Below are 219353 nucleotides of genomic sequence, written 5' to 3' on the forward strand. Positions count from 1 at the left end.
GGNGGGGGGGGAGGGGGTGGGTGGAAACGGCCGATGGCGATGGATGGCGAACAAGCGTACGTATGCGCCTCTCCAAGGCAAGAGCGACGGACGAGCTTGCGTGTCTTGCCTTGTCTCGCCTGCTGCGCTACGCCATACTACGAGTACGACGGTGGGTTATTGTAGGAGGTGAGGAGGTCTTATTGTTTCTATTATCATTGGGTAAGATATTCTGTAATTCGTATGTCTGGACGAATCCCCATTTATTGATTGTCTTTTGAATTTCCCAGAATACAGAGACAGTCGTTCGTCAGGCCTGTCTGCCAACAGGGAAGGTGCGCTAGCATCTGGAATTGCAGTTCGGCTGCTGTATCGAGTATCTTTTGTGTGTGTATACCGCAAAAAGGTACTTGGTAAGGCTGCCTCTGTTTGAGCCTCAGTATGCGATTTGGACTTTGCTTTCCACTTATATTCTCCGTTTTCCTCTCCAAGCCACACGACAGCGCACGTCTTTGCTGAACTCTTGAGGCTACAGTCCCGAGGCTGCAGTTGTTGCGTGCTGTAGCGCAGAGAATGGCTCAGTGAGAATCAACGACGCACAGGCACCAGAACAAGAAAGTAAGATATCCAAGAACAAGCGGAATCGTAAAAAATGGGACAGAGCAACCAGCGATCGAAGGGGGCGTGGCTGCAGCCGCAAAGAAGGGAAAAGAAGGGGCAGTGAACGCGCGTCTCTTCCACAGCGGCTGGCCAATGGTAGTAGGGCTTGGCACGGTTTTGCAGGCTTTGGCTTTGTCAGGACCGCCAGGCCGCAAGGACACTGCAAAAACAGCGCATACGGCGTTGGAAATACAGGCGCGATAGGCAAAGGAACGAACTGGGAAAGCCCTGGAGACAATGCCAAGACTTAACCATCTGACATGGCGACACGTACTCGTGCAACCAAAGGCCACTTTTCTGTTTCCTTTGTATTCTGTACGGGCCTCACTCTGGTACTGTGATGTATACACAGTAGCAGCGATGGCGCAGTTCGCCGGTGCTCCCTCCTTCTGTCGAACGACGTCCTCCGTGCTGTGCATCGCAGCTTTCCCCTCGGGGTGTATCTGAGTTTCCTGATGTCATTCATATTTCATGTCCTCACTCTGGTTCTTGCCGTTCAACGTTCAATGCCCGTCGCGGCGCTCTTGCCCCCTCCCCTTCCCTTTTCTCACAATGCCAAGACCGCCTACGTATGAAAGCCATATATTCCCACATTCTGCCGGCAGTGTCAGCCAGCGGGCACGCGCCTGCCTGCTAGATGCCAGATACACTCCCTTCGCTTTTTACCTATCCGCACCTTCCACCTTTCCTGTTCGCGCCCAGGCAGTCGCGAAAAGGGAAAGGGCGAGAAGGGGAAGGAGAGAAAAGGGCATCAGGCCTGCCCAGGCACCAAGCCATTTCCCATACGCATGCCTACAGTACGAATGTACATATTTTTGATCCGTTTTGGCCTTGCCTTGTGCCAGACCCTGAGTGCACCTTCCATGCGCTAACAGGGGTCGGTGGGGGCGATGACGAGGCGTAGCTGGCGCATGCCTTTTATGGCTCCCTCTTCCTGAGTACGTCGTTCACTCGCTCGCTCCTTCCTTACTTACTGTTTCCTTATAGCAGAGTCCCCCTGGCCCCTTCCACGACATCTGACTGGCTGGTGGGCAGCTCCTTCCCCACGACATGACCGATTGAAGGTTGCTCGTACAGAATATTACTATTACTCTGGAGGCTGTGGCTGAAAGAGCGACCCTCCAAATGCGCAGCAAGAGGCAGATCACACAGCGGGCATCGATCCGACGAGGGAAGCCACGCAGGCAGCTTGTGTTTGTGAAGGAAGCGCCGGCGTAGATAAGACGACAGTTCCTTGGCCGGAGAGGCAATTAAGTGCGATATGGTCCCGTAGATGCACTTCCGACGGAAGCTACTTGCTACGGAGTATCTCTGGGCTGTTCTTGACGCTTTTAACATGGGCTGCACCTGCATTTTGCGTCAACAGAATATACGACCATATCTTCATATCCCTCAAACACCTTGACTTCTTGGCACTTTTTTTTCTCGTCTGGCTTGGAATGGTATAGATAAGACACTTTATAATCGATATTGCGTTGATTTATTCAATTCATGAGGTCTAGGCCGGCTTGTTGCCGCACGTTGATAACGGTTGCGTTGCAAGACCGCGCGGGTCGACTTTCGTTGGGCGAAAATGAGGGAAATGAGAGAGAGAAAGAGAGACAGAGAACTTCAAGCATGCCGAACCACACGACAAAACGTACCGGCGGATTGGGGGTCCGACGAGCGATAGGATCAAACTGACAAAAAGGCACACCGGCAAACAAGAACGGGATGCGAAAAGGGCCCGCCTGCAGCTATACGGATGGGATGCCGACTGCCACTGCCGATTGCCTGGGATCTAAACGGACACCATCGGATAGATCGAAGTGCATTCGAGATACGACATGCGAATGTGACATATTCAACATGCTTTTTTTCCACTATGGACGAGACATTGTCCGGGAGCAGGCCCGTTGGCATCTTACGGAGTATGCCGTTTTGTGGTCGAATCTCGTCTCTATCTTGCAGATTGTCGTGGGCATCTGCCCTTGTGCTGTATTAATTGCTACGACATAATACGACATACATACGACGTGTGTGCTTTCAGCCAAAAGGTAAAACCCACCGACGGCAATCACCCCAAACACTCAGCCTCTTTCGTGCGTCCTCACCACTGCTTAAAGGGATTGTTACATCCCGCGTTTGCCAAGACCGAATCGATTTTGTCTCTCCGCTGTCTTGCTCAGCTTGCCTACGGAGTAAAATTTGGTTGATGTTGTTTTCGGGGCCGACGTTGATGAAAGTGCCCTGTAACTACCGTACGTCGCAGCAGGTTCAGACTGACACTGGTTAAGGTCTCCATATCAATTCCAGTGGGCGAAATGATAGCGTCCGTGGGCCAGGCTGTGGTCGAGGAACCTGGAAATGGTAGCTGCGGATATGGAAACAGCAGACAGAAAACAGGTCTCCGACATCAAAGCTGAATACCATTGACATGGTGACCTGTTGCCCGTAAACGTCACGTAGCTGACGACACTCAGAGGCAAAATCGTGCACTGTTGAAGTGATGCCTGTTCCCAAAGCGCCAACAGTGGCGAAAGGATGGGAAATCAAGGGGACAGGGAGTCGGGAAGGTTTTCCTTTGAAAAAGCTCTTGACAAAGCTCTTGACAAAGCTCTTGACAAAGCTCAACGCTCAAAACAACCACAATCAGGATGGCACAAGAAAACGCTAAACGACCGTCCGACATGCGAATATCAAATACAGCAACCCAGTCCCGATGCCTGTTTCAACCGGCAGCTAGCCTCACAGCCAGTTTCTCGGATTCTCGAAATACCGTGCACCAACTGTCGATGCCTAGGGAATGGCCTCGGGGGCCACGATGCACAGCCAAGAGTAACATTGGAAAACCGCCCACAAACACTAGACATATACGTAAGACTGTGTTTGATATGTCCACGGCTCTCGGAACAACAAAAAGCAAAGAGCCATTACGCTTGTGCAGGCGTCGGCAGGATACCAGATAGTCAAGGATGGCTCTCTTTTCCAGGGACGAAGTCGACAGCCAAGCCTAGGGCAAGACTCAAGGCAAGTCAAGGCGAGGTCCAGGCCCGGTAGAGAGGCAAAAAACAGAAAGAATAGGGGAAGGGAAGTGGCAGCCATTTTACGAATTAAATTTGTATAAAATAAAAATAAGAAAATCAAAGGCCACGCAAGCTCGCCCACCCAAGACACACAAAAACGCACAAATACACACCCCTTTCGACAATGTCCTCCATGGTTGCTTTGCGCGTTTGTCGGCCAATTAACCGACTGCTTCTTTTGTAAGAGGAAGAGACTTCTCCAGTCGATTCTGTCGTTGTGCCACTTCCAAAGACGGCTTACATAACCTTCACAGGCGGGTGCAGTTCCTGTCGAGGCAGGAGCGCCCCATACCGGAGATCCAAACGTCCCTTTCCCCTTTGCCCTGTACATGTATTTCGTAGATTCCACGTTGGGAAAAGACGGGTTGACGACGTGGCCGCACCTGCTGTCCGCTGTGGTTCGCTTGGCGATCGTGTACACCTTCCGTTGTTTTCGTTGCTTGTCTTGGCATTTACAGAGCACATGGAAGGAAGGAAGGGAGAGGCAAAGGTGGGAAGCTTATTCAAATATCAGGCTTAATGTCCACGGCTGAGGAAGGTGCAAAGTGGTATGCACAGGGCCTTTCTGTGTGCTTAAAATATATTGTTTTTCAGTCTTCTTCGTTATGCTGACCTCACATGGAGTATTTTTCTAGACTGTCTTTCCAGCTTGCATCGCAAGGGGACGAGGAGAAAAGGAGAGAATAGACCGACCCAGATCTTACTTGACCCCGGGCTGGTACGTAAGAACAGAGGCGAAGCTATCCGAAGCTACATAGAAATGGATTCAATGCAGAGGTGCAATGAGAAGACAAAATAATGGGCAAAACACTGTGGGGGGGATACGCAAGCTTTTTGGACGGGGAAGCCGTCAAGTGGTGAGGTGGACTTGGCCAGCCGAGTGACGACAATGCTTGTGGTCCACCTCTTGCTCGTCGACATTTTTGTTTTGAGATTCAGGACGTATTTATTCTGATTTTACAGCTCGGCCTGGCCACTTTGCCAATTTCTGTATTCTCCGTGATTAAAACCGCAGGGGCGTTCGGGACTTTGACAAACTTTGATGCTTGATGTCCGGTGCGCCTGTCATTCGTTGTTTTTGTTTTGTTTACAGGGTATATAACAAAAGGTAGGTCAAGAAAGACGTGCTCTCGTTATGTTTCACGGACGATGGGAACGACAACAGAAGAGCAAATGCATGATTCAACAGACAACCAGCTGAACAGTTGTCGGCGAGTCCTGCCTGAAGCCACTCCTTCGAATGTAGCGGAAAATACGGCACACCACAATACGACAATGTACAAAATTGACGCGCGTTCTGGGTTTCTTAGGCACACATCACAATGACTAGCAATCCAAGATGATACGACGCTGTGATGACAACATGACAGAATAGAATTGGACAAAGCCTGCAAGGGGGGACGAGCCCATCGTGAAGCTGCCAAAAGCAATGAAGGGGTCTATTGATGTCTAGACCAGACGTCGGGCCTTGGTATAGTAGGTCCAGTATGATAATTCGCTGCAAGAGCTAAGATCACAGTCGTAAAATCAAATCAATTCCAAGATTCCAATATATTTGCTCTAAAGGGACATACGGCAGCATAGACAGACCGGTAGCCTGACAAGGAACGCATGTCTGGGTACGTTGACAAAGTCTCTGCGGTCTCATCGGCCCTTTTTACTCGGACGAAAGCAGAGGAAATAAAGAAGCAGATACATGAAGGAGACTGAGTTCGCCGTCGTCTCTTACATTCGTAAGAAGCGGATATGTCCTTTCTTTTCGTTCCTATTAGTTACTATTATTTTCTATTATGACACAAAGTATGCAGAAAATAAAGGTGTCAAATGACGTGGTGTGCTGACGATATATTGCCTACGAAATGTGTACGAGTGCTGAAAGCGCTTCTTATATCTGCTGTACAATGCTTTTGATTTATTCCTGAGAAAACGCCGTGTAATAACTGCTGTAGTAATACACAAATACAACAAAATGGGTCGGACGATTCAAAATGACTGAATGGCTTTCTAGATGCTCGTTTTTCTATTCGTTTCCTCTCCTTTCATACCCATCGTCTTCGTGGCGGCCTCGTAGATGCTTCTCTCACTCTCTTTCACGTCGTCTCCCCCCTCCATCCTTTACTCATCGTAACGCAGCGGCAGGTCAATGTCCCAGCCAGGGCGCTCAATGAGGGCCACCTCGAGTGCCGGGTAGCCTGACGAGGCGGCCGGCGCAGTGGTCGTCGACGACAGAGGAACCACGCCCAGAATCGGGCGGTATTTGAACGTGTGCCACCACCGTGGCTGCTGCGGCTGTGGCGAGCGTAGGTGTTTTTGGAGCTGCTTGTCCGCATCCGCATCGGCCGCGTCACTCCCGCCTTTTTGCTGCTTTCGTGTCTTTCTTGGCGACTTTTTGGACTGGTGCGCCTGTTGCTGCTGCTGCTGTTGCTGCTCCAACAGAAGCTTATGTGTCTGTTCCTCCTCCTCCTCGTCCTCCGACTCGTCGTCTTCGTCATCGTCGTCGTCGTTGCCATCGACCGAGTGTGTGCCCTTGTTCTCGGCGTCCTCCATGGCCACATCGACCCACTCGCCGCCGACCGCCATCTGCACACGCTGAGGGTCCAGGCCTGTGCGCTGCATGCGGCTACCGGCACCGGAATCGTCGCCGCGCTTGCGCTTCCGCTTGGCCGGCTCGGCCGGTGCCACGACATCCGCAGAAGCCGACGACGACGGCTTGTCTGTAGAGGCGGTTGTCGTCGACTGCGTGGCCGTCTGAGGCTCAACGGAGGTGTCGACCATAAACAAAAACGACGTGCCGTAGATCCACACGCGCGGGCCTTGCCACAGCACGCCCTTGGCCAAGTCGCGGATGTTGCGGTACTCGACGGGCAGGTTGGCCGGGCTCAGGCGGCGCAGCCAGGGAACCAGGCGCGCTCGCAGCGGGTTGAAGGCGAAGAGGCGCGATGTCGCGGTGACGGCCAGCAGAACGTAGTCGCGGGCAGCGGTGGAAGAGGAAACGGGCTCGCCGGCCACGGCAGGGGCGCCGGGCACGTCGGCCGAAAAGGACAGCACGACGGGGGCACTCGACAGCTTGGGCAGCTGCTTGGCGCGCGGGTTCCGGATCCACTTGTTGCTCGTGTTCGCAACGATGCCGTTGCTGTTGTCCTCGGCGTCGGAAGCATCCTCGTCGGACGAGTCGTCCGAGTCCTCCTCATCCACATCAGGCATCGCATCGTCGCCCTCCTCACCGGCCGCACCGGCTCCGTCGGTGCCGCTGACATCGTCTGTAATGCCATCTGGACCGCGCAGGATCCACGTGTCGATATAACCTGCCAGGTCGGCCGTAGCGAGCAGCTTGCTGTCGGGAGAGAAGGCAAGGCGCATGATGCGTCGGTCGTAGCGGCCGAGCCCACTGTACAGTTCGTGCCGGGGCACAGACCGCCGCAGGCGTGCCAGGCGCGCAGCCTTGGCACGGAACGCAACCGTGCCGCTGGCGTCGGCGGAAGGAAGGGCCTCGATCACCGTCACATGGCTATCAACGCCGCTGGACAGGCACACCCAACGGCCGTTGGGTGCAATGGCGACGCCCGAAGCGCCCTTGCTGGCAACCGACGCCGGCACAGCCACCTTGGAGATGGCCAGGCCGCCGGACGGGTCCTTGCGCAGCTGGAATGCCTTGGTCTCGTTGGTGGTGGCGGCCACGACAAGCGAGCCGTCGGCACTGATGGCCGCCGCCGTAATGTAGGCGTCGCCCTTGACCACGATGCGGCCGACAAGGCGGCGGCTGCGCTCAAACGCCTCGGCCTCTGCGCCCGCCTCGGGAGACGCACCCTCGCCCAGGACCTGGTCGAGCGGCGTGTCAAAGGCCCACACATCGATGCGGCGCTCCCACCAGCAGATGACGAGCCGCGCGTCGGGCGCGCTGGCCACGGGCACGGCCTGCGGCAGGTGCGACAGCGTGCGGTGGTGCTCGGTGCCCGACTTCTCCAGGGGCAGCACAACGGGTGCGGCGTCGGGCCCACCGGCCACGACGACGCTCATGCCCTTGGCCTCGAACGCGGCCAGCGCCTTGACGTCGTGCTGGTGGTAGCGGCGGTGCCACACCTTGGCCCAGCGCGACGAGGCCTGGCCGGCCATCTCGCGGTACAGCACGACGCGGCGGTCCATGCCGCCGCTCACAATCGAGCTGCCGTCGGCGCTCGTGGCCAGGCTCAGCACGTCCTGGGTGTGGCTCTGGATGCGCTGGGCCTGGGTGTAGGTGGCGCCGTCCCAGATGCAGATCTGGCCGGTCGAGTCGCCAGACACAATGTCGCCATTGGGCAGGCAGCGCACCGACCAGACGATGACGTTTCTGGTGCTGGGCCCCGGCGCACGCTCGGAGAGCAGGTCGCGGCCCATGGTCATGGCGTGCAGCATGGCGCCGTTGCGGATGTCAAAGACGCGGATGGTGCCGTCGGAGCAGCCGGCCACGGCCAGCTGGCGGGTCTGGAAGGCGATGCTGACAATCTTGACGTTCTTCTTGGGCGTGCGGCACAGCCGCATGAACCGCAGCTCGTCGTCGTCGGTCGTGTAGAGCGCCAGGCAGCCGTCGATGGTGCCGCCGACCAGACGCTGTGTCGAGGCCTGGGACGACGCCGGGCCCTTGGCCGGGGCGGCCGCCTTTGGCTGCGTTGCCAGGCACCACAGCTCGCCGTGCTGGCCGCTGGCGTGCCGCTTGGCGCAGCCCCTTTCCAGATCCCACTCCGTGATGGTGTTTGTGTAGCCGATGCTGAAGAGCCGCAGCTGGCCGTGGCTCACGACGGAGCGAGATTTTGTGCCGTTGTGGGGTGTGCCGTCGTCCAGCTCCTCGTCGTCACCCACCACCCACGCCAGGCCCTCGACGCTGCGGTCGTGGCCGCCAGGGATCGTCGTCTCCTGCAGCCAGCTGCCCTGCATCGGGTTCCAGATCTCAATGTCGCCGTTGGCCCGGCCAATGGCCATCCGCGCGGGCGTTCCGCGACTGAACTTGCTGTCGGCAGGGAGATGTGAGTGCGAGAAGGCCACGGCGTTGATGGCCGATGCCTTGTACGGCACGAATCGACACCGGTGGATATCCATTGTGTGTGTGTGTGTTGTGTTTTTTGTTTTGTTTTGTTTTGTTTGCGTTTCTCGTCGCTTCACTTTGTTCGTCGTTCGTACTCGTCGCTCCCCTCGCCGTGTGGCAGCTCTTGTCGTTTGTCGTGCGTGCCGTGGCTTGGTTAAGCAAGGTCGTCGTGCAGAGGCTGCAAAGGCAAAAAGCGAGGCCGTTTTAGCGGCAGCCAATTTGTTTTGCTGAGGTTGCTCTTTGTGTCTCTCTTTTTTTTTTGGTTTTCTGCCATCACTTTTTTCTGCTGCGCTCCACCGCCTTGTCAGCGCCTTTCACCGCCCGCGCTTGCCTATTCGAGACTCAGACATCTGCGCCTGCTCTTCCTGGCCCTGGCGCCTGTCTGGCTCCTGCTCCTGCCCCATACGAGACACCGCCCCGGTAGCGACTTCTTCCTCAGCACAGTTGCATTCCTGCAAGTGCCCCGCGCCTTCCCGTTTACGAGAAATCTGTACGCAGACGACAGCTGCACCTGCCATTTCCGAATACAGCGCGCTACACACCATAGCAAAACTGTCGCAAGTTAACACAGGACCAGCAACATCACACCACTTTTCCGGCTGGCCGTGCGGTTCGCTCCTGCTCCTCTCATTGCCAGCTCCTTCCCTCCTATGTCGGAGTCTGCACGGTGCGTCATCTTGCTTCGTTGCATCGCCTCCCAGCAAAACAGACTTTCTCTTTGCCCTCACTTTTGTCACTTTTGATTTTCTTATGCTCACTGCCATCCTTTGCCTTCCACACGTTGTCTCATTTGTTGTCACTATTTTTGTGGCACTGTTTCGTGGCCATTCACAATCGGCCAGTCCTCTCTCGTCTGTCCTCGGGCAAGGCATACTCACAACAGCGGGCATTGTGAGATTCTCGGTCGCACGCACAAGTGGCACACATTGTGGCACGCACGTCATATGCAGAGAGCCCGGTAGCTTCAGCTTTGCCCGGCTTACACTTTTATCGATCCCAATCTGTTCGTTCGGTCCGTGCAGTCGCCTATTTCCTCCGTTGTCGCCTATTTTGGTTGGCGTTCTTGTCTCTTGTCCGTCTCTTGTCATTTTCTGTCTCATTGTCCCCTCCCTTTATTTTTGATTTTGTCTCTTTCTTTTTTGTGTCTTTCTTTACAATTTTTCCTCGTTGATTCTCATTCATTCTCATTTTTTATTGATTTGTTTGCTTTCTTATCGCTCTCTCCTTTTCCGCTTCTCCGCTCATCTGGCTGATCAGAAAACTAGAAATTTTGAAAAAAAAGAAAAGAAAAAAGGTCCATCCCCGCCCGCGACAAATCGCCCATCTCCGCCGGACAACGAATACATCTGCGAGGCTGCGCGAGGCTCTTGTGCTTCGGTCCTCGAATCTGCACCCTTTTCGCATCCCGTTTCCGCCGTTTTCGTCCCACCACGCCCCGCCATGGACTTCAACAGCTCGTCGCCCTACCCCGAGGGCGTCATCTCGTTCCTCGACACGGACTTGTACAAGCTGACAATGCAATGCGCCGTGCTCAAGTACTACAAGGATGTCCCCGTCACCTACTCGTTCACGAACCGCACGCCCGAGAAGAAGCTGTCGCGCACCGCCTACCAATGGCTCAGCGACCAGGTGCGCAAGCTCGGCAACATCTCGCTGTCCGACGAGGAGCTGGCCTTCCTCAAGCTGCACTGCCCCTACTTGACGCCCGCCTACCTCGACTTTCTCAAGGAATTCCGCCTGAACCCGCGCGAGGAGGTCACAATCGCCTTTGTCCCCGTCTCGCCCAGCAGCAGCGGCACAGAGAGCCCCGACGACCTCGGCGACGTCGACATTGCCATCCGCGGGGCCTGGGTCGACACCATCCTGTACGAGATCCCCATCCTGGCGCTGACCTCCGAGGCCTACTTCAAGTTCATGGACACGGACTGGAACTACGACGGCCAGCAGGAGCTCGCCTTTGACAAGGGCATGCGTCTGCTCGAGGCCGGCTGCGTGCTGTCCGAGTTTGGCACGCGCCGCCGCCGCGACTACCACACCCAGGCCCTCGTCTTCCGCGGGCTCGTGCAGGCGAGCCGCGAGGCCGCGGAGCGTGGTCTGCCGGGCAAGCTGTCCGGCACAAGCAACGTGCACCTGGCCATGCGCTTCAACATCCCGCCCGTCGGCACCGTCGCCCACGAGTGGTTTATGGGCATTGCCGCGCTGTCGGGCGAGTACCGCCAGGCGACCGAGGAGGCGCTGTGCCGCTGGGTGGGCTGCTTTGGCGAGGGCGTCCTGGGCATTGCGCTGACCGACACCTTTGGCACGCCCGAATTTTTGCGCGAATTTGGCAAGCCCGTGCGGCGCCTGGAGGGGGACGCGCAGGGGCCGGCGGCACAAACAACAACAGCAGCCCGCCCAGTGCTCGCATCGGCCGCTGACTCGTTTACGTCGGCAGCCTCCGACGCGCCGTCGCAGCCGGCCACGGGCCAGCAAACAGACAAGACCTACGCCCGCATCTTCACGGGCGTGCGGCAAGACTCGGGCGACCCGACCGCGTACGTCAAGCTGATGCGCGAGTTTTACGACGCCCAGGGCATCACCGACAAGAAGGTCATTGTCTTCTCCGACTCGCTCAACCTCGAGCGCTGCCTGGAGTACAAGAAGGTGTCCGAGGCCGCCGGCTTCCAGCCCACCTTTGGTGTCGGCACGTACCTGACCAACGACTTTGTCAACTTGACCACCGGCCTCAAGTCTGTGCCGCTCAACATTGTCATCAAGCTGAGCTCCGCCAACGGCCACCCGGCCGTCAAGATCAGCGACAACGCAGGCAAGAACACGGGCGACAAGGCCACCGTCGACCGCGTCAAGCGCGAGCTGGGCTATGTCGAGAAGGATTGGGAGGGCGGCGACGAGACCCGGCGATGGGGCAAAGAGGGCGACCGGCCCGACCAGCCCATCAAGGCATGACGACGCTGGGGAGGTTGAGCGGCCGCTTTTCATGCGCCTTGTACGCTTGTCGCTGTTTGCGTTTTGTGTGTTTGCTTGTTTGCTTAGTTTTGTACCGATTTTGGGTGGCCTTGTTCTGTCTTGTATATTCATCAGCTTAATCGCCATGTGCCCCGTCTTGTCCTTATATTCCGTGTCCCGCGACTAGAGCATTCTTTACAGCTAGAGCATATACCGTTCCGTCGCACAAGTCAACAGTATTGTCGCCGTCTTGTCATTTGCGCAATGAACTCTGTTTTGTTAATACCGCTGTGATTCGCTACTCTATGTGTCTGTTGTCGCTGAGATGGACGTCGCTGTAAAAATGTCCTCTCCCAAAAAATAAGAACAAAACAAAAACAAAAAGCAAACGCTGAGACAGACAAGTTGTCGACAGCTGCAGCTACTCATCCCGTCCTATCAGCATCTCTCCATCACGACAAACTTCCCATCCGACTTCAACAGCCAGTCCTTCCAACTGAAGGTCGTGAAACCGACAACCGAGCATCGCAGTCTATTGGCATGCGGCAGACCCGCAACTGTACGTGTTAAGTCTGCAAAGAAATCGTCGCGAGGGACGTATGCCCTGAAGTTGTCAAAACGATCATCTGATGCGACCTGAGGACCCTTCTCCATGGCCTTCTCATATGGGCTGCATTTCCAACAGCCGCACGTACATGGATCGATCCAAGAACGTGTCAGACAAAAGCAAGGGGGGTCTTGTTTGGCCGCCGAACTATACAGAACCCCGGAGTTGTTGAATCGCGTTCCTCTTTTAATACACTTCCTAACACATTCCACGTCCACGTCCCCGTGGCGCCTTTTGTTGCCGGGCTTCCTTTTCACCAATTTGGGCAGTTTCGCTATTTTCGCCATCGTGCCCTCTATACCGGTTCCTTGTCTAGACCCGGCCGTCCCGAAGCTGTCTTGTTTGTCGCTAGAGAAGAGCTATAGCCCGTCGCGGTCGTCGGCGGCGCCGTACCATGCAGCTTCGAAGAACGAGAGCCGACGGAAGAAGTCGGAGAAGTAGCTGAGCTGGTCAAGTTCGTTGAGCATGTCAGAGTCAGAAATCCACTGGAAGACGGCGCTCTCGTCCTCTGTACCGGTCTCTTGCTCGCTTTCGACAACCGTCAAGCAACAGGGTACGGGCACTGGGTTGGACAGCTCGTCTGGATCCATCATGCAGACCGGGTGGACCGCGCAACACGTGCCACTCGGACGGTGAGGGCCGGTCGGCCAGAGGTCGGTCGCCAGAGGGGAGGCAAGATGGACTGGAAGCTCGCCAATATCAATGTTTCCTGGATCCGGGTCGGTTCTGCCGCCTTCAACTTCCGCAGTGACGAAAAGAGATCTGAAGAGCACAGGCAGGGTGTTGACCGCAACGGCGGCGAAACCGAAAAACTTGTGCATTAAGCCGCTGTTCACGAAGCGGCGCACCAGACCGAGGATCTCCATTCCACTTTGTGTCAAGCACTGCCGAGTCCAGGACGTGGCCAGGGACAGTCGATAAAGAAGCGAAGAGAGAAAACGGGGGTCAGGTAAAGCAAGTGAGGGATTGCTAGACGTAGTTGAGAGCAGCCAAGTATATTAGCCAAGTCCGGCGAGGAGTGGTCGGTCAAACTGGTAAGCGGCAAGCAGAGCGGCCGTGTCGATCGATGGGGATTGGAGATAAGTGTATCGTGAGTACGGAGGACTCTGATACAGGAACAATAAATGCTGTGTGTCTAGACATGACCAGAAAACGAAACTTAAATAAGAGCTGTTGATGAGGTTGGAAAAAGGAGGGAAGAAAAGAGAAGAACGGAGAGAGAAGCAAGAAAGGGAGAAAAGGAGGGGACTGGGAATAAGGGGGAGAGTGTAAACAAAACAATGTTACGAGGTCAACAAGGAGGGTCACTCCTTCCCCTTAAAAAGGAGGCACTGCTAAGGATGGAAAGAGGACAGTAGAGGTAGAGGCAGGAGCGATGAGGAGGGACCTATGACGAAGACGCGGCAGGAGCAACCACGACGTTGGTTAAAGCAAGCAGTCACGAAGCACACAAGATGTGGACATCTCTATACAAGAACGAGTAAAATGACTTATACAAATGGCATAGACAGCCCCTTTACTACATGAACAACATGGCCATAAAAGGAAAAAACAGTCGGTCGGCTGTACTTGCGCTCTTCTATATAGATTTCTACCCGCGCCCAGAGTGGCCTGCCGCCGCCTATTAGTACATACACAAATGAGAGGAACAAGAAACATGGCGAATAACAACTGATTTTTTTGGTTTTGATTTCTCAGCGACGCAAGACAAAAAGTGACCCTTCACCTCTTTTGTTTTCTTTGTTTTTGGCTCATTTTTCTGTCTCTTCTCCCGCGAGGACTCTGTCGCTTAAAAGTTCCGGCTCATGTCGGCGCGGATACGGGCGTAGTCAAACAGATCCTCGACGCTGCCGACGGCGCTGATGGCAATGTCCTGGTCCCACAGTTTCCGGCGGGCAAAGTCCATGACGTCCTTCTCGGTGATGGCGTCGATGACGCGCTCAATGGCGGCGGGGCTCATGCGGCTGCCGGTGGTGATGATCTGGCGGCCAATGTCCTCGGCGACGGCGGTGGTGCCGTCGAGGGACAGCAGGATGGAGGCCTTGAGCTGGGCCTTGGCGCGCTCGACCTCGGCCTGGGTGACGTTGATGGACAGGCGCGACCACTCGCGCAGGGCAAAGTGGACCAGGTCGTCGATGCGGGTCAGCTGGTCCGAGACGAGGTAGATGCCCCAGAGGCCGGTGTCGCTGTAGCTGGTGGAGAAGCTCATGAAGCTGTTGGCGAGGTCGTTCTTGTGGACGAGGCCGCTGAGCTTGCTGCCCTGGTGCGGGGCGTTGCCGAGGGCCTTGTCGTAGTTGCCGACAATGGCCTGCGTCACCAGGGCGGTGAAGTAGTCGTCGTCGTTCCAGCTGACGCCCTCGACGGCAATGGCAATGTTGGCGGTGGGGATGGTGTCGTCGCGGATGCGGACGTCGGAGCCGATGAAGTCGGAGCGCTTCTTGGACTGCAGGTAGGCGCCGGTCTGGGGCGACGAGGCGGGCAGGCTGGTGAAGTTCTTCTCGGCGAGCTCGACGAGCTGCTCGTGGGGGATGCCGCCGGCACCGACCAGGACCATGCGGTCGGCCGTGTAGTTGTTCTTGATGTAGTTGGTGAGCTCGGTGCGGGTGATCTCCTGGATGTTCTTGCGGGGGCCGAGGATGGTGCGGCCGAGGGGCTGCTGCTGGAAGGCGGTGGCGTGCAGGTGGTCGAAGACGACCTCCTCGAGCTGCTTCTCGACCTCCTCGGACTCGCGCAGGATCACGTCGCGCTCGCGCTCGATGGCCGACTCCTCGAGCTTGGAGTTCTGCAGGATGTCGGCAAGGATGTCGACGCACTGGGGGACGTCGTCGTTGAGCGACTTGGCGAAGTAGACGGTGTTTTCGCGCTATATATCGTTAGAATGGTTCGTGGTCCGCTGTACTCGTTTGTCCTCTCGCATACGCAGCAACCAAGCTGGAATCGCCTTACCGAGGTGTACGCGTTCAGGTGCGCGCCCAGGTTCTCAATCTCCAGCTCGAGCTGGTGCTGCGACCGCTTGGCGGTGCCCTATCCGAACCATCAGTCAATCATGTGCTCGTGCTCGCCAATGTCGCGGTGCCGGTGGCCATTGCGGCTGCCGTGCCAACCCACCTTGAATGCCAGGTGCTCCAGGAAGTGCGCCGTGCCGTTGTTCTCCTCGGTCTCGGCCCGCGAGCCGGCATCGATCCACACGCCGACGGTGGACGTCGAGGCGTAGGGGGAGTAGTGGGTGGCGACCTGTGGATGTCTCGTCAGTCTACCGTGTCCGTGCCAACTGACCCTCAATTGGGGGGCCCTCTCATCGTCATTCGGCGTCCAATCGTACCGTCAGGCCGTTCTTCAGGGTCGTCGACTGCGTCTGGAGCGTCGGCGAGGCCACCGGCGTTGCGAGGCCGCGGCGCAGCGGCGGCAGCGAGAGGCCGGCCCGGGGGGCCCTGAGGCCCTGGCGGAGGTTGAGAGCCAACCGTCTGGATGCCATGGGGGGCGAAGGTCGTCTGGAGGATGGGAGGAGAGAGGTGGCGGTAGGTGTGTGAGTTGGTCGCAGCGAGGTGGTCGTCGATGCGATGCCTATTTTTTGGTGCCGTGGGCGGAGGGAAGGTGCGGAGGGAGGCGGGCAGCGGAATGTGTGGGAAGGCGCTCAGGGAAGTCGATGCACTTTTTCGCTCGTCTTGTGTTTTTCGGCTCAAAGCGTGGGAAGGAGCTAGTGAGCAATTTTTGGGTGCCTCACACGTCAGGCCAGAGCGCACGCTCGTTGGCGGGCAAGTGGCGTGGGGACTTGGGCAGAGCACGGAAAGCGCAGCCCGGGAACGACCGAGCCAAATTACCTCGACGCCCATTGGGCCGACGGGGTTGCATGTGATGTGTCATGTGACAACACCATGTACTACGAGAGCTCGGAATACGACGTTGCGGAGAACGACGCTGATACAGCAAACTGCGTGCGCCGTGTTACCCACCAACTCCACTGTCCGTTCGCAGTCTCACCGCTACGGCTGGCTCCCCGTGACGCCAGACCTGCATCCCCTCTCAGCTGCTGTGTATGCGCCTCATCTTGTGACCGCTGGCTGGCGAACGACAACGGAACAACAATGGTCATGTGTGGGGGCATTGGGCACGATTGGCTGCCATACGGACTGAGGAGAAAGAGGAATGAAAAGAGAAAGGGAAAACAGACCTACATAAGTTGAAAAGACCATGAGAAGAGAAGACGACAAGAAAACAACTTGAAAAGGCATAAAGTCGTCGTCTCCCCCGACATCCATTGACAGGAACAGCAGCTGAACACCATTGCTGCTGATCTAGACGTTCGAAGCCCAAGATTGAGTCGACGGCTTGTCTGGTCATTGTCTGTGTCACAATCATCGCATTGGTCGGGCTCGGCAGGCGTCCCGGCTTTATTTCCGTGTCATTTTCTCGCACGATGCCCGACGGCGCGTACAGCTTCGCCGCCGAGTTTGCGGCCTTTCTGCCCAAGAAGCCGCCTTCGACAGCCAGGCCACGCGGAGGCGGAGCCGGGTCAGCGACAGCATCGGCCATGGGTGCTGCGGTCTCTGTTGCCACGCATCCGCCGCTTGGCCAGGTCACGACGGTGATTGGCAGCGACGTGACGTTTTATGCCGTCGTGGAGCAGGAGACCGATAAGGATACGCAAAACGACAAGATTCTCCGGTCTCCGCCTCCCCTCGAAGTCAGCCTCTGGCATTCCCCAACGGAGCGGGCTGCCGGTGTCGAGGGCGAAGACGGCTCGGGGTGGACGGCGACGGCGTTTCAGCCAGTCGACGAGAATGGCCAAGACGCCAGCGGCAAGACGGTGACAGGCAAGGCCCCGATCTTCTGGGCGCTGCAGAACGAGAGCAAGAACGAAAACGGCGAGAGCGGCGAGACGGACGGGCAGCCGACCGTGGTGCGGCACTACTACCGTGCGGTCGTCGAGAACGCAAGCGGCGGGCCGCTGCACTTTACCGTCCGGTTCCGGGCGCAGACAAACAGCAGCGGTAGAGTCGACGGCGACAACAGCAGCACCCCAGCTTGGCGCTGGGTCGGTGACGAGCAGCAGATTGGCGACGGCACCGTCATTGTGCGCGACCCCGTCGCAGGAGACCAGAGAGCAACCGACGACGCCAACAGCATCCCCAACTTGCCGCCACCCAAGACCGTGGCAGACGAGCAGGCATCATCCGTCTCGCCGCTCGCCCAACTCCAGGACCTGATTGGCGACCTCAATCCGGCATTCCGCGTCACGTCGCCGCGCAGCCAGGCGCCGGGCGCGCAATTGTGGGAGCTGACGGTGCCTGTGGCTGCCGTCGCCGACGATGGGGGGGACCAGTCCGCCTACACGACCGTCCCGATCGGCATGCCCTGGAAAGGCCGCTTCCTGCGCTGGTTCTCGCTCATGCGGCTGTGGTCGCCTTGGCTGGCGCCACAGCAGGGCCGGCAGGCGCTGGACCGCGCGCTGGACGCCGTGCTGTGCTCGTTTCTGAGCGACGCCGATGGACGGCACCTGGTCTTTCTGGCCATCAGCGGCGTCGACCACGTCCAGGGCCTCTTCCAGGGCGGGCAGGACGACAACCGCCAGCTTGTGCTCAGCGTCCGCAGCGACAGCCCCAAGACCGAGACGGCCACGGTGCTCGTGGCGGCCTGCGACACGTTTGAGAGCGCCAATGCGGCCGTCATGTACCACGCGCGCTCGCTCGTGCACCAGATGGCGACTGCGGACGCCGAGGAAATCCAGACGCTCGCCGGCGAGGTCAAGCCGGCGTGGCTGGAGAACTGGTACGATGGTCTCGGCTTCTGCACGTGGAACAGTCTTGGCCAGAACCTGTCCGAGGACAAGATCGTGGCCGCCGTCGACGCGCTCGCCGACCACGGCATCCGCATTGCCAACCTCATCATCGACGACAACTGGCAGTCCATTGACCGCGCCCACGGGGACGGCCAGTTCCAGTACACGTGGACCCGCTTCGAAGCCGACCCGCAGCAGTTTCCGCAGGGGCTCAAGCACGCCGTCCAGCGCGTGCGCGAGCGCCACCCGACAATCGAGCACGTCGCCGTCTGGCACGCGCTGCTGGGCTACTGGGGCGGCCTGACGCCCGCGGCCGCCGGCGGCGAACTGGCCAAGACGTACGCGACGCGCGTCGTGACGCGCGCGCATCCCAAGCGGCGCGACCTGCCCATTGCCGGGCCCATGGTGGTGGTGGACGAGCCGGACGTGCAGCGCTTCTACAATGACTTTTACGCCTTCCTCGTGGACTGCGGTGTCGACGGCGTCAAGACGGACGCCCAGTTCATCATCGACACGTGGACGTCGGCGGCGACGCGGCGCGCGCTCACAACCAGGTACCAGGACGCCTGGACGGTGGCCACGCTGCGGCACTTTGGCAGCCGCGCCGTGAGCTGCATGTCGCAGACGCCCAATATCCTCTTCTACTCGCAGCTCCCGCAGAATCGGCCGCCGCTGCTGGTGCGCAACTCGGACGATTTCTTCCCGGACGTGCCGGCGTCGCATCCCTGGCACGTCTGGACCAATGCGCACAACAGCCTGTTCACGCAGCACCTGAACGTGCTGCCGGACTGGGACATGTTCCAGACGGTGCACGGCTACTCGACCTTCCACGCCGCGGCGCGCTGTGTCAGTGGCGGCCCCATCTACATCACCGACACGCCGGGCCAGCACGACCTGGGGCTGATCCAGCAGATGACCGGCACGAGCGTGTACGACAAGACGGTCATTTTCCGGCCGAGCGTCGTCGGCCGCTCGCTCGACCAGTACGTCGGCTTCCACGACAACGTGCTTCTCAAGGTGGGCAGCTATCACGGCAACGCCGCGGGCACGGGCATTCTGGGCGTGTTCAACGTGTCGGACCGCCGTGTGCACGAGCTGGTGCCGCTGGCGCGCGTGCCGGGCGTGGACGCCGGCGACGGCGCAGACATGCTGTACGTGGCCCGTGCACATACCTCGGGCAGGATCACGGGCGCTCCGGTGGGCGCCGACGCGCTGCTGACGCTGGCGCTCGACACGTACCAGTACGAGATTGTGAGCGTGTACAAGGTGCATTCCTTTGATGACCGTCGTGGTGGCGGCGGCGGCGGCAAGACCAACCGCCCACTGCATGTGGCCAACCTCGGTCTGCTTGGCAAAATGGCGGGCGCGGCCGCCGTTGTTGGCACGACCTACCGCCAGCGCGACGACAACAACCGCGTTTCGCTGCAGACATCGCTCAAGGCACCCGGCATACTGGGTCTGTACGTGTCCGGGCTGGCCGAGGGCCGCCGCACGGTGGCGGACAGCTTCTTGGTGACGATGCGCGACCAGCCAATTCCGGCGCACTGTGCAGCCGTCTCGGCCCAGGACCCGCACGTGCTGGAAATTGACACGGCGCGGGCGTGGCGCGAGCTGGGCTTCAAGCCCATGATGAACAACGAGGTGCAGCTGACGGTCTACATTTCTGTTGATGAGGTTGCATAGGTCATGGCAGGTGATGGATGGCACCATTTTCGAGTTTCGTCCTAGGAGCTATCAAACCCGAATCACATTCACATTGTTTCTCCTCTGTCCCTTCATTCAATACGTGACTGGCCCCTCCTGCATACTCACTTCGAGCAGCACTCAAGTACACGTTGACCACCTACTTGGGGGAGATGCCAAGGCGCTTGGCCTCGTCGGCAACCTGCTGCGGCACATCGTCTTGCAAGCTGCGGCTGGTCGGCGTCCAGCCCAGCAGCTTGTGCGCACGCTCCGCCTCGCCGTGCGAGTTGAGCGCCCACGTAAGGTTGATGGCGGGGATGCCCGGCACGTCCTTGGACGTGAACACCGGAACGGGCGTCGGCTTGGCCGCGGCGTTGGGGACCAGCTTCTGGTCGGCGGCGGCCGCTGCCACCCAGCGCGCCGCATCGGCCAACTTGTGCGTGGCGGCCCTGGCGAAGTAGTAGGCGTAGACACCAAAGATGCCGCCCGGGGCTTTGTCGTTGCCGGCGGCGGCGCTGCCGTACTTGGTCGGGTCGAGACCCGCCTCGACCAGGCTCACCAGCAGGTTGCTGAGATCGTGCACGTGGACGTTGTCCCACACGGTCTCGCCGCTGCCCTCTGCATACGGTGCGTAGCCCTCCTTGAGCACGTACTCGGCCAGGGTCGGCACCTGGATGCTGCGCCAGTTGTCAGGGCCGCGGCCAGCACCGTAGATGGTAGGCGGGGAAACAATGGCAACGCGCAAGACGTCGCTGTGCTCGCGGGCCGCAGCCTGGACAACCAGGTCGACGTCACGATGCATAGCTGTGTCGGGCAGACCGGTGACGAGCGTCTCAACCCCGTCATAGTCGTTGTACGTCTGCTCGGGCAGCGGGGGCTGGCCGTAGCGCTTGTTGTCCAGATCGTACCAGGTGAGGATGCCCGTGCCGGAGATATGGATGTAGGCCGCCGGCTTGCTGGCCGTGTGGCCCTTGACGAGGCCGGCAATGATGGCCTTGGCCGACGGGATGTCGTCGGCCGAATTGCCGGTATGAAGGACGACGTCGGCAGCAGCGGCGGCAGCCGAGATGGCATCAGCACTCGCATTGTCGCCAATGACGTAGTGGACGTTTTTGGCATCCGGATACGCCTTGCTCACGGCATCGACCTTGGTCTGGCTGCGCACGAGCAGCGTGTAGTCGTACTCGGGGTGTGTCTTTTGGAGGACATGAAAGGCGTCTCCTCCAATGTAACCCGTGGCACCGGTGCTAGACGTGAGGACGATTCGTTAGCAAACACATCGATTTACACAGAGGAATCGGCTGCGAGGCTTTACATGAAGATCTTGGGAGCCATGGCTGGTGATCGTGCGTAGTGTGAAGAGAGCTGCTGTTGGAGTTGTTGAGGATGAAGTTTGTTTATGTGAGTATGAAGAAGTGGATGAGGGGACGGACGAGATGCGGCAGAAAATAGACAGAGGAGAGCAGGGGAATGGACGCCTTTATAGAATGGCGAGGAAGTTGCGACTGGCGACAACGAGTGTCGACAGCTCCTTCTCTTTGTAATGATGCCAGTGAAACTAGAAAGGAAAGCGGGGCAAAGCCGGAAACAGTGTGGGTTTGCAGACGGGAAGGTGCTATCCTGCTGTCGTGATCAGGAAAGAGAGGGCCGTACTCCATCACGCGTCATTTACGTCGTACGCCGTGTTCCAAAGGAGACTTTTGTATGGCATACACACTCTGTTCATAATCACCGGGCAGCTAGGCACAGAAATACTGGTACCCGGCGAGTGATTGCGAATTGAATGAGGTCAATCCCCGTACCACTTACACGACGAATAGTCGAGCCCCACTTAAATTAAATATTTCTTGGCTCTGCCGAATTCACGTCAGCAGGCTAATACAGGCAGTGACACCTGCTTCATCAGCACACAGCGCTACTCCACAGGGGATGCTGCCAGTGAGATTATCTCCTAACACCGCCCGCCTGTCGCCATTGAGCGCTTATCAATAATGGACTGAACACGACCGGGGAGCATCCGAGTCTGTTCCCCGCGATGGCTTATTACGATTGTACGGCGCATTTTGCATTTTTTTATACGTTTTTTTTTTCTCATGTGTATATATCAGCAAAAGGGAGCTTCCGTGCTTTCATGCTGACATATGATTATATGAACAACCGGTAACAATGGGACCGTTGATGAGAATATGGCCGCAGGGTGTTGTAAGTACTACGGACGAGAGAGTGTATTTACAGTGGAAGAAATTGTGAACGTAGACAAAGTCACATTGCATGAAAGGGGAGCATTCGGAGTATTTTTCAATTTTTTTATTGTACGTCTTTAGACTGAATATTTGAAATGCAAAGGAAAAAGAAAAGAAAAAGCAAAGAAACCAGTGGGCTTGTACTTCAAAGCAACAACAATCATGACCCGCACTCGCATTGGGTGCAGGGAGCTGACGAAGCTCTTTCACGTACTCCCCTATTCTTTGATGTTTTCTCTTTTCATAATTTTTTTGTTGTCTTCGGGGTTCTCATTCTCAAACCTTTTCTTTCCGGTGCACTGGTGGTTCGATGTTCAATTGTCAGCCTCTTTGCAACTTACCGGGGAAACGTGGGCAGCCCGCCGTCCGCCTGAGGTTGGTCTTCGGGGTGCACATTGTTGTGCACGTCGACAAACTGGCGTAGAGTTTCAAGCGGCTCCTGACCAATGTTCAGCCATCGCACAAACGCCCAGACATCAAACGGATCAGCGTCCAGGTCGTTGCTGTTGTCGCGTACATGGTCATCCAGGGGCGAGCCTTCGCGAGAGGCGTCACTCTGAGAGTTCTGGACGAAGCTCGCGGCCGGAATGCCAGCAGCATGAGCGGGCTGTGGTGGAGTGTCGTTTGGGTCGTTGTCACTAGGAACGGCATGGTTAGAAGCGGATTCTGGGACCACAGACTGGTTATCGGACTCGCCCGACATGACAGCGTCAAGGTTAGCATCGTGCACAACGGAAGGGCAGGAATGCTCCTCTTCCGAGGTGTACGGGGGACTGTCACTCGTCCAGCCTTCAGTATCCGTATGGTAGCGGTCAGATTCATCGATGACATGGTTTGGATCATTGGGAAGAACGGAAGACGGCTCGGTGTCATAAGACGAGAGGTCCATCAGCTGGGTCGGAGTGAAAGGCTCCTCTTCTTCAGCCGACGTTTCTCCTACCGAAGTGTAGGGCGGGCTGTCGTTAGTCCAGCCTTCAGTATCCGTATGGTAGCGGTCAGATTCATCAATGGCATGGTTTGGATCATTGGGAAGAACGGAAGATGGCTCGATGTCATAAGACGAGAGGTCCATCAGCTGCGTCGGAGTGAAAGGCTCCTCTTCTTCGGCCGAAGTGTCTCCTGCCGAAGTGTCTCCTACCGAAGTGTAGGGCGGGCTGTCGCTAGTCCAGCCGTCAGTATTCGAGCCGTGATTTTCAGACTCAACCATGTCGGGAACGTTGTCATTTCCGCCTTGGGACGAGGAGGGCGATTCCGATTCGTCGGATGTGAGATCCATTGGTAAGGCCCCGCTCGAATCCGAAGCGTCCTCCTCCTCGGTCGTCATGTAGGGCGTGTTGTCGGTACTCGGGCCGTGGTGGTCAGACGAAAATACATGGAAAGACGAGGACGGCTCCGACTCGTCGGATGTGAGATCCATTGGCAGAGCTCCGCTCGAATCAGAAGCGTCCTCCTCGTCAGTCGTCGTGTACGGCGGGCTATCGCTTGTCCAGCCTTCGGTACTCGTGCCGGGGTAGTCAGGCGAAAGTGCAGCTTGAAGCCCAGGGTTCTGGGGAGGAGACACCTCACTGCGGTGTGCGTCTTGGGAAGAGGACGACTCCGACTCGCCGGATGTGGGATCCATTGGTTGAAATCCGGCGGGAGCAGAGATGTTCTCCTCTTCGTCCGTCGTGTATGGCGGGCTGTCGCTAGTCCAACCGTCGGTATCCGAAGCATGGTTGTCGGACGCAAGCACCACACTGAAATAGTTGCGCCCCTGAGATCCAGGGTTGTTGGTAGCAGGCTCGTTGCCATTCAGGTTCTGGAAAGAAGAGGATGGCTCCGACTCGTCGGATGTGAGATTCATTGGCTGAGCTCCGGTCGAATCAGGAACCTCCTCTCCTTCTGCCGACGTGTACGGCATACTGTTGCTGGACCAGCCGCTGGTCCAGCCACTGGCCTGGGAGTCGTAATTGTCCAACGCATAAATGGTGGCGGCGAGCTGCGTGTTATGGTTTTGAAGGTTACCGCCATCTTCACCTTCCGTGTCTGTGAAACCGGCGGACAGACGCACACGAGGCCGGTTTGGCCGGGCCAGGACGCGCGCTAGAGGCTGAACGATGGGAAGCACGGGTGCTGGGCGGTCAAACCGATTGTCAGCCGGGGCCTCGATGGCATAGCCAGGGATGAACCGGACCGGAGGACGTGCGATGGGAAGGGCCAGTCCAGGCGGAGCGACCCAGTTATCGACAGGAGGAGCAGCGGTGGATGCCTGGCGAAAAGGAATAAGTAGTTCGGGGGCGACATTGGAGCGTTGGGCACCTCGGACGGTGTCCGCTCCATCACTGTCGCTGCTGTTGCCACTACTCTCCTTGTCACCGTCATTGCCGGAGCTTCCACCATAGCTGCTGCTGCCGGGGCCGCCACTACTGCTGCTAACACTGCCCTCGTTGCCGTCGTTGCTGCTGTCTGGGCTATGCGAGCCATTGCTATCACCCTTCGGTCCGCCGGTGAGGCGGTTGCAGATCTTCAGGAACTGGGCCGGAGAGGTAAAGGCCGCCTGCGCCGCTAAGCCGGCAGACAGGCGCGTCCAGGCCAGAACCATGGCAGGATCAAGCGTTGCTGGGAACAGGCGAAATGCAATGGTCGCATGATGCGTAGAACGGTGTTCTTCACGCACATCGTTGCGGAGATTGGCAAAGTCAATTGCGCAGTGCTGCGGCGGGACCTGAGACGGGCCCTTCCAAAAGTACGGGGTCATGAGCTTGGCAATGGTGTCAACATCACGGGCACGCCAGAGCAGGAAAAGCTCATGCGAGACGGTGAGGTCGGTATTGACTCCGAACTGTTGATAGAGAGCTGCCCGTCGGGTGGGATCAGCAGTACTGAGGGGGTCAGGTGAGGAAGACGAAGTAGAAGGGTGAGCGGGCGCGGGCACGGGCGCGTTCGGGGAAGACGAGAGACCGTTGTCAGGATTGTCGATTTGGAAACGGACCCTCCGTCGCCCGGGCCGAGTGCCCACGTTCGGTGTCTCCCGGCGCAGGACATAGTCCGCCAGGTTGCGTTGGGTGACCTGCTTGTGGACGTCTGCGAGGACAGGGGCTGGACCCAGTAAAGGGGACAGCCACTTGTCGTACGCAGAATTGCTGCCCTGGTTGTCGTCCAAAACGTTCAACAGGTGGCCTGCAAACCCAGAGGGCCGCACACGGAGACTTGCCGACTCGGTCAGCAAGGGTGTCACGGCCACGGCCTTGGGGCCAGCTAGCTTGGCCAGGAACGCCTCACCACCGAGCCACAGAATTGTCACCAGCTTCTTCAAGGCCAGGAGTCGACGCGGCTCGTTCTCCTCATCGGAACAGGTTAAGCCAACGTGAACCACGAAGGAGCACGAATCGTTAAGCTGCGTAAGGACGAGCGAGCGCAGGCCCTGCAGGGGAGCAGAGACAAGCGCATTGGAGCGTCGCTGGGCTTCGAAGACGTGGTTGGCAAACGCATGTTGATCTTGCTGTGGGTCGGGCAGTAGGAACATGTCTGGAAGAACATCCGAGACCGTGAACACGGGCGTTGTAATGGCGACAGGTCGCCAGGAGAACGCTAGGAGGGGGGAGGGAGCCTGAGGGCCACCTCCACGTCGAGGGGGTCGGGGGAGCATGACAGGAACCAGCGGGCCCACGAAATGAGAAGCGGCCGAAGCCACAAACCACTTATGTGCGAACCAAAATTGGCTTTTTGCGTATAGTGGGGGGGACCGCATGGCGTCAGTTGCCAGCAAAGGGTAAATTGGATCGGTCTCCTCGATGAACTGGGAGACGGCGATCGAGTTGCCCATTGCGTGGACAACAGCACCGAAGAGCACGCGATCGTGGCTCTCGGGGCTGTTGCGGACGGGCAGGCGGATCGGCTGGGAGGCCGGGTCCGGCGGCGGGAGAGGGACTGCAGGAGGCCCCCCATTGTTCGGTCGGTTGGTAATACAGGCAAGGTTGTCATTGTTGTTGTCATGATCCGTTTCGGTAAAGCCGATAAGGAACTCGGCTCGAAACCCCACCGAAAGGAGGAGGTTCGAAGGCATTGTGAATTGGGGGATTGGAAGTAGGGAAGAAGTTTGGAGGGAGGCGGAGCGGGTGAGAAGAGAAGAGAGAAAAGCGGAAGAAAGAAGAAGGGAGGCATCGTTGGGCGTATATATAGGGCTATGGAAGGATGGTGACCGAGACGGTGAACAGGGTGATGAACAGGAGGGAAATGTGGTGATGTTTGGAAGAGGACGAAAAGGGGTCGATGCGACAGGTGAACAACATTTTGTGGTGTTCGGGTGCATCGGCGGGAAGTGGGAAGGAGCGAAGGTGTACAATATGGAAAGATGGAGCTGTAGGCGTGGTTGTGCCTTCCTTTGCATTCGTGAACAACCAGCAGAACAGGAAGGACGGCGACAAGAGCAGGGAAGGGAAGGAGCTCTGGAGGACACTGCGGCAGCATTAAGGAGAGGCAAAAAAAAAAAAAAAAAAAGGACTCCAAAACTGAACACAACAAAATGGCTTTCACGACTCAACTGGACTTTTCATTCCCTTCGTGCACAGTTTCGTCCAAATTCGTGATATTGTGAGATATTCTACAGGGTATGCTGTACATGAACAGGCAAGAAAAGAAGAGAAGGCCGCGGAAACAACCCGTTTGCGGCCACGCTCTCATCGCTTCGATTCTGCCTTTGACGCTTCTTCTGCAGAGTCTGCGGCATGCAATGCCTCCACCAGGCCGCGTGGGCCCAGCCGCGCGACGACGCCGCCCTTGAGGCGCAGGCGCTTCTCGATGACGGCCGGGTCGACGCCGCGGGATCGCAGCACGAGGGTATCGCGCAGTGTGAGGGCCGACAAAAACTCGCGGCCAGACTCTGCCATGTCCTCGTCATCGGCGGCGGCGAGGTCTTGGATGCGGCGGCGAGCGTCGAGAACGGAGAGAGTGGTGTTGGGGCGGGGTGCCGTCGCGGGCGACTGGACGTACTGCTGTCGGTTGCGGGCAATCAGTCGCAGCATGTCGTCGTCGTGGCCACGGACCTCAGCGCCGCCGGTGGGCCGTGAGCCAGTCGTCGGCAGCTGTACAGGCCCTGCGGTCGAGGAGGGAGAGAAGGTCGGGTTGGGCTGGACAATGCCCATCTGGCGCAGTCGGTCCGCAAAATGCAAGTCTTGAAGGTCAGCACAAGAACGTTGATAGATGAGATGAAAAACGAGAAAGAGAAGGCGACGCACCCTTGTCGTCGGCCTTGGTTGCGGCCTCTGTCGTCGGGTCTGCCGCCGGGTCTGGTTCCCGCGGCCATGGCGGCCGTGGCCGCCGCTCTTGTGCAGAGCTTTCTAGCTGTCTTGCTTTGGATGCATCGCTTTCTTTCTCTCTCGGCGCTCGTGGCTGCATTTGTGTTGCTGTTGGTGAGGCGCCCGCTGCGCGCGTCGGGTATTTCCGCGGCGGCGCTGCTCGTGCTGCTTTGGATGCAGCAGAGCCCATTGTGTCTGATGTGTCGTCCACCGAGGTGTTGAGTCGTCAGGCCATGATGCGAAGCGGTCGTTATGTGTGGCAGAAACGTTGAACTTGTTGGAGGTCAAGGCAAGTTCCCATTTAGTTGTTGTTTTAGCGGGGCCGTCTTGCACAAGTGGACCTTCTATAAAAATGGGTCGTTGACAGAGAATGGGCCAATCAAGAAGCATGTATTCTCTTACAGTCTCGAAGACTAAGAAGGACGACATGTTCCTACTTGATAGTTGTCAAGGCTCGTAGGTGAATGTTCATAAATCTGGAATTATCTAGTGGGACTCCTATTGCAATTGGAACAATGTTTACCGGAGTGCCGCTCATTGAAAACGTGAAAATAGTACAGGCCACTTTGCGTGTACTTTGCGACATATCATATGTTTTTATTTGGATTTTTATTCCACGTCGGACGTCAAGCCTACTTGCCGTAGTACTCATCCTGCTGCTCCCGGCTGGCCACAGTGGGGCCCGCCGCCGTCGTCTGTTTCACCCGGCCCGCGAGAATCTCGTCGGCCCAGGCACGCATCTCCGGCATGCGTATCTTGGTTGCCGAGTACGTAAACTCGTCCAGGTTGACGCCATGCCGACGTTCGTACTCGGACATTTGCAGAAGCATCTCAATCTTGTCGAGGTCCTGCACAAAGGCGCGCTCGGGCGAGGCCGAGTCGGGCACGCCGTCAATGGTGCCGCTCTCAAACTCGTTCCACACGGCGCGCATCTCGGCGGCCGATGCGTCGTCGCCGCCGTGCGCGCTGCCCAGCAGCCGGTCGACAAAAAAATCGACCGTAATGGCCTCGCGACGCGACTTTTCGTCGCGCGGTACGCCGTCCGACGGCGTAATGTCGCCTACAATGGTCTCGGCGACGTCGTGCAGCAGCGCCATTTTCAGACATTTGTCGAGGTTGACGGCGGCACGGACGGATGGCGGCGCAAAAAGGACCATGATGCCCATGCGGTGCATGTGGTCCGCAATGGACTCGCCACTGAAGTGGCCGGCTGTCAGAACACCAGATCTAAATCACAGCGACAAAACGCAGAGACATGGGGGTGCACAGCACTCACGCATTGATACCGTGCCGCAGCCAGCCTTGCCGCTTGGTCGTCTTGAGCCTCTCGAGGATATGAAAGAAGGTGATGGGCGAGGTCACGTTCTCAGGAATTTCGATGCCGTGGGCCACCAGGGCCTTATCTACAGTCCACACATCATCTGTCGGCGGGGGGGTGCGCGGAAGCTGTCAACGCGTGCTGCAAGGACAAACGAGGTGTGCGGAGGTGCAACGGACCTACAGAGTCTACCGCTTGGTGATCCGCCATTTTGACTGCGCGATGGGTTGGGCTAGGTTCTGGCAGCGGCATCGAATTCTGAGAAGTGGTCTCCAATGAAAAAGGGTTGGAGATGTACGACAGGAGAGTCCACTGCGCAAAGTATGATCACGTGTGCCAGTCAACTAAAATAGCGGAAAGAGCTGTAAGAGCGCTGTTAGCTCTTTCCAGTTCCAGTGCTGTGTGCCTTCCTGCTACCCAAAGTTTCGGCCTGTTGCTCTTTCCTCCAGACTGCCCTGTGCCCTTCCAATTGTAGAACTCTGAGCGGATTGATGTTTACCCAAATATTCACACATCTTCCGTTTGCTTTTTGTCGAACTCACACACCCAAGCGTGGACATTGGCGGCAGGTCACCACGTGTCCTGGGCAATTTGAACACCTCATTAATCTTGCTTGTTTTCATTGCCCATCATGTTTCGTTCGATGCTCGGATCATTCGGCAACGACTTGGACAATTGCACACTTGTCACGACACAAAACGTATCATCATCATTATTTGGATATAAAACATTGCTGACCTACTCACACAAGGTGAGGAGTAAAACAGTGTAGCAGTCGCTGAGGAAGGCCACCCGAAATGAATTGATGTGCCAACAACCGCCTTGACGTCATTGCGATCACGCCTTTCCCCGCGAATGTGCGACGCTGACACAAAGAAACTCACGTCTCTGAACCAAAAGCTTGTACAGACGGGCCCTGCAGCACCGCAAACAGTACAAACACTGCTATCCCCGGCTGCCCCTCTCGCATGCAGAAAGCCCGAATCCTTTGCCTCCATTGACGATCATACATAAAAGGCGGTCGTCCCAATTGCATCTCGTATTCTGTCAAGTGGCATTCGTCAGAGCTTCTACCAATCGCCATCCCACGGAACAACCACCGCAAAACCACCACCACAATACCACAATGTCTCACCACGTCCTCGTCCTCGGCGGCCACGGCAAAATCGCCCAGCTCCTTACCCCACTGCTCCTCCAGCGCGCCTGGACCGTCACCAGCGTGATCCGCTCCCAGGACCAGGTGCCCGACATCGAGGCCCTCGCGCCCGACGCCAACGCCCGCAAGAACCTTCACGTCCTCGTCCACAGCCTCGAGGATCTTGTGCAGAGCCAGGCCGCCGCCCAGCAGCTGCTCGACCAGGTCCGCCCAGACTACGTGGTCTGGAGTGCCGGCGCCGGCGGCCGTGGCGGACCCGAGCGCACGCTGGCGATTGACCGCGATGCTGCCACGCACATTATCGATGCGTCCGGCGCGTCGTCATTTGTCACCCGCTTCCTGATGGTCTCGTACATCAGCAGCCGCCGCGCCCGGCCCGCCTGGTGGGATGACGACAGCTGGGCCTCGGCCCAGCACGTCAACTCCAAGGTGCTGCCCACATACTACCAGGCCAAGATCGCCGCCGACGAGGCCCTGTACCGCGCGGCCAAGCGCCGGGGTACCTCCTTTGCGGGCATCAACCTGCGGCCCGGCACGCTGTCGGACGAGCCCGCAGGCTCCATTGAGCTGGGCCGGACCAAGGGCTCCAATGGCAAGGTGAGCCGTGCATCCGTGGCCCGCGCGGCTGACCTGCTTCTGGCACACCCGGACACTCGGACGGCGTGGATCGACCTCCTGACCGGCAGCGAAGACGCAGAGGCCGCCGTTGACCGCGTTGTGCGGGAGCATGTGGATGCCGTCGAGGGCGAGCCCGTGACGAAGGAGAAGGGAGAGTAAGGGGAGTAAAAGGCGTAAATAAGGCAGACAAGAAAAGGTCAATGGTGACAATGTGCACGCCTTAATGCTATCAATATGTTTAGTGCTTTCATGGTCATATTCATATTCATACAGTAACGTACAAGAAACATTTCAATGCATACATTGCCGTACATCTCATACACACAAAGTAGAGCAAAATTCCGAAGAAGCAAAGGAATCAACCATCGCAACTGTCGCAAAAGGCAAGGCAAGGCAGGACAGACAAGCACACAAGACACATACAAAGCAAGGCAAAGAACAAATGCAAGGAGGCAAATCATTTGAGATCCATAAATGGCTATTTTTCTTCTTTTTTTCTGAAACTAAAAAAATAAATAAATTAAAACCCCATTCGACGTCCCTCCCAGGGGACTGAATGGAAAAGGTTCTTTTTTTTAAATCAGAAAAGAACAATCCGTCGGACATTTGTCGGGCGAGCCGTTTTGCATAGATTGCTTTGGTGAAGATGTGGGAGGCGGTTTCGCGATGTTGTGTTTTTGGCGTGCGCAGTCGATGTAAGTGTTGGCGGGGTTTCAATTTTGGTGGCAAATAATAATGGTGACAACAAAAGGGGTAAAAAAAGTGGTGGTATGTGAGGTGTGCTTTTTTTGGTAGACAATTGCGAATAAGCCAAGAGCCTATTTTCGGGACGCTCGATCCATTTGCCGGCCGCCTTTTGCTTTTCGTTTTCGAGGTGAGCGAAAACAGAGAGAACAAAGAGTAAGAGTCGTGTCTTTGCCGAGTGCCAGGAGGCACAGGCCATCAAGATCACGTCTGAAAATGTAAGGGTGTGCGTGCGGTCGGCGAAATAGTCGACAGGTGTTGTGTGATATTGCAAGTAAAAAGATGTTCGACACAAGGGAATAAGGAAACAGACAGTAACAACCAACAGACAAAAGAAATAAAAGGCAAAGATAAGAAAGAAAGATGAAAAGCAATCGCTAATGCCATGTCGCTGATGAAAAGAATAAAATCGAGAAATAAATCGAGATGAAAAACATATCAAAAATCCTGTATGCCAGATGCAGAGAGCAGAGCACATTCTTTTTTCTCTTTCCCGGGAAATAAACGCACCCACAATATTTTGGAAAACTGTTCAGAAAAAAAGTGACAAACTTTAGAAGGTGAAAAGGCTCGCAGAGAGGGTGGTTTGCATGTATCCATCCTGCTGTTGACGGCAGGATGAGGAGCGTGGTGGGTGAGAGTATTGGTACAACAGCAGAATTATCAGACACACACCCCCCATCCTCTGCAGGGTGGGGTTGTAATGGAGGTGTGAGGGTATCAAGGAGTCTAATACCTCGGACCAGCTAAGGGGAGGCATCGCAGTAGGGTAATGAAGATAAAAACGCAAGAGTGCGAGGTCGGGGTGAACCCACACCTCAACGGGAGATGTTGGAAGGGGAGATGGCGAGGTAGAATCTGCTTCACCATTTCTCCTTCTCAATGCGCCGCGTGCGCTTCGTAGTAGGTCGCATATTGCGCCGCATGGTGTACTTGAGGCTGGTGATGCTGCTGCTGTTGCTGCGGGTGCAACTGCTGATGTGGGTGCTGCTGCACGTAGTTGGCAGGTGCGGCGTGGTTCGGCTGCGGTGTCGGCGTGACCGGGCACCGTGGTGGCAGCGCCTGGTAAACCTCCTTTCCTGTGGCACCGTTGCCTCCGAAGCAAGGCCCGTCGGGAGTGATGGGCGGTGTCATGTAGCCATCGGCCACACCGGGCATAGCGCCCATGCCCTTCTGAGGCGTATTGTAGATGTCGGCGGTGACAGCCGACTCGCAGGGCGGCGAGGCACGGCTGTTGTTGGCAACCAGTCTGCTGTTGTTGATAGATGCGGCGTGGCGGGCCAAGAAGTCGGTGAGCTTTGCAGAGACACCCGACATGTGGGAAGACGCATACTTGCGCGACAGTGTGGCGGACGGCTGGTGCAGGTTCTGGGACAGAGTGAGCAGAGTGACGTTGTCAGCGTGGTCCCACTCGCCGTCGTTGACCTCAGGGCGGCCGAGGATGGCACGGCCGAGAGCCAGCGAGGCGCGGGCCATGGTCGAAGGCTTGGTCGAGACGAAATCACGGTGATACAGTGCGATCTCGCTGATGTAGGCAGCCATGTGCTCGACCTCACGGTCGTCCCGCTCGTCGGCAATGATAAGCTGGGCAAAGAAGTCAACTGTGGGGTGACCAATGTTCCACTCCAGAGTGTTGAGAACGTGCATCTCCATCTGGGTGAACATGCCGGCGTCGTACAAGCCGCAGCACATGTTGTTGAGCTCGTTGATTTGGGGCACACGGTCCTTCTTGTCACCGTACTTGGCGGCAATGAGCAGAGCAGCGCAGCCAACAAGCTGGTAGTGCTGCTTGTAAACGACACGCTTGGAGCAGTAACGGTCCAGCAGATTGACAGTCAGGAACAGGGTTTCAGGCAGCAGGGCAAAGGCAGCGTGGGCCTCAACGATGAAATCGATGAGGTACGGGCGCATGAACCACTGAATCTCGCGCTGCATATCGATCAGGTTGACGTCGGGAAGGGTCTCGTCCTCCATGTGCCGCATGTGCTGCATGATGTCCTCGAGGTACTCGTCAGAGGCCAAGCGGGACAGCTCGTTGCCTATCATCTCTTGCCGGTTTCGTGCGAGCATCTTGGCAGCCTCGCGGGAGGTCATGCGTGGCATGGCCATGGTACATTCGTCAGACTCGACAAAGAAAGTCTCGTCCTTGGTCTGATGGTAAGCCATATTGGGTGCTTGGTTGTGGGGCTGAGTTTAGTCAAAAATAATGTAAAAGAATGTCGGTTCGAGCTCTCCGGGAAGCTTGAAGCTTGAAACAAAAAGCCGTCGTGTATTCGGGGCGAGTTGGTCGCCGTGAGTCGAAAACAATTGTTGGTCTCTTCAAGGAGTGGAGGTGATTGTAAATTAAGAAACGGAAGCCGGTAGAAGCGATCGGTATCGATATTGTGAAGGATGCTGTAGAGAGCGAATTATTCCAACCAGTCGAAATGGTCTATTAGAATATTAAGGAGTGTGAAGAATTAAAAAATAAAAGAGTGACGGTGGCGACGAGGCCGGTTGTTGTAAAGCAAACAAAAAACGAAGGAAAGAAAAGAGAGGATGCCGGTGAGAGTGAACAAAGACTGCGAGTGGAAAGACGGTCTTGCTGCTTGAGGTTCTGCAGGCCGAGCGGTTATATATTAGCATTCGACATTGGTCCAATCCGTAAAGCACGCGGCAAGTAATCTGTAAAAAGGAGGGTGGTAAGAGGGTAGAGTTGGGCAAGAAATGCGGGATATGGATCAGGTGGATCAAATCAATTAACGAGCGTGACAGGAATTTGAGGCATTCGACAAAATTGGGTTAAGAAGCGGCCTTGAAGAATGCGATCGCGTGTGGTGAACTAAGGGTCAGCGTTCACAAGCGCGTCTCCCAAATTGCCAAAGCCCGAAATCCAGTCGAAAGCCAAGCCAGGCTGAAGAAAGGACGGCGAGGGACGAGGGACGAGGGGTTTCGCTGGATCCACGATTGGATCCTCGATGGATCGACAGGCACAGGAACCGGTCGCAGGCGACAGCCTCGAGGGCAGCTATGCAGATCCGCTCGCAAGATTTGGTTGCCGGTTACGATGGACAAGAGGGGCATCCAGGAGAGGGGGCAAAAGAGAAGAAGGGTAAAAAGGGCAAGAGAAAAGACGCGGGCCGGTGGGGGTTTGACAAAGGGTCAGGGCAGGAACGAAAGGGGCGAGGGTGAAGGTTATGAGCGAACCAGGCAAGGGATGGGGAAGATGAGGTGTGCTGCCAAAAAAACGTGCTGAAGAATGTTGGCTGCTACTTTTAGGTCGTGGCGCTTGTCCTCTACTGGAGGATTCGACGTAGTGTGTGCCCTTTGTCTTGCCTTGTGTCACCTGTGTGGTCGTGTCTGCTCGTGTGCTCGTGCTCGTGTGTGCTCGTTGGAAATGCAATTTGCCAGGTGAGGCGTCAAAAATGCGCGGGATATCATGTCACGCGTCAAGGCGGTCTGCCATATCGGGAGATTCTGCCCTTTTGTTGAGTTGCTCTCTCCGCTTCTCGATTTCTCGGATTGTTGAACAACGCGTCATCTGGCGTTCCAGAGACCGGGCACCTGCTGGAAACGATCTATCGAACACAATCTTGGAATTGCACTTCAATGGAGCAGTCGATATCGGGCGCCAGATATAATGGCCGTTGCGAGATAAAGAGAAACAGCGAGAACAATAGCCAGCGAGAGTCGAGGCACGCGATACGCATCGATGCAGTTCGGACGGCGGACAGATCACAGGCCACAATTCACGGTCACAGCGACACGGACCGAAACAAAGACACCAAGGTTATGCAAAGGGGTCGATGCTGGGGTCGCTAGAAGGATAAGGGCAAAGAGGGCCGTGTTGAAGGCGGATGGGAAATTTGCGTGGAGAACAAAAGGGATATGGACGAGGGAGACACAAATGGTAGTAATGCACGAGACGGCGCGCAGTTGATCGTACTTACCGCCACGGTGAGGTGATTGTGAGAATCTGCAAAGGACAGCACAAGCGGCAGGAATGACACTATTCCAAGGCACAGAGTGTAGGAGCTACGAGTTAACGTGTCCCACGAGCAATGCGAAGCCTGAGGAAAAGGGCCGGTTGGATTTGAGAGACGCGAAGGTGGAGAGAATGCCGGACTGGCACGCAGCTATTGGAAATTGATGGATTAGCAGATGAAAAAAGGGACCAGAGAGACCAACAGAGCGAGTAACAAGTGACACAACACAATTGGGCGGTTACAAGTTGGTGAGTGGTGATGTGTCACTTGTGCCAGTGACGCTTGCTGGCGGTGCCTTGTTCCTGACGATCCAGGAACAGCATCCAGAACAAAGAACAAAGAACCAGCCAGGAACCACCAACCACCTGCACCAACAGTAGGAATTACGCCGTCGCCATCTGTCACCGCCGTCTACTACGCCATCGTCTCTGTCAGCCGACTCACCTCACGTTCAACGCCTTCAAAAAGATGAGGGCAATGTGACGATCGAGGCGATCATGTAGAAAACCGCAGGGAAACAACAAAAAGTCTGTGGCTTTTTGTTGTTGGCGATTTCTGTGTTCTGTGGTCTCGAGGGGGATTCAGGGCAATCGTGGATCGAGTCGAATCGGATCTCGTGATGAGGTCGTCGTCGAAAAGGAATGCTCGATAAACGAAAGGGCGGCCAGGAGGCAAAGCAAAGGAGGCTCTAAATGCCTTGGTCAGCTCGAGTTCGTCGAATTTGGTCGAATCTCCCGATGGGAATGTAGGTTGACTAGGTGGCAAGGGAGACGGGGAGAGGGAAAGGGCTAAGAGCTAAAGAATGCGACAACAGTTCCCTGAAGGGACAAACAGGAGAGCCGAAGGAGAGAAAAGGAGATTCGGATCTGAAATCAGGGATGATGGAGTATGCAGGAGGCGCAGACGCCTAGTAATACGGTATACGTACGAAGAAAGGGACGAAGAACAGGAAGCCAGAAATGCTATATAAAATCGAGACGGGCCCCGTACGAAACGACGAGGGTTTGACGAAAGACGAAAGCAAAAAGGAAAACAAGACAAAGGCTGAATTGCGAGACGGGAAAAGGAGAAGTCGAAAGGTCGAAAGTCGAAAAGAAGCGAAGAGAGAGAGAGGTACGAAGGACAACAGTCGATGACAGACGTTCCTTCCCCTGTTTTACTCCGCGGTTCGAAAACGATTGTTCGGATTCGACTTTCGTTTGCTTGCACCTGCTTTGTCGACCCAAGTTTCCGGTTCGAGAAAGAGGAAGAGGTTGGTCCGGGAAAAAAAGGCAAGCAGATTTGCGGTTTTGCCTGGGACAGAGAAACTTGTCGGGCCTTCCTGGGGGATAGAGGAAGGAGCGGTCGGCGAGGAGAGGAATGAAGAGAAAGAGAGATGGAGAGGGATGAAAGAGAAAGGAAGAGCAGAGGAAGGAAGGAAAAGAGGAGGAGAGAAAAGATGGAAACGAAACAGGAAAAGGGAAGAGGGGAGATAGAGAATTAAAAAAGGAAGGGGAGACCGGGGTGAGTTTGTGAGAGAGTACGAGGAAGTAGCGAGAGGACGGGTAGGGAAGCTGCCACCGACCGCATATTGCAGACGGCAGCACAGAGGCCTCAGCGTTTGGCTTGGGAGGCATCGCAGGCTCAGCAGGCGCAAGAGGCACCAAAAGACTCATTGGCGCTCAGCGCACAAGCACACAAGCACACAAGCACACAGAGGCGGCACCACACCTTCAACGACACTCTCTGGGACCGAGTAACTCAACATTGGTGCGCATCTCACCTAATACGATGGAGCCCGCGTAAAGTGGGAGCGGGCTGGGTCGACCGGGGGGGTAGGGGATGGTGGTGGAGGTGTGTGCCTCTGTGCTTTACTGGGGTGTTAATTGTGTGAAAGCAGGCCCTGTCTTCCGTAGCGTGGTCCAGTGGTGCAGCGGGTGCCGTCAGGGGGTGTGCAAGGGGTGTGTGCATACTGCTTGTCAGAACCATTTGAGGCGTGGACGAGATTGGCTGGAGAAGGTAAGAGGGCCGCAGGTTCAGCTACAAGACAGTGAGGAAAAAGCAACTACGGGGTATATTGGGCAGCTGGAAGCCCCGAGACAGAGAGGGAACGAATCGGAAGTGTGTATTTCTACGCAGGCAAGTAAGGAGCAGACCTCAAGAAAGAGGCATCGACTCATTCCACCAAGTGAAAAGACAAAAAGTACGGACCACGAAGAGTCGGATTGGAAGAGCATGCTTTTGATGCGTAGATGCACTACCGTTTGTTCTTCTGAGACGCAAAACAGGAAGCCGACGGTCAGCCAGCCAAAGGTCAGCCAGCCGATGGCCAGGGCCTGGTCATAAAAGTGGTCCAGCACGCCAGAACACCAGCTTTCAGCACGCCAAAAAGCTCCATCCTGTTTGCCAACCAACCAACGCGCAGAAGCAAGCAGCCAACCATCGACCAGTGTTGGAGCAAAGCTGCAAGGACCAGGCGATGAGCATAGACAAGGGGAATAAGGAGGCAAAGGTGGAGAGAGGGGCGAGGAGGAGAGGGAAGCGACGAGCGAGACGGAAAGGCACAGAGAGGATACAAAGAGGGGCGAGGAGGAGAGGGAAGCGACGAGCGAGACGGAAAGGCACAGAGAGGATACAAAGAGGGGCAACGTGAGAGAAAAAGAAAACGACAATGAGTGTTCACAGGTCGTGGTGACCGTCGTCTGAGAAGTCGTGAGAAGTCGTGAGTTGATTGCAAGGTGAGCTGCACTTCCAGATACGACAGAAAGACAGAAAACGTGACTTCCATTCTGAAAGAAAGGGGCAGGTGCCGTATTATGTAATCCATCGTGGGATGCAGCAGCCACGCCCACTGTAACTCTGCAGTCTGCAGGCGACGAACGACACATCCCACTGCAGAACATTGGACATTGCATCGAAAGATCCTGAGGGGCCCGTATCGGCTCACTAGCGCCAGGCCATGCACTGCCGCTTGGCCGATTTCTGCGTGTCGTGCGCAGACCCGCGTCAACGACGAGGCGTGTGATGGTTACGAAGTACTCATGCTGGGTGCTTGGCGACATCCTTGAAGAGAGGGGACGGGGGGTGAAGGAACAGCGACAGTTGGCAAGCATTGCGGAGATATTTCAAACGCGCCTTTTCTGAGCCTTGTCTCGTTTTGGCCAGATCTTGTGTGTCTGTGGGTGAGTGTGTCTTGTTTTTTGTTTTTTTTTCGCTCGGCGATGATGGAGACGTGTCGAGCGGCGTCACGAAAGCGTGTAAAGCGCAACCCAGACGTGTCAAAGCCGTGTTCCGAAGCGTGTTTTCCTTGTCCCTGGCCATGTTAGTGTGAGAGCATGCAGGATCAAGCCTGTTTGGTGCCTTCGGGCTTCCTTGGTGAGGGATTGAGATCATACTCAGTAGTTGGGCCTCCACTCGTCTGTCCCCTCTTTCCTCGCTCGCATGGCTGTGTTTGGCCTGGCGGGTTTGTTGGTCTGCCATTGGCGCCGCTGATCGACTCCATATCGCGAATGCATCTTGGTGGCTCAGTTGCTAGTGGGTACGATTTATATTGTTGGTGACTTGGGACGACTCGGTGCAGAGCGCTATTTGGGTGGAGTTTGGCGTACTGGAAAGTGCTGTGGGTGCTGTGACTGGTGTGAGCTGTGGCAGAGAGCGGGGAAGGACGGTGGAGGAACGGCGAGGGTGAGACGATAGGTGGTGGGATACAACATGTCGAGGCCGTAAGGACGAGGCCGTAAGGAGTACTTCGTAGAGCTTCGAGGACCCAGAGGGAAAGCTGCGACTGGCAATTGGTCAATCGGTCTCCATCACGACTTTTGGCGTGATTGACAAGAGCAAGCACAAGACACCGCGTTTGTGTCGAACGCGTGCCCTGTTTCGGCAAGCATGAGATTGAGGCACTGCTTGCGACAAGGTGAGATGTTCAATGGTTCCCAAGAGAAATCCATGCAGCGATGTTCGTGCTCCAAGCACCTACTCCATCTGCTATGTACACAGTGCTCGCATGCAGCACGTCGACAAGCACCTTCCCTGCGGAGAGGGAAGAGAAATGAGGTGGAGCAGGGTGTTTGGCGTGTGTGATGGCAGGCAGGAGCGCCCGAACACTAAGAGCGGTTCGTAAGTGGGGAGTGGATGCCGGAGTTCATCGTTTTGGTTGATCGTTCCTTCTGCGGACAATGAAGAAGAGCACCTGGCAAACGGAGCACTTGCGGGTGTGCTGGTTTGCGACTTCCTTGTTCACCTTTTGCGGGCTCGTGTTCGTGCCTTCCCTGGTTTGCCGGTTGGCCACAAGCCACGCGCACCTTCCCTCCGGCACGACTGTTTCTGGGCCTGCCATTTCTGATCGACAGGAAGTCTGCCAGGCTGCTCAGCCTGCTTGACAATTCGCCGAAACGAATCAACCAAATCTGTGCCATTCTGGCGGACGTGAAACAAACCGAGAAGGGGTCGATATATTTTTGATAGCATGCTTCCTTGGGATGCCAGACTCGTTGACTGTCGGTGTCTCTTCTTTTCACCCAGTCAAATGCTGCCAGTCCAGTTCGTCGCCGACCAGCTCGGTGCTCGCGATTTACGTTATCGTCTTTTGGTTTGTAATTCTTCACTTTTCACTCCCGAGACGCCCGCCGTATATTGCTTCTCCGCTGTGGAGGAGAAAACTCTGACACGCAGCTACCAGAACGACCAAAAAATTGAAGAAATGTCAGAGAATTTGTTGGCCTGGAGCCATCTCCATATTGTGGATGTGAGCTACTGTACGGCCAAATGTATGAAGAATTTTTCATCGTGACTTTTAAGACGCTTTTTGCCACAGAGAACAGAGACTTGGAAAGTGCACGCCCTTTTCAAATGCAGCACCAATTGTGGAAAGAGCGGGAATGGTTGAAACACGGCACAGAAAGAGAGGGAATGAGACAAAGCGCAGAAGGATTTTCGCAGGTAAAAATTAATTGCAAACAACGTTGTCGGAAGCTTCCAGCCAACCAGGTCGCGCGTCTCACCGACGGGTCTAAAATAAAATGGCAAAGAAAATCACGAAATTCAGAAAAAAACACCAAATCAAACACTGCGTGAACGGAAAATAAACCGAAAAAAGATAAAAAAAATAAGACAACGCGCCACTGCTACCCATCGGAACCGCGAAGACCCAAGACGCGGTCCCAGCTGTACAGGGACGAGGAGGCTGCTTCGTACAAAATGAAAAAGAAAATATTTGCAGAGCGCCAGAAGCACAGCAAAAGGCGTGCCAAGTCTAGGTCATAATCGAGAAGGCAAGGGAACAGCCAGCCAGCTATGACGCACGCCGCCGTTGGCCAGTCCATTTGGCACGGCAACATGTGTTCTAACGAACGTTAAAGGGGCTTAAAATGGGACGGGGTAAAACTACCAGTCTTTGATATGTAATTACTCCGTACTTTGCAGTGTGCCCTCCATGGGACGCAGTAGGCCTGTTGATTGCGTCTTTTGTGGTTGTATTTGGCTGAGCTTGATATTGGTGCCGTTAAAAAGAATAAACCACCATGTGGCTTGCTAGATTAAAAAGCCTGTTGCTACAGTACCTTCTTACTATTGCGTGTTATGGGTTCGACATATGTATATCAAGACTGTTATGGGCAAGCAGGGGGAAAATGTACCAAACTTGCACAGTCTCGATAACTACTCCGCATGAAAACGACAGTCGACAAACGATAATCTCATCCAGTTCATCGTAGGCAGACAGACAGGAAGACCATCAGCTTCTAAATTGTGGATGTGAAATACAGATAACTCTCTGCTCATTGTGTGGAGATATGAGTACTGCACTCCCGTATTCGTACCTGTCCGCGACCAAGGCCTGGCCCGTCCCTTTGGCCTCATACTTCGTATCTCACAAAAGTACGCCGTAAGTACATCGTACAGTGGAGCGGGTTATTTGCTTTGCCTTGCTTGCTTTTTTCCCCCTTTAGTTGTCGTCATGACTTTTCAGCTTTCTCCACAGAGCAGCCCAAAACGCCCAAGGATCCCTGTAGAAATGCACAGAGTGTCGAGGCAACGGTCCCTGAAAGGTCATTTGGGTGGTTATCACAGGCCAAATACTGAAGGACAAAAAGCCAAGGCCGAAAAAAATGAGAGAAGGAAGAAAACGCAGTTGGACAAGAACCATAGACCGCTGTCTCTATTCACTTCCCTATGTCGACGTTATGTGCCTGCCATGCTTACATTTTGCTTCCTTTTTCCTTTCAGCGTCGCTGTATTTGAATGTCCCAACCTATTTGATAAATTCCCTTCCGCTTTTCTTTTTCATGGTTGATTTGTTTTCTCCCTGTCCCGTCAGGCCCTCCGTTTGGCTGTTTCCCTGTCGCTCCCGTTGGACCCCTGAAGCTCTATTAATGGGAACTGCAAACTTTTTCTTGTCGGCATCCCTTTGCTGTAAAGTATTATTAGGAGAGATGGAACGCATTGCAGAGTATTAATTACTCCGTACGCGCATGTCGCACATCGTACAGGACTGGAGATGCTCTGTACAAACCGTCCATGAAGTAGAATGTAATGAATTACACTAGTTTGCCGACAATTTTTTTTTATTTTATTTTATTTTATTTTTTTTTTTTTTGTCTTCTCCCTACCTTACTCTTACGTCTTGTAGCTCCTCATCATCTCCACCACCTGAAAAATGCAGGGATTGGACACGGGGGCCAAACGAACGCAGAACATGAACCAAAACACAACACACGCCGTGTCCGGACGTTGACCCTCGGAGTCTTTACGTGACCCTTCGCCGAGATAAAGCGAGGTGTTTAGCCAAACATCATGAACGGGGCAGAGAAATGGCCTTTTTTTCATGCCTACCGGTCTATCCTGAATTTGATAAAGAACATCATGACGCGACCGACGCGACCATAGGAACTCGCGTAAATGTAAATAAAAATCTCTTTAAGGATGATCAGAAAAAAAACGTCAAGATCGTCATTGAACCGAACAACCTCCACGCCGAGACAAAAAAAACGCCCTCTTTGTTCTGCAATCTATAATTTTTTACCAAGACAGCGAGCGACCCAAGACATTGAAAGGTTGTGAGACCAACTACTAGTTCACTAAGAAAAGGCCCATAGGGAACTCTTCCCGGTGTCGTGGAGAACGCCTCTCATTGCCTGATTTGGGCATCGGCTGTGGGAAAAGAAACGCACTGAGACAGTGACCAACAAAGAGGACACACTTAGCGCAAAACAACCACCTTTCGAAGCCACCGAGGACCTCACCACCTCGGCCTACCGGCGAGACGCAGGCACTGCAAATCGTCCAGATCGTCTCGCTGTAGTAAAACAAAACGTCCCTATCAAACGGCAAGATGGGCGGTCCACTCGGCTGCTGGGCCGCACCCAGCCGCCCGCCGCCTAAAGATAGGTCATTGAAATGGCCCTAAGAGGTCTCAACGTGTCCCAAAAGCCAACGTTCTCCGTTGTAAGTTACAACGCTCCCACGCAAGGTTTGTCCATCATTGTCCATCACACAACGCCAATGCGTGAGTCGATCACTATCAACGACAACAAACGACGGTGCCACGGAACGATAAAGGTGTTAAAACCTCCAGGGTTCACTTCTCCTGGATTTTGTGTTGCCTGCTGTATTAGTAGGCGGCACGTCTCGGCGACGGATTGGCTCACAAGACTCCTTGATGCTCCGTAGGACTCACAAAAGCTTGAGTAAGAAACCGTCCCCTTGTTTTATGGCGACCAATGAGAAGGTAATAACCCTCAAAAGCCTCATAACTAACTTGCAGGTAGACGCCCCTTGCACTTCAGTGCCCTCAATGACGGCCCCATGCTGATAGCCTTTTGTTTGGTGGGTTCTCTCATAAGAACTGGGCCGGCGCTCGTTACGACGTGCCTTGTCCAGTCTCATCTCACGCGTAAAGAGAACACGCTTTGGCCACCATCAAATGGACGCGCTCACGGCTAGCAGCGCAACCGTACGGAGTACAGCGAACCAGACAGAGTTAGGATGCTCCATCCACTCATCCACACAGATTCCTACGTCACGACACTGTCCATTTTTGGGTGTTCCTTCTCCTCTCCATTGGGCCAGTCTCCCAGGCCGTTGCTCCACCTCTTTTGCCGCGTTGCACTTCTTGTCTGTATGCAAGACATCGTCAGACTTTTTTTTTCTTGCAGCGGCTCCAGCCTTCCTCGCTTGGTCCTTGCACACCTGCACAAACCAGAGGCCGCGACCCGGTTGCCTGAGGCCTGCCCGCCGGCAGACGACTCATGCGAGCATCGTGGCTGCGTTGGTGCCGACCAACAAAGGCTTTTATGAATACGCTGCATGATTGTTTTCGGTATATTGTTCAAAGCGGCCGCTCGAGGTGGCCGCAGACCACTGTTCAGCCGTAAACAAACTGCCCACCGACCGGGGACTCAGTATGAAAGTAAACAATGTGACGAACAATTGCCAGATCGACACTGGGGTGATAAACGAGCAGAATGCAACATGTTGTCGACCGTAACGCGTCGTCACCAGAGCACGCGAGGATATCGCGCATGACTTTCTCAGGGATCGATATGGTAAACTTTCCCAATTTTTGTACATGGCTCCGATTCGACGAGATGATCGAGATCACAATAAATATAGATGGACAAAAACGCCAACTGGCGACGGAGAGGAGGGAAAAGGCGGCGTCGTGGACGGCGCATGTAGATCACCATTGAACCAGAATTGCAATAACGTGGCAGCCAACAAAAGGCTGATATCCAAAGGTGGTGGAGGGCTGCAAGCAAACAAAGCGGGACAGAGAATAGGGGGCAGGGAGGGGGGGGGGCATTTGAGCAAAAGTATCGGTACTCCGTACCTCGTGCGGGCTCGCGACAAGGTGTGTCAGGCCGAAAATCGATCCGGAGGAGGATTTGACGATGTGTGACACAGAGAGAGGAGAAACGACTGGTGGAGATTGCTGACGTATGTCGCAAAGCAAGGAAAGAGCGGCCAGGGTGTTTGAGCAACTTGCTGCATCGGGAAAGAGGGAATGGATCGAAACGAAAGCGAAGAAAGAACACGGGACCATCGTTCCTTCCTTTTCCCATCAACACATGAGCTCCGTCAGTATGGGATGTCCTGACAAGGCAAGAACTACAAATTCAGGGGTAGCTACTCTCACTCTTCCCTCCATCAAGTAAAGCTTCCAACAGTCGCCGGATGCTCGAGACAACATCTGGTCAAAGCTCCCAATACAGCCGACGTTGTGCCCTCAAGATGTCCCGCCTTCCCATCGCCCTGGCAGCACGACAAAACGAATGCACAGTTCGCACTGAACGCGACCGACGAACTTTCGATGAACATCATAAAATACCGATCTCGTGCTTTAGTGTTGTTCACCGAATGGAACCGCCTTCCACAAGTATGATATGATGCTGCTGAATCAGTTTGATACTGAAAGGCTGATTTCAATTTGCACCTTCAGTCAGGGTCACCCCTGTACGGGAGTCAATATCAGAGCATGACCACAGAGGGAACAGAACTAGCAGGAAGACGAAACGGCCAACGGCCAAGGCGTGGCCAGGACAGGGCTCTTGCTGACGGCCTCCCAGCTACGCGAGCCAGTCAGCCAGTCATGGCCCAAAGTTCAACATTCTCCACGCGTTGATTTAGACGAGGCAGGTTTTTTTGTGGTCTTCTGCAATCTCACCAAGAGGAGGCTAGGCGGGCAGGCGGGGTGGCTTGGGCCAGGCCCCAGCCGGCCTGAATATGGATACAATATGTATTTGTGGAGAGGAGCAAAAGAGCACGAGGGATCAGCCTCAGAGCCTGCAGGCAAGTTGTCGGAGAGAAATAGGGCAGACGCAACCTTCTGCGAAATGGCGCGCAGACGATCACGGACGATTTATTCGATGATTCTCGATGATTCTCGATTTAGGAAGGCAAAAGTTTGCCAGCAAAACGAGCAACGTATTTACGGTTCGCTGCTCACATTAGTCTCCCTCCCCAACTGCTGCCATTTTCTTCATTGTCCGTTGACGACAACGTGACCCTACTATATAGTAAAAGGTTTCATGTATTGAACAACGGAGAGCCTTCGTAGAAACAAAAGGCAGAGCATCGGCCGGTCCCAGCTAGACCAACGCAAGGGATGCGCTGCAAATTTGGCAACGACAAATTGGGAAGCTCACTCAGCCGAAACAATAGAAAAAAAAATGAATGAATGAAAAGAAATTCCCACTGCGTGACTCGTTGTAGCGTAGCTCGAACCGGAATTGCCGTGGGTGGGCTTTGTGGCGTGCTGGGAGGGAATTTAAGCAGTGCAATGGAGCGCTAGTTACGACGATATCTTACGACATCAAGTTCGCGTGCTTTGGCACGCCCGAGAGACGGGAAACGACGTGCAGTTCTCGCGTCTTTGCCCTGTGATTGGTTCCCAGCCGTGTCTCTGCAGGTCGGCGGCATCAGCAAGTGTTCAATCTATTGTTCTGTTTGGTGGCTGATGGTTCTTACAAGACCTCTTTGAGAAGAAAGATACATTGATCAATGTTTCTTGTCTTGCGTTGCACCGACACATGCATCTGGGTGAAATATTCCGTACGCCATCTCATGCCTCCGGTCCCCTCTTCTTCCCCTCCGTTAATTTTGCGATACGTTTAGCCAACAGCATCGGGGGTGGAGAGTACAGTAGTCCAGCATCTTCTTTGTTCTCCCCTTGCCGCCTACTACGACACTTCCTCCACTCGTCTCCTCCGACGACGTACAACCCATGTCGTACAACGTACTTTGTCTGTACACATTGACTTTCTGTCTTGCCCATTCCGGAGGATTGCGAGGCTTAGAAGCCCTTGAGTGGCCCTTCGTAGGAGGTAGGGTGGCAGCGTGTGTGTGGGCTTTCTCTTGGTTACGTTCCCCTTCATCTGAGCTGCACGGAAGCAGGCCTTCGTAAATGACCCAGCAGACAATAGCCAAATGGAAGGCCCAATCGAAAAATGGACCGCAGTAGTGCGTTGAACAGGATGCTGACTAGCCAGGGCTTGAGCACCCGACAGTGAATGGGAGCTGGGGAGTCACTACATCATACGAAGCACAATGTAATGTGTAAAATCATAAAAGAACCAGAAACAGGCACGGGGGCGTCCTAGGCTGTTTTGGGTCAAGAGCTGCTGACCTTAAGGCTGAAAATACGTGAGCAGCCATCATCAGTGAAGTGAGTGAGGAGTCAATTGAGATAAACAGAGAACTGTACGTCGTACGACATCCTCTGTAAGCAGAACACTGCATCTCACCTTCCCTCGGCTGGCTCGCCGAGATGGGACGATTTCTCCACTACCTTCCACCTCTTTCCCTGCGTTTGCTCAACAGCTCCCGTGTCCCTCTGTTGGAAGGTGCCATGTTCTATCATCCGTCCGCTCGCTCCTTCTCTATTGCAGATACGTCGTACGGCTTTTGTCTTCACTGGTTCTGTCTCCAACCGCTGGCCGCGGGTCACTGTTTCTTCTGGCGTTGTTCTGTTGCAACCCTTTTTGTAGTCCGTCACTGTCCACTCTGTTTGTCACGAGCGAAAGGTTTCGGAGGCAAGGTCTTTTCCCGCTTCTTTGCTGGGTTTGGCTCCGTTTTTGGTGGTGTTTTTCGGCTTCCTCTTGCTCCTTCCTCATTCCCCGTCAGTTCCTGCCCTTCTCATTGGTCCAGATCACCCCCACTCCATTAAACAGGTCCCTCTTTCCCCCCCGCCCAGTCCTGCGGCACCTTTACCCCTGGTCGCTAGCCAATGGTAACCCACGCTTTTGTCCCAAAAGGGACAAAGCAACGGGTGTGCTCAATTCGTTCTGGAGCCGTTTCCTGTCTGGAACCAATGAACGTGCCTTCTCCACGTGTGGATACCGCTTCCCGCAAACGCGCATCTTTCCAAAAACGCGCTTCCCGTTTCGTTCGCACCTGCCCGAGCTGCGCTGCCAATGAACGATGGCGCTAGAGCCTTGCAGCAGGTAAGATCACGTATTGCCACTGTGGGAAGGAGCAAACTCTCGCACGACGTAATGTCCCCTGAGGTCCCCTTCACCCACCCCCTGCTAGCAGTAGTCCCGTACTTCGCAACAAGGCAGGAAGCACTCGAGGCACTCCAGCAGGGTCAGGGCCAAAACCTCGGCCCAATGCCCCTAGATGTAAACTTCTCTCCGCCACAATCTCGATGCGTTCCCGAATCTACGCCAGGAAAGGGATAGGGACCAGCCAGACTGTGCCCTGTCGAGCCTGTCAACACTCGCTCTGCTCCGTACGACATTCTAAGCCCCCAGCACTAAAAGCACCGAAACCCAAGATGTTGCTCGCAGACCAAATGCGGCGATCTCTTCCCAAAGCTATGCGAGACTTTGCCTCTGCTCCTCAATACCAATTTACGAAATTTCCAAAGGTCCGAAATGCACAGGCTGGTACCACAGTGCACAAACGGGCTCACCGGGAGCGCGGGAAGTTCTTGCGTCTCTTTCCCATCCGGTTGTAGCCTCACCTCGCTTGAGTTCGTGCTGGAGCTTGTCGGCCTGGCAGAGTGATGATCCTGTCTTAACTATCACACAGCCCTCATCTCTCGCTGTCCGATCGCAGGGGCCGGGCAACGCGGCGGCTTCCGGTGGCATGCGGACCGAATGCGTGTCACGCGCCTATCAATCTGCTTGCAGCAAAAGTGTCTGGTGGACGGAAGGGCAATGCCCAGAGCAAATATGAAATGGAGACATGTCACTCGAAACTGGAGACTGGCAGTGAGGGACGTAATAGGCGACAGAAAGGACGACCCCATGCGTATTCAATCCGGCTTCTTGGGCATCCCCTGACCGTTCTGACGCGATGCAACGCAAAAAAGGCATGTGTCGAGATGCGAAGGCGGGGAGAACGCCTGTCGAGTTTGTTACAAAGTACGAAAGTAATACGGCAAGACACGGCGCGACACGACACTACGACGAACAGGATTTCCTTCGCTGCAGGATTCGCAACGAGTCAAGAAAGCAAGATCAGTCGACGGAGTACGAAGTATGTCGAACTCAAACATGGCTCACAATATCCATGGTCAAATTTGCGGAGCCCGACCAAGATCACAGAGCGACTTGCAAGACGCAATCCTGCTGCCAGCAGTACGTTTGGAGGGCTCCAGGCACCCAGTAAAGGGACGGAAAATAAAGTGACACGAAAAACCCTGGCCCTGCATGCATGGGGTTCCATCACGGTGGAGACGCACCTTGCACGTCTATCTATTTAAACGCGATGCCTCCTCGACGTGTCCAGGCAATCTGATTGGCCTTTAAAGGCCTCTTGAAATTGGATGCGTGGGTAAAGAGACGAAAATAATACTGTGCGTGTCTGCTGAGATATATATGCTGGGATTTGGGATATGACATAGGATTTTGCGTGCTTTGTCCCACGCGACAACAGTGCAACGGAGCAGGGAGAACGCAGTAAGCTAGATTTTCGTCACAATCACTCTCACTTCCATCTGCAAGTTTTATTAGAGAGCCCCTTTCGGGCTGGGAGAGCGAGATGGGTATCGGCCTTACTGGGGACGGGGAACAATCCGCTACAAGGTTCTCGGGGCATCTATGCAAGTGCTGAACCAAAAAGAAAGAAGAAGATAAAAAAAGAGAAAAAAAGTAAGAGAGAGAGAGAAGAACATCGACGCTGAGCTGAAGCAGGAACAATTATGTCCGTCATACTGGTTCGCATCTCGACGCAGTGCATGTCTGAGACATACTACAAAGAACGAGAAACAGGCGGGATACAGAAAACAAAAGGGAAATGCAAATAAGGCGGAGAAAAAAATATGGGTTTGATTGCATGACAAAAGGAAAGCATATGATTCAACGTTCAGGTGCAAGACGAGCAGAAAAGGATGACCATCTGCAGTAACAGACGGATGCATACGACCGGCGGCAGCGATCCAGCAACGAACGGGACAGCCCCGATGGTGTGCGATGAGGGATTGTAACTACCGGACGAGCGTCGAAGCTGAATTTCGTCGCTTTTCAGCGGAACAAACAGCCAGATGGCATCATCAAGACAGAACACACGGTAAATGACACGCTGGAGACACGCACTTTCAAGACAGCAACTACACATTTCGAAGCTCAGCAATGTCTTTGTCTCTGCATGAAGTGTCCAGAGAAGATTGTAGCCGAAATGGCACCTGCATCTTTCAGCTGAGCTGGGCCTTCACCGCCTCGATGACTATTGTCATTTGTATCCCAGCAATTCAATCTCATATCAATAAACCCGAGCGCCAAAATGCAACGCTGCAAGATACCAGGACTCGAAGTTGGCTGGCTAGCATTCACTCTCCATGGCAGGACGGGCAGCCAAAAAATACAGAATACAGAATAAGTGGTCGTAATTGGAGGCCATTCGTTCTAAATAGCCTTGTTCTCAAGGCTGTTTGCCACTTTCGATACCACAGCTCCAACAGACAGCTGAACTTCTCAAACGGGCACCGACTTGTCGGACTCCCATACAAAATGAGACAGGCCCTTGCTCTCCAGCTATTCACATGTCAGGCAGGCGTTATCTCCAACCCTCCTCTTATTTGTTCCCCTTTTTTGCAGTGTGCCCTTATCCTGTTTTTCGAGAACCTGTCGTCCTCTCGTTTGTCCCAAACTAGGTCATGGAGCCGGCAGCAAACTGCCGTATAACTGCTCAAGAACTGCGCAAGAACTGTAGCCAAGTCGGCCCTCTTTTTTTTTCTTTTTTTTTCTTGTGTTTTGCCCGTTTGAGTGTTTCGTATGAATGCTTAGCATACCTGCAAAAAAACTATTTTCTCACCCACAGGAGAAAGCTCGCGCGCGGCCTCTCCAGTCGTTGCCATTTGCTGTTCTGCCTCTTGTCTTTCTCGTGTCGGTGCATCCCTCCATATGCGATATAGTACTCTAATGCATATACCCGGTGCCACGTTGATGAGCAGGCAACGGCGAAGACAACCAGGAAAACATCCACAAACACACATGGCTGAGCAGCTTTTCCAGGTCGCTGCAATTAGGAAGAATTGACCTGCGTGGTTTTGTCCCTGGAAGAGCAGATTGTTAAAGTGAATAGTAGGGCTTAACAGACTCCCTGGCGGCACAGCTAACCAGGGGAGGCGGACGAGTAGGCTCAACCTGCAGAGGGGGCGCTTGCAGTTGAACGGTGAGAGGTTCGGTTGAAGTGATATATGCATGGCGTGTGGGCGCCACCAGAAAAGCAATTCAAACGCATAAACCGATATAGTTGGACGACGGCATCAAACGCGTTTCCATTGCAACGCGACTCGGTTCGGGTAAAGTGGCTCAGAAGAAGCAAGACGATCGATGCGAGAAACAGCAACAGAGAGCGCTCGCTCCAGGGATCGCCGAGCAGCCACGCGTGGTCGGATGGTCAATTCGAGTCTAGCTGCGTCACAGCGTGCTATGAGAATAAAAGTGTTTACTATTGCATCAGGGGACACGGAATAATTTGCGTACATAGGGGGCGTTACACACCTTCCCCTTCTCAGTAAAAACGATGCTGAAGACAGGGAAGGAGCGGCACGTCGGGCCAGGGCAACGACGACTGGTGAAAAGGCGACCAGAAAAGGAAAGCGATTTGAAGATGCTGGCCGTTGGCGTCGACCAATGGCTTGCGCCTGTCACTTCAAATGGCGATTTATGCGCGTGCCTTTGCGCCTCTCATTCGCAAGCTCGCACTTACACCCTTACACGCCCCCTACTTGAGAGCGAGCAAGGGTTTGGTACTTGCGACCTACGCCTTGATGCGCTGGCAAAATTGCATAAGACAAATTGCGTATATTATGCTGTGACTGATAATGGGCACCCGCGCCAGGGTGAGAAGGAACGAATGAAGAGGTCGTAAATTGCAAAAGAACAAAAGAAGCAAAGGAAGGAGGCTGGGAGGAAAGCGCGATGCACCGCGTCGAGGGGCAGCTGAGGGCAGCTCTTGCCTGTTGAGGCAATTGACGTGCTTTCCCAGGGTGTCCATGACGTGAAAATATGCACCTCACAACAAACAGCTTTCTCGCCGCTCGTAAAGTAGCCAGAACACAACACACGACACAACCAAAATACCCGGGAAAGCATCACACAAACCCGATCGAAAGAGTGACCCGGCGTATCCATCAAGGTATCATTACCGGAGACGACGGCGGGGCAGAATCAGAATGCCTAGCCTGGTGCTGCAGAGCCTCCGGATCCCCCTCGTTTTTCTCTTCCCATACTGTTCTTCTTCCACGCTCGTATTTGTCGTGCATGAAGCTGCTGCAGACAACTCCACAAAATAGCCAGAAGGAGAAAGCGAAGGACGGCCGACGCAGACGAGATGCAGAAACAAGAAGACGGGTGCATGGAACGCACGGAAAACATGGAAACATGCGGCAGAATATGCACGACGGAGGTGCCGCTTACACGGTTTAGGGACGTGTCTCCGGCTCCCAGACCAGCTGAAAGCGATCGATTGAGTGAAAAACAATAACAAGACGACGAAAGAGAAGTCAAAGACAAGAACATCCTATCCTGCTTTGGCGAGGCAGAGGCAACGAAACCTTTGACGCGTACTCCGGGCAGAGCCCAGCATTGGCGACGAAAACGAAAAGGAACAAAAGGACGGTTGAGCCGAAGAGGGAGACACCGCGGTCTTTGGGGGGCATTGCTGACCTTGTTCTTCTTCGGGAGGCATTTCTCCCTTGCATCGTTGCCTCCTATTCGTTTTCTATCTCCCCCCCCCCTCATTTGGTCCTTTTCTGTCTCGGCGGACCACGGGCGGCCGCTGATGCTGCAGAACGCGGAAACCGGCGTACGTTTCTGCTGACGATCCTGCTTCGAGTCTATCCATGTATGCGCTTCCTACATCATCGACCGGAGAGAGGGGGCGTCAGCATTGCCACTGTGGGACGAACATTGCCGATATGGCCCGTGACAAGAGGGGCTGGCAACGAACTCGTCCGTCGGTATTCCTCTCTCGTCATATTCACCTGTTCAAGTTGAAACCCGAAGCTGTCTGGCACCAGCCAATGAGCCGACATATGCTGCCGTGGCCAGCCACGCCTTTGGCCTCCTGGACCGTCTCGTGAGCGAGCTGTCTGCTGGCAGTCGACAATGCTTACCACCCCTGTCCGACGAGATTCTTCCGATTTGCAGCCTCCGCTCCTCGTTCTGCAATACATTCCAAAGATGCATTTATGCATCGCACAAAATAGGCAGCTTCTGTTTCGCTCAGCCGGTTCACAAGACACTAAATCAGCTCGGACAAAATGGCCAGATCAAGCGACCTGGTTTTACCAATCGACAATGCAATCGTCTTTCACGTTGGTTGGTTGCTGGTGAGTCCGAGAGAAGAGGGCCCCTTTGCCAGGCCCCCGGCACAGACCACCTCTGGGGGCGGCCAGCGGGTTTGGGCCAGGCCGCAGCCGCCATGTGCGGGAGACAGTGTCACGCAAGTACGAGCGATTGGCCCTGGGGACTGCCAGCGCACGAAACCCTATCTAATTTGCCATTGAACGACGTTCTCAGCCTCTCGTACGGCTCGTGTTAAGGTCAAACACAAGCACAAACGCAGAGGACAAACAAAGACACGGCAGGACGGTCTGCCACTGCCAGACCGAACTCGCTACAGCCGTGCCGTGTCCACGAGTGTGGAAATCCAATCAACGTGTGTGCTTGTGTTTATTGCGAATCTGTATCACCAGTTTTGCATGGCTTCAGTTCGAATACCGATCAAAACATTGGCCAGAAATGACGACACAAGGCCACACCTGGTGCATCTTTGCCATCTTGGCCCAGCCTGCGGTCATGCGAAGGAAAATGCATGATAAAATAATGGCAGTCAAACTGAACATGGACGGACACGTTCGAATACAGGGAGCAAGCTCTCACAACCACATCACACAATGGGGCGACCTGACCAAGACCTACAACATTGCTTACCCCGGTCGAATACGACGTTGGCAGACGGTGAGAAAGCCTCCCGTCGGTGGCAGCATGTCGTTGCCTTTGGAGGACAAACAACAGAGCAGCCATTTAGTCCAACAACCTCAGGGTGCAACAGACACTGTTGCACGGAGAGACAGACACCGAGACAAGAGACAGGCAAGCTGAGCGTTTCCATTAAACACTCCTGCGAGCACCCAAGAAGAAAGCTCCGTGAGTGATTAACAGAGTGCACAGGCAAACAAACAGGCTTCCCAACGAAAGAGTTTTTCCCCCTTCCTGCCAACTATCAAATTGGACGTCTTCTGCTTTCCTGCTCACCTTCTTGGCTTGTGCTCACCCTGCCTCCTACGAGTAAATTAAATAGGCCAGAGCGCCTACCCACACAATCTCCACATTGAACTTCGCCAACGGCTGCAGGTCTGAAATATACGGAAGTGCAACGTACCCCGTGTTCCGGCACTGGCGAAACCACGGGACACGGAAGCACAGTGTGCGGGGACACGGGACAGACACGGGACAGACGCGGAACGTTGGTTGGGGGTGGTCTGGCATTGGTACGGTTTCCTTTCATCAAAACCCAGCACACAGCCAAAACCAAACAAAGTGTGTCAGACCAGGTCCAGCGATGTTTGCATCCGGGTTTTTAAGATTTGTCTTGTCGCCCGTTCTGGAAACTACAGTCGACAAAACCGGCGCGGTGCATGAGTCGCTGGTCGGTGCCTTCGTCTGATGGACCACGGTGGCCCCAAAAACCAACTGACACAGCACCGGCGGACACCACCCCGAGCCAAAGAAGGAGTGTTTCTGTTTTCTACTCTCTCGTCTTTAAGGTTGCCGGGCCGTTGCGGGACGGCAGAAGGGGAGGCTAAAGGAAAAGGGCAAACTTCACTTGGAATATGCACAAACGGAAAACAGCATATTGAACACCCTGGGCATCAAACTGCTGGCCAGCCATCTTTGAGTCAGCTATCAACAACGGCACTGTACTCTTTCGGCCCCCCTCGCTCCCTGCCGGCAATCTATGCTGCATGCATGCAGTATCGAACAACTCTAGAAGATCCGAGATCTAAAAGAACAGCGAGGGACTCGCTTGCATGCGGCCGTTGTCTGTTTGCCGGTGTTTCGAAACACGCCTTTGCTAAATAAAGAGCCATTTTTGTCTAGTCGATACCATACTCCGTACGTGCAATGGAAATGTCGTACGGAGGGAATTTGGAGTACTACTTTATGGGCTCTATCAACTCTATCGACTCTATCGACGCTGTATCGACGGCACGAAAGCAAAGGGTGCAATTACAGACAACCCCTGCCACTCAAGGCCGTACGGCGTCGCACTCCATACGGGCCATTTGGAATGGGAAACGAGAGGGGGAAATAAAAAACGCGCTTATTGCTTCCACGTTGCTCGGGCCCCTTCTCCGGAGCCGGCTGTTTTGTGGTTCCAGAACGCGAAGTATTCGGGGGGCACGAAGAGGGGAATGGCTTCTCCGGTTTCCATACGACGACAAGAAACGAAGATGATCGACATGTGTGCCTATATATGAGTGTATCGAATGTCAGTGGACAATTGTCACGGTCTGGGAGCAATGAAACGGCAAGATAAAAAGGGGAGAACAGAAGAAAAAGACGCACCGAACCAGCCACACGGCTGCGAGAAGGTCTGTGCCCACCGGAGATTTTTTTTTCTTCTCCTTCTTTGGTTTTCTTCAACGAAGGCCTTCACCTCGCATGGGTCACCGTTACAAGCTGGGGTGGTATGAGAGAAAAGAGCACATGAGCTCGAGAGCTCGAGCTTCGAGACCGTCGACACGTTCGGTGCGCGCCCGCACAGATCCTTGCCAAGAATAAACACGGGAAACGATGGACAGCTACCATGCATCGCGCAGTCTCCACGGACCGCGGGTGCAATGTTTGTCTCCGATGGAAATGCAGTCTCCATTGCAACAGAGCATGCTGTTGAAAGTGCTTTTGAAAGTGCTTTTGAAACAGCCGTTGTCTTGGTGTCGACGCGGTGATGGGGTGCGTTAAAAGAGGCTGGTGTAATTGTAGGCGAGACGGCAGTCTCGTGGCAACATATAGCATATACGTTTTGGAATATGCATTTACGACCAGCGCGGCTGCTGTGGACAGCGGATAATTCAATCATGGCAACAGAAACGTGCTCCGCGCTGTATGGGATAGAAGAGGCGGGAAAACAGGTGGCCAAAGCAAAAGGCAGAGAAAAGGCAGATATATTGAATAATCCAGAGCAGAAGCATAGCAGACGCGATAAGAATATATGTGACTAAATAATAACGACGTACGGAGTACGACATGCAATCAAATCATTTATTTGAATACGTTGGTATGCTGTACACGGATCTGTCAGTTTGTTGTCTTCTGTTTTATTTCAAAACAACCTTAAACCGCGTGGACCTCTTATTCGGAAAATTCGGTCCGGGGCAAGACAGATTTGCATATTCAACGGGACGGTCTTGTCTGGAGCGGATGTGCACTTAATGAAGCCGGGGCACAAACCAAAGAATGCTCGTATTGCTAGTTTCGTTGTCGTCTCTGCGTCTGGATGTAGACAGATTGTTTGCTGTTTGCCCGACCCCGTTAACGGCGAGCCGACAGTCTTGTTCGACCTAGAGAAGAGCCGAGAGATGACCTTAGCAACGAGGAGAGTACGTCTCTTTTTTCCAAACGTCGCGGCCGATGGACTTTTTCTCTTTTGCTCTGTTCGATGGATGGCATTAAAAAGTATGTTCAGCTGCTGTATCTGTGGCCAGAAAGACAGCAGGCATACGTCGTGGAGCCTTGCCGTTTCCATGTTTTGTTGTCTGTCCTCCTTGTCCTCCATGTCCTCTCATACTCGTTGCCCCTATTTCTGCCGTCGTTGCGTTGCATGTCGTGTCAGATGCGCCGTAGAAACCAGGTTAGCAGTCCGGGTCCTCCGCAATACGACACAATACAACAGACTAACAACGTCCCTGGAAAGTCCGCTCTGGCCAAGCCTGATCCTGGCCGAGATCCTTGAAAATAGGATCCTCACGCCTGCACAATATGAATGCTCAGCACGGCAAACGCCTGTGCAGAGGCACAGCAGTCTTGGTGTCCCTCGGCGACGCTCCCAAGCAAATGGCTAAAGAAGAAATGCTCCGCAGAAGGTGAAAAAAAAGCACCGGCCAGCCTAGGCTCTGTAGTCCTGCACTTCCTGGGACGGTGTCGGCCATGTGTCACTGTGCAGAGAGAACAAACAGCTCATGGACATCATGAATAGAAGAATCTCGTAGCATAGAAAATAATATGCCAAAACGTAGAGGACCGAGCGTGGAGTGGAGAGTGCAAAGGCAAAAGCACGTCGTGCTCTGGGCTGCCGTAGCTGGTAAATGACTCGCGTTCGCGTCTGAAACGTTCAGCCTCGCGCGCTCGCTCGCGCGCAAGAAACAAACACCCAACACGAGAACAAATCATAAGACAACAGACACCACTGGCATCGCGTCGAAACGTGACCAGTAAATGGCGCGTGTCGGAGGGTGAGGGCTGGCCTGCAGGACCATGCAGAAGGATGCAGAAGGATGCAGAGAGACGCACAATGCTGCAGGCAGATTCTGCATGCGCCTGCACGTCAAAGACTGGGAACTCATCCACTTCTGGCGATGTTGGCTTTGCTGTAGAGGCCAGCCAAGATCGTCTCATGTCGCTCATCACGCTTTTGGACCCTGCAAAAGTCTCTGCCGCCTAGGCCGTAGTTCCTGCCCCGAACAGATAGGGGTTTGACCAAAGTGGAAAGAGAGAGCCGTCGATGGTCCGCATTCAGCAATTCTGGACAATAGGACAAGAGAGCAGGAAGGCAAGAGAACCGGGCAACTGCGACCACGAGTGCCTTCCCTTCGTTTGCCAAGACAGGCCTTCCTGAGTTGGAAGGAGCAATTCGCAGAGAGGCGATGCACGGAAGACACGCCGCATTATGGCCTTCTCTGGTTCTGCTCGACTCGGAAACGCTGTGAGTCGTACGGAGTATTTTAATTGTCTTGGACATGCTGCACACGGGACGGAATGCAACGGTAAGTACGAAATAGAATGGAAAGAAAAGGGAAAAGGGGCGTCTGAGGGCTCATCGCTACAGTACACGTACGGAATACGACGCTCATCGCCATCATTTATGACGGTGCATCGATGCGCGTGTTACTTTTACAAAGGACAACGAAGAAGAAATAAATGACACGAACGAGAGAAAGAGGCAAGGCGCACGAGCAGCACGAAATGGAAAAGATGCACAGAAATAGACAAGGTTGTAGGGGTCTGTTCGCCGGCACGATGGATGAATGGGGATTGGACTGGATTTGGAGGACAAGGGTTAATTGGTGAGTGGCATACAACGTACAAAGAGGCTAAAGGATTGGCTGGCGGAGGACAGAAGCTCAGAAGCTCAGAAGCTCCTCTACCATGACCAGGTTGGTGACAGGCCAGAGGCCCATGGACACCTCAAATACGGTTCTGTGGTGTATGGGACACAGAGGGACAAGAAGAGAAGGAAGCAGGATTGGCAGTGGGCGGCCGGTTGTTTCCAGGGAGCCGCACAGACTGACCGGTGAAAGAGAATGAAGGCAGGCAAGACAAAATGGGACAAATGGGACAAATGGGACAGGGCATAACGGATGAGGAAGAAAAGGCTGGACAAGACAAAAGACCGATATAGACGTGGATAAAGAGCACGGCCAATGGTGGAAAAGGTGAATAAAAGAATAACGCAAATGGGGACAGCCGAGAAGGAAAAGCAAAAAGATGCCGTGGATAAAAATCACTTTACGCGAACGCGGAACCGTAAACGGCACAGCGCGGGTTGTTAGTCGTGGAATGGGAGTGACGGCGTTGGAACTCTGCGATGTATATGTCTTTTCGTTCGTTGGGACGAATCGTTGTTGGGCATGAAGGATGTTGTGTTTATTTGATCTCAATTGGATGTAATTTTGTATAAAAGGTCAAAAGGGTTGGGGATTATGACTTACATCCCACAAGTAAACTTAGAAAGGCGTTGATGCAATCATATGGGCCTTAGAAATCCGACGTAGATATTCTTCTTTCAACTCTGAGCCATTCTTGTTCCGGAAGGGGTGATGCGCTGCGTGCCTTGCTTCTTTGTTCTGTTTTCGGCGGCCGATGCATCCCTTGCTCTCCGGTTTTGGTGATGCCTCAATGCACCATTTCTTCTGAACGCCGGATTGGTTGGGCCAACAGGTTGTGACGCTGTCCCTTTGAGGCTTGCATACACCTCTTTGTTCCCAATGAATGAGAATGTACAGTCTGTCGTGTAGACGAGAGTAGATAGGAAGAATAGGAAGAAAAGGATGAAAAGGACGAAAAAGATGAAAAAGATGAAAAAGAAGAGAAAGAAGAAAAAAAAGAGAAAGAAAAAAAATTAATTCAGAACAACGTTGCCAAATATCATCTCCTCTGAACCAAAATAACGCAAGAGACAGCTGTATCACCGCATCCCGAGGTGTATCGTCTACAGCTCAAGACCGCACCACTGACTCACCTTACCGACAACATGGCGCCCCGTTCCAGTAGCCCGCGCATCATCACCCTGAGCGATCTCCAGGGGGACAGAGGCGGCAATGCCTCCGTGGAGGACTCCATCCGCCAGCTCACACGCGCCATCCGCCAAAACGGCTCCGAGTGGCTGCCGACGGACACCCATGTCAGCTACACCGAGACAGGCGGCAACAACAGTGGTGACGATGGCGGTGACAACGGCGGCAGCAAAATTCGAGGGTTTGGGCGTCTTCTGGGGCGCGGTTCCGACCGCGCTACGAGGAGCAACAGTGCCAGGAAAAAGAGCGACAGCAGCACCACTGCCGTCCGCGGCTCTATCTCTAGAACTAACCCGGACGATATCCCGTATCAACTGCGTTCGCGTGGCCCGTCTGCATCAATGCCAGCCAGTAGTAGGGCAAGTAGCACACTCCGCGACAGCAGCGGTGCATCTGCTCGGGGGACGGCTCGCGGCAGCCGCCGGGGCAGTGGTGGTGCGGCTTCTAGACGGACGGGAAGCGGGCATTCAGCGCGTGGACGGGGTGGTGCCGACAACAACAACGATGGCACGTACCCGGTAGCAACTGCCGAGCCCGAGGAGGCGGCAGAAGAGCCAGAAACTGGCAAGGACAAGCGGGAGGGCAGGGCACCCGTTCAGTCTCCGCCGCCTCTCCACGACAGCGTGGCACCCCACCAGTTGCCTATTCTCGAAGAAGAGTCGCAAGGCCCTACATCCAGTGCTGTTTTCGTCCCCGTTGTTGTCCCCGGTATTCCAGCTGCTGCTCCTCTAGCTTTAGCTGCCGCCACAGACCGGCCACTGGACAATGCATCGGCGTTTGTCGAGGTCAGCTCGTTTGACTTGTCTCAGTTGGAGATCAAAGATCAGAGTGAAGGTGATAGCGAAAATGGACAACATGGCAGCGAAGAAGATGATCAACTCAACATGGATATCGGCAAGCTTCTTGACGACGGGGAGGTCTTCAGTGACCTGAACGACCTTGATGAAGACCCGTACGGCGACGACAGCACCCGCCAGCATCGGGCTATCAAGCAGGCCTTTCTATACCTGGCACAGAAAGACGCGACGAGCGATCCGCAGTGGCACACGAATTTCGCAAAGATTGAGAAGTTTATCAACACTCTGCTGGGAGCGAGCGAAGACGACGCCGATAGCAACAGCAATCGCTACGCCGGAGTCGATGAGGGACTGGCAAATGCCCTCGCTGCGGCAGAGGCGGCACTGGCAGCGGAAGGTGGCTCAGCCGAGACTCTCGACGGACGACAGCATGTACGTCAACAGGCTACCGTGGACCACCCCTCGCAGCTGCTTCTTGGCGGCGTCGACTCGCTTATGAGGGCGATTCGAGGGTTCAACGGACACGACATGGAACCTCCGACCCCTGCCCGTCTCCTGGAAAGGGCCGACGGCTTGCAGAGCCAGGTTCAGTCTCCGCCGCTGCACGAACTGCTGCAGGCATCGGGGCGGCGATTCGCAGGCCATTTAGCATGCCACGCCGAGGCAGAGCGCATTGTCCGGTCGGAAGACATGCAAGGTACACATGTGGGCGTTGCACCGACCGGAATTCTCGACCAAGCTCCCACGGCACAGCTGGAGACGCATCCCTTCACCGTCCATATGGGACGCTATCGCCGGTTCCGACAGCACTGGATGCAGCAGGCGCGCCAAACAACCGAGGCGGCAAACAGCAATAGACGTGGTTGGGCGACGCTGCCACCTTTTGAAGGCGCCTACAGTCTGGGACACATCGGCGATGCCACCGACAGCAACGAAGACGAGGACGAGGACGAGGATAGCTCCCTGTTCACCCGTTTGCCGTTGCCCGTGCCCATGGAGCGCGACCGACGCCTGCTTGTGCTTCTCCGCGGACTCGGCCGTCTGCTGCTTCGCCGTTTGGATATTGCGCCGCGGCCGTTTCTCACCGAGGTGCACCGATACGTAGAGTCAGGGTTGCGTGGCGATGCCCCGGACGCCTCGCTCCGCTTGCGGGAACGTTTTGATTTCGAGCCGCAGTCCACCTTCCCGACCCCTCGACCTGTCCGGCGAATCAATGAGACCGAGGCTCGGTGGTTGCAGTTTCTGTTGTCCGACTCGACCAACGAAGGACTGTCGGCGGAACTCCCTCGGGGCCCGCACCTCGACGAAGACACGAGCGTCGATCCCGATAACGCCGAGGAAGTCCACGACAAGACGCTCGACGAGGGCAGCCGTGCACTGTACCATGTATTTGCACACCGCTTTCAGGCACTGCTGGATGACCCTGGCCGGACAGTGTTCCGCACAGCCGACACGCCTGTTCCCGTGACCGTTTTGATGCTGGCCATCAACGGCGTGCCGAGCGACCCCGATGGCCGATCAGAAGCGACGGAGAAGACGCAGTTCTGTCTCTATGACGTGCTGCACTTTTTAGCGCGCCTCAGCCGTGCCGGTCGATGCCGGTTTGTCCACTACCCATTCGAAGAGACGCACGGGTTCGTGCAGCGGCCGCTGTTGGATGTGCATCCCGAGCACCGTATTCACTCGACATGGGTCACAAGATCACAGGCCACACCGGCGAGTGCGGACGAGGCCATTGGCGCGCCCAGCCGCTCGATCGATGTTGACGCCAGTTGGGCCGAGACGCTGAGCAGCGGGCATGCAACTGAAACCACGGCTCTGCCGCCCAATGTGCGCCAGTTTTTCAGTGCCTTGGCATACCGATTCGGCAGGACACTGCGCGAGCTGGAGCTGGTGGAGCGCCCGCGATGGGAGCCGTACTTGCGCCACAGGCGGGAAGGCAGGGCAAACGCCATGCGAGCGTCGATCCGCACATGGCAGAACACGTACCACACGCTGCTGCACCAGAGCGGCGCTCTGTTCGAAGCCCAGGCCGAGGGCATCCCCACCAGCTTCGCCGACGTCCTTCGGCTGGCGGACCCAGCCAAATTTGCGGAACTTGAGGCTGCCGACGGCGGGGTGACTGAGACGCAGGCGCGTGCTGTTGTACAGAGTCGTTTGATCGATGAGGCTGCCTCGGGTCAAGCGACGCCGCTCGCCGGGTGGCCGGCCACTGCGACCTCCAACGCAAGCGCTGCCCTCTGGGACTGGGCACACCCGTCCATTGTCGGTGAGGCGCCGCAATTCTTCCACAGGGACCGGTGGCCGCTGCACCTGCAGACAACGGAAACGGCTGCGCGCGTGGCGGACGAGGCGCGCATCGCGCTGGACCCGGAACTGCTGTGGGATCCGGCGAGCGAAGACCCGGCTTCGCCGCAGTACCTGTGGCTGTGGTCGGGACCGAGCTACGGGTACCAGAGGATGAAGAGGGTCGCGCGGGAATACCACCTAGGAGACACGGAGCTGAAAAGACAGGTAATTGCGCGGGACTTGACGAGGCGGGTGGCTGCGGCGATTGGCATGGATCTAGACGCCGAGAGGGAGGAGGGGGGAAACCGAGCAAGGGGGTTCTTTGGGTGGCTGGGGTCGAAGTTGCCGTTTGGGCGAAAGCGGAAGAGAAACGAGGCGGACGACGACGATAATGACGAGGGCGAGGAAGACGACGACGGGCAACGGACTGAGACCATCGATTTTGAAAGGACAGAGCTGCCTGCGGTCACGGGCTACCCGCAGAGCATTGACTGGATGGCGTTAGTTCGCACGCGTATGGACGCGATTGCAGCAGAGCAAGCGGACGCAGCCGAGGAAGAAGCAGATGATCGTGATGAGCCAGAAATGGAGTGATGCAGAGGCGCAGTTATGTCAGAAGAGACGGGGTGACGATGCTTCTTTGGGATATGTACCGGGGACTGGATCTGATTGGCCAGTTATGTTTTTGTATTTACTTCGCTCCTTCTGTAGAAAACTTTGTTCCTTCCCCAAATCCCGGGTGCTCCTTCCAAACGAAGTCGTAGGCTATTTATGACGTAGTGGGTTTTTTCGTCCTTTTGTGAAATTACGTTCCTGCCTGGCATGTTGCTCTTTCCATCTAAATTCACTGAATAACCGGCTCCTGCCTACTTTGTTGACTCAGTTTGTCGAACATAAGATGGATAATACTGGAAAACGGAGCATGGAATTTTATATGTATATATGATTTGTAGTAATCACTTCGTCGTGTTGTACATAGTTGCCAAAAATACTAAATAAAATAAAGAAAAATAAGAAAACCAATGAAAAAAAGTTGACATGAAAGCAGAGTGGAGGCATGCCATCATAATGCCAATGTTGCGAAATTAAACACAGATACAACAGAGCTGAAATTGTAGGATTTGAAATATGTGCGTCTTCTATATAGCCAAATTACCATCTATGTACGTCGTATTGGATGACCTTTGTAGTTCTCCCTTTATGAACACATTGTTTTTATGATATGTACAACCTCATCTTACCGCTCGTGGGCCGGATACGACGACCCTACACCTTCTGCCGCTTCGACGGCGACTCCTCTTCCGTGGACGGTGCTGCTTCTGTGGCAGCAGTTGGTTCCCTTTTGAGGGCCGTCTTCACCTTGGCTGCGGGTGCCGGTGTCGTCGCTTCGTCTCCGCTAAAGTCGTCCACAAATACCTGCGCCACGAGCTGCTTCTTGTTGATTTTGCCCATGGCGTTGCGCGGGATGGACTCCACCACGCGCAGCAGCTGCGGGATCTTGTAGTTGACCAGCCGGCTCTTGAGCGCGCGCCGCATGTCCATAACAGACCACTTGGTTGTCGCGTGCTCGCCCTTGGACTGCAGCACAACCACGGCGCCGACCTTCTGGCCCCACTTGCCCGACGGCACCGCCACGACGGCTGCCTCGGCCACGACGGGCAGCGACAGCAGCTCGCGCTCAATCTCGAGCGCCGACACCTTCTCGCCGCCCGACTTGATGATGTCGGCGCTCTTGCGGCCGAGGATAAAGTACATGCTGCGGTCGCCCGTCCAGTCTTGGGATGGCGTGGCGGCGGCGGCGGCGGCAGTGTCTACACCATCGACCGTACGCCGCACAGCCACGTCGCCCGTCTTGAACCACGGTGTCGTGTTGGCGTCCCCCTCGGCGGCCGGCGCAAACTCGCTGGCCGTTGCCGTCGGATTGCGCCAGTACTCGGCAAAGATGGTGGGGCCGCGCAGCTGGATCTCGCCGGCACGCTCCCGGCCCTCGCTGTCGACCGTCTCGCCAGGCGCAATGACTGCGCCACTGTCCACGTCGACAAGACGCGCCTCGACCGACGGCAGCGGCCAACCGACGCTTCCGTCGACGCGGTGGGCCATGTTCAGGCCGCACGAGAGGGCCATGCCGACTTCGGTCATGCCGAACCGTTCCAGTAGCACGTTGCCACGCGACAGGTCGGACCACGCCTTCTTGACGGGTGTGGGCAGGGCGGCTGAGCCGGAGATGTTGAGGCGCAAGTTGGCCGGCGAGATGGCCTCGCGCGTGGCCGCTTGCATCCCGGGGCTCAGCTCCTTGTGCGAGGCAAGCAGGCGGCTATAGACAGTGGGAACAACGGTAAAGAACGTGACAATCTCCTTCTGGGGCATTGTGGTGCCCTTCCTCTGCTCCTCCGTCTCTGGCAGAAACGGCGCGGCAAACCGCTTCCATACGGCATCGGCATTGAATGGGAAGAGAAACTCGACGGAGCTTCCGGAGAACAGCGGGGCGTAGAGGGCGTTGATGGTACCGTGGATGTGGTGCAGCGGCAGCACATGCAGCAGATGATCAGTTGGCGAGTACTCCCATGCCTTGTTGAGCGACTGGGCCTGAGCCGTTATGACACGTTCAGGGAGAGATACACCTTTCTGGGAGGAGGTTAGCGCCGCGCAGTTGTTCAATGAGGCGTATACTTGACTTACCGGCCGGTTGGTCGTGCCTGAGGTGTACAGCATCAGGCCGGCATCGCCGGCGTCCACATGCTCGTCGAGCTCAACCTTCTCGTACGCACCGCCACCGAGGTGCTTGGCCAATGCCACGTGGGTTGGCTTGGACAGGAGCTCGGAGGCCAGCAACTCCTTGGCCTTGGCATCGAACTTTGCCGACGACACGACAAGCAGCGCCTCGCTGTGGTCCACGATATACTGCAGTTCGGGGATAGGAAATGAGGGCGACAGCGGGACGGCAACGGCCCGTGCGGCCAGGATAGCGAGAAGGGTGACTGACAGTCAGCGAATTGAACGAAGAGAGAGAGAGAGAGAGAGAGAGAGAGAGAGAGAGAAAGAGTATGTGTGTGCGGCTACTCACCAACATAGTCGTAGCTGTTTTCGACCATAAAGGCCACGCGCTCGCCGTTGAGGTCGTCCGTCTGGCCGGCGGCCTCGATCATCTGGTCCCGGGCCCTGCGAACGTCACCGAGCAGCTCGCCATAGCGGAAACGACGGCCAGAATGTGAGTGGACGACCACGGTCGACGCAGGGTCGTGCTTGGCAATCGCCTCAAAGACGGGCAGCCGAGGCAGCGTCGGCGCCATGGCAGCAAAAGAGCGAGCGAAAATGGAGAAGGGCGCCGATGTGGTGGGGGCGGACCAAAGTAGGGATGCCGTCTTGAGTGGAGGGGACGCAGACAAGAGGAGCGATGTACACGATGCAGGCAGGAAAGAGGCAGACGGCGAGGACGACGCAAGACGCTGAATGGCAAAAAACACTGAAGAGTGGCCAAGCCGTCGACTCATATAACGCCGCATAACCATAACAAATGCAAAGACGGGGGAAAAAAGACGACAGGGTAAAGAAGTACAAGATAAAAGATAAAATAGGGGGCCAAGCCAATCAAGAATACCGGCTCGAAAGGCCACCCGCTACGACAGGGGGGTGTGCGTGAGGAGAGAGGGGGGCGTGCGGAGAGACCGAGGATCACAGAAGGGGTTGTCCGGGACGTGGAGAGTGGGCAAGACTCTTCTCGATGCGATGTGCTAGGAGTACCGCGTGTGGGTCAACGCTGTACTGGGAAATACAGGAAGTAACAGCGCAGAAAGGGCAATACAGCGAGGAAGGCGCGGCTGTCACACTGGGACGAGGCAAGGCAGGAACAGAGCGTGAGACGGGCAGGGGCAGCCGGTTTGGGGACGGCTCTTTTGGGAAAGTGCAGAGATGGCAGGACAGACCGACCGTACAGAATCAGCAGGAGCGAAGTGCGTTCAGGCAAGAGCGATTGGGGTGCAGTGGTCAGCCGTTTGTGGTGCTCACAATGACAGAGTGGGTTGCAATGGAGCGAAAAGACGGCAATGAGGGCGCGACCAGGTACGGCAAGTCATCGAGGTGCAAAATGATAAAATGCGACGAAAAGAGTCGCAATTGGTCGCTGTGATTGGGCGATACTTGACGTTTGGGTTGGGGGAGTCTTAACCGGAGATCGGAAGGAAGGCGGGCGGTCTGGGGACCTTTCAGGCGAGTTAGTGCCAAGTGGGGAAGTGCCGTCATTGCCATTTGGGGCCAGCTTGCTGGACTGCTTATGCGCGGCATTGGCACGCGAGCTGCTTCCGGCAGGCGCAGACGAGGATGGTAGTGGTATCGATGGAAAACGAAAGGCGAGGCAGGAGCGAAATCGTGGGAGATTGATGTGCTGGAAGGAACATGATGAATCCGGAAGGACCCCGAGGGGGACGGGGAACCGCTTTGGCTCTTGCTGTAAGCCCAGTATGCGCCACATGTTATGCACCGCGGCCTTCGCCGCCGCTAAGAAAAGTTTACCCGTCATGCCACTTTGGCTCTCTGGCTCTCACTACACGACAACAACTCGACGACAAGTGACCACGCAGTGCTACCACCACCGCCGCTATCTGCTTTCGCGACATTGCCGGCATACAATTTGCACCAGACCGCCTTATGCTGACCCGCCGCCTGGCACCCCGCCGCCTGCTCGGCCTCCGCACACAGGCCACCATGGCCCAGCCTCGATCCACGCCGGTTGAGGACTTGATCCGAGAAAGAGTACGTGGACCGAGGCGTGCATGTGCTTCATGTCGCCCACTTGCTAACTGTCACCCGCCACAGCTCGCCCCGTTGAACCCGACACGCCTCGACATCTTCAACGACTCGCAACTGCACGCCCACCATGCGCCCATGCAGGGCAAGGAGCAGACGGGCGAGACGCATTTCCGGCTGGTCATCACGACGGCCGCGTTCGAGGACAAGCGCCAGCCTGCACGTCACCGGATGGTGTATGCGCTCCTGGACGACGAGATGAAGCGGGACGGCGGCATACACGCACTGCAGTTGCGCACCATGACACCTGCGGAGGAGGCGGCGAAAGAGGCGGCCAAGGCCAAGACAGGAGCAGACGCCGTGGGCTGCGGCAAGGACCAGGCATAGGAAGGAGAGGGGGAATACTGACGGCAGGGTTGCTTATGCGTATTGTACGATACGAGTTACGTCACGGCGCATACGACGAGAGTCAAATATAAAGCACACAAAAACACGGTTTCGTCATATAAATGGGACCTGAAAGTAACAATGTCGTAAGACTATAATAATGGCAACGGGTCATAGCTGCCAATGACATGTGCAAATACATGTCCCTGTAATTCCCAGAATGCATTCATAACAATTAATACAAAGGCCTGTTAGGCCGGTCGCGGCCTTTCCTTTTTCAAGAAACTGAGCCAAGAGGGCCGTTTCTTGGTAGCCTCTGCGGTCTTCTTCTTTTTCTTGGGCGGTTGCGCGTCGGCCGCAGCCCGCGCCATCGAGGCCGGCAGCACCCTCTTTGCTGCAATGGCTTCCCGCTCTTTGGCAGCTGCTATCCGCGACACGATACCAACGTCGGATGCCGCAATGGTAGTACGGCGTGCCTCCTTGTTGGCGCGGCTTGGCGCGTTTACTGGCTGGACCGGTGGGCGTCTTGCTTCGGCAGCCGACTTCACACTCAGGAGGGATGTCTCAAAGTAGTCGTCGTTGTCATCGTCATTGTCGCCATCACCGTCGTGTTCATCGTCGTCAGAGTTCATGGCGCCAGCGATGGCGCCCTGAGCGGCATTCTCTATGGTGATACCCTGCTCTGGCGTGTCTGCCGGCCGCAGCGCCTTTTTGGCAGAAGAGACGCCTCTTGTTTTGGTTAAAGGCATCTGACGACCGGAGGTCGCAGCCTCTCGGGGCGTGTTTGCTCGGGACTCTTGGCGGCCTCGCTTGCGGCTTGATGCTGGTCTCGCCGGCGTTTCGAGAATCGGGGTTTCAGGGCCATGGCCGGCGAACTCTTGTGTCGTCGGACTACGTAGTTGCGTGTACTGTACGGGATCAGGAGACCGTAACAAAAACTCCCGTGTGTCCATCCCTTCCGGGACATCTGCGGTTTGGGGCAGTGAGCCTGGGAAGGGCAACTGGTCGTCAAACGAGCCGGCCCAGGACGACTGCGTTGCACCCAGGACAACAGTACGGTGCGGCCGATCTACATCATGTTGCTGGCTCTGGCTCCGGCTCCGGCTGTGGCTTTGGCTTTGGCTTTGGCTTTGGCTCTGGTTCGGGCCGAAATGGTCGCGTAGTAACTTATGACTGTCGGTACTGTTGGAGTTGTCGATGCCATTCAAATTGTCAAGAATCGAGTTGCTTGGCCAACTCGACCCAAGAGGGCTGGGCTGTTGCGCGGCCTCAAAGGGGAAGGGTCGGCCTGGCAGGATGCTCTCACTGGGCTCGGGCTTGTCAGCCGTGTCCGGAGGGGGTGCTGCCGTAGCACCCACGACGCTCACCTCCGTTTCGGCGCGGGCGCTGGAGGCCTTGGCCTGCACGTTTGAATGTTGCGCGTTTGTCTGAAAGGCCTTGACCTCGTCTGGGTATGCCTTGAGGATGGCAGCCACATTGGCTCGAGTGATAACGTTTTTGTCGTGGACCAGCGCAGTCGAGTGCAGATTGTACCACTGCGCCAGGTTTTGTGGCGCGCCCGCGGCCATCGTCTGCACGTATTCGATGTAGTCCAGGAAAGCATGCACGACGTCGTCAAATACATAGCCAGGCAGCGCCTCGGGGCTGATGTGCTGGAGTGAGTAGCAGGCCCGCAAAAAGTCCTCTAGGTCGCCCTTGTAGTCCGGGTATGTCGCCGTAAACGACTCGTACGGCATCATCCACGTCCGCGACGGGGTGGGCGAGGCTGGTTTACTGGACACAGTATGCGATGCCGGCGAATGGCGAGCAGACACAGGTGGCAGAGGAGAAGATGCAATGACGGCGTCTTGGACCGTGGTGGGAACACGCGCGGCCAGTGCTGGTGACTCCACAACATCCACCGCTCTGTGTGCGGTAGAAGTACGAGAGAAGGTTTCGGTCCTCTGGACGGCATTCGGCGTTCCGGTGGGGCTTGTGGACAGCTCACTCGTGCTGAACCGAGGACGATCGATGTTGGCAAGGGGCGGACGTCTTAAAGACGGCTGTCGGTTGGGGTTTCGGCTGATCGTTTCGCCAGGTGCTGGCGCCGGTGGCTTTGTCTGTTGAGGAGCCTTTCGAGGAAAGATGGGTGGTTTCATGAGCCTACTCGTCGGCTGTGGCTTGGCTGCGGCCTTGCCTATGCTCGTTGTTTCAGACACGCCTGTACGACGCTCGTGGTTGTTGGCGTTAAAACAAACTTCTTGCAACGTGGAAGTTGCCATGGCCATGCCGCCTGCAGATTGGTGCTCGTGCGGAACATGCGGATCATGTGGCTCACACAGCTCCTGCGGCACCGGGCGTCGTAGGCTTGATCGTGGTAGCCTCGGCGTCGGGCTGCTGCTGGGCTGATCGCCAACTGACTCTGAGAAGGTGCCGCGACTAGGTGCCCGCAGCATCGGCGCATTCTCTCCATTGAGCATGTCGGGGAGCTCGACGTCGAGGGGCACTGGCGAGCTGCTGCCAAGGTCGGGAGAGCCGCTGTGATAAGGCGCCTGGCCCTGCGCCCATGCCGTTGTCTCAGAAAGCCGAGCTGGGGCGAGATGCGGCGTTTGCTGCTCCTCCGGCTGCTGTTGCTGCTGCAGGAGCTGTTGCTTGACCTCATCTTGTTCGGCGGGCTCTTCTTGGGTAGGCTGGTCATGTTCTCGATTGTCATTGCCGTCGTCGTTGTCGTCGTCGTCGCTGGCAAGTTTGCTGCCCCAATCCGGCGAATACTCCCGCTGAGATATTGGGGGAGAGCTCCGATTCTCTACTGCCACGAACCTCTCTGGCCCCTCCTCTGCCTCTGGCTCGCGCTTTATGTCTGGCTCGGCCTCAGGCTCGGGCTCTGAAGCCGGCACCGGTCCTACCGCACTGTCTGGCTCTGCTAGTGATAGTGGCTGCTGCTCCGTCAAGTTTTGTTCCTGGTTTCTGGCCACCACCACCACGCCATTTGGCACTTCCCTCGGCAATGTCGCAGCAGCAACCTGTGCTAGGGCTACTGAAGACGCAGATACCGGCAGAGCAACGGCCGCCGGAGCAGGAGCCAGTACCTCTTCACCGCCAGCCATTGATGCTGGAAAATCTCTTTCTGGTGCGTCATCTGTCCTTGGTCCTGACGCGTTGCCGGCCGTGCTCCTCCGCAACTGCGGTGTGGCTGGTGGTGCTGGGGATCCTGGAGGCAATGCAACTGCCTGGTCCGGCACCACTGCTTCTTGGTCATTTCCTTGATTCACTGTTTGTGACTGCACAGGGGCTGTTTCGGCCACCTTGGAAGCAACTGCCTCGGATGCAGTATCGTCGGACTGTTGCTCGCGTGGGTCGACCTCTTCTGGCTGGGACGGGGCTTGTAGTTGCTTGTTTTCGGCAGCCTGCTTCTGTAGATACTCCAGCACCTTGTCCGGCACAATTTTGTGTTGTGGACCCGGCCTGCCGTCACTGCCGATCCAGGAACTGTCGTCGTCGAGGAGTTGTCGTTGGCGCCGGGAGATGTTGACTGACAGCCTCTTTAGAACGCCGGTCTTTGTCAGCGGCGGCCAAAGCCCGGGCAGATTCGAGTCTGTCGCGGCACCAGCCCCAGACCCCGTTTGCACGCTGTCCGTCATTGTTATTGTGTCTATGTGACGTTGTGCAGTGGTGTTGGGCCGTCGGATGGTGTTGATTTGACAGTCGCGATCCTGTAAACCGTCGCGTTTTTCGGGATGGTCTTCTTTGCCGAATGTGTATACTGCCTATATAAACTTGTAGAGCTCATGGCGCCCTCAGGTCGAACTTCTTCGTGTCACGGCAGCGAGCAAACGGATGCCGTACCGGACGGCATTGGGAAATGTTGTCTGAGACTCAAAGATTGAGAACAATGTCACTGGATGCTGCGTCTGCTGTTTGACGCGTCTGGCCGCGTTTGGAAAGTGCTCCTCTGTGCTCCTTTTGGCGAAAGGAGCTAATTGGTTCTATAGGTACCTGCAAGGGACAATCCTAAGCTCCAATTAAGCTGCGAAATTGCAGCACTGACCTCCACGCACGGAGGTATCCCAATGTACTTCCGACAGTGACATATCTCTGCCGCAAAAAATACTGGTCGCTCCAGGTACCGTGTCCCAGAGCTGGCTCCTGTCTCCCAGGCTACCGGCGCCACCCCGCGTCGATTTACGTCGGGAAGGCGCCAAGGGCATGCTAAGCAGGCGAGGGAAGGTGCAGTGATGATACCTGCCTGCTGACCCAAAGCTCTCACAACACAGACCTCAACCCAGCATCACAGCATCCTCCCCAAACACCCCAACACAGCTGGCACGGGATCTCGCCTGCTGCACCTTTTCATCCCAGCCATCAACACTGTTTTTGCCACCCCCATCTCGATCTCGTACCACCTCCCCGGCTTCTGCGCTTCTGCTTTCCTTTTGATGCACAGCAGAACAATGTCGTAATGGTCCCTGCGGTCCTCGGGGCACATCCTCGTCGACAGCGTTTGTTGTCTCTTTTTTGCACCACCAAAAGGCGAAAGCCAATCATCGCCAACTTTCCGACACGAACAGCAGCAGCACCGAGACGCCGTTTGGCCGTCTGAGCGCCTCACCTGTCCTGCGTGCGTTCCTAGGGCATGGCAGGCGTGGACGTACTTTGGTAGTGCGTCCCGTCGATAATCCGTCCTCTCGAGATCGACACTACATCGCCACAACAAGAAACCTTCCCCCCGACGAACTGCACGTGTCATGTCGTCCTCCAAGAACCCCCCCGCATCGCCGTCCGTGCTCTCCATTGCCTTCGACCGCCGTTCGCGCCGTGGCTCGGTCGGCAGCATGTCCGTGTCGTCCTACGTCGACAAAGAGCAGCTTGCCCAGGCTCTCGACAAGATCCACACTTCTGCCAGCCAATCCGACGTGCTCACGACGTTCAACGACTTTGGCTCGCCGCCCACCGCCGCACCTGTCGCCGAGGCCAAGGGCTCGGCCGGCGACCTGGTGCAGCAGGGCCTGAGCGGCTTCTACTCGCGATTGAAGGAGGCTGTTGTTGGTGGCAAGGCAGCTTCGCCAGCGACTTCGGATCCGGCGGGCGACGTCAGTGCCGACGGCCTGGAGGCAGAATCATCTGCAAGAGCTGGCACTGCATCGCACTCGCACTCGCACACGCCAGCACACACGCGGTCAAAGTCGTCCGTCTCGAGCCTCCCTCGTGGCGAGCACAGCGGCGGCGGCGTTTCCCACTCTGCCTCCAACGTGAACTCCGCTTTCAGTTCCAACCTCTCGTCCGACCTACCAACGACGGTCACCTCTTCATCGGGCGGCATCGCCTCCGATGGCCACTCGCAGCCGCCCGTTTCTTCCAAGGCCTCGTCCTTGACGACCATGTCCACGCAAAAGTCTTCTCAAAAACCTCCTTCCACCACCGCCCAGGGTCTGCCCAACTTCGGCCGAGCCGAAGCGTCTGCTGCCGTTGTCGACACGTCTGGCGGCACCGGCGTCTTTGACATGCCGCGAGACAACGGCAAACCGACCAGCGCGTATGCAGATGCGGTTTCCACCGGTGCGGCCGGGCTTGGCTCACACATGCATACGTCGGAAGTCGTCCCAACGTCAGCTGCCGGTCCTTCTACAAGCTCACGGCAGGCCCGCGATGACGTCAAGATTCCCGCCGTCATCGACCGCCTGAGTACGTCTGGCGCCCTGGGCGGAAAGCGCTCGCCCTCGGTCGCGACAGACGCCGGCACGGCCGAGACCAATTCCATCAGCACCTCCGCGCACAACTCCGTCTACCATGAGTCCTTTGCCCACGACGAGCGGCCCCAGCAGCTGCAGTCCGGCCAGATGCGCATACCCGGCACGACGACGAACGAGGGCGCGCCGGAGATGGTCAACGCCCGCTTAGAAAACATGCGCAAGCAGATCCAGAGTAAGGAGTTCTGGATGGCCGACGAGACGTGCAAGGAGTGCTTTCGCTGCGGCGACCCGTTCTCGGCCTTCCGCCGCAAGCACCACTGCCGGACCTGCGGCTGGATCTTCGACGGCAAGTGCACATCAACCATATCGGGGCAGAAGTTTGGCGTGCCCGGCAATTTGCGCGTGTGTAAAAATTGCCTGGACATTATCAACCGTCGCTATGATAGCGGCTCCGACGACTCCGACGACCCGCGTTTGACGACCCTCCTCCGGACGAATACGGTACCATCGAGGCCACCGCCGTCGGCGTCGCGGGTAAAAGGCGATGGCGACAACAGCATCCTCGAGCGCATTGACGACGCCGAGGACGACTCGAGGTCGATGACGGCGCCTATGATGGCCATCCCTGCGACACGGCGCAAAGGTGACCCGTCCAACCGGAACTCGGCGATTCTGGAGATCGATGCGCCGCAGCTGAGCCGCCCTGGCTCGTCGCGGTCACTCATATCCCTCAACACGGGCCGGCCACCCTCCTCTGGCCACATTCGCCATCACTCGAAAGCCAACTTCCACTGGACGCACAAGACGCCCGCCGAAGACCGCGTTCCGTTTCGCAAGGACGTCGCCGATGAGATGGGCCGCAAATCCAAACTGCCAGCCTTCCACGACGACAACATCATCGACCCAGAGCTGGCGCCGTACATGTCGGACGAGTCCAGTGGCGATGAGCAGATGAGCATCTTTGCAACTATGGCCGGAAACGAAACCACGTCGTCCAGCTTGGACCCAGACAAGCCCAACTTCGGCCCCTTTTTGAGCGCCGGCCGGAAGCATCGCGCCCGCGGCGAAAAGAGCATCAGCGGCCTCAGCTTCACCAGCCGTGGCCAGGAAAAGGACGACGGCGTACTGACCATGTCGAACCACTCCCGCGTGCAGGGCCGTCACCGCAACATGAGTACCGCCAGTGCCACGGCCGGCCAGCACAATATGCGATCACCACGGTCCAAACCCGGCACGATGTTTAAGGGTCCGTCACTCTCAAGCGAGGGGCTGGGCCTGTTTGACCACCCCAGCAGCTTTGACGGCGGCCCGCCTGCGCGGCCACAGGGCGCGGCACCCCAGACCAAGCCGACAAAGTTGAGCGCCCCAAGTCTCAAGCACGTAAAACGCATGTTTCGGCAGTTGCTGGAGGACGCTTCCATTCCAAACCCAGCCGCCTGGGAAAAGACGCTTATCCCGCTTCTGCGGCGCTGTGCGGACGATGTTGACCCCAATACGCGCGAGGGCGACCGCATGGATATCCGCCACTATGTCAAGCTCAAGAAAATCCCGGGCGGCAAGCCCAGCGACAGCAGCTATGTGTCGGGCGTTATCTTCACCAAAAACCTTGCACTTAAGAGTATGCCGAGGCGCATTGCGCACCCGCGCATCCTCATTGTTTCGTTCCCCATCGAGTACCAGCGCCAGCAGCAGCACCAGTTTATGAGCCTTGAACCCGTCATGTCGCAGGAAAAGGAGTTTCTCAAGATGGTCGTTGCCCGCATCCGCAAGCACCAGCCCGAAGTCGTCTTGGCCCAGCGTAATGTCGCCGGTTTGGCACTGCAGTCACTCGCCGAGGTTGGCATTGCCGTGGCATACAACGTCAAGGCGTCTGTCATTGGCGCCGTGTCACGCTGTGTCGGCACGCCCATCATCTCCTCCATGGACATGCTGTCGCTGCCTATTGTTGTCGGGCGCTGCGCCGAGTTCGAAGTCAAGACGTTTGTCAACAATGACATCCCTGGCCGCAAAAAGACGTATATCTTCTTTTCCGGCTGTGAGAAATTCCTGGGCTGCACGATTGCTCTCCGTGGCGCATCCACTGCGCAGCTGTCCCGGATGAAGCAGATCACCGAGTTCATGGTATACGTTGTGTACAGCCTGAAACTCGAGTCGTGTCTCCTCAGCGACGCTGTTGTGCAGATGCCTCTGCAGCCTGACGCTACGGCTTCCGCTAAACCGGCCACCGCAGGACAATCGACAAATGACACCCAAGCGGCCTCGGCGAGCACCGGAGGCGAGAGTCAGGCCGACCGCAGCCCTGCTGCCTCGACGATGATCTTGACGGACGGCGAGAGCCTGCACACGTCGCAACCCGACGCAGGCAGTCTCTCGATACCAAGCCAATCGGATAGCGCAGCAGCACCCGCACCGACCGCAGGACCGCCCGCCGAAACGGCGACCGATGCAGCTCCCGAACCTGCGGCCGAGGACAAGGAAACGCAGTCTGAGGCGGCCCCGCTCGAAACGTCCACGCCCTCCATACTTTCCCTCCAAGACGCACAGGTGCTGCATTTGCGCACGGCGCACGAAAACGTGCCGGCACCAACATTTTACAGCGACATGGTAGAGAAGTACAAAACCAAGATCCTCTCTGCGTCGCCATTCGTCAAGTTCACCCAGCCATACCTTCTTGTCAAGGCACGTGAGCAAGAGACGCGCCTCCTGTACCTCAAGAAACTGCGTGACCAGGACATTATCGAGGAGGAGCAGGACGACGATCAGGCGACGGCCGACGAAAAGGGCCCGCAGAGGCAGTTCCAGCTGATCAACCCCGAGATGGTGCACGAGATTGGGCGCAAGGCGCCACGGCAGATCATGGAGGTCCTGCATGCCGTCCATGACGCCGAATACGACAAGGCATTCTACGCTTACCAAACAATGACGCGCCAGTGGGAGAACTACATCCAGGGCAACCTCGATCTCTTTGACCCGTATGCACACCAAAACATTGTCGTTCTCTACTCCCTTACATGCACAGAGACCAAGATCCCTTGCCTGGAGCCTGGCCTCATCGGGATCGCCTTCTACGAAGAACTTCCGGACCCAAACGGGCCTATGGACGCCGATTGCACGCTCGGCCAGTATGTGCAAGACTTGTGTGACGGTGCTGAGGAGCTCTGCCACGCCAACGGCTGCGACCGGCACATGTGGCAGCACCACCGCACGTATGTCCATGGCGAGGCCCGCGTCACATTTTTTGTTGAAACCGAGGCGAAACTACCGTCACCACCCGAGCTACCTGAAGGGCACGACCCCATCGGCGAGGACGATGAGGATACCATATATATGTGGAGCTACTGCAAGATCTGCAAACGCGACCTCACGGTAAAGCCGCTGTCGCCAAGCGCCTGGAAGTACTCGTTTGGCAAATACTTGGAGCTGCTCTTCTGGAGCAGGGGCCTGCGCCTGGCGGACGACACGGGCTGCTCGCACGACTGCCAAAAGGACCACATCCGTTACTTCCACTACCGCGGCTCGTCGGTGCGCATCCACTACGACCCCATTGACCTGCTGGAACTGGTCGTCCCGCGCGCACGTATCACGTGGAAGGTCGACCACGACCTCAAGCTGAAGAATGAAATCTTTACCAAGACGCAGGAACGCTGGCTACGGTTCATCATGTCCGTCAAGACGCGCATCAAGAGCATCCGCATCGATAGCGTGCTGCCCGAAAAGGAAAAAGACTGCCGCGCGGAGGTAGAGCGGCTGGCCAAAAAGGCGCACGAGGAGCACATCAAGGTGCTCCGGGGCCTGGAGCGGGCATACATGCAATCCAAGCACTACGAGGTCATTCCTCTCAATGCGACGATCCGCACCATGGCCGAAAAGATTGCCGAATGGGATGCGGCGTTTGCTAAATTTGAGGCGGACTACCTCTCCGACAAGGATGTGCGGCAATTGACTGTGATCCAGCTTAGGAAGATGTTTACGGACACCGAGGCCAAGGAATCGACCGACGGCGGCAGCGCGAGTGCCAGTGCTAGTGTCACGGGCAGCGAGGCCAAGACGCCGTCGACGGCTGCGGCCACGACGCAAAACTCCTTTACTGAGTCGGACGAGAAATCGAGCCCCCCGACATCCCAGCCGACGGACAGCGAGCCCCCTGCGATTGGCGCTCTGGATGCCGCAACAACCACGGGCGGAGCTGCTGAATGCACCGATTCCAGCACCAAGACTTCCGAAGGACAGCCAAAGGGCGAACCAGTTGTTCCTTCGGACCAGGTCGTGTCTCTTGATTTGGCGACACCCATCTCCCCGAGTACGACGAAGGCAGGCCTGGCTGGACCGCCTGCTCCAGTTTCGGCTGGAAACCCAGCTTCGGCTGTGGCACCAACCCCAGAGAGTATGGCTGAGACCACGACGATCGCCGCTGCCGATTCTGTGTCGAGCTTGCCAGTTCCTTCGGCGACTAGCGGGTCGGCCAGTCCGTCCAAGTCCACCCGGTCGGCAGCGCCGCCGCCGCTCATGTCGCAGCAGTCGCTCACGGAAAAGGTGGAGCAGCTACGCCGCGAGTTTCAAGCACAATCAGCAGAAATTAACGAGGCTGCCCAAACCTTTGCCAACAATGGCGGCAGCAACAGTAGTAGCAACAGCGGCAGCAAAAATGCCACCCAGGACGGTCCACCATACCCGCCACAGCTGCAATCCCCGACCAAGTCGCAAGGACGGCCAGTGCCCGAGCCGCGTGGTGCTGGGCAGTCCCGTAGAGCTGGCCCGCTCGTGTCGCCGCCTATGATGCGGGCCAGTACACAGCCGGTGGGTGTTGTGCCCCGGGCCAAGCACAGCAGCAACAAAGCGATTGCCGGGATCGACGGGGCAGGGAGCGGCACAGATACCAGTGTCGCGCCGGCCAAGGTCGAAAAGAAGTTCTCGGACCGCATCGGCCTCACGGCGCTGAAGAATCGCAAGACGGGGTCGTCGGCGATCCCGCGGTTCGTGCAGAAGCGCGATGCCAAGAAGGTGACAAGCCTGACGCAGCATTTTGAGCAGCTGAGTCGCGAGTTTGAGAAGGAGCGCAACCGCGAGCGGAGGCAGCAGGCAGCCAAGATGCAGCACCCGCGGGCGTACGTGCCCAAGTCGTCGGCGCGTGCCACGGTCGAGGTGTACGATAGCGTCGACCAGGCGGTGCAAGAACCCGGTCCTACAGACGACGAGCACCTGTTTGCGTCGCAACACAGCGAGGCGCGGCCGGCAGATTCGAACACGCCGACAGCAGCAACAGCAGCGACTGATGCACGGTCTACAGCTGTCTCGCCTTCCCCAGCAGGACCCGCAGTTGATACGGGGGGCACAGCAACCAAACAACCACCGCCGCATACTGATGATGCTGCCGTCGGAGCCGATTCCAAGGGCAAGGACAGCAAAGACGCCGACCAAGAAGCGTCGCCGACGACCGACGAGAGTGCACTGCCTTCACAGCAGCCATCGGATGAAACGGCCGATGGAGCCACCGAAGGCGAGACGGACGACCGAGAGCACAAAGACAAGAGTGCAGCCGGCTCGGACGACGAAGAGGGCGGCAGCTACGCGGACCAGTCGCTGGAGGACATCCTGCCCGACGTTGAGACGATTGCCGAACACCTGGAGCCGAGCGGGACGGTGCCCGCCGAGCTACAACAGGACAAGAAGTCGAACCTGATGAAGATGCTGAGCAACTTTTGGGCGGAGCGGTCGGCGAGTGGGTGGCCGGAACTCGAGTACCCGCTGCGACCGACGGACCACATCTTTATCGACTCGGACGTCATTGTGCGCGAGGACGAGCCGAGCTCGCTGATTGCGTTTGCGCTGAGCTCGGAGGACTACATTGCGAAGCTCGAGGACATCCGGCGCCAGGGACGGCGCGCGGCACGGAAAGAGCGCCGCAAGGGCAGCGGGGCTGTTCGTCACGGTGACGGCCAAGGCGACGACGAAGGGGACGACGCAGAGGACGAAGGTGAAAGTGGCTCCGACGAGAACGACGACTCCGACGATGAGAGAGAAGGAGGAGGCAGCGCCGGCGGCAGCGATGCCGGAGACGCGAAGCACGACGGCGACAGTCCGCGCGAGTGCGACAGCAGCGACGACAACGAGGGGGGCGGCCTCATGATGAAGGCCACCCAGGGGAGAGCAGTGGCCGGCGAGGCGACTGTGCCAGCAGAAGAAGCAGCAGCCACCACGGCCAAGGAATTGGCCGCCAATGCGGCGCACGTCGAAGCAACCGTCGCAGTGGATGCCGGCAAGAGCCAGAGCGAGCAGCAACAGCTCCTAGCGGCACCCGCCGACGCCTCCGAGACACCGACGCCCACACCCGTCCCGCAGGGCGAAGAACCCTTTGCGAACCCGGTGGCGCACGCGCTCGCGGCACCGCCCATGACCATCGACGAAGAGGAGCTGGAGCGCAGCCTGCTGCGGCCGACGGGGACGCACCTCAAGTACCAGTTCACGGAGGGCTCGGCGCGGATGATGTGCAAGATCTTTTACGCCGAGCAGTTCGACGCGCTGCGGCGCAAATGCGGGGTGGCGGACCGGATCATTGAGTCGCTGTCGCGGTGCCTCAAGTGGGACTCCAAGGGCGGCAAGACGAAGTCGGTGTTCCTCAAGACGCTGGACGACCGGCTGGTGATGAAGTCGCTGTCGCCGGTGGAGACGGCGGCGTTTCTGCGGTTCGCGCCGTCGTACTTCCGGATCATGGCGGAGGCGCTGTTCCACGACCTGCCGTCGGTGATTGCCAAGATGCTGGGGTTCTTCCAGGTGATTGTCAAGAACGCAGCGACGGGCACGGAGATCAAGCTGGACCTGCTGATCATGGAGAACCTCTTTTACGACCGGCAGGAGACGCGCAAGTTCGACCTCAAGGGGTCGATGCGCAACCGCAAGATCCAGTCGACGGGCGAGCAGAACGAGGTGCTGCTGGACGAGAACATGGTCGAGTACATCTACGAGTCGCCGCTGTTTGCGCGCGAGCACGCCAAGAAGCTGCTCTGGGCGTCGGTGTGGAACGACACGCTGTTCCTGGCGCGGCAGAACGTGATGGACTACTCGCTGATGGTGGCGGTGGACGAGTCGCGCAAGGAGCTGGTGGTGGGCATCATCGACTGCATCCGCACGTACACGTGGGACAAGAAGCTGGAGAGCTGGATCAAGGACCGCGGCTTTGCGGGCGGCGGGCGCAACCGGCCGACGGTGACGAGCCCCAAGGAGTACAAGTCGCGGTTCCGCGAGGCCATGGACCGCTACATTCTGCAGGCGCCCAACTGCTGGCACCTGTTTGGCAACATGGGCTACTCGCACCCGTCCCAGGGGCAGCGAGCTCGCTTCGAAGATGAGTAGGGGGAGAGAAGGACGGCGGAAAAGACAATTGGGGGGGGGGGGACAAGGAAACGAGAAGGCGAGGAGGAGGACGACGAAGAGGAGGTGGACGTACTGGCGTTGTGGCCCTTGGCCTACCGGGAAGAATACTATAGACGAGACTGATTAGCGCACAGCGACTTATGAATAATGATGAGACGATCCTTTGCCTTGTGTGCATTGCGATGTGTGGGATTGTCGGCTCATGAAGTCGAGGTGGTCATGGATGAAGACGAGGCTGCACGTGTTAGCGGGATCACGCTAGCCATCACGGCTTCTTACAGGCGCTTGCTACAGTGGACCTTCTAGCGAGATATGGACCCACTTATTTTACAACATCGCTTTAAACCACATGTTGAAGCTCAACCTCTCACAGCTTGCTCCCCAGTTACTTGCTCCCCACGTCCCATCATGTCCATCGACCTCAACTGGGAGACGCTCACGACGGGCCCGGACGGGCAGGAGCTGGCGCACCGGATACGCGACTTCATCCACAGCAAATTCCAGACAGTGCCGCTGCCGCGCTTCATCAAGTCGGTGACGGTGCACGACTTTGAGTTTGGCTCCATCGGGCCGGAGCTTGAGCTCAAGGACATTACGGACCCACTGCCTGACTTTTACGAGGAGGACGGGGAGGACTGCAGCGACGATGAGGACGGCGACGGAGACAGCAACGAGAGCGACGAGAGCGACGACTATGGGCCGCAGTTTAGCGACGACGAACGGCGGCGGCGGCGACGGCGGCGCGACAACGGCCCAGACAGACGGCAGCCGCGACGCGCCGACGACGGCCGTGGCAAGGGTATGCGGCACCACCATGGCCACCGTCATCATCAGCATCGCCACGATTTGAGCGGCAGCTCGCACCAGACGATCACGGGACTCGGCGGCGCAGCCACGCCGGCGACGGCGGGAGCGACTGGCACGCGCGGTGGCGTGCCCGGCGGCACATCCAACCTGCTGCACCACTTTCATAGTCACCTGACCCCGGCCGGGTGGTCGGGGACGCAGACGCCGTTGGCCGCCATGGCAGGCGCGCATCTGGGCGGCAGCGGGCCGCAGGGCGGCCCGGGCGGCAGCGGCTACTTTTACCAGGACCACCACTACGCCTACACCGACAGCAGCATTCGCCAGGACGACGCGACACCACCACCAAGCCACAGCCGCAACCCGTCGCACAGCAGCTCCATCTCGGTGGGCGACTACTACCGCGACAACCTGCGACTCACGCCTGGTGGCGGCGGCGGCGGCGGCGGCGGCGGCATGGCCTCGTCGCCGCCGTCCAATCTGCCGTCGCTGATGCAGCATCCGGCGCTGCGCGAGAAGCACAGTGTGTCGACGCTGGCGCCGACGTCGGCCGGCGGTGCATCACGGCCTGCGACACGCGATGGCATGCAGCAGCAGCAGGCACCACATGTGCTGCAGATGCTGGGCGGCTCGGCGATTGACGACCACGACGACAGCAGCGACGGCGACAACGACATGGACAGGACGCTGCTGCTAGGACAGGCGACGGGCGGTCCTGGTGTCGGCGGGGCGCCAGGGCCGTCTCCGTCGCCACGGTTTCGGCGCGAGCCTCGTGCCGAGGACATGCAGGCCGTGTTCCGCATCCGCTACGCGGGCGATGTCAAGCTGCTGCTGACGGCCGACATCCTGCTCGACTACCCGATGCCGAGCTTTGTGGGCATCCCCGTGCGGCTGAGCATCACCGGTCTGACCTTTGACGGCGTCGGCGTGCTCGCCAACATCCGCAAGCGCGTGCACTTTTGCTTCCTGAGCCCCGAGGACGCGCTGGCGGCTGTCGGCGACGACGAGGCAGAGGAGGGCGATGAGGACGGAGACAAGGGCGACGGCCACGAAGGGAGAGACGAGGGCGACGTTGAGCGGCCGGCGCCCGCCACACCGGGCCGACGACCGACGACCGCCGCCGCAGCTGCAGCATCGCCGGCGCCGTCCCACGGCCTGCCACGCACGAAAATGGGCGGCCTGCTGCAAGAAGTGCGCGTCGAGAGCGAGATTGGGCAGCGCGAGAGCGGCAAGCAGAGCCTTAAAAACGTCGGAAAGGTCGAGCGCTTCGTGCTGGAGCAGGTGCGGCGCATCTTTGAAGAGGAGTTTGTGTATCCCAGCTTCTGGACATTTCTTGTTTGAGGGTAGGTTTCTTTTTTGTAAAAATAAAATAAAATAAAATAAAAATAAGGAAACGTAATTGTACATTAAGACGCTCATCACCACCCCTCCATCACTACGTCAACGTGCTCTTGAACCCCTGGTACGCCGAGTTGATGTCCAGCTCCAGCTCGCGCGCCTGGCCCTCGTCCAGCACGTCCGTCGCCTTCATCTGGTTCAGCGTGATCAGCCACTGCACAATCTTGCCGCGGTTCTCAAAGTCGCGGTCCGTCACCTTGTTGACGGCATGGATCACGTCGGTCAGCAGCGGGTGCAGCTGGTCTTTGGCGAGCAGGCCCAGCCGCAGCGCGTCCAGAAACGTGATAAAGTCCTGTGTCGCTTCTAGAATCAGCGCGCCGCCGGGAGCATTACCACCGCCGCCGCCGCCGCCGCCGCCACCCAAACCACCACTTGAGAGCCCACCGCCACCAAGCCCGGTGCCGCCGTCGCCGTTGCCGTGGCCGTTTCCGTTGCCACCTCCACCGCCTCCACCGCCGCCGCCGCTACCGGCAATCAGTGCCGTTGACGGCATGCCGGCGCGTATCCGTTCGGTAGCGCGGGGGACTTCGAGCTGCGCAGGTCAGTGTCTGTGGATGTGGTGTGGAAATGGAGATGGAGACGAGGCTGCCACGTACATCCCACTCTTGTTTGAATTCGTCTAGGCTGCCATAGGCCGCCGCCACAGCCTCGTCCTTGAGGATCGAGTTGTACTGCTTGAGCGAGCGCTCGCAGATCTCCGTGTAGTCCGCCTCGGGCACCGCGTCCTTGAGAAACGCCTTTTCCAGCTCGTCAATGGTCACGATGATGCTGAAAATCTCCGCCAGCGACTCTTGCATGTCGCGCTCCGCCCGCGTCTCCGCCAGCTTGACCTCCTCGTCGAGGTTGATCGTCGCCGACGGCGTCGTGTTCGGCACGTAGCTCGGCGGCAGCGGTGCGTACGACTGCCGCGGAATCATGGTCGGCGATCGTCTGCGGGCAAGCTTGGTGAGGTCGGCATGGCCCGTCGATGGCCGTGTGGGAGGATGGGGGAGCGTGGGAGAGAGCGCCGTTGATTCGACTTGAGTGATGGATATATAGGTCGACAGGCAGCAGGCAAGGCTGTCGTCTATCTGTTTCTGTCTACGTAATTGCAGTACAGTGGGCCGTAGCTTCCCTAGAGCACTCGCAGCACCTTCTCTTCAGTGCATTCGCCGACCCCACCAAGACCACCTGACTGGCGGCAGAATTGACTGCCGCCTCACCGCCTTTCCCAACCAGACTATCGTCCGCGGTAGCGCCTTCCCGATAAGACTGTCCGATAACAACTTTTTTTTTTTGAGCATAGCGACCATTTGGGCAAGAGAGGATTTTAGACGGCCGTTTCTGGGAAACTGCAACCAACACCAAACATCCACCCTCCCCTCCCCCTTACACAACAATCACCAACCATCGTCGCCGAGTGTCCGACAGCCAATTTCCCAACAGCACTCGCACGCCACGATGGCCGTCGCCAAGAAAAACGCAAAGGCGACCCGCAAGTTCGAGAAGAAGCACCTCAAGGGCGTTCTCGAGAAGCGCAAGGCCTCGGCCAAGATCAAGCAGCGGAACATACTCCAGGAGAAGAAGAAAGCCAAGCGCGGCCAAGATGCTGCCTTTTACAAGGGCGCCGCGTCCGCCACGGGTGCCAACGGCGAGACCGTGGGCTCGGGGCCGCGCTCGAAGCGGCCGGACGCCAAGGTCAGCGAGATGAGCGTGGACGACTTTTTCCAGGGCGGCTTCCAGATCCTCGACAAGGAGGAGGGCGGCAAGGCTAAGGGGAAGGCCAAGGGCAAGGACAAGGCGGAAAAGGCGGACACAAAGGCACAGCTCGGCAAGCGGAAACGCAACGGTGCGGCAGCCGCAGGCGAGGATGACAGTGCGTCAGCCAGCGGCGGCTCCGAGTCTGAGAACGAGCCCGAGTACGACGCCGTGGCCCCGAGCGACGACAGCGACGAGGACGATAACCTGGACCTGGACGCGGCCGACATTGGCATGACAAAGGAGGCCATGGAAGCCCTGGCCGAGAAGGATCCCGAGTTTTACAAGTTCTTGAAGGAAAACGACCCGGAGGCGCTCGACTTTGACGAGGACGCCGATCTGGGCGGCCTGGGTGGTGGTGACGATGAAGACGTAGACGACGAGGACGATGAGGACGACGAGGACGACGAGGACGCCAAACGGCCCAGAAAGAAGCAGAAGGCGGCCAAGGCCGCGGCCGCTGCCGCTGCCGCTGCACCTCGCGACAACGAGCTCACGCGACCCATGATCGCCAAGTGGGAGGCGTCCATGGCGGAATCCTTCTCGCTGCGTGCGGCCCGCCAGGCCGTCCTTGCGTTCCGCTGCGCCGCCCACCTCAACGAGGACGCCGACGAGGCCGCCTCGCTCTCGCAGCGCTTCGCCATCAAGAGCCCCGACGCCTTCCACGACATTCTGGTCGTCGCCCTCAAGCACGTCCCGCTCGTCCTGCAGCACCACATCCCCGTCAAGGAGTCCTCCACCCACCGCGTCTACGTCCAGACCGAGAGCAAGAAGTTCAAGGCCCTGTCTGCCCTCATCCGCAGCTTTGCCTCGTCGGTTCTGCACCTGCTCTCGACCCTGTCCGACGACGGCACCCTCAAGCTGACCCTGTCCGCGCTGACGCCGCTGCTGCCGTACCTGCTGTCCTTCCGCAAGGTGCTCAAGCAGCTCGTCAAGTCCGTCGTCGGCTTCTGGGCCCAGCCCGCCAGCAGCCAGACCACGCGCATCACTGCCTTCCTGGTGCTGCGCCGCCTCGTGGTCATTGGCGACAAGGGCGTGCGCGAGTCCGTGCTCAAGGCCACCTACCAGGGCCTCGTCCAGGGCAGCCGCGCCACCAACGCCAACACCATTGCCGGCATCAACCTGATGAAGAACTCCGCCGCCGAGCTGTGGGGCCTCGACCCGGCCATCGGCTACACCACCGCCTTCGCCTCCATCCGCCAGCTGGCCATCCACCTGCGCAACAGCATCGTCCACAACCAGAACAACGCGTTCCGCAACGTCTACAACTGGCAGTACGTCCACTCGCTCGACTTTTGGTCGTGCGTCCTGGCCGAGCACTGCAGCCCCACGGCCACAGCCACAGCCGCTGCCGGCGGCGACGACAGCCAGCTGAAGCTGCTCGTGTACCCGCTTGTCCAGGTCACCCTGGGCGCCATGCGCCTCATCCCGACCGCCGCCTACTTCCCGCTGCGCTTCCAGCTGTTCCGGTCGCTGCTGCGCGTCTCGCGCGCCACCGGCACCTACATCCCGCTCGCCCCCGTCCTGCTCGAGGTCCTCAACTCGGCCGACATGAAGAAGGCCGCCAAGATCAGCACCGAGAAGCAGCTCGACTTTGCCGTCGCCTACAAGGCCCCCAAGTCGCTGCTGCACACCACCGTCTACCAGACCGCCGTCGGCGAGCAGGTCGTCGAGCTGCTGTCCGAGTACTTTGCGCTCTGGGCCACCAGCATCGCCTTCCCCGAGTTCGCCCTGCCCGTCGTCATCATGCTCAAGCGCTGGATCAAGGACGCCCGCAAGCGCGGCGGCAAGAACGGCCGTCAGCTCAACAACAAGGTCGTCAGCGGCCTCGTGCTCGTCGTCCAGAAGCTCGAAGCCAACGCCGCCTTCATCGAGTCCAAGCGCGCCCACGTCACCTTTGCCCCGCGCGACCGCACCCAGGTCGACGCCTTCCTCAAGGACTTTGACTGGCAAAAGACCCCCATCGGCGCCTTTGTCGTTGCCCAGCGCAAGGCGAGCGCCGAGCGGCAGCGCGTGCTGGAGGAGACGCGCAAGCAGGAGGATGCCCGCCGGCAGGAGGAGAAGAAGCAGCTGCAAGCGGCGCGGCTGGACGAGGACAACGAGGAGGAGGAGGATGAGGAGGAGGACGAGGAGGAGGATGAGGAGGAAATCGAGTTGGAAAGTGATGACGAGGACATCGAAAACGACGATGACGAAGAGGAAGACGAGTAATTTCACGGCGCGGCTATACAAAAGTTGTTTCTCTTACCACATTCTTCTTTTTTCCCCATTTATTGTTGGCATAGGTATCGGGCATACTGGATTCGAGTTTATTTTTGCGGTTTACTCCATTGCGGCAGTCTCTTTTTGGAAGTTCCCAGTCCATACGTATTTCGCTCTGTTTCGAATAGTCTCATTATTACCGCCGTATTTTCTACAGAAAGGCAACGAAAAGCAACGCAGTCGTAAACATGCAAATCAAATGTGCCAGCCCAGTCAGTCCCTCAAGCCCCTCGAATCGCCAGCTACCGCATTCCACTGAACAATCACCTACCACGCACAGTGGCCACCATCGATGCGCAGATCGCTGCCCGTCATGAAGCTGCTGGCATCGCTCAGCAGGAAAACCGCCGCGCCCCGGTACTCGTCCGGCGTGCTGAGACGCCCTAGCATGTTGCCGTTGGCCCAGTCCGACCGCCGCTCTGGGTACTTGTCAAACAGCGCCTCCGTCATGGCCGTCACAATGTAGCCCGGCGAGATGGTGTTCACCCGGATGCCGTACTCGCCCCACTCCGACGCCAGGTTGCGGCCCAGCTGGATCACTGCCGCCTTGGACGCGTTGTACGCCGGGCAGATCAGGCCCCGGTTCGCCACCGTGCCGCTCATGCTTGCAATCAGCGCCAGGCTGCCCTTCTTCTGGCCCAGCCGCACCATCTGCCGCGCCACCGCCTGTGCCGTCAGGAACACGCCCGTCACGTTGGTTGCCATCATCTTGTCCACGTCTGCGCCCGTGTACTCCAGCGCCGGTGTCTCCTGCTGGATGCCTGCCGCCGCCACCAGACCGTCCAGGTGGCCGTGCTGGTCGGCAATGCCCTTGATCAGGTCGTTGAGCTTCTCCTCCTCGCGCACGTCCACACGGTGGTAGGTCAGCGACGAGCCAAGGCTCTTGGCCTTCTCGGCCACGCGCGCAAAGTCGGGTGACGGCTCAGGCAGGCGGTCGAGGGCATGGACTAGATGAAAGTTAGACCACAAAAAAAAAAAAAAAAAAAAGAGCGGTTAAAGATGGTGTCGATCGCAAATCACAACCAACGGCGCACGCGAGACGTACCATGTGCACCGGCTTCCAGGATCGCCTCGGCCTGCACCAGACCCAGACCGCGGGCAGCACCCGACACCACGACCACCTTGTCCTTGAGGCTGAACTCGGGCAACACCTGTTTGTTAGTCAGGGTCGCAAACGTCGGCTGAGACTGCCGTCGGAAAAGCCGGCCAGGGGCCGCGCCCAAAGCCGAAGCAGCCATAGGACGCATGGCCGAGAAGGGAGTGCGTGGTACGACGCAAAGAAGATGTCTTACTGGAGAGGCCATTTTGTGAAAATGTGAGAGTATAAGAGTGTGGCCAGGTGAGTGTGGATGGAGGGCAGCTGTCGAGTAGTATGTCTCGTGAAGGTTGCTGAAGACGGGTAGTTTCTGTTTGGGATGTTGGGGATACTGAGAAACACGCTTAGGAAGGAGAGAGGGAGGGAACGAGACAAAGGAAAGGGGAAAGGGCACAAAGATGGCTTTATAGTTTCCTTTCGGAAAGAACACAAGCAGCAGTCCTGGAAAAGGAAGTGCGATGTAAGTACGGCAGGAGTGACAGAGGTCTCGGGGGAAAAGTTGACGAGGGATGCGCCAAAAGGGAAGGCGGGTCTGGGCTGGTGTGTTGAGACACGCAAGCTCCTGCTACAAAGGGCAAGAAAAAAAATAGTAGTTTTTTAAAACAATTGCGTCAACGGAAAGAACAATGGTCGGGAATACCAAATGCTTAGGGACAGTGAACGCGGCGCGCGACAGGCGTGGCAGGCACAACCGGAGTATCTCAAAGAAGGAAGGCACGATGGATGTCATGGATAATGGGAAGCGAAGCTGCTCCTCACCACCTCCACACTTTTCTCCGCAACTTACACCCCCCCCTCCCCTCTCCCTGTTTCTCACCCCTTCGTCCCAATTAGCTTCACTTCTTCTCTGCATCTTTGGAGTCTGGGTCTGCTCATCTCGCTTCACACCCACAGCGTGCGCTAGTCACCAGCGTACGGCCTACGGGCTACTATTTCCATCCATATCGCCTCCCCCTCCCGTCCTCTCTCTTGATTCTTGGCGCCACAAGCAGGAGGCACGACAGCCAGAAAAGGACCAGAAATAACAAAGTCAACTACGCCGGCCCTGGCCTTTGCGCAGTGCATCCGATGATGCAACAGGATGCGAGACTCACGGCTTCTCTGACCACCCCCTGGCCTCATCGTGGCCCAATGTCGTGCAGAAGCCATCCGGCGGCAGGACGAGCAGGTCCCAAAGGATATCGTCCTGAGCGGAAGACACGACCGCGTCAATTGAAACATGGACTGTGGTTGTGGCTTCAAGCCTGGGCGTATCAAAAACCCGGCTCCCACACAACGCAGTTGGATGGGCGGGTGGTGGTGCAGGTGTCCATTGCCTATTGTGGTCATACAAAGTCCAGACGCTCACCGCACACAATGTGTACATGCAGGCTGCAATGTGATGGCACAGCCTGCAGAGTACGATGTACAGGTGCAAAGGCCGCGTGCCGCTCCACATCGAGCTTGTTGCTCAGCATCAAACAGACTGTATTTCACATACCGGACCCTTTTTGAGTGCACCGGAAATGAAGCGAAGAAAAGTCAAAATAGAAGGACCGAGACTAACAAAAGAGACAGATGCAAATTCCCGGCAGCCCGAAATGCATGGCGGAGCAGAACCCAGACAGCTAGCATCATGGTGGCTCAAGACATAACGAATTACCTGCGCCGACGTCGCGGACTACGACACGAGGGCAGTGGTTTCGTCCTTTATTCTTCCGAGCCAGTTCGTTGTGCGTATTTGGTGCAGACGTGACGGACTGGACACAATAGTCTGTCGCGAACAACAAGTCAACCGGACCCCTCCCTTGGTGTTTCTCGCATTTTACGTCTACGACGTATTGCATCTACGAGGTACGGAGTAGTATCTCTCGCCCCTCTAGTACTGGAGCAGCTTCCTTTTAACTGCGGATTGCCGTTTTGGGTAATCCGCCAACCAGACCAAATGCAGATCCGTGGTATTAGTCGACCATCAAAGTACAGACCTTCTCTGATTCTCCAGCTTCTCCAAGCCCCAGTTTCCGCTCCCCAGTCTTTTTAGCGTCGTCTTGTTCGTGGAATCTGGATACCAAAAGGGTCTCGACTTGCCCAACAGGTCCTGAGGCCCCGAATGCTGATAGTTTACGGCTCCTTGAGGAGGACAATAGGGGCAAGAGAGGGTCTACATTGGCCGCGTGCTCTCTGATCCAGCTACAGAGAAAATTAAGACGTTTTTGAAAATTTCTGCAGGTCTGGAGCCGTCGGCGGGACATGTTCGCTTCTATTCGATGCCGTGAAGCAGTAAGCCGACGAGCTGCAGGCAACTAATACGGAAAGGCAGCATCCACTTCTCAAGAGTTGCAAACTCTCGTGGGTCCAATACGACCTGGCAAAAGCCGACGAGTTGAGTTGCCTTTGCGACTTCTTTATGGCATGCAATATATGCCTCCCACTTTCAACGACGGGTGATGTGTTTTATTCCTTCCTCGATCGCCTTCGCGAATTTGACGAGACAATAAGGTATCCAAAGCACTCAAAACAGAATGGTCCAGAGCGAGGCGGAGATTTCCCATACTTCGTCCTCTTGGCCGTTGCTTTCTCCTCAGTGCCGGTGCGGGACGGAGCACTCTTCCGGTGGCTGATGGTCGAATGCCCATGGTTTGGCTGCACGCTGGTCAATCACAACGAGCCGCAGTACACCCACCACCCATGCTGCGACCGTTGCAATCACTGGCTATTGGTCGTGCAATGCCACGCAACGCAACCATTGCCTCACTTGCTAACGTCCTCGCTCACACTACCAAACTTTTACCGGAAATTTTCTCCTCTTTTTGTCCATTTTGCATTGCTCACCCTCCCTTCTCTGCAGGCCGTTGCATCTCCAACAAAATGCAGCAGCCGGCATATTTCAGCACATGCACTCCGCATCGAGCATATGCAATGCACCTCTTTTGGCAATAACAAACCCGTTGAGTGGGAAGGAAACAGCCGCCCCTTTTTGTCATTATTTTTATCCCGGGCCCGAGAACGGCATCAGCGTCGACGAGCGAAAATAGCAATGAAGGCCGGGAGGGACGGTAACAAAAGGTACCACGAGATATCGAGGCGCAAGAAACACTCCAAGACGAAAAATCAGTTCAGTGGCGGGAGATCGACAATGAATGAGCTGAGCAACCCCGTACCAGCGACGGGGCCAGAAGAGGTGCCGGCGAATACAGCGATGAACAAACGTTGTCAGCGGTTATGAGATTGTGTGGATTTGAGTCACATTTGGGGAGCTTTCTCCGTTTCCAGTGGTCGTCGTCGTTTCATTTCCTGGTTTTGTTTCTGCCTTTGTTTCTCCCAACAAGATTTGATGTCAAAACGAGACACATCAGAAATAAATTCAGGGCAACAAAATAAGAGAGACACCAAAGCAAACGAAACTCATATTGCGTTATGCCCGTTCTTCGACGATTCCAGCCCTGTTGGACTTGGATAGACAACAACATGACGACTATTTTTGACAAAGCATCGTCGTCGCCTTAGCCACTTCCGTTGTGCTGTGCAATAGACGATCCGCATCGCGCTCAGCATGGCCCAAGCACACTTACAAGCAATATTTTCCATAGTGCTGAATGTCGACAACGAAAATATCAGTGACCTAGTCGCATTTGCCCCCCAAGTGATGGGTGCCGATGAAGCGCACCGATATTGTGTGAGCCTGCGGGTTGTCTTTTCTTAATTGGATACAGCGTTTTTATTTCATTTTCTTTTGTACTTGGGCATATCCATCCCTTTACCTTTCGCCTTGTCAAACAGTGTATGCTGATATGCATGTTCTTTTGCTTGTCCATGATATACGTGTTCGCGACCACTCCATCGGCTTCGGTTACGAAAGTTTGCTACCGACCACATTGCCGTTGTCATTCTCCTACGTTCTCGTCTATTTCACAAGCCAGAGGAAATGGGAGGAAAACACAAGTTTGAAGAAGACGCCAACGATTGTCGTCGCGATCGCTGATCTTCGGTGGAGCCGGCGGTTGTTAGTGGGGCGTCACTCGAGGTAGGTTTTCTTCAACGTCCAACATCAAACAGCACGCGACCAACGTTAAAGCAGCGTGCAACATGTCTTTCGAATGCACCCGACCCCTCCACAGCTACAGAGCATAGTTGAACTCTGGGTTCTCACGGTCGGTCAGGTCGTAAAACTCCTGCCCCATCACCTTGCGGTAACCCGGCGCGGCTCGCGCCTGCACCTTGAGCGCGTTCTGCCGCCGCCACCAAAAGTAGATAAACAAGACGTCCACAATACACAGCGCGTAGCACACCAGGATCGTAATCTCTGCCGGCCGATAGTCGGGCGCGTCCTTGGCCCGGAACACCTGCGGACCGATAATGTTGCCCACGCAGTACGCAATCAGGTACATGGCCGCCACCGTCGTCTTCTTTGTCCAGCCCGCAATGTTGGTCGCAATCAGGGACAACAGCGCCACAAACGACGTCGGGCTCATCTGCATCAAAAGGCATCCGATCAGGCGGCCGATGCGCTGCCCCGGCGAGTTGTTGAGCACCGCCACCAGCAGCATGCCGATAAACGACGCCGCCACACCCGCAATGCTGACCAGCAGCCGGTTCCGAAGGCGGTCGCCCAGAATGCCACAGCCAGCCGGTGCAGCCGCCTCGATCAGGCCGGCGGGGGCGCTCAGCAGCAGGGACTGCTCGTTTGTAAAGCCAAACGACACAACGAGCTGCGAAAAGAAGTTGGTGATGCCGCCGTTGGGGATGTCGGCCACCAGACCATAAAACACGAGCGCCCACACCACCGGGTCCGTCAGCGCCTCCTTGAGCTGGTACAACTTGAAGTTTTTGTTGCCGACGCCCTGCTGGTTGACCCGGATGCGCTCAATCGCCTGCATGCGCTCCTCCTCGGTCAGGAACCGCGCATTCATTTGGTTGTCGGGCATGATCCAAAGAAAGACAATGCCGATCGCGGCCGTGAAAAGACCAATGACCAAGAACAGCAGCTGCCACGAGTGCAAGTTGCCGCCCGCCAGAGGATGACTTTTCGTGCCGACGGCAATGCCGTACGCGACGAAACCGCCGACAATCTGCCCAACGCCGTTGAAGGAGAACCAGATGCCGACGCGGGAGCCCTGCTCGTTCACTGTGTACCACTGCGACGTGAAGAGTGCAAACCCGGGGCTGACGGCCGCCTCAAACACGCCCAACAGGAACCGCACGGCCATGGCACTCGCAAAGCTGTTGACGGCGGCCATGCAGCACAACACGATGCCCCACGCGATGACGTTGGCAGCCGACCACTTGGCCAGCGGCAGCCGCTGCAGGAGGTAGTTTGTTGGCCACTCCCAGGCGAGGTAGCCAAAGTAGAACATGCTGGCCACCCAGGAGTAATCCTGGTTGATGAGATGAACGTCGTCCTGGTTTGTTAGTACTGGGAGGTAAGTCGGGGGAGAGGAGAGGGGGGCAGAGGGGGGGAGACACGCACCTTGAACCCCATCACCGAAGCGTACGACACGGTTGTCTTGTCGAGGAAGTTGAGGCCGTAGACTATACACAGCAGCGGCATCAAGTTCCAGTCAATCTTGCGCAGCAGACGGCGTTCCTGTTCCGGCGTCATCACGACCGCGTCGGCGGCGTGTGCCTGGGAGAAGAGGAGGGCCGCGTCGGCATTGTTCGTGTCTGCGTGCTTGAGGCCCGAATGGCTGCCCTTCGGCGGCGGGTTGGTCGCAATGCGGCCGATTTCTGCGTCGTTTTCGACTGCGAGCGCCGGGACCGACGCCGTCTTTTCGAGGTCTGCCATCGTCAAGGTGTCTGCAGACAGAAGTGGAGGGAGGGCAAGAAAGTCGATGGTGGATAGTTGGAATAGTTACGAGCAAATATGGGAATAAATCGAGAGCACAAGGGTTGCCCGAGGTGACGTAGTCCTGTTTGACGCTGGAGGAGAATGTTGAGTGAAACACGAGTGTTAAATATTAAGAGATCCAAAACCCCGAGAGGTTGGTGGCAAGTCCGTTGTCTCCATTATGCTGATAGGTCGAAGTAGATAGATAGATGCCGGCCATCGTATCCGATATATGCATCTGTGTGTAGCTGCAAACAGCCCTGTCGTCGATAGTCGTCTCGTTTCCACATTGTCTCCCCATCTGTCAACATCGTGGTATCGCCGATGGGTAATGGTGGACAGCGATGGGCAAAGAAGAGGAGTGGGATGAAAATGGCAGTTCGTTGGTTTGGGTCAAACGTCGACGTCGAGGAACTACATAGAGATGTGATACAAAGGTGCATAGCGCTATGGGGCGCCATGCACAAGGAAGTTGCCATTGACACTGCTTATCGGTGTCGATCATCAGAGGCAAGAAGGAAGTTTAGCTCGGACAGGAAAGAACATACGTACTCTCCGCCCCTTCCCCGCAAGACGAGGTCGCGTGTATCCCACACTAGCGATGCCGCTGAATTAAGAAGGAGCCAGAGAGCTTCGGGAGCTTACGTCGGCAGGTGAGGATGAAGAATTACACGTGCTGGATCAAGATAACACCATATGTGTAGGGAAACGTAAGAGACCAATACGTAGTTCCTGCCGTAGTTGCACCTGCTCTCGTCACTTCCCAGCTACCTTCTGTACGTCACTTGCCGCCCTGTCGCTATCTCCTTCCCTAAATAACATCTCAGAGAGTGGGGGATTCCGGGGTGGTAATTCTGGGGTAAAGGAGAGCGTATATTCCGCATTCCGTCGTATGCCGGAATCGGTGTTAAGAGAGAGGTGCTAGGGGTCTACAACAAACAGGCCAAGCCATGAAGACAACCCCCCAGCAAATCAAGCGAATGGGCAGCTAGGATTGCAGACGCTTTCTTATTGTCTCGTTTGGCGGAGAGATAAGAAACGATGGCACATAGATAGAACGGTTTGAGGGACGGCCAGAGAAGACGAGGCAAGTTCAAGGAGACCGTTCGGGAGTTTGTAGCTCGAGACGGCAACTGATAACTGTGTGTCGTGGAAGTCACCGACATGCACACAAGGCCGATGGATCATTCACATTCAACAATGCAGAGCACAACGTTCATACCAGGTTCCCCGTTTCTTATTATGTCTGTTCAACCGTGCTTTGGCAAAATGTCCGCCTACTAACACCAACAATCTCCGGTGACATCATCACAGTAATGCTTTTGTGCCTCTGCCCTCGCGACGCAACAGAAAAATAGGAATTAGACAGCCAGCAACAGCCAGCAACAGACAGCATAAAACGAAAACCCGTTCCCGAAATCAAAGACCAAATCAGGCACCCAATATACTCGACAAGAAAGCAAAGGCAAGGTACAAAGGCAGTCCGGGAATCAAAGGTGTTGCAGCGCGAACAAAGGTCGATTTTCTTCTTTTTCTTGGCAGAGGATTTTAATTTTCTTTTCCGTTTCCTTCTTTCAGTTTCCCGTTTCTCGGTTCTTGTCCGTATTTCCGTTCTGGTCCTCAAAATCCCATAAAATATATAGCGTGCGTGGCACAAATGGACCGAACATCGAGCCGTGACGTAGTCGAGAGACGAAGACGACAAGGCAGGATGTGGGCCAGACCCAGGGAGTCTCGCTGTATGCCTGTCTTGCGCCACCAACCACCCATCGCACGGAATGGGTTCGTCACCTTGACGTGTAGACAACACCCCCACACTCCTCCCATTACCATCCGTGTATCCCCATGCATCTCATCCCACCGCACCAACCCTTTCCTTAGACCACCATCTTGGCTTTGGCTCGTGTGCTGCCGCTGTGTTGTGCGTCGAGGTGGCCAGAGAACTCGAGCTGCTCGTTGGCAGGCAGCTTGAGGACATCCTTGAAGCGGTGACCGATCGCCATGAGGATGTCGCGGGCCTTCTCGGGGGAGCGACCCTTGCCGCCGGCGGTGTCGCCGTCACCACGGCCGGGGATCGATTTGCCAATGGTGCGGGTCCAGACGCCGATGCGGAAGAAGGCCTTGCGGACGTTGACGACGACACCCATGACCTCGTCGTCGTCCTCGCCCTCGAGGGTCTCGCCAATGGCGGCGAGCATGGTGTGCAGCCACATCTCGTCAATGTCGACGTTGCGCTTGTCGCGGAAGGAGTAGGACCACTTGCCGCCGTGCTTGTTCTGGGCATCCTCCCACTCGGGGCGGACGTTCTCCTTGAACAGGTGGTAGTCGGACTTGAGGGCCAGCTCCGAGACCGAGGCAATATTGTTCTGTACAGGCGGGGGGTCAGTGTTGAAGCCAAGACAAAACGTGAGAGAAACCAAAGAAGCCAAAGACGGCGGCAGTAGACGTACATAGATACCCCAGAACTCCTCAACCGAGTTGAAGGTGATAACTTCTTTCAGCAGGTCGTTCCAGTTGTCGCCCTATCCTGTGTGTCAGCAGGTGATCTCGTGAGGATCAGCAGGCGCTGCCTTCCAAAGGCCGTAGACCCACCTTCCCGCTTGCGGGCTTGGTGAACCAAAGGGTCCATCTGTGCATGAGCGGGTGCTTGACGGTAAAGTTCTCCTTGTCGTGGAAGACGGTGATGTCGTCGATCTTGGAGTCGGCAGCATCGGCGGCGACGTTGCCGCCTTCGGGCGAGATGGGGATGGTGGTGAGGTCGACTTGTGCCATGATGTCGGATTTGTAGTTTGTGTGATTTGTGTGGTTTGAAGAGTGGGCGTGAGAGGCGCGTGATGAAAGTCGAGATGATCGAAACGTGACGTCGAGTGAAGAGGAGAGATGGGTAAAGGTGAGAAACAGTCGTGACGCGAGATGACTGGGCGACGTCAAAAGACAACAAAGACAACAAAGACAGCAGGCAGGAGTGCGCTGGTTGCCAGGGAAGGAAGTGTCGCGCGAGCTGCGGGAAGGTGGTTGGCTCTTGCACGCAGTACAAGGCGGTCGCGGAGGGAAGGCGCGGCCGGAGAGAATAGCGGAGAGGGGCGAGAGGAGACTGCAAGTGCGAATGACTGTTTGCACCGGGCAAAGAGTCAAAGCGGGTGCGTTGGGCGGTGGTGCGTGATGCGATGCTATCGTGTGGAGATGACAGAGGAGTCAAAAGGAAGCGAGAAAAGTTTCGGACTGGACGACGTTGCAGATGATGGTCTGTGGTTGGCTGGATTGCATGGCGGTGGTTTTGTGGTTTGTGGTGGTGGCGCCGAAGAAAAAAAAGTTATATTTAATTTTTAATGGTCTTTGCGCGTGGTGACAGGGGGCAATTTAGCGCTGTATAGAGTGGGGCGCGCAAGGAAGCTAGGCTCTACATCGCAGCTGCGACAATTGTTGCCTGGAATATTAGGCAGGAATGGACAGCTTGTCACTGCTATGGAGGTACGGCTTATGAATAGGTCACATTTTGACATTTTGCGCTACGATCAAATTCTGATAGTAATACTCGTAGTTGTTTGGCATTTTGTGGATTTTATAAGACTGCTTTCGGGTTGGTGTGACTCTTGGTTGAAATGTGGAGGGACACTGTGCATTTTGTGTAAGAAAGTTGGTGTGGAAGTGAAGGGCTTCATTCTTTGGATAGACTGCAGACAACAACAGACGGACGGCTTAGGAAAGTATATCTACTGATTTTCATGAATTTATTTATTCATTTCCAGTCCTTTTCTCCAAGGAAAAAGCCTATGATTATAGAAACCGGTCATGAAGGCTCACTACTACCAGAATCACATAGGAAATAAAGTGACCTCTTAAAGTGACCTCTTACAAAGCATATTTCTTCTGCTTTACAAGAAAGTTTCTTTCTATTCATTTTATTAATACCAAATCGTTATTCTTCTACCTCACCATTCACTGACACTGCCTCTCGATGCCAACAGACTGTGAAGGGATGCAAATGCCCAAAGCGGGTTTTCTTTGTTGTCCAACAGAGCCAACACTTCTTTCATGGTATTGTCTGCAAGCGACAGCACCGAACGAGAATGCTGTCTGGATTCGACAAGACTCATCTATGCAGCTGTTTTGGGAACAGCGTGGATACGACTGGGAGCGGCGGAAAAAGACCGTTCTGTGCCAGCTTATTTGAAAGACCTTTATTTACAACGCACAACATGCATCTTTTACTTTAAAACGGATCGTGAAAACACCACTCTCCAGCAATCTACAGCACGCCACAGCAACCCTACGAGCAGCTTTCTACGATGACAACACTCGCCGAGACGCATGCAGCCGCCATGCCCGCCATGGCCGCCGAGTCTGACGTCAACCCGGACCCGACACGGTTTCAAGAGCGACTCTACCCGACGTTTACCCGCGAGACCACCGAGATCCTGGGCCTCGGCGAGCGCTGGTGGGAGCCGCGCGAGGCGGAGGACAGAAACAAGCGCCGCCCCGTCGCGCTGCCGCACGATCTTCTTGGGTACCGGCCGCTGCGACTGTGGTTCGGCATGCCGCACACGGCCGGCTGCGAGAAGGACGACGCATGGTTCGAGGTGCTGTTCAGCACGCTCTTTGAGCTGTCCGAAGACCTGTGCGCGTCCACGTTTGGCGTCGACCGTCTCGTCCTGCTGCCGGGCCCCACCGCACCGGCACAGAGTCCCTGGGCCGACGCGGACCTCTCGCCGGCGTTTATCTATTATGCCGGGGAGATTGCCTGCCCGGACCCTCTCGACGGGAAGCGCGGCAGCAGCTGGGATGCACTGCTCGAGGACCCGCGGCAGCGCGCGTTCGTGGCGCAGGGCGTGTTGGCGAAGACGCTCGACGAGCACGTGTTTTCGGCGCTGCTGTTTGGCGGCACGGCAGAGCAGCAGGATGCGCTCGGGCAGTGGGACCGCATCATGCTCAAGGACGAGGGCTACCTGCGCAAGTTCAAGCGCTGCGAGGAGGTGCAGTACTACCTGGGTGCCGAGGCCGGCGGCCGCGTGCTGACGCCGTTTTTCTGGGCCGAGGTCGCACGCGTGACGGCGCACACCGCCCAGCTGCTGCTGCCGCTGCTCAACCGGCAGCGGGCGCTCTCGGAGAACGCATCACAGGCGCCCAGCCTGCCCGTGTTCTACCAGCGGCTGCACGACGTCGTGGCCCTCGCAGGCTACGCATCGCTGTGCATGGCCTGGTCGCCGAGCATCTTCCAGGTCGAGTTCCCGTTGCCGGGTGCGCCATGGGAGGTCGACCAGGAGCGGGAGGCCGACGACTACGTGTACGCCCGGTCCGAGGCGAAGGCGCTGGCCGCCGAGGCCGCCGAGGCCGCCGCGGCCAGAGGCGGACAGGTGGGCGGCGCGCGCGACAGCGACAGCGACAAGCGGGCGACGTACATCCACGCAGCCAAGATCAAGATCGTCCTCTGGCCCCGTATCGCGCGCCTCCGGCCGTTCTGGAACAGCCGACGCACAGACGTTCGCAGTGCCACGCAGACCATTCTCACCAAGAGCCACAACGCGTACTATTACGGTGCGCAACTGAAAGGCGGCGGCGGCAGTGGTGGCAGGAATGGAAGTGGCGGCAACGGCGGCCACGACGATGATCACGATGAGGCCGATGCAGCAGCGTCGGAACGCGGCCCACATGATTCTCATGACGCGGCGGACAACGCGGCGGACGACGAAGCTTGGCCGGAACTGTTCGAGTACGTGGAGATTGTGCGCACTGCACGCCGCCGGGCACGCACGCTCCGGTCGATGCGTCGCCTGGCTTTGGCGTGGATTGTCGTCTGCATCTTGGTCTGGGTCGCTGGTATTTCTTTTCTCGAGTCCATGTCGAAAGCGATTGGTGTCGACTTGGAGCGCACTGAGGCCATTGTGAGCATTCGCAGGATGTATACCAAAATTCTGTATTGGGTAACAGCTGCAGCAGATCCGTTCTTGCGGTGGCCGTCGCAGATTCTGCGTTGGGATTGAGATGACGGAGGTTGGTGAGATAGGGAATGTCGTTTGTTTATGCTCTAAATCGTCGTATTGTGTAGCTTAGAAAATGTGAGTGGAATTTTGATAACGACACAGAGGGCTTGATAGGGCGGTGAGTGGACCCACATAAAAGTTGAGGAGAAAAAATCCGGCAGAAAAAACAGGTCGTAACGTCTGGGCATTTTCTGGGAGGATTTTCTTGGGCGCTTTTCTCCCATACGTTCTATCTGCACGACCACCTCCACGACCACGCACGGCGATTCTTGAAGCGCGACTTAGAAAACATATATATTGCTTTACACTATAGATTCTTCAGGATGGCATTTTGATCGATTATATACCTAGCCACCAGAACGCCGCAGTCCATTCTCGCTTTTTCACGTATCTTTCTTCTCGTCCGTTCAATGGACGCCAGCGTCTACCTCAAGAAGCAGGGCTGGCGGGGCCTCGGACACACGCTGCACCCCTCCGACGACTCGTCCGGACTGGCGCGTCCGCTGCTGCTCTCGCGCAAAGACGACAAGCAGGGCCTCGGCACCGATTCCGTTCACAGAAAGGCGGCCGCGACCGACCAGTGGTGGCTCGACGCCTTCGACCAGCAACTGAAGAACCTGGGCACGCCGGGGACGGGCTCGAGCACAAATGGCACGGCCACGCCGACGCCGGCCGGGCCGACACGGCTCGAGATGCTGAGCGGCAACAAGGGCTATAGCAAATACCGCGGAGCGTACGGGCTGTACGCCAACTTTGTGCGGGGCGGCACGATTGACGGCACGATGGATGCAGAGGTCGCGAAGACGAGCTCGACGAGTGCGACGAGTGCGACGAGTGCTACGAGTGCCACGAGCGGCAGCGAGGCGAGCACCGCCGAGACGACACCCGAGCGGGATGACACGATAAAGCCCGGCATGACGACGACGGGGAAGCGGAAACGACGTGAAGACGACGACGAGACAAGAAAAGAAGAGAAAACGGAAAAGAAGCGGAGGAAACAAGGATCCGACAGCAAGGAGGCGCGGCGGGCACAAAAAGACGAGGCGAAGCGGAGAAAGAAAGAAGAGAAGAGGACGCGGAGGAGAATAGAAAAGGCTGCAGAAAAAGCGGCCAAAAAGGCGGCCAAGAGGGAAGCGAGAGCGGCCGAAAAGGCAAAAGAAAAGGAGGCCAAGATGGCTGCCAAAAAGGCCGCGAAGAAAGAGGAGAAGGCGCTGAGGAAGGCGGCCGAGAAGGCGCCAAAGGCACAGAAAGTGGCCAAGGCCAGCGCATAGGCGTTGTGACAGTGGACTCTGGGGTGCCGATGCACATCGTGTCCTTTGTCCTTTGTCCTGGTTCTGTCTTGTTTTGTACATGTTTTTCTTGGGTATCACAGCGAGCATGGCATAGGATCACCAAAAGCGGTCTGGAGTTTTATACAACGAATATTGGGTATTGTGTGTCTAGTATGGAAGCTTGACAAGGTGAAAATGCGTAAAAAAAGACATAGAAAAAGGCAGAAAGGTTGCACACCGACGGAGTTGGAGGCAGCCACAACACCGACCGTCTGTTACCCACCCTACAATTGCTTGGGCAGTGTGCCCGGCTGGCCTGTCAGCAGCCACGGCCGGCGGTCCCAGAACTCGTCCTTGATAATGTCCATGTGCTCGACCGTAATGCGCGCCTTGGCCCGCCGCTTCTTGTCGGTCTCCGCCTTGGACTTGGACAGTGCCAGCGGCTCGGCCTGGTTGTCGGCAGCCGCGGCGGTTTGCGCGGCATTGGTGTTCGCAGGGTCGACCAGCTCGTACTCTCTGTGTTAGCTCTATAGGTAGCAGCGGTATCTGATTCATCGCCACTCTTTCCGCTCTCCACTTACATCACGAAAGACGACGCTGCCCTTTTTGTACATCTCGGGCTCGTTGTTGTAGTTGATCTGAAATCGCGAGAAGAGGATCTCGTTCTTATCGGCCGAGAATGTGCCCTAGAAGGTCAGCAAAATGGGAAGATCATCTTCCGACTCTAGAGTGGCCTACCTTGAGAAGCTCTGTTGCCTCGACGCTGTCCATGCCGCCTTTTTGGACCAAAGCCCAGAAGGTTGTGTTGTAGAGGTTGTTGATGTGACCTGGGAGGCAGAGTGGGAGGCAGAGTGTCAGCAAAGGACGTGGGCGCAAGAGTAAATCCCCCCCCCCCAATCTCTCCCAACTTACAGTCCACTTGCCGCCAGCTGAGGTAGTCCCGCAGGTTCTGCACGCTCGGGTAGCAGACGGCCCGACCGTCAAACGTCGGCAGCAGCGGTGCCACCAGCGGCACGTCGTCGACCAGCCCACCAGAGAACACGGTCGGCCACAGATGCAGGTAAAAGGCCGTAAACGTCGACACCACCGTCGACACCAGCTTGCTGGCGCGCCGCTCAAACAGCTGGCACGTCTTGTGGAACACGAAGCTGTACTCGTCGCTGACGCCGTATGCCAGCACAATGTCCGGCAGGTCCGCCATGACGGCCTTGGCCGCGGCATTCATCAGATCGAGCGCCCTCTTGTCGTTGGGCTTTGCGAAGCCGTACGTGTTGCAGAGCTTGGTGAATCCGCGGCCGTCGATGCGCACCACGATCCACGTGTTCGGCAGCAGCGTGTCGGGCTGCTCAAAGAGGCGAACGTACTCGTACCTGGGGAGAGGAGGGGGTCAGTCTTCTGAGTCTCTGTGTCTTTGTGGTTTTCGTCTTCTCGATCCGCCTCTTCTCTGACGACCTACTTTGAGTTGGCCATTTTCTGTCGCCGCGCGTGTCGCGTGTCCGTCCAAAGTTGTGCCGGTCGATGTCCAGATCAATGAAGCCCCACGAGCAGAGGTCCAAGAAAAGTGGCATGCAGAGGAGCGAGAAGTAGATTGTCCGTGTCACACGTCATTGAACAGACCAGGTCGGATGCGAGGAGGTGGTGAAAGGAGGGGCGATGAGTGGCTGCCGGCGCTTCGGTCTTTGTTACAGCGCTAGGCGGCCCGGCCGCTTGGGGGGGACACACCCCTGCAACGTCACTCGGGGGGCCGGCACTAACCACTAGAGACTGCGCGCCACTGCCGCCTCTGATTGGACGTACTTTGGTGCTCTACAGGACGCGGCTGGCCCCTGTATCGCGTATTACTGCACTGTCCTGTCCCACCCCCGCGACCGCTAAATCTGCGATTGGCTTTGGCTTTTTTTTTGTTCTTGTTTTTCGGACGACGACGACGTTGTCCAAGTTTCTTTGTCGCCGTCGGCCGCCCCCACGCCCTCCCACGATGAATTTCCTCCTCTCCGAGGACTACCTGCTGCAGGACTACCCCGAACACATCACCAACACCATCCGCTCCGGCCATGCCACCTGCCTGCGCTTCAACCGCAAAGGCGACTATCTCGCCTCCGGCCGCGTCGATGGCACCGTTGTCGTCTGGGACCTCGACACCATGGGTGTTGCGCGGAAGCTGCGGGGCCACTCACGCAGCATCTCGTCGCTGAGCTGGTCGCGCTGCGGCCGCTACCTGCTGTCGGCCTGCCAGGGCTGGAAGGCGGTCCTGTGGGATCTCCAAGACGGCCGCAAGCATCGCGAGGTGCGCTTCAAAGCGCCCGTCTATATTGCCGAACTGCATCCATGGAAAACGTGAGTAGAATGCAGATGGAGAGGAGAGAGAGGAGAGAGAGGAGAGAGAGGGGACGGAGGGGGGAGGAGAGAGAAAGAGGAACTGACAACGCTTTCTTACCAGAACACACTTTGTCGCCTCCATCTACGAAGACCAGGCCCTCCTCGTCGACATCACCGACCCTGTTGACGTCAAGTACGTGCTCCCCTCGCGGCCGAAGCGCCCCGACACCGACGACACCGCCCAGCGCGACAAGTGGGCCAAGGAAGACGCCAAGCAGATGACCACGGTCACCATCTACGCCGCCTCGGGCGGCCACATCCTGAGCGCCACCAGCAAGGGCTGGATCAACATCATCGACGCCACAACACGCGACGTCATCTTCTCCAAAAAGGCCTGCGGCAGCGTCGTCACCACGCTGCGCCTCAACAGCTCCGGCAAGATCCTGCTGGCCAACTCCCAGGACCGCATCATCCGCTCCCTCCACATGCCCAACCTCGCCAGCCCGGACCTCGACCCCGACACCATCCAGCTGCCCGAGGAGCACAAGTTCCAGGACGTCGTCAACCGCCTGTCGTGGAACCACATCGCCCTCAGCCCCACCGCCGAGTACGTGTCGGCGTCCACGTACAACAACCACGAGCTCTACATCTGGGAGCGCAACCACGGCTCGCTCGTGCGCATGCTCGAGGGCCCCAAGGAGGAGCAGGGCGTCATCGAGTGGCACCCCCACCGCGCACTGCTGGCCGCCTGCGGGCTCGAGACGGGACGCATTAACATCTGGTCCGTCACCAGCCCGCAGAAGTGGTCGGCCCTCGCCCCGGACTTTGCCGAGGTCGAGGAGAACGAGATCTACGTCGAGCGCGAGGACGAGTTTGACGTGCACCCGCAAGAGGAAATCACCAAGCGCCGTCTCGACCTCGAGGACGAGGACGTGGACGTCCTGACGGTCGAGCAGCCGTCCGACGAGGACCTGCCGGCGGCCGCGGCCGAGTACCTGTCGGCAGCCGCGCTGCCAGGCGCACCCCCAGAGGACGCGGCGTCGACGTCGACGACGACACCCACGCCCGCCTCCACCAACGGCCTCACGACCCGCCCTGCCTTCCGCATGCCCATTCTCTACGACCTCGGCGAGTCCGACAGCGAAGAAGAGTTCATCGCCGTCTCCACCGGCACGATGCGCCGCCGCAGCCCCGGCGACAGCCAAAGCGTCGACCTCGAGGCGGACGGCGCGACGGCCGAGGACCGCCTCTCCGCGAGCACAAAGAAGGCCGCCAAAGGCGGGCGGACAAGGAGGAGGTGACGGGGGAGGAGGGGCGGTGCCGGTGCTTATGTATTGCTGTCATTTGTCATTTGCCAATTGTCTTAATCTGACATCGGCATGGTTGCGAGGCGTTTGGCGCATCGGGTTTGGGGCGTGCGCCGGGAAAAGGGACCATCTGGAATGATTCAACGTCTTTGCAAACATTTATTGCTTTATTGGCTTTGTCCGCCTTGTTGAATGTATCTGTCCAACACTTCGGTTTGCGCTGCATGTCGAGGAACTCTGAAAGCGGAACCTGCTTCTGTTGGTTTGTTAAACAATGCAACTCGGGCTCGCGTAAGCTGTTTCCGGTCGCGATGGCGTGCGCGAACTGTGGAAAAGCATCGACAAAGGCGCGTTGAAAATGCCCCATTAGTGTCAGCAACGCCTGGCATCCAATCGCGCCTCCCACGTCAGGTGGCAACCACCGCCCCTTATTGCGCTCCTGCCCGCTTGACTCACTGTGCACGCAAAGCCTTACGAATAGGCAACCGCCCTTCTTTGGGTGGCGTGTGGGTCTCTCCTGGGGGAAGCTGCGAAGAGCTTATTTTCCAGGACAAGGTACTTGCTGGGTACTTGCATTCAGCGCAAGTTGAGGGCAAGGCCAGCGCAGGGAGCTGCAGCCCACTATGCACCTGAGGCACCGCAATGGGCAGACGACTTGAGAACCATCAGTCCATGTACCTCCAAAGTATCCTTAATCTCACGTGATTTCCTTTAGCAGACTCCAAAAAGGAGAAAGGCTAAGCCTCATTCGGCTAGGCGACTTTTTGGAACACGCTCAACGCCTCCCAAGAGGAAGGGAGCGAAGTTTTTCCCTGCCCTCTCGCCGTGCGTAGCGCTTCTTTTTTGGCCTCACTTTCTCCTTCTCGCAACATCCTCGTTATCCGCATCGCCATCCCTCCCCTCCTCCACCACCGTCGCCCGCGCGTCTTCGCCATCGAAAACCGCGTCGTTCATCTCTCCGCGATCGATTTCTCTTTTTTTTACCATTGTTTCAGCCTGCCACGACCAGCGCTGACGGCTTTTTGTCTCGCTATTCGTCTTTGAGCGACAGAGCAAAAAGCATCAAAACACCACGAAACCATCTCATCGACAAGTCATCGCCGCCTCGCACGGTTTTATCGACACATTGGCGCCGATTTCAGCTCCTCGTCGCCGTTGAGGCACGCTCGCTCCCTGTTGGGGCCCCGGGGGGTTGTCTGTGAAGTCGTTTGGGCTTGAGGACGTTGTTTTGTGTGCCGTGTTTTGACGGTGCGCGCACTCGGCTGCCATCGTTCATCCAGGATCAACACCATCGACGCGTACATCGTGATCGGGGGCCCGGCTCGTCTCTGGCCTTCTCGCATACCGCGCTCGCATCGCAACGGTTGTCCGTTTGTATCCTTGCCATTCTTTTTTGTTGTTTCGTTCACGACCGTGTTTTTCGCGTTCGCGCGCATCACGACATTACGAATCCAGGGTTGGTTCCTTTCTCTCTCTGGTCCTTGTGTTCCCTTTTTTCCGACCTCTCTTCTGTCATTTTCGTCCTCGTCTTCTTCACCGTTCTTTCTCGGCTTCCTCACGCTTCACCTTGACGTCGGTCATCTCCGTTCTTCGTGCTCGTTTTATTCCAACGCGTCTCGACATACGCTCTCCTTTTGTGATCTCTCGCGCCATTTTGTCATCGCTGCGCGCATCCTTCTCGACGACAAGCCCCGTCCACTCCTCCCCGTTCTGCGACCGCATCGATCGACGCGCGTTGCGCCCCGACCACCGCAACCATGGCCAACCTTTACTTTGCGCACTCGAGTGCGCCCCTCAAGACCATTGAGGAGATTCAGTTTGGCATGATGTCTCCCGAAGAGATCAAGAATATGAGTGTCGCGCACATCATCTATCCGGAGGCTATGGACGAAACCAAGACCAAGCCACGTGATGGCGGTGTCAACGACCCCCTGCTCGGTTCCGTCGACCGCGGTTTCAAGTGCAAGACGTGTACCGAGAACATGTCCGAGTGTCCCGGCCACTTTGGCCACATCGAGCTGGCCAAGCCCGTCTACCACCCGGGCTTCATCAAGAAGACCAAGAAGGTCCTCGAGATCGTCTGCCACAACTGCAGCATGGTTCTCGCCGATCGGGTTAGTACTTGAGAGCAAATTCCCCTGGAACGTGTCTTTGATATGGTTTCATTTTGCAAGCCTGCCTTGCCACGTCCCGGGTTTGTTTTTGGGTTTCTTTCTTTCTGGGTGAAATTTGTGCTAATCTGAAACTTCTTTTCTTCGCCTGTCCCCCCCTTACTACAGACGGATCCTGAGTTTTTGGCTGCTGTGAACACACGCGACCCCAAGGCTCGGTTCCAGCGCGTTTGGGAGTGCTGCAAGAAGAAGAAGCGTTGCGAGAACGAGGCCAAGTCGGAGAACGACGACGAATTTGACCCCAACCCAGGCAGCAAGCTGGGCAAGCAGGCGCCGCACAACCATGGCGGCTGCGGCAACACCCAGCCCGCTGTGCGCCAGACCGGCCTGCAGCTGTGGTCGCACTATGAGGTGGAACGCGACGAGGGCGGCAAGGTCAAGGAGAAGAAGATGCTGACGGCCGAGATGGCCCTCAATATCATGCGCCGCATCAGCACGTCCGACATCCGTGACATGGGTCTCAATGTCGACTACGCCCGTCCCGAGTGGATGGTGGTCACGGTCCTGCCCGTCCCACCCCCGCCTGTGCGTCCGAGTATCTCCATGGACGGCACCGGTACCGGCATGCGAAACGAAGATGACTTGACTTTCAAGCTGGGTGACATTATTCGTGCCAACGCCAACGTCAAGCAGGCCATCAACGAGGGTTCGCCCGCGCACATTTCGTCCGATTTCGAACAGCTGCTGCAGTACCACGTCGCCACCTACATGGACAATGACATTGCTGCCATTCCGCGCGCCCTGCAAAAGAGTGGCCGTCCCGTCAAGGCCATCCGCGCCCGTCTCAAGGGCAAGGAGGGTCGTCTTCGTGGCAACTTGATGGGTAAGCGTGTCGATTTCTCGGCACGTACGGTCATCACGGGTGACGCCAACATCTCGCTCGACGAGGTCGGTGTGCCGCGCAGCATTGCGCGCACGCTCACGTACCCGGAGACTGTTACACCTTACAACATCAGCCGCCTGCACCAGCTGGTGCAGAATGGTCCCAACGAGCACCCCGGTGCCAAGTACGTGATCCGCTCCGACGGTACGCGCATTGATCTGCGCCACCACCGTCGTGCGGGCCAGATCTCGCTCGAGTACGGCTGGAAGGTGGAGCGGCATCTGATTGACGGCGACTACATCATCTTCAACCGTCAGCCTTCGCTGCACAAGGAGTCCATGATGGGTCATCGTGTCCGTGTTATGCCGTACTCCACCTTCCGTCTGAACCTGTCGGTGACGTCTCCGTACAACGCCGATTTCGACGGTGATGAGATGAACTTGCACGTGCCGCAGACGGAGGAGACCCGTGCCGAAGTCAAGGAGCTGTGCATGGTGCCGCTCAACATTGTCTCGCCCCAGCGCAACGGCCCGCTGATGGGCATTGTGCAAGATACGCTGGCAGGCGCCTACAAGCTCTGTCGCCGTGACGTGTTCCTCACCAAGGAGCAGGTCATGGACATCATGCTCTGGGTGCCCGAGTGGGATGGTGTGATCCCCAGCCCGGCCATTATCAAGCCGCGCCCGCGGTGGACCGGCAAGCAGATTATCAGTCTTGTCATCCCCAAGACGGTCAGCCTCAAGGCCGGCAACGACGACATGGCTCTCAAGGACGATGGTATTCTGATCCAGACCGGTGAGCTTATGTACGGTCTGATGACGAAGAAGATTGTCGGCGCCTCTGGTGGCGGTATTATCCATATTTGCTACAACGAGTTGGGCCCCGACGCTGCCATGGCGTTCCTGAATGGCTGCCAGCGCGTCGTCAACTACTGGCTGCTGCACAACGGCCACAGCATTGGTATCGGCGACACCATTCCCGACAAGAAGACCATTGAGATGGTCCAGGCGCAAATCGATGAGCAGAAGGAGGAGGTGCGTCAGCTCACGGCCCAGGCGACCGCCAACGAGCTGGAGGCTCTGCCCGGTATGAACATCCGTGAGACGTTTGAGAACAAGGTCTCCAAGGCCCTCAACACGGCCCGTGACAAGGCCGGTACGACGACGCAGGAGAGTTTGAAGGACTTGAACAACGCCGTCACCATGGCCCGTTCCGGCTCCAAGGGTTCGTCCATCAACATTTCGCAGATGACGGCTCTGGTCGGCCAGCAGATTGTCGAGGGCCGCCGCATTCCCTTCGGCTTCAAGTACCGCACACTGCCCCATTTCACCAAGGACGACTACTCGCCCGAGGCCCGTGGCTTCGTCGAGAACTCGTACCTACGTGGTCTGACGCCGTCCGAGTTCTTCTTCCACGCCATGGCGGGTCGTGAGGGTCTCATTGACACGGCGGTCAAGACTGCCGAAACGGGTTACATCCAGCGTCGTCTGGTCAAGGCCCTGGAAGACGTCAGCGCCAAGTACGACGGTACTGTGCGCAACTCCCTGGGTGACATCATCCAGTTCGTCTACGGTGAGGACGGCCTCGACGGTGCGAAGATCGAGGAGCAGCGCGTGGACTTCTTGAACATGTCGCTTCCTGCCTACGAGAAGCGTTTCCGCCTGGATGTCATGAGCCCAACGCGCTCGTCGGCGCTCGATGCGCTTGAGTATGCCAACGAGATTGCGGGCGATCCCGAGGCGCAAGAGCTGCTCGACGCCGAGTACGAGGCGCTGATCGCGGACCGCGAGCTTATCCGGTCTGTCAGCAGGAAGCGTCTGACGAACATCCTGGGCAAGAAGGACGAGGAGATGATGCAGCTGCCTCTCAACATTGTGCGCATCATCAACTCGGCGCAGAAGCTGTTTAAGCTGGACGACGCCCAGCGCAGTGATCTGCGTCCCCAGGACGTCATCCCGGCCGTCAAGAAGGCGCTGGACAACATGGTGGTGGTCCGCGGCAGCGACCCCATCTCGCTCGAGGCCGACAAGAACTCGACCATCCTGATCAAGGCGCAGCTGCGCTCGCGTTTGTCCTATAAGCGTCTTGCTGTCGACATGCGCCTCACGCGTCTGGCCTTTGACCACATCATGGGCGAGCTCAGCAGCCGCTGGGCGCGCGCCATGGTGAACCCCGGTGAGATGGTCGGTGTGCTGGCTGCACAGTCGATTGGTGAGCCCGCAACCCAGATGACGCTCAACACCTTCCATTTTGCCGGTGTGTCGTCCAAGAACGTCACTCTCGGTGTGCCGCGTCTCAAGGAAATTCTCAACGTGGCCAGCAACATCAAGACCCCGTCCATGCTTGTCTACCTGGACGACGAGGACGGCCGCCACCCGACGCAGGACCGCGCCAAGGAGCTCCGCAGCATTGTGGAGCACACCAACCTGCGGTCGGTGACGGCCGTGACGGAGATCTACTACGACCCCGACGTGCGGTGGACGAACATTGTGGAAGACGAGAACATGCTGGAATCGTACTTTCTCATTCCCGAGGATGTTGCGACCAACCTGGACCAGCAGTCGCGGTGGATGCTGCGTATTACGCTTGATCGTCAGAAGATGCTCGACAAGGGCCTGTCCATCGAGGACGTGGCCAACCGCATCAAGGAGGAGTACCCAAGCGACCTGGGCGTCGTGTTCAGCGATAACAACGCCGACGACCAGGTGATCCGCATCCGGACGGTGCGCCAGTCGGACGAGAAGGACGAGGAGGGCCAGCTGGAGGACGACGTCATGCTCAAGCGCCTGGAGACGCACCTGCTCGACACCCTGACCTTGCGTGGTGTACCCGGCATCGAACGTGCGTTCCTGAACAAGGACACGATGCTGATCACCACCGAGGACGGTGCTCTGCTGGCCGCCAAGGACGACCCGCGCTGTACGGCGTGGTACCTGGACACGGAGGGCTCGGCCCTGCGTGCTGTGCTGGCCGTGGACGGCGTCGACCCCAAGCGCACGTATACCAACGACCTGCACCAGGTTGTGGACGTCTTTGGCATCGAGGCGGCGCGGTCGACGCTGCTGCGCGAGCTGACGGCCGTGCTGTCCTTTGACGGTTCGTACGTCAACCACCGCCATCTGGCGCTGCTCGTCGACGTCATGACCTACCGCGGTAGCATCGCGGCGGTCACGCGCCACGGCATCAACCGCGCCGACACGGGTGCGCTCATGCGCTGTTCGTTTGAAGAGACGGTCGAGATCCTGCTCGAGGCTGCGGCCGTCGGCGAGCTCGACGACTGTCGCGGCATCTCGGAGAACGTCATGCTGGGCCAGCTGGCGCCGATGGGCACGGGCCACTTTGAGGTGCTCCTGGACCCCAAGATGCTCGAGACCGTCATCTCGGACAACTCGCGCATGGGTCTGATGCCCGGCCTGACGATCAAGGGCAGCCAGCTCGAGGGGGCGGCCACGCCGTACGACACGGGCTCGCCGCTGGCCGACTCGGGCTATCTGAGCATCAGCTCTCCCGCGATGGGCAACTTCTCGCCCATTATGGGTGCCGGCTCGGAGACGCCCGCTGGTGGTCTGGGCACCGAGTACGGCGGCGGCGGCTTTGGCGGCATTGGCGGCTACTCGGGCGCCAGCCCGCGACCGACGAGTCCCTTCAGCACGTCGCCCACGTCGCCCTTCAGCAGCGGCTACGGCAGCTACTCGCCGTCGTCGCCGGCGCAGGGCTACTCGCCCACGTCGCCGATGATGGACATGGGCGGCCGGTTCGCGTCGTCGCCGCAGTTCAGCCCGTCGTCGCCGTCGTTCTCGCCCACGTCGCCCATGATGCGGCCGACAAGCCCCAACTACAGCCCGACGTCGCCCAGCTACTCGCCTGCGTCGCCCTCGGCTGCGCGCCACTACTCCCCGACGTCGCCTGCGCAGTTCAACTCGCCGACGTCGCCGTCGTACTCGCCGGCCAGCCCCAACTACAGCCCGGCGTCGCCCAACATCCATGCCACGAGCCCGTCGTACTCGCCGGCCTCGCCGACGTGGTCGCCGACGTCGCCGGAGGCGTACTCTCCTACGAGCCCGACGTTCCAGCGGTCGCCCAACCAGCAGACGTCCCCGACGAGCCCCAGCTACTCGCCGACGTCGCCCACGTTCTCTCCGAGAACACCTGGCCGTGCGCCGCCGGGACAGAACTCGTACTCCCCCACGTCCCCTTCAAACAACAATTAATGTGTTTTTAGTTCCTAGCCTTGCATTTTCTGTTTCTTTCGTGTGCCCCTTCTCTGCTGTTCTTTTTCTGCCTTGTTTTGTGATGCTGCTCTTACTTTGTCTGGCTTTGCTGCGTGTCGTGCCCCTCACATTTTCAAATCTCGTTTACTTTATTTCGACAAACAGGGTTTTGTCCGGTTGGGATTATTTTTTTGTGCATTTACACGCTCTTGTTTTGCTTGCAGCTCTTCGCTGCCTTTTTCACTTTTCTCTCTTACAAATTTCATTGTCACCAAATACACCACCCCATAGAGAAAGAGCTTTGCCTTCTTCCTTGTTCTGTATTTTCCTCCAACTATCTTACTCTTTAGTTCCAAAGTTCGGGATACATTTTATCCTCAAAAAATTTGACAGCGACGGGGACGAGATATCGATTTGTTTTTCTGCCATTTTCTTTTCTTTTACTTTTTGTGCTGCTTGCTCTTTTCTTGTTATTTTATTTCCATCAAAAAATATCAAAAAGGAGCGTGGAAGCAGAAGAAAAGCCAGGGACATGGTGACGTGTCGCCATTATCTGACGTTTCTTTTGATCTGTCATTTTTTTGTATTATATTTGCTCGCGACAAAACGGGAAGCAGGAAACGGGAAGGCGGGACCGCTGGAAGATCCCTTGCGTGGACGGATAGGAGAAGAGAAAGGAGATGTTTCTTTTTCCATGTACTTAGACAACATAAGGGGCGGAACGGGGAGGCAGGACCGCTGCGGGAAGGAGCAAACCCCAGACCAGATTGATCGAACCGCCCCTGCAAGGCCGACGACGGAAGGGCCGAACGAAAAACAAAACAAAAGAAACCGATTTTTTTTTAAAAAAAAAAAAATGAGCAAAAAGAAGGAGTCACTGCACCGAACGATGGCCCGCGACTGCCCCAAGACGATAACAAAAGCCAAGGGGGCCGGGTATCACCAAAGCGGGAAGGAGCATCCGATGCGTGAGAACTTTGATGTGTTTGTTTCGATTCTACAGATTGCCACATGTGTTTTTTGGTTGTTTTATTTTGCTTCTTTTCTTTCTTTTCCTGCTTATACTGCTGGCCGGCAAGCTCATGCCGTCTATCTGATTATGCGTCTGCTGTTATTTGGCTTTTGTTTCTGCTGCTGTGTGCTCTTTTCAATTGCATCTTTTGCGCTCTTGCCTGTTTGTACCTTGAATGACGAGAAATTTAAATAAAGGACTTGTGGCTCTTTCCTTTCCAACACTGTATCAATTGTGACCGTAATGCTCGCATATGCCGTAGACTGCTGTGCACGCCCGCATGCACTTGCCTTGAAATGACCCGCAGGTTGATTCGCCCGGTTCGCACCTTCTCGTAAACGTCTGTGGAATGGTGAACGAAGATGAAGCCAAATGCAGAAGGAACACAGCTCGTTACCCGGGCACTCCTTCCTCTTCTGTCCACAATCCCAACGTCGATGAGTTGTCGCCATGGCCTTCCTTTCCAGCAGCTTCCTCCGTCACCTCTTCCTCCAAATCAACAAATGCAACCTGCATCCTTCGACAACGTTTCTTACAGCGACACCTAGCCCGGCCTAAACATGCGCAGCTACGATAACACACCCTCTTTGCAGCTCTTATCGCAGCTCTCCCAATCAGGACATTCGATGCGAGCCGGTGCCCATCGTGCCACCGTCGTGCCGTAGTCTCCATTCAGCACGGGTGTTTGCTTAACAGTCTGCACACCCTCTTTGGCATTTTGTTTGCCTCTTGTGTGTGTGTTGTCTGGTCGTTCATCGTCACACACGTTTCTTTTGCTCATTCTGACTAGATAGGTTATTGTTGCAGGACAGTCCGCTGCCATCATGATCTTTTCGTTGGCGTCTACCTGAAGCAACAAGTTTTCAACCCAGTTGGCATTTGGGAGTCAATCACACCATTCATTAAGCCGGTCATCTCCGAGGTCTTCCAAACGCCAGCTCGTCTGATTGTTGCTGAAGCTACAAAAGTGCGCCCATTTGCAGGACGGACTGCACTTAGTTGGCTATGATTCAAAGTGAACGAGAAAGAAAAGTATGTGTGAGCTGACACCTGGTGTGATCTTTCAGAAACGAATGCGCCAGAGGACTCGGTAAGAGAATAGGACAAAAAAACCGACACGAGTCTACATTACTATAATAGGTTAGATCGTTTTTAAGCAACGCTTTACCTAATCGGGACTAGTGCTTACATTTTGCCGGTCACGTGTGCCAAAACGTGACCGAAATTTTAGCCACATCCGCCACATTCGCGTGTAAGTGGCCAACGCGTGTAAGTCGTGGAGATTCAAAACAAAAGGCATCAGGGCCACCATTACATTCCTACCGTTATACGACCATACCAGCCAGCCAAACACTATGCAGTCGTCGTTTCGATACAGGCCATCTGCTAGACGGCCTGCTCTTCCTTTTACCGACCCTCCTTCCTCCCCTCCTCTCGAACAACCGTCCGATCCAACAGAATTTTAGAAGTTAAATGGTAGACTGTTGACGTCGTCGTGGTCACGAATTCTATCGTACTATTAATAGAACGTTTTTTACGAAAAGATTCGAAAAAAGTTCTTTAAATACTATATCGTTACTACGTCGAAGTTAACCGTAGTTAAGGTGGTTTAAAGTTAAAAAGAACGTATAATAAAACTACCGGGTCGTCCGGTACGTTTCGATAATATTTACCTCGTCGTCGTTATTTAATTTATTAATAAAGGTTATATATTTAAACGAATAACGTTTAAATAAATTAAAAATACCGTTCTTTTTTAATTTTATATCCGTACGATAACCCGTTATATAAAAGAGGTTAATTATAAACGTCGTATAATTACTCGTCGTTTATTTATTAATACGGTTTAAATTATTAAAAGATTATATTAATGTATTATATATACTTTTTAACCTTTAACCTATTACTATTATATTATTTAAAGTAACGAGAGTTCTTTTATAATAAACCGTCGAAATAAATACTACGTTATACGTAAAACTAACGAAGTATATATTTAAGACTATATTTAATTAGTTTATAAGAACGGTAAGGTGTTTATTATAGTTTAAAGAGTTATTAAATATAATTTCAAGAAGGATAATAAAATAACTTATTATAACCACCGTATTCACCAAACCTTAACCCTATTAAAAAGGTCTAACGAAACATAAAAAACAGTCTATCAAAAACAAATCCTTTTCCTACAACGAAAGATAACTTACTACGAGAGATCTATAGACTTTAAACAACCGTAAACCTTAATGGGTTTATTCAACGGGAGATAGATACTATACCAACTAAGGTAGCAGCAGTCATACAGGCGAATGGGTTAACAACGCGTTATTAAGGCTGGGAGTGGACGTGGCGGGCGGCCCTGGCCAGATGAGGCTATTTTGAATTTGTTTGAATTTCACGAATTAACAGAAAATTGATGCCTGAAAACCTAGGCCCGAAAGCGGTGTCTTAATTCAGACTAGCGTCTGTCCCGATTAGGTAAAGCGTTGCTTAAAAACGATCTAACCTATTATAGTAATGTAGACTCGTGTCGGTTTTTTTGTCCTATTCTCTTACCTGCTGCATGCAAAATAAGACAGTCCGCCCGCTGAAGACCTACCGAACACTCGCACTAAACGCCGCGAGACAGAGGACTGAATCCAAAAACCCGGAGGTTCGGTTTCGGTCAACTGACAAGAAAATTGAGATTACGACCTCCTATTTGGCCTTCAGCGTTTCCTAACGTTCTTACCCCCCGGGTTTCGTATCTTGAGTACACAATGTCGGCGACTTTTGCCAGTCCTCTTTTCTTTTCGGTGGACTCGACAAACTCTCATCATAGGCCGGTGTTTTTTCTTCCGCACTGTTAATGACAGCCCTGGATTTCACGGTGCTTATTCCTACCATCTATGTTCTAGTTTACCGGCTAGCCTCGGAACTTCTCTTGTTAACGCCTCTTCAGGATGTTTCAGGCGTCAGTACTACGCCGACAACGAAAACGAATGAGTCGAAGAAAGACGGATCCGAAAGGAAACAATAAATATAGAGCAAGATGGCCGAACAAGAAAATCAAAACCATCGCCTTAGGCCCAGACACCCCAGACGACACCCCTGTTGTCCCCATCCGAGAAGGTGCCCCCCATGACAGCAAAGATCATGCGGTGGTCCTAAGGTACCTCAGGCTCGTTTTGGCCGTAGCTCGTCCTTCCTCCAGGTCCAGACGACGCCCAGGACACCTGGCTCCCCTGGTAATACCCCGCAAAAGGTGGCTGCTGGAAACCTGTGCAGATTGGTATTGCTGGCAGGTTGGGTAGTTTTCTGTCCCAAACCGCCAACTCACAGCTACAATGCACGCGCAGGAGCTTCGAGACCTGTACCTTCACTTTCCATTGCTCCCGGGAAATCTTCTTCTTGTACCGAGATGCCCAATCAAGCATCTTGTTGATGAGATGGATAGAACCGAGGTGTTGGAAATCGCAGGCAGATGGACTAAACCAAGCCTTTGCACTTGTGCTGTGTGCCCCTTCTCCACAAGGACGACATATTGGCAATTTACGAAAACAACAAGTTTTGCGAAGCGCATCAGGGACACGAGATACAACATGCATACCCATGTTTGCGGCGTGTAAGAACTGAGGTTCGCAGATAACAAGGTAAGATACCTGCACAAGGAGACTGGACTCGCTCATTGAGGTAAGGAAGTTCCAAACATTCGCGTTCTTTGCCCCTCTCGTTCTGCCCTTGCTTATGCACAGCCTATTTGCTTGCCTGCGGAGTCTTCATTTTATCGTTTTATTTTTATTTTCATTTTTTTCACGTTCACTTTGATTCACTTCGTTGTATTTGCTTAATTGTCTCTCTCCCTCACTCCATCTACCGCCCTCGCGGGGGTCACCAACCAGCGAGCGGTGAACGCGGCTAACGATGGCATTCAACCTGTTGCCTGGATGGCTTCTTCTGTGTCGGTTGTCATTTTTCTGTTCTAATTTTACAAAACTGCTGTATAAGCACATCAGTCTGTGTAATGTTGCTGGCGCCGTCAGGTTTCGTTTTGTCACTTTCGGTGGGTGGTCAAGTGGCTCCTGCCAATGGCAGCCGCACGTGTGATTTTGTTCGGCCGCTGGAGCTCTCTTCCCTAGCCCTGAGCTGTGTGATACGGGTGTGGCTATCCATCGTATACCTCCTGTCCAGGGCTGTCGTGTCTTGTCTGCCTCAAACTTATTAGGCCAGCCCCGTTTCAATTTTGCAAACGGACAGCTGCCTTGGTGGTGTACAAATACGAACGGAACGTCAAGTGATGGACGAGAGGATTGTGGCTCCGTACACATGGCCTGTTAACGTCGCCATTGCAATCTGTCTCGGCAACCCACCTGCATGTGAAAGCGGACGTCGGTTGAGGTACATCATTTTTAGTGGTTGCAAAGTGTCCTCTCAACAGTCTTTTACAGGGTTACGAAGGCGAGAAACAGAGTGCGGTGGAATGTACCACGTTCCACACAACAAAGACGAGGCCGGCAAACTCAGTAGCTTTGGCCGTCCGTTTTGAAAGCACAGCAAAAAGGAACGGAGCTCCATCGTCCTCTGACCAGCCATTTTGTTTGTTCGGTTACTGGATGCTGTCTGACCTAGTTTGGCCCGTTTTGGCGCCGTTAGACCTGACGGCTAGGGGTTCGGGGGTCTGTCAGCAACCCATCCATCACTTTGCTCGTCATTCTCTCTCCGTCTCCCGTTCGCTGTCAAGTGAAGTGAGACAGAAGGTCCTCCCCGTCACTACGGTGGAAAATAACGACGAAAGACAGAGAGAGAACGACGAAAGGAGATAAAATGCGAAGAGGGCGAGAGGTGTCTAAGAATAAAGGGCTGAATTGCGGAAGCACTAGTTATTGAGTGCTCATCAGTGGCCGACCGTCTTTGTCTCTCGTCACTCCGTTCTTGTGCAGGATATTATTTTCCTTTTTTCTTTTGCACATCACTTGCCTTCTTTTCTTTCCCAGACCAAGGCCCTTTTCACGACCCCAGAGCACTGCCAAACTAGGCTGACGCTATAACCGGGGCTGAGGATACAAATGATCTTCTGACGGCCTGTTCGCACACGTTTTGTTTATAACTGCTGTCTGTCCCCTTTTGTCCGCCGCCGCCCTCTTATATATTCCTCTTTGTCTTTGCTTCTTTCTTCTTTACAGCCAAACAACATTGTCCACTCAACTTCCAATTTTCATCTTTCAGCTTTGAACTTCGAACTCCTCACCACTGTCCGTCTTGTTCCTCTTAGAACAACACAACACCACCACAAACTCACACACTCAATGTCTTCGTCGCCCGAAGATATCGCGGCCCTGGCCGGCCAGGCCAAGACCGTTGCGCCCGCTGGCGACCGCCAGCCGTCGTTCTTCCTCTCGCTTGCCCCTGCCACGTCCAGCTCGTACCCGCAGCGCAAGGCGTCGGCCCCCGAGACGGATGCTGCCCCGGTTGCTGCCACAGTCGCTGCACCCACGGAGTCTGCGGCTGCCGTGGTCGATGCTAAGCAGCGCCGCAGCTCGAGCCTGAGCAGCTCGGGCAGCAACTCGACATCGACGGGCGTTCGGATCCTCAAGTTGGGTCCTGTTCACTGGGGCGAGCATCTCGACGAGAGCAAGCACGACTGGCACGAGGTTGTCTTTGAGTAAGCTGTTCAATGATAACACAAACACCGACCAACGCGAAAGTACGAAAGGTCAAAAGAAATAAAAAAGAAAAGAATAGGAGTATTGCAAGAAAAAAGTGTTTTCTTTGGGAAGTTTGGGATTTAGGGAAGAAAAGGGTCGGGAGGACCGGACACCATTGTCCCCCAGAGGCGCGTTTTTGTTGTTTCGGCTTTGTTGTATTGCTTTGACCTTGCGTTTGCTTTGCCTTTGCTCTCATTTGCTTTTCATTGCTTTTCTATTCTGTTGGCATCAACTGCATTGCTCTTCTGCCACTCCAGACTGTTGGCCCTACGGTTGCGTTTGCGTGACATATTTTTCCCGATTAACGAGTTCATGATCATTATTATCGCCGTGGAGGATTGCGGTGAACAAGAAGAGAGACTGATACACATTGGCAGTTTGCCCATTTCACATTTCACATTCGTATTACACATTACACAATACAACATTGCCCGAGCAAGGCATGGCCGCGAGTCTCTTGTCGCGACAGGGTCTGGCACTTCGCTCGTATTTGAGAGGCCTTTTCGTCTTACGCTACTCTCTTCCCTTTCCGACATGTCTGTGATACGGATGTGCGGCGCCTTCTTACTCTTTTCATAAAGTCAAAGGGGTACTTACTCTTGGCGGGCGAGAAAACGGACAACAAGATACGAAAGGGCCGATGATCAAAAGAGACACAAGGCAACGAGCGGCAGTTCAAGAACAGTCCGACATGACGCGCGTAGGCGATTTTGCGCTTGCACCTTTATTATCCCCATTCACCCACCGCTCACCGTTATGTCGTTTGCTCCGTTTCGGATTCACCGTCGCAGACGACGCATTCGAACAAGTCAACACATTTGGCATATAAATGCAACACCGCGGCTAATGCGCCGGCCCTGAGCAAACTGCAGAAATACAAAACCGCCATGGCGGGGCGATGAGACTGAAAGGAAAAGAAGCGCGGGACAACACTCGGACAATTTGGGCCAAAATCCATGGGGGTCACATTTCTTCTTTTTTTTTTTGTCTCTCTCACCCTTACTCCCACCCGTTCTCTCCTATTATTCACCACCATCGTCAACCCAGCATTACCTCCGTAATACAAATTTCAAATCCGGTTGACTGTCCTCTCATGTTGGCTCTCGCTTTACTATTGTCTCCCCACGCGCTGTGGGCCAACACTTTCTTCACGCGGACGCACCATGCTTCTGACTCGGGCATCTCGCCCCCCCTTCCGTCGCGGGGAAGAATCCAAGGGAAGACCATTGATAATAAAGGAAACGCCGCGGAAGCCGAAGCACGAGCTGCCGCAGTGACCGAGTACGACGCCTGTCTCACGCAGCCAGTGGGCTGCGACTGGTTTCCTCGTCGCCTGTTGTCCTTCCTCACGAGGCTCTTTTCTCCTGCGTCACGGTCGTCCTTACCTCCATTTATTTTTTTCTTTTCCGCCAAGGCCACATGCCAAGCATAGATCGTCTCTGCTCGGTAGGACAAAGGGACGATGACCCAGACCTTCACTGGGCGACGATGTTCATCCCGCACGCAAATTCGCTCGTCTTGATTCCGTTTCTCTCTTTCATCCGACTCACAAGATGTATGTACGACGGCTTGGCTCCCCCCTATCTTGGCACGTTGCCACGTAATTACGAAATACAGTTCCAGAAATGTACACAAGCATTGTTAGGGCGTGGCCCGGATGCAGCCATCTTGAGAAAGCTTCTGTACAGAGGGCGTCGTAGATGGTCTGTAGATTGACTGAAGCTTGATAGTCGCATCACTCTTGTCGCCGCCTCACAAGTCCCCCAGCCTGGGCCCGGCCTATGTTTCACTTTGTACTCTGGTCATCGTCACTGCAGATCTTGGCATCTGTCGTGTAATTGGCGCCAAGGAGGGCGCAAGTCAGGGCGTAGTCCACCAAATAAAAGGAACGATGTACGGCGAAATCAGTAGAGTAGTGAGTGTCCGTTTGATTTTGGCTGCCGTGACACAATGGCGTCGACGAAATTGTGGCCGTACATCACGGCAGGTGGATGTTGCACTTTCCATCGAAACCGTCGATGCTGTCTACCAATAGTCTGCCTGCTACAAGGCAGGTTCGTGCCGCTTTGATAGGGCTGACGGAAATGGGGAAGGAACAAGTGGAAGCGAGGAAGGCGCAGAACGACAAAGCAGGAAGAAGAGAGGAAGGGACGTCGGTAACGAGGACAAAGTACCGGATCGGAAGGAACGCGGAAACGAGAAGGCGCGCCTCCCAAAGTTGGTAGGCAGGGAGACGGAGATGGGATTCTTGCTGCGAAGATGCAATTCTTGCCATGGCATTCCACTTACAGGGGCCGACGCTGCATGTAAAGCGCTAACGCCTTGTCTTCCAGTGGCTGCCACACTAATTAGAGTCACCTGACCACGCCCCATTGGAACGCGTCTAGAGCTACGCGAAGTATCGGCCCCGCGTCTGCTGTCACGGGCATCCACGGCTGCATTCGCCTTCATTCAGCTCCTAGTTGGACGCCAGCGTGAGCAACAGACCAGCATCCCAACCCACAGCATGGCCTCTCCGACAGACTCGACGGCGTCGTTTCGCACAGCACAAGAAGGCAGCCCGCACTTAAAGGCAAAGGAACAGCCCGATCCAAACAATGACAAGGACCGCACGCCCGATGATGCGTCGAAATCGTCCTCGCCCTACCGCCCGGTGCGAGACATTCCGTACCAGCTGCGGGACCACATCCGCGTGTTTCTAGAAGAGAAGATGTGTATGTTTGTGTCTCTTGTATCCCTTATGCTTTCGGCGTTGCTCGCCCACTAACAGCCGAGACGGCGAGGCAATCCAGCTCCTGACGAGCCTCGCGGCCGCTGGGGGCTCTGATGGCCAGAGTCTGTTGCCAGCATCGACGACGACGACGACGACAATGACAAAGGCGACCGCCGCCCAGGCCACTCCCACACCTATCTGGCTCCCCCCACCGAGCCACTTGGCCGTCCTGGCCTCGCTTGCGGTCCATCCAGCCTACACAACCCGCCCACAGGACGGCACGGACTTGCGCGTGGCCGGCCATGCCATGCAGTATCTGCGCCATGTCTTGCGCGTGGCCGGGCCAGTGGGCGCAGAGATGGCGACGGCCTTTGCGTATCGGGATGCTCAAGGACAGCCGACGTCGACAGCCGCTAGGGCAGCCGCTCGAGCAAGGGCCGGAGCACGAGCCGCGGGCGACAGCCGCGGCAGGACTGGCCGGCCACGACGACAGCTGCGTGCCTCGCTGACCAAGGGCGAGTACGTCGACAGCCAGACCATGTCGTGGAGCGACGACGACGGCGGCGGCAATGGCGGCTGGGGTGCAGGGACCGGCAAAAAGAAGAGGAAAAGCAAAAGCGGCAGTCGGCGACGTGGCGCTGGCGGCGGCGGCGATCGAGACCGTGGCAACGACGACATGGACATGGGCGACCAAAGGGGGCGTGGCAGTGGCAGTGGCGGTGGCGACAAAAACAACAACGCTGACGCACACAACGCCGAAGAGGACAACTATGACGATCGTGACGACTATGACGCCCAAGACAACGACGAAGACGCCGTCAGTGGCCGCATGGCGACGCGCGATGGCATCTGGATGCGTGGCGAAAGCTTTTGGCGCGTCGCCGCCTGGGCGCTGGGCTGCAGCGTCCGCGAACCCGCTCGCTGGCGCACGTGGCGGCCCTGGCTGACGTTCATGGTCGACGTCATCGAGGCCGACCTGGCCGAGCGCCTGGCCGACGACGACGGCGACGATGACGACGACGACGGAGTCCTGTACGACTCACTTCTGTTCCAGTATCTGAGCGAAGACGGGGCCGGCGGGGGGGCCGGCGGACACAGCACGTCACACCTGCGCCGCATCGCCGCGGCCATATTGGCTGACGGGTCGCAGCCGGCACTGGCCCGCGAAGTCTTTGACAAGGAGACCGTCCTGACCGGCGCGGCAGCCACTGCGACAGCGACAGCGAATACAAGCGCAGCGTCCGCCTCGATTTCGACCTACACCCGGCCCAAACGTGTTCTCGATCTCGACAATGACAAGTTTGGCGACTACAGCGACGATGAGGAGTCTGCGCCCTCGACGCCCGAGTCGTCTGCCGCGCCTTCGCCTTCGCCCTCGCCCTCGCCGTCTCCCTTTCACAGGAACAAGGCCAAGCCGGCGTCCGGGAAGACGAGCAAACGCGGCGTGTCCTCCGAAACGCTCGAGGCCAGCGCTGATGCCGTCGGCTCGCATCCTGGCTTCCTCGAGTCGCTGCCGCTGCGTCGCCGGCTCTTCTATCTCGTGGCCCTCGGGTCTGTCCATTTCTCCTCTGCCTTTGCCACCGCCGACGCTGTCTACCGCTCGTTTGCCGAGGTCCTGCGCGAGACCGAGATCTCCGTCTTTGCCGCCTTTGTCGCCTCGCCGCCGCCTGCCCCGCCAGCCTCGTCCGTCGTCCCGCTGACCGGCACCGTGCCGTCGCCCTCCCCCGACGACGTCTTTGTCGGCCTCCTGCGCCACATTCTCTTCACGTACCTCCCCGCCTCGGTGCCCAAGCCGCACATTGTCGACCCCGTCGCCTCTCAAGCGGCGTCGGCTGTGGCTGCCGTCTCCCCGTGTGTCCTGGAGCGCTGCTTCCTACCGTTTGCCGCCAACACGGTGTTGCTGAGTGCGAATGTGCGCATGGCCCTGGCTCTCGAGAGTCTGTTTCGGATCGTCTGGCAGCAGCAGCCGTCGTTGGCGCTCCCACAGGCCGCCGATTCCTACAATGCCTGCACCAGAGACGATCTCTGGTCTCCTGCTCTACAAGTGGCCGCCGAGACGGGTGTGCGGGCGCGCGAGAACCGGGTCCGCAGCGCCACGACGTCGTCCTCGGCCACCTCGACAAAACGAAAATCGGCCCTCGCCGTCGAGGCCTACGGCCGCGACCTGCTGCAGCGCTCCGGTCGCCGCTTGCTGGCCATGGTCCAGCTGGCCCGCATGGACGCCGGCGAACCCGAAATGGTGACGGGGGACTTGTAGGTGTGAAGAGAACGAAAACGCTGGGCGATGGACTGTTCCGAGGGGGGTATCACAACAAACGCAGCCTATGAATTTATGAGATAGATAATGAACAACAAACTATTATGATACAATCATACGGCAAACCACCCTCTCTCACCGCTTCTTCGCTGGTGGTGACCATGGAGCTGGTTGCCACGACTCGCCGAGGGCACCGTGCGCCAGCTGTTCCCGCTTCCACGGGTCGTCTGCCGGCGCTACTTGCTGCTGCGGCCATCGCAGTGTCTGTTGTGTCTGTTGTTTCTGCGTGGCATGCGCGTGGGCAGGTTCGGCTTGTGCTTTTGCATCTGCTTTTGCATCGGTCGACGACGGTGCCACCGTCTGGTCGGCGGCCGGCAACGTGGTGGTTGCTGCTGGCGCGGACGCGCCGAGCTCCTGCGTGGCCGCCGCCGCCGCCGCGCCGAGCGCGTCCGGCTCGACCGGCCCATCCACGCGCTGGGCACCCGCCCACCGCGCATCCGCCCGCGCGGCCAGCACCTTCATCTGCTCCTGGCGCGCCACCTCCCGCTGCTGCTCAAGCAGCGACGGCGCGTCGTCCCGCACATGCCGCAGCCACTGGTGCCACTGCGGCGACACCTGCACGGATCCCGGGTGCGTGCCCCGCGGGTACTTGACGATGCGCCGCATGCGGATGCCGTCGCCCGGGCGCGCGTTGGCCATGGCTGCCGACTGGCTGTGCCGCACGTCGTTGAACTCCCAGTACGTGTTGCCCTCCAGGTCGCGGCCTGCAGTTGTTAGCACACAGTCGACAAAGACGACAACAACGACCACAAAACAAAACGACGTACCGGCCATGAATTGCTTCCGCCATGGAAGGCGCAGGGCCTTCCAATGGTACCATGTGTTCCAGAACGGAGAGAATTTGCCAGACATTTGGCAGAGTGTGTTGTGTGAGGTGGAGGAAGGAGACGATCAAGGAGACCAAACGAAGGGAAAGACTGACGTGACGACAAATCATCACTGGACGTTGAAAAAAGCGTTTGGATGCAGCAAAACGTATTGCCTAAGTGGGACTAGCGCACGTGGCATTTCCTCTAAAAAGTCGCCACAGAACGTGCTCCAGGGGACATGCCGTCCATAGCAGCAGCGGAATGACCTGCAAGTGTCGTCATCCTAGTGGTCGTTCCAGGCATTCGGCGCCTAGACCATGCTGTAAAAGCGCTGTAAGTTAACTCCGCTCGCCTGAGTGAGATTTGCGCATATTCATGCAGCCTCACCCACCAGTTTATATCAATTTCTCATAGCTCGCCCACCACGGATCTGTTTATTATAAAATAGTATAATATTGTGCGTCACGATGGGGCCTCATAAGAAGACGGGTAGAGCTAGAGGTTGGTGACATACTTTGTTTCCTTTACCTTGCCGTAAGATGCTTCTCGTACGCAGAATCCATCACTTTGTCTCTACTCATTCTTGCATTGATTCTCCTTCACCCGAACAAGGTTCTGTCATGTCCCTCGTTTATTATAATATCTATCTGTGCATTATGTCACTGTCTCTTTGCGATTGTTGATCTTATTTTATTGAAGTCAAACAAAAAACACCGTGTATTTCCAAGCTGAGTTTCTACCTTGTAACGTTCAGTTGTAAAGAAACACCTACTTTGCAAATTCAACACTCTCGCACCTATTCGATTCCACCGTACCAAGTGCTTATGCTGGCTGAGTGGCTGCACATAATTTACCAGTGTTTTCTATGGAACATGATGTATCTTGTCTTCCACAAGATTTGACTTCTGCACCGAAGAATAAGGTTGCTCCCGAGATATAGGGACTCACACAGAGGCATTTCATTGCAGAGTGCATGTAAGAAGCAACAAGCAAAGGAGAGCGAAAGTGAAGAAGAACAAAACAATCAAAATCGTCTTTGACTTATAACTTGTTCGCAAATCTCCATTTCTTATTTTGTTTACACACCTCAACAACAGATCGGCCTCACAATGCCATCCAGACGGGCGGTTTCCACGGTTGTCGTCAACATAAGGCTCGACTAGGGAGGGCAGAATCTCACAGAGTCTCAAACATGCAACCAAAATGTCGCGACCATCTTTACCAGATGTATGGTTTCTACGTTTTATTTCTCCCTTTTTTATTATTTGTTTACTTTTGCCTGTTGTGGCTGGGACAACCGGCGCTAGCGGGTACCTTGATCTCCCGCCATTTTACTAGCTTTTGCATGTACTCGCATCACCCCCACTGTGGCCGCCAACCACGTCACTCGGGTGTGGCTTCCAGCAGAGCGGGGAAAGAGCGACAGCGTCTGGAGTGCGCTGTGCGGGCGGTCCCTCGGCGCGCAACCCAACGCTGCTTCCTGTTCGCTCTGCAGGCTCTTGCCTGACGACCCATTCCTAGCGGTGCAGTCCAAGCTCGCCTTCCTCTTGCGCAGAACCAAGAAACGAGAGAAGGCGCAACTGGGGACACTCCTGCCGGCGATGACTGCTTTCTTTTCTTTTTCCTCTGCTCCTCCGCTCCTTCCTCTCCCTGTCCCCTACTCCCAATCCCACTTCTAAACATCTCCACCACTGAAATCCTCCGAAACAAAACCTCAACTCTACAACCAAGACGGCGCCCAACCCAATCCCCCCCGCAATCGAGTGAGCGATCCCAAGACTCCCCGACGCCGCACCGGCGTTCCGAACGCGAGCTACGAGAACCGCGCCCCTTTCATCGCCTTGCCCCCTAGGCACCAGCTGTCCACCGATATACGGCGAGATCCACGGTTCCATTTCAATTTCAGACGAGACAATTGCAAAGACGAACACAGCACACTCTTGAGCCTCTCAATTGCCCGCGACACCGACGCGTGGTACCAAACGACAGCATACGAGCCCGAACTTATCGACCACCCCCCGACACCCCCTCCTCTCACAATGGCGTCTGTCACGTCCCTCGACGGCGACCTGCGCAAAATGCGCCTCGACAAATACACGCCAGGCGCCGCGCGTGAGGCTCGTTCTTGGATCGAGGGCGTTCTCGGCGAGCAGCTGGCCGCCGGGGACCTGCTCGATGCGCTCAAAGACGGCACCGCCCTCTGCCGCCTCGCCAACCTGGCCATCCCGCCGCCCGGCATCCGCTTCAAGCAGTCCGCCATGCCCTTTGTGCAGATGGAGAACATCTCCCATTTCCTACGCGCCTGCCAAGCGCCGCCGCTCAATCTACAACAGCACGACTGCTTCCTGACCGTCGACCTGTACGAGGCCAAGGATCCCGCCCAGGTGCTGCAGTGTCTCGGTGCCTTTAGCCGCGCCGCCAACCGCGTCAACCCCTCCGCCTTCCCGACCGCCATCGGCCCTCGTTCAGGCAACGCCGCCAACCGCAACAGTGTCTCGAGCCCGCAGAACACAGGCTACGGCGCCTCGGGAACGACACCCGCCAGCCCGCCCGGGCGCGGCACGACACCCACGAGCGGCCGCCCCATGTCCTCCATCTACACGGGTCGCACTCCGCTTGCGCCCACCCGCACCGGCGAGGGCTCGGTGGCCGGCCGCTGGAGCCCTACCAAGGCCAACGACTCGTCGAACCGTGAACGCAGCACCAGTCCCGGCAAGAGCCCGACGAATACGAGCAGCTGGAGCAAGCGGGAACTCGAGGGATCGACCGCGCCTGCCTGGAACATTGCCCAGTACGGCTACATGGGCGGCGCCAGCCAGGGCAATTTGGGCATCTCCTTTGGCGGCCGCCGCCAGATTACGAGCGCCGGTCCGTCTGTGCCCAACGCGGCCGAAAAGGAACGCCTGCGTCGAGAGAAGGAGGCCGAAGAGGCGCGCCTGAAGGAAGAGGAGGAAGAGCGCCAGCGCGCCGAGCAGGAGGCCGAGGAGGAGCGCGCGCGCCAAGAAGAGCAGCTGCGCTGGGAAGAGGAGACGCGCCGCCAGCGCCAAGAGAAGAAGCGCAAGGCCGAGGAGGAAAAGCGCAAGTGGGAAGAGGAGGAGCGCCAGTGGAAGCTGACCGAAGAGGCGCGCCTGCGTGAAGAGGAAGAGGCCGAGGCACGCCTGGCCGAGGAGCGGGAGCAGCGTCTGCGCAACAGCAACAGCAACAAGAGCGCGAGCGGCAGCAGGCCTGGCGGCGCCGGCGACCCGCGCCTGCACGGCCAGTTCCTCAGCCAGTACCAAGCCGACCAGGCACAGGACACCGCCCCCGACGCCTACAGCAACCGCGTACGCGAACTCGAAAAGGAGCTGGAGCTGGCACGCCAGCGCGAGCAAGCCTACGAGCAGGAGCGCCAGGGACGCTCCTCCGGCCGGCCGGCCGCAGGCGGATACGACGACGACCGTGCCCGCTCCAAGTCGCGCGGGGCTCGTTCACGCAGCCGGCCACGGGCTGCCAACCCAAACCTCCAGGTCAGCCCCCCCGTTCGCCAAGAGTCGTGGTCGAAGAACGACAAGGAAGTTCTGCGAACACCACGCAGCCAGAGTCGACACCGGTTTGCCGATGCAGAGCCGCAACAGCAACCAGAATCTGACTTGAGTCCACCGCAGCACCACGGCGACGGCGACGGCGACGACGATATTATGCCTCGCTCTGGACCGCAATCCTACCGCCAGCAGAGCAACCCACACGCACCACCACCATCCAAGTCGCCTCGGCCACTGCCCGATCCGCGGTCACACTACCAGCAGCAACAGCAGCAGCAACAGCAGCAGCAGCAACCGCAGCCGCAGCTGCCGCCTCGCCTCCAGAACCAAAGGACAGGGGAGCACCAGCAACAGTACCAGCAACCGCCGCCGCCTCAGCAGCAGCAACAGCAACAGCAGTCGGGTCCCACCGGCTTCTTCCAAAAGATCCGGACCCACCGTACCGGCGAGAAGAACCCGCCGTCGAACGAGAACGTAAACAATTCGGGCGCCAGCAGCCCGCTGCGTGCCCAGCGGACCGGCGAAGGGCCCAACAAACTGACTAAGAGTCACGGCCGCCCGCTGCCCGACCCGTCATCCTACGCATCTGCACCCCAGCGGCCTACCCTGCCGCCCCGTCAGCAGCAACAGCCGCAACAGCAGCAACAACAGCAACAGCCCCTTCAGCAACAACCGCCGCAGCCGACGTATGCGCGCGAGCTGCTCGGCGGAGGTGTGGCCGAGCACGATGCCGAGGACCGTCGCCGCCGCCAGCAGGCGTACAACCCGTTGCAGCAGCAGCAGCCGCTCATGAAGCAGAGGCAGCCGTTTAGGAACGCGCCTCCTGCGAACAGCAATAACAACACCTCGGGTTCGGGTGCTGGCGGTCGCCCTGCAGCGGGCAAGTCGCTGCTGGAGCGTGAGATGGAACTGGAGCGCCAGCGCCAGCGCGAGTGGGAAGAGGCCCAAAAGGCGACGGCAGCGGCGCCGCGCCAGGCGAACAACGTCGACGGCATCGATGGCCACTGGGACGTCAACCAATGGAGCGGCTACACCGGCGGAGACGGCCAGAACCGCGGCAGCCAGGGGATCGGTGCAGGGCGGCGCCAGATTGTCGGCCCGAGGCCGTTGCCAGGGCAGAGATAGAGAGGGGACGGAGGCTGAGAGGGGACGGAGGTTGAGAGGGCGATGGCGATTCTTTGTGTTGGATGTCAGATTTTCTTTTATTTTATATTCTCGTTTTTCGTCGTCTGCTTTGTAGAGTTTTACCCCGTTTGTTCTCGTTTTTGTTCTTTGTTTTCGACATAGAAAATGCAGGTCTTCTTTTGACTATTTTTGTGAATATAAGTTAAATAAAGAAGCCCGAGATGAACAAAATTATAGTTGCTGGGATATTGAATATGACCATGGCAAATTCTAGAAAATAGGTGTAAATAACTCCATGCAAATAATACAATAAGCAAAACAAATGAGATAGTACTTCCGTACAAAAATGATGTAGCAACATCCCAACGCGGCCAAAACGAAATGAAGAGACATAGCCTCCGAGTATGTGCCGATAAAATCCAAAACATATAACGTGTAGTTTTCTTTTTCTGTTGCCAGATTGGGTATCTTTCTTTCTGTTGTTTTCAGGCTTTATTTGATTTTTTCTTCTTTATTTTTTCTTTTCTCCCTTTTTCGGCATTTTTGGGTAATCTGCTGGCTTAGGTTGCTGTAGATGTGGTCGTCGTCGACGCCGCGGGCGCTTTTATTTTGCCCGGGTCGCCCATTTCGTCGCGCACCTTTTGCAGAATTCTGAGCCTTTCCATCTTGTGCGACTCTTTGTCGACACGGCCGTGCGCCGTCCCTGCGTCCGGACCTAACTGCGCCAGCACGATGTCCACCGCTCGGGCTCTTGATGCGTACTCCTCGGGGTCCTCCTCCCCTGCGGAACTGTTGTCATCGTCATCACATGAACCGACAACGGCAGGTTTGCACTCAAGCTCCTCATTACACTCCTCCTTGTCCTGTTTTGATAGCTGATCGCGGCAGGCCACCCTGAGACCGCTTTTAGGCCGGCAGTCCCGGTGACAGGGCCGCTTCTTATACGGTCGAGGACCGACGTAGCGACCACGCACGACACTCTCCAGCGTCTCACCACGGCGCATGGCCCCCAGCACGATGGCAGCAAGATCGGCGCTTTCGAGTGCCGAATCCAAGTCCTCGAGGCTCTGGCGCGCGCTGCTGCCGACAGGGTGGTAGTGATGGTGCTGGAACACACTGTCGGCGCTGCCGCGCCTGGGCGCGGGCGTATGGATGGCCACGGCGCCGAGGGAGCTGGTGCCATTAGCACCGTCGGCGGCACTGTTGGCATTCGTGTCCTTCTGGGCGTGCCGCTTGGCGTGCTCGCTGCTGCCACCCTGATGCACCGTCCTGTACAGCTCGTGCATCGCTTCCCAGCCGGCCGATGCCCTCTGCAAGTGCATTTTCCACTCTTGCGCATCCATGGAACGCACGTCCCGCTGGGCCTCCATTATGCGGTTGCGGCGCAGGTACAGCAAGGGCTGTTTGCCACGCTCGGCCTGTCTGGCTAGACCTTTGAGGGCGTAGCCAAAGGGGCTGATGATGGCAGAAATGTCCTTGAGGACAAACCCCATGATTCCCATGCCGACGCCCCGCACAAAGCCGTGGATCCCGCCGCCTTTGCGCGCAAAGCGGATAGGAAGACGCACGATGCCGGTGACGCCATCGTATATGCCAAAGATGAACTCGTTGCCAGCCGCCTTGAGGCCGCTCTTGATGCCTGTGACATGGGCGGGCCGCCGCACTGTGTCGTCGCCGTACAGACGAGGCGCATTGTGGAAGCCCTGGCAGAGCGAAAAGTACACGTCGATGGGCGCCATGACAAGAGCCTTGGCAGATCGGCCGATGTTCTGTCCAACGGCAGCAAAGACGACTTCAAAAGAGCCCTCCTCGGCTTTTCCCGTACCCTGAAACGAGCTTGAGTCGTCGTCGGCAAGTGTATCGCTGTCGGCATCATGGACCTGTTGCTGCTTGGCAACCTCCTTTTGGGCTTTCTTTTGGGCCGTTTTTTCCTTGGCGTCCTTCTTTTTCTTCTTGCCCCCACGGATGATCTGGCTGGCCGCTGAGAAAGGGCCGCTGATGATGGCGCGGGAGGAGCGGGCAAGGGAGCCGAACATGGCGGTGATGGGTTCACCGGGGCCTTCAAAGTCGTTCCATTCGGTGTGGCGCAGCAGACGCAGGTTTTTGTAGGACATGTAGCCTTTTTCAACCAGGGCCTCAGCAGCCAGTGCACTAAGCTTGATGTTGGAGCCCTTGCGCTGCCAAACGGCGACTTTGTCGGGGAAGATGGCACAGCGTATGGAGCCGTGGCCTTCGAGCTCGAGGGTGCGCAAGAAGGACGTGCAGGCATTGTCGGCGCCGTCGCCCTCTAATTCAATGGACTCGGCAATGGCCTGCGCGGCGTCACGGGCTTCTTGGCAGAGTAGGTACTTGATGCCGTCGGCCAGGCGCTCGGCGGTCAGGCGCTTGTAGGGGACAGGTTTGGGGCCGACGTTGGACTTTTCAATCATGGAGCCCCAGAAGAACTGGTCGCCAAAGAAGGGCACCACCATAGTGGGCAGGCCGCACTTGAGGGCAATGGCAGTGGTGCCGGCACCGCCGTGGATTACGCAAGCACGGACCTTGGGGAACAGCCAGTCGTGCGGTGTGTTTTCGAGCATGTAGATGTTGTCGGGAATGTTGTCGCCCTTGCCTCCGAAGCCACCCCAGCCTTTGGAGACGAGCGCGCGCACACCCGACATGCGTACGGCCTCAAAGATCATCTCGGTAAACTTGTCGGCATTGTCGACGACAATCGAGCCGAAACCAATGTAAATGGGGGGCTCCTCGCTGGCGGCCAAGAAAGCTTCGAGGCTGGCGGGCGGTTTGAACGACGACGCGAGCTCGAGGAAGACAAAACCACCAATGTCAATCTCCGGACCCCAGTCGGTGGGCTTAGGAACAAGGCCGGGGCTCCAGAGGTAGGTGAAGGGCACGTGCATTCGGTACACGGCGCCGGGGGCCCAGATTGTGGAGATGGGCTCGAGGTCGAGGGTCTTGACGCGGAAGTTGTTGATGAGGTCACCCAGCCCCTGCCACACCATCATGTCGACGAGGGGATACGAGATGAAGTTGGTGTAGCCTGGGTCGACGGCGGATTTTTTGATATTGGCCAGGGGGTGGGGGAAGGCCTGCGTGGGCGTGTAGGGGAAGGTGAACATGAGGTGGAGGGGGACGCCGAGGGCTTCGGCACAGTGGATGTGAGCGTAGCTCGGTGGGTTGGCAATGATGGCGTCGGCAACGAAGGGCTCCTTGTCGCCAACGAGCTTGAGGTTGCGCACATCGTTGGGGTCGTCGGTCGAATCGACACAGGCACGCCAGAAGCCCTCGAACATCTCGGCCATGGCATCACGACGGCGGCCAATGTCACCGGACCGGACGGTCGCGAGGCTGGGGATCATGCCGGGATTCTTGACCATAAAGGCCATGAGCTCAGCCGGGTCGCCGCCGGCGGAGAAGAACTCGAGGCCAGCACCCTTTTCGATAAACTCGCGGAAGGCTGGATGGGTGGCAACGCGGACGCGATGGCCATACTTTTCCTTGAGGACCTTGCCGATCTTGAGGAAGGGCTGAATGTCGCCACGCGAGCCAATAACCATGATGACAACATTGAGCCTGGGGGCTTTTTTGTGAGCGAGGCTGCGGGAGACACGGCTGAACTCGGCGGCCGCCAATGACATGCCGGCCTTGGTCTGGGCGGCAGTGTAGGCCGCGTCGTCGGGCTCATCGACCTCGTCGGTTTCCGATTCGCTCTTTTGCTCGTCGCTGCCACTGCTGTCGCCCGGCGTGATGCGACGCACGGCAGCGCCGACAGCCTTAGCGAGGACGCCAGTGTGGCTTGTGTCCTTGACGGAGATGGGAAGGCGGCCATCGCGCTTGGCGGATTGGGAGTTGAGGAAGGTGAGCGAGGCGGGGTGAAGGGGGCCCAGCTTGCCCTTTTTCCCTCTTCTCCAAAAAGCAGATGATTTAGGCTCGGATGTCTGGCTCGATGCAGCCAACGAGGACTGATGCTGCGCTTCGAGGTTGGGTCCTCCTTCATATGCATTTTGTGATGCTGCACCCGCCGTAGGCTCGTCCTCGTAGGCAGGGGCCTCTATGAGATCGCCCCAATGCAGCAAGGACGTCCTCCGCAGTTCCTGGACGAGCGCGACATTGGAATTGCGGCGTGTGGGTGGCATGGGGAGAGTGGACGAGCGCTGCCTGGACGGCCGCGATCCGCTGGAGCCATGGCTCTTTGTCTTCCTGGCGCCGGGTGTGACGGCGGAGGAGGCAATGGCGGTGCTTGCGGTAGCCAGCGGTGCGCCACCGTTGTCACCGGCCGCGGCCACGGTCTCGGGGTTTGGCGGGTCGGAGATGGCTTTCGGCCGGCCTTCAAACGTGCCTGATGGCCGCGGATAGGCCTCTAGGTAGTCGTTGCGGGGCCCGACATTGTTGTTGATGTTGCTGACAGAGCCGCCTGGTGACTCAACAAGGGGCGGGATCAGCGACGGGTAGGCGATGAAGCCGTCGCCATTGCGCACGACGCTGGCCGAACGGCCTTCGCGGTTGACAGGGTCATAGTGAAGCGAGTCGTCCTCCTGCATCCTGCTGAAGAGACGTTCGTGACTCGGACGGTGTTGGCGACGCTGGTCCGGCGGGAGCGGCGAGTGAGGCCGTCGTTGGTCAATGGGTGCCAGCGAAGGTCGTGGCAATGTTTCTGTGTCTGTGTTTCCTGTTTTTAAGGCGTTTCCTCGTGTTGTAGTTGTTGTTGCTTCTGCTTCTGCCGCCGCTGATTTATCTGGCGAGGTATTTGGGCTGTGGCCGCTTAGTGGACGTGAGCCATCAGCTTGCCCCCGCGCGACGCCGCCGTTCTTGTACAGATCGGCCATTGTCTAAACGAAGAAAATGGTGCCTGGAATGGGAGACGTTCCTATCGGGTCTCTTCTTGCTCCTTTGTGTCTTGGCGCCTTGCGAGTACTTTTCGTATCGCCGATCAACTAGAGCTAAGACTTTGCCACCGCAGCCGGGGAGCTGGGGATTCTGGAGTTTGGCAGTCTGGTCCTGTGGTGGTTGAGGGGAGGACTGGAATGAAGGTGTCTCAAATGTTTTGTGCTGGAGCGAGCGTTTTGAGTGGATTGCTTTCGTTTTTCTTTGTTATTTTTCTTCCTCTTTTTTCGGGTTGTTAGGATTTTCGAGCGTTACGGCCACTGCAGGACGATCTGTCCCCCAAGTGCTGTTCCCTCGGTAGCTGATGACGAGCGCCAGTGCGGAACAAGCGGACTAATCAACTAAATGTGCGGTGGCGCTGATGAGATTCTGCAAAGCGAAAGGCAAATGGAAGAAAAGGACGATGTGACAGGGGAGAAATGTCTCGAGAACATTGAAGAGGAGGAAAAGTAAGGACAGCAGTGGACAGACCACGAGGCCTGCAAAGGCTGAGTCGCACCTGCCGAAACCGCGAAGCACTAGGCGATATCAGGCTCGATGTTTTGGTTGTGTGGGCGGAAGGTGCGGAGCTTCCTAGGTCTAGACTTGTCTGCGATGTAGCCTGGTTTGTGTGCTAGGACCCGATCGTTGCTTCCTTCGCTTCGTTTTGTAGGCGGCAAGAACAGACTGAAATGCTTCTTCTTTCCGAGCGTTGCGTGCGTCAATAATGCACGGTCTTGAATGCACCTTCCTGCTCAATTGGTTGCCAGTTGCATTGTAATGAGACACCTGCTCCTTTATACGGTTTGGAAGGTTGATGGATTGCGCCTGCCTCGCCCGTTTACGTATGACGTCAATGCGCGTATGCAGCAAGGCAATTTGGAGAAAACACAAAAACGCGGCAGAGCATCTTACGTCGTCGAAAGGACAAGAGTCGTGTTTTTGTTACGTGGCGTACCTTCATATATCATCCTACTGGAAGCCCCAATCAATTGGTGCCTGATTTCATTTGCCGGCTGTTAAACAAGCATTTCCTGAATTGTGCAATAAGCCTTGCCGTGCTCTTTCCCTTGTCCCTTGTTGCTCTTTCCTCGTTCCTCTTTCCCTCTATTCCTTTCCCCCTAGTCCTTTCCCCCTTTCCTTGTTCCTTCCCTTCAAAACTCTAAACGCAGAGCCTAGGACCTGACGTCGTAAGAATGCTTTGTTTGGCAGCTACGGTTCTAGGCCCCAGTGGAGCTGCTACCCCTGTAAAACCCCCAATTGCCAAGCTCCAGTTAGGCCATGCGAAGCTCGTGCTTTGTGAAAGGAAAGTGCGAGTCACTAAATCTTAGTTGCGACTAGAGCAATTATACGCCGTATATCTCAACGCAGTCCTCCTCCCAGACCGGCGAGAACTGGACTAAGCCAGTGGGCTGAGTGTGCGCATCTGTCCCTAGCCTCGCCTCAAACGTCAAGCTGGCATTAAAATGCGAGCGTGTCCGGAGTCGACGGGTCGCAACGATGGGCCATCGAGGTCGCGTGTGCGCCTTTGCCTCCTGTTCATCAGTGGCATTGTGTCTGCAAATCAGACCACCGAACAAATGGAGCCTGCGACGATGGCCAGCCGTGGAATGCATTGCCACCGAGCTGTCTGGCCTCTCCGAACCCTCTGGGCTAGTTAAGAACAGCCGAATGACGGAATGACTGGGTCTGCGGGTGACGGCGACTTGCAGGCGGCACCCAGCCAACGCCATGCATCTCGGCCCGCTCGTCTCGGAGGACAGAGCAGGAAGAAGGGCGTTCGTCTCAGAGGTCCAGTAGCATGCCTGGCCCGTCGCGTCGTAGCGTTGTGCTTGACACAGCAGTCGTTGTATTTGTAGGTCTCTGTATCCGCAAGGGTGCCTTTCACCAATCCAGGGCCGAGGCGTCGTTAGCCGGGGCCCGTGGTGTGGCTGTAGGCGCTGCGTCGGTCGCCGACGTCTCGCCGGCAGCGCCAGCACCGCCATGGTTCTCGTCCTCGTCCTTGAGGCCCAGTGCCGTGGCAAAGGCTGCCTCGTCCCCGGCCTTGCCCCAGCGGATGCGCCGACGCGCGAGCTGCCGGTCCACGATGCCGCGCCACGTCTTGACGAGCGGATGCGCGTTGGCAACGTCAAAGATGGTCGTGTGGACGGCCGCACCGGCCTGGGCGGTGTCTGCCCCAGCAGGCGCAATGGTCTCCACATCGTATATCCACGTGCCGTCGGCTGCAAAGTAGCCGGGCGAGAAGATGGACGGCGCCGTCAAGTCGCGACGGGCGCGGCCGAGGAGGACCGGCAGAGGATCTGCGTCATGTGCACCAGTTGCATCCTCTGTGGTTGTGGGGGCTGTGGAGGTAGAGGTTGTCTCCTCGTCGTCCTCGCCACCCGACACGACCAACGCTTCCAGCAGGCCCAGGAGCTCACCTACGACGCCGCCGATCGCCGCACCCAGCGAGTAGCCCTCATCGAAGCCGGCTTGGAGCGTGGCGTTCTTGCCCGCACTGATGCCGTCGCGGTAGCCGGACGTGCTGTGCTCCTGCTCGAGGCGGTTCATGTCGGACGGGTGGCGGTGGCTGTCTTGGTAGACAGTGGGCACAGCGGGCACAGTGCGCGTAGTATCAGTTGGCGCAGGAATGGTCGGCAACGACGCGGTGGCCGCACCGGACGGTGGTCGGGGCCCGCGATGGTAATCGTCTGGCGATGAGCCAAAGACATCGTCAAAAAACTCGACGGCACTGCGACCCTCCGCCGTCGTCTCGATACGGCCTCCACTTTCATTGGCGCCATGGCTCTCACCACTGCCAAAAGCATCGCCGTGGTAGACAGCACCCGCGTCCACCGGATCCGGAGCGACAAACGCGCTGAAATCGGCCGCAGGAGAACCGGTGCGGTTCGTCATCATTGTTGCAAAGGGAGCGTCGGCCGGCACGAGGAGGTCGTCCTTGCTGTTGGGGTCCGCCAGAGGCCGTTGATGCATTGTGGGGTAGATTCCGTAGGAAAAGGAAGCAAACAATGCCAACGTAAAAGACGGAATGGGGTGAAGTTGAGCGTCTGCGTAGAGTCTGTATCGCGACACTCTCGTCCCTGCAAAGTCTTTATGACGTTTGTACTTTTTCGCTAGCGCCCCGCCAACAGCGCATAAGCAACACCAGCACACTCATCAGCAGCCTGACCCCGCCCAACCTTGTCCACTAAAATATCGGTGGAGTCTTGGCCACGCCTCACTGAGCTGGCAGTGCGGGCCTGCCCGCAGCATCCGTTCGTCGGTCTCCACTACGCTTATGAAATATGTCAAAGACCTCGACACTATGAACAGGCTTTTGAATTTTATATGTTCACGTTACTATTCTGGATCTGCACCGAGAGTTTATTTAGGATGGTGATATATTCATAGATGTTGTATTAATCGTGGGAAGGTTTTCTGTCGTTCCCGTCGTGCAATAAAGAAAGGGGGGGATAACGAGCACGATCACGGACCGATTTCTCTTTCGATCGACTCCTGACGCTGTGTACAAGGCTCGGTGGGAGGGAGCCAGAACGTGTATGAAGCAAAAGACGCAAATGTATAAGAGAAGGGGGGATAAAATAGAAGACAACAACTTGAAACAAACCAGGACAAGATGCTCCAATGGAAAACGCCATACTAACCCAAGGAACCGCTCGTTCCAAAGCAGAATATCAAATGAATACCGAAATATGTACTTCGTTGGTACATTGCCGTACATTTGTCCAAATCATCATGTCGCGTAGTCGCATGGCCGTCCGTCACGTCCGTCACGTCCGTCACGTCCGTCACAGACGATACAGAGCATAGAATTCATGTCGAATGCCACAGCAGCCTCCGAGATTACGGATGCGGCTGTTGTGGCGCCGCACTCGATGGCTCAATGACAATCTGTGGCAGTTGCCGCAGGCGCAGGCTGGGCAGCTGTGGGAGGACGCTGCTGTTGCGGGATACGCGGCGGTTGGCGCTGTCGTCGCTGCCATGGCTGCTGCTGCGGACCGTGCTCTCGGGCGACGGAACAACTGTCGACGACGGAACACGGTCCGCTGCAGACGACTCGGCGGCCAGATCCGCCGCGTGCGCAGACACCCGCCGGTTCCTCATCTCTGTGGGACCCGGACCCGGACCCGGACTCGGACCGGGGTAGTCGGGCGGCGGCTCTGGGTACGGGCTCTCTGCGCGGGACTGCGCCGGCGTCAGGTCGTTGAGCGACACCTCGTCGTAGCTCGGTGGCGACTGTGGCGGCGCGCCGGTGGGATGCTGACCGCTGTCGTTTGCATCGGCAAGGCCGGCCGCTTCGGACGCATCAATCAGCTCGGGGCTCGATCCTGCCCGGTCACGCGGGCCGGTCGAGCTCGCTCTCGACCGTGTCGTCCCTGTTGTCAGCGTTTGCTGCAGATGCAGCGCGGATGGCTGCTCATCGCTGCTGCGCGTCGTGACAAGGGTCAACAGCGAGCTGCCGCTGCGGCCGCGCTCGTGCATGGAGGCCCGAGGGAAGTTCTGTGCCGTGGCAGACGGGGACTGGGCCGACGTGGTGCCTACACTGGCCATGTCACTAAGCAAGCCAACGCGTTCGCTTTCCGAGCTGTTTGCCCGAATGCGTGTGCCGTCGTGACGGGCCACACCCAGGTCGGCGTAGCTGACACTACTAACGGCACGCGTTCGTGTCTCCTTCGCCCGCGTGTGGTCCTCCCGCAGGTTCTCAATCTCCTGCGTGTTGTTCAACGATGCCGCCCGCGCCTGCTCTCGGATCTCCTGCAGCGCGGCCTGGTCGTTTCGTGCGCGAGCCTCGCGCCGGGCAACCCGGCGAGCTTCGCGTTCGTCAATCTGCCGTCGACGGGCCACGCGGATCTGGTACAGGGCATCCATCTCATCTTCCCGCAATACCTCCTCATCCTCGATTGTGGGCATCTCAATCACGACATCGATGCCGTCCCGCTCGCCTTCGCGGCCGAGCACCGATTCGTTCTCGAGCGGTTTCGGGCGGTACGGCGGCAACGTCATCACGGAGCGTACACTTGTATTTCGGTCAACTGTGGAGGCATTGTTGCTAGTCGCCGAGGCGGCATTTGTCGTTTCGGAGGTCGCGGGGCCATCTGCTGCTTCGCCGTGGTCATTGTCGTCGCGCCCTGATCGCGAGTACTTTGCAGTCCGTCGTTTGCGCCACCGAGAAAAGAGAAGCCAGGAAAAGCCTGCAACGACCAAAGCACCGACAATGCCGGCAATGATCTAGCTTTTGTGTTAACCACTATAATGATACAGATCACTTATTGCGAAGCGTTTGAAATTGTTCGCGTTGCTCTCGAGCCGCCGCCGCCACCAAAACTCTCCCCAAAACGTTCCTACTTACAATCGCAGGTTTGCGATTTGCGGTATGATTTGAATCGTCTCGAAAGTGGAGCGTTGTCCCAACGCGAACGTCGTGTCGTATGCGCATCGTGGGAGAAAGTTGGGAAGCTGGGAAGTTGGACACGCTGGTCACGACAGTCGGGCTGATTGAACAAGTCAAATCCGTGGGACGAGAGAGAGGATACAAGTAAAGTCGACAACGGTGTTGGGTGCCGCTCGAGAACGGCTAATGCATGGCGCAACGAGGCCGAGGTGGTCGAAATCGACAACGCAGTCTCGTTCCTCGTGCTGTCGCTGTGGGTTGCGTCAAGATTGGAATCGGCTTGTTTCGTCCCTCTTTGGTCGCCTGAAACCTCGCTGTTTGGTTGCTCTCCTGTGACGCTATTGTTGTCGATTCTGTGTCGATATAACCGCCAAGTGAAATCGAGGATGCAAAAGAACGTAAATTGGACGAGAGCGAGACAAAATGGATGAGAAGAATCTTTCGATAGATGCTTGTTGTCGTCAGCAGTGAGTCGTTGGGAATTCCTCTGGAAGCGAGCGGCAAGCGCAGCGTGGGCAAACGAGAGCAGGTTGCTAGGGGTACGGGATCAGCACCGCAAACCGGATTGATGAGGCAAAACGAAGGGGTTGGGAGGAGGGACGGGAAAGGTGTTGGTGCGGAGCGTGTGCGAGGGAAAGAAATCCGAGATTGGCGCTGTCACGAACGACAAACCGAAGATGCTGGAGAGAATGGAGAGGGATGGAAACAGCAAAAGAAGGAAGGCATAGAAGGCAGGTGGAAGGAAAGAGGAAACTAAAGCGACGGCAGGTGAGATCCAGACAACGAAGTCAACGAAGGAAGGAATGGGTGTTGTCCGACAGGGGCCAGGAGGCAAGAGAGCTGCGACAGAGAAGGCAGGTACAGCGGGGCCGACTCGTCGGCCTGGACCAAACTGGGCCTGGGCTGGAAAGAGTGACGGGTCGAGGTGAGATGCAGAACAAGCCTGGCAAGTGCGAGCGGCTGAAGAGCCAAGGACTTCCTGCCAGATGGAGACAGAGCACCACGTCTCTGACGATGCAAAGCTCTGTTTCTCAGCCGACTTTCACCATTTCCCTGCGCGTAGGAGCGTGCTGGTAGCATGCTCGAACGACGGAAACAAAGAGCACGCGAAAGGGACCATTGAGCAGGCCCATTCAGACGCAGAGTACAACAGAGTAGGCTACGATGTACGATGGAAGGAACTGGGGCAGGGCGGGAGCTACTAGGGCTGTTTTACGGTAAGCTAGGCCGTTTTGGGAATCTCATTGGCGATAGTGCGTGTTCAACGGTGGAGAGTTGATGGGCGTTCCTTCCTCAACGGCTACAATTGTCTCTGATTGCTGGCGCAACAGTAGGGCGGCAATTCAAGCGGTGGCGGTCGGCCCAGGCCAGGGCAAGCGCGGCAATTACCTGGCGCTTGACTTTTTCAGTTGGTCGTCGGTCGAAGGTCGCACCTGCATTTTAAATGTTTCGGGTGCCAGTCAGCTTGGCAACACATGCGGTACAGTCGTGCCTTCCGAGTTCTTCAAATAGAGGTCGTTTAGGAAGAGCGTCGGTCAGGAAAACGGAAGGCACGAAGGTGAAAACAACGCGCCTCAAAAGTGCTGTTGATTGCTAAGATACACAGTGGTGCTTTACCAGTGCCGGCAAAAAGCGCAAAAAAGCAACCCCTGGCAGCCAGCCTCGAAAGGCTCCATATGTTGTGCTGTAATTGTGACGTGACCACTAAACTGGTATCTTAACTGTAACTACTCCGTGAAGTGGCAACCACTGGCGGAGGCCAGAGAGCAATGGGGCTGGGCGAAGGCTGTGCAGCAATTTTCTGAGCAGCCACCGCCACAGGACCGCGACATTGGGGGAGGAACGAACGGCGGCGTCGTTTTCGCACGGTTCTTTACTTATGTGAACCTACAAGAGTGGCAGCGGGTAAGAGCAAAGCACCGGCGGAAAGGCTTGCGAGGTCAACAGTTGACAATTCGAGATTTTGCTACGCAGCTCTGTTTCCGTGTGCTTCTCCCGAGCCTCTGATACATGGCAAACGATCTTTCGCGGCACCGGCCTTAACTCAGCCTGAGGTCGCAGGGGGCGATATTCGTGTCTGCGCATTGTTACGAGAGCCTACGCTGTATTACGGTGCAGATCTGAGCGGCAACCAGGCGAGACTGGCAGCGAAACTCGATAAAAAAACAAGAAGTAAAATGGTGAGGAGAAGGACGAAGAAGGAAACGGGCACTCGGGCATTGGCGTCTCACGGTCAACCAGCCGTCAGCGGTGGAACTTTTCGTCAGACCTGCGCAGACGGGCAGCGTCCCTGCGACTCTGCAGTGCTGGCAGGATCACGGACTTTGAGCAGTTACCAACCAGTCAGCACTAGGAATTCAACCAATGATGGCGGCCAGCAGAGAGTGAGCTAGGCAAATCTGGCTGTCGGGTTACCATGTTCCTCGAGATGCAGAGGCAATAATTCGTACTTGTTGCCACCGTTATCTTACCTCGCCGTAAAGAGAACTGAAAGATGTGCCCCAAACGCTTTTTGTGAGAGGACCTCCAAAGAAGACAAAAAGACAAAACTGTGAGAACGCTTCGGTTAGACGATTTTGTCTCACAGGCCTCGACACGTCAGCTGTATGGATCCGAATGCATGCTTGAACTCTTGCGTCTTCGCTTCCAGTCTCAGAAATAAAGATGACAGCGACAGGAACAGACAAAACACGGAAAGAACCAAGACACTAACATAATGGCGAACCAAACATAAGATACACGCTTTGCCACCGGCTCACCTCACCTCACCCAAACCGCTTCTCAAACTTCTTGAGCATCCCCGTCATGCCCTTTTCTATCCGGCCCGCCGTCTCCTCCAGCTTGCCCCGTGGTTCCTGTTTGGGCGTATGCGACACGGCCTCGCCGTGCGTCGGCCGGTACAGCTGTTGGTGAACGGAGAAGTCGGTTGTGCCGGCGGCGCTGCCGCCCGCCTTGCCGTAATTGTAGTTGCTGAAACCGGCCTCGGACGGTGCCTGGTAGAGCGCCGCCGTGGTGCCTGCACTGGCAGCACCACCACCCACGCCAGCAGTGGTGGTCGAGGGCGGTGGAGCGGTAGCCGTCGTGGGCGGCGGTGAAAAGGCAGGGAAGCTGACGGCCGGGTTGAAGGGCGAGGGCGAGGCGACTGGCAGAGTGGCCGCGCGCACGAGACCGGGGTGCTGTGCCTGCTGCTGCTGCGGCTGCTGCTGTGGAACGCCTGCGGGCGTAGGGGCCGTGCTGGTGTAGGCAGGCGGGGCGGGGAATGACGGTGCACCAGGCGACGCGTGCAGCGAGGGCGGGGGGATTCCGGGGCTCAGAGGACCCAGACCAGCGGGAACCACCAAGCCGGGGCTAAACGGCGTGGTGGCGTCTTGGTAGAGTCTCTGCTGCAGCGGGTTTTGGGCCACGACGTCATCAGGCGGCGGCGTCTTCTCGCGTGGCCGAATGGTCTCTGGGGCGGCGGGTGCCGCCGGATTGTAGGCAAAGGCAGCGGGCGCTGGCTGCCGCTGCGGAGGCGATGTTGAGCCTCCCCTCTCGTCCGACACAGCAGATGTGGGCGGTCCCGCAAACGAGAGCTCGGCAGCCGGGACCGGCCCGCTCCGTGGGGCGGGTGTACTACCTGCGGGGCCACCATTAATGGCTACGGTCTCGAGCTTCTGCACGACATGGACAAGGCCGTTGTTGCCGCCCGGTCCAATGGCGGGGCCGGCACTGTTGTTGCCGTTGCCGTTGCCGTTGCCGTTGTTGTCGCTCGTCGGCGCTGGGTAATGCTTCGGCTGCGGCGGGGGTGGGGGCGCCGGGACGGCCGGCTCGTCCCGGATGTCGACTTGGTTTGTCGGCAGCAGCCGGCGAACGCCATTGACAAACTTGAGAGCGTCGAGGTGCGTCCAAAAGTAAATGTCGACGGCGTGCAGTTGGTAGTGGTAGATGTTCTGGTTGGACGGGTCGTACGTGGGCAGGTGCCACTCGTCTTGGTTGGGCGGTGCAGCGATGACGACGAGTGACACCATGCAGCTGTGCTTGTACGAGTAGGTGACGGCGGTGGCGTCGAGGAAGCCGTCGAACGCATCCTGTCGCTCGGTGCCTGGATGGTTGGCAATCTCGATGCGCGCGCGGCCCTCCTGGGCGTTCTCAAAGAGATAGACGTACGAGCCCTTGTTAAAGCGGTGGTGCGGCGGGTCGTCGGTCTCGGGGCCGTAAAAGTAGTGTATGTCTCCAAAGCTGCACGCGTGAGCGAGCTTCGAGCGGGTTAAGAGCGGGGGGCGGATGAGGAGCGGGAAGGGACAGGGGAGAAACTTACAGCGTCGCGACGTTCTCTTCGCCCGGTCGCGTCGCCATTGTTGCGATCGTGGACGAGGGCGAAAGCAGACAGAAAATGAAGTTTATGGAAGGGTAATTGGTGGAAGAAGAATGAGCAGACAAAGGAAGGTTTAAAGGAGAGGAAGAAGAGAGGCGAGACGGAAGAAAAAAAGAGCGTGACGATATGACGGGACCTGTCCCCCTCTTTCCCCCCAATCTCTCTCTCCTCTTCCCTCTCTTCCGTCTTCTTGTACCACCCCTGGTCGCGGCCCACAGACGAGATAACCGCAGTGCATACAGTTCGCTTGCCAACGGCCGACTAAGGAGAAACGACCTTGAACTCACGTCACAGCCAACAGCAAATCTGGCGCGGCACTTGGCCCAGGCCACTTGGGCTGTTTACAACGCTGCCGATCACACCATGGAATGGTCGACACTGGGAACAGCCGTCACCTGCTTTTCAATGCTGTGATGAGATGTGATTTGCTGGTCTGTCCAGGGCGTCCAGTGACAATTGAGTGCAGTCCTGTCCCGAATGGGCAACTCGGCGCTTACAAGACGCGGGACGGGCCAATGGAAAGCGGTAGCTGAGGGGAAAAGTGGGTATGCGTCTTCGAAGGACTGGTTGAAGATCAAAGGTAGGAGCTGCTGGGGCGGAGCTCCATCGACGAAGGAGTGACAAAGAATGAACTGTACGATACCTGGCCTGGGCCCTTCCTAAGATGCAACGTGCTGTTAATTGTTGACGGTCATACTGATTAATACGAGAATGTGCCCTATATATGGCATCCACAACAAAGCTAGGCATCCAATCGACAAGGTGTGTGGACCAGTCTCTATACAGTAGTGAATACTAGAATACTATACAATCTTCGGTGCTTGTACATAAAGTATCCTCTTTTCAACGCTTCGTAATACGTGACACGAACGCTTAGCCATCTCTGTTCATCACCTGCCTAGCAGTACGTGTCGCATCTGCTCGACGCTATACAAATCATTCATCCGTCTTGCATAGTCTCCCTCGAGTGCCCATCCATCGCTTCCTCCTTTGGGTCCCAGCTTCTCACCCTCCGGATTGCAGGAATCGAACGTACTCGTTGTCAATGTCAATATGGAGGTCTTGAACAACGCTGTTTGTATCTAATGAGCAAGAAACAGCGATGATAATGAACAGGGCCATTGGGAAGAACCTTGTGACGATAGGGGAGATTTAAATCGGACTTTAGCTAAAAGACAGGGGGCACAGTACGGCATAATTCACAGCTTACCTCGACCTTAGAGTTCGTACTGACGCCATTCTGAGCACATCGCCAGTTCTGTGCCTGGCCGATCGTTTGGCGGAGAGCGAGCTAAAGAGAACGACCCACTTTGAGCGTGCTTACCAAATACTGGCCAATCAGGCGATGGACCCGCTTTAATTGCTAGTCGGACAGTTCAGGTCAAAAACTTCAGAGCAGCAAAAAGTCGAGATGCGTGGAATGTTCCGTTGACGTTCAACCCACGACGGCACGACGAAACGACGATACGACCCACACGGCGCACACCACGCACCGCGCCACGACGAGTGAACTGGCCGCCTACTCTACTGTACGCATGCGACCGCCCTCCACCCATCGTCTGGCCCTCACTAACCGCGGCAGATTGTCTCGTGATCATTGAATCCGTTGATCCGATCGACGACAGCGACGACAGCGACGACCGCGACGGAGCCCTGACCACTGCTGGTCGACACCTTTTCTCCCCTACAACGTTCATATCCCACCGCCACAATGGGTATCCTCCACATCGCCCACACCTGCTCGCATCTGCAGAACGCGTCCCGCGCCCGGCTCGGCCTGACGTCGATTGCCAACAACAAGTACAACCTGCGGTTCGTGCTGGCACTGCACCGCGCAGGATTCCTGTCGTCCGTCACACGCGCAGGGCCCACGCCGCCGGACCCGGCCGCGATCCTGACCGGCACGCACGTGGAAGAGGTGGTGACGTCGGCCAACGTTGCGTCGCGGCGGCTGTGGCTGGGGCTCAAGTACTGGAACAACGAGCCGGTGCTGCAGAAGCTCAAGCTGTACTCGAAGCCATCGCGGCTGGTGTGGATGTCGCTGGAGGACCTGGAAACGGTGACGCGCGGGTTCCCCAAGGGCATGGTCAAGGGCCTCTCGTTGGGCGAGTGTTTATTTGTGAGCACAGACCGGGGCATCCTCGAGGTGCGCGAGGCGCTCGAAAAAAAGGTCGGCGGTCAGGTTCTGTGCGTTGCATCATAACGAGGCGACCGAAACGGGGCCACGCGAGGGCCACCATGAAAAGCGTCACAAGCGGACAAGGAACAAACATCGGCTACGAGTCGCATGGCAGGAGATGGAGGGCATGCAGCCACCAACAGGCACTGGACGGTCGTCAAATCCTCTTCCGCCGCCTCTTGCCAGCTCGGCCGCACATGGTGTACACATAATGTAAGATAGCAAATGCAAATACCCATTCATCTATTCAAGGAGATCGACGCCTTTTTCGTGCCTTTATCAGCGGCACACCACATCTGGTACTTCGGCATCTGCTCACGATCTGCCAAGGGTATGACATGAACACAATGTTCTACCGTTGAGACAAATACGGAGAGTGCAGCACGTGTGTCCAGGCAATCGTGGATTACTCAATCGTGGATTATTAAGGAATATAAGAAGGAAAATTAGCTGAGAATCAGGTGAATCGCGAGTTGTTGGTGGAAACCCGCTAAATGGCCAGACCTTACCCAATTAGGAAAGTTTGGTCGAGCCCCGACACATCGCATCGCGCACCTTCCCTCGCGCAACATGTCCTCTTCGTACCTGCCCCATATGACAAACGCCGCACAAGCAAGTGCCTCCCTATTCCCCTATTGCGCTCCACCAAACCGACGCCCTTTGGTTTGTCATTGCTTCTCTCCATCCGACGTCACGGCCAACGATGCCAAATCAATCCACACAGAAGAGGCATAGTGTGCGAGGAAGCGGCCCCGTTGCCATCTGTTGTTACAAAGCAGATGACGACATGAACAAGAGGCGATGCCCGGTGTGACCAGGCGAAGCTCTCCAGCGCAAAAGTATAAAGGCAACGACGCCCTCTCTCGACGAAGCACTCTCTGTTGGCCATCCATCTCCATCTCCATCCATCGCCCGCTCATACATTGGCTTTCAGAGCACGCGAAAACAGCACGCCCGCCCCATTGGAACCATCCCAATTGCTATCCATACCCACCACATCCACCATGTCCATTCCCTCGACCCACCAGGCCTTTGTCGAGGCCGACGGCGTCAAGGTCTTCTACCGCTTTGCCAACCCGGCGGGCGTGGCCGCGGACGACGTGGCGGCCGGCCAGGATGCGCCGACCATCGTGCTGCTCCACGGCTTTCCCTCGTCGTCCTTTATGTTCCGCCACCTGATCCCGCTGCTGGCCCAGCGCGGCTACCGCGTCGTCGCCCCCGACCTGCCGTCCTTTGGCTTCACCGAGGTGCCGGCCGCGCGCAACTACGAGTACACGTTTGCGAGCCTGGCCACCACGTTTGGCGCGTTTGTCGAGGCGCTGCAGCTGGCGGCCGACAATCGCCAGTTTGCCGCCTACATCTTTGACTACGGCGCGCCGACGCTGTTCCGCTTCGCGCTGAACGAGAAGGCCGCGGGCAGGAAAAAGGCCATTGGCGCCGTCATCACGCAGAACGGCAACGCCTACACCGAAGGGTTGGGCGGCGACTTCTGGGCGCCCATCAAGGCCTACTGGCAGTCGGGCCCGACCAAGGACGCGGACCCTGCGACGCGCGCCGCCCTCGGCGAGGCTGCGCTCGCGCTGCCCTTTACGCGCTTCCAGTACGTCGAGGGCGCGCCCAACGGCGGCCGCGACGTGCCGCCCGAGACGTACCACCTCGACCAGGCGCTGCTGGAGCGGCCGGGCATCAAGGACCACCAGCTGGACCTGTTCTACGACTACCAGACCAACGTGGCCTTGTATCCGAAGATCCAGGAATTGCTGCGGGTGGCGGACACGCCCGTGCTGGCGCTCTGGGGCCAGAACGACCCGTGCTTCATTGCGCCAGGTGCCGAGGCGTTTCGCCGCGACGTGAAGCGGTTCGAGCTGCAGTGGCTCAAGACGGGCCACTTTGCCCTTGAGACGAATGAGCCGGTCGCCGCCGAGGCAATTGACAACTTCTTGAAGAAGTACAAGGTCTTTTGAGGGGAGGGACGTGTCAAAATGCAAGGGCTGAGTGGTGTTCAGGACAGTTGCGAGCTATAGATAGTTCACAGTCTAGTTAAATCATCTTGCCATTGCTTTAACATTTGTTTGCCGTCTTGCGAGCTAGATTGTGCTATTCCGTCGCTTACAACACATACGACAGTGCATATCCGCATGTCAGATCCCCGATGCCCCGTTCGCCGTCCATTGAGTCCTCCGTAGTATTAGTCGATGTAGAGGTTTGCAGAGGGTCGTTTGTAAAGCCGGATATTTTCCGATGGAGCCTGCTGCAGACAGGATGAAACGTCCCAGCAATGAACGATTGCATGGTCGCCGACGTTTGATGCAGCTAGGGTAGGGAGTATGGATGCTCTATGCTCCCTGGTCGACGTAACCGTTCAGGGCCCTAAAAAGAATGGAGCCCGAAATTCAAAACCTATTATCCAAGGAACTCCACAGTCCACCTCATGCACCCGAGTTGGGAGGTCGGCGAACAAGACTGTGAGGACCCCGGCAAAAGCGAAAACACCAGCGAGATTCCGGCTTCGATCGTTAATTGACTTTTTATCAAAAAAGAACCCAGCTTTAGCAGCCCCTGTATGCGCTGGAAACGTACCATTTTGCCGCTTCTGCAAAGTACCATGTAAGGAGCAGAGGAAGCCCGATGCTTCGCAGTAGATACTTCAAACGGGCCGGCTTTGTATTTTGTATAGGAACAGCAGCCAGCACATGTCCTTGTGCATGTTCTCCGTATTGCTTCGTAACTTCGTATTGGAGACAGGGGCAGGTCAGATCCGGATTAGTCCGGAGCAGCTTTGTGTAAACTGCCTGCCGACACCCTCCTCTTCGCCCACCACACCTGTTTCTCCACGCACACGAACGGAGTATATATATCCAGCCATGCTTCCATCTTCCAAGCCAGACTGACAGCAGGGTGTCATATACATATGACGGAAAGGCCCCACCTCGCAATCCTCTCTTCTTTTTCGCGACGACTAGATGAGACAGCACACAGACGCAGACGTCGGTTCACTTCATTGTACGTGGATGTCGGAAAACGACATGTGATAAATGCAAAGGAGAGTGTACCCGGTACTCCATGGAGGGTGTCGAGAAGTCCTCCGCTCAGCAAAATGCAACGACGAGAACAAAAAATCGACATACATCGACGCACGAAACGCGCCGAATCATATCCCAGATATGATACCCATACGGCGCACACCGAAAGCAAACGTTAAGCCCAACCGAACCCATCCCCGCCTCGCTCCGCTCATTGCGTTGCCACGGGCAGCAGCGTCTCAAACTCGCTCATGATGCCTTCGTCGGTGTTGAGGCTGTTGATCATCTCCTCCTGCGTGAAGCCGACCCAGAAGGCCGGGTTGATCTGCTGCGCCTTCTTGGCTCGGTAAATCTCCTGAGCAACACCCTTGACCTGCCCACTCGCCGTATTCGCCGCCTTCCAGACGTCGCTGAGCTTGTTGAGCGCGCCAATGTTCAGGCGGATCTGCTCCCGCAGGTCCTCCTCGTCCTGGATGTAGTACAGCGCCCACTTGCTGAGGTGGACAATCGACGACAGCGTGATGACACACGTAAAGAAATGCGTGTGCGACAGCAGCGGTACGGCCTGCGTAACCATCTTGCTAATCTCACAGGCAGCCGTGATGGCGTGGCGCGTGTGCGTGTTGAAGGCATCACCGCTGGGCACGTGGCTGTGCGGCGCGCACGACGTAACGCTGCGCGTGGGCGACGAGTCCAGCTGCGAATGCGGCTGGTGCAACATGATTGAGCAACTGGGAAAGACAGCACGTCAGATCAGCAATGTGCACAACACGACGACGAGGGAATCCAAATCAGAGCCAGGGCCAGAACCAGAACCAAAAGCAAAAGCAAAAATCCGTCCAACTTACGCATGGGTAATAAAATGGGCCTGGAACATCATCTCGTCCAGTTGACAGTGCTTGTTCAGGTCGTCCCGCTTGCTGGCAGGCAGGTGCATCCGCCAGTTGGACAGCATCGCCTCGATCTTCTCGAGATTCTCGTCCATTGGGAACAGGATCGGCGGGCACCGCATCATGCGGCCGAGGATCCGCGCCGCAGCAATGCGGTACGTAAACGACGAGAACTCCCGGTCTTCGCCGCTGAACAAGCGATCGTCAAAGTCTTCAATGTAGGCCAGTGGCGTCGGAATGTTTCCAGCCAGGTACTGCTGCTCCTCGCACGGAAGCCCGACTTGCGCGGGAACGTCAAACAGCGCGAAATTGGTCACCCGATGTACACCGGCCACCATGCCGTCGACGACAAAAAGATCCCACCACGTGCGCCGCCAGCTTTCTTCGAAAATGGGGTTGCCTCGTCCGTTGGCCACGGCAAATCCACGCTCGTGCAGGCCAATGTCCAGCGCAATCCGCTCGACGTCGCTGAGGATCTCACGTGCCTGCTCCTGCTCGCAGCTACCATCCAGCCCGACAACCAACATGATCATCGCCTGCACCAAGAAGCCGTCCTTGGGACACGACGGAAGGTAGATTAATTGCTTGGCTTCGTCAAAGAACATGGCCCGCGCCGGACCGGCGTTGATGTACAGGGAGCCGATGTACCGCATGGCGGCGATGAGGTGGCCGATGTTGGACGAGCTGTCCCTGGCAAGCGATAACATAACATCCTTGGGTAGCGCAAACGGGTGGCCGCCGTAAAAGTAGTGGTAAAAGGCGTCGAAGCAGCGGTCCTCAATTGGCACGACAGGTGCCAAGTGACCTCCGGTAAGGACCACGTTGCCGTTGGCGCCGTAGCCGTTCCCGTAAAGACTCAGCTGTTGGGACACAGACCCTGCCGGCGTAGAAGACAGAGATGCAGACGTTCCGGCTACCGTTCCGGGATACGTGACTGTGCCGGGGGGAAGCGTACCGATGGCATTGGCGGTCGTGTATCCTGACGTGGCGGGTCCTATTCCAGTGGATTGTGCAAATGCGGCTGACACAGTGGCCAAGTCCTGGGGTGAGGCTGTGTGTGGTGCTGCACCGAGAAGCATGGGGCAGTTGTCCGGAGCAGACGAAGCCATGCTTGTACCCAGCAGTGAGCCAGGTGGCGGCGATGACGACCTCATCCGCTTGTTGGACTTCCGTGGCCCTTTGTAGCCTCGGCGCGAGGCAATGTAGACACACTCCATCTCGGCCATCTTGCAGCGGGAGCAAGGGACCTGTCCGTCGCACTTCAGGTGCTTGCTGCGCTACAGTACAGAATTGAATGTCAGCTGGCGAAGAACGGTGGCCCTCGTTTTATCGCCCTTATCTCATTTGCCTTTTTCCCTTTTTGTAGGACAACTTACGCATCCTAAACAGGCTGTCGGCACGGCTGTGAAAGGCTGCCCGATGGGCGAGCGGTTCTCCTGGCTCGTGTTCTGCGACGTGTCGCTCGGGCTCGTGTTAGAAGCATTGGCGTTGCCATCGTCGTAGGCGGAGAGTGTCGGCGTTGTCGTATTGGTGGTAGTCCCGGAACTGGCCAAGGATGTCGGCGGTGGCGGAGGTTGCTGCTGGCTCTGGAACGCTTGCTGCTGGAACGGTTGCGCCGACAGCGTCTGTGTCTGGATGGGCGGCGGCGCTTGAAGGGCCTGCGCTTGAAGCGGCTGCGAATGGAGAGGCTGGGCCGGGTGGGATTGCATCTGGTGCCCTTGCGACACCGGGAGAGGTTGAGAGAGCGACTGGTGCTGCTGGTGCTGTTGGTGCTGTTGGTGCTGTTGGTGTTGCTGATGTTGTTGCGGTGGCTGGTTCGGAAGATGATGCGGCTGCGTGAGACCGCCTGGGCCGCTGAGCGTGCCAGGAGCACCAGGTGGTACACTGGTCAGCAGTCCGTTCATCAGAGGCGCGCCAGATGCCATCATGACCGATGCGTCATACGGATGGGAGTCCATCGCGGAGCTTGTGGCAGTGCTAATTGCGACGGCGTTGTTGTCGTCGGCAGTTGTCCAGTGTGTCTCCATCAATGCGCTGGTGTCCAATGCGGAGAGCAATCCCTTCAAGCGATTTCTGCGGGATGCGGCCTCAGACCTTAGGTTTATCAAAGGGGGAGAAATGTGTGAGATGACAGGGCGAAAGGCGAAGATCGAGACGTGGGCAGCGGAAACACATGTGCGTCTTCGTGTAGTTTGTGGAGGGAAGCAGTCTGCATTGGTGATCTAATCAGGTCGCCGCTCCATGTCTCACCTGCTGCAAAACTCCTGTCGATTGCGATGGCTAGGCGTGGCAAATGCCGAGAAAGGGAAGTTTGGTGGTCGTTTTGCAAAAAGAAAAGAGAGCCAAATGACAAAAAAAAGAGGGAAGACAAGAGAACAAAAACGACGAGCGCATGTAGCCCAAAGTAGAATTTGGTCCAAAAGTGCGAAAGCAACGGCTTCTGGTTTCCGTCGATGGCGAAAGCACACAGAAGCTCACAGCTACGGTGCAGTGGTCTCATTGCAGCGCTTGTGCTCAGTCCCTTACGCCATCCGTGACTTGGGCATTTGGCGAACAATTTCCGTCGTTTTCGCAGCACACAACAGTGGGCGTACCAGGGTGGGGATGCAACCACACGGACTCGTTGGGGAAAGATGTGGTCGCCAGAGACAAGGATGTGCGACGCAGCGATTGCATGGTGGACGAAAGCTACCCAGCATGAAAGGCAGAGTTTTACCATGTAGCGACTCTTGACTGTCCTCCGTAAAAGAGCACTACCACCGTACCACATACGACAAACGACGTACAGGCTTGGCGCATCTTGTTAGACTTTGGCTCTTTGTGGGAGGCTTTTTGGACTAGGGGATGGCGGATGTTGGATGTGGCGATTGCTCGACGGCGTGCTACACCGATCTCATTTGTATGGAGTATTTGCCATGGATTAACGGAAGCCACCCGTCAATCGTGTCGATCAGAGGCAGGGGCGGACGGCCGGTGGCTATTCGCTATTTCAGAGAACCGAGATGGGAGTGGAAATTGCGGCACTGGTATTCTGTAGGGGCTGTTATGTTTGGCGATTTCTTGATTATCATATGTTTTCGTCAGCAAAGAGCTTTTCTGCGATGTTGGGGATCCCTGCCTCACGGATGATGGCACAAGCTAGTGGCAGACACGAATCGGGGCACCGCGTGTCTCGGAGCCACATTGCAAGCTGCTTGTGCCTATGTGCAAACTAGGAGCTAGGGTAGTGCAGTACAAACTTGTAAAGCGCAACGTAAAATGCAATACGTCGTAACCGGGACAGATAAGGGAGATGGAGCGAGAATGCTGGTTCGAATTGCCTGATCGTCAAATCGATCGAGATGTCGAACAAACGTCGAGATGTTTTCGAGAAACTCCCACAACAAGCAGTTGAGACATGTTGTTAACAATCGCTGCGTTTCTTTTGTTCGTGTCCAATGCCCGTTTGGCGGTGTAACACTCGACTGTCAGAGTCAGCTGGTGTGCACTGGTTGATAATCAATGTCTGCAACCTGCTGTTGGCCGCTGGCAAGATATTGGCACCAACTTACCTACTGCTATCAACAAGACGATGGTTCAAATGCGCTTTCCACGCCACTGTCAGACTGCCATGTCGCCATGGCCCGTGCATATACGGTGGAGTCGTGTTGCCCAGCTTCCTCCTACCAACATACACGCTCCTGTTCTTGTCCCCCCCACCTTGTATGACCAACTAGGAATTTTTCCTCGAAGCGCTTTTCTAGTGTCGGCTGGTCGACTGCATCTTGGATAGCAGAATGGCCTGCATGAATGAAACCAGTCTGCGATGTGGTTTGGCTGTTGTTGTTTTTTGTCCTCTTTACTCCGTTCTCTCAAAAATATTCTCCATGATTCTAGCTTCATCCGTTGCTTGCACTTGGGAATCACTTCCAATTGCCATTCGTCGATGATATGCATGGTCCGAAGTGCAGACCTGTGGGTACAGGAAGAGTTCTCGTTATGGAAATCAGAGCAAATGGATAAATCTGCAGCAGTGCCTTTCGCTAGGTTGCCTCTAGCGGTGCTCAATGCCCCTCAAGGAACGCTCATTGGCACTCTGTACTGTGCCTGCGGCGTAACGAGGGGCGAGTGGCCGCCGACGATGATGATTCGAAAGACGATGGCGTGGCCTGGCCGTTGCAGAAAGGTGGAGAGGTTGGAGGCTAGATCCGGGCTAGCAAACACATCTCGTCAAACTTGACGCAACGTCAGGACCGGCTTCGTCTCCCGAAAGCTCATGGTGTGCTGCCGAGACCTGCATGTTGTATCTTACAGTATGTCGAGCCGCAGAAAGAAGGACAGGGGGGACTAGACGTGGAAATGGCAATGGCTCCACACGATGAGAGCCCCCTCTTGCGGAAAGTCGTCTCTTTCATCACCTGCACAGCGAGATGTGCGTAAAGCGAGTTCTAGTGGTGGATGTAACAAAGCAGAATTCGTACCTGGGCCGCAGTATGTGCAGCCATGGTTCAAAAGTCAAATGGTCTCGGCGAAGGGCAGAACTCAGAAAAACGGTCGACAAAAATTCCCCTCGACGGGTGGGGGGAAATGAGAAGCTGCACAGGAAAAGACTGGTCTCTGTGGCTGCATCGTGCAAAAGTTTCATTTCAGCTCGACAGGGGTGAATGCAATGCGCGATTCCAACGGGCGGCACCCTCCACCAAGACTGGGAACGGGGTAAGCCGTCGTCTTGGGCCAGAATACGTTTGTATGTGGGCAGCGACGAAGCGAATGGCGTTTCGTTTCGCTATCAGCTTTTGAGAATCTCCACTTGGCAGGCGATTTGCCAGGAGCGACAGACGACTGCAATATCATGGCAGATGCAAAAGGCAAGATGGGATAGGACACGCTTCATCCGCGTATTCAAGCACCGTCTTGCATTTCCTTGGGTGTTGACTTTGGTTTCCCAGAACGAAGCAGGCCCGTTTCACAGTACCCTGTGCAGTAGACAGACCAGTGGGAAACGAGCCGAACGAGTCCCACGCGTATGTGGTGGATCTTCGTGTTCCTTGTGTTCCCCCACAATGTCTCGATACCTAGAACAAAGTCATCTCGGTTAGCAAGGTTGCGCTGCCAGACCATCTTCTGCAACCAAACTTGCCTCTGTTCCGCCGCCTGTGCATATTCGTTGTGAACAACCCGGAGAAGAACCACCTTTTTTTTCCAGATCATGTCTCTCCCAAGTGGTCTCACAACGGCTGGGGCCGTCGAGCTAGTCTTTCGCAACGGTAGCATCTGGGAGGCAATTATTGCGTGGAATACGACGGACTCGTGGGTGGTGACGGACGATGGTCCAATGTGCAAGACTCGCTCTGCAAAGACAATAGAGTCGGCCTATCCTGTACTCGTTCATGGCAGGTATTGCCCAAAACAATCCGTACACCACACGATGATCGGATGCAAACGGCGGTGGATGACGGTGAATGACCAGACAGAGAAGAGATGAAAACCAGACAAGGCGCAAAAGACGCAAAAGACGGGGAAGACGAGAAAGACGGGGAAGACGAGAAAGACGGGGAAGACGAGAAAGACGGGGAAGACGAGAAAGACGGGGAAGACGAGAAAGACGAGGAACAAGAATGGAGGGCAAAAGGGGGAATAATCCAGAGGGAAGGAACGAGGCAGCCAGACGAAAACATTCACATTTACGGAAGGAGCATAAAATGAACTACTGAAGCAACACTGTCGATGGTTTTGCTTGCATGGAGGGAAGGACCCGCCACATATTCGCTCCTTCTTTAGGATACGGTGGCTTTTCTTGCCGACGAGACAACTTCTTTTCACCGCAAAATATAGCAACCGTCTTTTACGTTGATTCGCTTCGGTTTGTAATATCTTGTCTCCGATTGTGAATCCTTGTGTGAACTATACGTACAGAAACATCAACTCCAACTCGCCCGCACAAGAGCGAGACCGTTTGCCCGTCATTATCATATCATCATTATAGGTAGTAATACAGACCAAGACCCAGCGACTCGCACTGCGGCTGTTCGCGTAACTCGGCCTGGCTGCTGGCGGGCCAATCGAGCAGACGCACCGACACGCCCTTGAGCAGGGTCGAGGCGGTCCAGGCACCGCTTGCCTTGACCATGGCGGTCGTGTTGGTGAAGCCGCGGGCCGTGAGAAAGTCGGCGTCCGGATTGGGCGAGTAGGTACGGGCGAAGGCGGCAAAGCTATCGAGGACGTACTGCGAAAAGGGCTGGTCGCCGTCGTCGCGGAAGGGCAGGCCCATGCGCGCAACGTTTCCAAACACATAGTACAGCTCGCCTGAGTGGCAGCGGAAGTAGGGCAGGCTGGGATCACCGAATGGGTGGGCATCGGTGGCGTCGGGTGCGCAGACGTTGGTGCCCGGCCAACCCGTGGTCTGGTACGAGCGGTCAAACTCGTAGTAGTAGGCTGCGTCAAAGATGCCGCTCTGGAGACCTGCATAGACAGTGGCCTCGTCGATGCAGCGGAAAACGGCGTCGGTCGACAGACGCGAGCTCATGTTGTACAGGTCGAGCGTGGCGTTGACATTGGTCGTGGGGATGGGAAACAGGTCGGACGAGATGTTCTTGTAGCCTTGTGACGATAGGTACGTCGATTCAGCGCTCGTGGCGTCGGCGAGGGACGCCTGCTGGGAAGGAAAGTCGATAAAAGGGGCGCCGTCGTCGCGCATGGTGCCCATCATGAGCTTGTACGGCGCCGCTGTGTTGTTGACGGTCGTGTTGACTGCGCCGAGCTGCAGTTGGTCCGACAGGATATACGTGCCGTCAACGACAATGAAGCGCGCGACCGCCCTGAGGCCAACGAGTTTTTTTGCAGGTATGGCGCGCAGGCAATCGACAATTGCCTCTGCTGTGGAGTTGGCTGCGGTGCCGTCGGCCCCGCCGGTTGTACAGTTTGCGGCCTGGAGGACGGCGTTGCTCGAGGCGTTCATGACGTTGTCAATGGTGTAGTACTCGGAGTACGAAGTGCCATAGTTGAGACCGCCCAGGTTGCTCATGAGCAGCGCAGCCGCAAATTTGCCGAGGGCCAGCGGCGAGGCCATCATGGCGCGCACGGAGCCGGCACCAGCGGACTGGCCGAGGATGGTGATGCGTTCCGGATCGCCTCCAAAGGCCGCAATGTTGTCACGGACCCAATCGAGTGCGAGGATCTGGTCCGAGAGGCCGTAGTTGCCGTTGAGTCCACCATGCTCGCTATCCAGAGCCAGGTAGCCGAGCGTCGAGAGGCGGTAGTTGATGGTCACAACGACGACGTCACCGCGCGAGGCGAGGTTGCCGCCATCGTTGGTCGGATCCGAGCCAGTGCCGCCCGTCAGACCGCCACCGTGCATCCAGAACATGACGGGGCGCAACGCCGGCGCTACTCCCGGTGTGGATGCAGACGCAGCCGGCGACGAAAGGGATCCTTGCTGAGGGGCCGGCAGGTAGGGAGTGAACACGTTTAGGTACAAGCAGTCCTCAGAACCCACGCCACCTGCCTGCGCGCACGCCGAGCCGGATTTCGTGGCGTTGACGATGGGCAGTACAGTGTTGTTTGTGGTTGAGGTGCTGTTGAACGTGGCGCTGGTGGTGCGGTTCCAGTAGGGCGTGGAGTAGGTGAACCGCACTGGCTGGGGCGCGTAGCGGAGGCCAAGGAAGCGGAAGGAGTTGTGATCACGGCGGCCCACGACCTGTGCGACGCCGTTGGCGCCATTGTCAGGACGGTCGACCGAGGCGCGAACAGAGACGGTCCATGCCGGGTCGGTGTTCACAGATGAGCGGTTCGAATAGGGTGCCGACTGCGTGCACAGCGCTGAGAGTGTCACGTTGGTCGTGTCGACGACCTCGCTGCCATTAAAGGCGGCAATGTTGCCGCTGGCGTCGACGGTGCGCCACGAGGCCGGCGCAGCAGAGCTGCTATTGCCGGTAGCATCCTGGGTGGCGCTGATCCAAAAGCGGGAGGTCGGGCCGGCTTGGCTCAAGTACACGAGGTAGTCCAGCAAGGGCTGGATGCTCTTGACGGCGGCAGTTGAGCTGTCTCCGACGCCCCAGAGCTCCTCCCCAAGTGCCTTGCAGTCCGCTTCGGCGCTGAAATAGTTGCGTGGGCTCAGCAACAGTAGGGCAGGTCTAGTTGACGCACCGCCTACAACATCACAATGTCAGTCACATGGCGTTCGCATCTCGTTGTGGGTAGGGGGGAGGGTGCAGTTTGCGCAGGACACGTTTTCCAACACGGATTGACGGATTGCTTACCAGAAAGGTCGTTGTCAACGAGTAACGTCACACCAGATGCTGCAGAGATGAAAGTATTCTGCGCTCTGTGCGACACCTTGGCGTGCTCGGTCACCGGCACAGCGACGGCAATGGCGACGATGCCGAGAATGACAAAAGCGAGGGCGGTCATTTTTGTCTTCCGCCTTGTCGCGAAGAAACGGGAGAGCCGAGATGGGGTTGCCGCCGTCAGTTCTGCTGCTTTTTCACCCGAATCTGTCGATGCCCCCGACGATGCAGGCGGCGACGACGCTGCTGCCATTCTGCTGTCCATTGTGGTGTTTTATATGAATTTCCAAGAGTTCCAAAGAATACAGGGCCCAGCCGCTACCTTTGTTCTTCTTCTCTCCCTGTCCTGTCACGTCCCGTCCGTCTCACGCTCGCCTGGGTATTGTAGAAATAGGCAAAAAAAAAAAAAAAAAAAAAAAAAAAAAAAAAAAAAATAGATGGACGCACAGCGTCGCTGTACCGCTTAAAATAAACAATGACGGGAGGGAGATAACACAACCACGCAAGGAGAGCGGAGTCGCGGCGTGATGGATATCAAGAGGCCAACAGACAAGATTGAAAATCCCCTTACCGGGGGGCCGTTTCGTTTAGCCCATATAAACACGGCACGTAATGAGGGAGTTTGAGTGGATGGAGAGGGAGGAAAAGAGGACGTTGTAAAAGGCAAAGAGACAATCGTCAAGGAACCAGGTGGAGAGGAAGGGAAAGGAAGAAAACATCAAAGAAAAGAGAAAAGAAAGAGAACACGATCCGACAAGTGGATGGAAGCAGTTATGAGAGGAGAGGCTAGCAAAGCGACTAGGGAGAAGACGAGACGATGAGACGAGTGGAAGACGCCAAACGCAAGCGGTTGATCATAGCTGGACCTCAAACACCCAATATAACCGTATGTGGTCCAGTCTGCTTTATCCAGCTTGCCGGAGAGTTGACGGTCGGCGGCGCCCGTGGAATTAATATTCGAATGCGAGAGATTTTGCCTCCGCGGAGGCAACGACCTGACTTGGACTCTGACGAGTACTCTGTGCGCTGACTGCACTAGCTTGCGGGCTATGACAATGGACAAACCATCGCGTTGAAGCAATAAGAGGGTTGGGTTTGGAAGAGGTTACTTTTAGTTCTGTGAGGCAGGTTGGGATGTGTGGCTCCCCCTTGTCGACCGAGGAAAGAGTAAGAGTGTAATTACAGAGTGCTCCAGACGGGAGGGAACGGGTAAGAAGGAGCGATCGATGCCAGGAACAGTGTCGTGCTGGGGGTCGCTCCTACTCTTTGTGAATCAAACGTGTGGCGGCCACGTTTTGACGAAACGTGCGCTCTTTCCCTTTTGCGGTTTTGCCTTTTACTCTAAACCGTCCCGCAGCAGGTCCAACCGTATTGCCGTGAAAGGGTTGCAGTTTCCGTCCCTGTGCCTGGGCGGCCCCATAGCGGAACGTGACCCGAGCGTTTCGAAACACTGCGCTCTCTGCCATGAAAGTCGTAGTCTGTCGGCGCAAATGTATAAACCTAGAAGCACTTGGAGACACCCGTGCCCTGACCCTCTTTTGCGTGTGGGAGGAAGCTTGCACGTCGACCAGTCTTGGCAGGGCCACAGATCGGACTGGGTCGGTGTTTCCTCTTTTTGGTGCGCTGCATGTCTCAAACGGGAAAGCACTGGCAGATCCGGCGCAAGAGGCAAGAACAAAGTCCGGCAGCGGGCAAGTGCACCCGCGAATTGAGGCAGGAACGGACGGCGAGATATGAATTCGCAGTCAATGCAAAAGGGAATCAACTTGAGAGGCCGCTCGAGACAAGCATCGCCGAGAGCAAGCAAACTAGGTTCACAAGGCACGGGGCGTCGAAACCGACTGCTTGGCATGGTCCCTGTGCTGGTCGAAGTGCGACTAAAATGCTGCGCTATCCTTGCCGTCGGTGGTCGGCATGGGCCTAGACTCGTCTGGTTTGCTGATTCAGTCTGAAGGACGTTGGAGTCGCAGGAAAAATCGCAAATACAGAATAAAGCCAGTGAGAGATTTGGCAAACTCTGGTCTTCGAGGAGAAATAGGATGACAGGCTCGGATATTGGCAGCGTGCAGAACTAGAGCCTTGCATTGGCTACGCAAAAACGACGCAAATGCTATCCAGAGCCATTTAGACCGCTTAGAGAAACGAAGATCGTCAAAGCGCAACGTATTCGCATATGCGGAGCACGCACGAACTTGCCATGTGCTTTGACACTGGCTTCAAAAGACTCGACAATGCCACATGTTTCCAGTCGAAGCTATACCCAGACAGAACGACGGGCGACAAGCTGTCACAATCCTGCGCGACAACCCAGATGGCGACATATATTGGCAGTTGCTCGTCTTCTGTTCACCTTTGCATAACGGTCTTGGCCCTGCTCGTTGGTCTGCCGTACATCTTCTCCGTCTTTTCGCATCTCTTCGGTTTCATTCCGTTCTGTCATGCTTCTTTATTTCCATTTCTATTTCTAAAACTATCTCGTAGTCAGCTGCTGATGGGAATAGTTCAATTTTCCTGTTGACAACAACTCAAATAAAGAGGACATACCGAGGACGCCGTGCTACATACCTCCAACGTCGTACTGTCTTTCCACTCTAGGTAAATGCCAAGAACTCCGCATTGATTCGCTGGTCGTAGCGTAAGTGCTGCAGACACGGACCAAAAAAAGAGACAAAAAAAGGCAAACACAAAAAGATACAGAAGTACTTCGTAATGGCTCACGAGATGCAAACTACGACGGACTCCATACATAAGGAAATCAACCCCAGGTTTTACGCACAGACACACAGTTCGGATTTGCGCTGTCATAGCATACATCTCTAAATTGTGTATATCATAGGTAAAAAGAGCGAAGGAAAGCAGCAAGGCAACGCACTACGAGGTCCACACCAGAGGACAATCATCTCGAAGCGCATTTACAAAAGTTTATTTTCAGTGTTGACGAGCAGGTAGCTCTAGTTTCCCTCACTCTTTGACATTTTGACGTATCGACGTCCGCCATAACGTGCTTTAGTGCGCTATGGCCATCCTCTGATATCAAGGATTTATTTTACTTTTTTTTTTGTATATATGATTTTGGTTATTCGATATGTTTCCTTTCTCTTTGTACGATATACACCTTAAATACGGTCCGTGCTGCGTTGACATACCGTCCCTGCCGTGTTGCCGACTTTGCCATGAACTCCCTTCACGTCATTGTTCTTTATTGTTTTCCGAGTACACAAATTTGGGTCCACGAAGCGCACATGGCCAAGATGGGACAATACAAAACTGCGAAACACGGGGTATGTTCCAACACTAACAACACTAGCAAAAGAAAAACCTCAATACCCCCTGCATACAACACAGACCCCAGCAGCAGACCCAATGACAATGATTATGAATTATACAACATACAGGTATCAAGAAATCGACAACAGAGAAACGTAACACTCGTAATCATACACAATTACAATGTACACAGGTAGAATGATATACACAAGCAGAGAAGAAGAAGACCATTAGATGCGCGAGCCGCGTGTCGACACCTTGCCATACTTGCCGTGGGCGTTGCCATGGCCGCCGCCGGCGCTGTTGGCTGTCCACGCCCACCTGTTGCCGCTGCCGTTGCTGGGCGAGCTGTTGCGAGCGCCGAAATTAAAGTCGTCGTAGCTGCTGTCGACTACCTGTGCGAACCGGCTGCTGTTGCCGTCGTGGCCACCGCCGCCGCTGCCGCCAAAGGACAGCGCCTCAGTCACCGAGATGGGCTCTTCCATCGGCATCAGCTGTGGGCTGGCATAGTACGGGAACACAGACCGCTTCGAGTACGACCGTTTCGTCGTTGCCGCCGTCCCCGCCGCCGCCGTCGTCTTGGATTTCGACGACTTGCTCGTAGACGTCGGTGCGAGTTCTTTGCGCTTCGCGGTAAGAATGTCCTTCAACTCCTTTTCGTCGGCCGTGATCTGAGCCCGGATGAACGCCACGTCCGTCGTGCTGTTGTCCTGCTCTCGCAGCGTCTCCATCACCGGCTTGCGCGGCGTGTACGCAATGCCCTCGAGCTGCGGCGCGTGCTGCGCGTCTGGCACAATGGCCGGGTCCAAGAACGCTTCGGCGCCACGGTCCAGCAATGTCTGCATGTCCAGGCTCTCGCCCGGCGGAATGGCGGTCTGATGGCTCGGCGTCACGCAGTCCATGTCCACCTCCTTGCGCAGCACGTGGTCAATGTCCACGGCCGAGAAGAACGCACAGGCCTGCGGCAGGTCACGGATCCCCACCTGCTCCGCAAACATGGCCCGTGTCCACAGGTTGGCCACCTGCAGCGCCATGGCCGCGCGGTACTTGTCTTCGTTGCGCACAAGATACCGGATCTCGTCGTGCACCGTAATCGCCAGACGTGCCTGGATGTTGAACCGCCGAATCAGGTAGTCCATAGACACAATCAGCAGGTGCAGGTAGTCCTGCCCAGACGACTGGATCGCCCAGTTGATGCGCGACGTCAGGTAGCCACCCTTGCTGATAAACCGGCCCATGAGGGCCTCTGTGATGCCTGCACCTAGTACTGGCGTGCGTGGGCGTTCCTGCTCGGCAAACTCTTCCAGGCGGTTGAACACAAACGATTCTGTGCCGCCGCGCCAGAACGACCGCTTGTACAGCGCGCGGCGGGTCGTGCGTGTGCCCTTGGTCGCCGAGTACAGCTTCGTCGCGATCGCAATCGTCTCGGCCTCGGACAGCGACGGGTTGAACTGCCGGAGCAGCTGTGCCGCAAACCGGAGTCCTGCGCCATAGATGCGCCCGTAGTTGAACACCTTGGCGTCGTTGCGTGTAATGCCCAAAATGTCCGCCGTTCGCGAGTGCAGGTCAGTGCCAGCCGCCTTGGTGCCCTCGAGCGTCATGAATCCAATCGCGTTGCCGCCATGCAGGCCAAACGTCGCGTCGCCCACCACGCTCGCAATCCACAGCTCCTCCGAGTCGACATCGGCACCGACAAACGAGTAGCCGTCCGGTGCTTGCACCATGGCCTTCAGTTCCGACCCGACACGGTTCTTCTTGGCGTTGCTGGCCGTCAACCATGTGTTTTCGACGGCACGCCGCGTAATGGTACCCATGGGGATGACCTGGGGCAAGATGAACCCAGATCCATCATCGGGTGGCGATGCTGCGCTGGCGGGCAGCTGTTCGTTGTACACGACAAGCTGCGACATGATGCGGTCGCGCGCGCTGATCCAGTACGAGCACGACGCGTTCATCTCGAGCGCTTCTTTCGCATACGCATACTCGGACGACAGCGTGCCCTTTTCAAAGTACGCCAAGTAACTCTTGGCCATGGGGCTGGCGCAGCGCGCTGTGGGGCCGTCCTTGTGCGGCAGCTTAAAGTACACATAGCGCCGGTCGTTCCTGAGAAGCTCCACGGGCTCGTCGGCCATGTCGCATCGCAGCATCTGCTTCTCGTCATAGTCAGCGGCCTCCTCTCGCGTCACACGAAACGTCCACCCGTACTTGTCTGACCAAAAGAGCGGGTGGCCGTCCCAGGCCAGGCGGAGGAGCAGCGGAGCAATGCGCGTCCGAACCGAAATGTTGATGGGCGAGTCGTTTTTGGCAAAGAGGTCCTTGTACCATTGCGGCATGCCGGGCTTCTTCTGGCGTGCTGCTGGCCGCGGCGGGTCGTTCTTCTTCTTGCCCTTGACCATGCGGATCTCTTGGCCAGACCAGTCCAGCTGCTGCATCCACGGGTCCTGGCTCCATTTGTCGCTGTCGCCACGGATCTCCAGCGCCTTCTCAGCCAGCGTCACGAGCCGCTCCTGGACGGCATCGGAGAGGCGGCGGTATGTCGCTTCGGCGTTGGCAATGTACGACTCCCACGATTTGTTCACGGGAAGGATGACGGACGCGAGGTGGCGCAAAGCGGCAAAGCTGACAGGGTGCGGGCACACCTCGAGAAAGTTGGGAAACACAATCTGGAAGACGCGGTGCGTGACGGCCACGTCGGCCGCACAGTAGTCGAGCAGCTCGTCCAGCTTGCTCAGCACGCCCTCGCGGTCCTGCTCACCAAACTCGTCGCGCGCAGTCTTGTCCATGGCAATGTGAAGGTGGAACTTGGCCACGTCGCGCAGCGAATTCACCGAGCTGCGGTCGACCCACAGCTCCTCTTCCTCCGCGTGCAATGCATTGTTTTGCAGCAGCTGCGACAGCTCGAAATTGTCCGTCTCCTTGGCAATGCGGTCGCGCAGCTCCCGGTTCTTCTTGTGCTTCATCCATGTCGGCCGCTGCTGCGAACACATGCCGTTGACGGCCACGTGCAGCGACATGGTGTCCAAGAAGGCGTTTCGAGACTGCTTCAGATCGTATTCCTCAAGTACACGCGCACGGTCGTAGCCGACGTTGTGGCCGACCACGATGCGGTCTTTTGTCGGGTCGCCCAGCGGTATCAAGTTGCAGTCGTTCTCCGTCTCGCCGAGCAGCCACGGCGACAGCCAGGCGTACCATGCCGTCGGGCTAGCGGCACACGCCATAACAGCAAATGGGCTTTCCTTCCACATGACTTCTGTGTCGAACACGAGCATCGCCTCGTCTGGTGCATCGACCGCCTCGGTCCGCCCGTCTGGGTAGTACTTGGTCCATCCGCTGCGCCGTACCCATTTCCGGGGCTTCGGTTGTGTGTTGGCACAGGCAAACTGTTTCGCATATCCCAAAAAGGGCTCGGCGGCGTCGGTGCCCAGCTTGAAAAAATGCTCGTCGAGCGTCTGGCCATGCAGCGGGGGAACGTCAAAGGCAATCGGTGCGGTGTTGTCGGTGTTTTTGCCCAGCAGGTCTTGGCGTCGCAAATGGTCCCTTGCCAGCTCGACCAGTTCAGGCGATGGAGGCTTGCCACCCTGGGGAAAGACTTGGCGAAAAATGTGGTCGCTGACGTGCTGGATCCCAATTTCGTTGTGCCGCGCCTGTGAAGTTACTGCTCGCCGTTAGTCGTCTGTCCGTGATTTCCATCAGCAATATCGGTGCCCCATCGTCTGCTTACATGCGAGCGTCTTGCGCTCTTCGGTTTGTGTCGACTGCCATCGGACGAATATCGGAACTGTCCGCTGCGGGTCGCGCGCACGGTGCTTTGCTAGCCGCACAAAAGATGCCGCCGTCCAGCTGCCTCGAGCGGGGTTTCCGCCCAGAGGGCGCATCATGGTGATGCCGCTGCCGACGAGGCCGGTTTGTGCGTCAAAAGCCCGCCAATTGGCATCACGAGGACCCTTCCGGGGTCGATGCAATGGCAAAGATCAGAAACACCTAGTCGCAGCAGCTCTGGGTAACCTAGGGTTTGAAAGTACGTGCTTCTGATAGAGAAATACCAGAAGCCTAACCGGTGTCAATGGGAATCGCTGTTGGTGCCGTTGTGTTGTCGCTGTGTATTGCAAAGTGCTGGTGGTGATGGGATGTCTTTGTGCTTTGGACGTGGTTTTTCCAACGTCTTTTGCGCCTGCCGCACGGACCATGTAGTTTGCAGGGAGGAGCGACTGAGGAGCGACCCAGTCGCCCTTGCATCAAAGAACGCGTAAAAACAGCCTAAAAACCGTAGCGCATTTTAGCGCGCAGGGCGCAACTGGGGGCAGTCGCAATTCACACCACAGTGACTGAAGTACGGCAGAGTATGGATGGCCCAATAGCACCTGCCGTGTAAGCCTGGACGCGTGATGCATCGTCCTTTCCTTGCATGTGTTATCGCGGCGAATCAGGCCCCTCGCCTCGCCCTTTCCTAATAAAGCGCACAATGAGACTACATAACGCAGAGGTAATTACAGCGTCTCTTGAGCTCTGCAATACTCTGGTTACATCACTCGAGATTTTCTCACCGCTGGGCGCGGGACAGACACTCTCCTGGTGATATCGCCCATTCACAGCATGATGCTACGAAAGCTACCCCGCCATGTAAGACATCTTACTGCGTGCAATTGTCCTCCGTAGAAGGCTGTACAACGGCCAAGCACCAAGCGCGTCGGTTGTCCGATCGTGGCTGCCCTTTCTGAGTTACACTTGGTTGGCAATTGCTGTTTACAGCCATGGCCTGAGCTGGAAGACCACTAGTGCTGTGTTGCTCAGTCGGGAAGGGGCGGTTGTTAGCGTCGGTCGTTTTGGCTCGTTCCTACCGAAAAAAGCTCACCAGCTTTCTCTTCGTCTTAATACGCCGACCCATTCTTTTTCTTTCCTGCCTCATCTGCAACCTTTGACCTTTCCAGGCACTCACCATTTTGATACCCAAAGCACTACCAAACCCAATTGCCCATCATGTCTCCTCGCAAGTTCTTCGTCGGTGGTAACTTCAAGATGTACGTGCCGCCCATGCTTCTGCCCCGCGGTTGAGCTTGTCCAGCCTGTCATGGCTGTCTGCCAGCACGGAAAAGAAACCCCGCATGTCCGAAAAGCTTCACGCTTCGACAGGAGAGCTGTTCGACACAGCGCCATGTGTTGCTCTATGGCACCTAGAGCTAGGCCAGCGCTGACCATTGCCTTTTGTGTGCTCTAGGAACGGGACGATCAAGTCCATCAAGGCCATCGTTGACAACCTGAACCAGTCGAACCTGGACCAGAATGTCGGTACGTAGTCGGGCTTTATTTTTAGTGTCTGGTAGGCTTCGTCCTGGTACTTGTTTCTCGACCCATTACTCTGACACTTCTTCTTCTCTTCTAGAGGTCGTCGTTGCCCCGCCTTCCCTGTATCTGCTGCTCGTCCGCGACCACCTCAAGGCTCAGATCGAGGTCGCTGCCCAGAACGTCTTCGACAAGCCGGACGGCGCCTTTACTGGTGAGATCTCGGCCCACCAGCTGAGCGACAGCAACATTACGTGGACCATCCTCGGTCACTCGGAACGCCGCACCCTGCTCGGCGAGTCGGACGCCCTTGTGTCGTCCAAGACCAAGTACTCCATTGACAACGGCCTGGGTGTCATCTGGTGCTGCGGCGAGTCGCTTGAGCAGCGCGAGTCCAACCAGACCGTGTCTGTCGTCACGGGTCAGCTGGCCGCTCTCAAGGAGGCCCTTGGCACTGACGCTGCGGCCTGGGCCAAGATCGTCGTTGCCTACGAGCCTATCTGGGCCATTGGCACTGGCAAGGTGGCCACCACCGAACAGGCCCAGGACGTGCACGCTGCCATCCGCGGCTGGCTGAAGGACAACGTCAGCCCCACCGTCGCCGAGGCCACCCGGATCCTGTACGGCGGCAGTGTCAACGAGAAGAACTGCAAGGACCTGGCCAAGCAGGCCGACATTGACGGTTTCCTGGTTGGCGGTGCCAGCCTGAAGCCTGCCTGTATGCTCATCCCCATCCGTTTTGTCCTTATGGATTTCGCCCTGGTCCATCTTTACCCCACTGTTCTCTACTAACGCACCGTACTAGTCGTCGACATTGTGAACTGCCGTCTGTAGAGGAAGAATTTGAAAAGTCTCGCGGCCCGCACGCCGTTGCTAGTGTGATAGACAAAAGAAGCACGTCTCGATGACACGGGGACGGGACTCATATCTTGGTCAAGACTTGGAGATAGAATCACTTCCTTTTATTTAAAAAAAAATATCAAAAAAAAACCGAGTTTCTTGACTAAAATACATTGATTGTTCTGACCATTTTCGTATATGCACGAGAAATCGCTTATATGCATATTCATATACATATACAGGTATATTGCAAATTAGCATATCTTAATCACAAACATTATGACAGCGACGTGAAAAGCCATTTCGTCTCATACTACAAATCAATCTTGTCCGGGAAATCAAAATACAATGGCCTCAGTATTCACAAATCGTTGTAATCGGCTGAAGGCAGTGGCAGCTGCTAGATTTCCATTGTAAGGCAAAGATGAGTGACACACTGAACTCTGTATTCCGGCCAGCCTCAAAGCAACATTGCCATCTGTTGGTTCATTCACGTATTGTATTCACACGTCGGTGTCAAGACCTACACTCTCTTCTCCATATTACCGTGGCCCTGCCAAAGCCCGCAGTCGCCTCTGTCGTGACAAGCCCCGTTAAATACATTACAAATCCGGTGATTGAGTGGTAGTGTTGGCCACCGGATTCAGAACCCTAACCCCGGCGCCTATTGGCGCTGGAACACGCGAAGCGCGCGCTATCACATATTGTTTAGCGGTCGAGGGCCCAGTCGCCACTTCCGCCGACTTCTGGGGCAAAAACAAGGGCAGTTTAGAGGCTCCGGAGACGCAGTCGCCTATTTTGTCGCGCGGCATCGCTCTTCCTCTCTCCTGGCTTTCGCTAATCTGCCTCCTTCCGCCATCGCACTCACTTCGTGCTTCGCAAGCCCTTTGCTCTTTCCTCGTCATTCCCATGTGTCCTACGGTGTCCGAAGGATATGGCGAGACGTGTTCTTGCCGCTGATTCGACCGAAGGTACGTTTGAACCGAATTTATTGGTGCAAAAGGCTGCCAAGTCGGCGGGGCGCACACGAGCCGTGACTTCCCTGTGAAAACCCTCGCAGCAACATCTTGCAAATTCACGGCGCGTTTCACGGCGGGTCCTGTTCAGTCCCCCGTTGCCTCACGCTCCTGCCTCGCGTCCTGGCCCCTGGTTCTTGCCCGTCGTCTTTGCTTTGTTCTTTGTTCTTTCCCCGCTCGTCGCGCGTGGTCACCGGCGCGCTATATCTCTATGCCCTCCATTTTGACCGAGTTGTTAACATCGCCTCACCACCCAGACATCTTCGCACTCGACCGCAGCCGCTCAATCGACGAAGACACGGTGCCTACGAATGATCAGTCCGACGACCTCCTCCCCGTTGACGACTCCGTCAACAGCGACTACTTCTCCGACTTCTTTGACGTCGACCGGGTTGCCAACATAGAGACCGGCAACGCTTACAGCAACGAGGTCCTTGGCGACGAGGACGACGACGAAGATATCCTCTCACGCCATCCTCCCGCCCGTCGCCAACCGGTGAGCAGTTCGCAGCTAGCACAGCCTGCCTCGCAACCAGTACCCAGAGCGAGCAGGCCTCAGCTCTCTCTCAGCAGCCAAAGGAATCAGCCAAGAGGCGACCAACACGTCCTCGATCGACGAAATATCGGCACATCTGCGGCCGCTTTGCCACATCTGACTCCTCAGTCGTTCAATCACGCTGACTCAGCCATTCACATTGAAGACGACGACGACGACGACGACGACGACCTCCACCTTTTAGGACAAGGCGACTTCTCTTCTCCGTCCATCCTCAATGACACACCGCTACAAGGAACACCTTTGCGCGTATCCGAACGAATAAATCTCAGCCCCGACGACGACACCATGCCACAGACAAGAAGCCGGGCCGCGTCACAGTCTGTTGCTGTAGCGGCCCCGTTCCCTCTGCCATTACCAGGGGACCCCATTGTACCCTCAACAGCGACGCCCACGCCCTCGTGGTCACGAACTCGGGCCGGGTTTAACGCCCTGCCCTCGCCTACTGCCGCTGCGGCAACATTGTCCGCGCCCCGCTCGTCAGCGAAGAGACGACGAAGCAATGACCCCGGGGTAGGGTCGTCCAGCACCGCCTTGCCCCCAATAGCCACGATCCTGGCGTCGGTTGGGAACAGCAGTGGCAGTGCAAACGGCGACAGCCAAGCCAGCAGCAGTAGCAGCAGTAGCAGCAGTACCGGTAACAACAACATCACCGGCCAGTCCAGCCGGCCACGCATTTCGCCCAAACGGCCGCGAGTCAACGAGCCGATCATACTCGATGATGACCTATTTGGCTCTGACGACGACAACGACGGTGGTGTGGAAATGGTCAACCTAGTCGATGTCGACCGGCCACAAACGGTCGGCGTAAAAGACGAAATCGTGGAGGCAACGGAGGGGCAGGAGACCGGAGGGGCCGCAGGGCGCTTGGGCGAGGCCCAGCCGGAGAAGAAGAATCTCGTAAAGCTGTCGGGTCTGCAGTGCGTCATCTGCATGGACGACATGACCGACATGACGGTCACACACTGTGGTACGTTTTTTACGTTTTTTTTTTTTTTTTTTTTTTTTTTTTTGTTTTTTTGTTGGTTTCCTGCATTCCTTCGTTTGCCAGCCTGTCTCTAACATAGTCCAGGACACCTCTTCTGCGGCGAGTGTCTCTTCTCCTCTCTTCATTCAACCGAGCAGCGCATATGTCCCATCTGCCGCGCGAAAATTGAGATGCGGGCACCACACATGTCGACCGCTAAGTTGGCGCGCACGTATTATCCACTCCAGCTGAAGTTGCGGCCGCGAAAACCGGCGTAGCGTCTCTTCGATGGCTCGTTCAATTGCTAGCATTGGGATGGTGTTGGGGTGCGACTTGTTGGGATTTATCTGTGTACTGTGTTCCATATTGTTGCGTTTCTCGGGAGCATGTTCCAACGGATTGGTTAATCTGCATGGCCACGGCGAATAACGGTTGTATGTTTTAATCTGGCTCTTGGTTCAAGGGCGGCTGCCTTGTTTCTTGCATTAAGTACATTAGTCTTTTGTGTATTGCCTATTGCGCTGGTTTTGTGTCTATAGAGTAGACAGAGAATATTTGTAACCATCCAACTTTTACTAATAATGTATTATCGTGTATGTCTGAAACGAGTCAAGTCGGATGTTTTGCTTTTATTATTCTTTTGTGTTAGTAGAGAACAAAGCATTTGATTATCATGCCCTTTTACATATAAGAAAAAGTAAAAAAAGTAAAAAAAATAAAACAAACATCCACGACTATCAAGAAACAGAGATCAAAACAGTTGCAACCGTTCATCCGATATTTTCCCTGGACGCTCGCCTCGCCTTCCAGACGTACAGGTAGCGTGTAAAACAAACAGTGAGATGAAAACCAAAAGTAAAACAAGGAAAGAAAACAGGCAAAACAGCAACCAAACGCTTCAATGACATCATCCACGTCTCGCAGGGTCCTCTTCTATTTTGCCCCTAGTGAAACAATATCCGTGTTGGGTTATTTTGTGGCTGTACCGGCGCCTCGTCCTCAAACTACAGGGAAAATATGTTAGTCGGGAGTTATACACAGCTTTTGACTTGCATCCTGACCACAAACAAAAGCTTACCTCGAGGAAGTCAGTCGCCACGATCAGCACCATAAACGCCTCAGCCAAGTCCTCTACCCGTTCGTCGAGTGCCCGTGACGATGCCGGACCGATGCCGGCTGACCGTTTGAACACGTGCATGACCAACATCCGGTGCTCGGACAGGAACCGCCGGCCCTGTAGGATGTTGTGCGAGCCGCGGCTGACGACGGCGGCGCCGATGATGCGGGCCACCTGCACCAGCAGGCCGTAGTGCTGCGTCAGCGCAGCCGTGTCGGTGGGATCGACCTGCAGTTCGGGGTCGGCCGAGAAGAGACTGGACAGCTCAATGGCGCGGAACAGGTTGGCATGCAGCGTGAACTTGGCGCCGTCACGCGTTTGGCACAGCTGCAGCAGCAGCGCCAGCTTGGCGTCGAGGGCCAGGCGCTGGTCGGCGCGCCCAGACTGGATCACGGCAAGGCCGTCCTGCAGCACCGACTTGAGGGAGTCGACGAGCACGCCGATAAAGTTGAGGCGGTTCAGCGACTCGACGACGTGCGTATCGTGCTCGTGTTCACCGAGGCGCACGAGGGCACCCAGCAGCACCAGGGCCGACGTCTGGCACGTGGACGAGTCGCTTCCATAGGCGTCGTCGCAGACCACGTTGAGGACGCGCTCGCCGCAGACGCTGACGGTCTTGTTGGCCTTTTGCCAGCCAGTCGGCTGGAAGTCACGGTTGTCCGCGTCGAGGATGCCGGCAATATACCGGTAGCAGATGTTGTAGTAGACGGACCGCAGTTCGGCCTTGCCCACCCATTTGGACGTGGCAAAGAGGCAGATCTGGAACAGCTGGAACAGCTTGTCACTGACCAGGTTGCTCATCTGGCGGCCCTCCTTGTCGTCGCCGTTTTCGCTGGTGCTGCTCTTGTTGTTGCCGTTGGCGAGGCTCTTGTCGGCGTAGAGTTTGAACAAGAGGACCTCGGCCAGCCGCGCCAGCTCGAGCGCCTGCACCGGGTTGTCCGCACTCGACGCCTCAAGGCCCGGTAGGATGGCCTGCAGGGCTTGCAGCAAGAACGATACTTGTGCGGCGCCGGTAAACTCGTTGGCCTCAAACATGACGAGCAGCAGCTTGGCCCAGGCGTGCAGAACCACCTGCAGGTTGTCACCCAGCTGCTTTTGGCGGTTGAGGAAGGCCAGATACTCGAGCAGCACGGCCTCTTCGAACTGGAGCTCCTCGCGCAGAGCCCCAAGCGCCTTCTCGGTCAAGCCCGATGCCTTGATGATCTCGGATTCTTTGAGCAGGGCAATCTCGCGAGCCTTGTCGAGGTCGTAGAGCGTCCCGCCCGTCGCTGTCTCGTCCATGGATGCGCCGAGGTCGAGCTCGTGCAGTCGCTTGAACTGCGGCGCTGAGACGTCCCAGTGGGAGATGCCGCTGTTGCTGGACAAGAAGTCATACAAGTCAAAGACGGTGGGAATGTCAATGGGCTCATTGTTGTCGTCGACGACCTTGCCGTTGAGGGCGTCAAAGATGCGCCGCTTCAGGCTCGGCAGCCGATTCTGCGATACGCTGCAGAGCTCGATGCCAACGTACTCCAGCGTCATAGCGCGCAGTGCCCAGAACTCGATAAACCCGACGGACGCTTGTGTTGTGGGGAACTCGGGCGCCATAGAGGCTATGCCATCCCAGGGCATCTCCTGGCTCAGCACGACCTCGCGGATGAGGAGGTGGAAGGCGAAGTCGTTCTCGCGCAGATCGGCCAGGACAATGGCGGACGACAGCGACGAGTGCCAGAGGACCTGGAAGATGCGCATGACCTTGTGCTTGAGCAGGATCAGCCACTGGCGCATGCCGAGGTTGTCGTCGCCAAAGGGGGCCTCGAGGAGGACGCGCAGCAGGTTGTGAAACAGCGAGGTGCGGCTGTCAAAGGTGCCGCCGGACTCGACGCTCAAGCTGTCGACGCCGCACTTGAAGCCCAGCAGCAGGTGGGCAATGGTGGGCCGGTCTGGCGAGGCCTGCAGGCACGAGTACAGGAAGTCGAGAATGTACGTCTTGATGCTGTAGTTTGGCGAATCGGCCTCCAGTCCGAGGTCCAGCGGCGTGATCATCTCCGAGACGAAGACGCCCGAAATGACACCGGCCTCGTCGTCCTTTTCCAGCGCGACAATGGCCTTGTTGCGGTGCGCGTGGCGCCCGGGACCAGGGTTCCATGCGGAGATGACCTTGGGCGACACGGATATCTTTTCGAGCAGTTTTAGGCACGCCAGCGTCAGGGACGGGTGGCCGAGGCCACAGCAGTTGCCCAGATCGACAATCAGGTCGAGGTGGTTCGCAATGGCCTCCTCGAAGAAGCTGTAGGTGGCGCTGACCGGTTTTCGGCGCTCGCCGAGCTTCAGCCGGATGACTTGGCGCACGAGATCGAGGTAGGTGTCCTGCAGCTCCAAAATCTTGGAGATGAGCTCGACGGCGCGGATGACACCGAGAATCAACGGCGAGTCGGGCGCCGCATTGCCGATCTCGCCCGGATCCTCGTGGATGGCACTGAAGATGGCCTCCACGACACTGTGATTGTATACCCACTCCATGACGCGGGCAAAGGGGTGCAGCTTGACGTAGGCGGCGAGGTCGGTGGTGGCGATGATGCTGTCGACGGGAATGGCGGTCTCGTTGGCGATCAGGATGAGGTCCTCGTTGAAGGCGTCGAGGCAGGTCAGGGCAAAGTCGAGCGCGCTGAGGCGCAGCGTGTACTGCTGCTGCTTATTGCTGCTGTCCTTGGACAGCTTGCCAAGCACGGTCTCGAGGGCAAAGTCCACGTAGGGCTCGATGCCGGGCATGCGGGTGGCGCTGCCGATGGCCTCGGGAAAGGGGAGCGCGTCGTTGAGAGCGGACTGGTCGATGGAGGGCGCGACGAGCGCCAAGAGGAACTGAACAAGGGCGTAGGGCTGCTCAAAGCCCTGGCCGACTTCGGCCAGGAGGCCATCCATGTAGCTGGCAGGATTCGTGACAGGCAGAGACATGTTGTCGGGCACCGCATAAACACCCGTCATGTACTCGTCCAGACAACTCCACATTATGTAGCTGATTTCCAGTGTCTTGTCTGACAAAAGGGCACGCAGAGCCGTGAAGATGCAGGCGCGCAGGGGTGCCGGCACAGGGAGGCTGGCGAGCTGGAAAAGGATGCCGGAGAGTGAGAACTCTTTGTTGCTGAGCAGCCACACGCGCGCAGCCGCGCTGTTGACGGAGATGCGCGCAATGAGGCGCAGGTAGCACTGCAGCATGATGGCCGACTCGGGCTCGGCCTCTTCCTGGTCGTCGTTGGGCTTGCCGCTCCGGTAGGTGAGGGCAGGCACAGGGTTGGTGTGCGCGCGGATGCGCCCCGTAAAGAACTCGAGCTCCTTGACGATCTGGATCCACGTCAGGGCCTGCGACCTACGCATCCGGCCGATGCTCGTGGTGCTGTTGATCTCGTCGAGGAGGAAGTTGTGCGCGGCGTTGGCGGATACCTCGTTGCTGGAGATGGAGCGCAGCATCTCGCAAAAGGCGCTGACCAGCGGCGTCGACGCGCGGTGACTGGCCCACTGCATGAATCCGGCCAGGTTGCTCTCGGGGTCGGCCCAGAAGGCCTCGCCGGCGTCTGGCCGTCCTTCGTAGGCGTGTGAGATGATGAGCAGGAAGCGCTCGAGCTCGAGGCTCTGCTCGTGCGCCTGGCTCAGCTGACGTTGCTCGTCCTCGTCGACGCGCAGCTGGCGGATGACGTCGGGCAGGTTGGAGATGAAGGCATCGACAAAGTTCTCGAGCTGCTCGAGCACGCAGGCGCGGAAGAAGTCGGAGAAGGCGACGGAATCGGCGGCCAGCGGCGGACAGCTGCGCTGGATCCACAGCTGGACGCCGCTCGGCGTGGGGTCCTGCCAGTGGCGCACCTCGACGTCCGAGGACACAGACAGGATGAAATCGAGGGCGCCCTCCTTCAAGCACGCGGAAAAGGCGTCCGACCGCTCGCCGTCTTCCTTGTCGAGGTCGATGTCGTCGAGTGGAATGTCCAGGTCGTCCATGTACCAGCCGCTGTACTCGGCGACCCACCATGCGATAATGGCGGCCCGCAGGGACGGGATCTGCCAGACGCCGTCGTCCTCACGCTTGCTGACGACCTCGTTGAGCCGCCGTGCCTGCTTCAGGTCGCTGACGCCGTCGGGGGAGCCGAAGAGGCGGATGTAGAGCGCCAGCGTCGGGAAGAGGTGGACAAGCAGGGTGTCGTAGCGGTCCCAGCGCTGCAGAAACGACAAAAACTCGGTAAAGTCCTTGGCCTCGACGTGCCGCTTCTCGGCCGCGCCGTACAGAATCATGGCCACGCCCTCGTGCTGCTGCACCAGACTGAGGCGCGAGAAATCAAACATCTCTTTGATCTCGGGCGACAGCGATTCTTGCAGCACAGACGCCGCGGTGGCGCGGTCGCCCAGCCGCTGTAGCCACGTGCGGATCCCTTGCATGGCGGCCATGCACCGCGGCACAATCCTGCTCGCATCACTGCCCTTGGGAACGCCCGGGCCGGGCACGCAGAAGATGTTTTCGGAAACATAGTCGGCCAGCACGGCCTGCAGCACTGGCTCGAGTTCCTGGTCGTCGGCGAGGCGGATGCACAGCCGTGCACAGTCCAGCAAGAACTTGCGCCGCTGGTGGAAGCGAATGAGGCCACACGCCAGCAATGGGCGGCCGAGCGTCACTGTGTCGTCCTCGGCCTCGAGCAGGATGCCTGCCGTTTCGATCTCGTCGAGGTCGAGCTCGTCGGCGAGCTGCAGGGCGTTCTCCTGGAACTCGCGGTTGATGCTGTATTCCTCGCCGCCCATGCTGATCTTGCCCGACTCGACGGCCTTGCGGCTCTCGGCGCTTCGTGGCTTCTTGTCGATGAGTTTCTTGAACTGGCCAGCGTGGTCTTGCAGGCCCGCGTCCAGGGCCTCGAGGCCCTCGTATCTGTGCTCGGAGACGGCCACCAACTCCCGGTGCAGGGCCTGGAGCGCCTCCAGCGTGCTGACGTCGGCCATTGCGGGCAACTTGGGGGCAACTCAAGGCGAGGGCACGGACGCAGACGCGACCATAGTGGTCCCAGCGGCAGACGGTCGAGATTGAGGTCGAAATCAAGATCGAAGGCGAGTTGTCGCGAGAGAGGGGAAGATGGCCTGTGGTTGTGTGCTTCGGCGTCTCAATTAGACAACGACAGTGTCCGAATTCGTGTCGACGCGTGCATGCGTGGGCGAGTCGTATAATGTTCAATGTACCGGGGGTGGTTGGGCGCCGAGAATGTGAAGGTCGCTTTTTTGTGTGGTGCGGATCGCGCGTAGCTTTCGATGTTAGTGTTGATGGCCGTTTTTTGACGGCAGCTTCTTCCTGCACCCCAAGCTCCCTTGGTGGACCGTTCCTGCCTTCGGACGCCAATCACAAGCTGCGTGTGTCAGGGCGGTGAAGCATTCTGCCGCTGTGCCTGTTTTGTTTGCAAGGAACCGGCAGGAACGACCAACCGGTCAACCAGCTAGCCAGCTAGACTGCCTAACGCGCTGCAGCCAGGCAATGAGAGCAGGCGCGATGGAGCCTCGTCCACTGCGCCTGCACCACAGACACTTTTATGCTTGTTTTCACAGCATCGCCAGCTGAAGCCTCTTTTTGGTCCTGTATATACACTTTTATTCGACTGCATTTTCCCGTATTTTGACGCCATTCCGCAGCGCGAGCGTTCTCTTTTACCATAGCGACGTACCGTCTCACTGTTGGTGGTGCGAGTACGTATCAGCTTGCCCGGAAAACGGCCCAGAGCCTCCCCATACAGGCGCACGCTCTCGCACTGAAACAAAAGGGACGACATTGGGACAGCCAGCTTAGCACGAACAGTGAAGCTCTCGACAGCTACCTTTGGCGGCATAGGTCATGAATTCACACTCTATCTCCGGCTAGGTGATTTGTGTTTGTTTTCGTCCCGTCCCCGAGCGGTGCAGCACCATGGCGCCGTCGCGCTCCAAAGCTCCCGCAAGCGACGATGCCGAGACCATCCGAGGTAAGACCAAGCTTGAAATCGAGTATTTCATGATGTGATACCGAGACTAACACTGTTTCTACAGTTTCGATTGTTGGAGGAAACTCCACAGAGCGATTGAAAGCGTTGCAGGGTGAGTATCGAGTGTGATGTGTGATGCCTTCGTCCATCTTCGGCTGTATTGACTGACGTCAACTCAGATTTGATTTCTCTGTTCACGAGAAAGCTTCAAGGCTCGACACAGTAGGTGCATTCATACTATTACACTGTCCTATTCTGGCATTCTGGCCTGGCCCGTTCCGAAAACTGCTGACCAACAGGCTGCCGCTCGATGCCAAAGCATATCACAGCCTGGTCGAGGCCCTGTTCCAGTGTTCGCTCTCTGAAAAGAAGAGCTACCTGAGCAACAAGAGGACAACAAAGAGCACGGCTGAGACTCGCCTCGTGGCAAGTGCCGAGGCTCTGCGGCTGGCCGTCAACTATGGTGCTTCTGGTCTGAAGCGGAAGGTCGCCCGCGCCATCGTGGACCACATTACACAGACGCTCCCCGGCCGTGACCACGAGTTTGTCGAGCCGATCCTGCAGGACTACACCAAGGCATTGGTGTCTCTCCTGAGCCATCCGGCCAATGTGGAGCAGCTCGGTGCCATCGATGGCGAGGGCTGGCTGGCGTGTGCGGATTTCTTCGTGGACGCCATTGACCGCTTTGCCGAGGTGCCCGATCGTGATGCCTTGGCCTACGTTGTGCTGTCTCGTGCCTCGCCGGCGCCGGGAACACTTCCGCTTTCGGCGGGTCAGGGCCGTTCTGGCACTCTATCCAAAGCGCGGCCCTCGTCCCAGGCGTCTAGCAAAATTTTGGAGACGCTCGTCCAGGGTATGTACCACCTCGTCAGCGCCTCGAACGCTCCGCTCAAGTCCAGAGCTTCGCAGCTCGCCAACGTGGCCCTTCGTGTCCTGCAAATGCGGCAACTGGGCGTTGGGACGCTGCAGCAGACGGCCTGTGCGTCCGTTCGGTGCATTGTGCAGCACCTCCAGGGCGACGACGTTGCTTTGGTCCAGGGCATCGTCCGTGACATCATGCCTCTTTTGGGCCATTGGTGGCATCCGCGCTCGTCGGCTAGCCAGAGCGAGTCTGTCAACTCCATCCGCGAGGAAATTCTGCGGACTATATATACGTTGCAGCTACATATCGAAGCTCTGGCCATCCAGTCGCCAACCAGCGGCATTCTCGACCATATCAAGGACGTCTTGGACAACCTCTGGATGGAGTATTCGAAGCGTGACGATCGCACGCGGCTACAAGTTGTCGACATTGCGTTTTCGTACACACCGACAAGCTGTTTTGATGCTCGTGTCTTTGGACTCGGCACACACGACGTGTCCGCAGAACGACGCTGGGCCGTCGTGGAGGTCATTGCCCTTCTGGAGGCCATCTATGCTCGCCATGCAAGGCAGCCGGCCGATCATGGTGACGGCGGCGCAGACGACCAGCCCCGAAAACGACGGCGCGTGCACGAACCGCCGAGCCGCATCCGGAGTCATCTGGCCTCTCCAGACCCGGGAACAAAATTGGCTGCACTCCAAGTCCTGCCTTTCTACTTCCAGATGACCGAAGTACCAGTGGACGATCTGGCGGATATTCTCCAACGCCTTGGCCAGCACATCAGCGACAAACAAGCGGTTGTTTGCTCATGGGCCATGACCGCCTGTTCGAGGTAAGTCCGCACCAGGCCGTAAATCGACACAAATTGTGTTATGCGCTGTGTCTCACATCCCCTAGCTGTGCCCACCAGACCCACGCAAGAGACGCGGCACTTGCTGGGCTCTGGGGTCAGGTCTGGCAGATTGCTGTGCGCTCTGTCAGTCTCCCGGCGACCTGTCGTGCTGCCTGCGCCCTGGTCCACACCATGCTGGAAACGGAGTTGATCCCGTACCATGCGATCGGGGACGACGTCAACAATCTGGTCACAGCCGCCGAAGTTAGTGGACCGGCTCTTCTTGTCGACTCGTCCCTGGTCTTGATGATGCACTTGTTTCATGTCCGCAATGCGACGCTTCCCAGTGCCAGCGAGACAACGTCGAATAACATCACTAGGTGGCTCTTTTCGCGATGGAAGCCCGGTAAGTCGACATTGGTGCCCGTTGATATGTTGTGACGACCCGGAAAACCCCTTGTGATCGTTTTGTCTAATTCCATCTTTGCGCCTAGCTGAGCATGGCTTTGCGTCTCTGTATTCCGCCCTCGCCCCGTCCTACGACATTATCAACCTCATCAACATCTGCATAGGCTCACCTATCCAAGAAATCCAGCGCCCCGTTGAGATATTCGGCGGCCCCGTCAAGCAGACCTGGCAGGACCAGGAGGAGAGCGACGACATGATGAGGTATCTATTGCTGCTTCCGCCGAAACCGTTCAAGCGTTCCAAGCATGCTACCTGCCAGTATTCGTCCGGCACGACGACCAACGCCACGTCCCAGTTCCGTGACCCAGCCAGCTCCAACACCGCCAGAAAGGCTGTTCTCGAGTTGCTGCAGCCCAACATGGACGAATTCGTCCAAATGGCCGAGGCGTGGACCCGGAAAGGTGGCGAGAACATCTCTCAGATCTCTGCGCAGCGAATGCAGAGCCTGGCAGACTTTTGTGTCGTTTGTGCCGCACTCGCCCCGCAACTGAGTTCTGTCAATTCCAGTCTTGCGAGAGACTTGGAGCCAGGACTGCTCAATCTGGTTGACGCGACCTTTAAGGCACTACACGAGGCCGAGCAGAACCAGGCATTCTTTGAGGTTTGGCTGTCGGCAGTCTACGCGCACCTGCCGCGAATCTCGGCTGCTGACACGGAGCGGTTTGCCAAAGAGCACCCCGTCTTGTTAAGACTCGTTGCCCAGCTGTCGCAAGCCATTGACGAAGAAAACGCCAAGCAGTCCTCCCTCTCAAACGACGCCTTCATGGAAATCGACGACGGCTTTGAGTCGGCGATTAGCCAGGGCAGTGTCACCACAAAGGCCATTACACTTCCCCGACGGGCCTCCTCCTTGTCGACCAGTTCTACAGCCTTCTACCTCAATACTACGCAGCGGCTGCATCTTTTGTATTTCATCAACGAAAATTCAAACAACGTCGGCGTATTGCCAGAGGGCTTCCTGGACCAATTCCTCGCCTTGTCCAACGAAGATCTTCTCCTGTGCAGCGACTTCATGCGTGACTTGTTCGGCTCCGACCTGGTTGTCGTTCCCGAAGACGCGCTCAAGGTCGTCGAAGTGATTGGCGACATTATCGGCCAAGGGGAGTACTCTTGCTGCGAGATCGCACTGACAACTTGTATGGATGTTATGCAGGGCTTTGTTTCTGTCTGGCCTGACGAGAAGCTTGAAGTATCTGCGCGGATTGGCGACTTGTACGCATACCTGGTGCAACAGTCGTTGCCAAAGAACTCCCTATCTGCAAATGCACAGATGGGCCTCGCCAAACTTCTTTACCGCTTGCTCGAGGTGAACTCGGCCTACGGCAGCGATCTCGGCCTGCCTTCGTGCCGGTCTACCCTGCTGTCCATTTTACAGACGAGCTTCATCCCCGTAAAATACTTTGTTGGCATGAACCTCCCAAAGATCTTCGCCTTGTATGTGCTCAAGGTGCACGATGATCTCTTTGTCGACATCCTGGAGAGCCTCCCTTCAGACCCAACCTGGCCCGAAGGTATCTCGCTCCGCCTGCTTGCTCTGGCTGAGCTTGCGCGGTCTTGGCCGACGCTTCTCCGCCGCTGTATCTATCACATCTTCGAGACACCTGGCCGCTTGAAGCAGTGCTCTGACTTTGCCACTCGATGCCTTGCCAAAGTCGCAACGGCGCTCGCACTCGACTCGCCGCGGGACCTCTTCAAGCTCTTCGCCCCGCAGCTTCTGTACACCTGGCTAGAGCGTGACCTGATCGAGGAGATTCCCTACAGCATCTTTGGTTACAGCGGTCTCGACGACATGATCGGCCAGGCTAAGACCGAGGCCACCGCGCTCATGTTGATGCGCGGCCAGGAGACTGAAGCGTTTGCGATTGCGAAACGGCTCGACTTGAGCAATGCGGACCTCATTCAGCAGACGTTTGCCAAGGCCATGGCCTACAGCGTGGCCCACGACGTGGCGATGACTAAGGACAAGACACAGACAACCTCCGAGAGCCGCATACGGAAAGTACTGGGCCGGGACCGCTTTGTCGACGCCATGTACTACCACCTCGCAGACATTATCGCCGTTCTGTTTGATATTATTGACCAAGAAGATCCCATCGAAAAATACTTCAGCAAGGATCCAACCCTCCAGTACGCGGCCGATATCATGGCCGAGATCAAGGCCTTCAACCACTCGCCCGTGATTCTCCCGCCCAACCAGCAACCCATGTTCAAGGCCAAATTCTTGACCCGCGAACTGGCATACATCTGCAGCCGCACGGAGTATGATTTGAGCACCCTCTGGACCCCGGCACTAGTTGTGTCTGTGGCCCGTCAACTCTTTAACACCATCCGGCCAGCGCTAGGATCACTACATGCCTGTTCCGTGATCCGAAAGGTTCGTGTACTCGTTTGCCTGGCTGGAGAGCAGGCGACCAGCTCGTATCCGCTGGAGATGCTTTTGCATTCGGTCCGGCCGTATGTGCAGGATGCAGAATGTGCAGACGACGCGCTCGGCATCACAAAGTATCTCATTATTCGCGGCACGGGCCATCTTACCCAGTTCCCCTCCTTTTACGCCGGCTATGCAGTGTCCATGCTAGCCTCCCTGCGCATGTTCCTGGAGTCTAGCCAGGCTAGCACAACGCAAGAGAGCCAGTTCAAAGCCACCATGAGCAAGGCGCAGCATTTCCATAGCTGGTTTGCCAAACACCTGCGTGAGTATGACTCGCCTGCCTTCCAAGACGATGTCCAGCGTACAGCATTCAAGTCCATTACGCAGTCCGCTACACAGATCCGGGCATCTGGAAACGCCGAAAGGGGCACACCGGAAAGCACCCTTTTACTCGAAATTTTCAAAGACGGAGAGCAAGAAGCCCGTCTGCTCAACGACTCGTCCCGTGATCTGGTCCTGGGGATGCTTTGTAGCGATTTCCACGTCCCAGCGTCCATTCGCGCCGACATTATCGAGACAGACCAAGACGCGCGAGATCACGGCGCCGTTGTTTGGAAGAGCTGTGGTGCAACGGCCTTGAGTAGAGAGTATCTCATATGGGCTGGCCGCGTCGTTGGACGGTCGTTTGCCGCATCGGGGACCATCCATGACGACCTCCTCCGCGAGTCCCGCCTCGACCAGTACCAAGGAGGTGCCGCCACTACTGCGAGCTCCGAACAGGGTCTTCTTCGGCTTCTTGAGACCCTGACTATGAATGCGGAGTCGACGACGGCAGGTCTTGCTGAATCAGCGCTGCGGACAATTGTGTCACGGGCCGCCATCTTGGGCGACAGTACTCTGCAGCTGGCGTGCCAGGACAGCCTGTCAGAGCCTTTGTTGATCTCCTCGTCGTGGGGACAGTACCGGACACCTCCCTCTGACTTTGACGAGACTCTTTCGACCCCGGAAGGTGCTGCATTCGAAGCTTTTAAAATGAGCAACATTGAACACGTCAATTGGGCACAAGACCTGGCCGTCTATCTGGCCCATTGCATACCGGACGACGTCGTCCTTCGCGTGCTCCCTCCCATCCTGACCAACGCCAAGGGTTTTGCAGAGCAGGTGTTCCCCTTTATCGTGCATCTGGTCCTACTGTTCCAGCTTGAGAAGCAGCAAACCGTCAAGCGCAGCCTTTCCGAGGCCGCTAAAGTGTGGCTGGCCTGTACCTCACCGACCGCACAGGAAAACGTTAAGCTTCTGATCAACACGATCGTCTACCTGCGGACACAGGCTATGCCCAACGAGAACTCCATAGCAGAGCGACACAAATGGCTGGATATTGACCTGTCCGTGGCAGCAGAAGCGGCATCCCGGTGTGGCATGTTCAAAATTGCGCTTCTCCTTGCCGAGCTCGCGCTCACAGAGGTTGCCAAGCCATCACGGAGGTCTTCGGGCGTTGTCAACTTAAAGGATCTGGAAGCAACCGAACACACAGACCTCTTGCTGGACATTTACGAAAACATCGACGACCCCGACGCTTACTATGGGCTACCCCAAAGCCCCAGTCTGTCTAGTGTTTTGGCCCGTCTCGAGTACGAAAAGGACGGCAGCAAGACCCTTGCCTTCCGTGGTGCGCAATACGACAGCCACCTACGCCGGCACAACGCCGTCGCAGCCAAAGATGGACAGGCGCTCGTACAGGCGCTCAGCAACATTGGTCTGTCTGGCCTGTCTCACTCCCTTCTCCAGACGCAGCACAGTGTGGATGGCACCTCGGCGTCCCTGGACAGCACTTTTACCACGGCACGGCGACTGGGCATGTGGAATCTGCCGGTTCCTGCAGTCACCGATAACCCGTCAGTCACTGTCTACAAGGCGTTTCAGGCCGTGCACCAGGCGACCGACCTCACGGCAGCACAGCAGGCCGTCTATGAGGGCCTCGGCAACACGATGAAGCAAGTGACCAGCCAAAGCCTGACAGTGTCCAGTCTCCGACATCAGCTAGGCGCACTGGCCGCCTTGACTGAGCTTGACGACATTTTGAACGTGAGAGATGCAACAGAGCTCCAGAACATGCTAGATAAGTTTGAGGACCGTTCTAAGTGGATGATGAGTAAACAGTACGTTTTCTCCTGCTCCTTCTAAATTTTTTTTTTTTGCTCTCCGGGTTTGTTATCCCACTGGTGTGTTCTAACAGTATTTTAGATATGACGACGTCAGCCAGCTGTTGTCTTACCGCGAAACAACTCTGAGTACAATCAGCGAGCAGAGTTACGTTAGAGGAAGTATGAAAGTGTCGCCGGCAGAGGCGCGCCTGGTTGAGATCAAGGGACTCCTTCTCTCGTCCAGCATTTACCGCTTCCACCATGCCATGCAAGAGTCGCTCAATGTGACGACGGCCCTCTCAGACCTCATCGACCCGAGTGAGGCGCTGGGCCTCAATGTGGACGCCGCCATTAAGGTGGAGACGTCCAGCTCGCTCTGGGACCACGGCGAAATGCTGGCTTCGATCCGCGTGCTGCAAAGCATTGATCGAGACTCGTCCCTCAAGAAGCAGATGGTGCCCGTCAGCCGTTCGGATCTCTTGTCGAAGATCGGCTACCAAGTGTCGGTGGCACGCCTCGAGAGCGCCGACTCGATCCAGAAGAAGTACCTTGAGCCGGCGCTCCGCGAGCTCAAGGGGCGTAACGAGGGCAAGGAAGCCGGCCGCGTGTTCCACCAGTTTGCCATGTTCTGTGACCAGCAGCTGCAAAACCCAGACAGCCTTGAAGACTTGGCTCGTCTGCAGAGCCTGCGAGAGGGCAAGAGCAACGAAGTCAAGCAGCTACGGGAGTTGATTGGCGGTGCCAAGGACTCGCAGGTGCGGCACAGGTACACAAGCCACCTTAACAAGGCGAAACTGTGGCTAGACCTCGACGAGCAGGAGCTTCACCGGGTAGAGCAGACGCGCAACGAATTTGTGAAGCTGTGTCTAGAGAACTACCTGCTGTCCCTCGCCGCGTCCGACGAGCACAACAACGACGCGCTGCGGTTTACGGCACTCTGGCTAGACAGATCGAGCGAGGACAGCACCAATGAGGCGGTCGAGAAGTACTTGCGCAAAGTGCCGACGCGCAAGTTTGCGCCGCTTATGAACCAGCTCACGTCGCGGCTGCAGGGCCAGACGGGGCTGTTCCAGAAGCTTCTGTTCGATCTCGTGTACCGCATCTGCAGCGACCACCCTTACCACGGCATGTACCAGATATGGTCGGGCGTGCGGACGCGACCAAACCAGAAGGACGGCGTGGCCGTGCTGCGGCAAAAAGCGACAGAGCGGGTGGCCAAGCGGCTCATGTTGCCCGAGTCCAACGTGGCGGCCATCTGGCAGGCAATTGACCGGACCAGCAAATGCTACCACATGCTGGCGGTGGAGCGGGACAGCAACTTCAAGGCCGGGCACCGCCTGGCGCTCAAGGATTCACAGGCGGGCAACGGCCTCGTGCAAGGGCTGGCACGGTACACGATCCCGCCGCCGACCATGGAGATCCCGCTAGAAGCTGACAAGGTGTACGTCGGCAGGGTGCCCACGATTGTGCGTCTGGAACCGACGATGTCGATTGCGCTGGGCGTGAGCGCCCCCAAGATCCTCACGGTTGTCGGCAGCAACGGTGTGCGTTACAAGCAGCTGGTCAAGGGCGGCAATGACGACTTGCGGCAGGACGCCATCATGGAGCAGGTGTTTGCGGCGGTGTCGGCGCTCCTCAAGCTGCATCGGACGAGTCGGCAGCGCAATCTGGGCATCCGCACGTACAAGGTACTGCCGCTGACAGCGTCGTCGGGGTTGATCGAGTTTGTGCCTAACACGATCCCGCTGCACGAATACCTGATGCCAGCACACGAGCGCTACTACCCGCGCGACCTCAAGGGCTCGCAGTGCCGCAAGGAGATTTCGAATGTGCAGACGCGGCCGGTCGAAACACGCATCAGTACATACCGCAAGGTGACGGAGCGGTTCCACCCGGTGATGCGGTACTTCTTCCTCGAGTACTTCCCCGACCCGGACGAGTGGTTTGTGCGCCGCCTCGCCTATACACGCGCGACGGCAGCCATCTCGATGCTCGGCCACGTGCTCGGTCTCGGCGACCGGCACGGACACAACATTTTGCTGGACTCGAAGACGGGAGAGGTGGTGCACATTGACCTGGGTGTGGCGTTTGAGATGGGCCGCGTGCTGCCGGTGCCGGAGCTGGTGCCATTCCGACTGACGCGTGACATTGTGGACGGCATGGGCATCACAGGGACCGAGGGTGTGTTCCGACGGTGCTGCGAATTTACGCTGGACGCGATGCGCGAAGAGACGTACTCGATCATGACGATCCTCGACGTGCTGCGGTACGATCCACTGTACTCGTGGTCGATCTCGCCGGTGCGTCTGGCCAAGCTGCAGGATGCGCGCTCGCGAACGGATGAGGCAGCGGCAGCGGCAGCGGCGGCAGCGGCTGAAGGCGGAGGCGGCGGTGCAGACGACCCGGACACCGACACTCGCAACGGAGCTGTCCTCAACGAGCCGTCGGAGGCCGACCGGGCGCTGGAGGTGGTGCGCAAGAAGCTGTCGAAGACGCTGAGCGTGGCGGCGACCGTCAACGACCTGATTAATCAGGCCACGGACGAGCGGAATTTGGCCGTTTTGTATTCGGGTAAGCTGCGCATCCTCTCCTGTCTTGATTATGACTGTGTGATTCTAACTGAGAAATAGGTTGGGCGGCATATGCATAGTGGGTGGTGTATTTTGGGATATAGCCATGTTGGATAATCAAGCTTGGAAATGCTAGTAAGCGTACAAAATACAGAAGAGGAGCAAATCAAAATTCAAGACATGGGAACGCGAAACAGAAGAAACAATGAAAATAAAAAAGAAAAGAATTAGACAATGAATGGATTTCAAGGGGTGTAAACAATGGTGGTCCGGCACGCTTAAAGGAATAAAACACGGATATAACATTGGTTGCATCTATCGCGGCTTTGTCTATAGCGGGGCTATTAAAGTCGCCGCCCCGGAGTTAGTCGCTCCTACCCGCGCTGCCCATTATGATAGCTGATTACACGGCTCGGAAGCATCACATCACAGCTCCGAAACTCCTCCACACAAACGACGTTCGAAGCACTGTCGATTCTCGCTTTCCTCCCGTACTTTGTCGTCCTCACCCGCCACCTAATACCGGCCTACGAATCGTTTTGGACGAGTGTTCCGTTATCGGTCTACGGTGTACCGTGACAGCCTTGCTAGAACCAACAGTTCGCCTAGCAGTTGGCTTCTTCCTGGCTTCGCCATTTGAACTCGACCGTTTCCCGACACAACAATCGTCAGACTCACACGTCCACACGCATACTACACAGATCATCCTACGATAGATCGAACGCCAAATAGCCACATAGTCAGCGGTTCGGTCAGAGCGATCTGCTGGGCGCGACCGCAGTTCTCCAGCAGTCGATGCATCCGACGCGTCCCGGAGCATCCCCCCCTCCGTACTCGGGCAGTGCCAGTGCCGGTGCCACTGCCAGTGCTTGTCCAACACCCGATACCTTGCTGCCTGGATCTGCGTCCCGCCGTAGGAAGCGTGTCGACTCGATCCCCTCACTACCGCTGGCCTTTTCGGCGTCGGCACTCAACGCGAAGCGGCATAAGACACAATCGGGTGCGGAGTCCAACACAGAGACGATGAATGCCAAGACACAGGGCAAGCGGCCCGAGGTGGTGGACTTGACAGGGCCTGGAGCGCAGTGGGGCACGACCAACACGGCTGCGGCGGCGCGCAAGTCCATGGCCTCGGCAACGGCACCGACGGCGTTCCAGCCACACACGGGCGCGCGGAAGCTGGTGATCAAGAACCTGCGGGTGTCGGCGCCCGCACGGGTGGAGCAGGTGCAGAGCTACTACGACCGCACAGGCGCCGACATTGACGCGGCGCTGGCATCCATCTTCGCCAACGAGACACCGCGTGTGCCGCTGGAGCGGCTGTACCGCGGCGTCGAGGATCTCTGCACGCACGGCCAGGCCGAGCACCTCTACAAGCGGCTACGAGCGCAGTGCGACGCACACTTGACGGGGACCGTGCTGGCTGGCATCCGGGCGGAGACGCTCGGCGCGTCCGACATTGCCACGCTGCGGGCGGTGCATACGCAGTGGCTCGTGTGGGTGAAGCAGTCGTCTGTGATTCGGTCCGTGTTCAGCTACCTCGACCGGGCGTTTCTGGTCAACGAGCGGTCGTTGCCGCAGATCAACGACATGCTGATTGCACGGTTCCGCCGCATGGTCTTTGACAGCGCCAAGAAGAGCAGCGACGCCAATGCAACAGCCGGCTGCGCTGCCCCGGAGGGCCCTGGCAACAAGGTGCTGGCGGGCATGTGCCAACTGGTCGAACAGGACCGACGCAGTGACGCTGCCTTTGATGCAGCCCTCCTGCGCAACGCCGTCAGCATGCTGCACATTTTCAACATGTACGGCACGCTCTTTGAGCCGCTGTTCTTTAAGGAGTCCGAGGCATTTGTGCGCGACTTTGTCCAGGAGCGCGAGACGGCCGCCGACCTGCGGCAGTACATCAAGGCATGTGCGGCGCTGCTGGTGCGCGAGTCCGACCGCTGCAACGCCTTCAACTTTGACAGCTCCACGAAGAAGCAGCTCCTCAATACGGTCGAGCGGCTGCTGATTGTCGACCGCGACGCCAAGCTGCTCGACCAGGAGAGCGTGGCCAAGCTGCTCGACGCCAACGACGTCGACACGATGCGCTCCCTGTATTTGCTGCTGCAGCTGCCCGGCCTGCAGCGACGGCTGCGCACGCCTTGGGAGGCGTACATCGAGGCCACGGGCACGGGCATCGTCACGGACGTGGCGCGGGGCGACGAGATGGTGGTGCGCCTGCTGCTGCTGCGGCGCAGCTTGGACGTGATGATCCGCGATGCGTTTACGCGCGACGACTACTTCACGCACGGCCTGCGCGACGCCTTTGGCCGCTTCATCAACGACCGCGCCGTGACAAAGGCTTGGGCGTCGGGCGCGTCCAAGGTGGGCGAGATGGTCGCGAAGCACATTGACATGCTGCTGCGCGGCGGCCTCAAGACGCTGCCGCCCACGCTGCTGTCGGACAACAAGGACCGCATCGACGCCGAGCGCAGCGGGCAGGCGAGCACGGGCGACGAGGACGCCGAGCTGGACCGCCAGCTGGACCAGGCCCTGGAGCTGTTCCGCTTCATCCAGGGCAAGGACGTCTTTGAGGCGTTCTACAAGAAGGACCTTGCGCGCCGCCTGCTGATGGGCCGCAGCGCGTCGCAGGACGCCGAGCGCAACATGCTGAGCAAGCTCAAGACCGAGTGCGGCTCGTCGCTGACGCACAACCTCGAGCAAATGTTCCGCGACCAGGAGCTGTCGCGCGACGAGATGGCCGCGTACAAGCAGTGGCTGGCCGGCACGGGCCGGACGGACGACACAACATCGTCGCCCCCCACCACAGCCACCAGCAAAGGTGTCGATTTGCAGGTCAGCGTGCTTTCGGCGGCGGCTTGGCCGTCGTACAAGGAGGTTGCGCTCAACCTGCCGCCCGAAGTGCTCGAGCAGGTCAACCAGTTTGACAAGTACTACAAGAACAAGCACACGGGCCGCCAACTGACGTGGACGCACACCCTCGGCCACTGCCTCGTCAAAGCCCGCTTCAACCGCGGCACCAAGGAGCTGCTCGTCAGCAGCTTCCAGGCGGCCGTGCTGCTGCTGTTCAACCAAGCCGAGGCAGACGAGGACGGCGGCGGCGGCGTGCTCAGCTATGCACAGATTGGCGAGGCCACGGCGCTCGAAGGCCCCGACCTCAAGCGCACGCTGCAGTCGCTGGCCTGCGGCAAGGTGCGCGTGCTGACTAAGCACCCGAAGGGCCGCGACGTCGGCGAGACAGACACGTTTACCGTGAACAAGGCGTTTACGGACCCCAAGTTCCGCATCAAGATCAACCAGATTCAGCTCAAGGAGACCAAGGAGGAGAACAAGGCCACGTACGAGCGCGTGTCGGCCGACCGCCAGTTTGAAACGCAGGCCGCCATTGTGCGCATCATGAAGAGCCGCAAGTCGCTGCCGCACGCGCAGCTGGTGGCCGAGGTGATCAGCCAGACAAAGAGCCGGGGCTCCCTCGACCCAGCCGACATCAAGCAGAACATTGAGAAGTGAGTCCACCCGTGTTTGCCTTTGGCATAGGATGTATTTTCCAAAACACCATCTGATCTCTCTGCTAACAACCACAAGACTCATTGAAAAGGACTACCTGGAGCGGGAAGGCGGCAATTATGTGTACCTCGCGTAAATTATATACCAGAGGAGGGGCCATACGTGGTATACATGTCAGCATCTAGATTTTGCATGCCACAGAGAAGCAGAGGTGATGCGTTCCTCTGGTACATTTCGCATTCGTACTATGTACTTAACGAGGTTTATGTCATTCATATAAACGATTTCACACTAATTGGATTGATGCATGCTTAGTGACGAGATATGTATTCTGTACCTCCCGATAAGATAAGAAAAAAAAGTTGACCAGCCAAAAAGCGGCGGAACATTTAGTATGGGAAGGAGCCAGCGAAAAGCAAGAACGGACGAGGAAACAAAAAAAATAACGAAAATACAAAATACAAAATACAAGATACAAAATTACAATAGTTTGAAATATATCCACAAAAAAAATAACGAAAATACAAAATACAAAATACAAGATACAAAATTACAATAGTTTGAAATATATCCACGACTTCAACTTCACGGAAGACAACACCCTCTACCCCTTCCTACCGCCACAATGCCCAAGTCCAAGCGCGAAAAGGTGCTGCACATGTCGCAGGTCGCCAAGAAGACCCGTGAGCACAAGGACCGTCTTTTCAACAACATCCGCGATGCCGTCCCCGAGTTTGAGCACTGCTTCGTCGTGCGCGTCGACAACATGCGCAATCAGTACGTCAAGGACGTGCGCCAGGAGATGACCGATGGACGGTATGTGGCCCCGGCCTGCCATTTGCTTCGCCGTCATGGCCTTCTACTAACAATTCTGTCTTGTATGATTTCTGCAGCATTTTCCTTGGAAAGACAAAACTCATGGCCCGCGCCCTCGGAACCAGTCCCGAGGACGCCATGGCCCCCGGCATCGACCGCCTGGCCTCCCGCTACCTCCGCGGCGCCGTTGGCCTGATCTTCTCCAACCGCAAGCCCGACGACGTCACGTCCTACCTCGAGAGCCTCAGTCCCGTCGATTTCGCCCGCGCCGGCACCGTCGCCACCCGTGACGTTGTCATTCCCCGCGGCATGCTCTACAGCACTGGCGGCGTTGTCGCCGAGGCCGACGACGTGCCCATGGCCATTGCCCTCGAGCCCGAGCTGCGCCGTCTCGGCATGCCCGTGCGTCTGCTGCGCGGCAAGGTTGTGCTGGAGGAGGCCCCCGAGAGCGAGGAGGGCCATGCCAACGATGCTGCCGAGGGCTACGTTGTGTGCCGTGAGGGCCAGACGCTGGATAGCCGGCAGACGCGCCTGCTGCGCCTGTTTGGCATCTGCCTCAGCGAGTTCCGTATCGAGACGCTCGCGTACTGGAGTGCTGCGACGGGTGAGGTGACGGAGCTGCAGCCGCCGCTGCCGGTGTCCGTCAAGGGCGCCAGCGGAAACGGCGCCGGCGCTGCCACCAGCAGTGCCCCCGAGACCGAGGACGACGAGGACGTGGCGATAGAAGACGCTGTGGAGGCGTAAAGGGCATGACGTTGGCTGCTAATTTCCAGATGGCATTTCCTCACATTTGATTTTGATTTTGATTTTTTTTGTTTCGACCGGTTCAATTCTTTGTTGTTTCAATTTCCCTCATTGTTTTATGGGCGTTCTGGTTACAGGATCAAAAGTTACAGGGCAATGCAAGTTATCATGATCTCAGAGTACTAGTAGCCAAACATTGGCAATGCAAATTCACAAGGCGCATAGTGCAAATGCAATCTTATAGTATAAATAACGCTGAACGCTCCCTTGCGCTTACGGCTGCCGCCGTTGACTTGGGCTTTATGTCGGATTACCTATTTTTTGGCAGAGATAATATGAGGCAACAGCCTCATTCTGAAATCGACACTGGCACGACAGTTCCTTACCTCTGTCTGCCTATTGTCGTCAATTGGATGAATAAGACAAGTGAGAAATGAAGGACAACGGAAATGAGCAAAGAAAATAAAAAAATGAAAATGAAAATTGAAATGATCGCGAATCCGAGGAAGATGACGTAGCAAAAAAGCTGGAGGCAAGGCCACCGTTGACGAAATGACAGGGAGAGACGAGGAATGGAATGCTGCGTCGAGAGGACGTAGTCGTAGATGAAGGTCCGCATGTTCGCGTGCCGGATGAGAGCTCAATAACGCAAATCTTGCGTGTTCAGGACGAGCATGCTGGCGAATGGCCCAGAGTAGCTTCCAGTGCCGGCCGACATGGATGACACGGGTCGTGGCTGTCGAAAGTGGTACAAGACGTAGACTGTGGTAGCAAAGTCAAAGGCAGTGTGATACCCCCTTTTGATTTTCAAACCTTCACCTTTCGTGATGTCGTTTTTTGCATGTAGAAGGGGCGACGTTGTTTGCCGAACACCCCGTCGTAGAGTCTTACCCTTTGGCGAAAAAAGGAATAATAATAATAACAACAATGAAATGCGCAGAGCAGAGACAAAAGGAAAGACACAACCTGTTGGCTACCTTTCTGTTTGCGTGGTTTTGGTGGTCTTTGTGGTTTTTGTCGCACGTGCCGATCACTGGTACCGGCGCAGTTTCCTTGTTTCTTCGTGTGAGGGTCCGTCGAAGCCGCGTTTCCGCGAGTCGTCGTCGCCGCGCGGTTGCCGGTCGTAGTCGCGGCTGCCGTGGTCACGATACCCACCAGACTCACGATCCCGGTCGCCACGGTCACGGTCTCGGTCGCTCCGATCGGCACGATCACCACGGTCCCGATCCCGATCCCGGTCCCTAGGTCGTACCGGCTCCATGTTGCTTCCAGTGCGCCGTCCTCCATCGCGATCGCGGTCGCCGCCGCGCCGGTCACGATCCCGATCGCGTTCTCTGTCGCCTCGGTCGTAGTCGCGCTCGCGGTAGCCGCTGGGCCGGTCGTCCAAGGAAGAGCGGCTTCCGCCGTCCCGCGAATCATGCCCACCACCGTTGGCTCCGAAGCCGCGGCGCTCGGGCCGGCCGCCGCCTGGGCCATCACCAAAGGCACGGTCACCACCACGAGAGCCGCCGAACCCACGGTCAAAGCCACGGCCGCTTCGGCCCCCGTCACCACCTCTGAACCCGCCACCGTTGCGATCACGGTCCCGGCCACCGCCAAACCCTCCACCGCCGCGGAATCCGCCACCGCGGAACCCACCGCCGCCGTCACGGCCCGGGAACCCTCCACGACCGGTGGGCGGCCCCGTGGCAGCCGCCTTTGTGTAGCCACGCCCGCCCAGGCCGCCGCCGAGACGCCGTGGTTTCCACTCCTTCATGGTGCGGCCGCGCTCGACGTCAACCTTGATGCGGCGGTCTTTGATGCGAATACCGTCACAGGCGTCGAGGGCTCCTGTTGTGTTGCGTGCGCGTAGGAAGAACGCGCCATGTCAGTCCTGCCTTACCATGGAACGTACCTTTCTCGGGGAAGGAAGGGGAAACGGGAAAGAAGAAGGGAAAAGCTTCTACCACCGGTTAGGAAAGCATTCAGGGATAGTTGTTACCTCTCATGTCTTTTTCGCGCTCGAATACGACGAATGCGTAACCGCGGTGGGGTTTACGCTTCTTGTTGCCCTTTTCGTCGGCATGGGTATCCTTTACAATGCGAATCTAGAGAGCTGTCAGTTGCCATTCATGTGCAAGAAACCTAATGCATTAACAATGGTGTGGAGAAGTGTGTTTGGAAGCACTCACTCGTTCAACAGGTCCATAGCGGGAAAACTCGCGCTCCAGGTCCTGCTCGTCGGCCTCGTAGCTCAGCCGTGCAACGATCAACGTCTTGAACGCGTCGCCACGAATGTTGGGATCTTCAGACGGTTTGACTACACGTGTGTTAGTCGATGCACGAAATGCACAAACACAATGTGCTCGGGGTAAACGGGGGGGGGGGGGGGGGGGGGGCACCCACAAGCTTTGGGACCTTCGATCAGGCGCTTTTCCACCTCTGCCTTGTGATCGGCCACCTTGCGGTCGCGCCGCTGCAGCCAGCTCTCTGTCGGCACAAAGCCATCGTTGTCCTTGTATTCTTTCAGCGCCGGGAGGAACTGGGCCAGGCCAGACACGGGAGCCGTGCGACGCTCTTCAGGCGCGTGGTCGACTGGAGGCACCCAGCGCAGAGGCGGCCGTGGCGCGAAGAGCGCGAGCAGCTGATGGGGGAGTTTGTCGGTCATCGTCGGTGGCGTGCGAAAAGAGATTCGTGCATCTGAGAGGAAAGTTGGCGATCGGCTGCGGCGTTCTGTCGGTTGGGCCGTCGATGGCCGCTTCGAAGTGGACGAGGTGAAGCTGAAGGAACCGACGCAAACAGGCGACGAGTCCGAGAAGCTTAAAAACAGTTTTGCCAGCCTAGAGATGAAGGAGACACGGCCAGGGCAGGAGCGATGGAGAAAAGCGTGTTGTGACCCAGAACGGACTAGGGGCATTTAAAAGTGGACCCTCTCACAAAAGAAATGGAACGCAGCGCACGTGACCAGAAAATTCCGAGCTACCAAGAACTACCAGTGAAACGGACGATGGCCCGAAATTTCGCTGGCATCCGACGTTCACTGCACTTCGACGATGCTCTTGTTGCCGGACCACACACGCACAGCATGACAATACGAGCAATACCACAGGTCTCCGTCGGCCGGGTACGTCTGCATTGTTCTCTCCTGATACGCAATATCTGACCGCCATTGCCCACGAGCAGCCCTGCTAACCCTATGTCTTTCTTGTCTCCAGAACGGCCTCGGCGCATTCATCCTCCAGTGCCGCAAGCTGGACTTTCACTACTGCGACTGGGCCGGCAGCTCCCGGGGAATGAAGTAGGTCATACCCAGACACGGGACACCCAATGTGTACAACGAAGGAGACCCCCGCTAACAGTGCCCAGCCTCTTTATCAAGCAGAAGCTCCAGAAGTTCGCCGCCCAGAATCCCCAGATCGAGTTCACCGTGTCGCCGCGACCGTCGCGACATCCCGTCATTGTCGGTACCTACATCACCGGCCAGGAGCGCGCGATTTGCGTGCGCAACCTGGACGCGAACCAGATCCTGAAGAAGGCCGAGATGCTGCGCGACGCGACTGGCGAGAAGAACAAGAAGTTTAGCAAGCCTGTGAGCAGTATCAACGAGAGTGTGCGTGGCGTCTGGTCGCCGTACCACGGCCACGGCATGAAGGTGTAGGCGGCAGAGGGGGGGGCCGGGGAGGGGAGGTGCACATATTCCTGTATGAGTATATAGACAGAGCAGTGTATTGTACGGCGGCATACCTGGAAATGAAATCACGAACTTTGCATACAAGGGCACTGCTGAAAGGATACGAAAGCAAGACAGTTAAACCGAAGTGACGAGTGCTGCACCCAAGAGCATTGGTATATCGTCGTTGTCTCATGCTGTGAAGCAATCCGTAGTTTTCTCTAGAGAACATGCTGGTCGCAATAAACCAACGTGAATAAACCAAAAAAGAAATACCAAAAGTAAGGATGCGCAAGAAGCAAAAATAACTAGTAGACAAAGTAAATGTCGAACTGAAGTCGTATGAGACAAAGGGAATATACATCGCTGTTGTATATAGTAAAAAAGGACAAAGATCCAGCGCCAGCATGCATAATCCGGGGACCGCTTTACACTCCCGCATACAGGTCGACCACGATGTTGATGGCCGCCACCAGAATCTCGGCTGCAATAAGAATAATGACTAGAAACAGTTAGCATATACGTACTTTACAATTTCATAGAAAAACCACAGACGTATGGCGTATAGGAGATGGGGAACGCACCAATCCACTCTAGCTTCTCGCCGTGGCCGTGGCTCAGCTGCTCTTTAAGCACGGCCAACAGGTCAGCAATCACGTCGAGTCGCTGCGTCAGCAGGCCAACGCGCTGGTCCATCTCCAGATAGCTGCGTACGGCCTGGTACACGGGCTCCAACTGCGGTTCCACCCAGAAGAGCTCCGGCGTGTCGAGCACGGATCCGTTGAGGTGGATGTTGATGCGAAGAATAAACAGCTCGCCAATCTGCATGTTGATCTCGGTGCGGTTCAGCGCGATCGTGCCGGTCAGCGCAATCTGCGTTGGTATGTCCTTGCACGTGTCGATAGTCGACGCAATGAGCTCTTCAAACAGCGACGTCTTGACGCTCTGTGCAAGCGCGTGCGAAATGGCCAGCTTCGTCATGTAATTGTTCTTGTCGCGCAGCGCGATAAAGTCGTTGTAAATGCGCGCCTGGTACTCGCGCGTGTAGTAAAAGTTGAAGAACTCAACCTCCATGTCGTCGGCGGCCAGTTTCTCCAGCTCAAACTTGGCCAGCTCCTTCAAGAACCGCTGCTCCTGCGCCTCCGACATGCCCCAGATCACCACCACGCCGTAGTCGAATAGGAACAGCTCCGGCGTGTGCACGTGGATGTCAAAGTCGACCGGTCGCTCGCCGCGCAGCTGCTGCTCGAATTCGTCTCGCAGCTGGTTGTGGTCGTTCCCAGCGGCTTGCCGGTCCAATTCGTCGCCGCTCAGCAGGTCCAAAACAGCCTCTTCTGCTTGGCGCTGATGCCGGTGGATCATGTGGTGGTGCTGCTCTTGGTCTAGCTGACCCCGCTGACTCTGGTTGTGCCGGTCATCGTGTTGCTCGTGGAGATTGTCGTCAAAGTAGCTGCCGTCTTCGTGGCCGTTGTTGTAGCCTCCGTCGTCCGTCTGCTGCGAAGAGCGAGGCATGATTTCGTCGTCGTCTGCAATTGCTTGCTCGCTCTGTCGGTTTCTCTCATCCTGGCTTCCTCCGTCCAAGTCGATCAAGTCGTCACGCCGCTGTATCGTGTGGCCAGCATCAGCTTCGCCTGCTGAGTGCCGCCGCTCTTGATAATAAGACGCAGACGGCAGTAGCTGCGAGTCGCGCTGTCTATCCACGTCTCGATACGGCTGGTCCTGTTGCTGCTCTTGTTGTTGACGTTGAAGCTCGTCCCGTTCCTGCTGCTGCTGCTGCTGCTGCTGCTGCTGCTTCTGGCGTTGCTGCTCGTGGCGTTCTGCATCCTCGTCCACCCCTCTGTGGCGAACGTGTCCGCTGCCGCCGCCAATATAGCTGTGGTGGCTGATACGGTTTCTCCGGTTGCTGCCACCACCGCCAAAGCCATCAGCTTCACCCCCATTCTTGCTGAAATCATAGTCGTACGGCGTGTAAATACACTCGTCGATCAGTTTGGGATTGCCACCTCGCGTCTTTCCGCGGCCCTTGAGAAAGCGCACCAGGCCGTCCATGTCGTAACGGTTGGCCGTGCAGTAGGCCGTGACACGTGGAAGACGTGCGCGATCTGCCTTGCCGAGCAGGGCCGCATCACGCCGCGCGGTAGGGTCTTTGATGCGGGTGTACTGGCTGTATACATCACGTCCACTCTCCTCGTCCGGGCCCTCATCGCCAAATTCAGGGTTGGGAAGCAGCTTGAGCTTCTGCGCATTTTTCGTGCTCCGCTGCGGACCAATCTTGGGCAGCTGCATGGGCGGCTGCGTCATGCCCAGCGGTCCTGAGCCATAGCTATTCCGTCGCCGGAGCCGGTTGTTGATCGCGGAGAGAACCGGCGGGCCACCACTGCCGGCTGTTCCTGGCCGCGTGCTCGATGCGGACGATGTTGTGCCATAAGACAAGGGTGCTGTCGCACTGAGGGCCGGTGTCGTTACTGTAGCAGGCGGAGCACTGCCGCGGAGGCGGGACGATAACGGCGCAATGGCATGGACGGGCGGCGACGTCGATGGGGGAGGCTCGATCGTGCGCGTGACGGGGTTGGGATCGAAGGTGACAGTGCGCGCAGTCTTGAGTCGCCCGGCAGATCCGGGCCGCGCCAGAGCAGACGGCGATACAGGCACCGGCGCCGATTCTCGTAGCTGCTGCTTCGTCGGTGTCGAAAGCGCAGGCAAGGCATGCGCAGGGTGAGGCGGCGGCGGCGGCTGGGAGGGTGATGCGTTCGATAATGAGGACGGCGAGGGAGTAGACGATGCAGGCTGCAACAAGGGCGAGCTCTCAGCCGCGTCCTGGGCCGCTGGTGACTCCATTGTCGGACAAGACGGTGAGAGCCGTGTAACACTGGAGATGGCGCCGGTGGCAGATTATGGCGCCAGGGGCGTAGGTGTAATCGTACCTCTGTGTTTCTAATTCTCTACACTCCGTCTATCCGTATCTCGATGTCGTTTTATTGCCGCCAAGGTCGTCGACAATGAAAATCGGTCAGAAGAGAGGAAAACAGCTCGCTGTCACCCAAGTGGCAAAAAAACAAGCAGTCGAGATCGCCCCCAGTAAGAGAGATACTACAAGACAGACTGGAGTCGAAAGAAATAGTCCGCTGGCAGGTGTCGCAAAGGCTATGCAACTCAATCCGGTTTGCAAAGCAGCAACAAGCACACTCGCAGAGGTCGACTCGGTCGGATTTTGATGTGGAAATGGGTAGAGCAGACTTTTGTCTGGTGTGGACGAACTTTATTCTTTGTTAGGTGGTTTCGTTAGCAACAACGGGAAGCTGCAGCAGTTCGCTCCTGCAGTGCATGGCTTGTGGGTTTTTTTAGCAGGAAGGAAGGTGCATGACGTTTTGACATTCCCCACAGCAGGCGCAAAGGGCCCAACAGCTGACAGAGCAGCGGCGAGAGCAGTAATGGACCTGCCGCACTTGACTTGATGCAGCGCCAAATTTCCCCAACTCCAGATCCATTTGACTAGCCACATGGGCCAGTCTCCGCTTTTGCTCAGCGAATGGGCAGCACGAATTCAGCGCACAGGTTGGTGAGCTCGCTCCGTTTAAGAGCTGTAATGCAGCGCTAGCAAAAAGTGGATGATGAGCATCCTCAATTGGACAACGAAATTCCGGAATATGTCATGCCGAGCATTGGGAGATCTGCTGGAACGAATGCCGATCGAGGAGAAAAGCCAGTCAATTAACAAGTCTGTGCCGCCGCTGTGACGGCATGCAATCCGGTAACCGTTTCTTTCCCGGGTTTTCGGTGCAGCTGGCCCTCATGAGCTCGTCTAAGTACAAATGAAGAGTCCATATACCTTCAAATATGCAACAACAGAAGCGCAAGACATGTCACTACGAGAAGAAAAACCACAAAATCATGCATCGATGAGCTTCGTCTCGTACTTGAACCCGGCCTCGCCAAGACGCTCGATGAACTTGGGGCCCAGGAGCGACGGAGTATAGACGCCGCCCTCCAGCTTGAGGTCGTCCAAAAGAATGGCCAGGGCCGCCTCCGACGCGAGAATACCAGTCACTGTATTGTTAGAAGAGAAAAGGAAACCGTGGGGCGACATAAGACTGGACTTACGATCGTACATGCTACCGCGGAACGTAGCGGTGGTGAAGGCGACTTTGGTCGGGTTCTCCGTGTCAGGCTTGCCGACGGCACGGTACTCGGTCACGTCTTTGCGGGCATTTTCACGGTTCGGACCGGTACCGGGCGCAAATACATAGCGCTTGGCCAGCCAGCGGAAGGGAGGGAACGTGGCCAGCAAGAAGCTGCCAATGGCCAGGGACCAGTGCATCTGCACGGCCTTGAGCCAGTTGCGCGCGCGCGCGTACTCAGCAAAGGAAAAATTGGGGCCGTAGGCCTCGGCGCCGCGGCCTGGCAGGCTCGACAGCAGACCCCACGTGCGTTCCACCTGTGCCGCATTGGTGGACCCGAACAAGGACGTTGTAAGAGTGCCCAGGTGACGGACACTAACGACGCCGGTGAGATACGACAGCAACGATGGGTTGCCACGATGGCCGTTGGGCCGCGGTACGGGCGATAGCGCATAGGGTGCCAAGGTCGAACGCAGCTCGCGTATCGAAAAGTTGTCAAACGCAGTTAGCACGGTATCGAGCGTGCCCCCGGACGGCAGGGCCTTGAGGCGGAGGGACGCGGTCACTTCGGCGGTCTTGGCACCCAGCTCGGTGCGGATGACGCGGGCGACCTCGGCGGCAGCAATGTCGGCCGGTGCCGACTCAATGCCGCTCTGCGGGAACATGAGCGCACCAGACGCCTTGCAAGCCGCCTCGTATGTGCGAATCATCCGGGCCACAAAGGGCACCTCGCCCGTGACATCAACGTAGTGCGTGCCGTTCTCAGCGCAGGCCTTGAAGGCCGGCTCGCCATGGGCACCATACGGTCCGACCGTCGAGATGAGCACAGCCGTTTTCTTGGCCAACTGGGCGAGCTCATCGTCGTTGACGCTGCAGATCTCGAGGCCGGGCTGCAGGCGGTCGGGGTTCTGTTTCTTGAGATCGGCGGCGACTTTGGCCAGCTTCTCCCGCGAACGGCCAGCAATGGCCCATTTTAGGTCCGTTGGCAGGTTCTTGGAAACATAATCGGCGGTGTAAGCACCAGTGTAACCTAAGCACCAGATGTCAGCAAGCAGCACGTGGAAACAGCCGCCGGAAGCATCAAGACACTGTAAAAGGCATGCTCACCCGTAGCGCCAAACAACACCAGGTCGTAGGTGCGGCCGTGCTTCTTGAAAGGCATTGTTGTTGGCTTGTCGTTATCCGAGCGTCGAAAAAGGCGGCATTTAGAACAAGTACGAAGCAGAAAAGGAGGAATGAGAGATGCGGGGCTGGATCGCTGAAGGAGATCAACTGGCGCGCGCTCTATCTTGTACGAGTGAAAGGAGGTTCGCTCTTCACCCAAAGTTTGATCAGTAATAAGGGAGCTTCGACTTGGTACGCGAAGAGGGTGAAGGAAATACTCAGGCTCGAGGGTTGACCGCTATCGAGCTGCTGCCACCGCCTACTTTTACAAAATACACTACGACTTGCGTCGTCCTCCCTCCGTCTTGCCACTATCACCTCGCACGCTGGATTTCAAAACCTCCTACTCTAGCAATAAGATGGAATTCGTCATCAATAAGAGCGAAGTAAGGGCGACTCGAGGTACTTCATCACTATCTAGCCGAAGCTGGCCCTGTTGCTAGTTCAGAGTGGTCTAGAATGGTGTTCTGAAGCTCAAGTAGCGTGCACGGGCTTGCCAGGTCGTCAATGGACAGTTGATCGCCACAGCCAGACCGAGGTCGAAATTACAATGTCCAAATAGAGTTAGAGAGACACGTGATGCTCCGTCGGCGTCGGGTTGATTTGAGGAAATATACATTCGTAGAGGCGGAATAGAATGGACAAACAGGGAAGACGTGGAAACAAGAGGGAGCATAAGTGTCCGAAACAAGGCAGAGGCTTCTCTGCCAGAGGACCAGACAAAAATACCAAGCAGATGCAACAGCCTTTCCTAGGCAATGTCGTCAAAATATGGCTCTCCAAGTATTGTTTGTGCTGGACGGTATTTGGTCATAATGCATCAATCCCGTCTATTCAATTGCTCTCAGCAATACTCCGTACACAGCACAAACTTGACAAGTCTGCATAGGCAAATAGAATGAATCTTTGCACGTTTTGACAACCTTCAAGATGTTCCTGCGTGGCAGCACTTACACGGATGCGGCCCGAAATGCGCCCAGCAGGGATGACTAATCCAGAACGAGAGCATTAGGTTTGAACTGTCACATGATCTCGGAGCACAAGTTAATCCGGCTCAACACAGATTTTTCCTTTTGTGCGGCCATTGCGTATTTGTTGCCCGCCAGCTAAATGCTTTAGGGCGGAAAATTCGTGGGCCGCCCTCGGTGCCAGGTTAGAGGGAAAAAATCTTTGGGCGCTCCCCTTCTACTAACGAAAATCGTAAGAGCGAAACGCAAACCCACCACGAACACCATCTCGCTTCACGAAGAGAAAATCTGTTTATAGACAACAAGAATATTTCTCGACAACATTCATAATGACGAAGCAGTACGCGCGCTCCTGTCCCCCGACTGATTGATTATTCCCCATTGCCGCACCGCACGGCAGCCCGACTCGCTCTCGACGACAAAGACAGGAAGACCTACCAACGAACGACAGTAGACGACATGGTGCCGGAGGACAACGTCTCGGAACCCGGGCTTCCTGTTTTTCTCGTCGATTGCGAGGAGCCGCCGCGTGGCATGGCATGCATCTGTTGTTCTTGGATGGACAATGAAATGCTGACCATTTTCTTTCTTCCTACAGCACCAAGAAGGTCGGCGTCACCGGTCGCTACGGTACTAGGTAAGAACACTCGGACCCTCAGAGCTCCCGACCGACAGCCATACAGTATACGACGCTTGGAATGAGACGATGCTGCCGACAAACGATCGGAAGACTATGCACTGCGGAAGATGGGATGCGTTTGGACAACCCAACACGGAAGTTGACTAGTCCGAGATGGAGATGGACGGAGGAGAAGACAACGCTAGGAAGACATCTATATATCCCAAAGTACTACTTCAAAGTCAGCGCAACTTGACCAGCGGCAACGACCGGCACGACGACTTCTTCTTATCCGCAGCATATCTCAATCCAAGCGTCGACTGTGGTGATGTTGGCTCGGGCAACTTTAGCCAAGGCAGCAGCTTGCTAACTCAACTCTTTGCAGATACGGTGCTTCTCTGCGGTAAGTTTTGACAGTCACGCGGAGGAACAGACTTCATTTACAATCGACGTCGGGCTGGTTTGACGCCACGCTCAATCCCGCCAGCGAAATCGGCCCCCTAGGGCCTTTCCCCCGACTCTTTCTTGACGCGATCTCGACGGACATAGTTTTGTCTAACAACCACAAAGCAAGCAGATCAAGAAGGCCGAAATCACCCAGCACGCCAAGTACACGTGCACGTTCTGCGCCAAGAACACCGTCAAGCGCACCAACGTCGGTATCTGGCAGTGCAAGGCCTGCAAGAAGACCATTGCTGGCGGTGCCTACCTTGTCTCGTACGTATTTGTCGACTTCCTGAGCGAGGCGAAAGCTGCTCGCAGGTCTGCCTACCGCATGCAGATCTTTTGCTAACACCTTCCAGGACCCCCGCTGCTGCTGCCACCCGCTCGACCCTCCGGAGATTGCGCGAGATCGCCGAGGTATAGAGTGGTGAAGAGTTCGACGTGGTTCAGAGGATGCGGTAGACTATGTGATTTTCTTTGGGATGACGTCTCAAAGGGAGCAAGGGACAGGTCGGGCTGAAGCGCGCATTTCGTCCAACGTTTTTGGTACAAAACAAATCTCACGCAAAAATGGTGTACCTGGTTTATTCTGGCCTCTCTCCTCTGCTATATCCGGCTGTCTGAATCATAACGACACTCGGACAGAGCGCTGACGAAGGCACCACAAAAAAGAACAAAAGACATGAAAAAAATCACAATAAATTGAAAAAAGAAAAACAAACGTGAGCTGTGTGTGACTTACTACAAAAGTGTAATTTGTGGGCAGATGTTTTCCCCGCCTTCGTATCGCAGCAGCATTCATGACCGTTCCAAAATGATGCGTATGGCCAGCAATGCTGTTTTACCTTACACGACATACGCAGCAGAACGACACGCGTATCTTTAATATACTTCACCCTAGCCGCCTTTGTTCTTTGTTTAGTACTCCACCGACGTATCTTGCAACGGAGGTGCTAAGTATGTGCGAGAAAAGTTCAATACTATAAATATATACAAAGCTGTTCAAAGGACTATAGGCCAGCCATCAACACGTGGTGGCTTGGGCGGCTAGTTGGGATTTGCTTGACGCTGGTTTTCAAAAGAAGTATACCGCCCAAACCTGCCCAAACAGATACAATATTTAGCCATGCTTGCGTGTTGTTAAATACAGGTTGGAGATTTAGAGGCGCATTTCGTACAGGCTGCAGCGGCTACCCTGGCCGTTATAGCGGCAATTTGAGCAGCTTCCGTTGCCTATAATGGAAATAACCATGCACTTTGTAAACGGACCGCACATTGAACGGCACCACGAACACGGGAGTTCGGCCTCCTTGCCGCAAATCGTAATCATCACAGCCTCGATATTGCACGCTCGCTTCAAGTTGACGTAAGTCATGGTTGGCCGCAACGCAAAGTTGGCGTACTGGTCAAAATCCATGATAGAAAATAGATGACGGATATGCCCCGTGATCACTGGGTGATCCCTTGCAAGTAGGTCCTTGAGAGTATCTTTCAACCAGCTGGCAAATTGAACAGGCTCAACGTGTGGATCTGGTATCTGCAAGAAAAGTCAGCAATAGCCTACTTGAGGAAGGAAGAGTCATTTTTCCTAGATACCTCATGCTCGGTCTCGTGGGGAAAGAAAACGCCGTGCCGGGTTGCTTCAGTCGGGTCCTGCTTTCGATGCTTTCGAGCTTTGTAATGAGGTGGGTTTACTGATTGTTCCCAGCGCACCGGAAGAACACGTTTGTGATGAAAAGTAGCGGTGTGTACGTCAGAACTGGCAGCTGTTGCAGACGAGACAGCAGAGCTGACTGGGGCAGGCGAAGCTGGGGACGAAGCACGAGACGTGCCGGCCTCTGAAGCAGCTATGCGCGCCGCAATAGCCGCAGCGGATTTGGCATAGGCTGCGGCGAGCACATCGGCATCGGCCTTAGCAATAAGTGACGTTGTCGACGAACTAGAGACGTGCGGATCAAATGTAGGTCGGTAGTCTGGCCGCACCGGGGGGTCAATGACAGAGGATACAACCCTCGGCTCCGCCCACCCCGACTCTGCACAGTCCTTCATATCCGAGTTCATAGACAAAGTTGGGCATTCTCGTCGCTGGATTCAGAGTGTGATGCGATTTTGCTTCCAGGTGCGTGGCGTCGAGCCACTGGCGGTATTTTAAAGAGAAATGTTCGGGAAAACTCCCAGACATAATCTGAGAGACGCAAGATGAAGCACAAATAAACGCCAAAATTTCGTTGTCGATATCATCCCCTGAAAAGGCCCGTCTTGGAAGGAACGATCGATGATGTACACTTGAAACTCACGTGACTTCCCAACGTGAGGCACTTCACCGATCTGTATGTTGTACCACGATTTAAGGTGCATTTACAAGTATTGTCTCTTGTCCATGACCTTCGTATCACGGTCATAATATGTTCACAAAAGGAGGACAGAGAATGGGCTTTCGCAATCACCACTTTGACTCAGAGGCGTAACAAGCCCAGGCGATGTGTCCAGCTCTTTCTCGTTGTTTGATACGATTGCCCAACTGGGAAAGCGTGTTAACGTTACTACGACTTTCAGCGGTCAAGGAAATGACTTCGGCGCTGGCTCTGGTTTATCGGGGAAAGCGCGGCCATGCCCGTGTTTCTAGGGGCAAAAAGTAGAGGAAAAGAGTAACAACAGGTAGCCTGCCAGCCTTCTTTCCAAAAGTACATGTATTCATGTGTGTATTGGCGTGGAATGGTGTGTACGCTTGGCTACATCGGATAGGCTCACCGCCCGCAGCAAAATACCGATGAGAGAATCAGGAGATGAGCCATACTAAAGCGTGTGCTGGTCTGACATGGCGACTCGTGTGAAGATGTTCAACTCCAACAAGGGAAGGACCAACAATCATGGTGCGGTACTAGGCCGGACTGGACAGCCAGCACATGCACGTCGTTCCTTCCAACTGGCTTCACGAGTGGAGACAAAAGGGCAGCACACCTGCCTCATATGCGGGAAGGTTCGACGTGCCACACTCCCCCTGGCTTCTCTGTTTTCGTGCGTCACATTACATTTTACCCAAGACCATATAGCAAGGGACAGAGCGAGCGTGTGGAAACAAGACCTCATTTCACAGAACAACAGATACTGAGCGAGGAGAATCGAGGACGAGACGAAGAAACTCGAGAGGCACCTGCCGCACGGGCCACTCGTGTTCCTTTCATCTGTTCATGCTGCCGCCCCGCTCCTCCCTTGTGGTGGTGACTGTGGCAGCCAAACGTGCCTGCTTGTGTATGGCCCTCGACGCTGATTCGCCTGCAGCCCTGTCGCTCTTTCTCTTCTCGTCCTCGCCCGTTCCGTAACAAAACCAAAAGGCTCGCTGGCTCGCCTTTACATTTTTCCCCTCGCCGAACTGGCTTTCTCAGGCATAGTCCCCTGCCGTGTGCCTCTTGTAACTTCCTCCTCTGCTACCTTTCCTTCCATCCATCTTACTCCTGCTCTTTCCCCCTGCCTGTTATGTGCCAAACCTCCTTCCCGCCTTCCTCCTTCAAAGTGGCAAACCACGCCAAACACGCCAAATTTCATCGCCCCAGAATTAGGAAGCAGCAGCGACCAACTGCAACGACAGGCTGACGCACAGCTATCTTACCATTGCTCTTTCCTGTGACTTCCTTTTCGCCTCCCAGCAGCGAGCACCTTCTCTCTTTTACCTTTTCGCTTCACATCACCTCTTTCCCTTTTCACCCCGTTGCATCTCGAAACTTTTACAGTTGTCATTTCTGTTCATTTTCCCCCCACCCCATTGCTGCATCTTCCTTATTTAATCTTCCATCATTCTTTTTTCTCGCATTTTCTCCTTCACAACGTCTTTCCTTCCACCAACTCCCAAGTCGGTGTCTATGCGAAGGAAAAGGGCGCTGTGGCCACCAAACCTCCGCTAGCCATGGCAGAACAGTGCATTGTCTGCCTGGAGCAGCTCCGCGCTGTAGAACCCCCACCACTGCCACCACCACCAAAGCCACTACCAGGCGATGATGACAGTGGTTGTGCCCCTACCCCCAACGCCAGCACTAGCACGCACCCCGACCCAACGGACGCCGTCACCGCCCCCAAAAACACTGACACCAGCGGACCGTTCACCGCTGCAGGGCCAGCCTTGTCTGGCCATTTGGATGGCCAAAACCGCGGCAGCGATGAGTCCAACGAATCTGCTCGCGATGCTCAAGGCAGCGATACTGGAAATTCCAAGGCCCTTACCAACGGCCACGGCAGGGAACAGGTCGGCAAAGTAGAGCCTCTCGAGGACGATCTGGTCGCCGTCATCCAAATCTGCAAGCATACGCTGCATGACACCTGTCTGCGAGAATGGACCACCAAGGCCAACAGCTGTCCTATCTGCCGGCAATCATTCCATCTCGTCGATGTATACGACCAAATAGGAGGTATGTGGCTCTGATTTAGCTCCGACTTAGTTCTGCTTTGCACTGCTTTTGTCTTTATTTTCCTCTGGCGGCTTGGCTCTTTCGTGTCAGATTTACCTGGCCGTACAGTCCAGTTTGCCTTTGATTTTTACGGTCCTGTCTTAACCGAGTCATGGTGCTCTTGTGAATCCTTGCTGACCGACACTCTCCTTTCAATAGGCAAACTGATCTCCACGTACACCGTCGAAGACAAGAAGCAAGTCGCCGAGTTCGACCCTCAGCCATGGCTCGAAGAGACCGAGGTTTTGGATGACGAGGTGTCTACGCCCTGCCCTGTTTGCAACCTTGCCGATCATGAGGAGGTTCTCCTGCTCTGCGATGGCTGCGACACGCCTTACCACACACACTGCATCGGTCTGGAGGGCGTTCCTGAGGGCGCCTGGTTTTGCATGGAATGTGTGGATTCATTGGGCGATGCCATCGCGGCGCCTATGCAAAGCGCTTCCCTTGGAGGCAGCGATTCGGTCCGCCAGACCGCCGGCCGGAGATCGGGCGCTGGCCGCAATCGCAACTTCTTTCCCCGGACCAGACATACCATGCGCCGTGCCCGGCGCCGTGCACGGTCCGACGAGTGGCAGGGTGCCTGGAGTCAGATCACGGGCCATGTCTGGGACGCCATTCGCATCGACCTGGACCACGACGAAGACGAGGCGCTGGAAGAGTTCCGTCGGGTCGAGCGGTTGCGCGACCAGGAGCGCCGCGAATTCGAACGGTGGCAAGAGCGTTTGGACATTGCACGCCGGCTCGGTGCGCAAGACGTTTTCGAGCGCAACATTCCCGACGCCATTTTGAACCACGCTGCACGCCATGGGGGCTCCTCGCAGCCAGCTTCATCAAACCCCCGTGCCATTGTCGCCGCTGTCCAACAATCGCAGCAAGAGCGGCGTGCGTGGGGTGACTTCGATCGTGCAATTGAGTGCGAAGCAGCGGCGGGGACGAACACACCGAACCCTCGGAAGCGCAAGTCGCGTTCGCACACTGCGTCGCCTGTCCAACAGCCTCAGGAGCAGGAGCGCAAGTTGAAACGGCCACGCACACGCCGGATAGGAGCACCTAGCGAAGGCGCCGCATCGTCGTCCAAACAACCCACCTCGACTGCAACGCCGAGAACACCTACAGAGCGGAGCCCGCCTAGTAGGCCGTCCGCATCTCTACTTTCCTCCACACCCAGACCTCCGTCTCGGCCCGCGTCCCGACTGGGTCTGTCTCTGCAAGCACCTGTGGCGGCAAGAGCGGGCCACTCCTCGGCGTCGCCAGCCTTGGCAGCCCAGTCCCCCGCTGCAACGTCGACGAACACGAATGATGAACCCCCCTCGTTTCTTTCGTCGCTCCTTAAAGAGGTCGAGATGAGCACGTCATCCGACGACGATAATATCCGCAGTTTGTTCGGCGACCCTCCGTCGCACGCTGTCGACCCTGCCTCGCCGGTCGCCTCGTCGCCGGCTGGATCGGCGCACAACAGCCCGCGGGCCATGTCGACCACCCCACCACCACAGCGAACTTTGCGGCCTAGCTCTCCGACATTGCTGAGCTCACACATCTTGCCTGTCTACCCGCCAGCGAACTACTCGCCCACGCGGCCGACCGCGAGCTCGGCAAGTGCAGGTGTTGGCAGCGGCGGCGACAACAGCGACTCAGAAGGTAGTGGGCACATCCACACAACGCGTCCACGTGTAACCCGAAATGGAAGCGGAAACGGCAATGCCGCCAGCCCAAACATGAATACAAGCACAAACGGCGGTAGCCATCAACATCGGTCGCCGCCTGCTGCTGAAGCTGTCGAAATCCGACAACCCCGGCCGCGCCGCATGTCGTCCGCTGCGGCGATTTCACGGTCGTTGGACTCCTCTCCAACACGCCATGCGCTTCCACTGGAGATGAAGGAAAGCATCAGCAGCATCGTCCGGTCGGCGTTGAAGCCGCACTGGAAATCGAGCCACCTGACAGCCGATCAGTATGCAGCCATCAACCGCGACGTCTCTCGCAAGCTCTATGAAGAAGTCACCGATCCTGCCGTTGTCGATGCCGAGGCTCGGAAGCTGTGGGAGCACAAGGCGAACAGAGAAGTCGCTCGCGCAGTAGCTGACCTGCAGGCGTGAGAGAATCCATGCAAGCATGGTGTGACAACAAAAGGACAGGGAAGGAAACAACCAACCATGGAAACGTTTCGAACAAGACAAACACGATTCACACCGACTGGGTCCAAGATACACATTATTCTCGCAACCACCACCATGCCGTTTGCCTTGATCAGTATTACTCGGCCTTGGTGTCATTGGCTGTCCCTGCCTTTTTCGTTTGGGTTCTCTTCGAATGGCGTTTTGTTTCTTTTTTACCAAGTGAGAGCATCGGGAAATAACGGTATAGATACCCTGGGAAAGCGATTTTTGTGTGTGCCAAACTCCAATGTGGCCATGATCTCTTTTACCAATCTTCTTTTGGTTGTTCTCTCGCCTTCTTTGTGCTTTTTCTGTTCTTCTGCGTTCAAGCCTTCATTTTGTGCGCATTTATCTGGTTTTGTTATGTTTTATTGTTCCTGCGTTTGTTTTTCATGCACGGATGACGACTCGATGACATATGGGTGGGACACAGGACATGTCTCTGTTGCATTTTGTACGACGTATGCGTTTGTTTTCTTTCCTTGCCTTTTTGTTTAACGTCCGCTTGGTAGCTTTCGTTGCAGAGATATCTCTTCTCATATGTCGGGATGCGAACTTTTGTTCTCATTATATAGGCGCAATTTACCCACTCGGCAGCTGTCCAGCTCGTTTTCGGCCGCAGTGTTTTGAATAAGATACGTTCCACTCGACACATTTACATCGTCTGTTGTCACCATGTTGGCGTCTCATCCGCTTCGGGGCTTGGCCGATCGAATAGACCGTTCGTAGGTCGCGAGGAGGAGAACCCTAAATGAGCAGCATGAAACTGGTGGGCATCGAATACCATACCCACCGTCCATCATCACCGTCTGTAAAGAACGGACAGCAAGCAAAAAGGGGCAGAAACCGGCATGCGGTCTCAAGGGATGTGAATGTCTTCTATCTAACAGCTTCCAGGTGGGGATTTTATCGAAGAAATAAAACATTTCTTCGCCATGAGGAGCCGCTAGCGAAATCGGACGCTCTGGTGTTTATTCTCGGCACCTTGTAAATGGGGAGGACACACTTGGGGCGAAACGTAGAAAACAATTCATAGGAGTGCGAGTCTTCCTGATAAGGATAAATGCCTTGGATGAGGAAGAAGAAGAAGAGAGACAAGTGAGAAGGCGGTGGTCTGAAATTTTAAAAGTCGCCCACTGCTTCATTCTCCCGCATTTCGGCACTAAAGATGATCCGGCGCCGGGGATTTTGGCCAGGAACGACTCGTGCTCCCGTTTGACCAGAAGAGAAGGAACTAGGTGACCCGAGCTTCCCATTGGTCGCGGGACCCACAACTTGCTAGACATGCCCGACAAGCCTAAAAAAAGTTTCCAGCCAAAAGCTCTCGTGCAACATCAATTCGACGACGAGACAAACGATCACCAGCGACGCCCTACTGTTTTCGCGACCGTTTTTGTTGTCCGGCATATCACGTCCGGCCGGCTGGCTCACCAATTGGATTTGTTGCACCATGGCAGCCTCAAGACGGGGCGGCCAGGCGATGTCGTCCTTGTTCAAAGGTTTGTTTCCCCATTCTCTATGGTGATCTCGTGATGTCGTTTGAATGCAATCATGAGAGGGCGATGCACTTGCTGAACCGGGCCCTCCTCCTTTCCAGTGCAAACCACAGCGGCCTGCACGCGGTGTGCCAAGACACGCACCCCGTTCCTGCCGGCAGCGATCCTGCCCCCACAACACCGCACATACTCTGCCGAGGCCACGGCATCGTCACCACAACAACAATCCTCTACTCCGGCAGCAGCACCGCCACCCGCCACGGCGCCCGACTACCGCATCCGAGCTGGATTGTTGCTCAGCCGGCCGCCACTCCTAATGCGCGACCCCACCCCCTTTGAAGCCGCCTTCTACCTCTATCAAAAGCGCCTCAATGAGCGCCTGACGACCTCGTTCCGTCGCAATGTCTACTTCAAGCCCGACACGACGCTGGCGCTCGACTGGCGCCTGCAGATGCGCGACCGCAAGGGCACGCCCGCCCGCGACATTGGCCACTACCGGGGCGGCAAGGGCGGCAACGGCTTCGGCGGCGCCACGGCTTGGGACGACGAGTTCACGCTGAACGACCCAGAGGCCAACATGCTGACGAACCCGGACAGTCTGCGCGAGCGGATTGTGTCGGACGCCGACTTGCGCGTCAGCGACGACGGTGAGCGGCTGGCCGAGGCGGATCGTATCCGCGTGGAGCGGCCGCAGAAGCGGATCACGGCGGCCGACGAGACCAACGACACACAGCGGCTCGACCGCAAGCTGGACCGCACGTTGTACTTGGTGGTGAAGGCGGCGGACGGCACGTGGAGCTTCCCCACGGCCGACGTGCAGACGAACGAAAACCTGCACGAAGTGAGTCTTTTTGCTCTGCTTCGTACCAATGTGCCCGCTTGGGTGACTACAGAAGGCTAACCGTATTGTATAGACTGCGGCGCGCGCGCTCGAGTCGGCGGCGGGTGTCGATATGAACACGTGGATAGTCGGCCGCGTGCCAGTGGCACACATTGTGCGGGAAACGACCCCAACTGCCGAGGCGGCCTTTACCAGCGAGAAGACGTTCCTGATCAAGGGCCGCATCTTGGCGGGCCAGGCCAACCTGGAGAATAACACACTTGGCGTCGACGCGTTCCAGTGGCTGACCAAGGAGGAGCTAGCTGCGCATCTGCCCAAATATTACTACGCTGGCGTGAAGAATGCCATTCCGCAGCGGTAATGCAAGCAGAAACGTAACACAGACACAAAACGAACTATAAAGGGAACCTGGGGAAAAAGGCATGGGAGAAACGAGGGCAAGCTGGGCCCGCCCTCCTTGTATACAAGTGCATGTACGATGTAAAATCAAGCGATATCCTTACTTTTCTGAAAACCCCCGCTGTCTGTCCTTGCTATGGCCATGATGAGAAACCTGCTGCTGGGAACAAGGCCTCATTTCGCCATTGTGTCACACTCTCCCATTCGCCCAACAGGCCAGAGCCCGGCGTTGCCCAGCCGCACCTTGTTCGCAAACCCTTTGACGAGGCTGTTCTCCCACAGCAGCAACTTGTGTGAATAGGTGCCTTTCTTCGTCGAGTCCACCCGTCTCCACATCTCTTTGAGAAAGACCACTGACGTTTTATAGCTGTCATGGCCGGCCTGGTGCTCGTTCACATGATGCAGCCTGTCTGCGTGGCCGGCTCTCTCGCCGGCAATTTTGAAAGGCGAACTAGCCCCCTCAATGTCGACAAACACCTCCTCGAGGCTTTTCGATGGCATCATTTCGTTGTCGTCGCGCTTGAGTATGTGCTTCGTGTCTATGATACGCGGGAACAGTTCATGCACGATGCGATCAAACTCGTCGAGTGTGTTGGGCAACGGACTGAAAAATGTGGCATGAAAAAAGCACAGGTCGTGAAACATGTTGTGACCGACGAGAACAGGCCTCTTTTCCTTTAATTTGGCCTCGCTTTCTCGGAGACGTGCCTCACAGCCAGGCTCGACCATTGCGTTGTCCTGCTTGTACATGCTCCAGACATCGTTCGCAAAATCGCCGCCAACAAGCTGCAGAAGAAAACGTCAGCGAGAATAACACGGTCGACAGGCAACCGACTCCATCTCGCATGAAAGATACTTACGGCTTCGGCAATGTACCGAAGACCGCGCTGAAAAGCAACAGCCCTCTTTAAATTGCTAGTCTTTTCAAGTTGTTCCTTGAAAAGGGCGCATACCATCGTCGTTAGGTCATCGATACTCGGTGATCAAACGTTTTGTAAAATAAAAAGGAAAACAATCCGAATAAAGACAGCCCAGCGTGCACGTGCACCTACCTTGTTCTCGTTTTCAGCATCCTTTTCCGTGATTTGCATAAAGAAGTTACCGTTGACAGTCGCCCTGTACCTGCCGCCAAACTCGGTATCGAGCATCTGGTAGACCAGACGGCGCTGGAAACGCGTCAACGGGCCTTGGTGCGGGTTGACTATGTTGAGGTAGGACAGCTATCTCTTGTTAGTAGATAACTAGCTCTGCCAAGTTCGTGCTTGGTCAAGCTTGTTCCGGCAGCATACTCGATCCGGTTCTTCCTCCTTTTCCGCCCAGCTCCGAATCTGGTGCATCGTATCATAGTAGAACTGCATTGTCTCCGGCTTCTGTTCCTCCAGCAGAATGTCGTCGTTCCGACCATGCTTTGAAGTGGCAAACAGCTCGGGCAGCAGTTCCGCCTCCTCCGCCCGACTGAGGTAATAGATTCCACCGTCATAGGCATCTTCGATGCGGATGCGGTTGCGCTTCAGAAACATCAGCGTCTTGTACGAGAGCGTCAGTGTGCGGTCCAGCGTGCGTGCGATGGTGTCCACACCACTGAAGCTGGTGTCAAACATGGGCGACACGTTGAAGTTGTACGACTTGAGATGGACTGTGTCTTTCTCTTCGTCATCAAAAACAATGCAGGTGATGCCAAACTGCACCGCGTTGAACGTCTCGGTTGCCTGCTTGGCCCGCTGGTAGATCTCGTCCTTTGTCGGCTTGTGAAGCTTTGGCGCGCGGCGAGGCTCGATGCCGGTCATTTCAAAGTCGATGGCTACATACTCGGACTTTGCAATCTCGGGCAGGATTGTGACCAGTTCTCTCCAGAACCGGGCTAGAGGCACGGTCTTGCAGCCCATTTTGGACCGAGGTGGCTTCGCAGAAGGCAGGACGCAATGTTGGCAGAGGCTGGTCGTATGCGATGTGAAGTTTGAGAACGAGAAAACGAGTGACTGGAAAGTGAAAGGAGACAGAATCAGAACAGAGCGCATGGAAGTGGCTCAATATAAAAGAGGCAGGAGCTCACGAGGACACAGCCTTCCCATCACGGAAGGCACGATCGGGTAGTCAACGTACACCATTTTGCCAGCGTCGACTTAAGACGATATAATGCTCTATCGTAGAATGGAGGCAAAGTACCATTTCGCATTGTACTTTGTCTTGGCCTCTAATTATCAAACGGAACAGAACACAAACAGGAAGACATCGAACGAGCCTTGTAAACATTAGTATGAAAGGAAATCAAAAGCAAGTCAAGAAATCAGAAAGCAGGTAATCTCCGCACACGCCAAACGAAAAGGCAGATAAAGTTCCCTTCCCTTTGTCCCAGGGGAAAAAAAGCAGCAAAAGCACAAAACAACCTATCAATGAACCCCAAATGCAAACCAGTCACGAGCGGGCGCGTCGGCTATAAACACCGATAACCCCCCCCCCTCTCTCTCCCATATGCACAAAGCTGCCTCCAGCTTCCTTTACTCGTCTTTGTCAGCACTCGATGTAGCGACCGCGACGCTTTCTGGGTCGGCCATCTCTGTATCCTCAACCTCCTTGGCAGCCGATTTGGTGTCCTCGTTTTCTGCCTTGTCACCGGTGTCGTCGCCAACCTCCTGATCAGCCTTGTCGTCGTTGGCCGTCGCTTTCTCGGCGGCCTCCTTGCCACCGTCCTTGTCCCCCACGTCCACCTCGTCTCCGGCTTCTTTGCCATCATTCTCGTCCTTGTCCTCCTTGCTCTTCTCTTTCAGCTGCCGCGCCTCCTCCTTGGCCTTCTTGTACTTGGCCTGCTCCTCGGCGGCGCGGGTCTCGAACTCGTCCTTCTCCGCCTGCTCCATCTCGGTCCAGCCGCGCGCCAGCTCGGCGTCAATGGCGGACTCGGCGGCCGCCTCGTCTTCCTCCTCCTCCTCCTCTTCGGCATCGGCGTCCTCCATGTCCACGTCGTCGCCATCCTCGCCAGACTTCTTTTTGTTTTGCTTGTTGGCCTTGCGCTTCTCAGCGAGCGTCGGCCGCATCTCGTCGCAGTAGAGCTCAAAGGCGTTGCCGGGGCGTTTCAGGCTCGCTGCAGAGCCGCTGCCTGCTGCCCCGTCCTCCTTGTCGTCGCCGCCCTTGCCCTTGCCGCCGACGCTCGCGACATCGTCGGCCTCCTTGGTGGCCTTGGGTCTGCGGCCGCCGCGCCGCTGCGAGGCGCCCGGAGTGCTTTGTGTCGGCTGGGTCTGGCTGTCGCCCTTGCCAAACACGTCGGAGCTGGGTGACAAGGGGTCGAGGTTTTGGCTGATAAACGTCGAGCCGGGGGCACCACTGCCGTCGGCCACAGACGACTTCCTGTGGCCACGCTTGGTACGCAGCGGCTTGTCCTTAGGCTGTTGCGAGTTAGTCGCCGCGCATGTGACCAAAGACAAAAGCAAATCAAGCAGAGGATCAGAGAGGACGAACAGTGGCTGGTGGGCTCGGGCTGCCGTCAGAGTCTTCGACGTTGGTGCTGGTGCGCTTGGCCAGCTGCTCGAGGAGGAATGCGCGCTCGAGGCGCTGTTTCTCGACCTGGCGCTTCAGGCGTGCCAGACGTACGCGGACCGCATCGTTTGCCTCCTCGACGTCGGCCATGCGCTGCTTGAGAAAGACGCATTTCCGGCGGTAGGCCTCCTCGACGGACGGCGGCAGCGTGGGGACACCGGGAGATGTGGCTAGGCAATGTTAGGACGGCAGGCAAGACACGGGCATGTATTATCCGCACGAATATAATGGCATCCACGCGACAAGGCGCAGCCATGGCAATCGGGCGATGCTTTGAGCGTCTGGGAGTACTGGTATCTCTTACAGGGCGCCATTGTGGAGAGAGCGGCACGCTTCGCTCGAATGTATCAAGTGGCAGTCAAGTCGGCGCCAAACAGAAGATAGATAGATAGGTCGGGACAGATTCGTCGGAGTCGGTATGTTGCGATGGGGCGATTGCATTGAATTGAGGGAGAGTTCGTGGTATGTCAAGCAATTTACACGATGGGAAACTTTTGCGTCGTTCCTGCCGGTTTAGCTGAGCTTCCCCCAGAGCGACGCGCCAGATGCCAGACACCAGACGCCAGACAGTAGCGATTGGTAGCGATTGGTAGCGTTTGGCAACAATTGGCAGCAATTGGCAGTGGCGACTGGCCTTCTACCGTCCCTGCCTGTGGTCGGCACCGGGCGGCGGATTAACATTGTTCAAGTCGCCTCCTTCAGAGCGGTCGTGCCTGCTCCACCTTTTCCATGCTCCCCAAGGCTTCAGCATTCGCATTCGCTCCTGCCCCTGATTACGCCTGCCTATTCCACAGCGAAGGAAAGCTCCAGAACTATTTTTTTTGGCCGCCGTCCAACTGCCCACCCCACCAACAAGCGAATTGTAGCACAGAAGCTCCCCTCCCACCGCATACTAATTGCATCGTTTTTGTTGCTTTCATCATCACAAGGACGACAGCCTCCCCAGAACCCTCGACACGGTCTTTTTTTTCTTCCTCTGTGGGCGTCCCTACCATTCGAGAACTAGCAGCCATGTCTCTCAATATTCCCAACGCGCCCAATGCGAACCTCTTCAAGTCGGGCTACAACAAGTACGTTTAGTTTAACGTGCCCCTTTTTCGGTCGCCAAAAGTGTCCAACGCTCTGCAGTCTACAAAGTCAGGCGCTGCCTTGGAAGTGCGTGCTCCCCAGTGCTAATATCCTCCTTTTTTATCAGCTACGACTCGGAAGATGGCGCCGTGCTCCGCAACATCGACGCGTGCCGGGCCATCTCGTCGACGGTGCAAACATCCCTCGGGCCGTACGGCCGCAACAAGGTGGTGATCAACCACCTGCAGAAGATGATCCTGACGTCGGACGCGGCGACGATCCTGCGCGAGCTCGATGTGGTGCACCCGGCGGCCAAGCTGTTGGTGATGGCCAGCCAGCAGCAGGAGGCGGAGATGGGCGACGCGACCAACCTGGTGATTGTGCTGGCGGGTGAGCTGCTGCGCAAGGCCGAGGATCTGCTGCGGATGGGCCTCAAGATGGCCGACATTGTGACGGGCTACGAGCGGGCCCAGAAGTTTGCGCTGGAGACGCTCGAGGAGCTCGTGGTGGACAAGGTCGGGGACGTGCGGTCGCAGGAGGAGCTCAGCAAGGCGATCCGCACGGTGGTGGCCAGCAAGCAGAGCGGCAGCGAGGATTTCTTGGCGGACCTGGTGGCCGAGGCGGTGCTGGCGGTGCTGCCCAAGAACCCGGCCCTGTTCAACGTGGACAACATCCGCGTGGTCAAGATCATGGGCGGCAGCCTGGAGCAGAGCCGGGTGGTGCGCGGCATGGTGTTCCCCAAGGCGCCGGACGGCACGGTGAAGAAGGCGAGCAAGGCCAAGGTGGGCGTGTTCTCGTGCCCGATCGACATCAGCCAGACGGAGACCAAGGGCACGGTGCTGCTGCACAACGCCAAGGAGATGGTGGACTTCACCAAGGGCGAGGAGGCGCAGCTGGAGGCCGTGATCAAGCAGCTGCACGACGTCGGCCTGCGCGTGGTGGTGGCCGGGTCGACGGTGGGCGAGCTGGCGCTGCACTACCTCAACCGCTACGGCATCCTGGTGATTAAGATTCTCAGCAAGTTTGAGCTGCGCCGGATATGCCGGGTGGTCGGCGCGACGCCGCTGGCGCGCCTGGGCGCGCCGATGCCGGACGAGATGGGCTCCATCGACGTGGTGGAGACGCTCGAGGTGGGCGGCGACCGCGTGACGGTGTTCCGCCAGGAGACCGACGGCGTGACGCGCACGGCGACGCTGGTGCTGCGGGGCGCGACGCAGAACCATCTGGACGACGTGGAGCGTGCGGTCGACGATGGCGTCAACGTGGTCAAGGCGATTACCAAGGACGCGCGACTGGTGCCGGGCGCGGGCTCGACCGAGACCCAGCTGGTGGAGCGGCTGCAGGCGTTTGGCGAGAAGACGCCGGGCCTGGCGCAGTACGCAATCAAAAAGTACGGCGAGGCGTTTGAGGTTGTGCCACGGACGCTGGCGGAGAGCGCCGGTCTGGACGCGACGGAGGTGCTGAGCCACCTGTACGCGTCGGCGCACAAGAAGGACGAGTGGACGTACGGCGTGGACGTGGAGAACGACGACGGCACGGGCACGCTGGATGCCAAGGACGAGGGCATCCTGGACCTTCTGGCGAGCAAGAGCTGGGCGATCAAGCTGGCGACGGAGGCGGCGCGGACGGTGCTGTCGGTGGACCAGATCATTGTGGCCCGGCAAGCCGGCGGGCCGAAGCCGCCCGGTCCTAACCCGAACTGGGACGAGGACTAAGCGTGAGGCGCTACGTTGGAACGACATCGTTGTGAGGAGGGTGTGGGGAGGTGTGAGGAGGTGTGAGGAAGGTTTGTCTCGCTTTACGGCATGTACCGTCACCTGTTCACCCTTGGAGTCCTCGTCTATTTCGTATTTTTTCTTGAGTCTGTTCGCTTTCACGGCGCGGTTTGGGGTGGATGTTTCAAATATCAAAACGCTTATAGATTCCACCAATCTCACCGGATAGGCAAAAATAAAACAAAAGATTTACAACTTCGATACAAGGGGGTAATGGAGACATATGTGTACATGTATACAAACAAGCTGGAAAACGACAACACGAAGTCAAGGTCCAGGCGCTGAGTTGTCGCGGTTGTGAGACAATGTCGATGTCAATGTTAGGACAACGATATGATCTTCCGGTCGACTTTCGTCCCTTTGCCACGTCGATCGTGCTCCTATTCAGCCACAGGTATAGTTGAAACGGGCGGCCGGTCACTGGTTGTTGTCTGTTGGTGAAACGAAGCTGATCATACTTCGTCTGAAGGCTAAGAAGATAGACAAGGGATCGTCCCGACGTGAACGTCTCACGAGATTGACGGCAATATCAACCGTTGCGTCGAGACCAGACGGCTTGTAGCTATTTGTCATTCATTGCTTTCTGTCTGCAGGCGACACGACGCTTCGTATGCCTGGACGGCCATCAGTCGTCCTTATTTCGCCTGTCAAAATTACGTGCTGGCTATAGGAACCATCTCGTGTTCTGTTTCGTGGGATATGTTGCCTCGGTTGTCTTCAAATATGAATATTGGTTTGAAAATGTCGTAGTCCTCGATATATGCTAGGAATTATTTTTTATTTATTTATTTTATTGATTACTTGTGTTTTTGTTCTTTTAACAATTTCGTTAAAAGAATATCACGCTCGACCACGTTTCCGCTTCTTTCTCTGTGTAAAAAGCCAAACTCGTCAGTTTTGCACTCTACTCGCATCAACACTGCTTTGCGTACACGTATCAAAGCTTAATAGCCGTTGTTTCACTTGTCATCATGTTTCCTTTCTCTTTTTTTGTCACATCTTCCATGAGCATGACCATTTTTTACGGCAGACTACGAGTTTATACCAGTTTTCTAATCATTGTAGTTAAGGGCAATCCATGTTGTGCCCGTCCGCGAACTTTAAAGCATGTCCTTGGGACGGGACAAGTTGGGTCAAGGACTGACCAAGATTCTGTCACCACGGTAAACGAATGAAAAATGAGACGAACGAAAACACAGCCAAAATACGATTGTTTGCTCTCCTTTATTTTGCTGTTATGTATAATTTTATTTAATGCACTCCTCGCAGAGTACGCAAACAACATTTTAGGGAGTCTTTCCTTCTCTCCTTTGATGCCTATAGAACCGTGGACAGACCCTGAAACGAATACCATATGATACCCATAGGGACTTACGTCGTACTTCAGGCCGTTGGTCGCTGCTCCGCTTTGCTGAGGCTGTCGATCCATATCGAAGGCCGATCCATATCGCCTCCGCAGGAGCAGGGCTTGAATGTCCAACGACCTCAGCCGATGTTTTGAAACAAAACAAGGCAGCCAGGAGGCGGAACTGGGCCGAAAGCAAGAACGCATTGGAATATTCGTGTGATTGGATTAATGGATTGATTTTTTTGATTTTTTTTTTTTTTTTCAAAATTTAGAAAAGAGGGCAAACAGAAAAGAAAAAGAGCCGAACGCACCCAAGCGAACCATACTGAAGAGACATAATCTCAGCCAGCACTCATAGCCAGGTTGCTGTCGTATTACTATTGAAGATTGTTTGGGTGAATACATTATAAGATACCGTTCCTGTAGTTGCTGTCGTCGATTCGCCTTTATCTATCTTCCAAGCCGTGGCAAAATGGACTTTTGCCTGCTGCCCCCTTTTGCCCTTCTGTCCTTCCGTTTCAGTCGACGCGACGTGCCATTTCACAGCGACGGCACACTCCGCCCAACTCGCCGTCGCTCTTGCCGTCGCAGTGGTTCTGGGCAATGTGATTTCCCAAAGCAGAAGGAAGGGTCCTTTCATGTCACGGTTGTCAGAATCTGGTGTGAGAAGTACGTCGTAATGAGTCCTACATATTTTCTTTTCCTTATTTTTTTTTGTTTCTTTCACTTTCTTCTATTTTCTTGCCCGGCGTTCTTGCACCGTCTGTCTTGTCTATCTCCCGTCCTTCTTCCGCGGGGTGTGAGAGAATGTACTTTGTACCTTTCCCGTTGCTTTCTGGCTCGCGCATCCTTCGCCCCCGAGAATGTCACCGTTTCATTGCCATTG

At 56.5% G+C, this 219353-nt stretch overlaps 56 protein-coding genes across 56 annotated transcripts; 27 read left to right on the forward strand and 29 right to left on the reverse strand.

The window, feature by feature from the left end:
• Positions 1-5819: 5819 nt before the first annotated feature.
• On the reverse strand, positions 5820-8777 carry SPBR_06547 (U3 small nucleolar RNA-associated protein 4; the record flags this gene model as incomplete). Its single annotated transcript, XM_040764803.1, has 1 exon — positions 5820-8777. The coding sequence occupies one exon, from the start codon at positions 8775-8777 to the stop codon at positions 5820-5822; it is 2958 nt and encodes a 985-aa protein (XP_040616257.1).
• Positions 8778-10203: 1426 nt separating this feature from the next.
• On the forward strand, positions 10204-11709 carry SPBR_07169 (nicotinate phosphoribosyltransferase; the record flags this gene model as incomplete). Its single annotated transcript, XM_040765423.1, has 1 exon — positions 10204-11709. One exon carries the CDS (start codon positions 10204-10206, stop codon positions 11707-11709), a length of 1506 nt encoding a protein of 501 aa, XP_040616258.1.
• Positions 11710-12675: 966 nt separating this feature from the next.
• SPBR_07933 (uncharacterized protein) lies at positions 12676-13182 on the reverse strand (the record flags this gene model as incomplete). Its single annotated transcript, XM_040766186.1, has 1 exon — positions 12676-13182. One exon carries the CDS (start codon positions 13180-13182, stop codon positions 12676-12678), a length of 507 nt encoding a protein of 168 aa, XP_040616259.1.
• Positions 13183-14105: 923 nt separating this feature from the next.
• On the reverse strand, positions 14106-15791 carry SPBR_07042 (mitochondrial processing peptidase; the record flags this gene model as incomplete). The annotated part of the gene is made up of 4 exons (XM_040765297.1): positions 14106-15179; positions 15263-15340; positions 15425-15550; positions 15639-15791. The coding sequence occupies 4 exons, from the start codon at positions 15789-15791 to the stop codon at positions 14106-14108; spliced, it is 1431 nt and encodes a 476-aa protein (XP_040616260.1).
• Positions 15792-16733: 942 nt separating this feature from the next.
• On the forward strand, positions 16734-19778 carry SPBR_06533 (raffinose synthase protein; the record flags this gene model as incomplete). Its single annotated transcript, XM_040764789.1, has 1 exon — positions 16734-19778. One exon carries the CDS (start codon positions 16734-16736, stop codon positions 19776-19778), a length of 3045 nt encoding a protein of 1014 aa, XP_040616261.1.
• A 160-nt stretch (positions 19779-19938) lies between these two features.
• Positions 19939-21113, reverse strand: SPBR_07435 (uncharacterized protein; the record flags this gene model as incomplete). Its single annotated transcript, XM_040765689.1, has 2 exons — positions 19939-21025; positions 21094-21113. The coding sequence occupies 2 exons, from the start codon at positions 21111-21113 to the stop codon at positions 19939-19941; spliced, it is 1107 nt and encodes a 368-aa protein (XP_040616262.1).
• A 1245-nt stretch (positions 21114-22358) lies between these two features.
• On the reverse strand, positions 22359-26066 carry SPBR_06432 (uncharacterized protein; the record flags this gene model as incomplete). The annotated part of the gene is made up of 2 exons (XM_040764688.1): positions 22359-24842; positions 24993-26066. 2 exons carry the CDS (start codon positions 26064-26066, stop codon positions 22359-22361), a joined length of 3558 nt encoding a protein of 1185 aa, XP_040616263.1.
• Positions 26067-26679: 613 nt separating this feature from the next.
• SPBR_07755 (uncharacterized protein) lies at positions 26680-27487 on the reverse strand (the record flags this gene model as incomplete). The annotated part of the gene is made up of 2 exons (XM_040766009.1): positions 26680-27173; positions 27238-27487. 2 exons carry the CDS (start codon positions 27485-27487, stop codon positions 26680-26682), a joined length of 744 nt encoding a protein of 247 aa, XP_040616264.1.
• A 442-nt stretch (positions 27488-27929) lies between these two features.
• On the reverse strand, positions 27930-28825 carry SPBR_07678 (hydrolase of HD superfamily; the record flags this gene model as incomplete). Its single annotated transcript, XM_040765932.1, has 3 exons — positions 27930-28524; positions 28574-28718; positions 28795-28825. 3 exons carry the CDS (start codon positions 28823-28825, stop codon positions 27930-27932), a joined length of 771 nt encoding a protein of 256 aa, XP_040616265.1.
• Positions 28826-29741: 916 nt separating this feature from the next.
• On the forward strand, positions 29742-30548 carry SPBR_07757 (NAD dependent epimerase/dehydratase family protein; the record flags this gene model as incomplete). The annotated part of the gene is made up of 1 exon (XM_040766011.1): positions 29742-30548. The coding sequence occupies one exon, from the start codon at positions 29742-29744 to the stop codon at positions 30546-30548; it is 807 nt and encodes a 268-aa protein (XP_040616266.1).
• Positions 30549-32012: 1464 nt separating this feature from the next.
• SPBR_07336 (uncharacterized protein) lies at positions 32013-33299 on the reverse strand (the record flags this gene model as incomplete). The annotated part of the gene is made up of 1 exon (XM_040765590.1): positions 32013-33299. The coding sequence occupies one exon, from the start codon at positions 33297-33299 to the stop codon at positions 32013-32015; it is 1287 nt and encodes a 428-aa protein (XP_040616267.1).
• A 25202-nt stretch (positions 33300-58501) lies between these two features.
• SPBR_06430 (uncharacterized protein) lies at positions 58502-62224 on the forward strand (the record flags this gene model as incomplete). The annotated part of the gene is made up of 1 exon (XM_040764686.1): positions 58502-62224. The coding sequence occupies one exon, from the start codon at positions 58502-58504 to the stop codon at positions 62222-62224; it is 3723 nt and encodes a 1240-aa protein (XP_040616268.1).
• A 672-nt stretch (positions 62225-62896) lies between these two features.
• On the reverse strand, positions 62897-64920 carry SPBR_06858 (uncharacterized protein; the record flags this gene model as incomplete). Its single annotated transcript, XM_040765114.1, has 3 exons — positions 62897-64216; positions 64310-64608; positions 64695-64920. The coding sequence occupies 3 exons, from the start codon at positions 64918-64920 to the stop codon at positions 62897-62899; spliced, it is 1845 nt and encodes a 614-aa protein (XP_040616269.1).
• Positions 64921-66331: 1411 nt separating this feature from the next.
• SPBR_07976 (BolA protein) lies at positions 66332-66760 on the forward strand (the record flags this gene model as incomplete). The annotated part of the gene is made up of 2 exons (XM_040766227.1): positions 66332-66379; positions 66443-66760. 2 exons carry the CDS (start codon positions 66332-66334, stop codon positions 66758-66760), a joined length of 366 nt encoding a protein of 121 aa, XP_040616270.1.
• Positions 66761-67011: 251 nt separating this feature from the next.
• Positions 67012-70380, reverse strand: SPBR_06471 (uncharacterized protein; the record flags this gene model as incomplete). Its single annotated transcript, XM_040764727.1, has 1 exon — positions 67012-70380. The coding sequence occupies one exon, from the start codon at positions 70378-70380 to the stop codon at positions 67012-67014; it is 3369 nt and encodes a 1122-aa protein (XP_040616271.1).
• Positions 70381-71484: 1104 nt separating this feature from the next.
• On the forward strand, positions 71485-79779 carry SPBR_06312 (1-phosphatidylinositol-3-phosphate 5-kinase; the record flags this gene model as incomplete). Its single annotated transcript, XM_040764569.1, has 1 exon — positions 71485-79779. The coding sequence occupies one exon, from the start codon at positions 71485-71487 to the stop codon at positions 79777-79779; it is 8295 nt and encodes a 2764-aa protein (XP_040616272.1).
• Positions 79780-80208: 429 nt separating this feature from the next.
• SPBR_07009 (Mitochondrial distribution and morphology protein 12) lies at positions 80209-81945 on the forward strand (the record flags this gene model as incomplete). Its single annotated transcript, XM_040765264.1, has 1 exon — positions 80209-81945. One exon carries the CDS (start codon positions 80209-80211, stop codon positions 81943-81945), a length of 1737 nt encoding a protein of 578 aa, XP_040616273.1.
• A 94-nt stretch (positions 81946-82039) lies between these two features.
• SPBR_07696 (ESCRT-I complex subunit VPS28) lies at positions 82040-82919 on the reverse strand (the record flags this gene model as incomplete). Its single annotated transcript, XM_040765950.1, has 2 exons — positions 82040-82534; positions 82599-82919. The coding sequence occupies 2 exons, from the start codon at positions 82917-82919 to the stop codon at positions 82040-82042; spliced, it is 816 nt and encodes a 271-aa protein (XP_040616274.1).
• Positions 82920-83442: 523 nt separating this feature from the next.
• Positions 83443-85950, forward strand: SPBR_06658 (nucleolar complex protein 2; the record flags this gene model as incomplete). The annotated part of the gene is made up of 1 exon (XM_040764914.1): positions 83443-85950. One exon carries the CDS (start codon positions 83443-83445, stop codon positions 85948-85950), a length of 2508 nt encoding a protein of 835 aa, XP_040616275.1.
• Positions 85951-86268: 318 nt separating this feature from the next.
• SPBR_07608 (short chain dehydrogenase) lies at positions 86269-87248 on the reverse strand (the record flags this gene model as incomplete). The annotated part of the gene is made up of 2 exons (XM_040765862.1): positions 86269-86948; positions 87047-87248. The coding sequence occupies 2 exons, from the start codon at positions 87246-87248 to the stop codon at positions 86269-86271; spliced, it is 882 nt and encodes a 293-aa protein (XP_040616276.1).
• A 3946-nt stretch (positions 87249-91194) lies between these two features.
• On the reverse strand, positions 91195-92858 carry SPBR_07054 (MFS allantoate transporter; the record flags this gene model as incomplete). Its single annotated transcript, XM_040765309.1, has 2 exons — positions 91195-92475; positions 92544-92858. 2 exons carry the CDS (start codon positions 92856-92858, stop codon positions 91195-91197), a joined length of 1596 nt encoding a protein of 531 aa, XP_040616277.1.
• A 1919-nt stretch (positions 92859-94777) lies between these two features.
• SPBR_07679 (translation initiation factor 4E) lies at positions 94778-95672 on the reverse strand (the record flags this gene model as incomplete). Its single annotated transcript, XM_040765933.1, has 3 exons — positions 94778-95266; positions 95351-95422; positions 95493-95672. 3 exons carry the CDS (start codon positions 95670-95672, stop codon positions 94778-94780), a joined length of 741 nt encoding a protein of 246 aa, XP_040616278.1.
• Positions 95673-97189: 1517 nt separating this feature from the next.
• SPBR_07035 (uncharacterized protein) lies at positions 97190-98881 on the forward strand (the record flags this gene model as incomplete). The annotated part of the gene is made up of 1 exon (XM_040765290.1): positions 97190-98881. One exon carries the CDS (start codon positions 97190-97192, stop codon positions 98879-98881), a length of 1692 nt encoding a protein of 563 aa, XP_040616279.1.
• Positions 98882-99291: 410 nt separating this feature from the next.
• On the forward strand, positions 99292-100152 carry SPBR_07713 (uncharacterized protein; the record flags this gene model as incomplete). Its single annotated transcript, XM_040765967.1, has 1 exon — positions 99292-100152. One exon carries the CDS (start codon positions 99292-99294, stop codon positions 100150-100152), a length of 861 nt encoding a protein of 286 aa, XP_040616280.1.
• A 284-nt stretch (positions 100153-100436) lies between these two features.
• SPBR_07339 (tRNA(His) guanylyltransferase) lies at positions 100437-101720 on the reverse strand (the record flags this gene model as incomplete). The annotated part of the gene is made up of 5 exons (XM_040765593.1): positions 100437-100664; positions 100734-100838; positions 100891-100979; positions 101065-101522; positions 101602-101720. 5 exons carry the CDS (start codon positions 101718-101720, stop codon positions 100437-100439), a joined length of 999 nt encoding a protein of 332 aa, XP_040616281.1.
• Positions 101721-102130: 410 nt separating this feature from the next.
• On the forward strand, positions 102131-103772 carry SPBR_07070 (COMPASS component SWD1; the record flags this gene model as incomplete). The annotated part of the gene is made up of 2 exons (XM_040765325.1): positions 102131-102489; positions 102593-103772. 2 exons carry the CDS (start codon positions 102131-102133, stop codon positions 103770-103772), a joined length of 1539 nt encoding a protein of 512 aa, XP_040616282.1.
• A 1763-nt stretch (positions 103773-105535) lies between these two features.
• On the forward strand, positions 105536-110983 carry SPBR_06326 (DNA-directed RNA polymerase II subunit RPB1; the record flags this gene model as incomplete). The annotated part of the gene is made up of 2 exons (XM_040764583.1): positions 105536-105892; positions 106058-110983. The coding sequence occupies 2 exons, from the start codon at positions 105536-105538 to the stop codon at positions 110981-110983; spliced, it is 5283 nt and encodes a 1760-aa protein (XP_040616283.1).
• Positions 110984-117277: 6294 nt separating this feature from the next.
• Positions 117278-117637, forward strand: SPBR_08000 (uncharacterized protein; the record flags this gene model as incomplete). Its single annotated transcript, XM_040766251.1, has 1 exon — positions 117278-117637. The coding sequence occupies one exon, from the start codon at positions 117278-117280 to the stop codon at positions 117635-117637; it is 360 nt and encodes a 119-aa protein (XP_040616284.1).
• A 2545-nt stretch (positions 117638-120182) lies between these two features.
• SPBR_06673 (uncharacterized protein) lies at positions 120183-122646 on the forward strand (the record flags this gene model as incomplete). Its single annotated transcript, XM_040764929.1, has 2 exons — positions 120183-120394; positions 120447-122646. The coding sequence occupies 2 exons, from the start codon at positions 120183-120185 to the stop codon at positions 122644-122646; spliced, it is 2412 nt and encodes an 803-aa protein (XP_040616285.1).
• Positions 122647-122781: 135 nt separating this feature from the next.
• Positions 122782-123558, reverse strand: SPBR_07771 (uncharacterized protein; the record flags this gene model as incomplete). The annotated part of the gene is made up of 2 exons (XM_040766025.1): positions 122782-123410; positions 123474-123558. 2 exons carry the CDS (start codon positions 123556-123558, stop codon positions 122782-122784), a joined length of 714 nt encoding a protein of 237 aa, XP_040616286.1.
• Positions 123559-125554: 1996 nt separating this feature from the next.
• Positions 125555-128161, forward strand: SPBR_06632 (calponin; the record flags this gene model as incomplete). The annotated part of the gene is made up of 1 exon (XM_040764888.1): positions 125555-128161. The coding sequence occupies one exon, from the start codon at positions 125555-125557 to the stop codon at positions 128159-128161; it is 2607 nt and encodes an 868-aa protein (XP_040616287.1).
• Positions 128162-128721: 560 nt separating this feature from the next.
• On the reverse strand, positions 128722-132987 carry SPBR_06384 (udp-transferase; the record flags this gene model as incomplete). Its single annotated transcript, XM_040764641.1, has 1 exon — positions 128722-132987. One exon carries the CDS (start codon positions 132985-132987, stop codon positions 128722-128724), a length of 4266 nt encoding a protein of 1421 aa, XP_040616288.1.
• Positions 132988-134908: 1921 nt separating this feature from the next.
• SPBR_07515 (uncharacterized protein) lies at positions 134909-135997 on the reverse strand (the record flags this gene model as incomplete). The annotated part of the gene is made up of 1 exon (XM_040765769.1): positions 134909-135997. The coding sequence occupies one exon, from the start codon at positions 135995-135997 to the stop codon at positions 134909-134911; it is 1089 nt and encodes a 362-aa protein (XP_040616289.1).
• Positions 135998-136867: 870 nt separating this feature from the next.
• On the reverse strand, positions 136868-138028 carry SPBR_07446 (uncharacterized protein; the record flags this gene model as incomplete). The annotated part of the gene is made up of 1 exon (XM_040765700.1): positions 136868-138028. The coding sequence occupies one exon, from the start codon at positions 138026-138028 to the stop codon at positions 136868-136870; it is 1161 nt and encodes a 386-aa protein (XP_040616290.1).
• Positions 138029-141181: 3153 nt separating this feature from the next.
• On the reverse strand, positions 141182-142751 carry SPBR_07125 (RNA recognition motif-containing protein; the record flags this gene model as incomplete). The annotated part of the gene is made up of 2 exons (XM_040765379.1): positions 141182-142634; positions 142714-142751. The coding sequence occupies 2 exons, from the start codon at positions 142749-142751 to the stop codon at positions 141182-141184; spliced, it is 1491 nt and encodes a 496-aa protein (XP_040616291.1).
• A 1730-nt stretch (positions 142752-144481) lies between these two features.
• SPBR_07944 (small subunit ribosomal protein S8) lies at positions 144482-144973 on the forward strand (the record flags this gene model as incomplete). Its single annotated transcript, XM_040766197.1, has 1 exon — positions 144482-144973. The coding sequence occupies one exon, from the start codon at positions 144482-144484 to the stop codon at positions 144971-144973; it is 492 nt and encodes a 163-aa protein (XP_040616292.1).
• Positions 144974-145953: 980 nt separating this feature from the next.
• Positions 145954-146913, forward strand: SPBR_07627 (hydrolase; the record flags this gene model as incomplete). The annotated part of the gene is made up of 1 exon (XM_040765881.1): positions 145954-146913. The coding sequence occupies one exon, from the start codon at positions 145954-145956 to the stop codon at positions 146911-146913; it is 960 nt and encodes a 319-aa protein (XP_040616293.1).
• A 1270-nt stretch (positions 146914-148183) lies between these two features.
• Positions 148184-150820, reverse strand: SPBR_06624 (c6 zinc finger domain containing protein; the record flags this gene model as incomplete). The annotated part of the gene is made up of 3 exons (XM_040764880.1): positions 148184-148703; positions 148821-150139; positions 150239-150820. The coding sequence occupies 3 exons, from the start codon at positions 150818-150820 to the stop codon at positions 148184-148186; spliced, it is 2421 nt and encodes an 806-aa protein (XP_040616294.1).
• Positions 150821-154821: 4001 nt separating this feature from the next.
• Positions 154822-157391, reverse strand: SPBR_06641 (uncharacterized protein; the record flags this gene model as incomplete). The annotated part of the gene is made up of 2 exons (XM_040764897.1): positions 154822-156989; positions 157100-157391. The coding sequence occupies 2 exons, from the start codon at positions 157389-157391 to the stop codon at positions 154822-154824; spliced, it is 2460 nt and encodes an 819-aa protein (XP_040616295.1).
• A 3232-nt stretch (positions 157392-160623) lies between these two features.
• SPBR_06441 (DNA polymerase gamma 1) lies at positions 160624-164271 on the reverse strand (the record flags this gene model as incomplete). The annotated part of the gene is made up of 3 exons (XM_040764697.1): positions 160624-163971; positions 164008-164048; positions 164115-164271. The coding sequence occupies 3 exons, from the start codon at positions 164269-164271 to the stop codon at positions 160624-160626; spliced, it is 3546 nt and encodes a 1181-aa protein (XP_040616296.1).
• A 1099-nt stretch (positions 164272-165370) lies between these two features.
• On the forward strand, positions 165371-166465 carry SPBR_07509 (triosephosphate isomerase (TIM); the record flags this gene model as incomplete). Its single annotated transcript, XM_040765763.1, has 3 exons — positions 165371-165411; positions 165609-165679; positions 165774-166465. 3 exons carry the CDS (start codon positions 165371-165373, stop codon positions 166463-166465), a joined length of 804 nt encoding a protein of 267 aa, XP_040616297.1.
• A 982-nt stretch (positions 166466-167447) lies between these two features.
• On the forward strand, positions 167448-169330 carry SPBR_06935 (uncharacterized protein; the record flags this gene model as incomplete). The annotated part of the gene is made up of 4 exons (XM_040765191.1): positions 167448-167484; positions 167787-168025; positions 168194-169055; positions 169158-169330. The coding sequence occupies 4 exons, from the start codon at positions 167448-167450 to the stop codon at positions 169328-169330; spliced, it is 1311 nt and encodes a 436-aa protein (XP_040616298.1).
• Positions 169331-169996: 666 nt separating this feature from the next.
• On the reverse strand, positions 169997-175125 carry SPBR_06336 (nuclear pore complex protein Nup205; the record flags this gene model as incomplete). Its single annotated transcript, XM_040764593.1, has 2 exons — positions 169997-170056; positions 170131-175125. 2 exons carry the CDS (start codon positions 175123-175125, stop codon positions 169997-169999), a joined length of 5055 nt encoding a protein of 1684 aa, XP_040616299.1.
• A 949-nt stretch (positions 175126-176074) lies between these two features.
• Positions 176075-185436, forward strand: SPBR_06307 (ataxia telangectasia mutated family protein; the record flags this gene model as incomplete). Its single annotated transcript, XM_040764564.1, has 7 exons — positions 176075-176129; positions 176194-176241; positions 176309-176351; positions 176429-177823; positions 177889-178229; positions 178318-182747; positions 182899-185436. 7 exons carry the CDS (start codon positions 176075-176077, stop codon positions 185434-185436), a joined length of 8850 nt encoding a protein of 2949 aa, XP_040616300.1.
• Positions 185437-186171: 735 nt separating this feature from the next.
• SPBR_06599 (cullin 4) lies at positions 186172-188889 on the forward strand (the record flags this gene model as incomplete). Its single annotated transcript, XM_040764855.1, has 1 exon — positions 186172-188889. The coding sequence occupies one exon, from the start codon at positions 186172-186174 to the stop codon at positions 188887-188889; it is 2718 nt and encodes a 905-aa protein (XP_040616301.1).
• Positions 188890-189511: 622 nt separating this feature from the next.
• Positions 189512-190446, forward strand: SPBR_07648 (mRNA turnover protein 4; the record flags this gene model as incomplete). Its single annotated transcript, XM_040765902.1, has 2 exons — positions 189512-189702; positions 189780-190446. The coding sequence occupies 2 exons, from the start codon at positions 189512-189514 to the stop codon at positions 190444-190446; spliced, it is 858 nt and encodes a 285-aa protein (XP_040616302.1).
• A 1030-nt stretch (positions 190447-191476) lies between these two features.
• Positions 191477-193093, reverse strand: SPBR_07087 (uncharacterized protein; the record flags this gene model as incomplete). The annotated part of the gene is made up of 4 exons (XM_040765341.1): positions 191477-192276; positions 192428-192533; positions 192618-192745; positions 192832-193093. The coding sequence occupies 4 exons, from the start codon at positions 193091-193093 to the stop codon at positions 191477-191479; spliced, it is 1296 nt and encodes a 431-aa protein (XP_040616303.1).
• Positions 193094-193369: 276 nt separating this feature from the next.
• Positions 193370-194083, forward strand: SPBR_07824 (mitochondrial ribosomal protein L43; the record flags this gene model as incomplete). The annotated part of the gene is made up of 3 exons (XM_040766078.1): positions 193370-193549; positions 193641-193723; positions 193792-194083. 3 exons carry the CDS (start codon positions 193370-193372, stop codon positions 194081-194083), a joined length of 555 nt encoding a protein of 184 aa, XP_040616304.1.
• A 440-nt stretch (positions 194084-194523) lies between these two features.
• SPBR_06693 (uncharacterized protein) lies at positions 194524-196933 on the reverse strand (the record flags this gene model as incomplete). Its single annotated transcript, XM_040764949.1, has 2 exons — positions 194524-194579; positions 194680-196933. The coding sequence occupies 2 exons, from the start codon at positions 196931-196933 to the stop codon at positions 194524-194526; spliced, it is 2310 nt and encodes a 769-aa protein (XP_040616305.1).
• A 1051-nt stretch (positions 196934-197984) lies between these two features.
• On the reverse strand, positions 197985-199375 carry SPBR_07259 (uncharacterized protein; the record flags this gene model as incomplete). Its single annotated transcript, XM_040765513.1, has 3 exons — positions 197985-198142; positions 198197-199243; positions 199321-199375. 3 exons carry the CDS (start codon positions 199373-199375, stop codon positions 197985-197987), a joined length of 1260 nt encoding a protein of 419 aa, XP_040616306.1.
• A 1763-nt stretch (positions 199376-201138) lies between these two features.
• Positions 201139-201831, forward strand: SPBR_07839 (60S ribosomal protein l37a; the record flags this gene model as incomplete). The annotated part of the gene is made up of 3 exons (XM_040766093.1): positions 201139-201354; positions 201542-201726; positions 201768-201831. 3 exons carry the CDS (start codon positions 201139-201141, stop codon positions 201829-201831), a joined length of 465 nt encoding a protein of 154 aa, XP_040616307.1.
• A 3481-nt stretch (positions 201832-205312) lies between these two features.
• SPBR_06625 (phd and ring finger domain protein) lies at positions 205313-207949 on the forward strand (the record flags this gene model as incomplete). Its single annotated transcript, XM_040764881.1, has 2 exons — positions 205313-205811; positions 206010-207949. The coding sequence occupies 2 exons, from the start codon at positions 205313-205315 to the stop codon at positions 207947-207949; spliced, it is 2439 nt and encodes an 812-aa protein (XP_040616308.1).
• Positions 207950-209459: 1510 nt separating this feature from the next.
• On the forward strand, positions 209460-210707 carry SPBR_07372 (50S ribosomal subunit l30; the record flags this gene model as incomplete). The annotated part of the gene is made up of 3 exons (XM_040765626.1): positions 209460-209508; positions 209607-210346; positions 210420-210707. 3 exons carry the CDS (start codon positions 209460-209462, stop codon positions 210705-210707), a joined length of 1077 nt encoding a protein of 358 aa, XP_040616309.1.
• Positions 210708-210919: 212 nt separating this feature from the next.
• SPBR_07021 (uncharacterized protein) lies at positions 210920-212631 on the reverse strand (the record flags this gene model as incomplete). Its single annotated transcript, XM_040765276.1, has 4 exons — positions 210920-211531; positions 211606-211632; positions 211798-211965; positions 212035-212631. The coding sequence occupies 4 exons, from the start codon at positions 212629-212631 to the stop codon at positions 210920-210922; spliced, it is 1404 nt and encodes a 467-aa protein (XP_040616310.1).
• Positions 212632-213243: 612 nt separating this feature from the next.
• Positions 213244-214590, reverse strand: SPBR_07296 (uncharacterized protein; the record flags this gene model as incomplete). Its single annotated transcript, XM_040765550.1, has 3 exons — positions 213244-214125; positions 214199-214446; positions 214581-214590. 3 exons carry the CDS (start codon positions 214588-214590, stop codon positions 213244-213246), a joined length of 1140 nt encoding a protein of 379 aa, XP_040616311.1.
• A 697-nt stretch (positions 214591-215287) lies between these two features.
• On the forward strand, positions 215288-217059 carry SPBR_06992 (T-complex protein 1 subunit theta; the record flags this gene model as incomplete). The annotated part of the gene is made up of 2 exons (XM_040765247.1): positions 215288-215346; positions 215472-217059. The coding sequence occupies 2 exons, from the start codon at positions 215288-215290 to the stop codon at positions 217057-217059; spliced, it is 1647 nt and encodes a 548-aa protein (XP_040616312.1).
• Between the last annotated feature and the right edge of the window lie 2294 nt (positions 217060-219353).

Source organism: Sporothrix brasiliensis (assembly GCF_000820605.1).
Source record: "Sporothrix brasiliensis 5110 chromosome Unknown Cont20, whole genome shotgun sequence".
Classification (NCBI taxonomy): Eukaryota; Fungi; Ascomycota; class Sordariomycetes; order Ophiostomatales; family Ophiostomataceae; genus Sporothrix; species Sporothrix brasiliensis.